The sequence below is a fragment of the Girardinichthys multiradiatus genome, chromosome 8 (assembly GCF_021462225.1).
Source record: "Girardinichthys multiradiatus isolate DD_20200921_A chromosome 8, DD_fGirMul_XY1, whole genome shotgun sequence".
NCBI classification, from domain to species: domain Eukaryota; kingdom Metazoa; phylum Chordata; class Actinopteri; order Cyprinodontiformes; family Goodeidae; genus Girardinichthys; species Girardinichthys multiradiatus.
Genome location: NC_061801.1, coordinates 38,576,011 through 38,862,542, shown reverse-complemented (window position 1 = coordinate 38,862,542; position 286,532 = coordinate 38,576,011). Strand labels below are relative to the sequence as shown.

Below are 286,532 nucleotides of genomic sequence, written 5' to 3'. Positions count from 1 at the left end.
CTTTCTCTACAGTATTCTCTATTTCTGCATTAGTAAGACATAATTTATATGCCCATTTACATAACTTTGGTTAAATATTAAATTAAAGTCAAGCTTTAGACTTTAAATACAGAAGTTATGATTTTAAAACATTTGAATTTGTGCATTTGCATTTTCGTTTTGCACTGCAGTTATACATATAAGAATATAGTTTATAGGAACCCTTTGTGGGACTCTTGATGAGAGACAGAGTGGTTTTCCTGTTCAGCAACAGTAAACAATAAAAAAATACACCTGCTTATTGTCCGCCAGCTGTGGACTGCTCATACACACCTCTATGTTCCCCTATCTCAGCAGGCCTTTGATCAGGTAATTGCTCCTCGGCCCCCGGAGTTTGCATCGCTCATATGTCTCTATGGCGACCACCTCTCCATCCTTCATCTGTGAGCTGCCTTTTTAAGACGGACTTACACGTTATGAGGCTGGGCGTGATAGTGGGAAAGGGCAGCGAGTGGAACCTTGTCCACTTTAGCCTTTTTATGGTGCCTCATACACCGGTGTGTCGGTCCATATGATTGCCAATTTAACATAGCTGAGACATTTCCTCTGTTTGTGGGTTGATGAAATTATTTTTCTTCCTCTAACATCCTACAGATGCTGTTTGATTGAGCTTCAGATACAGCAGATGAACATGAATGCATGTGGTAAGAGGATCCAGAGGTGTCTTTGGAGTAATGAGGAAACTGAGGTCATATGAATTAGATGCGCGGAGGATTCGAGTATGGCAGGATATTATGAAGCTAATTCTGTCTTTGACAGATTTCAACTCACCCGACCTTTAACGTAAGATATCCTATTTAAATAACAGAGAATATTGACTTTAATCAACTTTACTGTGCAGAAGTCCAAAATCAGCCCTTATATTTACCTTCCACAGCCAGACTTCTATCTTATCTTATCTTATCTTATCTTAGTTATCTTAACTTTTCCTTAGCCTAGTTTACTTCACCTTGTCTTTCCTATTCTAGCATATCACAGACAGTTAATTATCATTAGCTAATCATAGCTTTTCTTATCCTTACTTTGCCATCATTAACAAAGCTTCTCAGCTTTTAGCTTGCGTTAACTTACCTTATCTTTGTTTATTTTTAGTTTTGTGTGCCCCAGCTTATTTTAGTTTGTTTTACCTTTATTTGTCTTACCTTTTGTTATGGAACCATCTTTAGCTTATACTAGCTTTACTTATCCAAGCTATGCTGGACTTAGCTTAGCTTGTCTCATCTTAGCTCGCCTTACCTTGTATTAATTTTTTTTAGCTCTAATATTGTTTACCTCGACTTATCCTAGCCTTGCTTCTCTTAAGTTTCTTTAGCTTATTTTATGTTATTATATCATAGTTCTGCCTGACTTATCTCATTTTATCTAATCTTATCTAAGTATATTTGAGCTAGTTTTGGGATATTTTAGTTTTTATTAGGTTGCCTTTGTTTTCTGGTATTATCCTAGCTTTCCTTATTTCAGCTCAGCTAATTTTGGTTATTTCGGGGATATTTATTCTTTACCTATTTTAGCTCAGCTTCTATTATCCTGACAACCCTTAGATTGTTTCAATGTATTTACCTTGCCTTGGGTTATCTGTGCATAAAGGGTTACTATAACAATAACAGCTACTTCCCCCCATTCTCACTTAAACCAGTTCTGTCAGCATTAAACTCTGAGGTCAGGTGTCAGGTCTTTGCAGACCTTTTTAATTTGTTAAAGACTACAATGTAGTATTCACCTACTGGAGCGTTTTTTGTCCTTCATCTGTGCGTTTCCACTCTGCACAGTATGCCGTCACAGGAAGGTATACTGGTCCTTCTCAAATTATTAGCATATTGTGATAAAGTTCATTATTTTCCATAATGTCATGATGAAAATGTAACATTCATATATTTTAGATTCATTGCACACTAACTGAAATATTTCAGGTCTTTTATTGTCTTAATACGGATGATTTTGGCATACAACTCATGAAAACCCAAAATTCCTATCTCACAAAATTAGCATATCATTAAAAGGGTCTCTAAACGAGCTTTGAACCTAATCATCTGAATCAACAAGTTAACTCTAAACACCTGCAAAAGATTCCTGAGGCCTTTAAAACTCCCAGCCTGGTTCATCACTCAAAACCCCAATCATGGGTAAGACTGCCGACCTGACTGCTGTCCAGAAGGCCACTATTGACACCCTCAAGCAAGAGGGTAAGACACAGAAAGAAATTTCTGAACGAATAGGCTGTTCCCAGAGTGCTGTATCAAGGCACCTCAGTGGGAAGTCTGTGGGAAGGAAAAAGTGTGGCAGAAAACGCTGCACAACGAGAAGAGGTGACCGGACCCTGAGGAAGATTGTGGAGAAGGGCCGATTCCAGACCTTGGGGGACCTGCGGAAGCAGTGGACTGAGTCTGGAGTAGAAACATCCAGAGCCACCGTGCACAGGCGTGTGCAGGAAATGGGCAACAGGTGCCGCATTCCCCAGGTCAAGCCACTTTTGAACCAGAAACAGCGGCAGAAGCGCCTGACCTGGGCTACAGAGAAGCAGCACTGGACTGTTGCTCAGTGGTCCAAAGGACTTTTTTCGGATGAAAGCAAATTCTGCATGTCATTCGGAAATCAAGGTGCCAGAGTCTGGAGGAAGACTGGGGAGAAGGAAATGCCAAAATGCCAGAAGTCCAGTGTCAAGTACCCACAGTCAGTGATGGTCTGGGGTGCCGTGTCAGCTGCTGGTGTTGGTCCACTGTGTTTTATCAAGGGCAGGGTCAATGCAGCTAGCTATCAGGAGATTTTGGAGCACTTCATGCTTCCATCTGCTGAAAAGCTTTATGGAGATGAAGATTTCATTTTTCAGCACGACCTGGCACCTGCTCACAGTGCCAAAACCACTGGTAAATGGTTTACTGACCATGGTATCACTGTGCTCAATTGGCCTGCCAACTCTCCTGACCTGAACCCCATAGAGAATCTGTGGGATATTGTGAAGAGAACGTTGAGAGACTCAAGACCCAACACTCTGGATGAGCTAAAGGCCGCTATCAAAGCATCCTGGGCCTCCATAAGACCTCAGCAGTGCCACAGGCTGATTGCCTCCATGCCACGCCGCATTGAAGCAGTCATTTCTGCCAAAGGATTCCCGACCAAGTATTGAGTGCATAACTGTACATGATTATTTGAAGGTTGACGTTTTTTGTATTAAAAACACTTTTCTTTTATTGGTCGGAAGAAATATGCTAATTTTGTGAGATAGGAATTTTGGGTTTTCATGAGCTGTATGCCAAAATCATCCGTATTAAGACAATAAAAGACCTGAAATATTTCAGTTAGTGTGCAATGAATCTAAAATATATGAATGTTAAATTTTCATCATGACATTATGGAAAATAATGAACTTTATCACAATATGCTAATATTTTGAGAAGGACCTGTATATATTATGTCTTAGAAAATTAGAGAAAATAAAACTATATATTATATGCATTCATCAAACATAGAGTGAAATATTTCAAACCTTTATTTCATGTAACTTTGGTGATTATGGCTTACAGAGAATGAAAACCCAACATTGAGTAACTCAGAAAAGTAGAATGTTGTGAAAAAGTAACATATTGGAAACTCATGGTGTCACACCCTAATCAGCTAATTAACTATAAACACCTGCAACATTTTCCTGCGCCTCTAAACGGTCTCTCAGTCTGGGTCAGTTGGCCATATAATCATAGGGAAGACTGCTGACTGGGCAGATGTTGATAAGACAGTCAATGATAACCTCCAGAAGGAGGGTAAGCCACAAAAAGGCATTGCAAAAGAATCTGGTTGTTCACAGAGTGCTGTAGGCATAAAAAAGTTGCGTGGAAGGAAAAAGTATAGAAATAAAATGTGCACCAGTAACAAGGATAACCACAGTTTGAGGATTGTTAAGCAAAACTCATTCAATAATTTAAGGACTTGATTTTTTATTTTCTGTGTGTGTATGTGTGACTGTTTTTTATGTTTTTACTGCTGTTTTTTACAATTTCACTGCTATCCGCATTACAAATTGCCCCTGGGGGATATTAAAGTTTACTTGACTTGACTTGAACTTCACAGGGAGTGTACTGAGGCTGGAGTCAGCTCATCATAGGACACTACGCACAAAGCAATCCTTCAAATGGGCTACAAATGTTGCCTTCCTCATGTCATGCCACTCCTGAACCAGAAACTGGACTGTTGCTCAGTGGTCCAAAGTCTTCCTTTCAGATGAAAATAGAGTTTGCATTTCATTTAGAAATCAAGGTCCCAGACCCCGGTGGAAGAGTGGAGAGGCTCAGAATCCATGCTGCTTGAAGTGCAGAATGAAGTTTTCACAGTCAGTGATAATTTGGGGTGCCATGCCATCTGGTGGTTTTTGGTCCACTGGGTTTTCTAAAGTCCACAGCCAATGCAGCCATCTACTAGGACATGTTCGAACACGTCATGCTTCCTTCTGACAACAAGCTTTATGGAAATGCAGCAAACTCATCTGTTTTACACTTTATAGAACCTTATAGAACTGAATTAAAAACAGCTCCACCGAAATAAAACCCTGAAGCTTAAAGCATTTAAACAACACCTTCAAGCAGGAGTTTGTAACGAGTGACCTGGCACAGGGGTCTCCACAGGGACGGAGATGTGATTTAATCCTGACGCGTGTTTCAAAGACTTCAGGAGAAAAGCTTGGATGCTGGAGTCCCATCCTCCTCTGTCAGCTTCTTCAGTTCCTCATTACATTTGTGCCTCTGGGCTGCTGCAGTCACAGAGGCCACACATTTAATGGCATCATTTGCATTTAGTTTATAGATCCCCAGATGTGAATGTAGCTGTTTTAATGTCCATGTGTTTAATTGTCATTTCTGAAACATTTTACTTTAAGTTAGGGAAAGCAGCTGCTTAGATAATTGTCCATAAATGCCTTTTTGATGGGCGGTCCTTAACATTTATTCAGAAAGTTAATATGAGAGATGCTGTTAGTTGCAGTGATTGTCCTACCACACTCATGCAGAACACTGCTAGTGTTTAATCAATAAAAGTGTTGTGACAAATCAAAAACGTTTCCTTTGAGTAGATTTTCATCAACATTTTTTGAAGAAACAGTTTAGATTAAAAGATGTAATGCATTCAATAAGTCAGGTTAGCCAAACTGAAACCAATAAAATAATTTTCCTTATGAGGTTTGTTCTCATGTTAAAAAGAAGACGGAAAACGTTACGGAAATACTGAAACTTTAAATCTCTTCTAACAAGGTTGCCTTCCCCTGACAACCACAGCTAAGTTGTGCAACAACCGCCTCACGTTTCTGTCACATTTCACTTTAGTCTTAGCGCTATCGCTAACCTAGTTGAGCCTGGGTGCAAACTTGAATTGTGCCTGCTGTTATCACCAAAACGTTCTTAGCATATTTCTGTTCTTACTCCTGTTTTGGACACCATTCGTCACTTTTCTGTAATTTTATTGGCAAAATTTAATACTATTCAAAACTTCTTTTTCTATTGTGTAGCATGTTTTTTTTACTTAAGCCCTGGTTTTGTCACCAAACTAGTTAAAGCTGTAGCCAAAGTAAAATCTGGTGGCAGCACAGAAATTTCTCAAGCAGAAGTCTAAAAAGAGCTATTTCTATTCATTATGCAACACATTTAACATATCAGTCATATCATATTGTTCTCTTTTGGACACGTAGCACAACGAATTAAACTGACTAACAGCTGACTGAACCAAAATCTTCAGTTAAATTCCAATTTAATTTGATTTAAGAATTGTAGGATTTGGGATCGGTTATTAAAATAGGAGATTCTAGTCTAATACAGCTAAATAAAATTAGGTGCAACTAACTGCCTTCAGAAGTAACACAATTAGTAAATAGAGCCCATTTGTGTAATTCAACCTGTTGAATCCATCAGTTCTGTTTCTGGCCTGAGATTTGTTAGGGAACATTAGAGAACAAACACCATCATGAAGACCAAGGAACACAGGAGACAAGTCAGGGAGGAAGCTGTGGAGAAATTTAAAGCAGAGTTGGGTTGTACAATGATATCTCCCAGAGCTCTGTTCAATCATTCATCCGAACATGGAGAGAGGATGGACCAAATGCAGGTCTACCAAGACATGGACATCCACCTAAACTGCTTGGGCAAGGTGAGGATTAATCAGAGAAGCCGTCAGGAGGCCCATGGTACCTCTGGGGGAGCAACAGAGTTCCACGGCTTAGGTGGGAGAATCTGTTGACAGGACAACTAGTAGTCGTGCATTTACCAATCTGTTTTTATGAAAGAGAAGAAAGTCACTGTTGGAAAAACAGGCACAAGAAGCAAAAATATGAAAGACGGCAAAGCATGCAAAATACTATGCGTTGAGAAGAAATATCATCCTGAACACCCCACTCCACTGTAAAACATGGTGGTGGTAACATCATGCTCTGGGAACGCTTCTCTTTGCCAGTGACACGGAAGCTGGTCAGAGCTGATGGGAAGATGGATGGAGCTAAATACAGAAGGATCCTGGGAGAACACCTGCTGCAGAAGACGTGAGATCTCCAGCAGGACAACAACCTTAAACATACAGCCAGACGTAAATCCAATTCAAAATCTGACATAATACTCAAAAAATAATGTTCACAGACGCTCTCCATCCAATCAGACTGAGCTTGAGTTATTTGCAAGGAAGAAGGTACAAAACCTTCAGTCTGTAAAGCAGGTAGAGACAAACTTCAGAACACTTGCAGCTGTAGCTGCAGCGACTTTACAAACAACTTTTTAGCTGTTTTCTTATAAAACCATTTAGAAAACTGAGTGTTATTTGTTTCCACTTTATAATTATGTTATATTATTTCCTTTATAATTGTGAACTAACTCTCAGTCGACCTATCGCATAAAATCCCCAAAACGTTTCTGAAGCTTGTGGTAAATGTTCATAAGGGTATGAATACTTTTAAAAAGGACTGTTATGCGACGTAAAAAAAACGAATGTGCGTGAAAAAGGTTTTATGGCTAACATTTAATCTCCTTCAGATTACCTTTTTAGATTGCACCCTGTCAAGCCCTCTTTATTTCCCTTTCAGCTGCACTAATTTAACGAAAAGCATTTCATTGTCATATTTCTATACTCACAATGTTAACACAAACTTCTCTAATTTTTCTATCGTAAAAAATCAAATAAAAAGCTCAGAATTTGTGAAAAAAAAGTACATTTTTATTAGACATTATAGAACAAGAACATGAGCCTCAATTAAACGATCACAGCTTTATCTATGCATAGGCTACAGACATGCCAGGAGATATTAAACAATGATTATCAACATGAATCAGTTAGAGCCCTCTCTGAGTCATTGTTCGGGATCATTTCTGCGGGTTTCTGGGGCGCGTCTCTGTGAACCTGGATGCCTTCAGATCCCATTTTAGACAAGAAAAAAGGAAAAGGTGGGAGAAACTGTGGATCCGTCAGGGTTTGCAGAAATGACACTTGATTATTTTCTTGAAAGCGCTCTGAAAGTCTTTGTTGAAGTACGCGTATATGATGGGGTTCAGCAGGGAGTTGGAGTAACCCAGCCAGTTTATAACGGCCTCCAGCCAGCCGGGCATGTAGCAGGAGTCCCGACAGAACGGCATCACCAGAGCCACAATGAAGAAGGGCAGCCAGCAGAGGATGAAGGTGCCCATGATGATGCCCAGGGTCTTCACCGTCTTGCGCTCCCGCGCCAGCGCGATCTTGCGCTTGGCTTCAGTCGCCTTTTCGTGGCGGCTCTCGAACAGGGGCGCGGGGCTCGGGGTGTTGGGCAGGGGTAGGTGGCCCCTGGAGCTGCTGTGCACCTCTATGATCTCCAAAGACTCGCCGTCCTCGGCGTGCTTCACCGCGCCGTTGACGCTGGGCAGCGGCCGCGGCTCCACGCTCCTCTTCCAGCTCTTACCCTGCGCGTCTCCGTGCGGCTTCTTGTGGAAGAGCGCCGGGGACAGCGCCAGACACGAGTCGGAGACCTTCTTTTTTTCGGTTTTACGCACAGTCCTCCTAATCCGAAACCGCGCCGCTTTGAATATCCGCCCGTACAAAACCAGCATCAACGTAAGCGGGATGTAAAAAGCCCCGAATGTGGAGTATATCGTGTACCACGGGTCCTGTCTGATCTTGCACTCCAGCTGGTTGGCCCGGTCCTCCGCTTCGCTGCTGGGTTGGGAGCGCATCACCAGCATCGGTGGCACGGAGATGGAGAACCCGACTAGCCAGGTGACGCTGATGAGAACCGCGGCTCTCCTCGGCGTCCTCTTCTTCATGTATTCGATGGGCTCGGTGATTGCCCAGTATCTGTCCAACGCGATGGCGCACAGGTGCAGGATGGATGAGGTGCAGCACACCATGTCCAGGGAGATGAAGATGTCACACGGAACCGGCCCCAGCGTCCAGCGGTTCAGGACCTGGTAGAGAGCTGCCATGGGCAGCACCAGCACCGACACCATCAGGTCGGTCACGGCCAGAGAGCCGATCAGGTAATTAGCCACATTCTGCAGGGAGCGCTCCAGCGCGATGGCCGCCACCACGCAGGCGTTCCCGAAGATTGCGCACAGGATGAGCGCGCCGAGCACGAAGGAGGTGACCACCTGGTAACTCAGCTTCACCTCGTCGTCCTCAACTTTGGGCGGCTCTGTTAAGTTGTCCAAGTCAGGCCAGGTTGTGGTGTTATTGGTGCCATCCATGGTGGGGAAACTCGTGCGTTTGGAGAGATTGCTTTAGGAGAGCCCGGCGCGCATCCTTTCAGCGCACATAGTTGAATGTTGGAGCGCTCAGTGCTGCTGAGGAGCTCTGAACTGCAGGTCGCGGCTGCTGACGAAGAATGATTCGTGTTATTTATACCTGTGATGGAAAATGCGTCATTTCTTGAGGATGTTGCAGTCAGGCTGGTTCTGGTAGTGCCTGTTCCAGCCTGCAGCTCAGGCACTGATCATATGACAAGCAGGGACAGCTACCTTGAATTATAAAGAATAATGTTTTCTATTAAATTGATGTTTGCCCTGGAATAACCCTACAAATTCCTACTTGCATCGATGAAATTGTTCATTAAAAGACTTTGCCCCATTAAGAAAGGATTCAAAATATTTGCCTTTCTTTACTTCAACGTCTCATCACTAATTTTGTTTTTATCTCTCAGTTTCTGCGGCTTCTCCGTTTTCTGTATCATGGTCTGAGCACCTATAAACCGCACAAATCCTAGGCATTTAGAGCGCCCCCTGCTGTTGGCAAGCTGTGGTTCAAATAACACAACAATCTTTAGATTATATTTATAATGAGAAAATGAGAATCCGAATCAACTTTAGATGATAAAGAAAACTAAAACGAACTTAAAAAGTGGCATAATTAAAAGGTATATCAATATTTAGTTATAAAGTGTACATTTTTTTTTATTGTTTCTTTTTTTGACCTCTGATTTTATCAACAACAAATATTTTGTGTAGGTGTGGGAGTCTTGACATAGGTTAAAAAAATAACCAAATGTTTTACAGTCTCTCTCTTTTCTTTCTTAGCCCTGATGGGTGGGACTTAAGGCCTTCTAACGTCTGATTGGCTTGGACAGGTCGCTAACCATCACAGGGTAACACAGAGACACCGAATAAACAACCATGCACACACACACACTCATCCCAAGGACAATTTGGAGTAACCATTGACCTTGCAGTCATGCTTCTGGACTGTGGAGGAAGCTGGAATAACTAGTGAGAACCTGCAAACATGCAGGAAAAGAGCAGGCCAGGATTTAAACCCAGGACCTTCTTGCTGCCAGGTAACAGTGCTTCACCACCATGCAGCCAGCCACAAATGACCATTTTATTTTACTGCTTTTTTACTTCAATCATATTTAAATAACAGGAACATGGATTGGCTCACATGGTGATTATGTTGACCTTAGATTATAAATAGATTCATAACATCATCATCAGTAAAACCAGATTTCCCAAATGTTGCAAGTCTGTGCAGAAAGATGCATGCATGAACCCTCAAAGCTTCCTATACACAGAAGAGGTTTTAATTGACGTTGTCTCTAGATGTTTTCCAAGATTTTTACTCCATTTTGTACTTTGGATTTGATTCAGGGTGCTGAATCAGCCTGTTGAACAGGAAATGTTGTTTGAACCACAAACATGGCGGACACCGTTAATTCAACGTAACCCTGCTATTTTCATTGTTTTTAAACAACCACTATAATTTCTCTAACACACTTGGAAAATACAGTTATATGATCAAAACCAACGCTTGGTGCAGTTACAGGTTGCTTTGGGCTTTAGATCATCATCTTGTTTGTTATTAATTTGCATGGTTATTTTACACACAACCAATGACAAAAACAGTTCGGCATCAGGAAGGAACTGCACAAATTTGACCAACATGGGGTACACTAGTCAATCAGTTGCTCTTGTCACTAATATTTTTATATCCTGTAAGAGTTTTATCCAGTTAACACTTTGTTTGAAGATTTTGTCTGGTTACCTACCATTTCTGAAATTAATCTAAACAGAGAAAAAAATTAAAGTCCCCTCTCCAAGATATAATTTGACATAACTTTGTTTATTGAATTGTGCTAGTTTCAAGAAGATTACACAATTAAAAAACTATTTTCTTCACTCATTTTACATGATCAAGAGCCTACTTTTGCTGATTTATGGCCTTCAAGAAAATCCATGGAATCCAGCTTCTTTGGGTGCAGTTGCAGAAAAGACCACCAGGGGCAGCACAGTCACTACTATTACTGTAAGGTCAAATGGTTTTGTCCAGCAACGCTGTATTTGGATATTTTGTTTGATTACCTAACATTTCCGATATTAATCTAAACAGTAAAGACAGATTAAAGTCACCTTTCCAAAATATGATCATTCAATCCACTTTGTTAAGATTATTCAGTTAAATCATTTTTATTAGAATGATCTATTGTGAATAAGATTACAAAATTATTAAGATATTTCAACATAAATTTTTTGTGGGGGCTGCATCCCCACTTTTAGTGCAAATGGATTTTTGCCTTCAAGACATTACATTACATACCGGCTTGTTAGGTGTAGTTACAGAAACGATCATCAGGGGCAGCATTGGCCAAACCCCATGTTTTATTCAATAACAGTGTGTTTGAAAACGTTTTCAATTACTTAATATTTCTGAGAAAAGAAAAATTGAAGTTCCTTTTACAACATGTTATTGTAATTTAAATGAACTCTGTAAAATGTGACGAAGATCACACAAGTTATAATGCATACTTGTTTTGGGAGAATAAGCGTTCTCGTAAAGTTTGGCCCCGCAGACATCCCGTAGGGTCTAATTTTTCCTGTTGTTGCAAACAGTTTTAAATCTGCACAACTTCGCTTGTTTAAACCTTTATGAGTCGTTATTTAAGGTAAGATTATCTGTAAAAACTGACTGTAAACATAATATTAAGACGTTTAATGTTTGCTGGTTGCGGATTTAAAGTCGTAACGAGGGAACTTGTTGCTCTTTATGGTGCTCCTTTTAGCTAAGTTAGCGGGACGTTAGCTGTTTAAACTCTGTTTTTCAGCTTTTAGCGTGAAAAAACAACATTTAAGAGGAAAAACAACAGATGTGTCGTAATATTGATATAAAGGAGAGTTAGGGAGACTTATAAATGTATGAAACAGTGTTGGATTGTATTATTTTGATTCTTAAAGTATTTCTTTAGTCTCAGCAGGTGCATTTTAACAAACCTAACCCTAACCCTGAACATAGTCCTCATATTTGTGGATTTCTGTCTTTAAACCTGGTAAAGTGGTCTAGGTCAACAGTCCCGAAGTTTCCTGAAGGCTTTCATTTTTTCACATTTTTGGGGATTTTTTAGTCATAAATCCGAGGGATCAAACAGGGAAATGCGGACAATAAATGAGAATATGCGTTCCGATGCGGCTCGTTTGTTAGATTAAAATTACTTTCCATTAAGCCTATATTTCTGTAAAAAATGTTTTTTATTGGTTTGATGTAATATTCTCATTTTAAATGGCGTGTTTTTATTGGCTGTAAGCGGAAAATCATCATAATTAACAGAAATAAAGGCCTGAAAACATCAGTCTGTGTAGAATTAATCTATGTAATTGTGCTTCACTTGGTCAGTTAAATCAATGAAATAAATAGACTTTTTAAATAATCTAGTTTATTGATTTGGTCTGTATAAGAGACAACTAGACAAAGATCTTTACACACGTTGTCACACAAACTCATTCACAGGAGCACATCAATAAATTACAATCTTATCAAAAAGTTCAAAAATGAATATATGGTTTATCGTGGACAGCATTATATAATTCAAGGATTTATTAAAGTTGTTTCTCAGAAAATCCGGACACTATTACAGACATGTATTATGGTCATGTTGTGGACTACACAACCAGGTGGAGGAGCAAAGTTGTCCAACAGTTGGTCACATGGTTAATGGTGGGTCCAAGAGGGAAATCCAGACATCCATCTCCATGGCAACAGCCTCCAGGTCATTCTGGGGGCGTCCCCAGCCCACAAAAGTTTAATTTATATATCTATATAGAGAGAAAGACCTTCTCCAGGGTCTCCTCCCAGTGGGACATGCCCAAAAAGCCTTCAAAGGAATTTAATGGAACATTTAGTGGAGGGAAAAAGTGTAGGTTTTTAAAGAATTTTAGCAAAACCATTCAAAATTTAGAGGCAGATTAAAGAGGTGTGACCTGGAGTCGGTGCCTTAAGAGTCACCGCACACAGAAGTCTCCAGGACTTGGGCTACAGCTATCACATTCCTTGTGTTAGGAAACTCCAGAACCAGCTACTTTATACCTGGGCTGAGGAGAAAAAGGACTAGACTCTGTGGTCCAAAATACCCCTTTCAGATAAAAGTAAAGTTTGCATTTCATTTGGAAATCACGTTCCCAGAGTCTGGAAAGAGAGCAGAGACACAGAATCAGAGTTGCTGAGGACCAGGTCCATCCTCTTGCTAAAAAGTTTTATGGAGATGCAGATTTTATTTTCCAGCAGGGCTTGGTACCTGCCAGCACCTCTAAAAGTAATGACCATGCTGCAAGTCGTCACTGTGCAGCATGTGCCAACCTACTGGCCTGTCCTGAAGCCCATAGAGAACCTATGGAGTATTGTTGAGAGAAGGATGAGGGACACCAGACCCAACAATGCAGAGGAGCTGGAGGCTGCTTCTAAAGCAAGCTGGGCTTTAATGGCGCGTCAGCATCAAAGCCACACCCTATTAATGCAGTAATTGATGCAAAAGGAGCCCTGACCAGGTACTGAGTGCATCCAAAACCTTTTTTATTTTAATCTTCCTGATCAGTTTAATAACTATTTGAAGATATTCTGATTTACTGAGCTGCACCTTTCTTTATCGGATCTTATTCAAAACAGTGAAGATAAAATGCCTCCACAGATGACAGAATTTGACCCCCAGTGTGTCCAAACCAGCCAGAATCCATCAGTTTTGTGTCCTTTTTCTGTCCTGACTGCTGTTTCTACCAACAGATGGAATAAACTGTTCCTGCTGAAAAGTTTGAAGATGGACAGAGCGATGCTCCGCTGCAGAAGGTGTCGCAGGGTCGTCATTGACTTCACATGTTTGTTAACGGTGGGTAACATTCGCTCAGTGGTGTGGAGGTTCCCTAGGAACTAGTTCAAAGTTCAGCTCGATCCGGTTTAAACGGAACCGTCTGATGCTCAAGGTTCACCAGCTGAGTGTTCTGATCTAACGTTTTGGCTTAGTTCTCGTTCGTTCACAGATTTTTTAAGGAAGAATATTCTTTAAAAACCTTGGACTCTGTTAATTCTGCTTTGTTCCCACATAAACAGTATTTTAATCTCAATTATACTTTATTTCTAAAGGACCTTTCATACAGACAAGTGTAACTTCACATAAAACCGCTGATGACACAAATACAAAATGGCTGATCTAAGTAAACAGACTAAATAAATTATTATACTGATAATAAAATGATACGAATAAAAAGCGAGGGATAAATCAGGTTTATGCAAAGAGGAAGTGTGTAAATAAAATGACCAGACTCTCATTACAGCTGCTCTCAGTCACATATTTCCAAGTTATAGCAGTATGAGTCTGATTTTGTTTTTTATTGGTTCCTAACTGAACCCTTGGGGGTCAGAACCGAACCTTTGGGGTTAAGTTCATTCCCGCATGCCTTTGGTTTGGACACAGAAATCACCCTCGTTTAAACGTTGACCATATCTGCATGTTTCTCATTATTCAGTAATGTGACATCATAAATAATTATGTCGTGAATCGACTGTCAAATGATGTGCTGCAGGTGGTTTAACAGGAAGTGTATGTGACGTACTTCCTGCAAAGTCTGGAAGTTTTTACTTTATTCCTCCTACCCTCTGTCCATCCATCCATTTCTAAACGTTTTTATGCGATTCTGAGGCAGAGGAGTTTGGGAAACTTGGTTCTTGTTTCCTGGGAAGTCTGGGAACGCTGTGATTGGTTGTGTTTAACTCCAGGCAGCAGATGAAAGTCCAGCTGGTGGCTGCAGTATTTGGCACATAGACGCTGACAACCTCCCAGAGTGGATCCTGACCTCCGTTCAGCAGGTCAGTCGGTTCTCCTGCAGCTAATGTTTATTCTTCTGAAACTTCAGCTTTTCCTGATTGTTTTTCTGTTAAATCATCATCCATCATATCGATCGCTTTTGTTCTCTGGATGTTAATAATTTAGTTTTAAATCCATATCTGACATGTGAAGTTCTCCTACAACCTTTGCCTTCTGATTTTGGATATTGGTCTGAAAACATAAAGGCCTCCTGAGCTGTAATTCAACACAAAGATTCCTGTTTCTCCGTAGGCTCTGTGGACGGCAGGGAAGCTAAACTGCCGTCACTGCGGGGCTCGTTTGGGTGGCTTCAGCTTCCTCGCTCGCTCCGACTGTCCATGCGGCCGTGACGCCACCGTCCATCTCAGCAAGAGCCGCGTAGATCTGGACCAAACGCCCCACGTCCTCGTTGTCCAGCCGAGGAGGACAAGCTCTGGGACAGGACTGTTGATGGACCTCTGTCAAAGTGAAGAGGAGGCTTCTCTGGACAGTTTCCAGCTCACATGTCTTCCCTGTTTGTCACCCATCATTCCTCCAGACGCTTTGGATCCACTGTATGCTGCTGAAAACTCCCATGGTGCTGCAGGCCATCCAGACAAGTTAGAGTTGCATTCATCTGTTAGAAGTGCAGCAGAACATCAGTCTGACCCAGATCATGAAGCCTGGAGGAATGTTCTTCCCTGGGTTTCTGAAATATCGGGAGGATCACAGTCGTCTCTAGAGCTGCAGCAAACTGAGGAAGTTTCCCTCAGAAGGAGATTCACCTCTGAAGCAGAAGCTGAGCTGGAAGAGGAAGCGGTACGTTTCATCTTTATTTTTGAGACCGCAGGCAGGAATCTTTATCATGTCTTCATTATTTATGGACAGAATCCGTACGTTTCCACCAGAACCTTTGTACCATTAATCCTGTGAGGGCTGATGTCTGATCAGATTTACTTTTTCAAAGCTCTCCTGAAAAGATGCTGAAGCCCCGCCCCCTACACATGATCTTTCCTGATCTCTAACTGACCCTTTGGGGTCCCTCCATTTTGTTCTCTACCTGTGTCCCTTTAAAGGCTGAGAAGTCTCTCTCCTTTTCCTTTTCCCATAAGTAACATCCTTTCCCAGGAATATCAAAAAGTCTTCCTGATCACTTTTTAATTTTGTGGTCTGTCATCCCCTGGAGCCAAAAAAGACACACAATTATTATGTATTAATATGCTATTATTAGCTTCAGTCATCGCCATACATAAAAACCATTCACATTGGTTTTGTTTTTTTGTGCCAACTTTACAGTCTGTGTTAAACAACACACTAAATGGACTTTTCCCATCTCACACGTGTCGATTATCTAAACCCAGGAATGTAGAAAATTGCCAGCCGCATCGATTTTGAGAAATGTTTTCTTTTATTTATTTATTTTGCAAAGTTGTAAAAAAAAAAAAACACCAAAAAGTTTTTTTTTCTTTTCCAAAATTAGATGAAAAATAATTTAAAAATCCGATTTTCTATTGCAGTGGTGGTAAATTCTAAAATGCATTATAAATCAGATCTAATAGCAGAAAAACTCTGAGGAACACAGTTTGCTCTATTTAGTGATAAAAGGCAAAATTAAACCCGAATTTACAACCCGGTCAGGTTTTATGCACCGTTCTCTTAGAGGATCCTGCAGGGTTAAAGCAGCTCAAAGAGCCGACACCAAACACAGCCGAGAAAATGAAACAAGAACCCATTAAAAGCTGAAAACAGGCTCGAGTTAAACAAACAGCAGAGATGTTGACCTGAGCTGCTGAATCAGTGACTGGGATCTGGGTTTTTCCCGTCTCCCAGGATCCAGTCTTATCCAGCTTCTCGGCTTGGATCAGACAGAACAAAAGAGATAAGAACCGTCTGAAGAGTCAGAGGAGGAAGCAGAGGAGGAGAGAAAGATGGCTGCAGAGTCAGATGAAGGAGGCGGAGGTGAGGAAGCACTACAATCATTTTTACACCTGCATCTCAATAAGTTAGAATATTCATTTACAGTTAGTTTCCATCTACCACTGAATAATAACCACTGAAACCACTGATGTTCCCAGACTGAAAGCAGTACAGACTCACCTCTGGACTCTGAGGACGTGGACAGAGACGGTCTGACCTGCGCCGTGTGTCTGGACGTCTTCTTCAGCCCACACACCTGTCAGCCCTGCGCTCACGTCTTCTGTGAGCCGTGTCTCCGAAGGCTGGCCAAGAACCGGGCCACCAACACGCCATGCCCGCTGTGCCGGTGCCTCATCTCCCACACCAGCTTCCACAGAGGTCCGGGTTCCAACGGCACTCGTCCACAACTGTGGACATACAGACCTCCGCTGTCATGAGCTCATTAGTGTCCAAGGCGGCTCAGAATGAGGAGACATTGTCCACATTGTTAAAGAACAAGTTCTTGTGCTCAGGCTCAGTGTTTCCATTCCCTCTTGTTCCCCCTCAGAGCTCGACCTGACGGCAAAGACTCTGTTCCCGAAGTTCTGGGCCACCTGCAAGCAGAACTTCCAGAACGCTCCGTGTGCTCGATGGCCTCTGCCAAGCTCCCAAGAACACTCACGCTTCTTTTGGGGTGATTATGTTATTATTAAATATATATTTAGTTTTCCACTTTTATTGAATCAAAGCTACTTCAGAGCTAAACATGCATATAAATGTTTCATCTTGTATTATTATTCATTTTATGTTTTTATGCCCTTTTTGTCATGAGAACCCCCGACTTTTTTTGGGGGGGGTTGGAAAAAACAACATGCAATAAGCTCCAGAAATAAGGAGCAAGGTGAAATATTTGGGATGAGGTTATTATTGCCTCGACTCGGTCAATAATTGGTAACAAGCCTTGTTTTAGATGCATTTTAGAAGCTTATGGTGGTCCCTCTGATAAAAATGTAATAACTTTGACTGCATTAAATCTTTCCTTCAACTTCAGACCCAATCATAAAGGTTTTGTTTGTCTTCATGTCTTTATGTTTTATTTGGGTCGTGTTTTGTATTGCTTTGCCTTCTCTGAGAATAAGACCTCCATTGAAACATAACGATGAAGCACTGCTGCCCCTTGTGGTTTATTGGTGTCATCACACGTAACACGTGTTTTCCCTCTGTTTTGAGAGCCTTAGATTTATGTATTCATGGGAAGTAAATTATAATAAATGACGATTACAGTATCTAGATATAATGGGAGCCAGCTGGAACAAACTAGGCTATGCTTTTATGTGATTCTTTTATTCTCTAGACTGGGCAATAAAGGGGGTCATGAAATGTTAAAAGTAAACAAATCCATCCTACGTTTCATATAATTAGTTTTCCAATGACTGAAATATTGACTAAAAAAATGTTTGCAACATGTCTGATTTTGGGCCCAAAGGTGCCTGAAGGGTTAAAGCCACACGTTCCAGTCATTCACATAGAACAGGGAGTCCGGTTCAGATCATGGGGTCAGCAGATCTGGGAATTTATTTCTCTAGTTGTCGTGTTCTGAGATGGCTGAAAATATGCGCTTACATCCGCTTCTGGTTGGGTTCTAACTAAACATCTGCGGCATTCACTGACCCCTAGTTTCCAGCTAATGCAGGCGTCTGCAGCCTTTACAACCCCAGGAGCCATTTCTGTCTCAGTTCAGCTAAATAAAACCCGCTAACTTTACCTGACCTTTGGAAAAAAAGAAAACGTATAATATTTTATAATTTTCTACCATTTTATTTCTGTTTTTTTTTTTTTTATAAAAAAAAACATAAAACGTTTGCATAAAGAGAATGTATATACTGTATTTTTCACTATAAGATGTTGATTTCTTTGTGGAAAATTATGGAAAAGAAGCGAGTTTCCAACCAAATGATATTAACATTATTGCTGGTAAATTTAGTGTCATTTTGTTTTAGAAATTCAAAGCAATTATTCCATTTAAAAACTGAACAACTGTTAAATCTTGCATTTCTTATATCTACATTAAAAACATTACTTTGTCAATTTTAGCCAAAGTTATTGGGAGCCACTGTAGAAGGTCCAAAGAGCCACAGATTGTAACCCCTGGCCGAGTCAAACAGACCAGCAGGTTCTGATTTTAGGAGAATATTTCAATAAAATCTGACCTCATTTTACTGTAACTTTGTGTCTGAAAGGACAGAAAAAACAGGCATCTGCTAAGCATGACGCTGGACAGAAAACCTGTTGGAATCTGTTACAAGTCGTTTCCAGGTTGTTTTTGGAGAACTCTGGAGGCTGAAGAAGAGCTCCAGCCATTAAATTCTGCTCTGTTGATCCACAGTTAATCAACGGCGCGGCGCAACCGCGTGGGGACGCTGGCACTTCACTCCCGGAGCGTTTGTCTTCAACATGCTGGGCCTGCCCCATCACACCTTCTTCCACATCGACATGATCTTATTCATCTTTGCTTTAAAGTTGCTCTGTTGCCTCTCCGTCTTGTTATGCAAACTCATCTTTTGAGTTTTGGTTTTCTGCAGGTGGGCTCTTCTTTGCTTGCTTTCTGAAAGCATCAGAGGAAGGAGGGCTTACAGGAGGACATTTTGGTTTTAATTTGCACATTATTTAATCAAGATTATTGGCTTTTGAAAGCCTGCTGTTCACTGTGAAGCTGCACTAAATGGTTCCAAGTTCTATTAAAATAAATGTGTTTTCTATTTTTCAAAGACGTGACTAAGACTATTATTGTATTTATATTATTCTGAGTCTTTACACCATTTATTAGATAAGTGTTTTTCTTTCATTGTCTAAAGGACAAAAACGCTTAATAAATGAAGTGTTTTTACTCTCATTTGTATTAAATTGACATGCTTTATTTAATTTGCCACATCACACATTGAATTTACCATTTTTCTCATCAGTATTTTGCTTTTAGACTGATTGACTACCGGTTTGGTCACTATACAAAATTAAATCCAGGTTGAACTGGACCTGTAGCTTTAAACTGGGTCTAAACTGGGTCCCGCACACTTGGTGGCTGAACAAGACAGTCAACAACCATACAGCAGGAAGACTCTCAGCGTCAGCATTTATAAATCACTTTAATACCCAGTCTTTGAACCCAGCAACGGAAACATAACATTTTTTTACCTTTGGATTGGTGCTACAGAGCACTATTTGCAAAACCCAGTTTGTCTCCTGGATGAACAGTAAACAGTCAGAACCCAGATCCATGCCATGCATATTTGCACTAATTAAATCTCTTCCTGTTTTGCAAAAACACTATACACGTATTTACAATAAATATGTCCTTTTTATGACCCATCAAATGTATACATTTATATTAAAAATGTCTGTACTTTCGAAGCAAGGTGGAACCAATTTGAAATTCCTGTTAATTCTGATTCTGGTGACGAGCCCGTGGAAAAGTTGAAGGTTGTGGAGAATTAGGGGAAATGTTCTGGGTCACATTGTCAAAGCACGGCTGTAGAGCGGTGCTTAGAGTCTGCAGCTATATTTTAGTAGGAATCCAAGGAGCTTCTGGCTGAATTTGCTGGAAACCCAGACGAACCAGACTTTTGAGTACAAATAAAAACGAACCAGAAATCAGCATAAAATGTGATGCAGCAATAAAACCAGCTGCAAAGAAAAGGTGAAAAACGGATCTCGGTTCTGTAATTCTGATCCGTTTTAATGAAAACAGAATTTTGACAAATTGTTAAAATCAAACCAGATTCCTGAGAAGGTTTTTAAAGTTCGAGCGGTTCTGTCAGCATTTTTGGACCGTCGCAGTGTTCTACTGTGTGGCTGTCTGGACCACCGACGCCCATAAACGGTTAATTTTTATTCTGATGGTGACGACTTGTTTTGCTGTTGGCTCCTTCACACGGGAGGCAGAGGCGGAAGACGGAGCAGCCTCCCTGTCGGCCTTCAGAGGCGGCTGAAGGTGACTCTGTTCTCGGCTGGGATGCAGAGGCGGCTCTCATCGGCCGGACACCAGCTCCTGTTTCCCCGGGAAATTAGCGCTTACTGCCGGGGAGCGGAGGCCCTACGACCCATAACCGTCTGAGCTGAGTCATTTCGTCCTATTTGGTTTTGAGATATTTTCGGGCGCCTCTCTCTGGGTGGGCTCCGGCGGAGGGGGTGCATGCATGTGTTCTGCACCGTACGGGCGGAAAAAGCGCCCAAGATCCGCAGGGAGCATCTTCCCCATCAGCAAAGGGGCGCAGGCGGAGCCGGAGCGGCGGGAGAGCACGGAGGCGGCCGTGGATGACAGCAGGATGGTGGGTAGAAAAAACACGGTCTGTTAACGATCATGATGCTGATTTATTCTCCAGCCAGAAATAACAGAAAGATTAACTCGATGCATTTCTGATGTTTAATTAATTTTGCTCAGACTGTTCAGGAATTCAACACCTTGGTCGCTTTGTACCGGGAGCAGGTCATATCTGTCGGTGAGATCTCGGTGGACTGTCCGTCACTGCGGGCTCAGATGCACCAAACCCGGTCCAAAGGGTGCTCCATGGCCCGGGCTGCACACCAGGACCTGGCCCTCATCTCTGGATCCGGGTAAACACACACAGGAGCCTCTATGGTGATGATAATAATAAACACTGTTGTTGTTGTTACAACTGTTAAAATAATATTAATAAAAATAAATAATTTAATACTAGCAATTATATGGATATCGCTTGCATTTTCCACTGCTTTTGTTGTGTTGGTATATTTCCCTGCAATAAAACAGACATGTGTTAGTGTTTTATCATGAAATTCTGATGCAAGAAAACAATAAAATGCATAAAATCACAAAACAAATCTAAATAAAAACACACTGCAGTTCCACAGCTTACTCAGTGTTTCAGAACTTTACTTTTTTGATTTATTTGTGTTATGAATCAAGGGCACTGTGATGTTATCTGTGGAGAAAAGCAGAGAAACATTAGTGAGTCTAAATCTAGAGCTACAATCAGTCATAATACACCCCACACCTTGGTCTGACTGAATCACCTCCTCCACCTCCATCCATCTTTCTTCCCGCATCCCGCTGCAGGCCGGAGGACGGAGAGATCCATCCTGAAATCTGCCGTCTCTTCATCCAGTTGCAGTGCTGTCTGGAGATGTTCATAACGGAGATGCTCAAGTCCATGTGCCTGCTGGGGGTGCTGCAGCTCCACAGAAAAAGTACCTGAACTAAAAACTAATTTTCCTCATTTTTAAAATAGTTTTTTTTCTTCTTTTTGGAGTTTTAGATGCTTTGCTCTTCACCAAAATACATAATCGACATCACTCTAGGTTTATAGCATTAAACAAAATCTTAGCAAGCAAGGTCATTTTCACTTTCTATGTTTGGATAATATTACCATCATTGTGAGAGTTTGCGTATGTTCAGTTGTGGTAAAAAGAAAGTACACCCTCTTTCAGTTCTGGGGTTTTACTTATCAGGATACTATTAAACAGATCTGGTCTTCCTCGGGTTCTGACCTTAGAACATGCAATCTCCAGAAGCAGATCAGTTTCCACACTGTCATGATTTATCAAAGCAAGAAGAAAAAGCTGTGCATGAAAAACGCAATGATCCAGCAGACTGCCGAGCTGCTTTAAGCAGCAAAACGACTGATTTGTGTTTTTTTAACTGACTATCAGTTCCAACGTTGTTTCGGTCCACTGAGATTTGCAGTCATTTGTTTTTGCACAGCTCTCTGAAGCTTTCAATCATTTTGAGCTCTGGACTTTGACTGGACCATTGCAACTCTCTGATTATTTTCATTTTCAGCCATTCTGTTGTAGTTCTGCTGCTGTGTTTGGAATCATTGTCCTGTTGATGACATAGTTTGGACCAAGTTTCAGCTGTTGGACAGGCGGCCTCACATTCGATTCCAGAACACTTTGGTATACAGAGGCGTTCATGGTCGAACCATAGAACATGGTTCTCTGCAATATGGCAAAATATCTCTGCTTTGGTCTTGTCTGTCCAAAGACGTAAATGCTTTCCAGATGTGAACAAAGGACATTTCTTCTTTAAGGTCATTGCTGATGTCTTTCTGCCTTGGATTTCAAGTAACACACCTGCATGCTCTAGAGCAGCAAACTTCCAAAACTCCAGCCTTTACAGAGGTGCTCACACCTTTTCTGATGGCTTAAACCTTCTAACATTAATCCTATGGAAGTAGCAAGGGTGTACTTAGTTTTCCAAATCGCAGTGTTTCAGTTTGTGCTCCATCCTAGTTTAAAAAAAATAAAATGACTACATGGAATTTGTTGTTTTCAGCACTACAGAAAAGAAAAGGTCAAGTTATTTTAATTAAATGAGGTGCAGTAAAAGTCTGATGGAGGTGCAGGTCCATTTTGTTCAGAATACGTCTTTCAGTATCAACAATAATTATCCTGAAATGCAACAAAGTACATGTTAAATATAAAAAATCTCGTGTTAGTGTAGAAAGATTTTATCAAAGCTTCTCTGTGAAATCTTAGGATTGTTGCCACTCTCATCGACCAGCAGGGGACAGCAAAGAGTTGTTTAATTTGTCATTGCTCTTATATTTTTATGAATATTAATTTTCCAGAAATCTTCTGAAATTATACATCTCCCCTTTCCATTTCTTTCTAAAAAAACTCTCAGTCAGAAGGTTTTCCATGTAATTTACTCCCTGACCTCCCGATGAAGTAGTCAATAAGTGTGTGAGTCGCCTCAGTTGTTCTCGTTTTAGTGAAGTGTCGGTTTTTGATCCAGCAGGAATAGACTCAGAGCCGAGGGTTGACTTTAGGATGGACGAGAGCTCGGATGTTCCCATTCTGGAGGACCGATCCTCGTCTCCCATCGATTACCCTCAGGACTCATGGCTGGTGGGAACTGATATCGAGAACATAGAAAGGTGCCAACTCTGACCCTGCTTTTTGGTTGTTCTTCGCATGTTTTATATTATTTTTCTACAGTGTGACTCATCCTGTGGTGTCTTTATTTTTCATTATTTGCAGAGATATGAAAGAGATGCGAAACTTACTCAGCAAACTCAGGGAGACGATGCCATTGCCACTGAAAAATCAAGGTGCGTTGTGCATGGAGCCTTTAGACGTCATGAGATTAATGAAGAACATCCACACAGACTAAAATTGTTTTAATTCAGCCACATTAGAGTGTTTTCCAGCACATGTTTATGGTCAGACCACAGGATCTCAATTGAGTCTAAGTTCAGACTTTGACTAGGCCACTCCAAAAACCATCATTTAGCTTTTTGAGCCAATCAGAGGTGGACTTGCTGATGTGCTTTGGGTCATTGTCCTGCTTCATAGCCAAATTTGCTTGAGCTTGAACAGATGGTCGAACACTCTCCTTCAGAATTTTTTTCCAGAGAGCAAAGTTTATGGTTCCATCAAACAATCATCCAGGTCCTGAAGCAGCAGAGCAGCCCCAGAGCATCACACTACCACCACCATGTTTGACTGTAGGTATGGTGTTCTTTTTCTGAAATGCTGTGTTAGTTTTAGATCAGATGTAACTGGTGGCACACCTTCCGAAAAGGTCCACTTTTTGTCTCATCAGTCCACAGAATATTTTCCCTGCAGTCTTTGGGTTCATCAAGATGATTTTTGGTAAATGTGAGACGGGTCTTTTTGTTCTTTTGGCCCAGCAGTGGTTCTGGCCTTTAACTGTCCCCTGGAGGCCATTTTTTGCCCAATCTCTCTTTCTGATTGTTGAATCATGACCTCTGAACTTAACTGAGACAGTGAGGCCTGCAGAGCTTTAGATGTTGTTCTAGGTTCTGTTGAGGTAGGAAAACTTTACTGGCCGTCAGTTAACTCTTACATTACTCCTCACCTCTCCCCGACTCTTTTATTTGGCACCCAAAGGACAATCCTCAGTCAGAGATCAGTTGTACGTTTCCACAAGTTTATAAAAAACCAATCTGAATTCAGAGAGGGGACACACACTTACACTGGTACCTGGAAACGTCTGTGTGTTGTCCGTTTTGGAGGGGCCACAAATACCTTTATATACCCCTCGCTGCTATGCAGTACACATACACAATCATTCTATCTGTGGATATCTCCCCAGCAACCATATAACCTCATATCCAAATAAGGAGTATTTCTGGTTCTTCTCTTATAACAAACTTATCCTGCCTTGTCTCTAGCCTTGTTTCCTTCCCCAATTTATGACCTTGCCCTCTCTGTGCGCTGTTCTCCCCTGTCTTCTTCTCCCCCATCAGTGATTCCTTGTCCTTCACTAATTTATGACTTTGGACTCTCTACTTCATTCCCTAAGCTTGAACCCCTCTGCTCTATGTACACATGTCAGTTACACACAGAGATATTTTATATTCTACAGTTCTTCTGGGACCTCCTGGATGAGTCGTTGATGAGGTCTTGGAGTAATTTTGGTAGGCCAGCCTCTCCTGTGGCCGTCTGGAGTCCAAAAGTCTTTCCAGATTGACGGAGTGACTTTGTTGATGTCAGGATGCTATTTGATATCTTTTAGCCCACTTCATGCTGTCAGACAGGTTCCGTTTCATTAATTTCTTTATTTCTCAGGCCTGGTAGTAATCAGCCCTGGGTGTGGCTATTTAAACGATACCAAAAAATGTGGATAATCACAGTTAATCTATGATTTAACAAGAAGTATACTTACTTTTTTACACAGGGCCAGGTTGGTTTGGAGCCTTTTTTGTAAATCTCCTTTTATAATTACTCTGGTTATCTTTGTGTGATATTAAAATTAGTTTGATGTTCAGAACATTCGAGTCCTGGCTGAGATAAAAATCCTTACTAAATAGGTAGAGCAGGTAACAACACAGGGTGTCCTTAAAATCCCAGAACTGTTTACCACACTGATGCTCCCCAACCAGGAGCTGATTGGTTCCTGTTTTCGTTAACCTGTGATGGGAACAAGATGTCTGTCTGTTGCAGATGACAGCAGCTTGTTAAATCTGACTCCCCACCCGCTGATCCGGCAGAGAAAGAGACGGTTCCCCGGACTCTGCTGCATGGTGTCGGGCTGAGAATCTGACCGTCAACACACACAGCAAGGACCTTTACTTCAGCTTTCATTCAGTGGAACTCATTTATAATTTAGAGACGTTCTTCCTGTTTCATCCTGTTCCACCACTTCTGGCTGTTTCAGCCCCAGAAATGTCGGAGCTTGGTTATTTATCAGGTATGTTTTATTTAAAGACGGGTCTTTGAGACATCAGGTTGATTTCGTTATGTGTTTTACCGGTGCCACAGTACATGTATCTCCTCCTTAAGATTTCTGTTTTTATCTGATGAAAACTAAAGTGTGTAAATGTTCAGGCTATGCACCGGCATCTTCAGTGTTCAGCTGCCTCACTGTGCTTCTCTCATGCCTCCACATTTTAATCGTGTCACAGTGTAAAAGTGTCATTCGTCTCTGCTAAGCTGTGTGATGTGACAAAGCAAGTCCTCCACATTATGGTGCATATCTGCAAGTGGCTCCTATATGTACAGAAAGAAGAGAGGAAAAGAAGAAAAGCTGCTACCAAATTTTAATCCTCTCCGTTTTTAAGGCATATTTTTATTGCTTCGATGTTGTGAGTGCTAACTGTGCCTGTCTGACAGTAGAGTTCACAGGAAAATCAACTTTTTCTGCCTAAACAGCCGACCAGTTGCTGCTAGTTGTGCAGAGACTGAAAAATGTGCATGATACCAGAACCATACACCCCTCTGAAAAATGTCACATCAGACACTGAGTTTTAAAAGTATTTAATGCTGACAGTGCCTTGGATGAGGATTCACAGCCCTTAAACCTTTTACCCAAACCACGTGTGTAATGGAGCTTTTATGTGATGGAACAACGCAGGAGAACTAATGTCAAATGGAAGGAAAACAATGCTTGGTTCAAATTTATATATATTTTTTATAATAAATACCTTCACAGTGGCTGCACAGCAGCTCAGTTGGTAGCACCGTAGCCTTGCAGTAAGGCGGTTCTGGGTTCAAGTCCCAGTCCGGGGCTCTTTGTGTGTGGAGTTTGCATGTTCTCAACGTGCATGTGTGGGTCCACCCCGGGTATTCCTGCTTCCTCCCGCAGTCTGAAAACATGACTGGTAGTTTATTTTGTTGCCCTAAATTCCCCCCAGGTGTAAATACACTGCTCCAAAAAATAAAGGGAACACTCAAATAACACATCCTAGATCTGAATGAATGAAATATTCTCATTGAATACTTTGTTCTGTACAAAGTTGAATGTGCTGACAACAAAATCACACAAAAATCATCAATGGAAATCAAATGTATTAACCAATGGAGGCCTGGATTTGGAGTCACACACAAAATTAAAGTGGAAAAACACACTAGAGGCTGATCCAACTTTGATGTAATGTCCTTAAAACAAGTCAAAATGAGGCTCAGTATTGTGTGTGGCCTCCATGTGTCTGTATGACCTCCCTACAACACCTGGAGATGCTCCTGATGAGACGGTGGATGGTCTCCTGAGGGATTTCCTCCCAGACCTGGACTAAAGCATCCGCCAACTCCTGGACAGTCTGTGGTGCAACGTGACGTTGGTGGATGGAGCGAGACATGATGTCCCAGATGTGCTCAATCGGATTCAGGTCTGGGGAACAGGCAGGCCAGTCCATAGCTTCAATGTCTTCATCTTGCAGGAACTACTGACACACTCCAGCCACATGAGGTCTAGCATTGTCCTGCATCAGGAGGAACCCAGGACCAACCGCACCAGCATATGGTCTCACAAGGGGTCTGAGGATCTCATCTCGGTACCTAATGGCAGTCAGGCTACCTCTGGCGAGCACATGGTGGGCTGTGCTGCCCTCCAAAGAAATACCACCCCACACCATTACTGACCCACTGCCAAACAGGTCATGCTGAAGGATGTTGCAGGCAGCAGATCGCTCTCCATGGTGTCTCCAGACTCTTGTCACATGTGCTCAGTGTGAACCTGCTTTCATCTGTGAAGAGCACAGGGCGCCAGTGGAGAATTTGCCAATCCTGGTGTTCTCTGGCAAATGTCAAGCGTCCTGCACGGTGTTGGGCTGAGAGCACAACCCCCATTTGTGGAAGTCGGGCCTTCATACCATCCTCATGGAGTCGGTTTCTAACCGTTTGTGCAGACACATGCACATTTGTGGCCTGCTGGAGGTCATTTTGCAGGGTTCTGGCAGTGCTCCTCCTGTTCCTCCTTGCACAAAGGTGGAGGTAGTGGTCCTGCTGCTGGGTTGTTGCCCTCCTACGGCCTCCTCCACGACTCCTGGTGTACTGGCCTGTCTCCTGGTAGTGCCTCCAGGTTCTGGACACTACGCTGACAGACACAGCAAACCTTCTTGCCACAGCTGGCATTGATGTGCCATCCTGGATGAGCTGCACTACCTGAGCCACTTGTGTGGGTTGTAGAGTCCGTCTCATGCTACCACGAGTGTGAAAGCACCACCAACATTCAAAAGTGACCAAAACATCATCCAGAAAGCATCGGTACTGAGAAGTAGTCTGTGGTCCCCACCTGCAGAACCACTCCTTTATTGAGTGTCTTGCTAATCACCAAAGATTTCCCTCTGTTGTCTTTTTCATTTACACAACAACATGTGAAATTAATTGTCAATCAGTGTTGCTTCCTAAGTGGACAGTTTGATTTCACAGAAGTTTGATGTACTTGCAGTTATATTGTGTTGTTTAAGTGTTCCTGTTATTTCTTTGAGCAGAGTATGTGTGCATGGCTGTCTGTCCGGTTACCTTGTGATGGACTGGCGACCTGACCAGGGTGTACCCCAGCTGGAGACTGCTGGAGATATGTACCAGACTAAGTCTTGCCACAGATTCTTAGTTGGATTTACGTCTGGACTTTGATTAGGCCGTTCTAAAACATGAAAATGCTCTATTGTTTCTCTGGCTGTATGTTTAGGGTCTTTGTCCTGCTGGAAGGTGAAGCTCGAGGCCTGTCTCAGGTCTTCTGCAGCCTCTAACAGGCTTTCTTTCAAGATTGTCCTGGATTTAGCTTGATAAACTCTGACCGGCTTCCCTGATACTGCTGGAAAAAAACATCCCTACAGCATGATGCTGCCGCCACCATGCCGTGCCATGCCATGGGGATAGTGTGTTCAGGGTGATCTGCAGAAAGTTTTCCTTCAACATGCTTTCTTCTTGTCACTCTTCCACAAAGGCCAGATTTGTGAAGAACAGGTTCTCCAACCTTAGCAGTGGATCTCTACAGCTCCTCCAGAGTTAAAATGGGCCTCTTGTCTGCATCTCTGATCAATGCTGTCATGCTTGGCCAGACAGTTTAGGTGGACCACCATGTCTTGGTAGGTTTGCAGTTGTGCACCATCACTTTTCAGGTTTTTACTTGTTAAACAGTATATTTATATATTTATTATTGAACAAACCACGTATCATTTTCCTTTCACAGCTTCTGAACTTTGTTGTTCAGGTGTGTCACATAAAATCCTAATAAAACACTGTGAATTTTCTAGTTGTTATGTAATAACCTTTGAAATGGTAAGTTTAAAGGATATGAAGATCTCTAAAAGGCACTTTAACTTTTTCTGTTTTCCTTTTTTAATTTGTCAATTGGTCATTTTATTTCTCTATCAGAAGTCTTCCCTAAGATAAAAAAAAAATCCTTTTTATATTTCAGTTTTTGCATCAATTTGACAAAAAGCGTCACTTTTAAAATAAACACACAACGAAAACACTGAGATAAACTGTTGTCTGCATCCAGCTAGGGCCATTTTACAACTGAATGTAAATGCAATGTAATCTGTAAATGATTGTGCTTATGTTTAGTTTTACAGTAATACAGTTGTGCTGATGTTTTAAACAGCTTCAGTCTGTCTTGTTTTGGCATGTGTGTGATTCAAATTAGGCCATGTGTTGATGTCTCCTACAGAGTAAACCTAATGTACAGCTTAGGACATTTTATAACACAAATAAAGTTTTATATATAAGAACCGTCACACTTTTTATGTCATTTTGTTGTATTTCCTGTGGGAGAGAATCAGTTCAACAGATCATTTCCTCCCTGATAAAAACCTTGATCACATTAATCATCATCATGCAGAATTAACAACCTTTAAAGGTCTGTTTAAATAGTAAAAAAAACCAAATTCACAAATCTGCAGCACACTGTAAAAAAAACTCCTTTAAACAAACAACAGATCCCAAAAAATGCTCCTTTATTATCATGCACTGCTTTGTGTTGGTATGTCATATACCAAGACAAAGTACCTTGGTATTATACTGTATGCTGTTAAAAAACAGGCGGAGTAAATCAAAGAATGACGGCATATTTTCCTTCTTGGTCCTATTAGATTGGTTTTCAGAATGCTGAAACTATCCAAACTGGGCTGAGATGTTTTTATACCAAAACGAAAGGTTGATTGTGCAAACCTCCTGAGATTGAAAATGATTGAACAACTTAAAGTCAGAAATAGGAAGAAACATCCTCCCCCTCTGGAAGATAAGCTGTCAAGTCTGAAACACAGAACATCTGGTTTACATCTCAGCAGCCTGGAAACTCCGGAGAGCTTTCTCTTCCCGTAAAGACGAGGATCTTTGCTTTAAGACACTGATTGGTTGATATTAACTCATAAACAAGTGGATTCCCCTGATGATCCCTGTGGGTTTATAACCGACCCTGACAGAGAGCCCAGACTCAGATCTGCCTACAGCACAGAAGTCATCAGCTCCGGTGTCTGTATAAAATCCCTGCTGCAGAGAACCTTGGTTCATCTGGTAAGTTAGTTTGATCTTGCTTTAAGTTTTTATAGTTCAATTCTGCCAGTTTTAGAGCAACGCTATTTTTTTTACTAGTGAAATGCACCATAACTCGCATTAAAACTGCAGCTGCATTTAGAATAACTGCCCTAAAGGAAGAGAACAGAAGACATGAAATAAAGCTTAATATACTATGTAAACTAAACTAATTTTCAGAGGTGAAAAGAGGTTGAGTTCCAGCGATGGCTCCTTCCAGCATGTTGATGCTACTGCTGCAGCTCCTCAGCTGCATAGCAGGCAGCCTGGCCTGTTACTGCGACCGATACCCCTGGACCTCCTGGTCCATTTGCACCAAGACCTGCAACTATGGCACTCAGACCAGAAGCAGGTGACAAAGCAAAGACAAACACATTAGAAACTAATCCTTGGTACCTTTGCACATGATGTTAGGAAAATAGGCAGTTGTGCAACAATGAACCAAATGATTTATTGTTGCAAAACTTAATGCAGGGGATGCCAAACATTCTTGTGTTCAAGAGAGATTTTCCTATGTTTCTTCTTCAGGACAATTCAGTATGATGAATATTATTGGAAGAACAGTTGCCAACAAATGTGTCCCAGATATGACACGAGAGCTTGTAACGAGCGGGCCTGTCCGATTAACTGTGTGCTGACAGAGTTCAGCCAGTGGTCCGACTGCTCCCCCTGTGCCAAGAAACAGGTAAGGAACTATCAATCGCATGAAAGTCCTTCTTTTCTAGTTTGTTTCATACTGGCAGATTCCAAACTTATTGGTTTTGAAGAAGGTGGCTTAACACAATCTACAAAAGAGACTGAAAGAAAACAGATTAGTGTTGAAAAACCTTACAAGAACTTCACAAAGATCCTTGGTAATAAAAAAGTATTACTTCATGCATATGGATTTCACAGAAATGTAAGAAATACACAGATTAAAAAATAATGGTTTTTAATTGCAAATATTATAGTTTGAACTAAGAATGCTAACTGGCAACAACGCTGAAGCTAATTTGTCTCAGATTTTAAAAATAAAATAAAATGACAGGAATGACCATATCTTGCACTAAGTGCCACATATCAATATAACAGGAGGGGAAAAAAATCATATAATTAAAAACCTACTTTCCAATGCAAATTTTATTGGGGTTGTAGCATTAATACTACTTAGCAACAATGCTAGGTACTCCACACCTGAAAGAAAATTTCATTATAGTAGATCATTATCAGACGATGCTGTAATAACCTTTAAAGAATCTGTTCCACTTTTCATTTCCTCATTATCACAGAAAAACACAGTGGAGGGACAATAATTCTGTTTCTTCCCCTTCACAAATTGATTCTTTTGTTCATAGTGTTACTTCATCATTGCGTGGTGCATTAGACAATGCAGCCCCCTTGAAAAATAAGGTAATTATTCATAGGAGGCTAGCTCCCTGGTTTAATTCAGAGCTGCATACTTTAAAGCACAATGTTAGAACATTGGAGAGAAAATGGCGCTCTACACACCTAGAGGATTCCTACTTAATCTGGAAAAATAGCCTTCTGTTGTATAAAAAGACACTTCACCAAGCTACAACAGCTTATTTCTCATCATTAATAGAAGAGAACAAGAATAATCCTAGGTTTCTCTTTAGTACAGTTGATAAACTTATAGAGTCATAGCTCTGTTGAGCCATCCATTCCCTTAGCTCTCAGCAGTCATGACTTTATGGGATTCTTCTTAAATAAAATTGATTCTATTAAAAATAAAATCTTAGACATACTCCCAAAGATGCTTACTTTATCCTCAGCAAGTGAGACAACATTGGAAGTAACTGCAGAACCTGATGTGTGTTTGGACTGTTTTGATCCTGTGAAGCTTCCTGAGTTATCAGAAATATTAGCTTCATCTAAACCTTCAACTTGTATGTTAGACCCAATCCCAACCAAATTATTTAAGGAAGTGTTCCCTCTGATTACCAGCCCCATTTTATATATGATTAATCTATCTTTAGTAACTGGATCAGAACCACAGGCTTTTAAGGTAGCTGTAATTAAACCTTTACTTAAGAAACCTTCGCTTGATCGAGATGAGTTGAAAAATTACAGACTTATATCCAATCTTCCGTTCTTATCTAAAATTCTTGAGAAAATAGTTGCTAATCAAATGTGTGAACATTTATACAGCAATGACCTGTTTGAAGAGTTTCAGTCAGGTTTCAGAGCTCATCATAGCACTGAAACAGCTCTGCTGAAAGTCACTAATGATATTCTTATGGCCTCAGATAATGGACTTGTGTCTGTACTGGTTCTGTTAGATCTCAGTGCTACATTTGATCCAGTCGACCATAATATTCTCTTAAAAAGGCTGGAATATGCTGTAGGGATCAGGGGAACAGCACTAGGCTGGTTTAAATCTCATCTGTCTGACAGATTCTAGTTTGTTCATGTAAATGATAAATCATCTTTAAACTCCAGAGTTAATTGTGGAGTACCACAGGGTTCAGTACTTGGGCCAATTCTCTTTACTATATATATATGCTTCCAATAGGTCAAATTATCAGGCAGCATGGGATACATTTTCACTGTTACGCTGATGATACTCAGCTTTACTTATCCATAAATCCTGATGAACCCAACCAGTTAGATAGACTACAAGCATGTCTTGAAGATATAAAAACTTGGATGACGTTAAATATTTTGCTTCTATTCAGACAAGACAGAAGTTGTCGTCTTTGGACCGGAGTTTTTAAAAAAGAAACTGCTTAGTCAATCACTTAACCTGGATGGCATTAAATTGACCTCCAGTAATAAAGTAAAAAACCTTGGTGTTATTTATGACGAGGACATGTCCTTTAAATCCCATATTAAACAGGTTTCTAGGATTTCCTTCTTTTACCTCGGGAACATTGCCAAAATTAGAAATATCCTGTCCAGGAGTGACGCTGAAAAACTAGTCCATGCATTTGTTACTTCAAGGCTGGACTATTGTAATTCGTTACTATCAGGATGTCCACAAAATGCAGTTAAAAGCCTTCAGCTGATTCAAAATGCTGCAGCAAGAGTTCTGATGAAAATTAAAAAGAAAGATCATATTTCTCCTATTTTAGCTTCCCTTCATTGACTCCCTGTTAAATCCAGAATAGAATTTAAAATTCTCTTGAACAGAACGCTAATCCAAAGAAACAAACTAATAGAACTATAACTAGAAAAACATTAAACAAAAGCATAAACAGGAAAATAACAAACAGAAGCATGATTCAAAACGTGAGCTGTGAAGAACATATAAGGAAAAAACCCGAAAACAAAATCCAAACAACCCCAAATCATAACAAATACATAACATATATTTTCCTTAAATACTTGGGGATAGTTTAGGTGGATTTGTTTTGTACTGTAAAATTTTACTTCACTCCTCCATGGGAATTTCTCCCTGATTCTCCAAATGGAGATCAGACTTCTCCTATTACCAGTAGCCCTGGCACCTGGCTACTGGTAATAGAAGTTTGCATCTTTGAAAAATAGGATTATTCATGAGATTCATACAGTTTATTCAGAAAGAAATAAAGTGCCGAGGGTTCTTTAAGTTAACAAAGCAATGTCTGTCCTTGCTAGTAAAAATATCCCTTTTGTAAGCTAACCTCATCTGTTTAACCAGAAACAAATGTTAACCTGCACGTTCATCAACATTTTTTCATTGGTTTTGGTGTTCTGGTAGTCTACCATTATTTTTATTAAAGCCCAGCTAAGACGACCTGTGTTTCTCTCTTTACCGTGTTCTGCTTTAGTTTCGGACTCAGTCCGTTCTGAGACCTTCCCAGTTCGGTGGATCAGAATGCAGCGTGGAGCTGACAGAGGAAAGGCCTTGCTATCCATCCAAGGAGTGCCTTTTACCACCTGTGGACTGTAGAGACGACTTCAAGTGTGACAACGGTGAGTGGACTTAAAACGTGACATATTTCCTCCACAGTAATTGTAAGATGTGCTAAAAAAGGTCTTCACGCTGCAGGGCGCTGCATCAACTCAACGCTGACATGCAACAATCAGAACGACTGTGGAGATAACTCGGATGAGAGGGACTGCGGTTCCTTTAAAACTGTCTGTCCTGCAAACAAGATGGTGGCCCCTGGGGCTGGGCTGGTTGAAAATGGGTAGAACTGGTTCATTTTTATGCAAGACTACTAATGAACCCAATAGAAATGTGTGGTGGTGTATTTTTCTTGTCATTTTATACTGAAAACTAAAGTGTATCAGAGATCTTCTACTTTAATTTACAACATTTTTCTTCTCTACATCTAATATAATCCAAAGTAGATGATGATTTGTCCAAAGCACTAAGAAATTAAAATAATTCCTGACATGTTACTAAGAATTTTCTCTTTTTGGTTTGGGGCCATAGTTTTGATGTTCTGGCGGAGGAGCCGAGGGGAGCAGTGCTGGACAACATGTTTATGGGCGGGAGCTGCATCATCAGGCGGCCAAAAAGCACATTGCTCTACCATCGAATTCCACACAACTTTAAGACCTTTGACATTAAGGTAGTCTTTGATGATCTGGTTTTAAAGCTTTTCCCACTGATTTGATACTGAGAGAACTTGTAATAGCTCTAAAACTGGTTCCTTCATCTCTAGACAAGAGAGAACTTCCGGAAATGTTCATTGCGGTTGCTACACTTTTTAATCATCTCAGATTTACTAACATTGTTGTGGTTGTTTAGGTTGGAGTATTGGAAGACTTCAGCACTGAGCCCCAGCCGCTGGTCTCTGAGTCCATGGAGAAAAAGAGAGAGAGCCAAATTGAAATAGGCACCCAAGATCCAAGAGGCTTTATGTTTCTTCTCTTTTATCTCCATAGTTCTTCTAGGTCACGTCTTACCTCTAACAAGGAAGCTTTTGAGGCTTCAAAGAAAAAGGTGATTTTGAATGCTAGATCTACTCACCTTGTTATTTAGAAGTATTTAGAACATAAACAAGAACAAGAGATGGCTTATACTGCAGTATATAATGTACTAAAATATGTATTCAACCCTTTTCTAGGACTCCAAGTTTTTCCGAGTGCATCAAGTTCTACCAATTTCCACATTTACAGTGAAGGATCCGCAGGACCTTGTCCTTTCACTGCCTTTCCAGCAGTTCCTTCACGCTCTCCCACTCAATTACAACTACGCCCTCTACAGGGATATCTTCCAGCGCTTTGGCACACACTACTACAGCTCAGGAAAACTGGGAGGCCACTATGACCTACTGTACCAGTACAGCCGGGAGGAGCTAAAAAGTTCAGGTAAAACATAACACCTGGTGTCCAAAGTATAGAATAACACTGTACATCAGTAGTACTACTAAAACCATACATGTAAATGAATTGATATACCACAGTAAGTAGCTTTAAAAAATAGAATTTTGGGGTGAAAATGTTTCATATCTGCTCTGAATGACCATATAGAAGGTAGTAACCTCAATCAAGGTGGACCACATCTGTCATTAAATCAATCCATCCTTTGTCCTCTGAGATCAGATCACAGGGGTCAAAATAACTGTATCAGGAGGAAAACCCAGAACATACTCTGGGTGGCCCCAGAGTGTTTTTCAGGACATGAGGGATACATATACTCCTTCCAGCAGGTTCTAGGTCTGCCCCACTGTCACCACACAGTAGGACATCCCAGAAAACCTAAAACGGAAGAGTCCAAGAGACATCTTCTTCTCATGTCTGAACCACTTTAACCAAACTCTGTTAATGCAGAAGAGCAGCATCTATACTCATTGATCTCCTTCTTTTGGTGATGATCCTTATCTCATGACCAATGTAGATAGCTGTAAACAGTAAATGGAGACCTCTAGGATGTCTTCTGGATGCCTAGATTCCTGAACCACCTTAACTAATTTTGATGCAGAGGAGCTACAGTTCTGCTCCAAGCTCCCCCTGGATGATATTGTTCCTCAAACTACCTCTGAGGTGGAAGCTCATTGGTCAAGATCTGTAGCTCATGATCATAGATGAAAGTGGCAATGTACACAGATCGGTAAATCGAGTGTTTTCCTTATTGGTCCAGCTCTTCCTCAGAATGAAACAGTCTACAGTATTGCAGATGATGCCCCAGTCCATCTATTCATCTCCAGCTCCATCCTACCATCACTTGTGAAAAAGACGCCAGGATAGTTGAATTCCTCCTCTTGAAGCAAAGACTGACTAACCTCCATTTTTCCAACTGAGAGACCAGAAGAACCAGATCATCTAAAAAAAGCTGAGCTGATCTGAAACCTTCTCTCCATGGCTATGTCTTGAGATCTTCTCCTTGAACGCAGGATACACAGGAAACAGGATTGTTGACAAGGATTAATCCTGATGGAGTCCAACAGGCACTTGGAGCTAGCTTGACTTTGTGCTAAAAGCTTTGACACAGCTTTTGCTCTTTGATCTTCAAGGGCTGAGTAGTCCTTAAAAGCAACCCAGATATCCCAAACTCTTGCAGAACAACCCGCAAAATATCTCAAAAGGACAAAGTCATAAGCCTTCACCAGATCCACAAAACACATGTGGACCAGCCAACCAAACTCCCATGACCTCCTCAGCAGCTTTGTGAAGATACAAATCTGGTCCATGGCCAGAATGAACGCCATTCTGATCCTGCTGAATCTGAGGTTCAATGCTCGGTCTCGCTTACAACACCCTGAAGTAAACTTTCTCAGGGACGCTGAGAATTGTGATCCCTCGCTAGCTGCAGCACACACTCTCAGAAAGTGGCACCACCACTCCACCTAGGTTTTGCTTTGAAATTTTGTGAGTGTGCTACATCAGTTTTTATCTGTACCTTTTTATGTGGCAGGTGAAACAGAAGAGCGCGTCACAGGCTGCCTGAGCCGAGAGACCGGCTGGACTGTAATCCTCTACACTGAATACAGCAGTGTGAGCAGATGCACCAACAACCGGATGACTGAGAAATATCAAGGTTACTTCTGAAGTGTAGCAGAGAACCTTATTTCTACTTTCCTCCTTTGGTTCTTCTCTTTGCTAATTTTCTCCTCTTTTCTCTTCCCCAGGCTCATTCATCCAGGCCTCAGAGAAGTCCTTCTCTATGGTTAAAGGGGGTCGTGTCAGAGAGGCGGGAGCTCTTGCCTGGGAAAGACAAGGCCCTGCTCCGGACAAGACATCCTATAAGAACTGGGCCAAGTCTGTGCTTGACAACCCTGCTTTGGTAGATTACAAGGTAAAGTCCAGAGATCCTCATAGAAACATCTTGTTCATATTTAATCTTAAACACTTGGTTTTGTCCTCTTCAAATCTGGTTGTGTCGAGTAGTGAAAAGCTGTTAGTCTCTCACTGGCAGCAGATACCAGAGGGATCCTGAGAGTGAATTAGGGAGAAAATATTAGAGCAGTTGGTTGCACTGCTGCCTTGCAGCAAGAGGGTCCTGGGTTCAAATCCCGACCTAGGGTCTTGCTGCATGGAGTTAGCATGTTCTCACTGGGTAGGGTTAGGGTACCATCTGATTAAAACCTCAATGCTTTTGTTTGTTCAGTTGCTTCCCATCATAGATTTAGTATGGGGAATTCCCTGTGCTGTCACTAAGAGGAGGCACCTGAGGAAGGCTCTGCTACAATACCTGGAGGAGTTTGACACCTGCAAGTGTGCCCCCTGTCCCAATAACGCCAAGCCAGTTCTCTCTGGTACCGAGTGCAAATGTGTTTGCCAGACAGGAACATTCGGTACCAACTGTGAGACTAAGGCACCTGACTACACATCAGGTATGCAGCATGTGTAGTACCAAGCTCATTTAAGGTGGATCTTGTATGTTTTTATTGTTATTGTAAATAGGGATTACTTAGGGGTCAGCATCTTATTTTAGGTTCTGATGGGAGTCTGGAAAAATGTAACAAACTGATATATGCGTTGGTAAAAAGTGTCGATTTTTGACATGAAAATTCTGTTAATGCAGTCAGGATGATCCCAGTTTGAAGAAATGGAGAGGAATTCACAAGGAAGTCAAGCTAACAGCCTCTCAGAAAATAAAAAATGTAGGAGTTAATTTCAGCCAGAGGAATTCACTTTTAATACAGATACCTTCTTGTGTTTGGGAAAAAGATCAAGCAACCTGCTTGTGGCCAGAACACATTCAGCATCTTCCAGCCAAACAGTTAGCAAAATACTGACACAATAAAGATCCATCTGATTCAAAAGATATGAGGTGAAAAAGTATTTATCACGGTGTAACGTTGTGGTTGGAGAGGCAGAACTGAAGCGAGTAGCTAGCATAACAACACAAATGTTTTTCAGTTTAGACAGTGGCACAATTTGAAACATCTGTCAGAAGCAAAAGAGACACTTTTCTCATACAAACGTTAATCAAACGGTTTAAAATGTTTTGAGCTTTAATTTATTTTATATGGTGGAAATATAAATTAAATGTATTATAAATATTAAACTTAAATATTGATTCTTACTCTGATTAGCCACCAGTTTATCTATTTTACCTAAATCTATAAACTGATCTATTTGACTTCAAGTTATTTAGTTAAAAGAAACTAAAGTATCAATTTTAATCATGATTCTTAAGATTTAATAGTGTCAGCTTGAAATGTTTTAGCCTTTCAAGCTGTTATGTTATAGTCATGCAAAAATGGGACTAAAATGTTGGTGATGTTTGCACTGGAAAGTTGTTTTTATTGCCTAGAGGCAGTGGATGGTTACTGGAGCTGCTGGGGGCCATGGAGTAGCTGTGGGGCCTCCATGAGGAGACATCGAACGAGGAGGTGTGACAACCCTGCTCCCCTGAGAGGAGGCCAACCCTGCGATGGTCCAAACAAACAGGAGGAACCGTGTCACATCTCCCTCTTTGAAAAGTAGGAACCAGGAGCATGGTAACCTTCACGTTTAGTGTTTTAAAGAGTTGCCTTTAATAAGAACTCTGTGGTTTGGGTTTCTTGCGCAGACAAGAGTCTTGTGACAATGATGATGACTTCACTGTGGGATGGAGGGATGAGCTGCCGCCTGGGGTGGAGGGCTGTCTGAGGCCCCAGAGACCACTCAACGCCTTCCTCAGGGTGAAAATCACCTGAAATGGATTATGTCACAAGACAACGTTTATACATTAAATATGACAAATACATTTCATTTTTAGGCTTACTGCATAGGGATCCTTTGCATTTTTATGGTCAAAGCATATTTTTATTTCATTCTAACAGAAATCTAAACAGTATTACAGCTTTGGTGAGGATGAGGAGTTCCAGTGCTTCACCGGATTTGAACTGGAGGGTTTTCAGTTCATCAACTGCCGTCCTGATGGAACCTGGAGTCCACTACAAGGAAGATGCATCAGTAAGTCTGTTCAGCGGGAAAAAGCTAAGAACAGTTTCAGTCATAGCCGTCATTTACAGGTACATCTAGAAAAAATCTGAATATTGTAAAAAGGTTCAGTATTTTTTACGCATGTCAGAAAGTGAAACTCATATATAGATTAATCACACAAAGAGCGAAGTATTTCAAGCATTAATTTCTTGTACGTTTGATTATTACAATTTACAGATAATGATAACCCAAAAATTCGTGTCTCAGAAAATGAGAATATTGTTAAAAAGCTAAATATTGGAAACTCATGGTGTCCCACCCTAATCAAATAATTAGCTTCGAATGGTCTCTCGGTCTGGGTCAGCATGCTACACAATCATGGGAGAGACTGCTGAATGGACAGATGTCTAGAAGACAGTCACTAACACTCTCCACAAAGAAGGTAAGTCACAAAAGGTCATTGCTGAAGAAGCTGGTTGTTCGCAGAGTGCTGTGTCCAAGCATATTCATAGAAAGTTGAGTGGAAGGAAAAAGTGTGGTAGGTAAAGGTGTACCAGCAACACAGTTAACATCAACCTTGAAATGCTAACCTTGGGATTGTCAAGCAAAATCCATTCAAGAATTTGGGGGATCTTTACAATGAGTGGACTGAGACTTGAGTCAATTCATCATAAGCCACTACGCACAGAGAAATCCTTCACATTGGCTTCAAATGTTGCATTCCTGAGCATGGTGAGGATACATAAGTGTGTCTCCTGGATGTGGAAAATAGCAGGGAAAACCTGTTTAATGGACGCTGGGATTGCAGCTGCATCATAAATGCTTTTATAATTCTAGAGGTTTTCTTTGATTGCAGCGGTCAAGCCAAGTTGCTGAGATTGTGTAACGAGCAGCAGATTCCTCACCCACTCTGAAGAGTCTGCCACATGTATTTCTGCACAAAAAATTGATAAAACCTGCCATCTTCATCCCTTTAGGGAAGCTTTGTGTTGGTCCAGAGGTCCCAGAGAACATGGAGCTGTATCCCGCCAAAGCATCGTACAGAGTGGGCGAAGTAGTGGGTTTTAACTGCAATGAGACTGGCCTGATGCCGATGCCACGAGGCACCTACAGGTGCAGCAGCAAGCTCACCTGGGAGCCTCCACTGCCTGCAGATCTCCGCTGCACTGACGGTCGGTTAAAAAGAGCAGAGAAGCTTGTTACGGACACCCTGGAGTCTTCTAAAAATTTGAAAAACTTCTGGAGCCAAAATATTAAAATAATGAAAGTTCTTCCTGTTTATCTGTGTTTAGAGGAACCATTTGTTCCTGATGGTCAGTGTGGTCCGGGGCAGAAGCTACAGGGATCTAGATGTGTCTGCATCAAACGAGAGAGCTGTCTGTAAGTGATTTTAAGATGTTAATCTACAGCGTTTTACACGATTTTAAGACCTCTACTGCTAAAATAAGGCTAGAGTCATCTTTCTTTTTAAATTTTGCTTCTCAGCAGCCAGACTTTGTAATCTTTCAAAGCATTGCTCATTTGTAGTTCTCCAGGTTTTCCACAGTTCTTCCCTTTTTTGGTTAAATCTTCCAAATGTTCCAATAATAACACAGTTTAACAGGCAGAATATCGTTTCCACGTCTCATGTCATTTATTCATATTCCTTATTTTTGAGCCTGAACGGAACAATATGCTGCCGTGTACAGAGACTGAATGAAACAACAACCAATGTTTGAAAGACCTTCAGAAAGCCAGAAGAACTGTAAATGATTCAATAAATTGGAAGGAAAATAGAAATGAGTTGCAGCACTGATCTGTGTGAATACACGTCTTTAGTTCGCAGTTGGAGAGTCTCTGCATCCTAAACGTAAACCTGGACGTCGCCGTGTCCATGTCGCTCTGCTCCTTCCACGCGGGCCGTTGCCACGGTGACCCACTCTTCTTCATCAGTAAAGGTGTGTGTGACTCGGTTGATCCATCTACATTGGAGTGGGCCAAGTTCAGGGCCAAGATGTCTTCTAGGAGTTCTTTGCACATGCCCTGCAATCTGGACACCTGCTACGACTGGGAGACATGCTCCGGTGAGTTTGTCTGACTTGGAGCTGGTTTTACCTTCAGGCTCCTCTCTAAATGTACCGAAGCCAGATAATGAGCAGAGGTGAGCTTTGCACATGTCAGATAACCAGCCTAACTTTTATTCATGTTTTCAAGCCTCTAAAAAGTGCGACTGCAAAGCTGCTCGTGACTGCGCCAGAACCTCGGACCACATGTTCTGCGTGAAGCTGAAAGCAAACCAGATGATCCGAAGCTTGAGCCTCTGCGCTATGGCAGCTGTGAGATGTATCGGTCATGAGTTTGAAGTTCTCAATGAGGGTGCTTGTGTGAGCAGATGATGGTCCAACTAAACTTCCCTGCAGCTCTGTGCTATAATGTACCTAGAAGTCATGTTTACAATATGCAATAAAAGCTTTTTGAAGATAGCTTCACATGGCTGTGTCTCTAATGGACTGACGACCTGTCCAGGGTGGACCCCACCAATGACCGCTGGAGATAGGCACCAGCACGAATTAGCAGAAACAAGTGATGGATGGATGAAGATAGTAATCCTGGCTATCATTTAAATTCATCCCACTAACCTCTAATTTTACTTTGTAGTCCAATAAAACTTTATATTTAAAAACAATCTAGACATTTGGTTTGTTTCCACGGTGATGCTTACACATGCTTTCTGGTGAGATGTTTCAATCCACTCATTATGGGCATGAATTTCATATTTAATTTCTTTTTTCTGTCAATAGTTATATATATTTTCAAACAAGAATTAGGTCCAAACATTTGAATTCATGGTTGATTTCCTGTAATTCACACAGAGAATTCACACAGATGTTTAGATGGCATATTTAATATTTGTGAGCTGGAAAAGGTGGCCGGGCTCTGTCACCCAGGGGATGCTCAGAGGAATGCCACTGACAGGTTTAACGAGATACAAATAAACATGCAAATTAAACCAAATATTTCTGCAATCTTCTCTATGTTTTGTATTCATGAAGGAACCTTCCTATTTACAGGTCCAAATTCAAATTTTTGCAACTCACAAAATGGGATACATCATTTATTCTATAGTTTTTCCAGCTTGTAAATGGAAAGCTATTAAGTTGCGTGGGAATTCAGTTTTAAATCCATGAGCATGCCAGACTTTTAAGGATTTAATGTTCTCCTTGTGCATCGAAATTGGTACTCCCTTGGACCTTCAGCTTCCTTCCACGGCTCAAAAACATAAATGTTAGGATAACTTTAAACAAGGCTGTCTGTTCTGGAGCCCTCATGGAGTCACGGTGAAAATGAAGAACATGATGGACAACCCTGAGATCCACTTCAGAACCCAGTAGCACAACAACAGGATGTTTTCAGCCAGAAGCTTCTCCAGATCTGCTGCAACGCAGACCGCTATAGGAAATCCTTCCTGCTATATAACGATTATCTGAGAAAACTTAGATGACAAGAGCTTCTGTAACCAGCACTAGAAGGGTTACTTTAAATAAACCTGATAATAGTAGATGGCAGGTAAATCAATTTACTTCGATGACTAATACCAACACTTCACAAGTATAAAGAAAACTGGGCCTGATCAGAAGATTTCTAAATTCACGGGAGCCTAGGTGTGAGTAACAACAGAGGAGGGTTTAATATAAGAGAGAATTTAAGTGCACCCTTCCATCAAACATTTTGACAGGTGGGCGGGACTTCCGGTGAGGGCGGGACTTCCGGTGGGGGGCATATGGGCGCCATGTGGTTGCCATGTGGGCAGGGGGGGTGTGTCCAAGGGGCGTAACAGTGGATGTTGATTGGTTGTCGTCATTAGGGGCGATACCTTAAATGAGTCAATTAAAACACAGGGGTGTGTTTAAGGGTGTTATTAATAATCTGTATGTTTTTTTCAGGCGTTAATACATCTAAAAAACAAAACAACAAAAAAAGACATGCATCCTTTTATATTTTTAAAGGTATAATCAACTTAATGTTGACCTATCACATGAAATCCTAATAAAGGAACTGTGTAACCTGACAGAATTGTAAGTTAATTTTTGCTTTACAGCAGGACCTATTTGTTGAATATATGAGCCAGTCTAAATCCGTTCAAAATAGAAAAGACCTAAAAAAGTAAATAAAAATAAAAAATTGTGCTTCACTACATCGATGGAACGAGAAAAACCTTCAGCTTCTGCGTCAACATACTGGAAAAGCAGCTGAAAATAGGTAAGACGAATATCAGATTAACAGAAAAAAAAAAGAACATCAGTATACTGTTTCCAAGTTACAAATTGACTAGCAATGATGTGTTTGTTTTTGAATCATGAGAGACTCCATTTTAGGAAAAAAGGAATGATAATTTAAGTTACCTGTAGCTTTTCTAAAAAACATTTTTACTTTTTCATCTTAGAGTTACAGGGGGTTACAACTGTTAGGGGCGATGTCAGGAAAGGGGCAGTTACGTCTGTTTCTTAGATAACATATCACCTTTGAACTCAAGAAGGGTTTTGGTCTTAAAAACATAGGCAGCTGAAATAGGTAAGACGAATATCAGATTAACAGAAAAAAAAAAGAACATCAGTATACTGTTTCCAAGTTACAAATTGACTAGCAATGATGTGTTTGTTTTTTGAATCATGAGAGACTCCATTTTAGGAAAAAGGAATGATAATTTTAGTTACCTGTAGCTTTTCTAAAAACATTTTACTTTTTCATCTTAGAGTTACAGGGTTACAGTTATTCTATATCCCAACTGTTAGGGGCAATGTCAGGAAAGGGGCAGTTACGTCTGTTTCTTAGATAACATATCACCTTTGAACTCAAGAAGGGTTTTGGTCTTAAAAACATAGGCAGCTGAAATAGGTAAGACAAATATCAGATTAACAGAAAAAAAAAAGAACATCAGTATACTGTTTCCAAGTTACAAATTGACTAGCAATGATGTGTTTGTTTTTGAATCATGAGAGACTCCATTTTAGGAAAAAGGAATGATAATTTAAGTTACCTGTAGCTTTTCTAAAAAACATTTTTACTTTTTCATCTTAGAGTTACAGGGGGTTACAACTGTTAGGGGCGATGTCAGGAAGGGGCAGTTACGTCTGTTTCTTAGATAACATATCACCTTTGAACTCAAGAAGGGTTTTGGTCTTAAAAACATAGTCTTTGCAGTTGAGAGATAGAGGGGAGTACAAATGTTTCTGTACCTCTTAAAAAATCCAGATTGTCGTCATCCTCAAGCATTGACAGTGGATCAAAAAGGTGGTTTCAGGTTTCCAAGACTTGAGCTATCACCAAAAAAGTAATAGTAAGATCATTTAAACCCTCTAATATGCACTCAAACACAATCTCCTAAAGCAGTATACATTTCAAACTATGGCTCTATTAAATTTAATAGAATATGCATGGTAATCTCTGTTTAACTATAAATGACTTTTTTAAAGAAAATGAAATTGGAGTGCATCAGATTGTTAAAAAATTCTTCAAACTGTAAATAAGATAAATGTATACTATTAATAATGAATATTGTTTTGTACATAGTCCAGATTTATTAATCTATTGCATCACACAAAAGCAGAGGTCATTACAAGTTACTTTATTCTTTTAAATGTTTTTGTTTTATTATTATTGAATGGTTGTTGCATAGTCGTAACCAGGGTCTATTGAAAAGAAAAAACATTATAGTTGTTTTGTAGACAAATTATTTTTATACACTCAAGCACAATTTTAATCAGTTATCAGTTTTGTATCAGTACAAGGATGTTTTTTTCTATGCTTCAATAGTACTCAGTGCAGAATTCTGTTTTTGCAGTATAATTTTGACAACATTCTGAAGATTCGCATTCTTGTACATAGTATAATTGCAACGACAATCGTTTTGGAAATTCTTTGAAATGCTGTGTGTACTGATTGCTGTCGCTTCATTTAAGAAAAATTGTATCTGCTAAATTTCTATGTCACTGACAATAAACATTTATTTACTTTGTGTATTTTAAACTGGTTTCTTATTCCTGTCATTTTTACATCTTTACAGTAAGTAATCCTCTATATTTAATTTCATTTTGAAACTTTGTTTTGTATAGACACCAACTTTGGTCATGTTGCAGTCACTTTGTAGTGTCATCTATTGTCAAAACAACTTCTGTGCATTTAGAAAGTTGTATACAATTGATTATATTTCATAGAGTGCATAATATTTTGGATCCATGCTTTTGTGTGCATTCTGCTAAGTAAATGCAATAAACAGATTTCTAGAGTTTATTCTTGTTTTTAAACTTGATTTACAATAACTCAATTGACTGTGAGAGTCAGTTGAGGTATTAGTATTTTTTAATGCTATTACAATTTCTTTACACAACTATTTAGCATACACTAAATTGCTAAGCAGATATATTAGAATGCACATGCAGTACTTTTACATAACACACTGGGATTTTAAAAACAAAACAGCAACCCACACATGGCTTAATTCTTCCCTCTCAAACTTTTAAGTTCTAAGGTTTTTCATATTTTGTACATATCTAGTAATTATGGTGTATGTTATTTTTCAAACTTTTTCACTTTGAATTAATATTTGTTTAGTAAAATCAGTGGTCTAACTTTTTTACGATTAAGGTTAGATTTCAATTCAATTCAATTTTATTAATTTTAGGAATATAGCACCAGTTCAGAGCAAATGTCATCTCAAGGCAGATGATAAAACAGAGAGTTCTAAGCATGTAGCTACAGTGGTAAGTAAGGACTCCATATTAACAAGAAAAACCTCTAGTAGAACCATGCTCAGTATAAGTGGCCATCTGCTGTGATTGGCTAGCTTTAGAGGGCAGAAAGTAAACAGAAAAAAAAAACACAGAAGCACCAGTCCAGGAGTAGTTTATTTGGGAAAGAATACAGCACACACCGTTAGTGACATCACTAATACCATTAGTAGTTCCATCTAAGAAACACAATAAAACAAGAAAGCACTGAGCCAGTAGTAGTATCAATGGGATAAGAAAATTAAGAGTAAATACCTGCAGCAATAGCTCACTGGCATTATCCTTGAAAGAGACAGTTAAAGACAAAATCCCTAGGCAGAGTGTATCTTCTATGAAAACAACAAGAATGAGAACATACACTTTATTAGATTATGACACACAACACAAATACACCACACAAAGGTTTCTATTTACTGCTGCAATTTCTAGTTATGATTAAAGTTCCTTGTCAGGTTAAACACAATTTTGTGGCCTCACACATTTAAGATAATAAAAGGAATAGAAGTGTTGCACATATATTTATTCTGAACTTTTGTTATTTTATTTAGAGAGCACTCACATGTTGCATTTCTAATTTAACAAATAAATATTAAAATCGTTTAGAATTTCTTCCTTTAGGAATTTCTTTCTTTAGGAAGTGGCATAGAGAAACACTTTTAGAATTTTGACATTTTCTTATGAAGAGATGGTAAAAAATATGAGGACAAGTAGAAGGAAAACTGCAGAAACAGAATATCCACATGCTCTTTCTAGTATTTTTTTAAGGAAACATTGAACTAAAGCAGAACCATCTGCTGGAAGAGGTATGGACAGTAGAGGCAGACAAGCCATTTGGGTGCTTTCTACCAAACTGGTTTGTGTGGCTTTAAAAATGTTTTTTATTGTTGGCATTTGCCCTTTGCTTAGCTAGATGAAAGAACAATGAGCAGGTTAATGGAGACCATTAACATATAAAAATATAGTGACAAGCATGTTCATGTTATTTTTACTTGTAACTGTTTTTTTTTTAAGATGAACCTAATAAGCTATTAAAAACAAAAGCAATTCAACATAAATATAATGTCAAATAAACATTGGTATAAGACAAAATTATTGTCTCTTGTCCAACTGCTTTTTATTTCAATGCCACTTACCTCATAGTATATATATGTCAATAAACTGATCTACACTTCAGAGTTGTGCTGATTTCAGTTTAACCTTCTTGCTCATCACCAACATTGGATATTTTGAAACCTTATGAAGTTAATAAATACTACTTGAAAAGGTGTGTGTTACTCTTCTGCAGTGTAGTTTGACATTTTTAATCAAATGTTATAAAAGCCGATAAGTGGTGTTCTCAAACGGCACTTGTGAGTTGCTCAGTAACAAAACCAATTACTATTTCTTAATTCTATTTAGAGTTACCTTCACTGGTATGACAAAAACGTGTTTTTATTATTGAAATGTCATTAGTTCTTGACTAATTCTACAAACACATTCTGAAGTTTCAAATAATTTCTATAAATGAAATATACAACATTTGCTTACAGTTAACTGACTACACACCAGAATCAGGACATCTCTTCATAGCTTATAATGTTAGGCATATGTTGTACGCAGACCATGTCAATTACTATTTTCACTTAATATTAAAAGTTCTAAAAATTACATTAGCTTAGGAATTACCCTAGCTAATCAGCAACATTCACATTTGCCAAGTTATTTCTTCGTAAATAAGAATCATGAAAATGTGTTTTTTCAAAGATATCACACCTTATAATCCCATCACACTATTGAGTATGAGCCTTTTGTTTTTATTGCGTTAGAAGACATGATTCCACAATAAAATAACACTAACCAATCCTCTTCCTTACAGTTGGGCCAAAAATTATTCATATCCTGGAAAGTATAGATGTATATTTTTTTTCATTTAACTGAGAAGTTTGTTTCTCACATAAAAGGAAAAAGGCATCTCTCCAATGACAACAAAATAATTAAAATCTTTATAAAAAAATTGGCATGTTAAAATTTTTTTATGTTCTCAGTGTACATCCACAATGCTGAAAAGGAGTGTTTAAAACGTGGCAGAAGTAGTGGCAGAAGACATTTTGATGTATCCTAAAATCTCTTTAATGGCCTCATGTTTAGATTTACCTATCACGTGAATAGGATCCCACTACGGAGGCGAGAGCTGGTGTAAAGCAGCTGGTCTCCAAGCACTCTTTCTTCTCTGCCCCTCAATGTGTTGCAGTAGCAGGGCTTGTAAAACAAACCAAAAGTGTCTGAACCAATATAATCAGCACCTCTCTGACAGCATTCGTTTTTACTTCACTGTATGGCCATAAAAGTCGCATCTGAATTTGAACACAGCAATAGTGAATGACATCCGTGAATCAGTAATTCTGTGTTTAATTAATCTGTGGTTTCAAGGACTTTGATGTGTGACACAAAAAACGGAATTTTGGAACTGGAATTGAATTTTGGAATAGAAAATGAAAGTTATCAAATGGAATTTTCAATACATAGCAAAGCAATTTTCAAAGCAAACAAATTCAGTTTAAAAGCCAAGGAATTCAGTTTCAAACCATTAAATTCATTTTAATGGTTTGAAACTAGGTAAAAAACTTTTATTTGGTGGAGACTGGACTTTAGCTGTGTGTCAGAGTCAGGGCATGAATCACTTGGTCTATTTTGTTTACTTCTATCTTCGCCAAATGTACCAAGAGTAGGAGAGTTAGCTCGCAGGAGATGAAGTGCTGCCATCAAAACTAAATTTGCCGCTTTTTAAAACCACAGATATCCTTGCGTGCTTTCTAGGTTTTAGCGGCATGGCTTTCTGTCCGCTGTCAGGAGCATGTGTTCACCTCCGTTCGAGTGCACCTAACTCAGTGTGTCAGTGTCACCGTTGGTGACACAGAGTATGATGAGTGTGTTTTCGTCCAGCTTTTGCCATGTTTGGCCATAGAAAGAAGAGTAGTGACAACACAGGGACAGAAATCCTTCACGACGTGATCCAATAAAACGAATGACATTAACTGTTAAACTATTACTACATGCTGTGATCCTCTTGGGGGCACGGCGGTCTGGTTGGTAGGGCGGGGTGCCCCCCTTGAATAGTGGTAGGTGAAACACTGCAGGTGCTTCCACAGATTAGAAGTATTCCGCCGCAGCCGTGCATATTGCATCATAAATATTTCTGCACAGCATTTTGAAATGGAGTTTCGACGAAAATTCAAACTGAAAGACTGGGGTGGTGTTCCAACTACTCATGTCTAGTTCTCTCAATCATACGCATGTCTTGTTTTTTCAGATCATTAGGTGGGTTCAGTTTTCCTTTTCAGCACATTTAATTGACAGCTGTGGGAGATTAATCAGAATGAGGCCATACGGGGTACAAAGGGTGGAGTTGTTTACGTTTTCTGAATTTTTTATTTTTAATAAAGATCATATAAAAAGGGCACCAGACAGCGATCCTTATTATTGCTATTATTTGCTTTATTTTATGTCTTTTATTTATTTTTTCTTATGTTTTTCTGTCCTCGGAAAGAACAGCAATATTAAATTGTCTATAGCTGCTTCATTCAGACTTATTGTTCACCTACTACGAAACTAAGAATAATCATTTTCATCCCATTTTTATCAGATTGGCAGTCAAATCGGACAGAGTCTAGGAGAATGTTAATACCACCACTGGAAGAGGTCAGAAGTGGTTGCTTATTAATAAGCCATCAAAAATAATTTCAGTGTTTGATTCTTTGCAATAATCCTTTTAGCTGTTATGATCCTTTCACTTTTAACTGTATAATAATTCACACCTTTTTTGAAAAAGGTGCACACCCTGGTTTAATTTCCAGTGGTTCTGTCAAGCAGCAATTTTAAGTTCGGCTTACAATAGTGTTTGGAGGGCAATTCTTTTGAAAGCAGTGTTTTTGCCTACCACTATTCAAGGGGGGGGGGGGAGGGGGCACCCCGCCCTACCAACCAGACCGCCGTGCCCCCAAGAGGATCACAGCATGTAGTAATAGTTTAACAGTTAATGTCATTCGTTTTATTGGATCACGTCGTGAAGGATTTCTGTCCCTGTGTTGTCACTACTCTTCTTTCTATGGCCAAACATGGCAAAAGCTGGACGAAAACACACTCATCATACTCTGTGTCACCAACGGTGACACTGACACACTGAGTTAGGTGCACTCGAACGGAGGTGAACACATGCTCCTGACAGCGGACAGAAAGCCATGCCGCTAAAACCTAGAAAGCACGCAAGGATATCTGTGGTTTTAAAAAGCGGCAAATTTAGTTTTGATGGCAGCACTTCATCTCCTGCGAGCTAACTCTCCTACTCTTGGTACATTTGGCGAAGATAGAAGTAAACAAAATAGACCAAGTGATTCATGCCCTGACTCTGACACACAGCTAAAGTCCAGTCTCCACCAAATAAAAGTTTTTTACCTAGTTTCAAACCATTAAAATGAATTTAATGGTTTGAAACTGAATTCCTTGGCTTTTAAACTGAATTTGTTTGCTTTGAAAATTGCTTTGCTATGTATTGAAAATTCCATTTGATAACTTTCATTTTCTATTCCAAAATTCAATTCCAGTTCCAAAATTCCGTTTTTTGTGTCACACATCAAAGTCCTTGAAACCACAGATTAATTAAACACAGAATTACTGATTCACGGATGTCATTCACTATTGCTGTGTTCAAATTCAGATGCGACTTTTATGGCCATACAGTGAAGTAAAAACGAATGCTGTCAGAGAGGTGCTGATTATATTGGTTCAGACACTTTTGGTTTGTTTTACAAGCCCTGCTACTGCAACACATTGAGGGGCAGAGAAGAAAGAGTGCTTGGAGACCAGCTGCTTTACACCAGCTCTCGCCTCCGTAGTGGGATCCTATTCACGTGATAGGTAAATCTAAACATGAGGCCATTAAAGAGATTTTAGGATACATCAAAATGTCTTCTGCCACTACTTCTGCCACGTTTTAAACACTCCTTTTCAGCATTGTGGATGTACACTGAGAACATAAAAAAATTTTAACATGCCAATTTTTTTATAAAGATTTTAATTATTTTGTTGTCATTGGAGAGATGCCTTTTTCCTTTTATGTGAGAAACAAACTTCTCAGTTAAATGAAAAAAAATATACATCTATACTTTCCAGGATATGAATAATTTTTGGCCCAACTGTAAGGAAGAGGATTGGTTAGTGTTATTTTATTGTGGAATCATGTCTTCTAACGCAATAAAAACAAAAGGCTCATACTCAATAGTGTGATGGGATTATAAGGTGTGATATCTTTGAAAAAACACATTTTCATGATTCTTATTTACGAAGAAATAACTTGGCAAATGTGAATGTTGCTGATTAGCTAGGGTAATTCCTAAGCTAATGTAATTTTTAGAACTTTTAATATTAAGTGAAAATAGTAATTGACATGGTCTGCGTACAACATATGCCTAACATTATAAGCTATGAAGAGATGTCCTGATTCTGGTGTGTAGTCAGTTAACTGTAAGCAAATGTTGTATATTTCATTTATAGAAATTATTTGAAACTTCAGAATGTGTTTGTAGAATTAGTCAAGAACTAATGACATTTCAATAATAAAAACACGTTTTTGTCATACCAGTGAAGGTAACTCTAAATAGAATTAAGAAATAGTAATTGGTTTTGTTACTGAGCAACTCACAAGTGCCGTTTGAGAACACCACTTATCGGCTTTTATAACATTTGATTAAAAATGTCAAACTACACTGCAGAAGAGTAACACACACCTTTTCAAGTAGTATTTATTAACTTCATAAGGTTTCAAAATATCCAATGTTGGTGATGAGCAAGAAGGTTAAACTGAAATCAGCACAACTCTGAAGTGTAGATCAGTTTATTGACATATATATACTATGAGGTAAGTGGCATTGAAATAAAAAGCAGTTGGACAAGAGACAATAATTTTGTCTTATACCAATGTTTATTTGACATTATATTTATGTTGAATTGCTTTTGTTTTTAATAGCTTATTAGGTTCATCTTAAAAAAAAAACAGTTACAAGTAAAAATAACATGAACATGCTTGTCACTATATTTTTATATGTTAATGGTCTCCATTAACCTGCTCATTGTTCTTTCATCTAGCTAAGCAAAGGGCAAATGCCAACAATAAAAAACATTTTTAAAGCCACACAAACCAGTTTGGTAGAAAGCACCCAAATGGCTTGTCTGCCTCTACTGTCCATACCTCTTCCAGCAGATGGTTCTGCTTTAGTTCAATGTTTCCTTAAAAAAATACTAGAAAGAGCATGTGGATATTCTGTTTCTGCAGTTTTCCTTCTACTTGTCCTCATATTTTTTACCATCTCTTCATAAGAAAATGTCAAAATTCTAAAAGTGTTTCTCTATGCCACTTCCTAAAGAAAGAAATTCCTAAAGGAAGAAATTCTAAACGATTTTAATATTTATTTGTTAAATTAGAAATGCAACATGTGAGTGCTCTCTAAATAAAATAACAAAAGTTCAGAATAAATATATGTGCAACACTTCTATTCCTTTTATTATCTTAAATGTGTGAGGCCACAAAATTGTGTTTAACCTGACAAGGAACTTTAATCATAACTAGAAATTGCAGCAGTAAATAGAAACCTTTGTGTGGTGTATTTGTGTTGTGTGTCATAATCTAATAAAGTGTATGTTCTCATTCTTGTTGTTTTCATAGAAGATACACTCTGCCTAGGGATTTTGTCTTTAACTGTCTCTTTCAAGGATAATGCCAGTGAGCTATTGCTGCAGGTATTTACTCTTAATTTTCTTATCCCATTGATACTACTACTGGCTCAGTGCTTTCTTGTTTTATTGTGTTTCTTAGATGGAACTACTAATGGTATTAGTGATGTCACTAACGGTGTGTGCTGTATTCTTTCCCAAATAAACTACTCCTGGACTGGTGCTTCTGTGTTTTTTTTTTCTGTTTACTTTCTGCCCTCTAAAGCTAGCCAATCACAGCAGATGGCCACTTATACTGAGCATGGTTCTACTAGAGGTTTTTCTTGTTAATATGGAGTCCTTACTTACCACTGTAGCTACATGCTTAGAACTCTCTGTTTTATCATCTGCCTTGAGATGACATTTGCTCTGAACTGGTGCTATATTCCTAAAATTAATAAAATTGAATTGAATTGAAATCTAACCTTAATCGTAAAAAAGTTAGACCACTGATTTTACTAAACAAATATTAATTCAAAGTGAAAAAGTTTGAAAAATAACATACACCATAATTACTAGATATGTACAAAATATGAAAAACCTTAGAACTTAAAAGTTTGAGAGGGAAGAATTAAGCCATGTGTGGGTTGCTGTTTTGTTTTTAAAATCCCAGTGTGTTATGTAAAAGTACTGCATGTGCATTCTAATATATCTGCTTAGCAATTTAGTGTATGCTAAATAGTTGTGTAAAGAAATTGTAATAGCATTAAAAAATACTAATACCTCAACTGACTCTCACAGTCAATTGAGTTATTGTAAATCAAGTTTAAAAACAAGAATAAACTCTAGAAATCTGTTTATTGCATTTACTTAGCAGAATGCACACAAAAGCATGGATCCAAAATATTATGCACTCTATGAAATATAATCAATTGTATACAACTTTCTAAATGCACAGAAGTTGTTTTGACAATAGATGACACTACAAAGTGACTGCAACATGACCAAAGTTGGTGTCTATACAAAACAAAGTTTCAAAATGAAATTAAATATAGAGGATTACTTACTGTAAAGATGTAAAAATGACAGGAATAAGAAACCAGTTTAAAATACACAAAGTAAATAAATGTTTATTGTCAGTGACATAGAAATTTAGCAGATACAATTTTTCTTAAATGAAGCGACAGCAATCAGTACACACAGCATTTCAAAGAATTTCCAAAACGATTGTCGTTGCAATTATACTATGTACAAGAATGCGAATCTTCAGAATGTTGTCAAAATTATACTGCAAAAACAGAATTCTGCACTGAGTACTATTGAAGCATAGAAAAAAACATCCTTGTACTGATACAAAACTGATAACTGATTAAAATTGTGCTTGAGTGTATAAAAATAATTTGTCTACAAAACAACTATAATGTTTTTTCTTTTCAATAGACCCTGGTTACGACTATGCAACAACCATTCAATAATAATAAAACAAAAACATTTAAAAGAATAAAGTAACTTGTAATGACCTCTGCTTTTGTGTGATGCAATAGATTAATAAATCTGGACTATGTACAAAACAATATTCATTATTAATAGTATACATTTATCTTATTTACAGTTTGAAGAATTTTTTAACAATCTGATGCACTCCAATTTCATTTTCTTTAAAAAAGTCATTTATAGTTAAACAGAGATTACCATGCATATTCTATTAAATTTAATAGAGCCATAGTTTGAAATGTATACTGCTTTAGGAGATTGTGTTTGAGTGCATATTAGAGGGTTTAAATGATCTTACTATTACTTTTTTGGTGATAGCTCAAGTCTTGGAAACCTGAAACCACCTTTTTGATCCACTGTCAATGCTTGAGGATGACGACAATCTGGATTTTTTAAGAGGTACAGAAACATTTGTACTCCCCTCTATCTCTCAACTGCAAAGACTATGTTTTTAAGACCAAAACCCTTCTTGAGTTCAAAGGTGATATGTTATCTAAGAAACAGACGTAACTGCCCCTTCCTGACATCGCCCCTAACAGTTGTAACCCCCTGTAACTCTAAGATGAAAAAGTAAAAATGTTTTTTAGAAAAGCTACAGGTAACTTAAATTATCATTCCTTTTTCCTAAAATGGAGTATCTCATGATTCAAAAACAAACACATCATTGCTAGTCAATTTGTAACTTGGAAACAGTATACTGATGTTCTTTTTTTTTTCTGTTAATCTGATATTTGTCTTACCTATTTCAGCTGCCTATGTTTTTAAGACCAAAACCCTTCTTGAGTTCAAAGGTGATATGTTATCTAAGAAACAGACGTAACTGCCCCTTTCCTGACATTGCCCCTAACAGTTGGGATATAGAATAACTGTAACCCTGTAACTCTAAGATGAAAAAGTAAAATGTTTTTAGAAAAGCTACAGGTAACTAAAATTATCATTCCTTTTTCCTAAAATGGAGTCTCTCATGATTCAAAAAACAAACACATCATTGCTAGTCAATTTGTAACTTGGAAACAGTATACTGATGTTCTTTTTTTTTTCTGTTAATCTGATATTCGTCTTACCTATTTCAGCTGCCTATGTTTTTAAGACCAAAACCCTTCTTGAGTTCAAAGGTGATATGTTATCTAAGAAACAGACGTAACTGCCCCTTTCCTGACATTGCCCCTAACAGTTGTAACCCCCTGTAACTCTAAGATGAAAAAGTAAAAATGTTTTTTAGAAAAGCTACAGGTAACTTAAATTATCATTCCTTTTTTCCTAAAATGGAGTCTCTCATGATTCAAAAACAAACACATCATTGCTAGTCAATTTGTAACTTGGAAACAGTATACTGATGTTCTTTTTTTTTTCTGTTAATCTGATATTCGTCTTACCTATTTTCAGCTGCTTTTCCAGTATGTTGACGCAGAAGCTGAAGGTTTTTCTCGTTCCATCGATGTAGTGAAGCACAATTTTTTATTTTTATTTACTTTTTTAGGTCTTTTCTATTTTGAACGGATTTAGACTGGCTCATATATTCAACAAATAGGTCCTGCTGTAAAGCAAAAATTAACTTACAATTCTGTCAGGTTACACAGTTCCTTTATTAGGATTTCATGTGATAGGTCAACATTAAGTTGATTATACCTTTAAAAATATAAAAGGATGCATGTCTTTTTTTGTTGTTTTGTTTTTTAGATGTATTAACGCCTGAAAAAAACATACAGATTATTAATAACACCCTTAAACACACCCCTGTGTTTTAATTGACTCATTTAAGGTATCGCCCCTAATGACGACAACCAATCAACATCCACTGTTACGCCCCTTGGACACACCCCCCCTGCCCACATGGCAACCACATGGCGCCCATATGCCCCCCACCGGAAGTCCCGCCCTCACCGGAAGTCCCGCCCACCTGTCAAAATGTTTGATGGAAGGGTGCACTTAAATTCTCTAATATAGTGAACATTTGTGGATCCACATTTCCAAATAAACAAAAATTGCGCGCTTTTAAAAAAAATAATAATAATAACCCAGTCTTTTCGATATGTCTGTCAAATATTCATTCAATGTCTCACAGCCAGTGACCAGTCGGGTCACAATCTACCAGTTCACTTGGTCCTCTGGGCTGGGGCTCGCCATCCAAGTTTAGGAGAGGATGATCTGGTGGTCTCAGGGCACCACAGGCCAAAAGTGCACTATAACCAAAAAACCTGACCTGGAACAAGGCCATAGTAAAGCATCTTAAAATACAGGATGCTAATATCAATAAAGCTTAAGCTACAATTCAAAAAGATTTTTCATCATTTCTCAAGTTTTTTTCCATGTTGTACAACAATATTCAAGTTATCAGAGTTCAATATTACCAACATATCAGTAAACTAAAGAAATTTGATCAGCTACTAGGTATTTTAGCCAATTTTCAGCAAATTTACTGAGCCAACTGCCGATGCTTCGATGCTACACGACTCTACACGGGGATTTTTCCGGGCTTCAGCCGTTCACAAGGGAAGCTTTCTGAGATTTAATAAAACGGATTTACTGTTTTGAATTATATATTTTAACATTGGTTTTTTTTACCGATTCTTCATCGAATTTGACAAGATCTTCCAGGCTATTAACGGAAACAACCGTTAGCTCTGAGCTCTCAAGCGTCTCTAACACAATCTGAGCAAAATCTCAGCCCAGCAGTTAAACCTTATTGGCTGATGTGAAATCAGACTGTGACAGTTATTGGTTGTTTAATCCGTCACTAAAAACAATCACTAAAGGCATATTTCACGGTTTTTAAAGATTTTTAGCATTTCTTATCTATACTTATGAACATATTTATTAACTTATTTTTAACGTTATTACTTTTCAACTCTTATTGTAGAATAAGACATGAAATCTATTTATACTTTTTAATCTTGTTGTAGAAGAAAATATTAAATCAACATCATTCATTTTTTCTTGTGTTTTCAACACTGGGTTACACTTCCATGCCGCTTATGTTATGATTTGGGTTTTTTTGGTTTCAGGTTTTTTCCTTATATGTTTTTCACTGCTAAAGTTTTGAATCATGCTTTTGTTTATTATTTTTCTGATCATGTTTTAGTCTTGTTCATGTTTTGTCAAGTTTGGTTTTGTTTGTATATTAGAGTCTCTGTTTTTGCCCCAGCCACATTTTGTTCTGTCTGTCAGTTAAGTTTATTTGATTCACCTGCTCAAAAGTTAATCTGTCTCCTTGCTCCACCTGGTTTTCACTTCATATATACTCACCTGTTCAGTTAGTCGTCGTGGAAACATTCTCAAACCAAGTCTTGTTTTTTTGATCATGCCATGCCTGTCTTGCCTGGCCGTTTGTTTTGTTCCTGCTTCCTGCTGAGTGTGAGTTTTTGTTATTAAACCTTTTTTCACTTACCATCACGCTGCCTGCTCGTCTGCATTCTGGGGTCCTATATCTCGCAAACCATAACAGCTTATTTAGCTTTGGGGTTAATAAAGTGTGAATTGAATAGAAGTGGTCTGCAGATTGGTGCGTGGTTGGCCCTGTGAAGTACAGACGACGTGTCCAAGGCCAACGCCCCACCACTTCCTGGTGACCTTCAACAGGATTAAGTTGGTTCAGAAGTTTATAAAATGGATGGATGACTGATGACAACTGATTCTGAGAAACTATTTTATTCATTTTATACCCAAAAATAATCTATGACAAAGACATTTATGAGATGTCTTTGTTAGTTCACAATGACAAAGACTGTTTGAAAAACCTTTTCTATACAGTGGTGCAGCTAAAAATTAAGAAATATTTACAGACTAACATGAAGAAACAAATGAATGTCTGTCTTTACTGTGGACATGCCTCTACATTGATCAGACGGAAGGTCTCGCCAGCACACCTCCTGGACCCCACCTCGCACTCTGTCATGGTCACAGCGGCGCCGTCATCACCGGAACTGACGCACAGAGGGGCAGAGTCTCCAGGGCACTCGGACGGACTCTGACACGTGCATTTACGCTGTGACTCTACGATTTATAAAGTAATGATTACATTCATTATTTAGATGTTTTCTGGGATTCTGAGGATGTTCAGGGATCGGGTCAAGCGTGCTCACCTTGACAGATTGTCCCGGGTTTGCAGTCCTCACATGATCTAAACGTCTCCTCAGGTTTATCACAGTCAGCATGACCAGCCAGCGTGAAGCTCCGCCCTAAACACCGCAAAGCCCCCAGCTGACAAACTCCCAACATGACATTTCTCGGACCGAGCCTGGCACAGAACTCCACAGAAGACCTGAAAAAAGGACATTTTTATATTACCACACCTTGGCTGGGTTTTGCTTAGCTTTTTCTCTACTTTTAACTAAAGGTGGGTAGTAACTAGTTACATCTACTTAAGTAACATTTTGGGGAAAAAAGTACTTCTAGTAGTACTGAATTATCCTACAATCCATTTCGTAGACCCACGTCTTCCGTACAGGGAGGCAGCGGGAGCTGGTATGTCCAGCGGTCTATAGGCAAGAGGTCGCCGTGGACAGGTTGCCAGTCCATTGCAGTGCAACACAGAGACACACAGGACAACCATGCAGACACTCATTCATGTCTAAGGGAAATTTAGAAAGATAAATAAACCTAACAGTGAGAGTACCCAGCGAGAACCCCACGCATGCATGGGTGCAGAAAGACACCCTGGCGGAAGTCAAACCAAGGACCTTCTTGCTGCAAGGCAACAGTGCTACCAACTACACCACCATGCAGCCCTGTTTTTACTTCTACTTGAATAATATTATTTTGAAGTAAAACTACTCTTACTTGAGGTTCTGGTTACTTTACACACCTCTAGTTACTCAACATCATGTCTGTGTCTGGGGAGGCTTCTGGTTTCTACACAAGCTTCATGGTTCTAAGGTTATTTTCTATGTGCCGAGCCTGTTGGGCCATGTAGAGGTGGCATGAGCATACAGCAACATACAGTAAACAGCAGATATTGTCAGTAGAAGTATTTTCATCTGACATGTAAACATTACCTACTGTAAGTATTGCTTTCAAAGGTTTTTTGTTGTGGAAAACTGAAATCCGGAGATGTTTTTCTTCTGTTATGGAATGGAAGATGTGATTTATTTTTTTACAAATTTTTTATTTCATTATTCAACGCACCAGAACTTGCACATAATTCTATATTATGTCTGTATGATTGCATTGTTTTATTTATTAAATAAATCAGATTAGATTAGAGTACAACTCCCGTAAACGGTTCATAAGTAGCCTTTTAACGAAATACGTTTTTACTTTTTTTGGGGGGGGATTCTTTTTACTTCTGCTAGATAGAAAATATATTGAAGTAGTTTTACGTGAGTAAGCTTTTGGCTCCTCTACTTTTGGCTTCTCAAACATCGTACTCACCGGCACTCGGATGGCATTTTACAGACACACCCAGTTTTTCCAGTCTTCTCCCATGGTTTACACTTCAGACCAGTGGGTGGAGCAGGAGCTACTAGCACTGGGGAAAAACAGGAAAGCAAATTAAATGTAACATGTCGCTAAACTGTTTCTACTCCATGAAATTTTGCAGCTTTACAACCAAAAACTTCAATGTATTTTATTTCTATTTATATGATAAACCAACACTAAGTGGTGGTTAGTTGTGAGGTGGAACATTTTATTTTCCCCAAATACAAATCTGAAAAACATGGCATACATTTGTATTCACCGCCTTTTACTCTGAGAAGCCCAACTGAAATCAAGTGAAAACAACTGCCTTCAGATTCTGCCTGTATGTAAAGGAATCCAGCTTGTAAATCAAAAATAAATCCTGTTTGTTTTACAGCTCTTCTGAAAGTGTGAAAATGTAATAAGTCACCGCAGAATGATTCTGAAGATCACCTGTTCTGCACTGAATATCAGCAGGAGACGGAGACCACTGCAGACTGGAACTGCACATGATCTCTGACACCTGACTGTCCAGCGCCGACCCTGCGGGACAGGACAGGGACACCCTGTCTCCGATTTGATAGACATCTCTGCTGGGCGTGGCTTCAACTAAACTGTTGATCTGAGGAGTTGCACATGTGGAACCTGGACATTTGAACAACACGAATGGAGAGGCATCAGTAAACAAAACTGACTATTATACAAAACATCTTATATGAATGGAAACAACTGCACAGGATGAGAAAAATCTAAGATGGCCACATTTTCTTCCATCTGGCACCAAAGTGATCCGGTTCATGCTCAGAAACTTCATTAGGAATACTTCATAGTGTCTGACAGACAGCTGTAAGGGGGTTAGAAGACAAGACAGGAAAAACATTTAGTTTTAGCTTAATACTCACTTTTACAAACCATTGCTCCTGTACTCCATTGTTGGTTTTCACCACATGTGGATACAGCGTTCCCAATCAGATAATACTCCTCTATGCAGGAATATTGAACTCTGCTTCCAACTGTGTAATATTCTTGAGGATTCTAGAAAAACATAAAAAACAATCAGAATACAAACCAAAACCTTTTAACATAACATTGAATTGTTTCAGCAGTGTCAACACTGGGGTTCCTCAAGGCGCCATACTTGACCCCATATTACTCTGATTATTCAGGATTCATTTTAAAAGGCCTAATTCCTGTGTTTCCTGTGTTCTGTGAAAATTTCAGATTCAAAATCTCACCTCAACAAATCCATTCTTCAGGATTGGAGGAGCTCCACACCTTCTTGGTGGAGCTGTAGAAAGCCCAAAACACTGAGGCTCCATCATCCTGATTGTAAAAGGAAAACCAAAGAGAGTGAAAACGGGAATAATAAACATTATAGGTATTCATATGCCAGCTCCAAAATTCAAAGCTATAAATGTAGGGGATAAAATATTAGAAATGGGAGAATTATCTTACTGCAAGTTTTGAATATCTGGTCCTTCACAGGATTTCTGTTCCCTCTGCTCCCCGATGCAGTGCTGGCCACCTCCTCTAGGGGAAGGGTTGTTGCAGCTCCGGGTTCTTGACCTTTGGCCCCCAGAGCAAGAGCCCCAGGAGGACCAGCAACTCCAGCTGCCATGGATCACCCCTGTGAGGCAGAAGGAGGGATCAGCTTTCTTGTCCTGTGCTCTACGTGAACATTGTTTTTACCTTGTTTGGTTACCTGGTTGTTCTCCAATCACGGCTCCTCTCTCGCATGCTGGTCCGGATGTTCCAGGTCTGCAGACGCAGTGACACTCTGTGCCCGTCAGCAGTGGCTGGCCGTTGTTCTGGCAGGGCCTGCAGTGGCAGGGATGCTCCTCTGCCAGGTACTCCTCCGTCGCTCGCTTCAGATGGAGTTTTTTTAACCCTGCACAGTTAACCTCTTTCACCAGTTCATACAGAGGACGAAGCTGGAGGACAGGTTCACAGACCACAGATGTTCTTAACAATCAGAGGGAATGATTACTGATTTACTATTTAGAGTAAAAGTCTGAAGAATGTATTCATCTGAACCTGTCTGTGAGGGTTGCCAGATTTTGGAAACTGGCTGACTTTAAAATATTACTGATATGAAGAGTTTCATACAACTAGGCATGGGTCAGCTACAGGCATCAATGTTTCCTAAGGTTTCACAAAATGCTGATTGCAAAACTGCTAAAATATTCTGTGAAACCCTTCCTGTGGTTTGATTAAAGCGCAACTAAACCCAATGTAAACCATGAGCCCGCCCTCAGACAAATTCTGAAAAATGCCACCAAAGTGGGCGGTGCCAAGAGACACTGAGGGCGTGACCAATTGTGGGGCTGATCGGGGTGGGTTTATCGGGGGTGTGGTCAGGAGGATGAGGGAAAGTGGCAACTAGCTTAATTTGTTTTTTTTTTTAAGAATATTTTTGGCACTAGAGGCCTTTCTTTTGATAGTAGGTAGACAGGAAGGAGGGGCAAAGAGAGGGGGAGACATTTGGCAAAGGTCGCCGGTCTGGGACTCGAACCCAAGACGGCTGCTTCAAGGACTATAGCCTCTGTATGTGGTCGCGTGCTAAACCCCTACAACAGCGCTGCACCCGCAACTAGCTTAATTTGACATATTGAAACATGGAGAGTGACCAGAGTGTCGCTGGTAGTTTCACCACGGATCGGTCTTTTGAGGTGGAGGATTTTTCACTCCCCTCGTCACCAGGAGGTTCAGGGAGGCTTTGTGGAGCCCAGCGGGCCTGAGCATTATCAGTTCGAGCTTCTGGCTCCAGGCATTGACTCAGTGATGTCCGAAGCCGGCACTGCTGAGGTCCAGTTTCTGAGTGGTAAAGTGATGCTAGCTGCATCATTGCTAACATGGGCTACCATTTAAAGCAATAACAAACTCCCACAAAGTTTACATTTACATGTAGATTCATGTTATCTTAAGTAAAGCATCTGATCGAAGGTCAACTCCTGACTCGCTACATGGGCGTGTGTTTTAGATGGTTTTATACCCCAACACGGTGTAAAGCACTGCTAAATGTTCGACAGAAACATTTAAGGTTTTTCACTACACTGATTTCAATGCTAAACCTGGGCTGCTACAATGTTCAATTTTGAAATTGAAACAAACATTCATACATTTGCTGTGAGGCTGATGTTTTTATGTATTTTTGTACCAAACATTGGTCTCAGCAAAGTAAACAGTGAAGGATGATTGGGCTAAACAAAGACTTGCTTGTTAGCTCTGACAGAATAATTATGAAGGAATGTGGTCTAGACCCTTGCTAATCCTATTTCCACTACAATAAATCCCTGATCCTAATGCTAAACATCAGCGTTTTACAATCTAGCTTAAGCGCCTGATAGAAATAAGAAAAACAGTAAAGTTTACAGAATATGGAACAATAAACAAAATAAATGTTCTGTCTTTTACCTTCTGGTTTATTATATCAGGAAAGTCTTTGACAGATGAGGCCCAGTTGTTGTATATTTCTCCGTTAGCTTCCGGATTCTGCAGATCCAGAACAGATAGAGCACCAATGAAGCGGGGATCTCCTCCAAACACTTTGACCTTAATGGGCATTTTGCTTGACTGGCTTCCTACAAAAAAATTTAAATAATGTCAGCTCAGTGATAACTTTGAATAAAGTATTTGAATTGATGTGAATCGAAGACACAAGGTTGTGATAACTTTGACTCACTTGCGCTGGATTCCAGATGTCTCTTCAGGTTTTCACAGGTGATTTTGGTTTTCTTGAAGAAGAAATAGCGTTTCACTTTTTTCCAACATCTTTGGTATTCAATATCAGTCACACCTTTCCAAAACAATAACAGAAAAATAGTATACATATTGAGACACTGTATGTTTAACTTCTAAATGCCTCTTTGTGTGAGTACATGTGTGAAAATTCAATTCAGTTTATTTATATAGCAACAATTCATAAAGCATTTTACAGAACAAACAGATCCATTTTCTTTTAAGAAACATTCAAAACAATCCAATACTGTTTAGTTATAAACACATTCAAATTCAATGCATTTCATATCTATCTTAGTTGTAATTCAGATTCGGTTGATTAGTCAATGCCAAATGGTAAAAAAGTATCTATATGGAAACCCAGCTGATGCATCAAGTGACTGACTTTGCAGCAGTCCCGCCTCCTGAACAAGCATGTTGTGACAGTATTAACAGTATATACTTTGCAGATATCTCTCATCCTGAACGAACAGTGGGCAACAGCAGATGGTTGACTGCACTGAGTTGTTAACTTTGCAGTTACCACTGATCTTGAGCAAGCATGTGGCAGCAGTGGATGGTTTGTTGCACCGAGTCATTGACTTTACAGCAATCCCCCAAACTGAGAATATATGGCACCAATGGATGGTTCATTGCAACATTATTTACTTAGCAGCAATTCCTCATCCTGAGCAAGTAGGTGGTGACAGTGAAGACTAACCTTTTCACAAGAAGAGACCACCAGCAGAACAGGACTCAGTATGAGCATGCGGCCGTCTATTCCAACTGACTGGGACTCGAGAGGACAGAATAATTGTCATGTGAGTGTTCTTGTTGACCTGGTAATGTGGTGACCACTCTAGGATGTATGTGCCTCACCTCTCACCTGTTGACCGCTTCGGATAAGCTCCAGTCCCCTTTAAACCTGACTAGGTATAAGTGGATATAGACAACACATACATGGATGGTTTCAAAGTTTGGTATTTTTCCTAACCTTTTCTTAACCTGGGGATTATTGTCATAAATTAGGCCACAGTCATGTCTGTGTCATGTTTTATGATACATATCTTCGTAAGAATACCTTTCCATTAACTACTAATCTTGATCTTGGAGCTCCCTTTGGAGTATTTGATTTTTGAGCAGTAGGTCAAAACAAACATTGTCTTTGCTCTTTAGATGTAACATTTTGTTTGGTCCAAAATGTGTAATGTCAACTGTAACAATATTCACTTATTAAGTCCTTACTGTGGGATGTGTCAGACTGAAGGTCTATCTCCAACAAGCCTTGGTATTCGCCTCCAAGTGAACCCTCTGACATGTAGTGTGTGCCATAGGTCTTAAGCACCTGGCGGTAGGCGGAGTAGTCGTACGTGAGGGGCAGCGAGGACAAGGCTTTCCAGAAGTCTACGGACAGAGTCATATACTGGGGGGCAGTGTTCTGAAACTGGGCCAGTTCCACTTTGTTCTTTAAGATTAAAAGTTTGTAAACCTGAAACACACACAAGAAAAAATTAGAAAGGGATTTTATAGAACACAAAAACAACACAAATAATGAAGCCCAAAGCAGTCAGTCTTAGTTTATCAGATTTAAGAGGTCCTCACATATTTCATGTCTAATTATCATACTTTTTCAGACTTAATTCTCAAATGGATGGATGGAAGGAAGGAAGGAAAGAAGGAAGGATGGATGGATGGAAGGAAGGAAGGAAGGATGGACAGATGGATGGATGGATGGAAGGAAGGAAGGAAAGAAGGAAGGATGGATGGATGGAAGGAAGGAAGGAAGGAAGGACAGATGGATGGATGGATGGATGGAAGGAAGGAAGGAAGGATGGATGGATGGATGGAAGGAAGGATGGATGGAAGGAAGGATGGACAGATGGACGGATGGATGGATGGATGGATGGAAGGAAGGAAGGAAGGATGGACAGATGGATGGATGGATGGATGGATGGATGGACAGATGGAGGGATGGATGGATGGATGGACGAACAGATGGATGGATGGATGTGGATGGATGGATGGATGGATGTGGATGGATGGATGGATGGATGGACAGATGGAGGGATGGATGGATGGATGAATGGATGGATGGATGGATGGATGGAGGAATGGACAGATGGATGGACGGGGATGGATGGATGGATGGATGGATGGATGGATGGATGGATGGATGGATGGATGGATGGATGGATGGATGGATGGATGGATGGATGGATGGATGGATGGATGGATGGATGGATGGATGGATGGGCGTACTTGGAAAATACCTAAAATTCTATACTTTTCCAGCCTTGCGTAACCCTGTGAAATTATTAGTGATAACCGTACATCTGTTCATACAGTCACCTTATTGTTCGTGACCTCTTTGTGGAAGGTCCGACGGTCATGTCCAAACAAGGCATTGGACTGGATGTGCTGAACATAGGACCAGGAGCTCTCATAGGACTCATCACTTTCGTCGTTGTCTACATGGACCTGCAGTACAAACAGTTATTCTCAACTCCATTAACTCACCTTTAGCAGTGCTGTTGCTCTACGAGTTTGGACCAGATCAAACTATTTAACTGCAACCAGAAAATCTTTCTTCAGATTATTATAAACCCTAAAGGATGATATGTGCTGAACTAAGTTTTATTTCTGAGAATAAGAGTTAAATTAAACTTCTTGCATGACTCACCTCAAAGTTGAACTTGAGGATGTTCTGTGGCAATCTGTACATCACATTATGGTTCCCGCTGAAAACCTTCCTGCACTGTCCTCCGAAATTAAACGTGTTGATTACCCCTGCTTTCAGTTTCCCTGTCAGCACGTCATATCTGTGAAAGAAATGCTTTATTGGACCTTATCTGTGGTAACAGGTAACAGACTGTCCTCTCCAAGCATTCTGTCCTAAATCACAAGCACAGATGTACCCACCCTTTGCCGGTGAGGTCAGAGTTGGGAGGCGTTTTGGCAAGATCACACGAGTACTGGCTGTTGTCTTGGCCACAGTTTTGCTCATCCAGACCATCCTCACAGTCTTGGTCTCCATTACAAACCAGAGATTGGCTGATACACGGGCCTGCATCATTGACTTACACTTGTCAATTCATTGCATAATATTTTGCAATTGTGCAATTTATAAATATTTTGTAGTTAGAGTAAATTCTGATTGGGATGAACCGATATGAGAATTTGGGCTGATTTCCATATCTTATATTAACATTGCTGTTATGGCCAATAACTGATATTATATGTATATCTCCATACCCTTTTAACACCGTGATAAAATGAACACACTGCTGATAATGCTTCTCTGCTTTAGTTAAACACAAACGGCAACAAGATAGAAATAAACATCGGTTGTTAATATCAACCCAGTTTTAACACAATGTGTTAAATATTACATCTTTCGATACCGATGTTAATGCCAATATATCGTGCATTGTTTAATTCTTCCTTAAGTTTTTAGCTAAGATTTTACTTTATATTTCAACATACCAGAGCTGCAGCGGAACCTGCCGCCACACCCAGTTTCAATGGGACATGCCTTCTGTGGGACGCATGACTGTGTTTCGGTGGCTTCTCCTGAACATGGCGCCCCACCAAACTGAGCATACACCTCCACATGACGAGTCCGCACCTATAAAAAAGAGTAAAATTAATAATTAATTAAAACCAATGAATTAATGGCTGCATGTACCAAATAACAAGAATCAACAGAAATAGTTACATGATCTGGTCAGACACCGTAACAAAATACTCTTTTTTCTCATAAAGCCAGAAATTGCAGATTACATAGACATGTCAATGTAGAAATAATATTATGCTATTGATTTGAATTCCATGGTCACCACACGTAACACTGACATATCAAAGTGCCCTGACAGCTCTGAACTATGAGAAAATACAGAGCAGCATTGCTTCATTCGAACTCTGTCCTGTCTGTGTTTGAACTGTTAAATCAAAACTGTGCCAAAAGTCAGCAGTGTTACTCTCACTGAGCTGTTTCTGGTAAAATAAGGCTCAAAAGATTACACATGCAATGTGATTTACAATCTGGTTTTACATTGTGAAAAACGTCTGCTGTCTGTAGCAGTACCATTGTAAGCTAAGCATAGACCAAATAAACTAGGCTAAACTAAGCTAAGCTAAACTTAAGATAAGTCTCAAGGTTCTCTTTCTGTCATTGATATGTTGAACATAAAAAAATATATAATTTAGGTGAGCTAAAATAAATTATATTAATATTAAATAAGGTGGGCTATGATAAAGTAAGAAGAGATAAGTCACTAAACTAAGACCTGATAAAATAAGTTAAGGTGAGCTAAAATAAGATATGAAGCTAGGTTAAGATAAAACAACTTAAAATAGAATAAACTAGGTTCACATAAGTTTTGATAAAAAGAGATATGTACTCTAACCAAACGTATGATAAAATAATGTAAAATATGGTAAACTACACTTAGGTAAACTAAGTAAAGAAAGAATGTAATAAACTAAAGTCAGTCAAAATACGGTAAGGTGCAATGAGGTGCTTGAGTGAACTAAGGTGAACTGAGGTAAGATAAAAAGAAAAAGAGGATAAAATTAGATAAGGTGTGCTAAGCTAAAGCTGCTATAATGTAAACAAGCTATGTTTAGTTAAATTAAATAATATTAACTAGGGTGAGCTGAAATAAGATAAGGTACACTAAGCTAAAATAAAATAAAACAAGCTAGTGCAACAAGATAAGTTATTATATGCTAAGGTGATATAAACTAATTCAGCATTAATGTTAGCTGACGTGGGCTGCACAGTGGTGCAGTTGGTAGCACTGTTGCCTTGCAGCAGGAAGGTCCTGGGTTCAGCTCCTGTCTTTCTGCATTAAGTTTGCATTTTCTCCCTGTGCATGCATGGGTTCTCACCGGGTACCCCGGCTTCCTCCCACAGTCCGAAAACATGACTGTTAGGTAAACTGGTCTCTCTAAATTGCCTTTAGGTGTAAATGAGTGAGTGCTTGGTTGTTTGTCCTGTGTGTGTCTGTGTTGCCCTGCGATGGACTGGCGACCTGTCCAGGGTGTACCCCGCCTCTCACCCGTAAACTACTGGAGATAGGCACCAGCTCCCCCCGTGACCCACTATGGAATAAGCGGTATAGAAGATGAATAAATGTTAGCTAACGTAAATTAAAATATCCTTTAAAATAAAATAAGCTAGGACAAGCTAAAGAAGCGCTAAGCACTACGGTAAAATTAAAATAAATAAGTAAACTGAGCTAAGGAAGGCTAAGCTAAGATGAACTGAGCTATGCAACACTATTACGTAAAGTGAGGTAAAACAGGACAAGATAAAATAAGTTAAAGTGAGATAAAAAGAAAGATAAAATTGCATCAGATAAGCTAAGGTTAACTAAGATATAAAAAACCTTTTTAACTCCACACTTTACCAATATTTTCTACTAACTTTAACAAATTTAACCATGATATATTTGATTAAGAAAACATTGTTTAAATCAAACCCCGTTTTCCCACCTAACATTCGTAAAGTCATCTACCTGTCTCTTCTGTACACTTTCTCTACTTTAAAGTTTACAGCGCTCTGAGTCAAGCATTTACAGGTCTATGCTCACACTGTAAAGCCTGGTGGACCAAATTTATGTTACATTTTACATTAAATACATTTAGGTACATAACTGTATTTTGGTTTGCTCAAATCCTCCAGAAACAATGCTGAAATACCCAAAAATGGTGTGTAGTGTGTCTGGGTACCTTTGTACGGGTGCAGGCATCGCAGTCAGACCAGGCTCCATAAGACCCCCATCTGCAGTTTACTTGCTGCTGACAACTGAGAGAAGAAGACATTACACTTTTTAGAAATAACTTATATACAACCCTTAAAGATGTAGCAGTTTGAGAACAATGGTAGATGAGATGAGAAGAGACTTCAAAACCACATCTGTTGGGCAATCCATTTCAAAGACATGAATTTAACGTGGCTGTCTAACAAATAAACTCCAGCAAACTATAAAAACAACCGCAGGGTTAAATGTAATGCTTGCTTACCAAATTGGTGACACCAGGGTAAGTGACAGTGCTAAAGCAGCAACCAAATGCAACTGTAAACAAAAACCAAGAAGAGGTTTTACTTAAACTTAAAAAGTTGATATTTTTTGTTTTTTCCAGATGAAACTGATTGTGTGTGATATATCAGATTTTAAATGTACATCTAAAGGAATTTGAGGGGTTTACCTTCATGCTGAGCTGTTCAGAGTTTCTCCTTCTTCTCTGGTTCAGCACTGTAATATGCAGGGTCATATAAAAGCCCAAATGGAGGCGGGCTGGATTTCTTAACTCTCCCCAGAGTTCAGGAATTCCCTCAGTGAAGAAAGATTTGTCGATAGAGAGTGAACAACCAGATCCAAGCTGAACAGCTTCTCGTAGTGAGTCACGTACAGAGAGAACCTGGTGTTATTTACCCAATAACGGGTTTTGTTGGACAGACGCTTGTGTCCAGCAGACAGGTTTGTTTATTCTGTATGCTTCGGCTGCTTACTCTAAATATGTGAAGAAATCTGCTGAGAAGACCCAGTGGAAAAAGATGGGAGCAGTTGCATCACAATTGTTTATCCAGGATCACAAGCTGACTCTGCACAATCAGACTAAAGGTTAAAACATTTCAGTTGGTCTTGCGCTAGAGCCCCATTTGATTTAAATGCTTTCAAAATATGTGCTTTTTTAATCCATAATTAGAATTTTGCACGGATTGCACTGACTAATTATTGCTTTCATGGGCAGAGAAAGAACAATCCTGGAAGGAAACCTTTTAGAGGCTGCAAAGGTCTTGAGACACAATGCTATGGCTTATATCAAAGAGCATTTGTGGGTTAGAATGGCCCAGTCAAAGTCCAGACATAAATCCAATTAATAACCTGTTCTATGGATTTAAAACGGATCTTAAATATGTAATTTGACTGAGCATGAGGTATTTTTTAAAGAAGAATCAGCAAAAACGTCTGAATATCTGCAGAACTGCATGAGTAATATACCGTCACGCTCTTGTGGGTTTTACAGGGGGTATTATTAAAGCCACTGAAACGTTTTTTGTTTTTTTCAGCCGCTCCCATTTGTTCCAGATGCCAATCTGCATTAAAGTCAGAATTCCAAGAAGAAAAGTTGAAATTCTGAGAAAATTCAGTGGGTCTAATACTTTTCCGTCTGGTTTCATTCTGTTGGAAACGCGTTCTTAATTTAAAATTTGTAACATACGTTTTATATGACTTTTCTTTACATTTACAAACGAAATGAAGTAAAAAAAAAAAAAGTCACGAGAAAGGCCTGCCGCCTCTTTGTCATGCTGTACCCGGTCTCCACCAGCAGATGGCGCCCCTCTCTATGTGTGTCTATCCCCGCTTCAAGCAGCCGCAGACCGACAGAAAGTCGCTGTCAAACAGCAGCGAGGACAGCTCTGTCTCCAACTGTCGCTCCTCTCCCGGTGAAACACTTTCAGCTGCTGTCAGCGGCTCTCTGTAGCACGACTTTGGACGTAATTTACGTGCCTGGTCGCCGTTGTATCGGTTTGTCTGTCGAGGAAACCCGGCAGAAGCTCCAGGACTGGGAACGGACCAGTGCAGCGGCGGTGGTCAGGGGGGGCTTCTACGGGGTCAGACCTGTGGGTTTTCTGCGAAAGGTAACCACCAGGATCTTCTGCTCTCCTTAAACTCCAAACTGGGATCTTTTTGTGTTTTAAACGCGGTTTGAGCATCTTTCAGTGTGTGCTGCGTGAGCTTAATGCTGCTTCATTTAAACATTTCCTATAAATCAGGCTCAGAGGGAGATAACGGAATGGTTAGAGCTTCAAACTGTGCAAACAGACTGGGGTCCCATTGAAACTGGGCGGCTTTAAAGGCTAAATAATGGTTGGTTATTATTTTCCAAGAAAAAATAAATCATTCAGCTACTGCTTAAGGATTTTTAGGGGAAGAGATTTATCATTTCCTCCCAGATTTAGATTGATTGCCCCCTTTAAATTGATGTTGACCAAGAAATTGAAATTTGATCAAGGATCAGTTTTTTTATTTGTATTTATTTCATTGAATGTTATAAAGGTATAAAAACAAATTCCATTCAAATGCTACCATCCACTCATCATGGGCTTAAAAGTTCATTTGAAATATGGACTTTTCAATAGAACCGTGTGCTGAAATAAATGTATAAAAACATGAATTAATTTCAAAGCAAGATATGGGTGCAAAAATTTACATTTATCATCTTTTTTTTTAATCTATTTCATAATTGAGCAAAAGTATACATACAGGTTCAAATATTTACATACATTCATCTAATCACTGGCTGGGATGTTGTCTAACTTGATAAGAATGAGGTATAGTAGTTCTGGTTGGTGATCGTGATTGACAGCAGCCAATAAAATTAGTTTGACACTCATAAAAAATTTTATTTGACCTTTATTAAACCAGGAAAAGCACTGAAGATTAAAAATCGCTGTAATTAGTGTGTCCTTCTGTAGACAGCAGCACAAAATGAAACGTTTTACAGACAGACGTTTTAAGTAATACTTTCAAACTGACAAATTCAGCTCTAAAAATCAGACAAAACATCTGCAAACAGATGTGTCCGACTCCAAGTCATCCAGCATTTCCATTAGAAGCCTCCAATGAGACCTTTTTGCAGTTCGCTTCAGGCAAAGGGAGCAGCATACATGAAAGCTTTTTCCCCATCTCAGTTAGTTTTATGGGAACTGAGAATAAAAAGTGGTTCTGTGAGCGAAGGCTGAAAGTCCCTGGACCCTTCAGATGGAGGACCGCAGCAAACATCTAAGAAGGAAAACTGTAGATGAATGTTAGGAAAGTTACCAATTTTTCCAGGATCAGGGGTAGGGCTTCTTCCTCTCTGAGTGGCCTTTCAGGTCAAGTTGGTCCAGGACTCACTGTGGACAATGACATTCTCTATCAGCTTCAGCAGCATCTTCACAAGGTTCTGGGTTTATTCGATCGTTTCATACCAACATGTTTATCTCTGGGACACAGAACCAGTCTCCTTTCCGAACCGTATGATAGCTGGACATCCCCGGTGCTGTTTCTACGTACAAATAACTGTTAGAACATTTGAACGTGGCACCTTGAGGCATCTGGGAATTGTACCTTAGGATTAATCAGACTTGTGCAGGTCCAGTATTCTCACCCTGATATAAAGACACAATAATCTTAGAGTATGGAAGCTTCTCACTGTAAAGAACGTAATAAAAAAGCTCTCTTAATGCTCTGGCATTCAGCAAATAGAAATAATTTAGGCAATCCTAACAGGGAAAGTTGATTTATTGTCAGACAGTGATAATAAAATAGTTGTGTGTTTTCATCCAGTGTATATAAATATCTAGTTTTATCAATATATAACGGAGCCTGATGGGTTGATTGCAATCAGATCCAGTGTATATTCATAGCTGTGCAACCAGTTCATGTTTAAACCCCCATGAATTGAAGGTGTCACCCGTGTGTCATCTTGATCTAAACCAAATGCAGCTTCCCTAAATGGCGCCTTGTAATTAGGAAACCTAACCTCAGCGGGCCCTGGCCGGGTCCGCTTTCCAGGATCAGACAATTGAGATGTTTGCCAGAACACCAACGGAGGGGTGGGGCTTGACCCTGAGCTGTTTGGATGAGGCCATCCCAACCAGAACTCTGTTTCACAGCTGCGTCTTCCAGGAAGGATGAATAAATGTGAAGTTCTAGGAATGAAAATGATGAATTAACCCCGCTGCTTAACGTCTTTAAAGAAAGATTAGGTGATGTGAATTCTGGGAAAACAATGAGCAAATTGTGCTCACAGGCAAGTAGCCAAGAGGCGTGGTTCATTCTTAGCTGTCACTATTGATTTATGCTCCAGAAGCTGTGACCAAGCTTCTTTAGAAAATAAAACTGAAAGATGTTCTGTTCAGCAGTGATGATAATTTCAATAAGCAGTTTGATTACAGTGTGAGGAGAAATCCTCGTGATTTTTTGCCTTAAAGTCTTTTTACCTGCAGGTACACAAGCTGACAATTAAACAGCCTAAAACAAGGGTGTTCAAATGTGCGGTCAGGGGGCCATTTGCGGCCCCTGGACTGATTTTGTGCGGCCCTCGACTGCAGTTCAACAATGATATGAATCTGGCCCTCCAGCACAGACTTTTTATTTTTAATTAGGGCTAAATGATTACCAACAAATTAAAATCTTATTTAATAAAATCTTGAGCAGGAAAAATTATTTATAATATAGTGTTTTGTGCTTTTATTTTTGTTAATTAATGAATTTATTTGGCCAGCAAAAACCTTATCATTGACAGTTTGGACCCATGCCTAAACTGTTATCTCCTATGGTTATCCTGTGTTAATTCTGATTTAATAAGCGCCAGTTCTACTGGAAAAAGTAAGACTTTGTGATCTGTTCATGTACTCTTTGTAAATATAAATATTTTTTATTTTTACCATTTAAGATTTAAACAGAAACAAGCATATGGTCTGCCTGGTCATAATTATGAAGCTACAGCTATCATGAACAGCTTATTATCCAGCAACAGCCTGTGTTTGTGTGAGTCTCAAGCTTGAGTCGCCATCTTCACCAGCTGTTGTTTTGAGGTAAACTTACTCCTCCTCAAGTGAACCTGTCCCGCAGCATGATGCAGCTACCACCATACCTGACAGTAGGCACAGTGTTGTCAGGTCTGAATCCCTCACCTTTCTTTTAGGGCTGCCCTCAGTCATGATCACTAACCTGAAGGCCTTGTCAAGTTAAAATATATTCTCCAACCTTAGGTGCCGCTTATTAAAGGCTGACTCTATCTATATATTTGAGCCTGTGTTTTTTAGGGGAAATAATTTTAAACCTGGGGACCCAGTTGCTACTTTTAAAAACCAGTCCAGTTGTTTGTTCTGCAATCGTTCCATTTGGGGAAAATAAATGTTGCAAATAAATCCTAAAATCCCCATAACAGCTGGAAATCATCAAACTTGAGCTCAGAAGAACTCCTTTTTGTTCTGAAATATTTCTGTGCAGAAAACTCCTCCAGGTTTGATGACTGACAGGAAAATATGCGATGTTCTCTTCAGCTCCAGGGTGGGGTGGGGGGAGACTGAGGATGCTTCATGGCATTAGTGGGCTGGACCTCTGTGGGTTTTTTGGGTGGAACGCGTTGACAGACTAACATTCAGTTAATGTTTCCATCACAGCTCAACATGATGTCTTCAGCGCTCGCTCTGCTTCTCTTCTCCCTTCACGCCTTCGCCTTCCAGGCACTTGAATTAAAGCCTGAACAAGGTATGACATAAACATTTAACTACTAATAATTGTTCAGTTTATTTCAGGTCACTAGGCGATGTTTTTACTCTCTGTCTCCTGTTATTTTGTGTTGAAGCTGCTCTGTTTGTGCCTTGCTGTAGGTTTGTTGGGTTGTCAAGACACTAAAATGTACTTTCTTGAGCGTAAACAGCTCTTTAAATCAGTAAGAACTCTGCAGCCTTGGCCATTAGATGAGCACAATATGTGTTGCACAACATCGGCGCCCTCCACAGAGGGTGGGTTTCTGGTGAAGTGGCTTACCAGGAATCCTGGAGAGCAGGGAACACTCCACAGCCAAACAATGGGAAGCTGTTCAGTGTGGAGGCCTGGATTTTGCTGCAGCGGCTGCACTCCACACATAGGTCACATTTCAGCTGAAGTCAGGGTTCAATGTTTAGGTCATGCTTCGACATCTGGATCTGGGTTTGGTTGCATAACACTCTCAATGGTTAGGTGAAGTGTTTGGGTTTTCTGTTTTATGGCCTTTGTTTTGTAATGAAGAAGGAAACGTTTGAGGGAACCGTGTGCTGAAATGACTCTACGACAGCAAAATTAGACGAGAACCAGCATCTTGTTGGTCGTAGAGTCAAAGTCAGACAGCTGCAGCTTTCAGATGTTTCTGCTTGTGTTGACTTGTGTTCACAGGGACACATCTAAACGTTACAAGACACCAGAGTGACACCCTATCTGACTGATTTCTGCCAAAAAACAAGATGAGCAACACAAAGTAGTCCTTAATTGTCAGTTGGCAGGAAAATGATGCATGGTTTTCATTTTTCTTTTTACAACTTAAAATCTTCTATTTGTATGTATCCCCCTTTTCTCTAAAACTCCCAAATAAAAGAAGAGCATAATTAAGAGAAGCAGTCTAGAAGTTAATGGTAGCTCTGGAGGAGCTGCAGAGATCCACGAATCTGTTGACAGGACCACCTGTCATCGTGAACTCTTCGGATCAAACTTTTATGGAAGAGAAGCGAGAAGAAAGTCACTGTTGAGAAATCCTGTTTGTAGTTTCCTTTCAGCTATGTAGGAAAGCACAGGTGGAAGAAGGTGCTCTGAGACGCTAACACTCAGACTGAATACATCATCTCCACAGTGAAGCATGGTGGTGGCAGCATCATGCTGCGGGGATGGATAGCAAAGGACTCCCCCAAAGTCAACATGCAAAAGGCTTCTGTTTTTAATCGTATATGAATAAGAAGTTATGGATTTAAATGATAAATGGACTGACGTTATTAAAGCACACCTCTAGTCATTCTGAGAACCACTCTCACAAACAAGCAGACATGCATGCAGTCCTATGCAGATCAGGGGGGAATTTGGGAGTAAGTGCCTTGCACAAAGGCACATTGACAATTGGTGAGAGGGCTGGAATAGAACCCACAAAATGCTGATTGCATGAAGGCTTCTCCTCCTCTGAGCCACAGTCACCTATATAATAATAATTAAGTGTATTTTATTTCATCATGAAATCAGTGAATCTTTTTTTTTATCACTTTATGTAATATTTTATTTTTATTTATTATTTTATGTTCTGTTTTATCAAAATTCTATTAGAATTGAAACATATTTTAATTGTTTGTGTATTTGTTTTTTATTTTATTCAATAAACAAACGAAAAAGAGGAAAACGGTAAATAAACTAAAAGCTGCGATGCTTCCGTCACACAGATGAAAAAATAAAATGAGTAGAGAGAGAAGAAACAAGAAATCAAAATGAAATAAAACCAGATAAACGTAACAGAAATGACGAGTTTTCATGCATAAAGCAGACTGGGAAAGTGATCTCCTTCAAGGACACTCCAGTGGTCCCAGATCCAGGGTTTACTGCAGGACAGCTGGGACATTTTAAATATGGGTCGACTAAAATAACTCCTTTCATTTCCCAGCCATGCTGTAGCCGTCTGAGGTTCTACTTCTAGGAATCAACTGGACTCTGGTGGGGGGCCAGGGGGGTAGACAAGTTTTCCCACCCAGGCTCAGCGGAGACCTTCATTTTTGATTTTTTTTCCCAGCTTTGTTTGGATTTGTGGCCCGTTTTGTTATTGTTCCCACATGTTTTCCTGCCATGCGCCTTCCAGACACTTTCACCTTGTTAGGATCGTGACAAAATTGGTTAGATTTCACTTTATTTGGGAAAGACTATCAACACAATGGATTTAAAATAGGAAAAACTGACAGTGAAGTCCAGCCAGTGCAGAAAAATAGAATGATTTCTAGTTTAATATGTTAAAAATCCCTTTGGGGTTTTAATCTGTGCTGAGACAATCCGATGCAGGAAGCAGCTCCTCTGTCTGCTGAACATGAGGCTTTATTTCCCTGGAGAGAGCAAACTGATTGGTGTCTGAACATTTGACTCGGAATAATCTCCTGGCCTTTGTGCTTCCAGCAGAAATCATAATGACGGCTTCACACAGACCCCAGTGGATCCAGTAAGAGGAAAAACACGGGCTAATTAACACAGAGGGGCCAAACAGCCCGACAGACAATAAACTGCGTTCCGGCTGATCATTAATGGGACGAGTTTGTCCTTTAAAAGAAATGAATGTTTCCTGCATCCCGGCGGCCAGGAAACACATCTGGACTTATAAAAATACATGCAGCCAGGATGTCGTGTTTCACCCTGAAATAGGCTGTTGGCACCGTTCAGGGATAAATCAGGGCGTAAACATGTTTACTGCAGATCTGGTGACGGCTCAGCAATCAGTCCTTGAACACGATGTGAGGTGATATTCCCACCTAGGAAATAATCCCAGCATGCAGAGCGGAGGACGTGCTGCTCCAGTGTTTACTTTCGGCAGCAGTGAACTCTGCCTGACAGCCGCTGGACAAACACAGGAACACGCTGTTGACGAGCGGGTTGGCCCGGTTCTTCTAACCAGGAGGTTCTCAGAGTTCTGCTCAGAGCCTCACTGTGGGGCAGGGAACAACAAGCAGGACCTGAGGAAGATCTGCAGAGGCCAACTGAACTCCCAGGACGTTTCTGGAAGCAGTGGAGATGCAGACAAACAGCTGAGGATGAAATGATTCGGTGAAGGTCGCCGTCAAAGTTCAAGGTTCCTGTGCAGTCTGAAAAATTCTGGAATTTTATTTTAGGGGGTTTTCCAAGCCTAAATACCTGTGGAAATACAGAGATTTTTCTGTATCGCAATCAATCTGTATCAATCTGTGTACCATCCATCCGTTTATCCATCCATCCATCCAGATTTATTTACTGATAAAATCCATGTAAAGCTCCCAAATGTTTAGCTTGTTCTTAAATAAAGTGGAAAACCTAAAATATCAAAAAATCTAGACGCCACAAAAAACATATTTTCCTCACTGAAGAAGCCTTTGACCAGACAGTACCTGGACCAGATGATTGCAACCGGGTTGAACATTCATCACTCCATCTTCATTCAGGAGCAGATTTCTGAGGCTGAATAGTGTGGATGGAGGAACCTGGCACCCAGACAGGTTGAGTCACGTGTCCTTTATTTGGTTGGTAGAACACCAAACAGTACGTTGAGCTATGGGCCACCAGTGAGGTTTCAGTGCTTGCAGAGAAATCAGTGATGAATGTGAGAAAACAGTGAGAAATGACCAGATGTTTCCTATTTGGCAAAATAAATACCTCCATATTTCCCAAATCTGCATTCGGAAAGAAGGAAGAAGATGTTTTTTCTCCTGATATTCTATCCCAGTAAAAACACACGTTATGATTATTGTCAGTTTTAAGTGCTGCCCTGCAGTTAAAACCAACCCACAGGTTGAGTTTTCTGCTCACTGAGCCACAGAAAGCCCCACATAGCTGGGTGTCAGATTTTTCTCCTAATCCTGACTGAGCTCAGCTCCAAATTGGAGGAGGAGGCGGAGCCATCGATCTGGTAAACAGGTTATTTTTAACCCCTGACTGGTTCTCTGAAGTGGGCCAGAGGGACAGCATGCATCACTGTCATCAACAATATGTGCTGCAACGCTGCTGTTCTCAGCTGGGAAACACAGTCGACTTGTTCTCAGCGTGTGACACGGAACCTGTCAGTGAGGTTAAGACGGTCCACCAGCGGCTGCTGATGCCCTCCAGGAGGATCCAGTCACCGTCTGGTTGCAAGTTTTCAAAAATGCTGCCCTAAGCTTTTTTCAGAGATTTCAGGAACAATAAAAACATTCTGGTGGGAGTCTTCATTAGAGAGAGAACTGCTGGAGCCATCCCATCTGCTTTATGCACTGCTTCCAAGAAAATGCTTCAGAAAGTCGTTTTAAGAGAGATTACCAGAAAGTTTGTCTGCTTGGAAGGAAAATGTAAAGAAATAAAAGCTGGTTTAATGTTTCTGCACTTTCAGAGAACAACCTGTTGTATATTCATGTCCCTTCCTGCTGCAGTGGCCTCCTGCCCGATGCAAACATAAGACAGTGGTGTTTAAATAGAAACATTCATCCTCAGCATTAGAACTCACTTTGCATTTACTGGGAATCTTTGTTTTATTATTATTGCTCAAGCTGGTTCTGAGTTTATGTTTCTATCTAAGTAGTAACTATGATGAAAGCTTTTCCACATTTCAGGGTTAGAGTTAGGGTTAACCTTTCAACCTCATTGTATTTTACTGGGATTTTATGCAATAAACCAGAGCAATTATTAATGTTCAGGCTTTTCTTTTGCGAATACATTTCTGAAATGTGTGGCATACATATGCATTTAGCTTATTTAGCACAGCAGACCAAAAAAGGGGCCGGAATTATTTTCTTCTAATAAAAAGAGAAAATAATTTTACATGAAAAATGATTACAGGTCCAAGTACAGGTCCTTCTCAAAATATTAGCATATTGTGATAAAGTTAATTATTTTCCATAATGTAATTATGTAAATTTAACATTCATATATTTTAGATTCATTGCACACTAACTGAAATATTTCAGGTCTTTTATTGTCTTAATACGGATGATTGTGGCATACAGCTCATGAAAACCCAAAATTCCTATCTCACAAAATTAGCATATTTCATCCGACTAATAAAAGAAAAGTGTTTTTAATACAAAAAACGTCAACCTTCAAATAATCATGTACAGTTATGCACTCAATACTTGGTCGGGAATCCTTTTGCAGAAATTACTGCTTCAATGCGGCGTGGCATGGAGGCAATCAGCCTGTGGCACTGCTGAGGTCTTATGGAGGCCCAGGATGCTTCGATAGCAGCCTTTAGCTCATCCAGAGTGTTGGGTCTTGAGTCTCTCAACGTTCTCTTCACAATATCCCACAGATTCTCTATGGGGTTCAGGTCAGGAGAGTTGGCAGGCCAATTGAGCACAGTGATACCATGGTCAGTAAACCATTTACCAGTGGTTTTGGCACTGTGAGCAGGTGCCAGGTCGTGCTGAAAAATGAAATCTTCATCTCCATAAAGCTTTTCAGCAGATGGAAGCATGAAGTGCTCCAAAATCTCCTGATAGCTAGCTGCATTGACCCTGCCCTTGATAAAACACAGTGGACCAACACCAGCAGCTGACACAGCACCCCAGACCGTCACTGACTGTGGGTACTTGACACTGGACTTCTGGCATTTTGGCATTTCCTTCTCCCCAGTCTTCCTCCAGACTCTGGCACCTTGATTTCCGAATGACATGCAGAATTTGCTTTGATCTGAAAAAAGTACTTTGGACCACTGAGCAACAGTCCAGTGCTGCTTCTCTGTAGCCCAGGTCAGGCGCTTCTGCCGCTGTTTCTGGTTCAAAGGTGGCTTGACCTGGGGAATGCGGCACCTGTAGCCCATTTCCTGCACACGCCTGTGCACGGTGGCTCTGGATGTTTCTACTCCAGACTCAGTCCACTGCTTCCGCAGGTCCCCCAAGGTCTGGAATCGACCCTTCTCCACAATCTTCCTCAGGGTCCGGTCACCTCTTCTCGTTGTGCAGCGTTTTCTGCCACACGTTTTCCTTCCCATAGACTTCCCACTGAGGTGCCTTGATACAGCACTCTGGGAACAGCCTATTTGTTCAGAAATGTCTTTCTGTGTCTTACCCTCTTGCTTGAGGGTGTCAATAGTGGCCTTCTGGACAGCAGTCAGGTCGGCAGTCTTACCCATGATTGGGGTTTTGAGTGATGAACCAGGCTGGGAGTTTTAAAGGCCTCAGGAATCTTTTGCAGGTGTTTAGAGTTAACTCGTTGATTCAGATGATTAGGTTCATAGCTCGTTTAGAGACCCTTTTAATGATATGCTAATTTTGTGAGATAGGAATTTTGGGTTTTCATGAGCTGTATGCCAAAATCATCCGTATTAAGACAATAAAAGACCTGAAATATTTCAGTTAGTGTCCAATGAATCTAAAATATATGAATGTTAAATTTTCATCATGACATTATGGAAAATAATGAACTTTATCACAATATGCTAATATTTTGAGAAGGACCTGTATAAGGGTCTGAGGTATTGGCCTTATTAAAAGAAAAGGTGAAAGGTTTTCTAACTCTTTGGTTATATAACATATAACCAAATATAATATTTTCTGTTTTCTCGGTCTAGAAAAGGTTTTCGGTCTTTTTCTGCAACACAAACCAGAACGTCCTTAAAACCTTCGCTGTCTTTAGCCGAGCTTGATGAATGGGCGTGCCCCAGGCTGTTTTTGAGGAAAGTCTCTGGCTTTTTGTGGCCCTTCTTACTATAAAACTAACATTAAAGCAAACGAAAGAAATTTAAGAAGATATACATTTGTCATTGAAAATCTCTTCTAAAATCTCTTCTCTAAAAAATTACAAGAAGTCTCCATCTGCATCAGCTCCATTTGCTAGAGGGCCACATTTGTACCATTCTTAAACAAATGGGCCACACTTTGGATGGCTTCTTCCAGGATTTCCATGGATTTTTCTCCATCAGCCTTCCTGTTCCTGTTGAAGGATAGCAACCCCACAGCATGATACTGTCACCACCATGTTTCACCGTAGGGATGAGATGGTTCAGTAGGAATGGGAGATATTGACGTAAAACGTTATCACAGTATCTGGTGTATTCTTTTTGATGTCGATTGATGAAATTTAAAGTAATTAGAAATACATTTTTGGAAATAAACATGTATCACTGCATGCAGGTAAATCCTGCACTGAAAATATCACCTAGCCATAATAAAATTGTCCATCTCAATGCTCCAGTTACAGTAGTAGTGCAACGTCACCACTGAACATCCCATCCTAATCGCATTCAGTCATGTTAACTATTTGACATTGATGCTTTATGAAACCAGCAGTAGAAAACAATAGTTCCTGCGATGAAAGAGATAATCATGAGGTTTGCAAACATCATCTTATCACCACAACCATCAATCCCAAGCCTTGTGTTCATGGTGATGTTTGGTTTCCACCACACAAAACGTTTCCACCAGAGCACCTTGTTCCACATGTTTGCTGTGTCCTAAACATGACTGGTGATTACCTGCAAACAGGACTTCTTCAATAATATCCTTCTTCTCGTCCCTCTTCTATAAAGTTCACATTTGTGGAGAGGGCATTACCGGTTGTCCTATCAAGAGGTACTTCAAGCTGAGCTGTGGATTTCTGCAGCTCCTCCAGAGCCTGAAACAGGGGGTTGTGTTAGGAACATAGTTGGACTCTGGAGCATAGTAGAAACGTCGCTGCCGATGTTCAGAGCTTGCAGGAGAGCAGCTTGGGGTTGTGGAAACCAGCAGGCAGGAATCTGTTCAGCGCGTTGCAGCTGTGTGATTGTTTTCCACCACCCAGCCAACGTTCTGATATTCGTTGACGACTCTGTCATTTTCTGTTTGTTTTGATGTCTCCTGCCTTGCCCACAGTAGCTTCACTGACTGCACCTGTGAAGGTGTGGATTAAAGGCCGGCCTGCCGAGGCTCGCTGAAAATCATCACTGTTGCTTTGAAGAGAGTCCAACACAGACAGCAGATGGGCTGTTAGGAGGACTTTAATCAAGAATGCAGTATTTGGTTGCTAATCCTACAGTCGGCCATTAACTCTATAGCAGGCATTGTCCAAGGTGTGGCCCCAGGGGCCATTTATGGCCCTCTGAATGATTTTGCACGGTCCCGATCACGGATCTAGAATGAAGCAAATCTGCCCTGTAAACAGATGGACCATTTATTTCTCGTTCATTAACCGGGTTTCTGACGTCAACTTAAATCTGCAGTGAGCAGAACCACAAGCATCCAGCAGGCATGGGCAAGCAAACAGTTGACCCAATGATCTGCAATGATTTACCCTTCCCTTTTCTACAAACATCTGACTGTTTCAATAAAATCCTGCACGGTCAGTTTATTATTGGAAAAAAATTCACAAAAAATGTTGTGATTTTACAAAAGGAAATAAATGTTGGCCCTCATGACAGAGTATTCTGTGAGATTGACTCACTGTTGTTTCTGTTTATTTCTCACGATTTCTCCTTTTATTTCAGTTATTTTATCCTGAAAATGTTACAGTTTTAAGGTAACAGTGAAAAAACAAGAATATTTAACTTAATAAAGACATTTTCTGAAAGCAGGTGATCAAAACTTATTACAGTCCAACTGATTGATTTAATCACCATTAATTAAATGTTTATTTTTATTGCATTCCTCATATTAGTACTTTCAGGCAGAAATTGAAAAAGCACTGCTATCTACTTTATTTTTTCAATTGTTTGCTCCTGCTTTATGTTTTATTTCTGCGCTGGGTTCACAAACGGGATTAGAGGAATCTGCACCTATTTGTCGTCAAGTAAAACTGTCCGACCTCCTCCTCCTCCTCCTCTTCTTTCTTCTTCTTCTTCTTCTCTAAAGTTCAGACTTTAGGAGCCACGTCAAACTGGAGGAATCAGAAAATGACATTTTTAAATCAAAGGTGAAACTGCAGGTTATTAAAGACCGCATAAATTATATCCATATCGTTCACTGATTCATTCATTCACTCCACAATAGCCTGTGTGTTTGTCTAAAATAGTTTATTTAGAAACGCTGAAACATCTAAGTAATGTAAAAACTGTAGAAAAACCATTAAATGCTTCATATAAAATGTATTAAGGAAGGAATAAATTTGGACACCCCCACATTTTTTCTGGTTTCAGTTGACCTAAACGTCACATAGGTGTCAAATCAGGGTCACATGAGGAGAACATCATTGGTCAGCATTCTGAAGGACATTTGTCCTGATAAACCCTAATAATCTAGTTTGGTTGGTGAGATCTGGAGAGCTGTCTGAGGCCTTCGGGAAGAAGATTGTAGCAGCTTATGAGTCTCGGAGAGATTTGGAACCAGACAATCCTCTGTACGGATCCCACTCTTTACTCACTGCAGAGTTCACAGGCAGATTTTGGAGGCAGAAAACTTCCTTGGAAAAAATACAACTCCACACTTGGTTGTTTCAGGATGCCTCCTTGTTGGTACCAAACAGAAGTCATGGGAGCACTCAGCTTTTCCTCCTTGGAGAAATGATTTTCTAGATGTCCCAAACAATCAGAGAAAGGATTCATCAAAGAAGAAAACTTTTTACCAGCCTTTTGCTATCCATCATTGTTCTCCCTGCAGAGTTTCATTCTGTTCTTGGTGGTTTAGTTGCAAAGGACTGGCTGCACAAGCTCTGCACTGGTGGCAACATGACTCTGTAGGAGACTCTGAAATCTTCCTCAATGCAGCTTGAAGTTACTCATGTTCATTTAGCTGCAGTTTCCTGTATGTGAGGCTGTTTGACGCAAAGCGAGGATGGCAGCATTCTTCTTGTTGGAGGCAACCATTGCTAATACTACCAGATGCTGATTTAAAGCAAACTCTTCTTCTTCTTGTTCGTAAAAAGTCACTTGAGCTGGATTCAATTTCTCCTGTGCAAATTAAGCTCTTAGAAATAAATTCATCTGCAGCTGATCACTCTGCACATTAATCTATAAACCTTCTGCATTTTTAGCACAAATACTAAAGCTGCAAAAGATGCAACAGAATTTATAGGCTATGACTGTATCTACTGTAGATAATTGTTCTACCAGTTAATTATGAGGAAAGGACAACATAATGTGGTCATTTCTAACCCTCAGTTTGCTATGAACAAGTTTTCACAGATTCAAAGTTTACTGGGCCTGAAGCCTGCAGCTGGAAGCTCTCCATAGAAAACGGCTCTGTGCACACATGTTCTCAATTAGTGCAGGCAGTAAAACCTGAGCCGTGCGGCTGTTTCTGTGCAAGCGCAGTTCTTGGAAGATCGAAAACAAACAAACGATTCCACAACAACAGAAGCAGTGAACTCTCCTCCTCCTCCTGCAGCATTCTCCTGACGAGCAGTAAAAGGACTTCCAGGAAAACGCTGATGGACACCCTGTGGCCAGAGGGGAATCAGGCTTTAGTTACCATCCTGCAGCTCAGATGGCTTCAAACACAGCAGGAAAAAGAGGGAAAGAAGCAGATAGTTTTAAATATAATATGCAAATAATATATGTTTTTTTTCTTTACAGTCCGCCCCCACCTCACCGGCTGCATCTCCCCCAGCATGGAGACTTTCCACTGCAGATGGAGTGTCGGCTCTTTCCAGAACCTCTCAGAACCAAGGGATCTGCGCTTATTCTACTTCAACAGATTGTAAGGGAAAATGATTGTCTTCACTAATACATAAACCTGTGTTTTTCCTCCACTTAAAGGTAGATCAGGGACAACAGATTAGGTACAAAAAGGCTATTTTATAAGTGTTAAAAATGTAAAAGTATGAAGATAAATAATAAAGTTCATGGTTTGGAACCTGTAGCAGCTTGGGGTTAACTCACATGACAAAATCAAGGCATATCTCATCCAACTGAAGCACATTATTGTGTTGAGTCGACATCTTTCCACACCTGATCTGACTGGGGCCATGTTATACCTGCACTGTGTACCCAGCGTGTCCAAGCCTTATCTTCCATGTAGTTTACCCAGGCGAAGTCCACCTGAGGGTCACCGTTGTGCTGTTCCAATGAAAGGCTTTACATCCAACCAAATAAATGAAAGCCCTGTTAATGCTTGGCTTTTAATGATTTATTTAAACTGTTTAAATTGTAAAACAACGTCAACGGGATGCAGAAGCTCAAATATAAACATAAATTAGGCTTAATCTTTTATTAGGATCTAAAATGGCCTTTTGGCGAGGCTATGGCCTATTAGCTTTTTTATTAGTGATCATGATGGAGTGAAGCGGCACAAGCAGGATTTGTTTGAGCGCAGTAATTGGACCGATCAACATCCAAAACAATGGGAAAGTCCAAGGAACACTGGCAAGATATAACAAGGGCACATTGTAGATTTCCACAAACTGGGAAAATCATTTGGAGCCTAAACAGCTGAAGACGAGTCCATGATCCAAGATGATCAATTAAACTATTGCATGTTAATACAGGTTAGTGAGATGTGTTGGTACGTTGCCATCGTCTGGAGGACGTTTCAAACCATCCACCTCAGAGGACAGGAGATTGATTTGGATGTTCAGGAACAACATAGAAAACCGCTGGAGGATCAGTGACACTTTCCAACACTGACTGAGAGGGTATCAAACAAGCAAGAAGTCCCAGGCCTTAAAATTAACACATTGTAGCTCGACTGAAATTTTGCAGCACTTTGGAAAATTTTGTGGAAGGACGAGACAAATACTGAGCTGTTTAGAAGAGTCATGATGAGGCTTTCACAACTAAGAACACTGTACCATCTGTCAAACTTGGTGGTGGCTGTGGGGCTATTTGACTGAAGAAAGAGGTCTACAGCCTTATGTAATACCTCCACACAGGTGGGCATATTTAACACAGATGAAGCATGACGTTAAGCTTCTGCGATGGTCTCCTCAAAGCTCCAACGTCAACCATGTTAAAATGTCTAGGCTATACTCTACTAGTTAGATCTTTGGCAGTAGTGTTTCGATGACCTCTACCACTTCTTCAATGAAGAGGGGTCAAATATTCAGCCAGAATGATACCAGGAGCTTGTTAGTGGGGGTCGGGGGGATGCTTATGTAGTTGAATCTGCTGAATGTTGAAAGAGTAAAGACAGTAAATCCCATTAAAGAACAAAATGGACAGATTGTTTCCTGTAGTACTTTTAGTAAAAAGGAGACAAATGGAGCCTAAACGAAGAATGACATGAGGTCAGATCCAACGTTATGAAAGAAAACTCAGCAGTTTTCTTCCCAGATGGACTCTTCTGCTATGTTAACCAGATTTCCTAGACTGACTGTTTTCCCTTTCAACCTAACAGGCCCCTCACCACATCGGAGGCAAACTGGAGTGAATGTCCCCTCTACAGCACGGAGAGACCAGATGAGTGCTTCTTCAACGAGAACCACACCACCATTTGGACGTCTTACAACGTGCAGCTACGTTCCAGGGACCAATCTGTCCTGTACGACGAGATCTCCTTCTCTGTGCCAGACATCGGTGAGTTTACAGCCTCTAAACCCCATCAGAGTCTGGCTGCTCGGCGCCGGTTTATTTTATCTGTTTGTTCTTGACTCCACTGGAGTGAGATCTTCCAGCTTCCAACAGGAGATTAAACAAGAGGGAAGTTCTGAGTCTCACTATGCAGAGTTTTCTTTTCTCATCTGTTCTGAAGGCCAAAACACTCTAGAACAGAGGAATTTGTTATTTTACCCGAGGCTGCGTGAACAAGAATAAAGCCCTTTCTGGGTAGGACATTTCATACTTCACAAGAGCTCAAGTGCAGAGCTCCTGGGAAGTCCTCCTAGTTATCTCCTGCTGCAGCAGCTTTATATTCTGGGATACAACACAAAAAAAATGTTCTGCCTAGAATATGCATCAAGACCAAGCTGCAAGAACCCCCAAACCTAGGCTGCAAGACCAGAATGATGTCTTGTTGTTCTTGCAGCCCTGGGATGGAGAACATGTATCTCTGTTGTTCTTGCAGATCGTCTGTAGGCCTTTAGAAGTAGCCTGAGACAGGGGTGTCCAACTCATTTTAGATGTTCCAACACAGACTATTCAACTGCTACATTAGCTCCTCAGCATGGCTTTAAGTTTGACAGGAGTCTGCTAATGGTCCATTCAGTTGTGTTGAACCAATTAAACATCTAAAACATGAAGGTCATCAGCCCCTGAGGACTGACTTTGGACTTCACTGGTCTAAGGATATCGGTGCCGTGTATCAGGAAATTTAGGAGTCGCATGGTGTTGTCTTATTTCAGTTTATCCATCCATCCATTCGTTCTTCCATCCATCCATCCATCCATTCGTCTATCCATCCATTCGTCTATCCATCCATTCATCCATCCATTCGTCCATCCGTACATCCATCCGTCCGTCCATCCATCCATCCATCCATTCGTCCATCCATCCATTCGTCCATCCATCCATCCATCCATCCATTCGTCTATCCATCCATTCATCCATCCATTCGTCCATCCGTACATCCATCCGTCCGTCCATCCATTCATCCATACATCCATCCGTCCATCCATCCATCCATCCATCCGTCCGTCCATCCATCCATCCATTCGTCCATCCATCCATCCATCCATTCGTCCATCCATTCTTCCATCCATTCGTCCATCCATACATCCGTCCGTCCATCCATCCATCCATTCGTCCATCCATCCATCCATTCGTCCATCCATCCATTCATCCATCCATTCGTCCATCCATCCATTCGTCCATCCATCCATTCGTCTATCCATCCATCCATCCATTCGTCTATCCATCCATCCATCCATCCATTCGTCCATCCATCCATCCATTCGTCCATCCATCCATCCATCCATCCATTCGTCTATCCATCCATCCATCCATCCATCCATTCGTCCATCCATCCATCCATTCGTCCATCCATCCATCCATCCATTTGTCCATCCATCCATCCATTTGTCCATCTATCCATCCATTTGTCCATCTGTCCGTCCATCATCCATACATCGATCCATCCATTCATCCATCCATCCATTCGTCCATTCGTCCATCTATCCATCCATCCATCCATCCATCCATTCGTCCATCCATCCATCCATTCGTCCATCCATCCATCCATTTGTCCATCCATCCATCCATTTGTCCATCTATCCATCCATTTGTCCATCTGTCCGTCCATCATCCATACATCGATCCATCCATCTATCCATCCATCCATTCGTCCATCCATTCGTCCATTCGTCCATCTATCCATCCATCCATTCGTCTATCCATCCATACATCGATCCATCCATCCATCCATCCATCCATTCATCCGTCCATCCATCCATCCATTCATCCATCCATCCATTCGTCCATCTATCCATCCATCCATTCATCCATCCGTCCATCCATCCATCCATCCATCCATCCATCCAGATTTAGTTACTGACATAAAATGTTTTTGTTGCTTAGTTTGAGATGTCTTAAGGACAACACACTTCGAGAGCACTGTGCAGTTATCCACTTATGCCAGCAGGTGGCGTAGCCTACTATGAAAAAAGACGTAAATTACTACACCAACATTAATTCAGTGTACTATAAAATGTAAGTAAACTTTATTTATACAGCACCTTTCACAGATAAAAATCACAAAGTGCTTTACAGAGTGCAAATAAAATAAATACAGATATAGGCTTAATATAGTACAAACACAATAATAACAGGTACAAATCAAGAAGTAGAACATTTTACTAACAGCTTGTCTAAATAAAAGTGTCTTAAGCGGCTTTTTAAAGGAATCAACAGAGTTGGCCACACGAGGAGACAAGGGCAAGGCATTCCACAGCCTGAGGGATACTGCCTGAAAGGACAGGTCGCCTCGAGTTTTGAACCGGGTCTTAGGGACCTTTAGAAGGTTCTGGGCAGAGGACCAAAGAGTGCGACCTGAAGAATAAGGAAACAACATTTCAATGATATATTGGGGGCCCTACCCTACAGGTAGCCAATGTAAAGAGGATAAAACTGGTATGATGTGAGCCCTTCTGTTGGTTCCAGTTAAAAGCTTCAAAGCAGTGTTCTGGACCAACTGGAGACGACTGATAGTAGATTTGTTAAAACAAGTAAAAAGGGAATTACAATAATCTAAATGAGAGGAAATAAAAGCATGAATAATCATGTCCATGTCAGTTTTAGGTAACAATGCACTCAATTTAGAAATGTTGGGCTGGGACGTAGCCAATGTTAGTTGCCATTAAGATTTTTCCCGCTTTGAGTACCGGTTCATTTGAAATGAGAACTTCTGCCAGATCCTCAAGATTGAGATGACTCTGATGAACTGTAGGTTAACACTAATTACTTATAACTACTCTGCACAACCACACATGATAAAAAAAAGCAGAACTGTCCTACAAAGCCTCATTTAAGGAGTCTTTAAAGTAATTAATGCTTTTGAATTTTATGTATGTAGTAAAAATACTGCAGGATTCTCTCATTTAGCTTGAAGTTGTTTTCTTTGGTCTTCCTCTGAGCATTGCTGGTTCTGCTCTGCAGTGCAACCAGATCCTCCTACCGGACTGAACTGGAAGCTGATGAACGTGAGCCTGACCAGCACGCACTTTGACATAATGCTGAACTGGAAGCCCCCGAAATCTGCAGACGTGGAGACGGGATGGATAGCTCTGCAGTACGACGTTCAGTACCGCGAGGTTGGCTCTGACCACTGGGAAATGGTGGGTGTCTGCGAGTTGCTCCTGTTCTGCTTAGATTGAAAAAGTTGTATTCCTACAGCGCTCATTTGAAACTTTCTGTGCACCTCAGAGCAACCTTGTAAAAAGCACATATCGCTCCCTGTTTGGACTTCAAACCAACGTCAACCATGAGGTCCGGGTCCGTTGCAAAATGCTTGGAGGGAAGAACTTTGGAGACTTCAGCGACTCTGTGTTTGTCCACATCCCATCTAAAGGTAAACACAAGATCTTACTAAGGTTTGTTTCTACTGTAGCTTTAGAATATTTTGAATTTTAAATTAATTTGTTTGTATTTTGCATCTTCTGTCCATCAGTTTCCAGATTCCCAGTTATGGCTTTGCTCATCTTTGGAGCTTTGTCTTTAGTGGCCATCCTGCTGTTAGTCATCATTTCACAGCAAGAAAAGTTAGTACATCATAATCATAATCACAACCTTTCTGTTGAATTGCGTATGTTGCTACATTTCTTGTGTACAAACTGAGACAAATAAGAAGGAAGTACTGAAATAAATTGTGAAGAAGAACTTCATCCCCACCAAGTAACATCCAGCCTGTTTTTCTACCATTTTCCTTCCTGCTCCAGGTTGATGTTTCTTCTTCTGCCTCCTGTTCCTGGACCTAAAATACAAGGAATTGACCCATATCTATTGAAGGCAAGTTTCCACATGCTGTGATGTAGCATTTTGTTTGAGAAAGAACTGCTGCTCCCAGCTGAATTGCTACTTTAACCTGTGAGAGGTCATTGAGAACAGAAGCGGTGCAGAAGCAGTGAAGCACATTCTTTGGTGTTAAATGCATTTCTTTTCTCCTATTCCTCCGTATCCGTCACCCACCCACAGTGTTAGACCACCCCCACTAAACTCACCAAATCATGTGTCTGACTTAGAATTAATATGTTATGACTTGTATTGATGCATTTAGCAGTGGTGAAAGACGTCGCATACATTTTCCTTTTAGACAATACTGGGATTTAGGTGAAAGCAGCATAAAGACCCAGCCTTCTTCAAAGGTCCACAGCTGAGCCATAATTTATATTAGAACTATTATTTAAAGTTAGAACCAGATGGATTTTATCTGGCTAAATCTTTTTTTGTACCTTTTTGGGGGTTTTTTCTGGGTTAGTTGAAGATTGTGGATTTTCTACAGTTTGATGATATTATCACACTGGGTTCGCCCCGTGAAAGACTGTTGACTGTTGAAGCTGCTTTATTTCCCACAGATTTAATGTTGACATGCAGTTTGTATATTTATCGTAACGTCTACTTTCACCCAGTTTCTGTCTCACAGCTGCAGGACTTACAGTTTCCCTTCAGATCCTGTCAGAGTGCAGAGTGCACACACCTAAACTCTGATTTACTCCCATTCTGTTTCAGCTCCGAGTTGTTCTTTAAATACTGTAATAAAAGTGTTCCTTCAAAATGTTAAACACTGGAAAACAATGACAATTCAAACGTGTGATCTTCAGAGGTTTTTGTACCTCACAAATCAAAGCTTTTGTAGATATGAAGATAAAATATTTCCACAATTCCTGTTTCTTTGAGGCCTGTTCCCAAAAATGTGGGAATCACCACAGCAACCAATAACTCTGCTTTTCTCTATATTTTCGTTTTTAAACTGCATCTTGTGTTACTCTTTAGCTTCTGTTTATCCTGTCAACCCACCTTTAAGTAAGTTTAAATCATTAACAGCGCTATCTTAAGGAATCTCAGACTGTTGCTGCTGAATTTCCTCCTCGATGTTCTACAGTCGATGTTCACACGGTCTCAGTTTCAGATTGGCGTTCAAATCATTGCTCTGCTGGGTGACGAGGATCTGGAGTTCAGGTTCAGGAGTTCCTGGAAACCCTTCCATTGTTTGTCATCAGGAATGCTGCTCCCTTGATTCTTCCAACAGTTTGAAGGAAATTTCTCGTAGCCTGATCTTTTTGTCTGCATTCTCAAAGTGTTTCTTAGTCATCTTAAAGGCAGAAAGCCTCTCTTTGCAGCCTGGATGATTCCACAGTTTGTCCTCAAGGTTGGAGCATGCTGAGGTCCAGCACTTGTGATTGCTCCTATTCGAGTGCCTCAACAAATAAACGTGTTCCTTCCTCAAGCATTTTCCAGATCAGTGCTTGTAGACGCAGACTAATCAATTAATAAATCTCAATTGAACATAATTTTGGCTCCAGATTCATATTTTTTAACTCTATGCGAGAGTTTGCATCAAGGTTTGGAACCAGGACACAGAATTTATTTCTACGGTTTTACTGATGAATTTTTATTTTTGTTCTCTGAGTAGATGTCCTGTTCACGACTCATGTCAATTTGTAGACAACAGATTTTCTCTCACCTCATGATTATATATGTCCTGTCAACAGATTCCTGCACCTGAACGATGGATTCCTGCAGCTCCTCCAGTTAAAATGGGTGTCTTGCTCTGATGTCCACTAATGTTCTCTAACAAACCTCTGAGGCCTGGTACTGACTGAGGCCTGGTACTGAGAATAAATCACACCCAGATGGACTCTATTTGCTAATTAGGTGACCTCTAAAGGCATTTCATATCAGGATTTTATTTAGGAGAATCAGATTAAAGCAGGTTTCAGATTTTCACTTTTTAGATTTTTATTTCTGCTTGTATCATTTTTCTTCATCTTTACATCTAAGCACTATTTTGTGTTTGTCTGTCCTATAAAATCCCAAATAAATAGATGAACATTTGTGGTTGTCAAACCAGTGCAGGGACTGCTAACAATATTGCTTTTTCCCATAGTTCTTTGATTTTTACGCGCCTGATGTCTGATTTGAAAAGTCAGCGGTCATCTGGAGACAGTACAATTAAAACTGTATCTCTGCTAGAACACAGTGCACACAGAAACCAGAATGGACCTGAGTCTGGCTTGAAAACCACAGCTAATGGTGCTGGGAAATGTCTGAACTGTGGCTCCTTTGTGTTTCAGAAAGGGAAGCTTCGAGAGCTCAAATCGATCCTCGGTGGTCCCCCTGACCTGGGACCAGAGCTCAACAACGACCCCTGGGTGGAGTTCATCGACCTGGACATCGAGGAGCACAGTGACAAACTGATGGACGTGAACACGGACTGTCTTATGGACCACTCGCTGTCCTATCACTGCTCTCCGCTGTCTGTTGGCTTCAGAGACGACGACTCGGGCCGCTCCAGCTGCTGCGAGCCGGATCTTCTCAGTGAGTCAAACCCATCACCTGTCCATCCTTTTGTCCCAAATCAGGCCGTTGGTATGGAAACATCGTCCCAGACAACCGCTGGGCACCAAAGTTCCAGCTTTGTGAGGCCGTCTTTAGTAGCCGAGGGCAGAGACGCGGTGTATACGCAGGTCGGCGAGGTCAGGTCTTCTGGGAGTTTGCTGCTGTCACCTGAGCAGGTCACAGTGGTGGAAAAAAATACCAGCAAAGAGAGAGACATGGTGGAGCAGAAGGAAAACAAACAAGACGACATAATGGTGGTTAATCCAGATCAGAGAGACTGCACCTCTGAGCCTAATGCAGCTAAATTGAGCCTACAGTTGGCCACAGCAGAGCTTCCCAACCATCCTGAGTCCAACATGTCCCAGCTGCCTTCAGCTCCTGTCTACACCGTGGTTGAAGGTGTTGACAGGCAGAATAGCCTGCTACTAACACCAACCCAAACACCAGGCCCCAACCTGACCATCCCAAAGATCACCCCGACGTCAGACACCTACCTGACCCCCGATCTGCTGGGAAACATTACACCCTAAATCAGCCGAGGATCGAATTACCCAGGACTTTTTCCACTTAAAGAGACGACAGTTCCTGGAGGTGGACTGTTGAGGGGCCCCTGCTGGATTTCAGCTTGCCTAAAATAGCCTCAGGAGGTTTCAGACGATCATCTCAGAGGATCCCGACCAGGACACAGACCAGAGTTTTGGCCTGGAAACAGAACCATTTGGAGAAACCAGATGTTTAGGGAAACCACCCCGGTGATTTGACACTTTTTAACCCAGCGTAGAATAAATAAATATCTCTGTTAAAGCTGCATGTATCTGTTCATGTTCATGCATTAGTAAAGAGAAAACAAAGTCTGATGATGTTACAGTGATGCACCACTGTATATGGAGACACCCTGGATCTGCAGACCAGGAACTCAACTTAAAAGGGAACAAATATCAACATTTTTGCCTCATAAATTAATGAATTAGAACAAGTGAAGCAAAGTTACGATGATGTCTGGAGATGCATTTCTGCTGGCTTGTAAGGGCCTGAATCCAGCTGCATCTATCTGCCTTTCGTTTGGGGAGTGAAGAAGACTGAAACACGGCCAGTGAGGAGAAAATCAGGTCTGGTATGGACCTGTTCTGCTGGAAATAAAGTTAGTAATTCAATTCAATTCAGTTTTATTTATATAGCACCAATTCACAACACATGTTGTCTCAAGGAACTTCACAGAAGTCAGGTTCATACATTCTAATTTCCCCTCGGGGATCAACAAAGTCTCTTTGAATTTGAATTGAATTGAATTGAATTCCAATTAATCGTAACCATTGAACAGTGCAGTCAGATTCAGTTATTTATTCAAATTGGATAAAAAGTTTTTCTGTCTAAGGAAACCCAGCAGATTGCATCCAGTCAGTGACTTGCAGCATTCACTCCTCCTGGATGAGCATGTAGAGACAGTGGACAGTCACTGGCGTTGACTTTGCAGCAATCCCTCATACTGAGCATGCATGTAGCAACAGTGGAGAGGAAAAACTCCCTTTTAACAAGAAGAAACCTCCAGCAGAACCAGAACCAGGCTCAGTGTGAGCGGCCATCTGCCACGACCGACTGGAGGTTTGAGAGAACAGAGCAGAGACACAAAAAGAACAAAGAAGCACTGATCCAGGAGTACTTTCTATGGGAAGGAAAAGTAAATGTTAATGGATGTAGCTCCTTTAGTCGTTTCACCTAGAAAGAAAGAACAGATAAACTCTGAACCAGTTTTCAAGGTTAGAGTCTGAAAGAGAGCACATAGAGTTAGTTACAGTAGAAGCTCAGTCAGTAGCCATGTCTAGGAGAGAGAAAAGGTTAAACACTAAAAGACAGGGCTATGTGGATCATCTGTAGAAGGTGAGCATTAAGTTGTTGCCAGCAGAAGCTCGGACGATGCCCCTCTCCAGAAAGGTGTCACAGGTAGACACAGAGTCAGGCCAGGTGTAGCTTCTAGGAAGAGAAAAGAGAGAACAAAGTTAAAAGCTGAAATAACAGCAAATAATGCAAAATTGGAGAGTAGTGTGAGAATGTAGCGAAGAGGGTGAAAGTGGTCGTTATGTCCTCCAGCAGCCTAAGCCTATAGCAGCATAACTACACAGATAGTTTCAGATCAGATTATTTAGTTAAACGGCGCTTATTTACAACAATGTCGTCTCAAGGAACCCCACAAAGGGTCCCACTGATGGTCATTGTTGTACTAAAAACCACAATGATTGGAATATCTCTCTCTGTCAGACTGATTATAACCATTGGCAAAGAGAAGGGGTCATACAGGTAGCAGAAATGGAGGGTGTGTTTGCACCTCAACCATAACTGAGCTGGTTTAGGCTAAACCTGACTCCCCCTTACTCCAACCAACAGGGAGGGAGGAAGAAGGCTCCCTCCCACTGAAAAAAAAAATGCATTGGATTTACTCAATGCAACAGTGGACATTGGTTGCACACAAAGTTTTTACTTTAGCAGCAGTCTACACTGTTGTGTTCATTCAACACAAAGTTGTTATATTCAGTAAACACAAGTATTTTATGTTGCTACAAAATGATTAAAATGTGTTTGAATAAATTAAGTTCTGCAATCATTTCACTTTTGTCATTTGACTTCAACACAACTCAATCATTTTATTACAACACAATTTGATTACTTAAATTCAACATTAATTTTATATTCTAATGACACCTTGATAATGTTACTTTAACATCATTAAAAATTTCAAAATAATTGTTATTCCAAAAACATATATTATTCTAAATCAAAAACAGATTTTAAATGTAAATCAAGTTAATTCTATTTTCAACATCCTGTTACCCACTTTCTCCCCACCAAATAAGTTGACGTTTAGAAAGAATTTTGAAACAATAAAAGCTTTTATTCAATGTCTTGGAAAAAGTTAAAATGGCACATTTTACAGCCATTATAAATGGTGTATTGATGAAAATAAATTGCACCAAAACGTACAACAAAACTGGTATCTGGACCTCCACACACATGAAATGTCAGTTTGTTTTTAAATGCAATCGCTCATTAACAATTATTGCATTGGCTCATCGGTGCAGTCATTTTATTCCATAACCTGGAAGAACAGTCAAACTGGCACAGCAATACATTATAAATCATGTATTGATGCACACATTGCTCCAAAATGTACAACAAAACTGGTATCTGATCCCCCGCCCCTCCCTCCCCACACATTTTATTCTATAACCTGGAAGAACAGTCAAAATGGCACATTTTACATCCATTATAGAACAGCATTATATTATAAATGGAGTTTGATGCACACATTGCACCGAATGTCCAGCAAAACTGGTATTCAGGTTTCCCACTGACAATAAGTAACATGAAATGAACATGTGAATGAATGTCAACTTGAAAAATATAATACACTAAGACATTAACATTTACTGTAATGGCTAACTGTTGCAGTCATCTTTGCTTAACAAATACTGGTGGTGGAAGAGAACAAGCCACATCAGTTCTTTCAAAGTTTTTCAAAAGCAGGGATTGGTCATTACTGATGCATTTTAGCTTTCAGGCTTTGCACCTTTTGTGAAAGTTGGGCTGCATCCAACTCCATTATTATTTTTTGAAAAACCTCAAAGGTGTAAAGGAAGTTTTTGTGGATACCTCAAATTTAAGCAGTAACAAAGCCCAAACAGCATTGCAGATGCAAGGGCCACATTGTCAAGATCGCGAAGCACAACCACACCTTCGATAACAACTCCGACGTCATTATTGTCACCGTTGGGGAGTTCCTCTAGATATGTAGATTCCAACAGTTGTTGCTTCTATGGCACTTAGTGTAGTAGCCTCAGTCATGTCCTGGTGATAAAAAAGAATTTCTTTTTAGATTTTTTTTAAAACACATGTAGATTCTACTTTTATACTTTACAGTAGGGGTGAAACGACTGGGGTAATCCCATTCATTCAATTAAATAATAAACTAATTTAATAATCAAATAAAACATGCCATTTGGTAAAAGTTGAACCCACCCAGAGCAGTAATTGAGGCAAAACTGTATAAAAATATTAAACATCTTTAAGAAAAAAGAAAAAACATATTCTTGTTTTCATTGTAAAATGCTTTGTATATGCCAGATTCATGTTTATTTAGACAAATTTTATTCTAGTTAAAAATTATTCTTTAAAACTTTACACCTGGATTACACCTACAAACTTACCACGTACTCCTGGACAAGGTCATCAGGGTCCTCGTTGAGGAAAATGCAGAGTCCTCTCCCTGGCAGTATCAATGTCATCCTGAAAGGTTATTACAACACATAACATTTTAACAAGTTGTCAAAACAAAGACAAAAATTGGGGAAAAAAAAAAAAAACATGATCTGAATGAAGAAAGAATTTATGGATGTTAACACATTCATTTACATGCTCTGCTGTGAAAGTAATTCCATTCAAAAATAGTTTATTAATCCCAAAGTAAAATTAAACGTTGTTGTAGCTCATATTATGCAGGTTTCTTCAAAGAGCCGTTTTAGATGCTGATGGCTGTAGGCAGGAAGGATCTCCTGTAGCGGTCTGTCTTACAGCAGATCTGAAGAAGCTGCTACTAAGCGGCAGTGGAGGGGTGGGGGTAAATTGTTTGTCCAGCAGTTCCTGCTGTGTGGATCAACAGCCACAAGGTGACACATGAAAGCACTTTAGACTGCTGCCTCTATTGCTCTTCTTAATAATGGTCATTCCAACTTTGAATTACAATCCTACCTAAATTTTAATCTACAGCTAATCAAATCCATCACAGCAGACAAATGACTTTATAACCACAGGGGAGTGAAAACTTTTTAATAAAATTTATGATAGGGACGTGTTTAAATACACTGCATGTAATTTTAAGGTCCCGTTAGGGGTCCTGTTTAATCAAATTTTTAGAAACTAACCAGTTTAATGGTTATCACTAGTGCAATGCATTTATAATTTAAAGTTAAAGTAGTTCTTACTGTCATTCTGGTAGCCATGTCCTCTAATTTTTTGCCTCACTGCCCCTTCTGCTTCGCAAACACCCCCAGGAGACTCGCAGAGTGCATGTCAAGTTGCGAGAGAAACCTTGACTGTAGCTGCATAGTCGTGATCCTCTTAAATTCTGCATTAATCTGAAAGAACATTAAAAATATTTTTCAGCAAAAACATAAAACCACACTATCCACGCGATTTAGATCAACAAAGGTTTTCACCAGGTGACAGGATGCTTCATCAAAGCAATCAAGTCCATTCAGACTCATTTGATATTATTAGATAAACTAAGCCACTCTAACTATAAGCTTTATCAAAAAGGAAAGTTTTAAGCCTAGCCTTAAAAGTAGACAGGGTGTCTGCCTCACGGAGTAAAACTGGGAGCTGGTTCCACAGGAGAGGAGCCTGATAACTAAAGGATCTGCCTCCCATTCTACTTCTAGAGACTCTAGGAACCACCAGTAAACCTGCAGTCTGAGAACAAAGTGCTCTGTTAGGAACATATGGACCAATCAGATCTCTGATGTATGATGGAGCTAGATCATTAAGGGCTTTATATGTGAGGAGGAGTATTTTAAATTCTATTCTGGATTTAACAGGGAGCCAATGAAGGGAAGCTAAAATAGGAGAAATATGATCTCTCTTTGTAATTTTCATCAGAACTCTTGCTGCAGCATTTTGAATCAGCTGAAGGCTTTTAACTGCATTTTGTGGACATCCTGATAGTAAAGAATTACAATAGTCCAGCCTTGAAGTAACAAATGCATGGACTAGTTTTTCAGCATCACTCCTGGACAGGATATTTCTAATTTTGGCAATGTTCCGGAGGTGAAAGAAGGAAATCCTAGAAACCTGTTTAATATGGGATTTAAATGACATGTCCTGGTCATAAGTAACACCAAGGGTTTTACTTTATTAACGGAGGTCAATTTAATGCCATCTAGGTTAAGTGATTGACTAAGCAGTTTCTTTTTTAAAGACTCCGGTCCAAAGACGACAACTTCTGTCTTGTCTGAATTTAGAAGCAGAAAATTTAGAGTCATCCAAGTTTTTATATCTTCAAGAGGTGCTTGTAGTCTATCTAACTGGTTGGGCTCATCAGGATTTATGGATAAGAAAAGCTGAGTATCATCAGCGTAACGGTGAAAATTTATTCTATGCTGCCTGATAATTTTACCTATTGGAAGCATATATATAGTAAAGAGAATTGGCCCAAGTACTGAACCCTGTGGTACTCCACAATTAACCCTGGAGTTTAAAGATGATTTATCATTTACATGAACAAACTGGAATCTGTCAGACAGATATTTAAACCAGCCTAGCGCTGTTCCCCTGATCCCTACAGCATATTCCAGCCTTTCTAAGAGAATATTATGATCGACTGTATCAAATGCAGCACTGAGATCTAACAGAACCAGAACAAACACAAGTCCATTATCTGAGGCCATAAGAAAATCATTAGTGACTTTCAGCAGAGCTGTTTCAGTGCTATGATGAGCTCTGAAACCTGACTGAAACTCTTCAAACAGGTCATTGCTGTGTAAATGCTCACATTTGATTAGCAACTATTTTCTCAAGAATTTTAGATAAGAATGGAAGATTAGATATAGGTCTGTAATTTTTCAAGTCATCTCGATCAAGTGAAGGTTTCTTAATTAAAGGTTTAATTACAGCTACCTTAAAAGCCTGTGGTACATATCCATTTACTAAAGATAGATCTTTCAGTTCCAGGGTTTTACTTATTAGGGCAAAATCAAACTAATCTGGTGTTTCAAATCCATCTGTACACATGGAAAAAAAAGCTGACTCTAGTCCTGCTTTTCAAACAATGGGTTATATGGCTCATCGCCCAGGACGGCATGGCCTGGGGGGCCTCCTAAACAAGTTTTCTTTTACTTAAATTCATGTCCTGTCCGAGGGGGACTGGAACCCCCTGTGTTGGGGACAGTGACCCTAAAGTTTGTGTCTAATTTGTGGCTTAAGAAGCAACATATTTTGGTGTTTTGGACTGCATCTCATCATCTAGCTCCAAATCTGAAAAAACTGGGTCATTTGACACTGAGCAGAAATTCTTAAAAACAATCTTTAAAATGTATGTACCTTTATTTGTAGATGAAGGCTTTAATGGCATTAGGACCACTTTGAATCATGTAGTCCAAACCTAGGCTGAATTATTCTATACTGATTACAGATTCTTTAAAATACAGTTTGTGTTTGGTAAGAGCTGTGGTTTGGAGAAAGAAATGTCTGAAAACTCTTTATATCTAACCTCACTCTACATATAAAATGCAAGACAAAGCTCAAACATATAGTATTTATATTTTTAGGAATGTTTCTAATAAGTCACTTTTTTTGCAACAATAGTCACAGATTTCACACACTCATTATTTATTTACCAAAGATAAAGGCAAGCTAGAAACCTGTGTGTGTGAAACTAAGTACACCCCCTGAACCAGCAGTCTGTAAAACCACATTCAACTGCAGTAACTCTAAATAGCGACTTTCTCAGTGTTTTGTGTCGTCATGGAAAAGTTTTAGTTTATTCTTCTTTCCGACGTTGCTTCAGTTCGTTGGGGTTTGCAGATATTTGTTCCTGGACAGCCTTCTGAAGGTCCCACAACAGCATGATGATCAGGTTGAGCTCTGGACTTTAACTGGGCCATTTCAACACCATTTGTTTTTCAGCCATTCTGCTGTGTTTGTGATCATGGTCCTGTTAATGACCCAGTTTGGACAGAAACAGCCTGAATCATCATACTTCTACCACTCTGCTTGAGAGTTGGAACATGGTCTTTAAGGTGCTTTAAACAGTTCTGTTTGCTACGTCTCTAGGGCTTTGTTCCAGACGTCTTGTGCTTTATTCAGATGCAGCTCTGTGGACCTAAGTCATTCCCGTCCTCTCATCTGTGAGAACATTGCATGCTGTGATGTTGTGGTGAATTGGCTGGGAGGTCCACTCCTGTTTTCCATTTGGGAATAATCTTTCTCTCTCTAGAACCCATGGACTTCATATAGCCCGGTAGTGACCTTATAGCCCTTTCTATATTAATGAGAGGCAACAAAAGGTGATTTCTGATGCCTGTCCGCCTTGGCATTGTGTTGACACGCTGCTGAAGCTCATGCATCGTGGACTCTGTTGGGTTGGTTTTAGATTTGAATAATTGTAGAACCTGGTAGTAAAACCCTTGAACTGAAAGAACTTGACTGGATGTTCAGTGTCGTAGTGAAAGCAATCGTAGGACTAAGGTTTTCCTCAGCAGGTGTGCTTCACTTTTAAACCCTGTTAGATAAAAACATGCCATTTTTGGCCGGGGTTTATGACAGATTTTGAGAAGAAGACAGAAACCTTCGGCTTTTTGTCCATCATGCTCATACTTTTTATTCAGAGAAGCTAACGGTTAGAAATGATCCTCGCTGTGTAGATTAATTGCTTTAAGATGCAGGTTTCAGAATGAATGTAGTCTGTTGAGAAAACTGCATGCATGGAGAAACAAGCCAAGTCGTTGTATAACTCGGCATTCATTAAGAGCCTTTTATTACAGGTTGTCTTCTTTCAGTATTAACAGTGTTTACTAATGCAACTGTTTTCTTGCTTTCTCACTAATTATATGTTCATTTTTTTATTTTTTTAATCTCTGAAAACAATAAACAACAGTACTTTTAATGCATTCAACATTGTTTGAATATTTTTACCATGTTTTAGCTCAATACTGCCAATAAAATTCACTTTCACTGCTACATAATTTTATAATAATGTTGCTCACCCTGTTTCATATATGAACCCATAAAGAAAAAGCAAAGAGCTCCAGATTTCTGTAATAAAGCATCAACTAGACTGTAAATACTCTTTGTACTTTGAAGCAATATTGCAATATTGCTCATTTATTATCTGAAGCTGTGAAATAAGTTGTAAAACGAAAAAACTATTTTGACTGATTTGGAGTCAGTCTGTTTCCTTTTTTGTAAAGTTTTTATTTTTTTTCTGTGTATTTTTTGCATTTATATCCGATTGTTTTGCATTCATTGATTCTTTCAGAGTTATTTGTAATTAGGGATGCAGTTTAAACCAGATATTTGCAAACATTGTATAAAAATAAACATATTTTTCTCCTTCACTGACATGAAATCTACTTAAACGTTTCCTGTTTTAGGTCATATGTTTTGGGAATCCTTCAACAAGCTTCTCAAAACAGAAGATGTTGCTTCAATATTTTCACACAATGTTCTTCCCTCATGATCTATTTTCTGAAATGCACCTGTCACTCCTGCAGCAAACTGTCCCCACAACATGATGCAGCTACCTCCGTACTTCACTGCTGGGATGGTGTCCTCAGGTTTGCAATCTCCAGTATAACCAAACACTTCAGTGTTTGTTTAATCAGACCACAGAACTTGTCTCTAAAAGCGAAGGTCTTCGTCCCTGAGAGCATTTGCAAACTGTAATTGGACAGTTTATTTTGCACTTGGTGTAATGGCCTCTTCTTCACTGAGTGCCCTTTCAGCCCATGTCAGTAAGGAACTAGTTTCACTGTGGATCATGACTCTCTTACCAGCTTCAGTCAGCATCTTCACAAGATCTCCTGCTTCTGTTCCTTTTGCTAAAGGATTTTATGTCTTATTATTCAGAGATTTAGCAAATTAGGAGTAAGTTGTGTAATCTTGACCTAAAACAGGACAAGTTTCATTTAATGTCAGACAGTAAGAATAAAATGTTATGTTTCTTTTGACACAGTTAATAACTGGTTTCAACTTTATTTATTAAACCTGTACATTATAACAACTGATTGACTGATTGAATATACCTGCTAGAAGTTACATTCAGCCAACAATCCTTTAGCAATTTTAGCAAATGCTCAAGGAACTGAAAAAAATAAAGTTCAGTTAAAATGTTCCCTGCACACCATTTTAGGAAAACTTTCCATAACAATCGTTTGAGAACGTTCACTGAAAGCCGTTGAGAAGCTTTCATGGATCCGTCTCTTTGTCAGCTTGGTACATATCAGCGTCTGAAAATGGAAGCAGCTTTTTCTTCTGCAATATCTGTCAAATTGAATGTAAAAAGCATGTTAACTCTTCCAAAGCTTCAGATAAATATCTTTCCTAGGATTTAATTTTCTGTCCATAGAGCCAGCCTAAGCATCTGGGGATTGGGCCGCCGAGGTCTCCACTTTCGTCTGCCGCCCAATCCTCTTTGTACTGGTCCCTCACAGTTCCCCTTGCAGGTGGTGGGCCCACTGGGGGATGGCCTCGCATCTCTCCTACGGGCTTGGCCCGGCCGGGTCCCGCAAGGAGCAACCCAGCCATCAGGCGCTCTCTGAGGGTTCCCGACCCCAGGCCTGGCTCCAGGGAGGGACCCCGACTCCGCCATACCGGCCGACATCACGTGCCTCGATCGTATTGTCCTCATGAGGGTGTCTTGAAGATCAGCTCCTCCAAGTCCGAGGCCATGGTTCTCGACCGGAAAACGGTGGCTTGTCCTCTTCAGGTTGGAGGGGAGTTCCTGCCTCAAGTGGAGGAGTTCAAGTATCTCGGGGTCTTGTTCACGAGTGAGGGAAGAATGGAGCGGGAGATCGACAGACGGATCGATGCGGCTGCCGCAGTAATGGGGGCGCTGTGCCGGTCCGTTGTGGTGAAGAGAGAGCTGAGCCGAAAAGCAAAGCTCTAGATTTACCGGTCGGTCTACGTTCCTACCCTCACCTATGGCCGTGAACTTTGGGTCATGACCGAAAGAACGAGATCCCGGATACAAGCGGCTGAAATGAGCTTCCTCCGTAGGGTGGCCGGGCACTCCCTTAGAGATATGGTGAGGAGCTCGGCCATCCGGGAGGGGCTCGGAGTAGAGCCGCTGCTCCTCCACATCAAGAGGAGCCAGTTAAGGTGGCTCGGGCACCTCCTGGACGCCTTCCTCGGGAGGTGTTCCAGGCACGTCCCACCGGGAGGAGGCCCAGGGGACGGGCCAGGACACGCTAGAGGGACTATGTCTCTTGGCTGGCCTGGGAACGCCTTGGGCTCCCCCCAGAGGAGCTAGAGGAGGTGTCCCTGGGGAGAGGGACGTCTGGGCGTCTCTGCCTCTGACTGAGAATTGTTATTTTCATAGAGTGACTCGGTTCTCATTTAGGTACCGCTGGTTGTAAATGGGCTGCCTTTAGTGGGGCTCTGAAGAACTTTTGGTTTGAATCATTTACAATGAAAATATAAACTAATCAAGTGTGATGCTGGGCCAGTGAATGCCGACTGCCCAGAACATGAGTTGTCAGAGTGCATTTATTCTTATTCTAGTAAATTATCAGTATATAATCTGACAAGGAAGACAGTGAACCAGGAACAAGCACTGGTGGGTACTTGTTTTAGATCTGGGAATGACAGAAAACCCAACTTTATTTAGTTGATAAACTCTGAGACCAGACAAATTAAAACTTTGATACAATTCAAAACATCAGAGCTGCATTGTAGGGTTCAGTTTAATAGCCTGGTTCTAATTTATGGAGCTTCTACATGGATGATTCTGTATGGAGATATTCAATTCACAATGTGCAATATGTGGAATGTGTATACATTTATGTATTTTTTTGACATCTGTTCTATACCTATTTTCTTTTCTACTTTTACATAGGGTTAGTTGTGTTGCAATTTTTGCTAATTTGATATATACAATGATGATGTAGCTTTTACTTCAGCACTTTTCTGAGCCATTGCAACAAAATCGTGCCCAGATATGTATTTGAAGATGCAAATCTGAGTGTCAATAGAGACCAGTCTAAGAAGCAATAGAGTGTATCTCTGAACTCCTAGATGCTGTCCTCGTCCTCACTAAAACTAAAAAAGTAGGACACCCCAGTCACCCCTGTGGCTCCCTGTGTCCCAGAGAAAATACCTTAAAATACTTCTGTTAGTTTAAAAATCACTGAATATGTTAGCACCAAAACCACTTTGGTCTTCTGGTTCTAGTCTACTCCCAACCCCATAATCAGCACCAAACATGGAGAAGCAGCATTCAGTTCTTCTGATCCACTAATCTGGAACAAACTTCCAGAAAACGGTAAAAAATGCTGAATGTCTGGGTTTATTTTAAATCAAGGTAAACACAATTTGTTTAAAGTTGCTTTTTATTGTTATTAATTTCAATCTGTAGTCCAACTTTTCTTATACCAATGCTATTTCTTCCTATGTGTTTTCTTGTCTTATGTTTTTTATTATGTAAAACACTTTGAATTGTCTTGTTGCTGAAATGTTTTATGAAAATAAACTTGCCTTGTCTTATATGTTCCCCAAAGGCTCCTAAGCTCCTGCGGTCAGGGGCCACAACGTCATGGACCCTCATGACTAAAAATCATCAGTCTGTGTGTAATTATTCCATATTATATATATATATATATATATATATATATATATATATATATATATATATATATATATATATATAATATTTATAATTATTCCATTATAATGTTTTATGTAGTGAATTAAGATGGACCTGTCAATAATTTGTTTCTAATTTATTGAAAATGACTGTAAATATTTACTTACTTTATATAAACGCTGCTTCGTGTTTTTACACAAGGCAGCCATATTGGATTTTGTGGTCAGGGTTAGAATTCCCACTTCAATAGAACTTTCCTTTATTTTTTCCAACTTTGAACTTCTAAAGTTCAATCATGTAAGAATTTTTTCCCACACAACCAAACAAGTATTTTTTGTTCTACTGTTTAAAAAGTTTGTCGGAGTGTCCTACTAGCAAAACCTGGAATAAACCACAAGTTTGAACAATTCAGTTGTTGTATTATTTAAATGTATTAAATGTTGTATCATTAAATGTATTTCATCTGTATGTAATGCTTTGTTTATTATTATTATTATTTTCATTTGATCTTTTAAGCCGGTCTCGAGGCTTGGCCGTTGAGAAGCTCGCGCTGCTAGCAAGATGGCGGCGGCTCCTTAACGTCATTAGCCGTTAGCTTAGCTACGGAAACTGTAAAATTCAAACATTTCGGTAATTATTTTAATCTAACGGGATGACGAAGTTAAACCGCATTAAACTGGATGGATTCATGGCGGAGTTTGATCGACTGGAGCAGGTAAGTGAACGTTAGCTAGCTACATTTGGTTGAAGCCTGATGGCAGCATTTTTCTCACATTACAATCACACATATACAACTTTTTAAATGTAACGTCAAATTGTTAAAAAAAAATATTTCTTAGTTATTCACTTTTTCTTTTGATATTGTGTTTCACTTCATATCTTACTGCCTTATTTCTTGTTTTACTCAGTCTGGACATAAAATATGAGTTACTTTTTAAAGCCATCATAATATTGTACCCTCCGCACTGTCTTAAAAATCCTTGTTTGTTTGCACAAACTTGGCAAATAAAGCTAATTATCAATGAACACAGCCTACGGGGTATTAGACAGTTTGTGTATTTTTGTGAAAAAAACAACAACTGTCCTTTATTTTGGTATGGGTCCGTAACAGTCTGGGAATGTCTGGAATTTGATTTTAGTATTTCCCTGGTCTGGATAACTGGCGGTGGGGGGGGTGTTATTTTCAGTCAGGCCAGATGTTTGTTTATCATCCATCTTTTTATCCATCCATCCATCCATCTCTTTACAGTCTGTTTTTGCAACCCTGACCTCTGCAGAAATGTGTGGAAAAAAGTCATCTGATCTTAACTGTTTGTAGTTAATAAATTGGTTTAAAACATCATTTGGTAATGCGGAACATAATTACACTAAAGTAAATGAAAACTGTGCAGGAACCCTGCATCTTACATATTATTGGATAACTAATCAGACTGCTATGACCTGGACGCTGTCAAAGAATTGCTCTTGTGCTCCTGGGACCCATCTAGGGTAGTCTAAAAACCAAGAAAAAGCATTAAAATCTATCCATCTACAAGTTGAGTAAAATTATCACAAATTATACTTGCTGTTTTTTTTTTTTTTTAATCTACAATCGGCGTAGAATAATTGAGTCCAGGTATGAACATTTCAAATACTGCTGTTTTTAAAAAAGGGCCCCATCTGAGGTCTAAATGCACAGAAAACATTAGTCTTACCTTTCTGTGTTTTTTCACAAACACACTAAATGTTTTAGAAGTTACAAGATGGATAAAAAAAAAAAAACTACAGGATTAGATTTTGAACTGGAGTTCAACAAAAATAGTTAGCTTCCTTAAAATCAGTGAAGAAGTGCTTTACTAAATGTGAATCTAACTCCAGTATTTTATGGGGGTTGATATTAAATTAAACAGTTTCTCTTTATTGTCTCTGACAGAATATTACAGAGCTTAATAGTAAAAAAAACATGCTGGAGATCAGGTTGGAGGATTCCAACAGACTGGTGAAACTTTATCTAAATAAGGAGGAGAGTCTAATTGAAGGCGAGTATTATGTTGACATTCAAGTTTTCTTTGTTTCCCCTGAACATGTGTTTTATGTCTACTTCTAGTGACGGTTTTACCAAACAACAGAACAGTTCCCAATTTTCATTTTCAGCTGGAAAAGCTTATTTTTAGGAATAACATCTGTGATTTAATTGCATTTTAGGGGTCTTTTTTTCCCCTTCTTTTACTGCATCTTGTTCATTTGCTGTTAGTGATAACAAATTGGATTTGAATGAAAAATAATTTATTATAAATTAGAAAATAAAAATAATCTTAAGAAGCGCAACTGTTAAATTTTGTGACCTTTGCTGAATTATTTCAAGGTAAATGTTCGTAAGGGGCATTAACAGTCATAAGCTTGGTAATTCTGATGTTGCAGAGAAGGAGAGCCTCCTCGCCACCGTGGACCAGCTGCAGCAGACTCTGCAGGAACAGTGCGACCTCAGAGGTAACAGGAACCACTGGTTGAGAACCTAAAATTCAAGAGAAATCTAACAGAAGCTTGAAGCAAGGATGAAAACAGGCAGATAAAATTCAGAAGCTCTAGTCATCTTTCTCCAGGGTGAAATTATTACACAGCAGACCGCTTCACTTTGTGCAGTGTACCAGTAAAATTAGCTAAAAGAATAGCCCTCAGCATAATGCTGCCACCACCATGTTTGACTGTTGGTACAGTGTTCTTGGCTTTGAAAACCTTGTCTTGAATCCTCCAATCACATTTGGCCAAACGGCTCCATCATTGTCTCATCTGTCAGCAGAACCTTTCTCCAAAAGGCATTTGGTTTGTCCTTGTCAACAGCTGCTAATCCCAGTCAGTTTAAAGGCGTCCATTTTTGGAACAGGGGCATCTTTCTTCAGTTGCACCTCCTCATGGTCCACGGTGATGCAAAACTGTCTTCACTGTAGACAGTAACAGTGGTGTTTCAGTTTCTAGTTCATGATAGATTTGATCTGAGGAGGCCCGTTTGGATCAGATTGCTGAAACTTGGACACAACTAGCAGTTCCAACAGTAGAATCACTCTGAACACGGATCCATACTGGTTTGGGGATCAATAAAGCAGGCCAACATTAAGCTTCCGAAATGGCTTTCCCAAAACTCCGACAGCAACCCTGTTGATAGTCTGTGGACTGTGAATAAAAATTACGTCTTTGCCAGGAAAATGACAACTTTAAATTGCACGATCCATCGGCTGTTATTCATTTTTTACCATATCACTATTGTTCCTTTTAATTAAAACTGAGCCGATATTAATAACTGATGTTTGTTCCCATGTTGTTGCCAGTTGTGTGTTTGTTTCTGGAGGCGTCATGTGACAGTGATATTAAAGCAGCTCGGGTTTGTGGGATGTTTAACTGAAGCAGAGAAGCAATGTCAGAGTTGTGGTCATTTTCTCTCACAGTGCTGAAGGGATAAAGAAATATATATAATATCAGTTCTCGCCATAGCAGCAACATTAATATAAAATATTGATATCGGCCCAAAACCTTGTTGGTGGCTAAGAAAAGTTTGTGGCAAGAGTTGCAGCTTCCTAAGAGACATTTAACCAATTTTTTGTTGGAGTTTTTCAATATATTTTTGAGCCTGTATGTTTATTTGTGCCCTGTTTGGAACATGTTTCCATCCTGGAAAAAGATGCTTTAAAACGTTACTACAAGCCTTAAATTTATATGAGACACACATGGATGCTGAGGAAATAGAAACTTCTAACCGTGGATCTGTTGTAACAGGTTTGATTGTTTGCTTTGTTAAAGAACCTCCAGAAGACTCAGTAAATCCACTTTAAAAGCCAAAAAAAATCTTTTTTCATATAACTCGGCGTTACCATAGGATTAAGGTTTAGGACTGAAATGTTCTACTGTTGTTCCAGTGGAGAACGAGAGACTGAGGAAGGAGATTATTCATCTGAAAGAGGAGAATGAAAGAACAGCAGAGGTAAGGACAGGAACAACATCCAGAAGAATTTATTATCAGTGTGTCCACTCCACACATCACAGGATGTTCTCTCTATTCAACAACTCCAAACCTCAAGGACCAAGGTACCTTCTATGGGAGACCGGGCCTTCTGCACAGCTGCACCCAGCTAACTCACTTTACTTCAATCATTTCTAATTTTATTCTTTTTATTTAATTCTGATAAGTTTTTTTTTACACTCTTAAATGTAACATTTTTGAGATCGGTAAGCTGATGTAAAGTGCGTTATAAATAAAATGTATTATTATGATTAAAAATGTGGCCTTAAACCAGTTTAATTCGCAGGTGTTTACACTCAGACATGCAGTCAGATAAAAACTTTGGTCACCAAGTTCTCCAACAGAATAGGACTGATGAATGTAAATAAACGGCTTCATCTTCTCTGTCAGGTGTTGGTTCAGCTGCTCAGGAATGTTCTTCTATGTTCTGTTCGAAGGTAGGGAAGGTTGATGTTCAGCAGCTGCTCAGCAAGATGACAGCAGATAAAGACCAACACCAGAGGGCGCTGGAGGCCATAAAACATCAGTGCAACTGGGAGGTGGAGGAGGCCCACAGGGAGGCTCTGAGGCAGAGTAAGGCTTCTGAAAATTACACCCCACACACCCACTGTGGGCTCCGACTGTGGGCTGGTGTCAGGGAGTCTACTGCTTCCTCTCAAACTAAAACAAACCTCAGACATCAGCTCCAACCTCCTTATAACTCTGTCATATAACTAATAAGCTGCTAGATAAGAGGTGGAGTGCTCGTGTTTTTATTCTGTTTTATCCCGATGAGCTGGCGGCTGATTTAATATGAACTTTCGGACATGAACTGATAATTGATATAATGTTCAGTACTTTGCAAAAGTATTTATACTCCTTTTCTATACATTGTTATGCTACACCCACACACCTCAATTTATTTATTGGACTTTTATGTGATGAACAACACAAGGTAGTAATTGTTCAGAGGTTTAGAATATTTATCTGAACAATGAAATGTGCATTTTTATTCAGCTTCTTCACTCTGGTACCCCCAAATAAAATGCAGCAGAACCAAAGTCACCTAATAAGTGAAAAATGTATTTAGTGTAATTTAAGCTCAGTATAAATGCAGCTGTTGTGTTTCTGGCCTCAGAGGTTTGTTAGAGAACATCAGAGAACAATCAGCATCATGAAGACCAAGGAACACAGCAGAGAGGTCAGGGACGGAGCTGTGGAGACGTTTAAAGCTGGGTTAGGTTCTAAAACAATATTTACCCAGGGCAGGTAGTTAATTTAAACAGAACATCTCACAGAGTTCTGTTCAATTCATCATCTGAACATGGGAAGATGGATCAACTGCAGACCTACCGAGACATGGACGTCCACCTAAAGTGACAGGACGGGCAAGGAGAGCATGATAAATGTGGAGGAGCTGCAGAGATCAACAGCTGAGGTGGGACAGTCTGAAGGAAACCTGTCCAAAGGTTCATCAGCAATATAAGGGACACAAGAATCCTGTGGATGACGGTGATCTGGTCAGATGACACCAAAGTTAAACCTTTTGGGCTAGATGCAGAATGCTTAGTGTGGCAGGAAGCTAACGCAATATATCACCATGAACAAGATCTCCAGAGGGAGGGTTGGAGCAGCTCACTGTGGGATGCTTTTCTTCAGCAGGAACAGGGAAGCTAGTCAGTGTTGATGGAAAGACAGGTGAAGGTAAACACAGGAGGATCCTGGAAGGAAACCTGTTAGAGGCTGCAGAAGACTGGAGACTAGGGTGGAGGTCCACCTTCCAACAGGACAACCACCCTGAACATATGGCCAGAGCTACAAAGGATATTCATGTGTTAGAATGGTCTAGTTGAAGTCCAGACCTAAATCCTGTTGAGAATCTGTGGCAAGACTTAAACGTTGCTTTTCACAGACACTCTCCATCCAATCTAACTGAGTTGAGCAGAGAAGAATGGGCAAAAATGTCAGACCCAGGTGTTCAAAGCTGATGGAGACCAGAAAGACCTGGAGCTGAAGGTGCAGCCAAAGGTGGTCCTACAAAGTGTTGGGCAGAAAAAATGGCACACTACACTTTCCAGAGTTTAATTAGTAGAAAAATGTTTTAAAAATGTACCATTTCTTATCCACTTTATAGCTATGTTCTATTTTGTGTTGCTCTCTCACATAAAAACCCAATTAGTTGGGTCAGAGTTTGTTTTTCTCATCTGAAAAAGTTCATGTAGAACCTTTACGTTTCGACGCGTTTTGATTTGATGAGTCTGATCTTCATTAGAGGTTCCAAGCATAGACCGTAGAGGTTCTGTAAACGGTTGGAAAGCTGCATAGGCAACAATGAATGGAGCATGGCTGGTTCTGAAGTGTTTTTAATTGTCTCGTTGTTGTTGTGTTTTAAGTGGAAACTAAAGATGCCGAGGTGAAGAGGCTGCTGGAGGAGAAAGATCTGGACCTAGACGAGATAAAAAACAGGCTGAAGGATCAGGAGAGGGAGAGGCAGAGCGAGCTCCTCAAGTTACAGATGGAGGTGTTTAATGTTTCTACAAATCATTACAATTGTGTTATAAAAGGCTAATGTTTTATTCTAATTTAATTAAGCAGGGATTTACACTGATGAAGGATTTTGAGCTTGTAATTTTGTTTTGCTGATGAGGTCCATATTTTCTGCTAGGAGCGGTTTTATTTGTTCTTTCCTCAGAACTCAGAAACTTCCTGCTTGTCTGCAGCGGTTCTGTTTTAAATCCAAGCTGTGTTTCATTCTCAGAATCTCCGATGCTCCTTAAAGTTTCCCACACTTCTGACTTCTGATCTGTGTTGATTTACTTTTCTGGTTCGGCTTGCCGAGATATGATCGCTGCTGTATGATTACAGGCTGTCAGCACAGCGCTGAAGGCCCAACAGTACCAGGTTCCTTCCCGTTTATGGATCTATACCAGAAAGCAATTTATAATTTAACATCTCCAGCAGATTTAGATTGTAGAACTCAGTTTTATGGTTAGATGAACAGATGGAGGCTGAACCAAGAGAGGGAGCTGCTCCCCCTGCTGGCACTTACTAGTACTACGGATGAGTTGAATTAATTAATCATAAAGAGATTATTCTATAATGCTGTTTACATGTTTCAAACAATAATGGATGATTTTGTAGCTTCAGGTTTGTTTGTAACCATCTAATCTCTAAAGCAGATGTCACTATTTCAATTTTTGAATTATGCTCAGTTTTGTGTCAGATTCTGCTGTCGGTGTCAGACTGCTTACGAATAAATTAATTTAGAGTTCCTTCACAATTGAAAAAGTCTGTAATTTATATAAACATATTGCAGACAGGAACAACTTTGGAAAAAGTTAAAATTGTATGGAAAATGTTTGTATTCCTAGATATTTTAAAACCATCCATCCATTCAGATCTCTGGAGAAAAATCTGGGCTAAAATTAACCAATTATTCTTGAAATTTGAATCCAAAAAAGTTTCAGACATGAAAAATGTTTAGAAACATAATTGAATTTGTTTGCTCTTAAATATCCTTCCAGAGGCGACGCCAGAACGTAGGTTCTTAAATCCGTCCGAAAAAACCTGAGAACAGCAGCGAGGTTTATTTGTGGAGCACATTTCAGACAATTCAAAGTGATTTATATGATGAAAAAAGGACTACTGACTAAAATGAACAAATGCATTTCATGCTATTAGGCCTATATTTTCTTAACATAAAATCAATTGTTTCTCCCTGGGGAGGACACAACTCCTTAGAACAGTTCTGACCCGTTATGCGTCTCGATAATGAGGGAATATTCCTCTTTAAACTGGTCCACATCTGGACCAAGAGTTCTTCCAGGAGAGCCCAGCCCAGCCACGGCCAGTCTGGGACGGGTCTTCTACAGTGAACTGCTTCTCACTGCAGCAGAGATGATGTCTGCGTAAAATGAGAAGTGCAGGACACTGATCTGATGTAAGGATGGAGAAGAACAGGAAGCCTGATCTTGATCAGATGATAATCTTCTTCCACAGTTAGAAGACTCTCAGTTTGACCCTTTTTCAGTTTGTTTATGTTTCTCTTTGTGGGTTCTCACAGTTTGGTGCGAAGTTAGCTCGAGTTCAGAGTTCAGCTCAGAGGAGCCAACAGCAGCAGCTTCATGGATCCAACCTTCTTCCACAGAGTGTCTTTAAGAGGGTGAGCAGTGCACACTGAACATCTGACCTTCCTCCGTTTTAACCATGAAGCAGCAGTTTAGTCCTCAGGTTACAGTTAGTCATAAACAAAAAGAACCTCTAGGTAGGTTTTGTAAGCCGTACCCAGATTTTAGCTGCATGTGTGTGTGTGTGTGTGTGTGTGTGTTTAACCGAAATGTGTGTGTGTCTCATTAGAAGCTGCAGTTTTTCCAGGAGGAGAAGAATAAAGAGATTGCGTCTCTACGTCAGAGAATCAAGGAGCTGGAAGAGATCCAGCGCGCCATGAGCGTCGGCAGCAGCAGCCATGTGAAGAGGAGGAAGTTCTAGTTTGACAGGAGGCCACCTCCATCAGACACGTTCACAAATGTTCCGAGTTCTCCTTTAACTGAGTTTAATAGAAAAAGTTTGAATTGATCTTCTGAGCGCTGGAGTTGCGTAACCCTGGTGTGGGTCCTCTGTCTTCACTGCTCTGCTCGCAGGTGACCGGTGCCCTCTGTGGGAGCTGTAATCCAATTAGAGTCCTGCAGAGAAGGACCAGGGAGGTAGCTGAATGAATGCCAGCTGGAACACTCATCCTGTTCATGCAGTTACAGCTTCACCTGTTTCCGTTCAGAGAAATAAATCAATTCATTCCAAAACGTCATCTTCACCGTCTCAAAGTTTGATTGATGTTTGATCTTAGACGGTGTTTGAAAAGGTTTTCTCCACCAGGCTCATGGAAGAAGGAAAGTACACCATCTCTGTCTGTGGAAAAACTAAGTACACCCGATGGTCCAGCAGCTTGTAGAAAACCTTCAGCTCTCAGCAGATATTTTCTATCAGACTTCTTCAGTCCCTCACATTGTTCTGGATCTTATTTCCAGCTTCAGTTTGTGGAGTTTTCCAGATATTTATTTCTGTAGCTTCCTGAATGTCTCACCTCATGTTAATCAGGTTGAGATCTGGACTTTGACTGGACCATTGCAACACCTTGGTTATTTTCTGTTTTAGATTTGCTCTACTGTGTTTGGGGGACATTGTTCTGTTTGGACCCAGTTTGGACCAAGCTTCAGCTGTCGGACAGATGTTCTCACATTGGACTCTAGAATAGACGGAGGAGCCCACGCTCCTGTCAGTGATTGCAAGGTACCAAGGTCCAGTGGCGACAAAACAAGCCCAGACCATCACCCTCCCACCACCGTGCACCACTGTGTCAGTTTAAGGTGTTGGATGTGTGTTGTGATCAAATATCTCTACTTGTCCAGCGGACCTTGCTCAGGAGTTCTGTGTCCCATTCTGATGGAGATGGAGAGGAAGCTTTCTCCTTCAACCCTTCTGAAGGCTCTGACCTTGGGGTGAATTTACCTGGAAGTCTGCTCCTGGAAACATTTGCAGCTGTCGTAAAGGTTCCCCTTCTTGGGTATAATCTTTCCCACCATCGATTAATGTCCATCAATCAGTTTGAATGTGGTCTATTAACCCTTCCCAGGCCAAAGACCAGCAGCAGTTATGTCTCTAAGGTCATTGCTGATGTCTTTCCACCTTGTTATTAGGTTAACGGACTCCTGTAAGCACCAGAGCCGCTAACGTCCAGAACTCCTGTTTTTAAAGAAGCGCTCATACTGATGATGCTCAGTTAATCGACTGTGTTTAATTATCAGCCCCCGGGGTGTACTTTACCTTTTGATTCTTATGGATCCTGGAAGGCTCCTCTTCTGTTAGACTTTATCTCTAATATGAAAATATATGTCAAATCTGTTGTTTTTTCTACACTTGAGGTCAGATTTAAATCATTTTAAAGCCTGATAATGTCCACATCATTAATATACCCTAAAATTAAAAGGGGGTGTACTTTCTTTCTACCCTCTCTGTAAGTAATTGGAAGCTTGGCATAGGTTCTGGTGTGACAGGTCGCAGCAGAGCTACGTTGGTCTACCCCTCCTCAGTGAATATCCACCTGAATGGAGCTGCTGATCTTTTTCTCTCTAATCTGTTTATCTCTGCTCTGCAGCCGCAGTCTAAACTGGACCCGTCTAATCTCCATGGGAACATCGGGTTATACCGTTGCATAACATTTCATCAGGAGCTCAGCCTTACAGAAATTAAACGACCATTTCCTCCCGCGCACCTGACTTCAATATAAATAATCATCCGATATTCTGTTAACAAAAATAAAAAACCTCATTTATATTCTGATTCTGCCCGTATTTTTATGCGGCTGTTTAAATGGGATTAGAGGTCATGGACACCATGTTAACCTTCGTCCCTTTCTGGAGGGACGAAGAGGTGTGGTCTGGGACATCAGATGACCACCCCCTCCTCACCTGTCTGCTGTGTCTTGGGTCAACGGTGTACGGTTCTCTGCTGGAAAGAAAACAGATGGAGATGATGATGGCGTTCTGACCTCAGCATGTAAGAAAACCCTGTTTTTCTGGGTTCTTCCGGGCCAACTAATTGGAAAGGACTCCATCCACAGCCATGTTCTGAAGAAGAGGAACAGTTTGGACAGCAGGTGAGAACTTTCCTATTAAATAAATATGCTGATGTTCTTGTGAAAACCTCCGGACTGCAGCGTCCGTGTCCTCATAGAGGCTCGTATGTTTTCCTCTCGTTAAAACCACAAACTTCACGGTGTTTTATGTGACAGACCAACACACTATAGTGCAGAAGTGGAAAGAAAATGTTTTTCACATTTGTTTCCAAATAAAAATCAAAAAAAGGTTCGATGCATTTATTGAATATAAGTGCATCAAACCTTTTTTGATTTTAGTTTGGCCCGCTGAGGCAGTTCTTTGTAGAACTTCTGTATGTTTAAGGTCCTCCCACCAGAAGGTGAACTTCCAGCCCGGTCTCAGGTCTTCTGCAGCTTCTAACTGGTTTTCTTCTGGTATTGTCCTGGATTTAACTCCATCAACTGTGTCCAGCTTCCCCGTCCTTACTGAAGATAAGTGTCCCCACAGCATGATGCTGCCACCACCGTGTTTCATTGGAAGGATGTTGATTTTTCTGCTACACAACATTTTTTTCAATTTTGCTAACTTTTCAAACTGGGCTTCTTTAGCTTTTCTTCTTGCTGCTTTTCCATAAAGACCAGATTTTGGTCGGTTGTCCAGTAAACAGATTCTCCCACCTGATCATGATGCTGGTTCTTCTCTAATGTTCTCTAACAAACCTCTGAGGCCAGAAACAGAACATCTGGATTTATTCTGAGATTAAATTTGAGCACAAGTGGACTTCTTTCTAATTAGGTTTCTTCTGAAGGAATTTGATTTCTCTGGATGTATCACAGTGAAAGAAGTGGAGAAGAAGTGCACCCAACATGTTTCATGTTGAATAAATAAAATGCATTGTGTGAATTCTAGAATAAGTATTTTTCTTCCTGTTTTTTGTTATATTTTTCTTCAAAGTAGCCTGACTTCCTTGCAAATATTTAAAGTGGCCTTCATTGCTAGTTGTCCAGTCAGGGTGAGAAGTGCTCTATCCTCCTGTTTGTGTTCTGCAGAGATGCCTGGAGGCCAGTACCAGGTGACAAACACCAGGTTCAGCCACAGCTTGTACAGCCTGACGGAGAGCTCAGACGGCTGCCATGAGGAGGAGGCCGACGGCTCGCTGCGCCTCACCCCTCTGCAGAAACTCACCTTGGCCATGTGCAAGGACGAGAAGACCATCAAGGAGCTGATCATCGGCCGCAGGGTGGGCTTCTACAAGGTCCGAGGGGAGATCGGCTACGGGACCTTCTCCAGGGTCAAACTGGCTTTCCATGCCCTGACCAAAGGTAGATGAAACTCCATATCTTCATCTGATCGTCTCATTCATAACTCTGGATTTACTGTTTAGCTCATTTTGTGTTTACTAAATAGGTGGCTTCTGGTTTTATTTTATTTATGATTATCAAAGTAAAGGAGGCAGTACACATATCCATGCCACATTTTACTGGTTTTCTTTGTAAAACATGTAAACCATGGATGTCGTCCTAGCTCCCGTTCCTGATAACATCCGTTCTGTGTCTCCCCTTCCCTCCATACGTCCCGTTCACAGATAAAGTGGCTCTGAAGATCCTGGACCGGATGAGGCTGGACGCCCAGGCCCATCGCCTGCTCTCTAGGGAGATCAGCAGCATGGAGTCCCTGCAGCACCCCAACGTGATCCGGCTGTACGAGGTGGTGGAGACGCCGAGCCGCCTCTTCCTTGTGCTGGAGTACGCAGGAGGGGGAGATCTCCACAACCGGATCTGCACCGTGGGAAAACTGTGTGACACCACCAGCAAGATCACCTTCGCCCAGATCCTCTCTGCTGTCAAATACATGGTGGGTGATTTCTACACTGCAGCCTCAAACCTTCTAGGTCAACTGTTGTTTTCAGAAATATAAGAACCTGATTTAAATCATTGAGCTTTAGTTCTTGAATCAACACTACAAAGTCCTCTACAGTGGAAAGCTTCTAAAAATCTGTTTTCTTGTATTTCTGTCTGTTTTGGTGGTTCATAAAGATAAAAGTCTCTTCTTTGGACTTTAATGTCACTCCATACAATGCCACCTACTGGCTAGTCAGAGTAAATGCACAAACCTCAATCTAGATCAGGGGTTTCCAACTGCAGTCCCCAAGAGCTTGTGTCCCGCAATATTATATGCATCTCCATTCCTGCCCACCTCAATCAAATGAACCCCTCCTCAGATACTGATGACATGCTGATGTGATTCTGCCTTTTAGTTCAGGTTGTTGAAGCATGAATGGATGCATCTTTGGTCCTGGGTCCTTTCTTCTGCTCTCTTTACTCCAGCTCAACCGAAAGGTTTTTTACAGAATTGACACCTGGAGGCTGAGATGGTCAGGACAGAACAATAATTCTGTGTCTGAACACCGTCTGGTGATGTGGCCAGATGTCCTGTGGGTAAAATGACCTGGTTTCAGTTTTCTGCCAGAGGGTACCAGAGTTTCATTTATCGTTCTGGTCTTTTAAAGCCTTCATGATGCCATCCACTCCAACAAGGTTCCCATAGCATTTGTTTCAGTGTCTCAAATTACAGGCCACAGCATCACAGGTCCTCCACTGTGCTTAACAGTTACTACATAGTTGTCCTTTGTTTCACACCAGTCTCAGAGTGTTGCAGAAAAACTCAGTTTTAGCCTATTATAACTAAATGCACAGTTCCAGTTAGAGTCCCAGCAGTGTTTGGTTAACTCCCTTTGTTTACATTTGTGATGGTAAGACAGAAAAGGCATGTTCAGTTGATGGTGTCTACTGGTTGTTATGGAGACCTGGTGACCCCAAGAGGCCACACTTTGCTGCAAATCTCTAACCATGAGATATTTCTCTAAAGAACTGGTGGATAATGGTCTCTTACCAGTTTTAGTCACTATCTTTACAAGGTCTTTTGCTTTTGTTCTGGGGTTGATTTTCATAAACACACACCTAATCTCTGAGATATAGAACCTGCCTCCATCTTGAACGGTATGATGGCTGGATATCAGAGGTTCTAAAAGATCAGAACTGTCTGACCCATCTCTGTTTTGCTCTGCAGCACGACTCGAACATCATCCATCGTGACCTGAAAGCAGAGAATGTTCTGTTTACCAGCGGTGGCTGCGTGAAGGTTGCCGACCTTGGCTTCAGCACCCGGGTGTCGAGTCGCAGCAGCTCCCTGGACACCTTCTGTGGCTCGCCCCCCTACGCTGCTCCGGAGCTCTTCAGGGACGACTGCTACCAGGGACCACCCGTAGATGTGTGGGCCATGGGGGTCCTGCTCTTCTTCATGGTGACTGGCACCATGCCGTTCCGAGCAGACACCATGGGCAAGCTCCGGCGCTGCATCATTGAAGCTAGCTACACGATCCCCCCATGGGTTCCTGGCCCCTGCCAGAGGCTCATCAGGGGCATCCTGAAGCCCGTCCCCACCGAGCGCTACGCTATAGACCAAATGCTGGGCTGCGACTGGCTCCTGCCCGTGGAGTTTCCCTGGACGCTGGTGCCCTTTGAGCCACCAAGTCCTCTGCAGAGCCTGCTGGAGTCGGAGCACGGGAACCTGGAGGAGGAGGAGGTGGAGGAGGAGGTAAGGAGCTCCCTGGAGGAGCTCGGATTCACAGCGGAGCACCTCCAGAACAACCAGCTGACAGAGAGCCGCAGTCCCGTCACCGGAGTTTATCGCATCCTGCTTCACCAAGCCCAGAAGAGGCGGGGCTGCGACTCCCCTCCAGTGGTCCGGGGGATGGTGAGGGACCCCAAGAGGGAGGGGCTCCGGGCCTACAGGGGCCTCCGGCACACCTCCAAGTTCTGTGTGCTCTCATAAAAGACTTTTAAGTGCTTGAACTTTGTATAAAATCATGTTTTATACTAACTGAGTTTAACGTTTCAGTGTTTTCTCTCATCATTTATATGAAAGTGCCTGAAAACAACAAATAAAAGGATTGTGAGGTCAAAGGTGAACATTCAAAGGGACTTTTTTTCCTTTCTTTGATACAAAAACAAAACAGGTAAACGTCTTACAGTGCTTGGAAAAGTATTCACACCCCTCAAACTTTTTCTCTGGTTACAACCACAAACTTCAAACCATTTTATTGGGATTTTATGTGACAGACCAACACAAAGTGGGTGAAACCTGTGTAGCAGAAGGAAAACGATACATGGTTTACGTTTTTCTTTATGTGTGAAGCATGAATCTGTATTCAGCCCCTGAACTCCGATACCCAAAACTAAATCCAACTGAGAATGTGACAAGACTTAATAATTGATCTTCACAGGCCCTCTCCGGCCAATCTGACTGAGCCTGAGCTGATTTGCCAAGGAAACCGGGCAAAACCTTTTGTAAATGCAGTGAAAGGCAGTTCTACAAAGTTCTGACTCAGAGGGGCTAAATACAAATGGACCCCACCCTTATCAGATTTATATCAAAAAAACAAAGCCCTGTTTCCTTTTATTTCCACTTTAGTTAGGAATGACTGGTTGATCACATAAAATCCCAATAAATGACGTTAAAGTTTGTGGTTTTAACGGGATAAAATGTGAGAAAGTCCTAGGAGTATTAATACTTTTAGAAGAATCGGGAACAATCTAATAAAGTTTCGTTTCTCTTTTGTTTTCTGTTCTTCACCCAATCCATGATGTGAAAATTACATCTTCTTGAAGATTAACTGCATGCTGTCCCAGTTGAACCAGAATCTCCTGTTATTTAATTAGTGTAAAAGCAGTTTGTTTTACAGGCCTGAAACCTCGCTTTATTGTTGCAGACCAGAGCAGGTGGTTCCTGCAGGCCCCCCAGACACATCAGATCTGCCATTGTCTCTGTTTACCAAAACTTTCACCAAGTGTCTGCGAGTAAATAGCAGCAGCTGGCAGGACGAAGCCCTCGCTTCTCTTCATACCCTTTTCTTTTTACAACAACCACCCCCACACCCCCCAAACTCCTCCCAGCTCAGCACCGCCTGCCCTGCCCTGGCTGACCCCCATCCGCACCAAGCGGCAGATGGCGTGGCGTGGCCCTGGAGACATCTGCGAACGAGACAATGGGCTCTCTGTGCGGCCCCGCTGGAGCTGACAGGCCCAGGAGCTGTGCTTTTGTGAGGAGCCTCATACACATGCAGATGAAGGAGGAGGAGACAAACATCAGGGAGCAGATGACGGGATTCAGAGCCTCCAATGCAAATTTACTGACCCAAACTTTTGTTAGGCCCGTAACGTCCCTTTATCCATTCAAACGAAACACAAAGTGAAAACAGAACTGCAGAAATGAATCTCCAAGGTTTTTATTGAGTGTTTTTCACTTAAAGTTTACAGATATGTTATTCTAATAATTCTAAAACACATCAGGACATTTTTCACAGGGTTCCCGAACAAATAATAATTTAGGAATTTCTCTAATGTGAAACTTTAGAGATAAATGTCGGTTGGGCATCTGAGGGAACATCTAATCTGCAGAGAACATATTCAAATGTAAAATAATGCAAGAGTTTAAAGAAATATATACAAAATGGAGCCAAAACAGCCAGTGAGCAAAACTCACTCAAATGTGTTTATTCACACAATTAACTAGCAAAAAATAGTTTAACATTTTAAAGGGATCAAAATAAGCTAAAATATCAAGTTATCCTGGTTAAATTTTATATAATAATGTGTTCATTTACAATTTATATCACAGTTGCAGCTAACAAGTTTTTTATTCTTTTTTTGTCCAGAATTTATACATCAAAGTTTTTTTTTTTATAATTTTATCAATAATTTTATTTAGTCATTTTCTAAAGTGAAACCTTTAGATAAAAGACTTTAAAATATGTTTGAGTAATTTTTGTCATTGTTAAATTTCTAAAGTGAAACCTTTAGAGAATTAAGACAATTCTGGAAAGTGGGAAACATTTCCGCTGACTGCAACTGCTGTCATGTTGCTCAGCTAAAGAGGAACATCTGTGAAAAGTCTCTTTCCAAGATGGCCTCTTCTTCCTCAGCACCGCTTCTTCTCCTGCTGCGCGTGCTTCTACGTGGCGACATTTGCTCTGTGGGACCACAAGATGCAGAACTCGCTTCTCCTTCCTCTCCAAACCTCATCCGCACAAAGAATGAGGGTCGACGATGTGTCGCCCCCTGCTGCATGCCCGACCTCGATCACAGAAAGAAGGAGAGTCATCTTGGCATGGAGGGGTGCAGGGGGCGACGGATTCACGGCGGGGCGGCCCCACTCAGTTTGGGGGCCGGCGCCGTGCAGCCTGGACGGGGAATCCTCCTCAGGAGCATCCAGGGATGAGCCAGAAACAGGATCATCCTGGTTATCAGGATGAGTATTTCCAGGTAGGAATCGAGCAGGTGAGGAGCAGAGGCCCGGATCAGCGCTCAGGAAGGACGATCTCGGGAACCCAGTCGTTCAGGTGGCGGCTCTCCTCACAGAACAGGTGGAGCTTCTCCAGAGCAGGGTCCTCCCAGGAACCATCAGCTGGATTCTGTTCAAACGACAGGACAGGAGTTTTAGAACATGGTTCTTTAGGAAAATCACCACAAATGTTGCATTAAAAACCCCTGAGCAGGGGTGCCCCTAGAAAGTTTTAGAAAGGGGCAGCTGGAGGATTTGTTAAGCTGTTGGCATTTATAGAGGCTAGATGCCCCTAAATGAGCTAGTTGCTGCATTCTTAGACTGCAAAGGTACAAAGTTCTCAGTCTTAATACATACGATCCCATTCAGGTTTCTGGCCCAATTATCTAAAAAGTGACTTCTGTAGAATATTCTGTAAAATATGCATATAGGAGTGTTGGGTCACAGCCCCCTGACTCCCACCCCCTGGTTGCGCCCCTGCTCCTGGTCTGCTCTGAACTTACCGTGATGAGGACGCAGTGCGCATCTTCCAGCTGCTCCATCTTGTCTCCGACGATGTCAGCCAGATGCTGCATGTCGCTGACTCTCACGATGCTGATGTCGTTGTCGAAGCAGAAGGACTGGATGAGGGTGAAGTGGATCTGCAGGGCGATGTCCCACTCGAACTGCTCGTCCGTGGCCAGGACGCAGAAGGACACGCTGTCTGGGTCTCTGTGGGAGAAACAACAAATCCCGTCAGATTTGAACCGAAACTGTCTGCAGACATAACAAAATGTTGCAATCAGCAGATCTCCACACTTACAGGTTCATAACTTTTGCGCACTCGTAGACTCCCACGGTGAGAGACTCGTTGTCTTTGGCCGATACCAGGACCTCCTCCAGGGCTGCGCCGGCGCACTGTGCGCGCTCAGCGGGTTTCTGGATCAGAACCTCCTCAAAAGTCATGATGCAAGCGGTGAAGATATTCCAGCACGTTTGGAGAGAGTTTGGAGCAGAGTGCCTCCAGAGGCGCACAGCAGCTGCTTTTATACCCTGCAGCTCGTGCGGAGCAGTGAAAGCGCTGCGCTCTGATTGGCTGCAGCTCAATGGTGCATTGGTATGATAATGCTTTTGTCACACTTTGGCTCGTGGCAGATTGATGGGGGTCATGGAGACGCGCACGCTCCAACTATCACTGAAACAGCGAAAGGGAAATATGAGATTTCTGCAGGATGCAAAGTGTTCAAACTTTTGGTTTTTGCAGAGATCCACAATAGCTCCACTTTTACACTTCACGCATTTATGAAATTCGCAAACATAAAACGAATTTTTGTAATTTAGTGTAATATTTAATATTTATTTATTCTTCTGCTCGTCTGCTCTGCCTGTAAATCCAACCACATTTATCATGTTTCCACCTAAAATCTCGAGGTTAGGAGGGTTATTCGTGCAGGTTTTGCAGGATAAACTAGTCGCCCCCTCCTCCTCCTGCAGCAGCAGGAATAAAGGGCAGGTGGGTCAGGCCATCTGTGGACTAGAAGCAAGCCATAAAACGACCCTCATTGTGTACACAGAAGCCCCCCTTTTTATTATTATCACTCGCCTACCCCCATCCCCACTCCATACAAATGCAAATGCCCAGCGCGTGCCAGAGCTGTGCATACTCCTGCTGGCCCACGCAGACCACGTGGCCATCTGCTGTCCACGAATGTATTTATTTACACTTAGTGGTAGTAGAGAAACTTTATTTGCAAGGCTCCATACTGTCTGCTCTGCAGAGGGAGCAGCGCCTTGCAGAAATATTCACCATATCATATTTTGTCACCAACAAACTTCACAAAAAAACATTTTATTTTGGATTTTCTGTGCTAGACCAAGATAATGTAGTGCTAAACTATATGGTGGAAGGGAAATTGTTATTTTTAGTGCGTTAACGTACTATCCCATCTTAACCCCTTCTTTGCAGAACCACTTTTGCGGCACTGACGGCGGCCATTTTTTTGGGGTTCCCTCTCAGCTTTGCACCTTTAGAGACAGAAATGTTTGCTCAGCCTTCTTTGCAAAATAGCTCAAACGCAACTCGATTGGACGGAGAGCGTTTGTAAACATCAGTTGTGCTAACTGGATTTCACCGGAAGCCCCAAGTGGGGTGTACTTACATTTGAAACGCACTGGAAAAGTCAGATTATTTCGTGTATTTTAAATCACCTTAGTATCCAAAAATGTCCCCCATGCATGTATGATTCAATTGTTGCGCACGCTTCTTTATCGCTAATAGCACAAATTGTCTCCCATATTTGCATCTTTTTATTTGCATGAGTTTAAGAAAACCCACGTTTTGCGCGAGGCTTGGCTGCTGCATGAATAGCCGAAGAGGAGGACACAGGTTGGCGCTGATTGATTCAGCGCTATTGTTCTGCGGCAGATGGAGAACTGTCGCTATAAAGGGGGGGTCTCCTCCTCCCTAATATAAGCCCAGGTCAAACCTCGACCCCCGAGGTTCGGACCAGCTTTTGTCTCCTAATTTCCAAATTCTCCAGTCTGTTGTCTGAGTTTTGATCACATTTAAATGCCAAACAGGAGAGAAGGTTCATAACTTCTGAGATTTTACCTCCTACGTCCAGAGATCGCATTTAGTTTTATTTACCAGCAACATGAATCTTGCACAGTTTTTGTTGCACCAACATGTTTGTTTGCACACTTTCAGGTTTTTTTTTATCTGCTTGCTGGATTCCGAAAGCTCGGCCTCCAGGGATGTTTCGGATCATCCGACTGATCCGGACACGGAGCTGCAGCAGAAAGGATCAGCTTGCATGGCAACAGGCCGGACGCGTGCAAATCGATCCAGAGCCTTTGTTACGGCCGCACATCTGCTCACCCCAACTCCACTAAGCCCCACCCACTAACGACAGGTGTTCCGACCCAACCTGCAGGTCTGCTCCGAACCTTCCTGTGTGCACGTACAGTTGATGTTTTGGTGTAAACCTCTGCCAGTGTGTGCGTGTTATCTGATGGCAGAAGCTGCAGCGCTGCGGCTCAGCAGGTGCAGCCTTTGTCCACCGTCCCCCTCGGGGACAGATGGTGTCCCTCCGCAGCTCTGATAAAAGGAGATAAAGCACGTGATCACCCACCCCCAGATGCCACGCGCCCGGAACGAGCGAGTCAGCACAGGCGCGTGCCACTTCCTAATCTATGAAGAGGAAAACACGCTGTGAAATTACCCACGGAGATGTCACTGTGGAAAACTCCGTCACGCTTTCCTCTTCTTATTTTCTTTGGACTTTAGCTTTTTTTTTTTTTTGTTGTAACTTTAATTCCCGCGTTACTTTGCAGAGTCACATTTCTCTCCTCTGATCACTGCTGCACCGCAGCTCCAGCTCAGTCTGACTGGATGGAGAAACTCTGGAGACATGCACTGCCTGACATCAGAGGACGTCATGAGAAATGTTTTGGTAAACCTGACTGAAGGAAAACAGGAAACGTTTAGTCTGATTTAGAGTCAGAAGTTTACATACAGTGAGATTACCGTGCTCTTAAATGAATGAGGAAATGATGGTACAGATTACAATGTAAGTCACTGATTGGTTCATTCATAACCTTTTAGTTACCTGCAGTCAGGTATTTTAAAGTAATACCTCAAACAAACTGCTTCCTCCATGGAAAAAGTTAAAAAGTTTATCCCTTATGATTTGTGGGAACAAATGGGCCTCCATATGTAAACATTCGTTGGGATATTGGAAGTTTTAGAACCCCATCCCCTAAAAATTGATACTTTTGTTCCTAATTTGCAACATCAAGCTGCTGAGTTTTGACTTTTTTTGCATTCCTAACCCCAAAATGTTTTTACTAAATATTAAACGTTTAGTGGGCTGCACGGTGGTGCAGTTAGTAGCAAGAAGGTCCTGGGTTTAAATCCCAGGCTTGGGGACTTTCTGCATGGAGGTTGCATGTTCTCCCTATACATGTGTGGGTTCTCTCCGGGTTCTCCAGCTTCCTCCTGCAGTCCAAAAACATGACTTAGCTTAACTGGTAGTTTTAGCTCCAAGAAGAAACTGTCGTTAGGCAGATTGATTGAAAGGGGAGATTATTTAAAATACAACTCGAGATAGACCCAATATAAACAATATATATAATATAGAAGACGAACTGAGACAGACGTATATAAATGTAGGATCGAGAAAACAGAAACAGACACTAGAAAACCAAAAATTAAAGTGAAGCAGCAAATGAAACGCAGGTGCTGGTGGTCAAGAAAGTTTTTTTTTTTTTTTTTTACCATAAACTTCTTTTCATTTTTAAACCACATGAAAACACACTTCGAAATGTTTGTTTTTACATCACATCCACACTCTTCAAAAGGGGGAAAAAAGAGTAGGAAATTTAGTACCTTTAAAAAAAAAAGTCACATGCAAAATACACAAGGATAAAACTTGTAAAACCTGTAAAAAATACAATAAAATTAACAAAAAGTTTTATTAGAAACACGTGAAATCATACTGGATACAGTCCCACCTACATGTCAGTTTAAAGAGACGAGTCTTTGGTTGCTTATGAACGAGTCCACAGATAACTATAAGAGAACATGCTGTTCAAGTAAGGCAGAGGTAACGAGAGAACAGCTCCTCACCTCAACATCATCATATCTACAGTCAGAGCAGTGATAAAAAAGTTCAAAATAACCGAAACTGTGACAAACAAGGCAGGATGAGGACCTTATCTCCTCACGCAGTGAGGAGGATGGTGAGGGAGGTTGAACATCTCCAAAATCCCTGTTAGAGAACAGCAGCAGACTAGCATCACCAAGTCTCCATAGCAACTATTAAATGCTCTCTCAAGCTCAGTGGAGTGCCTGTGATGCTGTGGGCCAGTTTATTTTCCAGACACACTGGGCAATCTTCTCAGAATGCATAACTTAATAACTCTTTGAATTACCAGGGCATTTTAAATAAAATCTAGGGCTTCTGCTTGAGCATCAGGGGCATTATGATCCAAAACATGTGAGCAAGTCAACACAAAAATGATTAGTCGGATACAAAAATCAAGATTTTTCCATGGCCATCTCAGTTTCAAGACCTAGATCCAGAGAGAACCTAAGACTCTGGGTGACCCAGAGAGGCTGTACAAAAATGAGTGTTCAAAGATGGCTCGCTCTGTGTGCTCCAACGTTGGGAAGGAGAAGACTGAGCGCTTTCCTTGGCAGAAGGAGGTTGTGCAAGGTACTACCAGCAGGGGTACCAATAAGAGTGGAAGATACATCTGTATTTTCTATTCGCTGCAGATGTAAAATAGTATAGATCTAAGTCCACAGCATTACTATTTTTCCACCATACTTAACAGTGGGCATGAGCTGCTTTTCCACATATCTATAACTACTCCGAATATGTATCACAGGTATGCTGTCACCACATAGTGATGCTTGCTTTTCAATCTGACGGAAACTAGCAGCTTTAGAGCTTTAATAGAAAAATCCTGTAGAAAAAGGTGGAGGACTTTAGTGACTCCTGTGTAGTTTTGTAACAATCACTTCAAGTTCACAGTTTCTACATCTAAATCCTTCGGACACAACCCGCCCCCCACCCCCCACTCTCAGAGAGTTTTCTAAAGGCACGCGTCGCTCAGGGTGCGGTGGGGGCTGCAGTCAGTTGTTGCTTTTGTCCTGAAGGGAACCAATCAGGGGGTGGACTTGTGCTGGCTTGGCCGTATAAAAGCTGAATGACTTTGAGGAAGCACAAACCCTCTCCTCTTCACTTTCTGAGTTCAACTGGGTCATACAAACCATGAAGTCTCCTGGAAAGTCCCTGAAGGAAGCTCTGGTCTGTGCTCAGAGTGAAGACCGGCTCACTGTTGGAGTCTACGAGAGTGCTAAAATCATGACAGAGTAAGAAAACTATACTTCATCTGATTTATTTTGTGTGAGATTGTCTCAGCAGCAGCCAACAGAAAGAGTATTTTCTGTGTCCACAGAGACCCAGACAGCGTGTCCTTCTGCGTCCTGGCCACGGACGAGCAGTTTGAGTGGGACATCGCCCTGCAGATCCACTTCACCCTCATCCAGTCCTTCTGCTTCGACAACGACATCAGCATCGTGAGAGTCAGCGACATGCAGCATCTGGCTGACATCGTCGGAGACGAAACAGAGCAGCTGGAAGATGCGCACTGCGTCCTCATCACGGTACGGTCAGAGCAGACCAGGAGCAGGGGTGCAAGGGGGTGGCTCAGCAGTCCTAAAAACATTTTATTTTTAATGAACATTATTCAAGACAGATGAAAATAAACACTAAATATTGATCTTATTTTATTTCAGCAACATATCAACTAGGAATCGACAGATTTTCTTTTTATTGACTCTGATATGTAAAATCTGTCAAAAATCAGAAATGAATTGAAACTCTGAACATGTCTTTGTAGAAAGGTTTAAAACTTAGACAGGGCAGCGGGTAGTGCAGCGATAGAGCAGGGGCCCTTTAAAAACGCAACAAAACTCTGCACTGGATTTAAGTTGGCAACCCGCTTAGACTAGGAGTTGTTTATGACACATGTTCTAAAACTCCTGTCCTGTCGTTTGAACAGAATCCAGCTGATGGTTCCTGGGAGGACCCTGCTCTGGAGAAGCTCCACCTGTTCTGTGAGGAGAGCCGCCACCTGAACGACTGGGTTCCCGAGATCGTCCTCCCTGAGCGCTGATCCGGGCCTCTGCTCCTCACCTGCTCGATTCCTACCTGGAAATACTCATCCTGATAACCAGGATGATCCTGTTTCTGGCTCATCCCTGGATGCTCCTGAGGAGGATTCCCCGTCCAGGCTGCACGGCGCCGGCCCCCAAACTGAGTGGGGCCGCCCCGCCGTGAATCCGTCGCCCCCTGCACCCCTCCATGCCAAGATGACTCTCCTTCTTTCTGTGATCGAGGTCGGGCATGCAGCAGGGGGCGACACATCGTCGACCCTCATTCTTTGTGCGGATGAGGTTTGGAGAGGAAGGAGAAGCGAGTTCTGCATCTTGTGGTCCCACAGAGCAAATGTCGCCACGTAGAAGCACGCGCAGCAGGAGAAGAAGCGGTGCTGAGGAAGAAGAGGCCATCTTGGAAAGAGACTTTTCACAGATGTTCCTCTTTAGCTGAGCAACATGACAGCAGTTGCAGTCAGCGGAAATGTTTCCCACTTTCCAGAATTGTCTTAATTCTCTAAAGGTTTCACTTTAGAAATTTAACAATGACAAAAATTACTAAATATATTTTGTTTAAAGGTTTCACTTTATACTTTGATGTATAAAGTTTAACCCCAAAAAAATGACAAATTTGAAAAACAAAGCCTTTTAATTTGCATTTTACCCTATTTTATCCCTTTGATCCAGTTCAGAATTGTCCTTTTTCTCTAAGCTTTCACTTTAGAAATTTAACTGACAAAATTACTCTAAAATATAAAAAGGGTCTTTAACATTAAAGTTTCCTTTTAGTAAAGGTTGAAATTAAAGAAACAGAAAAAAATGCTGTGGTGCTGTATATCTCAAACTAATAATGGATGAATTTAAAAAATATAACAACATACAACTGGAGATTTTATATTATTTTTACTCTTAATTGCAAAACCTTTGTTAAATATTTTTTTTAAAGTTTAAAATATTGGTAATTTGTATTTGATTGTGATTTTCTTTGTGATTAAATAAAACATTTGCCTTAAGTTTTGCTTCCTGGATTTCTTTGAGTTATCATCTTTGAGTCACTTTCTTTTTAATGATCACTTTCTCTTTAGCAATACCTATATCTATTTTAAATTTGTAAATTTTTGCAAAATTAAATATTTTAATATGTTGTCTTTAGCTTAGCCAGACCCACAGAAATAATAAAGGCATTAACTTTGTTTAAAAAGCACGCTGTGAATGGAGATGTTTGGCTCATACTGCTATAATCTCAGAACTAAAACAGATAACCCAACAAACTAGCTTCTTTAAAATGAATGTATTAAACAGTCTTCCTGTTTCAAAATGCTGAAACTGAATTTTAAAATAAAAAAATATGCAGAATGGTAGTTAAATAACAAATGATTAGCTGACACATTTAGCTTATAGACCCTGCCTGTAAAATGTCAATATTTGCTTGAATATATGGTTTAAATACAATCAAACACCTATGGACATTCTGTGATTTATTAGCAGACCAATAGAGCAACTTATTCTTAAATTGGAGGATACTGTAAATATTCTTATTAAAGCAAAATATCTGTGGCTAGCAAGAATCTGCTGCTTAGCTAACCACTGACTAGCTAGCACTGTTAGCATTCAAACGCTGCTGGTAAATATAAACAGCTGCTTAAATAAATAGTTGAAACTACAGTTTCAACATTAACTTGTGTAAAAATACTTATGTAGCAGGGTTAATAAAAGTTATAGCAAGATTTATGATGCTAGCTACTCACCCAGTATAGTAGCTAGCCCACTCAGTCTGGAGACATAAAGGCCATGAATTTAAAAATTAAATAGTTGCCTGAATTAACAAATATGACAGTGTTTGGAATACTCTGTAACAAATGTCCAGAGACTATAGGAAATAAAAATTGCAATGTTGCTAACTATTTTTATTAATATTTATTAGTATAGAAGGCCTATGGCTATCAAAAACATCTAAAAAAAATAATGCGTCATGAAAGAATGGTCATGCATTCCTACATCCAAGTTCCTGAATTTAAATCACAGGGGCTAGCAAGAGATTTTAGAGGCTAGCACAAGAGAAGGCAAATGTTTGTTTCTGGGGGCCATATTTAGTTAGTTAAAGCAATCGGCAGATCACAAAATAAACTGAGGACATACAAACAGAAAACAAAATCAATACATTTTCTTACTTGTACTAGCATGCTAACACAATGTTATATTAACATAATGTTATGTTAGCATGCTAGCTGAAAACATGTCGTCTTGACTAAAGAAATAATATACACTATGGGACACTTTTAGACATTTTAAGATTACAATTATGTTAACTTAGGTAATTTGACATTATTTGTCACATTGTTAGTTTTATTTTAATGTTTTTATTTTAATTTTATTAGCTCTGTAAGGACCTGTTGCAAACTTGACTTTGCAGTTCAGCCCATATACTGAGCTAGCATCATTAGCAGGTGGATTAAAAAATGAATGAAACTTTGTGTTAAGGCAAATAATAAATCAGGTCAACTCATGCTAACTGATGTTATACATCCAACAGAGTTTAGATAAATGTTTTTTATTTTAATATTCTTGGCTTCTGTTTTCTTTGGTTGATTGAGGATACTGATCATTTCATCCACCATGGGATGTTTCATCCTGACCATGCATCAGTTCATATCTGCTAGATCAAGAGTACCCACTTTCTAAAACAACCATTTAAAGTATTTTAAAGTTTATTCTGGGGTCACAGTCTGTAATATCAACTGACCCTAGCTAGTATCAAAACAAAGATAAGTAGAAATAGAGTGCAATACAAAGAGTGCAATATTTCAGATGATAATATAAACTTAAATTAAATTAGATGTGATATTGGAGCATATTTATGACCATTTTACTCAATAATCTATGCAGACACATAACTGCAATGAAAGATAAAATTAGCTGTGGTCCAACTACATGGGTAAGCTATTTACCCTCCAAGGCAACAGCAGGGTTTTAGCTGAATGTTTATTGGTCAACTAAACTGAGGCTGCAACTTAATAGAGGTGATCTTTTGCTCCTGGCACACGTTGATTTTTCTTTCTTTTCTCTCCAATTTGAGGTCCAGAAGCTTTGAGAGGCCTTTGTGTGCTAGGATTGAAACTCTAGAGTCACTCTGACCTGCATGTTGGCTGTCACGGCCAACTATTGTGGCTTCAACAGCTGCTGCAGCCTCCACGCCCTACTGTGACACCCACAGATTTAAGTTCCAACTCTTTCAACCAGTTTAAAGCTAACATTTTTCACAAAAGAAAAACACAGAAGAAGTAGCAAACATAAATTACACAATCATTTTATTTTAAAAAGGAAAAAAAGTACATCTGAAATGCAACGAGCCCTTTAAATCTCCACAGCAACCAACACTCACTTCATCTGCCATCCAATGTAATGATGCAAAGAAAGGGTTCGAGAGGAGGAGGGAGAGGAGGAGGAGGTCATGTGCCAGGCACAAGCCAGCTGCCTTTCATGCATTCAGAGCCGAATCCTGACAAACAACAACAGAAACACATGAAGTCAGAGCACAGCAGGATGCAACAACATCCACTTATGGTTACATCACCACACTAAACTGAGCTCAGCTAAAGGCAAGCTGCAAAATCTACCTTGAAGGAAAGGTCTTCATTTGTCCTGTAATCTGACTGTATAATGAGACGACTATATCTTGGGTAAGGAGTGCTTAAAGGTCAGGAGGAAACAGCAGCTACACATATCTGTGGACCTTGAATCACAAGCTGCTCTCTCTGAACTCTAACCAACCTCGGTTGCCCTCTGTCTCAACCCCGAGCATTAAGAGCTCTGTTGCTGCAGCCACATGCTGCTTCTCAAGTGTCTTTTCAACAAAAAAGCCTCCCTCTCCACCTCCTGAAGCCCTTTTCTTCACTGCAGAAACAGCAGCAGATGGCAACGACGGGCTGCAGGCTACAAGTGTCCGCGGGGTGTTAAATATCTAAAACACAAAACACGCAGTCCTTTCAAATGATACAGTATTCCACTTTTTTACAGTCCCTTGCAATAGTATACGCTGTCCATTAACTTTTTTACATTTGTCACGCAACAACCACAAACTGTTTTTCTTTGTGTTTTATGTGATAAACCAGTAGAAATTTCTGATATGAACAATATGGCTCTTTGCACATGGCAACACAGTGGAAGGGGGCAACACAAGCATTTGAGAAAAAAAAAAATCTATCAATTGCACCCAAAACAAGTTTTCTATTGCTTACTGGCATTTCAGCAATAAGCAACAGAACTGTGCTGTGAGCAGTGTAAGCATTATAAGAACGAAATGGCTGGACAGTGCAGCTGGCTAATGATTCCTATCATGAGTTATTAGTCTGTTGCAAGTTTACTAAGTAGTGCTAAATTTCAGAGCTACTTTCCAAAGTCCCTGGACTTAATGTAATCATCTACAGCTCAAAATCTAAATTACCCAAACTGATAAAATTTTAAAAGAATTATTCTGCACTAATAATAGATTCAGGTCCCATGTTCAAATCCCAGCCTTGGGTTTTTTTGCTTGGAGTTTGCCTGTTCTCCCTGTGCATGTGTACGTTCTCTCTGGCTTCCTCCCACATTTAAAAAACATGGCTGTTAGGTTATTAGGTCCTTCTAAGTATGTGGTTGTTTGTCCTGTGTGTCTCAGTGTTGCCCTCTGGTAGACTGGCAACCTGTCCAAGGTATACCCCACCCTTCGCCCAATCACCGCTGGAGGTAGGGACTAGCCCCCCCATGATGGTGCAAGGATACGCAGGTGTAGTCAATGGAGGAAATACTCTAAAGATTCAGGAAATCTTTATTGTTCTTGTGAAAACAGACAAAAAACGTGATATTTTCTTGGCATTGATAAAAAATTAGTTGAGACAAGCTTAAAAACCATGAAACATAGCTGGGTTAAACCTGAATGGAAGAACTATAGAGAAATTTTGTTTTTTTGATAAAAAAAAAAAGTTATATACACAAATTTCTTTGGTTTTTAAATATTTTTAATGAAAAGGGAAAGACCTGCAGTATATGACCCAGAATCAGGTCCTTGATGGGGGTCTCCTGGGTTCGAGTCCTGGACCCAGCAACCTTTGCCCAATGTCTCCCCCTCTGTCTGCCTACTGTCAAAAAATAAAGGGCTCTAGTGCTGAAAAAAATACAAATAAAAAATAAAAATCTGAACCGTGAGACAAGCATTTGTAATCAGCCCCCTTTACTCTGATATCACTAAAGAAAATCCAATTCAACAAAATCCCTTTAATCCCTGAGCAAGGACAGCATTAATCAGAGAGGCAGTCAAGAGGCCCGTGGTATCTCTGGAGGAGCTGCAAAAATCCCCAGCAAAAGTGGGAAAATCTGTCCACAGGACAACTAATAATCGTGCTCTCCACAAATCTGACCTTTATAGAAAAGTCGGAAGAAGAAAGCTGTTGTTAAAAGAAAGCCATCAGAAGTTATTTTTGTCCCACAGCAAACATGTGGAAGAAGGTGCTCTGAAAATCAGGGATCTCCAAGATTAGAGATAGTGGTGGCAGTATCATACTGTAGGGAAGTCCAGACCTGAATTTAATTAAGAACAATTGCACACCACACTTTTGTTTTATTAATAACATTGATGTATAATTTTTCTTCTATTTTACAATGTGCACTACCTTGTGTTGGCCTAAAATCTAGACACAAGAGAAGCTAAACTATGCTGACATGAGTGGCTGTGGTGAACAAAATTCTGTAAGTTTAAGGGAATTAATACTTTTATATGTCTGTTTTTCAGATGAATACATTAGGAGAAAAGTAGCAGTTTCAGATATTTACTGTGTCTGATAACTATGCTAATCTCCCTTATAAACATGTTAATATCGCCTGCTGTCCTTACCATACGTGTGTCTCGTTTAATGTGCACGCTCCAGACACGCATGTGCACACACTTTGGCCCCTCAGTTGTCAGCTGCTGATGCTAATTTTTGCGTCTGATTTGCTATGAAGTCAGACGTGCTGCAGCTCATAATGAACCTGCTCACTAATTACATTAGCAGATCCGGCTGCACTCAGAGGGACTCAGTTGGGACCAACTGGCACTGAATGCATGAATCCATAGATTCATCCAATATGTCTGTCACTGTTTCTAAATTCCAATCAAATCTCAAGAGTTTCATGACGTTTTTTATTATGGGAGTTTCTTGTCAGTCATCTGCATATTTTTAAAGTAAACAAGCTAAAGCTGCTCTGTTGAATCTTGTTACAACAAAGTAGACTAAAATGTGGCCAGCTGTTGCCAAAACACTGATCTGCTTCAGCCCTGGAGCCTTGAGATCAAATCTTGGTGGGCTTGCTTGGTTTTCTTTGACAAAATAAAAACATACTAACTTTAGTTTTTGTGTTTTTCTGAGCCTTTGGAAAGAAAATTGTTTGACTTGTGTAATAACTCTAAACTGGAGACCAGATTAGGGACAGTATTTGATATCAATTGTACGTGCACCCCCACCCCCCCCTCCATGCACTGAATGCCCTCACCAAAAATAAAACACACAAAAAGCTGCAGCCAACACTTCTGCAGACTCATGAATGGGCACAAAGAGCAGAAAAGCAAAGCGAGGAGGCCGCCCTCACTCCTCCTTTGTGGAGAATAATGGCGAGGTCCAGGAGCAGCTGCTGCTGGCTGCACGGGACATTTGAGACGGCTCCTTTCACCCAAAACAAAGTCTGGAGCTGAGAGTGTGCATGGTGCAGCAGGGAGGAGGAGATGGGTGTGGGCAAAACAAAAGGCACACTTTGGCAGGACAGGATGGAGTACACTCCCCATTCATCCCTCAGATCAGCAGTAGAGGAGGGGCAGGCTGGGGGGTTAAATGAATCCCTTAAAGTTGACAGGAGTCACAAAGGTCTGCCATATGGATGCAGGGACATCATCTGCTCAGGAATCACTCAAAGAAGCCAAAATGAGCCAATCAGAGCTTCAGCTGTGCACCTCTGCTCTGCTAGGCAACAACAAACGCCCACTGATTGGCTGCTGCCGTAGGACACCTCCCAGTTAACCTGATAGATGCTGAAGAAGACTTTGTGAGCTTTGAGACTCAGAAAAAAATTGATGCATGATTGTTTGTATATTTTAAATTGACCTAAAACCAGATATTTACATACACTGTATTAAAAATACAGCCTTTTTTTCACTGTCAGACTAAACCTTTCCCGTCTTAGGTCAGTTAGGATCACCAAAATTATTTCTATTTTCCAAATACCAGAATTTGGTAGCCTTCTTCTACCTTCTCTCAATAACTTGCTGTAGTTTTGGCCCATTTCTCCTGACAGAACTGATGTAACTGGGTCAGGTTTGCTCACACACACCAGCTGTACCCGGTTTCCAGATGCCGGTTAATTGTACACAAGGATGAACCAGAGTTGTGGAGGTCCACGAGTCTTCCTGATATATTGGCTGATTCATTTAAATGTGTCCATGACATCACACAAGGAAGCAGCGAGTTTGAGGTGTTGTCTTAAGATACATCCACAGTTCAAACATTTTGAATTAACCAACCAGTCATCATAAAGCCATGACATCATCATGTGGGATTTCCCATAGAAATCAAAGTGTATGTAAACTTCAGAATCGGAAGAAAGAAATAAGTACATTTACTCAAAAATCTTTTGTCATTCTTTTGCATTTTAGCTTAAATAAATACGTTTGGTGATCATCACTGACTCTAAAACAGGATAATTTGTCTGATTTAATGACAGACGTTATGTGTTTTCATATGTATGTAAATATCTGGTTCAAGCTCTAAATTAAAATTCTTCACAAAACACAAAATACTGAAGTTTGCACTTTCAGAATAGAAAAGTAAAATAATGAATTTAAAATACATACATTTAAAGGAAATACTACTTCTGGATTATTCTTCAATGATTTGTTAAGAAAATAAAGATCTTATACAATATTTATTTTCTTTTGTAAGCAGATTTTTCTTGTGCAAAAAGCTCAAATTTACTCTGAACTGTGAGCTACTCTGTTGTGATCCTGACTGAGCAGCAGGAGACAATCTCCAGCGCCCCCCAGTGGAAGGACACAGAACAGAGCGTAGCTGCAAACTTTGCACACAGCTTATTTGCAGGGATGCTCCAACACAAAGCTCATGCATCACACAAATCCCCCCTTAAACACGTGAGCACACAGTAAAATGCTGTTTTTTTTTTTAGTTTGGTGAGCATATCCAGCTTCATTGGAGTAAAACATACAGGTGGACCACAGGAAATTAAAATATCATCTAAAGGCAATCTATTTCTGTAATTCAGCTCAGAAAGTTTCTCTGGAAATTAAAATATTACATAAACTGGGCAATTATTTAGCTCATCTGAAACCCAAGTTATTTTACTAGATCATGTCCTCTAAGAAAGTTTTATCAAACAAACAGAATCAGTGACCTGAAAGCTTATGTGAAACTGCTCTGACTAGTGGAGATGTCTGGTAATTACCAGAAGCTTCCTGCAGACTCTGGAGCGCCACCTGTTGGAGAATAAAGCTAGGTTGGTCCCACTGAGAGACAGAAGACACCTGAACAGTTTCATCTGAGCACAAGAGAACTCCTGATTAAACAGAAGACCACCCTCAGTCCATTCAGGGTCATTTACTGGGCTGCGTCCACCAGTCTGTTGAGGTTCTACCAGCAGTAAGAGGCTCCTGCTCTTATAGAGTGTGTGTGTGTGTGTGTGTGAGAGAGAGAGAGAAGAATCAACAACAAGTGGGACACAATCGTGAAGTGGAATGAAATTTATTGGATGTGTCAAACTTTTTTAACAAATAAAAAACTGAAAAGTGGGGCGTGTAATATTATTCAGCCCCTTTGCTTTCAGTGCAGCAAACTCACTCCAGAAGTTCAGTGAGGATCTCTGAATGATCCAATGTTGTCCCAAATGACTGATGATGATAAATAGAATCCACCTGTGTGTAATCAAGTCTCCGTATAAATGCACCTGCTCTGTGATAGTCTCAGGGTTCTGTTCAAAGCGCAGAGAGCATCATGAAGACCAAGGAACACACCAGGCAGGTCCGAGATACTGTTGTGGAGACGTTTGAAGCCAGATTTGGGTACAAAAAGATTTCCCAAGCTTTAAACATCCCAAGGAGCGCTGTGCAAGCAATCATATTGAAATGGAAGGAGTATCAGACCACTGCAAATCTACCAAGACCCGGCCGTCCCTCTAAACTTTCGTCTCGAACAAGGAGAAGACTGATCAGAGATGCAGCCAAGAGGCCCATGATCACTCTGGATGAACTGCAGAGATCTACAGCTGAGGTGGGAGAGTCTGTCCATAGGACAACAATCAGTCGTACACTGCACAGATCTGGCCTTTATGGAAGAGTGGCAAGAAGAAAGTCATTTCTCAAAGATATCCATAAAAAGTGTTGTTTAAAGTTTGCCACAAGCCACCTGGGAGACACACCAAACATGTGGAAGAAGGTGCTCTGGTCAGATGAAACCAAAATCAAACTGTTTGTCCACAATGCAAAACGATATGTTTGGTGTAAAAGCAACACAGCTCATCACCCTGAACACACCATCCCCACTGTCAAACATGGTGGTGGCAGCATCATGGTTTGGGCCTGCTTTTCATCAGCAGGGACAGGGAAGATGGATGGGGCCAAATACAGGACCATTCTGGAAGAAAACCTGTTGGAGTCTACAAGAGACCTGAGACTGGGACGGAGATTTATCTTCCAACAAGACAATGATCCAAAACATAAAGCCAAATCTACAATGGAATGGTTCACAAATAAACGTATCCAGGTGTTGGAATGGCCAAGTCAAAGTCCAGACCTGAATCCAATCCAGAATCTGTGGAAAGAGCTGAAGACTGCTGTTCATGAACGCTCTCCATCCAACCTCACTGAGCTCCAGCTGTTTTGCAAGGAAGAATGGGGAAGAATTTCAGTCTCTGGATGTGAAAACTGATAGAAACATACCCCAAGAGACTTGCAACTGTAATTGAAGCAAAAGGTGGCGCTACAAAGTATTAACGCAAGGGGGCCGAATAATATTGCACGCCCCACTTTTCAGTTTTTTATTTGTTAAAAAAGTTTGACACATCCAATAAATTTCATTTCACTTCACGATTGTGTCCCACTTGTTGTTGATTCTTCACAAAAAATTAGAATTTTATTTCTTTATGTTTGAAGCCTGAAATGTGGCAAGTTGTTGAAAAGTTCAAGGGGGCCGAATACTTTCGCAAGGCACTGTATTTCTGGATGTTCTCCCTGTGCATGCATGGGTTCTCTCCAGCTTAATCAAAAGTGAAAAAATATATATTTTTAGAAATCTGGGAAAATTAAGTTTTAGTCAGAAGCAGATGCAATTAAGGACAAATATTGGTCAATGGCTGAATCTGAATGTGAGAGACATGGAATTTAAAGATTAATGTGAAATTTAAAATCCTAAGTGGAAATATTTATGTACAAAAATGAATCATTGTGCATCAAAGGTTAAGATATTTTCTAAAATTCTAACAAATTAGCAAAAAACAACAAATTTGTCTAAAGGTTTAGTAGTTCAAAGCTCTTTATAAAACTGGATCTTCCCCTATCCATCTTCCTCTACTTTATGGTGTCATTCTTCACTTGCAGTCACTGTCCTCCTTGTTCCAGGTTCCACCCGAGGAGGATCGGAAAGGTCAGTTCCCTGAGACCACCCCCCCCCCCACGCCGAGTCTCCTCCTCCTAAGCCTCATCATCACATCCTCCAGTCCTCCTGCTTTAAACTCACTTCATTAAGGCCCACTGTCCCAGTGGCATGACAGCGTGCATCATTACCGATCATTTTAGCACCTCCTAAATCTTTAAGGAACAATTACCTTGTTTTTCTCCTGATCAATCACCTCTAATTTACATTGACAGCGAACTTCCTCATGATTTTGTAAACACACCTGAGTGAACTACACCAGAAACCTGTTAGCACATTTCATTTTGCACAGATGCTCACATTAGATTGCTGAGTGAAAGGAGGCAGTTTTGTTTTAACAATGATTTCATTAAGGTACCATGTAAAATGTGTTTTAGTGTATTTGAAGCCACAGGTTAAGATTAATTCCCCCAAATTTAAAGATATGGCAAAGAATGGGACAATTCTACTTATTCTGAAATAGAGTGAACCTACCTTTTTTTTAGCATTCCTTTTTTGGCAGCGTTGGGTAGGGTTAGGGGGTATACCTTGGACAAATAATGAAACAATTTTTCTTACTGTGCCTACACTAAGCACACCACAGGGGGGCGCTCTTTCCCTTTAACTGGACATGCAGCTAAGCAACAGAGCACTGCTTTGGTGCACAGATACCATATAAAAACCACCAATTTCTCTATGTTGAGTACAACAGGAAAACTGAGTTATTTAAATTCAGAGGGTTTGAAATGTTAATAGTAAAAGTTTAGCCATACTGCAAAATCTCAACCAAACAAAATATATTTCAACTGAGTAAAACTGAATTTGTTCCTTTGTTGCTGCATAAACAAAGTTAAGCTGCTTTTTGCCAATCAGAGCGGAAACTTCTGCCCAAAAGTTTTTATCCTGGTCAGAATCGCCTGACTAAATGGTTGCTTTTGCACATTATCTTGTCTGAGGGCTGCCCACACACTTCACCTGTGAATAAAATAAGTGTGAAACCTTTCAGTACACTACGAAGCTGCACGGCCAAGAACTGCATTAGTAAGGCAAAACATACAGAAAGCAACAGTGTGAGCTTTTAATGCATATTTTGCTTAATGTATAAGTTAACTTTTTCACAGTGATGTCATCAGTTATTTATCAATAAAAAAACATTACCTCAGTGTAAATTTCATTTTAGTAATACCATGATTTTAGGTGCCTTTACCAGTAGCATCCTTATATACAGAAGTCTCAAAATAACAACACAAATAATAATACTTCAGTCCATAAAAGCATCCTAACTCTGTGACTCCTCCGCCTCCTCCGTTATGGTCCGATAGACCTGTGGCTGATTTTCAACCACCGGAGAGTCCTTTTGGCCGAACAGGGATGGTCGCATCTTCAGGCGCAGGAATTTGCGGGAAGTTACCAGATCTCCGAAGCCCTGGGAGTGGGAGAAGGCGTAGCTGGACCGGCGGCTGCGGATACGCCTGGGAGGTGGCCGATAAGGAGAAGGAGTTGGCATTCCCTCCTTTTGTGCCTTATACCTCACCTAGAGATGGACAAGGAGGTACAAGATGGCAATTTTACGTCTCAAATTTAGCTGAAGTCTATTTACAGAAAGAGTTTTTGTTGGCTGCCAAGTTTCAACCCTTCTGTTCAGCAAATACTTTAGCACACTGTCTTGCAGTGTGTAACAGTTACCTTCTGCAAAACTATAAGCTAGAGCAGCTTTGTCTGCAGCAAATGCAACAATGGTGGTTTGTCTTTAACTTGTTTTTCAACTCCTATACTCAGGTGCAGCTAGTTTAAACCAGGGTGTACAGCCTGATGCTCCGGAGCCACAGAGAGGCATTCCTGTAGTATCTGCGACCAAATCCCACAGCAGAATGATATCAATGGTACATGGAATATTTCTTTTTTGCCCATCAGGTTTTTTATTACTTGTTTTGTCATTAAACTGCAAATAAAATCACGTTTTCTTCATGTTCCATAAAGTTTGTATTAAAGATGAATAGAGTTTTGCATCTTGTATGTTTTGAATCATTGTCTTACTGGAACTAGCAGATGTAAGAGAAATGGGTTCAATAATCAGAAGCACTCCATAGTCCACCAAGGAAGTTAGGAAGTCCCTAAATCACCAGTGTCCCTGTCTATAAGGAAGGCTTTTTGCTTCACCATGGACAGAGATGGTGTTTTCAGATGAGTCAAAGACTAAGCTGTTTGGCCACAGTGATGATGGGTGTGTTTAGAGGAGTCAAGCTGATGCTAATAACCGAAGAACACTGCACCCACTGTCAAGCATGGTGGTGGCAGCATCATGTTGTGGGAATGTGGTCAAGGTGTAGTTTACAAAGGGACATTTAACCAAATATTGGTGGGGGTGTAAGTGTATATTTGAGCCTGTGTGTATAATTTTGACCTATTGGGGATTACAGAAAATTCCTACCTTTAAGCTTCCAGTTATTAAATCGTCGTCGTTGCTTGTTGCATAAAACAACCAGAGAAAGCAACTATTCAAACACATCAGATGAATTTAATATAAAAAGAAGAGATTGAATAAAAAAGTTGCTCTGTAATCAGTGCTGCGTGGTTCCTCACCTTATCAGTGATCATGGGATAAAACTGCATGAGAAAGAAGCGATAGGCCACCACAGGCAGGGTGCAGAGAAGACAGGTCAGGAACACCGTCAGCCACGCGTTTGGCTGGTTCAAGCAGTTCCTCGCTGTGCCTGCAATCCATTTCATTTCATTTCATTTATTGGAACACAGGCAAAAATCTAATTAAAAAGTCGAATTTCAATGTCAGAAAAAAAGGTTTGTCATTTGTTGCCTGAAATCCAAACAACAATTATTATTATTTTCAGAGGTATTTATTGTTGTACAGTATCACATGTACCAAAATAAGGGTTTGTGTTGGACGATTTGTACATGAATGATCATTGCTTGGTTTAAAAAGGTTCTTTCTCCTTATGATTTGCCATTAAAAGACATTTTCATTTATTTAGTTTTGTGAACTTTGACAGAAGTGGTTTGAATACTTATCTTTGAAGAACTTTTATGAACTATTAACAGAATTGTCATCTTGTCTTAGAGTTGCATTTGGGTGGTTGCTATGCAGACTGAGCAGGAACTTGTGTGTGTGGAGGAGTTTGGGAAGCGGTCTGTTCGCACCCCAGCCAATCTTCGTGTCCTTGGATGCCAGATGTGGACGTGTGTACTGTATCAGTTTTATTCAGTAGGATTTGTATTTGTGAAACTGTGTGTAGCCACACCCACGATGCTGAAACATGAGTGTCTTTCTTTCTTTAATAAAAGGTTGTGACACAGGGCAGCTCCTCTGAGAGAATGGACTGTCTCTCCCTGGCTGCCAAAGATAACTTTGACTCGCTTGTGTCTTCATTGCAGACCTTCTCTGAGTTTATCATTATGTCTAACTCTGACATTTCTTGATTCCATACAACAGCTACAAACATTGAGGATAAATATTGTTAAACACATTTTAAACCAGTGTAGATGTATTAGTGACATCTAGTGGTTTAAATTGAGAACTGTAAAATGATTAAATGCCCTCTATCCCTCCGCATGCCTGCTACAAAGCCACAAGGTCTGCGTTAGAGCCACTGTTTGGTTTTAGACCTCTGTAATGTTAAAAGAAGCTTTTTAAATTATTTCCTCTAATACTTCATCCAGGTGTTTTGATTTAATCAATGGTGTTCCACAGGGTGTAATTTTAGGTCCCACACTTTTTAATTGTTACATTCTACCATTGGGTGGTATCATTAAGAGACATGGTATTAATTGTCCTAAAGAAGCATGCTGCTGCAGGACTAATTAAAGCACTTTATGACTTTATGTATTTCAGATGCTAAGATATTGATGGCAGATTTTTTTCTCTTTAGCTCTATCAGGACGATGTGCCAATGATTGAGAGGGTTCATTACCAGTACAACTGGTAATCAGGTTAAAAAAACAGTTTTTGTGTTGGAGCAAAATCTGAATTCCTTAAACCACATTAAAAGTGTTACAACGACCATGTCATCTTGTGAAGGACCCTACTAGAGTGGTCTCCCTCAGTCAAGTCTTTTCTCTCTGCCTTCTCTCGCCAGATCCACGCTCTACAAAAAGTTAAATTTACTCACCAATGAAGAAGAAACTGGTGGGAAACATGAAAAAAAGGCCGTTGCTTAGAAAGGTAAAGGTGATAGCAATGTAGGCAGCCAAGCTGCCCCACAGAAAAAACTGGTTTATTGCTGTCCAGTAATAGGTGTCAAAAAACATCTGAAAAATAGAAATAACACAGTTGTTTACTTGACTTTCCTCAATGATACACTTAATATGTTAGGAATGGTATGGCAAAATACATTAACAGGACATTAGTATACAGACATTGTTAATATTTTAATTAAAACCAATCTAAGTAACAATTATATTAATGTATTTTATTGTTCATGAGTCACAGAACTATAGATGTGTGAAATATTTATTCTGCTTGCAGAAATGATAAAATGTATCAGTTCTGCTCCGGTTATGGGCTCTAGATCCAGAATCTTTAATCTTGTTCTTAGGAAACTTCAAAACCCTATCAAGATCTAATCTCTTCTTTTTAGGAATCCTCTCAGTCCTTGGATTCCCCCAACACAGGTCAATATGTCTAAAATGTTGGCGTTTGTATTAGAAAAATTCTGGGTCATTGGATTTTTCCATAAATGTTAAGATGTTTTGCATATTTTCTCTTAGGAAATGTTTCGGTCATAGGATTCTACCAACACCTGTCAAGATATTGAGTGTCTAGTACCAGAAAAATCTCTTGGTCCTTGGATTCTTCCTATACATGTCAAGATATCTAACATCTTGTTTCTTGTCTTAGAAAACCTATTGGTCCTTGAGTTTTTCAGACATGTCAAAAGATTTAACATCTTTTTGCTTGACTTAGAAAACGTCTCAGTCCTTCGATTTTTAAAGACCTGACAAGATGTCAACCATCTTGTCTCTTGTCTCCTTGGATCCTTCCAAGATGTGTCAACCTTCTAAGCTCTTGCTTCTTTGTCTCCTCTTTAAACGTCTTCCTACTAATGCTTGTATATTCAACAGATAGAGTCAAATATTTATTTTTAGGATTATTTTAGTATTTTCAGGGAATCACTTTTGTATGACATGTTTTTAGGTTAAAACTGAATTATGAGGAAGCCTTTATGACCTCCTCCAGGTGTTTGACTATTCAGTTATCTAAGCCAACATGCATAATTTGAAACATTTTGTAAAATCTTACCATTTGTTTTGGACCTGGAGATGTCTTTTATGTCATAACTATGCATGATAAAATTCGAACAAGACTATCAAGTATATAACAAAAACATCTGTGCCATCTTTCTGTTGTAACCTCTGACCTGAGCACTCATCACAATCAGCAGGGAGGTTTGCAACAACAAAGCAAAGGACTGATAGTTCGCGATGTCTTTGCCATCATCCCGGACTGTGTCGTGCATGGCGGCCCATGGGATAAAGAAGAGGACCAGGGAGGTGTAGCAGCTCCTCATTACACAGCGCACAAAAACGTTTTTACTGAAAAACTTGTTGAGCTGGCCAGGAGAGTAGAGCTGAGGATATTGCAAACTCCAGCGGTCATTTACATCCTGCAAGAGAAAGCAAAAAGGAAGGTACAGCATGCCCGGAGGGCGAATTAAGGGAACATTGTAGAATATTGCACCATTACACCGACTGAATATTTGAAGAATAATAAGATTTCCTCTACCTGATCAAAAAGGCCCAAGGCAAGAACAGGAGCAGCCGTGTAAACCATATTATACATGGTGAGGAACCAGTCATCATACACAGACTATGGACAGCAACAACAAAAAACTGTCAACATGCACACAATATATAATTGTGAGACAACTCCAGGACTTATCACTTACCTGTGCAGAGAAGCCGCTGAAGAAAGCATACCAGAAGTGAATAAGGGTGTAGGTGAAGTTCTTATAAAAGAAATATCGTAGGAACTTGCACACGCGAATGTAAGACCAGCGCCCGTGTACCAGCAGGAGGCGCTGGAGGTAACGGAACTGGGCAAAAGAGAAGTCGCTGGAGAGAACAGCCTGCATCCCCTCCTGCCCACTGATGCCTACACCAATATGAGCAGCTAGAAGACAAAAGAATGAGATCCTTCAGTCATGTTTCAGTCTGCAAGATTCCCCACAGCCTTTTAGTTGGACTGAAACCACTGATTTTACCCCTGATCATGCTAACATCATTGGCTCCATCTCCAATGGCCAGAGTTACAGTCTGCTTGTATTTCTTCACCAGCTCGACCACCTGTGCCTTCTGCAGAGGGGTGACCCTGCAGCATATAACCGTCTGGCACATGCATGCAGTCCTCAGCAGCTCCAACTTCAAGTCCTTTTGCAGTGCATAGGCCTGAAGGTGGAGAGTTTACACAGTTGTAAAGATGTTATAAGTCCAGCAAAGATTCAGCAATGAATTGAAACCTTATGGTGTCTAAAACAGCTTCTTACCAAGCTGTGTCCATTAATAATCAGGCCATACTCTCCGTTTACGTTCTCATCCTGGACAGTCTGGGTCTTCTGGAGCCAAAGCAGGCCAGCTCGAGCTTTGATCACTGTTGGCTTCTCTGCTGCTCCGGGACACATTTTCCTTCTGGCATTCCTAAAAAAAAGAGAGAGATAGCAGGAAAATCACAACCAAAGCTAAGATTCAGAGTAATCTGTGTGTTTCACTGATTCATTCATAAGACAGGCATAAATAATGCATAATGAAGGGAGTTCTTTATTTTTCTCTTCTTATTTACCATCCATGAAAAACATATTTAGTAAGAGTGGCTCGGAGCCCATCAGACACAACTGGATCAGGCACCTCTAGAGTGTTCAGACTTATTGTTCATTTATTGAATCAGACGGAGGTTAACACAAATTTTGGATTTTTCTTCTCAACCTCAGGAGAAGAATACATTTTTTTGCAAATGGTTAGAATAAAAGTCATATCATTACAGATAAATATGTATCTATCGTAGTTTGGAAAGAAGTAAGATAACATTAAATATATGTTGGAATTCTGGTGACCTTTGACTCCCTTTCTAGATGTTCCAGAATGCAGGGTCCTCTCCAAAGTTCTCTTCACCTCAGCCCATGTAACAGTGGGGTGGGCTCTGAGGTGGCCATGGAAGTAGGTCATGTTTTGGATCATTATTCTGCTAAAAGAACCCACGATGACCCATTTTTGGTTTTCTGACAGATACTATCACAATTAAGCATCCGCAGATCGGGTCATCGAGGTCTCCACCTTCGTCCGCTGCCCACTTCTCTTTGCACCAGTCCCTCATGCAGGTGCTGGGCCCACTGAGGGCGGAGGAGCTCGGAGTAGAGCAGCTGCTCCTCCACATCGAGAGGAGCCAGTTGAGGTGGCTCGGGCATCTATATTAGATGCCTCCTGGACGCCTTCCTCAGGAGGTGTTCCAGGCACGTCCCACCGGAAGGAGGCCCAGGGGACGGCCCAGGACACGCTGGAGGGACTATGTCTCTCGGCTGGCCTGGGAACGCATTGGGCTCCCCCCGGAGGAGCTGGAGGAGGTGTCTGGGGAGGGGGACGTCTGGGGGTCTTTTCTAACCCTGCTGCCCCCGCGACCCGGCCCCGGATAAGGAGGAAGACAACGAAACGCAACAAAAATCATAATTTTATATCGTTTTTTAATTTGCTCTGATCCTAGGGGTTTCCAAGGTTCCCAGTACCCACAGCATCACAGTCCTCTGCTGTAGTTAGCAGTGAGCACGAGGTGCTTTTTCCATATGTCCCTCCTTTCACCTGCACCAGACCCACCCAGAGCTTTTATTACTCAAACAGTTCAGTCTAAATGTTATGTGACCTAAGCAACTTTTCAGGTCTTGGTCCCAGCAGACCTTTGCAAACTTCACACATTTACATTTGTGATGGTAGAACAGACAAGGCCATATCCTAGGATGCTTCCTCTGACTGTAGATATGGACAAACTTAGGTGAGAAGCTTTTGTCTTGCAGCCCTTTTCTACGAAGATCAACACATGTCTGCCTTAGATGGATGGTATGTTCTCTTATCTTTCCATTTTGAAGAGTGGGTTAGAGAAATGTTTGGATAAATTTACTCTGTTACAGCCAATAGCCTCGTCTGTTTCTTTTTTATTTATTTATTTTTGTTTAGTTGCAGGTGATGGTGCAGTTGCAGCTTCCTGTTCCTGGTTGGAGCTTCCTGTTTGAAGCCTCTGGCAGGAGTGATTGGATCATTCCGCTGATGGCTCAACCAATCCCTCAAGAGGCCTTCTTATTTAAATGCCCTTCCTCACAGAAAAGGTGCGGCTGTGTCTTTGGTTGAGCAGCTCGCCTTTTTGCTGGATGTTTTTGATAGTTGTGACTGCTGTTGCATTTTGTACGTTTTATGTGAGCTAACAGTCTCTCCGTTGTGCTCTGGTTAGCTTTGACCTGTGCTTAAATTTATTTTTCTTGTCTAGTCTTTTTTCTCAGAATTTTTATGAGCTGCTACTTGGTTTGTAGCCTGGTTTTGCTACGGTTTGTCTTTTTAAGAGGTCAGGGTTACAGTTCTCCACCCCGGTTGAGCTGGGTCATAACAATGCAAATTAGAGGTTGGATTTTTCTAAATGTTTTAGTGTAAAATCCTTCCACTGCAGTAACGTATAAATTCATCTTTATTAGGGATGCCAGTAACTATGCAGGGTGCTGTCTTTGTATTTGATTTAGGGTCTAAAGCATTAATTGCATTTATTGCTGGGCATATGTAGTAAAAATAATCAGACAACCCAACAACAAATAGTTACTGATTGACTTACTGTAGCTCCTCTTTGACCCCATCGGTTGTATTGGCAGCAATAATAAAAATCTCCTTCATCTCATTTCTCAGCATGTTGCAAGAATAGCCGATGTTTTCTGCCGTTTCTGTTTCAGAGCAACGAGAATAATAAGCAGTCAGCTTCATACGCTTCAGACATCTAATGAACAAGGTACCAGACACATTGACCGGGTTATTTAAGGGAGTAAAGGAATTGTGCCTCATGTTACATTATTTCTTCTTTAGCTTTTAGCAACACCAACCTTGTTTATCACCAGTCAGCACCCAGATTTTCATGTCAGCTTTGGCCAGCTGCTCAATGGTCTGAGGCACGCCGTCCTGCAACTTGTCCTCTACAGCTGTGGCTCCTAGCAGCTGGAAACCGAAGGTAGCAGCTCACTGTTAAGTCCTATTCTCAGCCATCTCCTCTTTATAACACAGCATGCATGACAAAGAAGCAGCTACTAGTTAAAGCCATGTCTCTCCATCTATGTGCTTTGCAGATGTACTAACCATCATGTCTTTTTCGATGTCTTCATAAAGTTGATTAAGTCCTTCTTCTCGTCCTTCCATGGCTGTGCTGGCCTCATGGTGGCGCTCCATCCAGCGCTCCATGTAGCTCTCCTCCAAGTCCTTATAGGCCAGAGCCAGGGTGCGAAGGCCGTCTCCTGCATATTCCTAGTTTTAACATTTCAGAGCAGTTAAAGACACATCTTTCGACCCTTTAGAGGTTAATAAAACGGTAGGTGGAAATTCTATAAATGTCTCAGAAGGAAGAGCAAATGTATCTCTCACATTAAGGTGTCCCATGGTAACTTCCTTCAGTTTGTTACAGGAGGGGTGTAATCTTTCATAGATGATGGTGTCTGCACCTTTGCAGTACAGGGTCATCTTGCCTTCAGGGTTACGTACTAGAAAATAGAGTTAAAGAGACAATGTTTGAAAAATCTGACATTAGGAATCTGGATCTGTTGTAGAGAACCCACGCATGCAAACTCCATGCAGAAAGACCCCCGGCCGGGAGTCGAACCCAGGACCTTCTTGCTGCCCCCCCCCCCCTTATGAAGTTAAACTAAATAAATATTTGTGATGTGATCTTTGAAACCTTATTGTAGAAACACACACTCTGTTTCCTCCCACCTATCACTGACATCCTCTTCCTCACGTTATTGAAGTCCAGAACAGCCAGAAGTTGATATGTAACCTTCTTCCCCATCTCTATGACTGTGATGGTCTCTGGCGTACGTGACCAGAAAACAAACCCAAAGTTCCTCGCTGCGGTCACCAGAGCGCCCTCATCAGGGGACTGAGCCTGATAGTTGAGCTCCCCTGGTAGACAACAGGCAAGAGCAAGACATGGTGTTCATGGAGGCATCAAAGATTAAAGATCAAACATTTTAAAATCCTGACCAGCTTTAGTCATTTTAGAAACGAGTCCAGCTCAGGTCTAAGAATCAGATCCAAGCCCTAGTGTCATCAGCCACGTGGTTAAAAGGATTTCATAATACTTCAAGCATATTTACAGGGGTAAGTAGAATGTTGAGGTCCACTATATGTGCAATCTCTGTGAAGGAAGAATTTAAAATATATGCTCAGCTTAAAGGTCGGTGCTTGTAATAAACAAAAGATTATTGATGGACTCTGACCCTCTTTCTTTTCCTCAGGCATGACGGTGTGGCACAGAGCCAGCAGGCGGAAGAAGGCCTGAGCCTCCGGGTTTCCCTCCTTTACCGTCTCCAACAGGCTGTAATCATGGAAGATGAACTTCGGATCTGCCAGCTGGTTCCAGGAGAAGTCCACTCTCTGCGTTTTCTTCAAAATTTGGATGGATAGACATTCATCTAAATTTGCCTCAGAGCACTTTAACAAACCCTTAAGAAATATTGCCTGATGTCCGTTACCTTGGTTATTTCAATTCTTTGTCCAAAAAAGTCAAACAGCTCCCCTGAATAAAAGAGAAATGTTTGTCAGAGTCAGGCATTCAACTCTCATTTTATGGTTGAATCATTTAAACAAAATTTCATCCAGAGAAAAACATGTTACATAAAAGCTAAAGGTTGATTTGATGTCACTGATCAGCTACCAAAATGGCAACGTTCAGTTATGGACCCATGTAGTGGTCTGGCTAATAGGGCAAGTGACTATATTGGTTCACTTCCCAAAATACATTTACTGATGCCATGACAGCGCAGTTTGTAGAACCGGGTCAATAAGCAGAGATCCAGCCACCGCAACGTTTGACAAACCAGCGGGGTTCTGTGATGTGTGTCTGGATCCTGAAAATGGAGTCTTCCTGCTTGGTTTTCCCCACACTTCCTGTTTAAGTGTTGTTGGGGACCCAAATGCAGAGACGAGGAACATAGAGGAGAACACAACTTAATGAACAGAACGATTGGGGAAAAACAGGGTAAGGACAACAGAGAATCTGACATGGAATAACTAAACCAAGGAGAATTTATAAGGAGGACTTTGATAACCACTAGAGGGGAAGATTGACGAATGGGCATAAAATAGATCATAAGACCATCAGCAAGAAGCTTGGTAAGAAGATAACAAGTCCTTGTGTGGTTATTTGAAAATTAGAAATAAAATAGAATAATTAATCGCCCTTCCTCTGAAGCTCTGTACAAGGTCCCACCTATACTGGAGGAGCTTCTTAATGATCCGAGGATTGTTGGGACCTCAGTTGCCAAGGACACCACCTGTAACGCAGTATGGAGTAATAGACTGAAATCTAGCAGCTTCTTGCTATTGAAGGTACACCTACAGGGCAGTCTCAGGTTTGACAGTGAATATCTAAATGACACGGAGGAGGTCTGGGAGGAGAGGCTGTTTATCTGGTTAGACCAAAATCAGCTTGACCTGCGGTGTTTGGAAGAAAATCTAAGAGGAGAACCTTCTTACCTCGGCCTTGGACCATACAAGCAACGTACCATAAAATCTCAGATTTGACCTTTCTTCAATCAGTCGGACCCCTAGAGATGGTTGTGGATCAGTTTTCAAGCATGAAAATGATCTGATTTAGGAGTGGCTAACGGGGCTGTATGATTTCAGGCAAGTTACGATTAAGCTCAAATTTTAGGACATGTGTCTTTTTGACATAATGTCCCAACAACATCCATGAGCTTCAGCACGTCAACCACTAAAGTAATACGCCTGGTTAGGACATTAAGCAAAGTTAGAGTGCATTCAACTGGCCAGATGTGTCATCGATAGCACTGGGAATACTATATCCTGCCAAATACTGCATCCAAGCCGTCTGTTGCGACATACTGATATTGTGACGATCACTGCGATTCGATATATCATGCAAAAACACATTAAAGACAAGGAGTTGTCTAGCTAGTCGTCAGATTTCAGTGCTACAGAAGATCTGCGGAGACAGCAAAAGTTTGAATAAGGGAGTGGTCCAAAATTGCCCACCTGGGTGTCAACCAAAGAAAAGGTTTTACTGTTGCCCTTTCAAACAAAGGTTTGTCCACCAACCTCTAAGTCAGGCTTTCTTGGGGGATTTCAGTGACATGCAAATCCAAGTTTTACTTGAATACAATGGAGGAGCTAATGATTGGGGCAAGGTACCACGAAATCTTGCATGAGAACTTTCTTCCATCAACAAGAACAGATATATTCAACAGAAGTCAAGAAAGGGATTTCTAACATGATAATGACCTAAGACATACAGCCATAAACTCCATTAACATGAGTGGGCCAAAGTCCTTCAGGAGTTGTATGCAAACCTGGTGGCCAAACACAGAAAATGTTCTACAGGTGTGCCTTCACATAATGGTTTCTCTTCGGTCTGTGACATGAAATTAAGTTTTTGGTTCTGGATTTTCTGTCTCTACAAAAATAATCAGAACTACTACATAAATAACAGAGTTTTAATTTGTTTCTAAGTGAGCAAACGTATGAAATCAACAGAAAACCTTGTTTGTTGGTAAACTGAAATGTTTAGCGTTGGTCCCGATGTGAACTGCAGAGTCGGTTCTTGGAAAAAACCTTTTTATAGTGAAGCACAGTGGTGGATGTATTATGCTTTGGGGATGTTTTTCTGATAAGTGTATGGACTGGTTCTACTGCTTTGCTAGCCAACAAATGTACCTTGTCCACAAATACTTCTCACCGAATGCCACAAACTACCACAAAAATAAGAAACTGCTCAAACACAAACTAAGAAACTCAGCAGCTGTCAAATTATTCCATAAATTCTGATTCTTACCATAGTTTTTTCCATTGATTGAGCACTTGTTGAACGTCATGATGTTCTGTGTCAGAGTGCCGGTCTTGTCACTGAAGATGTATTTAATCTGACCCAGCTCCTCGTTGAGCGAGGTGGTCCTGGCCTGAGCAGGAGTGTCCTTCTTCAGGTAGTACATCTTCCTGTCCCAGTCTATGAAGAAGCTGTTCCCAAGACGGATCATCTCCACGCTGACACACAAGAAAAGCCATACAAGGAGCTGAGTCCCCATGTAGTCCCGTAACTGTTCCTGCTAATCGAATGTCATTGTGTTCCTGCATGGTGGTATACCTGACATAGAGGGAAATGGGCACCACAGTGTTGAGGACGATGACGTAGGACCAGAAGGAGTAGAAGGACGATAGAGGAATATCAACGCCTGGTTGACGGGGAAGAAACGCTGTGAAGGTCGAGCCCTCCTTCACCTCCCAGATGGTGTGGCCTACCGTCAAAATGGCACAGATCGTTGCCAGGAAACCAAAGATCTAATGAAACGGAGAGTCATGTTTCTCGTTGCTCAAAGAAGAAAACTGGAAGCATTAATCAGCTAAAAGAAAACATAGATTGATCAATAATCATTTTCTCTTGCTAAACTGCAAGTCTTGAATTTTTCTTTTTTTTACTTGTATTCGTTTTTTTTTTATTGCGCGAGCTTATACTCACACACAACACCAGGATGTTCATCAGCTGATCAATGCTGGTCCTTTTAAATGTGGTTCTCCCGCTGTTCTGCATGAGCTTGGTGTCCGGACCTGAGAAAACAATCACAGTCAAACACCGGGACAGTTCTTCCAGTTACTAAAAACTGAGAAAAAACTCCTATTCCCTATTTATATTGTGAAGTATGCATGTGTAGATTAGGCAGATGTATTTAGATTTGCTCTAACTGATCTTGTCTGTTTGGTTGTTTTATTAAGTGCCAAAGTGATTTTGGCACTTCACATTATAAAATAATGAAATATATAATTGAGAAACGATAAAATGCATTGTTTACCTGATAATTAGCATAGTAATTTGAACTGATGAATCTTTTTATTCTGAAAACTCACATAGGCTGAAAGGCCACTCAGGAAGGAAGAAGCCATAACTAAAAAAGCAACCTAAAAAGCCAGGTTACAGCTTGCAATCAGGGACAAAGACCTTTCGTTCTGGAGACATGTCCTGTGGTCTGATAAAACTGAAATTCAACTGTTTCGCAATAATAACCATTGCCTTGGTTGGATGAAAAAGGGGGAAAGCTTGCGAATCTGAGAACAAGGTGAAGTACGGGGGTGGCTGCATCATGTTGTGGGGTGCTTTGCTGCAGGAGGAACCGGTGTACTTCACAGAACAGATCATCATGAGCCAAACATTTTAAAAAGCAAATTTTTCTGCCAAATGCAGAGGAAATGTAGGCAAACGTCCCTGCATTTGAAATAAAATCTGGTATTTAAGAAATTTTGGTGATCCTAAGTGACCTAAAACAGAAAATAAACAAAAACAAAACATTTTTTTATTTTTTTCTGAATCATTTTTGTAGAATTTATTATGTCACCCTGTCTACTGAATCACTCATTAGAACAACTAAAACATACCTCTTCATACCAATCTAACCAGCAGCCGCTCTGGCTGTAGGCCAGACTCCTACCTCCAAAGATGACCAAACCGAAGGACCACTCGGTGTTCCTCACGGTACATCCTCTAAGCAGTATCTTATCGTTGTCCAGCCCGTATTGACGTCCATTCACAGTCAGGATCCCTTTGAACTTGTCCAAGTGGTTGTTTGGAGCTTCACATCGAACTTCACCTGAAACATTGAGATATTGCTGAAACCAGATGTTTCCATACGCCGTATAAAATGAAACAAACCTTTTTATTTCACTGTCTGACATTAAATCCGACTAAACTGTTCTTGTTTTAGAGATTTTTTATTTTTATTTTACATACATTTGTTACTATTTGGAAGAATTGTCCTTTAAACTGTGTGTACTTCTCAATAGTTTGCTGGAATTTTGGCCCATTCCTCCTGACAGAACTGGCGTAACTGGGTCAGGTTTGCAGGCCGCATTGCTCACACACCTTTTCACCATATGGGATTTGAGCTTTGTGATGCATGCTTAGGTTCCTTGTTGGTTTTGAAGAATTTGTGCTAATTTCTAAGTTTTAATTTCATCGCTGATTTTTTTCAGCTATTGCTTTAGTATTTCCACAAAATGTTCTTTCTGTGTGATGCCATTTGTTTTGAGAGCACCAGTCGCCTTTTGCAGCAAAATACCCCCCAAAAAGATGCTCAGAACCTCCTTACTTCATAGTAGGAATGTTATTTTCCAGGCTTGCAGGTTTCCCACTTATTCCTTCAAATTATGGTCAAACACTTCAGGTGTTGTTTCTTCAGACTGCAGGACATGTCCCTGAGTGTATTAGCAGACTGTATTCTGTTTCTTTAAGTTATTTTTGGAGTAATGGCTTCTTCCTCTCTGAGTGGCTTTTCAGCCTCCTACCAGCTTCCGCCAGAATCTTCAGAAGGTCTTTAGCTTTTGTTTTAGGTTAGATTCACACATTTCACACTAAATCATGCTCATCTCTGGGACATTGAACCCATCTCCTTCCTGATGGCTGGACATTCCCACGCTGTTAGGTTTTGGTTTGTTTTCTTATCATCTCCCTGATGTTTATTATGTTCCTTTCAGTCTTGCCATCATCTGTTCATTTCTCTGTGTTCATTAAAGTCTTTTAGGTGTTGCCATGTTATTCTGTTGTTTTGGTTTCTTGGTTTATTCTGGTGTTCTGTTCCCTATGTATTCTAGTTTATTCCAGTTAGGTTAGTATTTATTTTTTCCCCTGGTTAAATGATTCTTCGTGTTTTAGTTCAGCTCCTCTGTGTTAATTAGTCTCCCTCAGTCTGCCTGGGTATCTTCTGCCTCAGCTGCTCCACATAATCTCCTGATTAACACACCAGCATCCCATGTCATTTCCCACACTTCCCTCAGCTTTTAAGTTCACCGTATCTCTTCGCTGGATCCTCCCATTATTCTCCTTTATCATGACTGGCTCTCCCGTGGTGTACTGCCTGTTTCTTCATCCATGATCCATGTCCTGTTGTCCTGCTGTAAGTTTTTCCATTTTATCATTAAATTCTTCTTCTCGCTATTCTGCTTCCACATTCCTGTCTTAGGTCCAGCTCCAAACCAACAAATCACAACAGTTTATAGTTGTGTATAATTAGGATTGCACCTTCAGGCATCTGCAACTTGTACCCAAGGATGAATCAGATTTTTGAAGGTCAAACATTTAGTAAATTAGAAATCATTTTGGTAATCCAAACTAAAACAGGAAAAGCTTTGTCTAATTTAAAGTCAGTTAGAAAACCACAGTTTTTCCTAATATAGTGTATGTAAATATCTGGTTTCAACTGAAGATATTGAAAGTTATATCAAAGCCAAAGATTCAAGGTTATCAAAAAATCCCAGCTTGTTTAGGTGAACTTGTTACCTTGAAAGGCAGAAAGAGCTTCAATGTTGTCCCCCATCTCTCCAGTGACAGTCAGGCCCTGTTTCACCTTCAGATTGGTTTCACTGGTGGACACCAAGAAGACGTCAGAAAGGATGCAGCGGATGGAAAATCCAACCACATGGTCACACAAAGTAGGATCTGCACAGTATGGCGCACTCACCCGTCTAACTCAGCGGTTTCCACATAGATCAGATTGAGAGGTTCACTGCTGGACAGAAGCAGGAGGTCCGCCTGAAAGGATCGAAGGTTCAGTGTGGAAAACTCAGAGCTCAGGGGTTTGCTAAAGATGAAGATCAGTTGTGGTTGTAGAAAAAATGACTTAGGTAGTCATTAGTTTTCCATAAACAAATGATAAATCTTTAAGAAGCCCATTCTTACTGTGACAAACTGGTTGCTCTCCAGTTTGACTATATCTCCAACTTGGACGTTCATCCATTTTTCTTCTCTCAGTCTGTGAAGGAACACAGAACATCTGAACATCTGCCTTGATAATGAGCACAGAGGTTGCGTTCATTAACTGTTTGTATGTACAGATAATAAAACCTTTGATGCAGTAACTCACTCTCCGTTTATGAGGACTTTCACCATGCGGTTGTTCACTTGCTTGTCTTGTTTGTGTCTCTTCTGCTCATTTCACATAAAAACAAAAAGGAAAATATTGTTTTCTCATGTTTGAGTTCAGTTTCCTGTCAGTAAAGTTGATTTTTTGCCCTTACTATGTCATCGTTAGCATCTTTGACCCCCGTTACAGTGAGCACTATGGCCAGAGGCACGGCCGTTGTGAACCAGGAGACAGAAGAGATTTGTGGGATTAGCTGTCAATCCACAAAAAAAAAAAAAAAACAATTACTGTAACATTTGCAAAAAGGCCAAAAACATAGTCAGAAATATATTTATATTTCAATTTTAAAACCACAAAATAATGTTAACAGGAGATGTTAAATTGAAAATATGATTAAAACGGTCTACCTGAAGGATGAGGAGGAAGAGGAAGTAGGCGTTGGCCAGCCGGCTGAACTGCTCGAAGAGGTTCAGAGGCAGGAAGGTGAAAATGTTGTATTTGGAGCTCTTGATGGCATTTTTCTGAGGAAGAGAAATGATAAAAAAAGTTGTTTAAAGTATTAATGTAAAAGTAGTTAATTAAATATGTCGCTGGCATCCCATGATGCATGTCTAAAATATCACAAGGCAGCTGGTATAAAAAACCCTCCAAATTTCCTTCTCTTTATATTTTAATTGCTGTTCTGACCATCTGTGAACCAAAGTGAACATCATGCATTCCTGGTTATATTTTTACTTTTACTTCAAGAAAAAGTAACTGTTTCTGCTGTATATAAGGTTCCTTTCCTGGAAGGCTGTATTTCCTTTGTGCAAAACATGTCCTCTAAAAATAATGACATTTTAGACTAATCCTTTCAAAGAACATTCCTGGTCTTCGTCTGTGTTCTCTCTGGCAACTTCAGTCTGATCCTCATTTGTTCCTTAGAGAACCAAGGTTTCCTCCTGGCATACCTGGCTTTAAACTGGTTCAGTCGCTTTCTGACTGACATTACGGTGTTTTTTCAGTTTTGTATTTATCTGTCTTCATAGAGAAGGACAACCTTTATTAAAAGCTCACCAAGATTACATGAACTCTGTTTGTTTTATGATTTTATTTCATTAATTACATGTTTGGCACAACCAGGACAAAGTCCACCAGCTCTTATAACACATGTACAAACACATGTGCACATGCACATACATGAGCAATAAGGCACAGGGACCAAAACCACTAAAATGTGAAATCATTAAATGTTGTTTTTCATTAAATGCGATTGACCCTATTATTCCACTACTGGTTTAGAGCGATGCTCCATTAAGCAGATAAAGAAAGAAAGTTACTGGGATTTAATGAGCTAAAAATAATCAACAAGTTAAAATCAGCATAAGTTACTGTTTTTTTTTTTTATATACTTTAGCTCATTTGACCAAATATTGTGTCACTGCTCAGGAGATATGTTTCTTCTTATGTATAAAATATTGAATTTATGTCTTTTTTAACATAGTTAACCAAAATATTGCCCAACTTGCCTGACTTCACCCTATTTATGAAGGCCATAGTACATATAAACACTGTGACAGTATCATGATACTGTATCATTTATAACATTGGTCAATCACAGCAATGCAATCAAATATTTATCACTTTCCACCTCCAGCAACAACACAAACAATGAGTGTTGCAATAGAAAGGATCCCATGTACAGCGTGAACTTACAGCGTACTGCTGGGACAGGTTGAAAGCTCGGTCATTCGCCCGCAGGAGCCTCTCCTCCTCTGTGAAAAGTTAAAGCGATGAGAGCAAAGAAACGGTTGTAAAATGTGTCGTTTAAAGTTTGTCTGGATCAGAACTCACCTTTCTTCCTCTCCCCTCCACACAACTTTCTAAAGAACGACACGACTGATCCCATCCTTAGCTGAGCTCTTCCATTTTTCACACTGGAATCGTGAGGACCTGTAAAGTGAGGCGGTGCAGATGAGTAAAGAAGACTTTCTTTTGAATTAGGAGGTTAAACATACGGCCAACTGAAAAAGGAAGCCGTGGTGAAAACTGATGTAAAATTCCTGGGAATGTCCCAATTTGTCACCTTTGGTAAAAACATGAGAAAGTCTTAAAATAAATCATCTTTTATTGGTGCAGTAGGATCTCACGCTGAGAAATGTAATGAAATCCAATCTTTTGACACATTCATTGAGAGGAGAAAATGTCCCATGTTAAAAAATATTGTTTGCAACAAATTCCCCGGGTACAGTTACCGGTACCCCAGCTGTCCGGGGTACCAGTACCAGCAGTCTTGGCAACCCGTTTTCTCAGGCTCCTAAAACATCTGAAAAGGTGGTAGCATCCAGAGAGAAGGAGCTCTGACCATTCCTCTGTGCAAAGTCTAGATGGTCCAGAATCCTGGATCCTCTCTGATGCCCTCATCTCTTCATCTCAGCCCACAGGTGTACAACATTCAGGTCGAAGCCTGAGATGGTCATTAAGGAAGGTTGATTTCTGTCTGCTGAATTGGTTCTGTGTTGAGTCGGTCAGATGTTTTGGATCATTATCCTGCTGAATGATCCAATGAGTTTTCTGGTATAGGTCACTGTTGCTTTTCTTTTAAATTTAAAATGTCCTGGCTGTTGGGGAGCGGTGCGTAAAGGGGAAGTGGTGCACCATCTACGGTGGCAAAACGCATCTAATGGATTGTAAGGGGGACCCTAAGATACCCCTCTTTCTTGCACATCTCTAACAGAGTGTTTTGAAGATTTTCTCACTTCCGTTGCGCGGTGACGAAATGAATACAGATCCTGCTCCAGCCTTCTCTTACACTTCATTTTTTTGATTGTACACAAGAGAAGGTTTAGGTTAGTGGGTATTTTTCTTGAAAGTATTTTCTAACCTACGAAGATGTTCACAGATCTACCATAACTTGAATGAGATATTTTCCTGTTTTTCCTGTTTTGAAGAGTGACTAACTGAAATCGTCTTCAGTGTCACATTACTCCGGCTTCCTCCCACAGTCCAAAGACATGCCTGTTAGGTTAATTGGTCACTCTAAAATTGCCCTTAGGTGTATGAATGAGTGTGTGCATGGTTGTTTGTGTGTTGCCCTGCGATGGACTGGCGACCTGTCCAGGGTGTACCCCGCCTCCCGCCCATAGACTGCTGGAGATAGGCACCAGCTCCCCCACGACCCACTATGGAATAAGTAGAAAATGACTGACTGACTGTCACATTTTTTACCCCAGGAAACCAGAAAGATGGATCACTCATTGAAAGTTCCTCAACACCAATCAACTATAAAAAGTCAAAAGAATGCTTCAGTTATATTTATTCTAAACCAGAGGTGTCCAAACTTGCCAGGCTGAAAGTACTCATGGGCCAAAAAAATCAGATTTGTTTTTAGTTAAAAACACCAAATGTGTCATAGCAAGAAAGGTTAATAGATTCTTAAATATTTGGGGATTAAAAAGCTTGTGGCTGAGCATCAAAAACCAAATATGGGTCGCTCTTTCTTCAAAAACGCTTGCTGTATTCAGCCAAGTTTAATGGATGGGTCTGTGCAAGTCTGCTTATGAGTAAAAGTTGCAACATGTTGGTGATCATTTTTAAAATTCAACTGAAAGCAAAAGGCTTGGTGAATAAAAGATTTGTGTTGAATCTAAACTTTTAAAGGTGTAACCCTAGCCACACGTTGGACACCCCTATTTTAAAACACATTATTTGGAAATCTCATTATTTTCTCGCTGGTGATTTTGTTAAAAATCATTTCTCTTTAATAAAGAAAATTTTTATCTATTTTAATAAAGTTAATCAAATTAAAAAGCCGGATTTTTGAAAAAGTTTCAGTTAAATTAAATTATGCTGCTAAAATAAAATGTGAATTTGCTTTAAGGCAGTTTAAACATCTTACCAGTGGCACCAATAAACAGTAGACTAAATTAGATTTAAAACACACTTTCTGTGCCCTCCTTCATATGGCTGCTGTTATAAGAGGCTGAGAAATAGGGTTTATTGGTGGGCCTGGAATATAATGCTGTTTCTGTGCATTTCAAGGGCCAAAATGTCAGTCATGTAGTCTCATGTGAGGCATTTTTAGATACTGGAAAGTCCTTCAGAGTTGTTGCACAGCTGTAAAAGTCTTCAGCCGCTCCCTTCCTGACTGTGTAACAATGATATCGACAGAGATAACAGCCAGATCTGCAGGTAGTTATTTATCAAACACTCTGATCTGTATTTTATCTTCCAGTTTGATAAAATATGAATTTAAAATAGATTTTAGTTCTTCCAATCAGGGAACAGCTTCTGAAATGGATCAGGAAGTACATCTATAATAAAATTCAGAATAGGAGACTTGCGTCTGATCAAGGAAACGTGGTCCAGAACCAGAAAGCAGACGCTTCTAGTATTCAAACATCTTCTGCAATTATGATAAAGCCTGATGATATCCAAAGGAGCATGTTCAAAATGTGTACTAGTTTATGGTGTTGATCCAACATGTCCTGGACTCCAAACACAGCTGTGGCAACTTAAATCGGATGTAAATCCGTCACATACCTGCAAGGAACAGAAAGGTCAGGTTGAACAAACATGGACGTAGTCAAATCAAACAAAGACAGGGAGATCTTACAGGTTCTGGTGTCTGTCTGCTTGCGTCTTAGATGAAGGCAATCCCAGCCCGTTCGAATCCGGTAAGGATGGCCAAGCACCAGTCCAGAATCAGATTCAGAGCAGGGATTAGAAACCAAGGAGGTCCACGAGGTAAGGGGTCAGATAAGCTTGTGATCCATACAGGAAGACCCGTTATGGCTCGGGCCCTGAGCAAAGAGTGGACTGATCTTTGGATCTGGATGGTGAGTCAGTAGGTACACATGCTGTAAAACTACAATAAATGAGCATGCAGCCAATCGGAGACAACCTTACAAGTATGGTCTGCACAGCCAGGTGTGTAACAAACACACTTTGTGATGTGTGTTCAGACTCTCAGCGCTGAACTGGGCTGTTTTCTGGTTCATTATGAAACATGATCCACTATCTGAGCCTCTGACGGGTTCTGGGTCCCGGTGCTTAACTAGAACAATTTAAATTTAAAGGAACCAGTAAGGTCTACTTCCTCCGCAGGAGAAATCACTGATGTCAGGTGTTCAAGCTTTGTGACAAGTAAAACCAATAATCCCTCAGCATGCCTAATTATGATAAAATATGCCATTCATGTGACAAACGGTAGAACGATTGTAAGTCAAACTGGTTCAGATACTGGTTCTAAAAGCAGCCAAAATATACTTACCAGTTTATATAAAAAACATTCTAACTATAGAAGAATAGTACGTTATTATAATGTAAATGTTAGAAATAAAGTATGCAGGTAATACTAATAATAAGTATATGCAGATACTTATTATTCCTTTGTGCTTGGAGTCTTAGTTTATTCTGGTGTTCTATTCCCTCTCTATTCTAGTTTAGGTTAGTACTGGTTTTTTTAAACTCGTAAATAATATCTTGAACAGATGAACGTGGCATCTCCAGGCATCTGGACATTTGGAGGTCCTCAATTCTCTTCCTGATATCTTGGCAGATATTTTTATGATGTCACACAAGGAAGCTGCGTGTTTGTTTGAGGTGTTGCCTTAAAATACATCCACAGACGTGACTCTGTTTAACCCAAATGATGTGAATCATCAGAACTTTAAAAGGCCATGGCATCATCATCTGAGCTTTCTCAAGTTGTTTAAAAGGGCAACAATTTTGGCGTATTTGAACTTTTAAACATGAAGAAAGAAACAAAATAATCCCCACATAGAGCTAAAAGATAATTTGAAAGTCTTAAATATCTGTAAATCTAGCTTAGCTTGAGTAATAATAAACTCATACTTTGATTCAAGGAGCAGCTTCATGTTGTTCTTGTCTTGGTGGTCGTGTCCTCATCTGATAGAAAATGAGTAATTGTGTCAAGGAATAGACTGAACCCTGGGCCTTTTGGGTGTACATTAATTGTTTAATGGGAAACGAAAAAAATCAGGTAGGATTAATAATAAGATTATTTATTTAATGGTTAAATATGAGGCTGATTTACCAATTACAATATCTGCGCTGCAGAACAGAATATCCTCAAACTATCATGAAGGACTGAATTTATTTAAATCATTTTAAAAGTGAAACTCCTTATATACATAGAAGTATTAAACAATAAGTGAGGGCATATCACAAGTTTGTTTTCTGTTAATTATAATGGTTTATTGTGTACAGCTGGTGAACACCCAAAGATCAAGTTTTATGAAAATTGTTACACTACATAAGACCAATAAAGAAAAGGAAGTTATGGCCACGTTGGGTGTTCCCAAATATGGAGAAGAATGCTGACTGGACATTTTTCCAGCAGACAGTCACACTCTCCATGATGAGGGTTGGCCACAAAAGGTCACAGAGAGCCATTTCCAAGCATTTTTCAGGAGAAAGTTGAGTGGGAGGAAAAACTGTGGTGAAAAAATATGCATATATGAATTTCACTATTTCTGAAATGAAAAACCTTTACAATGATATTCAAATTATTTGAAATGCACTTTTATGGTTAGTTCTCATTTTAAAAACTGGGAAATTTGACTGAACTGGCATTGGACGTAAATTGGACCTATTTTGTTTGTAAAGTGCTACGAGATGATATATGTTGTTAATTGGCCCTGTATGATTACACTAAATGCAATGTGAAAATGCACACTGAGTTGTCTGTAAAGACAAATATCCCCGTGATAAAATAAAATAAAAGACATTTACTTAAACGTCTTAAATACTTTATACAAAAATCTGTAATCTTACATGGTGAGACAAATATTAAGAGAAGTGGCAAACAGTTATACAATGTGCTTAATGAGTACTGCTGTGACTTTTGGGGTTCAAAAGTTACAAAAATATGCAATAATTAAAAAAACAAAACCAGTAAATGCTTAAATTGGCACGAGGAAAGTGTTTCTGGAAAACATTTGCTCTCATAAACAAATACATTGAATTATTCAGGGACTGTAAGAAAAGAAGCTGAATCTGTGGTTTCTAAGGAAGAACAATACACTAACAGTTTTTATCCCTTTAAAAGCGGCTGTCAGTCGAAGAAACAATCAGGAAAATCACTTTTGTCTACAGAAAATATAAAGAAACATTTAAGACTAGATAAAAAACAAGGGATCTGATACTCAACATGGCGGGGTCCCATAAAAACCCAGCTTACAAATAATTACTAGAATAAAAAATACAAAATAATAAGGACGTTCGCCTGGAAAACTCATTTAACATCAATCCAGGGTAAAAAGATGCAATTAATTATTTTAAAAGGAAAATAAATTAGAGAAAAACCCACAAAATGATAAATCTTGTTTTTTCTTAATTAAGGCCCCTAATATGAAGAGCAGAAGGGAAAACAAGAGGAGGGAAATGTAAACTTGTGTCCTAATGTTCAGAAGATATCAGTTTCAGTGTAAGTTACCCCAACTCAAGTCCTGTCGTGCAATTCATTGTGTAACAAGACTGCAGCTCGTTCAGGCCGGTCACTGTGCAAAAAAGTGTCAAAACACAACAAAATAGAGTCAAAAAATGCATCATTTCCCAGCAGACTGCACATCAAATCCCAGTCTTTAGAAAGGAAATAAATAGATAAAAAAAATAAATAAAATGGCTGCAGCGTACAGGAAACACAAGGCCACACAGGCCTAAAACTGATAACAGAGATTTAAATAAAAATGGCCAAACAGGACGAACACAGAACATTAAACTTCAAGAAGCTTTGAGATAAATTCTAATGTTTTAAGATTTAATTTAAGATTTAAAAATGAAGATTAAAAACATCTTTTCATGGAAAGGCACACATTTACCTGCACAAACTGTAAGAAAATAAAAGTTGTGGTCATACTTTGTAGTTTTACTAAAATACGTGACATGATCGAGTGCGATGCAGACAACCCAGCATCAAGGTATTGGAAACAGGGATGGAGCTACAGTCACAGGCCTGAAACTGATGAACACACACATTCACAGCCTGCAGAGTGTAACCATTTGGCCACACTTTGAGAGAGGGGTTGGGGTGGTGTGGGGTTTTTATTGCACAAGAACACTTGGCATGGGGCAGATAGATTCTTATTGGCATGGGGTGGAAGGGTCCTGGGTGGAGGGGTCCTGGGTGGACGGGTTCTTATTGGCGTGGGATGGAGGGGTTCTGGGTGGGCGGGTTCTTATTGCCGTGGGATGGAGGGGTTCTGGGTGGGCGGGTTCTTATTGCCGTGGGTTGGACGGGTTCCTATTGGCATGGGGTGGAGGGGTCCTGGGTGGACGGGGTTTGGGTGGACGGGTTCTTATTGGCGTGGGATGGAGGGGTTCTGGGTGGGCGGGTTCTTATTGGCATGGGGTGGAGGGGTCCTGGGTGGACGGGGTCTGGGTGGACGGGTTCTTATTGCCGTGGGTTGGACGGGTTCCTATTGGCGTGGGGTGGAGGGGTCCTGGGTGGACGGGTTCTGGGTGGACGGGTTCTTATTGGCGTGGGATGGAGGGGTTCTGGGTGGGCGGGTTCTTATTGGCGTGGGATGGAGGGGTTCTGGGTGGGCGGGTTCTTATTGCCGTGGGTTGGACGGGTTCCTATTGGCATGGGGTGGAGGGGTCCTGGGTGGACGGGGTTTGGGTGGACGGGTTCTTATTGCCGTGGGTTGGACGGGTTCCTATTGGCGTGGGGTGGAGGGGTCCTGGGTGGACGGGTTCTGGGTGGACGGGTTCCTATTGGCATGGGGTGGAGGGGTCCTGGGTGGACGGGTTCTTATTGCCGTGGGTTGGACGGGTTCCTATTGGCATGGGGTGGAGGGGTCCTGGGTGGACGGGGTCTGGGTGGACGGGTTCTTATTGGCGTGGGATGGAGGGGTTCTGCGTGGGCGGGTTCTTATTGCCGTGGGTTGGACGGGTTCCTATTGGCGTGGGGTGGAGGGGTCCTGGGTGGACGGGTTCTGGGTGGACGGGTTCTTATTGGCGTGGGATGGAGGGGTTCTGGGTGGGCGGGTTCTTATTGCCGTGGGTTGGACAGGTTCCTATTGGCGTGGGGTGGAGGGGTCCTGGGTGGACGGGTTCTTATTCGACCCTTTGACTCTCTCAGGTTGTAGACGTGGGTTAAAAAGGTTTTTACATGTGAAGTTGATGAACATTTAAAGCTGGTGAGGTTGTCCACAACCAAGCCAAGACAGGTCAAAGGTCAAAGGAGTCCCACTGGCATAACGAGGAATAAGGAAACCCTCCATGTCCCTCTTTCTGCATCCTCATCTTCCCTCCTCTGCCGACCGAGTCTCTGACTTCAGGCGAACGAACTCCTTCGCCACGTCGTCGTTGGAGCGCTGGGAGAGGATCCGCATGGCCGTGAGGCCCGTGTCGTCCATGTAGATACGCTGCCCCAGAGGGCACCAGCAGGCACAGTTGCCCCTCTCCACGATGTCCCTCAGCTGCACCACAGCCAGGCCCACGACCCGGTCGGCACGGCCGAAGCAGTAGTCTTTGACGCAGGCTTGCACCTCATAGCACTCGAAGCCGTCCTGGTTACCCAGAACGCTGCAGAGGGAGAACAGAACATGCTGTTATCAGCTTCTATCCTGGTTTTATCATGAAGGTTGTGGTTACGTTTGGATTTCTGTCAACTGTATTTCTACTTTTATTTGTATTTTTTCTAAATCGCCCCATAAAGTTCTCTTAGGTGGGAATTAAACAGTTTCGCAGCCTGGCAATTCAAAAAGTGAAACTAACATTATATGGATTTATTACACAGTGTTCATGTTGTATGATTATGACTCACAGCTGAGAAAATCCCAAAAGTCTAATTATCAGAAAATGTAAGGATTACACAAACCACCGAAATGCTGAATCCATGAAAGTGTAGTGGAAGGAAAAAATGTGGCGAGCAAGTTTCACTTTTTGAATTGAATTATTAAAATGAATAAAATATTCAATGATATTCTAATTTCCAGAAATTCTCCTATTAATTTAGTTATGACAATTATGTTAAGTTAGATTTCAGGATTATGTTAAGGTAGCTTGATGCAGTAATTAATGCAAAAGGAGCACAGATCAACCACTGAGAGCATGTACAGTACACGGAGATACTTGTCAGTGGGCCCACATTTTGGTCTGATGTAATATTGTAATTTCAGAGAAACTGATTTTAGGGTTTTCTTATTGGCAGTAAGCCGTAATCATTAATTAACATAAATATAAGCTTGTATTATGTCACTCTGTGTTCAATGAACCTACATGAGTTTTAGTTTAGAACACCTTCTCCCATTAAGCTTGAAAAAAAAAAAAAGGCTTCTATTTTACAACCCTACTCCTCAGTCCAGACATGTAAAGACTGCAGAAGATTGTCGTCCCATGCAGAACATAACCAGAACAATGTTGGAAATTCCTGCAGCCCCTTCAGTGTTGCCATCGGCCTACTGGAGGTCACCCTGACCACTTTCTGTGTGGTCTTCCTATCAGTTTAAAAAAAAAAATGTCTCCAAACGTTCTCCAAATAGTGCTGACTTTCTTTACTGTGCCATTTGTGCCAGCGGTGATCAGGAGGGAGGCGGGCTACGGCATGGACAGAACGCCAGTCCATCCCAGACATCACAGACAGACAACCATCCACACACACCCATACCTGAGGACAACTAAGGGAGGCCAATTATCTTAATAGTCATCGTTTTGGACAATGGGAGGAAGCCGGAGTACCCAGAAAGTACCCAAACATACAAACTCCTTGCAGAAAGACCCCTAGCTGGGATTCAAACCCAGGACCTTCTTGGTGCAAGGCAACAGTGCTACCAACTGCAAACTAGCTAAATGGTGGGAATAAGCATATGTACCAGGAGAGCTAAAAGTTTATTGCAGATTCGTCATATTCACTGTAGCTGATGGCAGGTTTGAAACCGAGCGTTAGTTTAAGGGTGTGTATATTTATGCAGCCAGTTTATAGCAGGTTTTTTAATGTGTTGTATTTTTTCCCAGTAAATCTATTAGTTTTTTATTTAAATTGTACAAAAATATCACGATAAATCTGGATAAAGTCCTAATGAGTTTAAAGTGAGAAACAAAAAGAGTTTAAATGAAATCCTGACTTTTTTAACTTACAAGTGAAAGGTTTCGTTGTATTTGGGAGACCAGCTGTTGTTCTTGGATTTGGTCTGAAATTTGCGTTTCCTGTCGCTGAGGTGAGGCCCGATCATGGTGACCTCTACAAACGGTCTGAACATGCCGGATGTTTGCCATTTCAAATCGCTGGCTCCTATGACTGGAAACAGAAATATGTTAGTGGATGCATCAAAATGCTTCGGTTTTATTTCATTTATGGGTAAAACTAACCTTTCAGTGTCACTTTCCGCTCTTCGCTCTTCGGATGAGTGTAGAGCTCAATCTGCAGGGACACCTCTCCGATAGGTTTGTCCACACCTGAGCCTGGTTTTACACACAGCCACAAACAAAACATACATTAGATCCCATGGAAGCAAATAAAAACACTTAATATTCAGAGACATGCCACAGAAATTGAGGGAGAGAGATTATCTAATAGTTTCGCAAAACAAAAGAAAAATGTTCAAACGAAGAGGAAATGATAAAGGACAGAGGGACTGATGGTGATGTCAAGGAGACCTACCCCTGCTGGGCTGGATTTTTTCATTAGGAGTTAACCTAATACCCTTTCCGCTGTGCACTGGCACAGAGGCAGCACAGGAGATAAAACAAGACAGCAACAGCATGTAAACAATTTAAGCAACAAAGTGCAGAATGTAAAGAAGGCAAAAATAAGAAGGAGTCCTAAAAACATCTCTGACCCTGAACGCAGCATCATCTCCTGCCCCACATCGGGAAGCAGTCTAACATTTCTACTTCCTAAAGGGGACATTAGACCGCGTTTGGAGCTACCTTGTGAATGTTGCGTGGTCACAAAGGTCTTGATGAGCGTGTCGGTCGTCTGGGTGTAGAGAGACAGAGCATGACGGAGAGAGGAAAGCTCAGCACTCTTCTCCAGGAAAGCCTTCTTCAACCCATTTCCTCCTGCATGAAAGTATTGCTGCAAAGACAACAGAGAAGAGATGGTGGACAAATGTCCAGAGGACTCACTCTTGTGCTTTTATAACATGTATGAGGCCTGAAGGATTAGATGGATCTAGAAACAAACAACATCTTTAAAGTGAAGTTAATTATATCAAAGACTCAGTAAAAACCAGTAAAACTGCTCAAATGTCAAGGAAATGTATTTCTCTGTTTGAACTGATATCAACAACACATTTTTAAGCCAATTTCTCTGCAGTTCAGACTAAACTCTGGGATGTTTATTTTCTCACAAACTTTCCATTTCAAGCCCAAACATTTCTTCAATTTGACCATTTCCAGTCTTTTTATACCCACTTTCTTCTAACTACAGACCAGTGTCCACATATTTTCTTTATGAATTTGCTATATAATACAGATATCCTTATTTTGTTACTGATGTTGAGCTGTCAGGCAGTGTTGACCCAAACCATGATACCACCCCAACCCAGTGTAGGAATCCCGACAGACTGCCAGTGGGCTGGAGCTTCAGAAAGAAAAGTGTTTCATATCCACAATTCTTTCTTTTTTTAAGAATCAAATGTGTGAAAAAACACTTTTTAAAGAACACACAATATAAAAAATATGCCTGTATGACAAGAAATAATTGCTAATGATGTATCTGAATGGCTACCACTGTCATTGCGTTCTTTATGTTTAAACTCTTTCATGGCACCGACATAAAATCAGAGAAATCTTTGCCCATTTCTGCTGTTTCTTTCCTCATTTTAACGTCTCACTTTCGCTCCAGAAAGCTGCTAGTGATTAGTCTACAAGGCTCATTTGAACTGTGAATGAGATCAATTCTAGAAACATTGTGAACTCAACACTGTTTCCACTATTTTCTTTAACATAAATCATATGTATATCTATAATAGAGTTAAAAACTGATAATAAAAGATAATAATAAAAAATAATTTTCAAAAGTTAAAAACAGTCTCTTTATGTGTTAAAATGTTCAGAGAAGGAAGAATTGTTTAATGTTCCATTCGGGTAAATTAAGCAGGAAACAAACTAGAGCCACACAGTGTCATAATCTGACTAGACAACATGAGGGAATCTTTCACTCAGACTTGCTGAGAATAACTTTTTTCCATCTCTGAACTCGACAGCACTCGGCTGGTTAATGGTATCAAGGTTTACAAATGTTTTAAAAGAATTTACAGTTTGGTACAAAAACCAGTGAATAAAAACCAGTCAATGTTTTCTTCATACCATCACTATGGTGTCAAGTTCTTTTATAAACTGCCAGAGGAAGTGCCAGTGGAGTAACGCAGGATTGCCTCTCCCCTACTTGTTGCTGCGCACTGCCAAGTTAGAAGAAAAACTAACTTGACAGGAAATATCAATACTTCCACTGTCCAAACCCACTCCTCCGTGCAGGGTCGCAGGAGGGCTGGTGTCCACGCATGCAGGGAGAACAGGCAAACACTGCAGAAAGACCCCAGGTCGGGATTCAAACCAGGGACCTTCTTGCTGCAAGGCAGTAGTGCTAACTGCCAGGCCAACTGTCTGGAAATATCTCCAGTCCAACCTCAGTCATTCATGGCGGGCTTAGTGGTCCACACCTACTTTGCATCTGATAACCATGACGCCCTTCCACAAACAGGTGTGAAGATTTTTAAGTGTAAATAATAATAATAAGACCCACTAATTGGATTATTTTATTACCAAATCACCTGATAATCCTACATGTTCAAACCACTTTTTGGCAACTTTGCAATACTTGATTACTTCCCCAATAACTCGGATATATTGTTTAGTGTATTATTTGAATGTGGCTTTTTGCATTTTATGTGATATTTGCACCTAAAAAGGAATTAATCTTCAACCACTGCTCTAACTTTCCAGGCTGCTGAACAGGTTGGTCTGAGCTAATTAGACCGAATTAACTGACATCCTTATGGAGCAAAACATTTTGGACTCACCTTGATAGTATCCAGAGCCACATCCATGACAGCACACTGTCTGGGAGTCAGGCTTTTAGCGTCCCCTGCCATGTGATCCTAAACAAGCAAAACAATGAGTTAGATTAGATGAATTCACAGAAAATCAACGCTTTCTGGTCTATTTTTCCAAGCTGAGGAAAATTAATCCCTTTTTAATAAACAAACTAAAACATAAAGAGATGATATGATACCTTGAGTTTAGAAAGATGTCCCAGTTCTTTAGCAGCAGAAAGGATCTGTGCTCCCTTCAGAAAAAAGAAAAGGTTTTATCAGTTTCTGTGGCTTTCAGAGTCACTTTTCAGAGAAGGAAAGACACAGCAGACTGACAAAGGTGTCGTTCCCCTGCGGTAGGACGATGGTCTTCTCCAGGCTTGTCATTACGATCCTCCACAGCTCCTTGAGAACACGCTTCAGCACAGTTTTCTCACACACAGTGGCGAAAAGAGTCAACCTGCAAAAACAAGCGTTCACGCAGTTACAAACACTAACAGATGTGACGCGTTTACAAGGAATCCCAGTGAACCCACTTGTCATCCAGGAAGTCCATGAGTGGCCGCAGCATGTTGTCCGAGTCGGCCTCCACCTGGTTCTTGGTGTTTTCGTTGAGCGGCCCTTTTATCTGGTACAGCAGCGACGCCATCTGACGCATGCAGTCATTGATGCAGCTCTGGAAGCTGGAAGAGAAGAGAAATGAACCGTCGACTCAGATGGATGAGGAGAAACAGCTGATCGAGGTGGTGTGATGTTTGCGTACCTGTTCCCAAACGTACTGCTGAGGTCGTCCAGAACGTTGTTGAGTCTCACCTGCAGATCGTTCAGCAAGTCACTGGCCTCGGTGTCCATCTGTTGGAGAAACGAAGATTCAAGCTCAACTGATGTATTTAAAATGTGTTTTTAGAAAAAGAGACAGGAGGAGAAAACTGAAAAACTTTGGTATTTTCACTTGGACAGAGAACCTGGACACCGATAAATGCTGTGCATGAAAGAGTTTTGATTTCCTGCTGAAACATTTCAGCCAAAATACTTTAAAGCTCCTACAAGCTGCACTCCTTCAGCAGGACATCAGGAGGACTTCAGCTGTTATTATGGAATATCAATGAGCCCATAAGTCTATCATGATTTGAGAAAAAGTAAAACCAAGAGATGAAAGTCAGGTTTGTGATCTGTGCAACATGTTTTTTTACACCTGAAGATCCCGTTAGGAAGCATTCATAAATTCACTCCATAACCAACTCACACATACACCAGCACCATCTAAACAAACGCAGCCTGGAGGAGACCCATGTGCATGAAGCCCTGATGTGGCTCACTAAGTCAGTTCAACAGGTTTTGATTCATAGCCTGTCAGAACTGCAGAGCAGTATTGGTGGGCAGAAATACAACAAGTTTCAGCTATGCAGAGCAAAGAGAAGGCAACGTGGGAGGAAGGCCAGCAGGAATAGATTGTATTGTTAGGGTTTGTAGAGTACTGCCTGAATTTCTTCCTATTTTCAGGGCATGGTCTTACTGCGCCTTACAAAAATATTCGCTTTGCACATTTTGCACATTACAACCAAAGACTTCAATTTATTTAATTGGGGTTTTATGTGAAAGACAAGTTAACAGATGTGCAGAAGAGTAAAGTGGTATGAAGCAGTTGTTTTTTTTACAAAGAAAGTGTAGTAATGTGCATTTGCATTCAGGTCCCTTCTACTCTGTTCCCCAAAATAAAATCATATGCAACCAAATGTCTTTAGAAGTCAGCCTATTAGTAAATAGTGTGTAAATGAATCTTAGTATAAATGCAGCTGTTCTGTTTCTGGCCACAGAAGTTCGTTAGAGAACAGCGTCATGAACACCAAGGAACTCAACAGACAGGTCAGGGAGGAAGTTCTGGAGAAGTATAAAGCAGGGTTGGGTTCTACAACATCATAAGCTTTGTTCAATCCATCATCTGAACATGGAGAGGGTGGACCAACTGCAGACCTACCAAGACATGGATGTCCACCTAAACTGACAGACCTGACAGGGAGAGCATTAATCAGAGAAGCAGCCAAGTGGCCCGTAGTGACTTTGGAGGAGCTGCAGAGATCCAGAGCTCAGACAGAAGAAACTGTCAATGGCGCAACTATCAGTCATGCATTTCACAAACTGGTCTTTATGGAAGAGAGGCATAAGAGGTCCAGTTTGTAGTTTGCCAGAAGCTCTGTAGGGTACAGAGCAAACATTGGGGTAAGGTGATCTGGTCAGATAAAACAGCCAGAAAAAACCATCTCCACAGTGGAACTTGGTGGGAATGCTGGTCAGAGTTGATCGGAAGATGGAAGGAGCTAAATGCAGGACAATCCTGAAAGAAAAGCTGTAATTGGCTGCAGACGACTGGAGACTGGGGTGGAGGGTCACAATGACCCTGAACATACAACCAGAACTATAATGGATGGTTTAGATCCAAGCATATTCTTACATTAAAATGACCCAGTCAAAGTCTAGACCTAAGTCCAAAGGAGAATCTGTAGCAAGACTTGAAATCTGATGCTCTCCATCCAATCTGACTGAGCTGTTTTGAAAAGAAAAGTGATCAAAAACTCTCGATTTGCAGCTGCAGTGAAAGTTGGGTGCCAAAAATAAAAGCAAACCACAATTTTCATGTTTTTCTTTGTAAATAAATTAGAAAACCATGAATCTTTTTCTACACCTCAAAATAATTCACAACGTAAACGATACTGAATAAAATACTTTGAGGTTTGTGGGTGTAACATGACACAGATTGGAAACATGACTACTTCTGCAAGCTACTGTAAATTAATCTAATAATATGCATGTTACAGTGCACCAACAGTAACATGCATAAACTCACCTTATGATCCTCAAATGCATTTTCTCTCTATGGTGGCACAGCAAGTCAGGAAGTAAAACAAGACATTTTGATGAAATGCTCCATTTTAAACTTTATGTGGGAAACAGCAAAATTAAGGAGCAATTTGATATTCTGCTTGTTCCTACCTTTCCAAAGGGTTCATCCATCTTTGTGATAGAAAATTGTTAGGGATAAAAAATAAAAATATGTCAAAATGGCCTGATGAGGTGGAGAAGCTGTATCATTTTAGACATTTATCTGTCTTTGGGCTAAAAATTAAGCAGCTTTGAGTTAATAACTTAATGTCAATTTCAGCCAAAATAAGATTTTTAACACTGACACCCACCTCATCCTTTTTAGTCTACCACAAATAATTTAAAAAAAGACAAAAACAAAGTGTTAAAATGCAAAATATATCAGTAAAGATTGAGGGGCAAGTGGAAGAGCACTTTTAAGGCGAATAAGGGAAAATGCTACAAAACTAAAGAGGAAATCCTCACAGATGAGAACAAAACCAGACAACAAAACCCCACCATGTTGGATGGTTTGTTTTAGTTTGACTTTGGCTGTGAAGGTGCTGGAAGTGGGGAAAATTGGGAAAAACTGACTTGGATTTAGAGAATGAAGGATGTTAAAAACCACTTCGAACTGCAACAAACCTCAGACTCCATTTTCTCCCCTTCCTCCCTTACTTCCTCCTCTTCCTCACTTCCTTCAAACTAGGAGTTGCAGTGAAGAGGCAACACAACACAAAGTTTTGGTCTCGTTGCTTTTATTCAGATAATTATACATAATGTGTTTTTTTTTCATGTTTGAAGAAGATTGTGAGCCAGTAATAAGATAAACACAGGAGTATATGCAGCCATGTATGACGCAACATGTTGCATATACTGTGAACTTGCCTGCCATGCTAGCGCACTGTTCTCCGGCTGGAAAAGCAGAGAAAAGTAAAGAAAGTCTTTCTCCATTCTCTGCCAGAAAAGGCACCTGTTTGTTTATACCATTAATAACATAAAATGACTTCATATTGGCTCAAAACTCTGAAAAAAGACTTAAAATAAGAAGTTATTCGAAATAACTAAATGATGTGCTTTTCTCAGTTAAGCATCTAAGGTTTTTACCTTGCTTCAGCATACATTGTATTAAAAATACCAGTAGAAAAAGGGCACAACCATCAGGTAATTTATTTATCACCTGGTCAGGTTTTCCTGATTTCTTCAGTGGTCCTCTAAATCCTCTCAGCCCACATATGCACTGTGGAAGCAAGGAGGAAGTGTGCAATTTTCCCCCAACCCATGGCGTAATGATACGACTTAAAGTGTTATTTTACCTGTTAGTGGAGATAACTAGCTGCAGAAACTGTAATACGGAAACTGTTTTAAAAATAAGGGTAAAACTCACTAAGGGGTAAAAATCTGCCAGTCAGGAAAAAAGTATGTATGTGCATCTCAAGAAATTAGACTATCCCCTAAAAAAGTTATTTTATTTCAGTAATTCAATCAAGAAAGTAAAACTCAAGCACAATCTTTACTCAGAGTGATTCATTTCAAGTCTTTATTTTTCTGTTAATTCTGCAGATTACTCAAGACTACTGTCCAGCATACAGCGGCTGTTCACAGAGTGCTTTAACCAAGCATAATAATAGAAAGTTAAGTGGAGGGAAAACGTCTGGGAGAAAAAACAGTGTACAAGCAACAGGGATGACTGCATTGTGAAGCAAAGCAAATTCAAGATTTTACAGAAGATTCAGAAGGTGCAGAAACGGTGATGACACAAAATTTTGCATTTCATTTGGAAATCAAGATCCCAGAGTCTGAAGGAAGAGTGGAAAGTCTCAGAATCCAAGTTGCTAGGATTCCCATAGAGAATTGATGGATTAGAGGAAGATAAAAGCATCCAGAGCCAACAATGCGGAGGAGCTAAAGGTCACAGTTAAAGCAACCTGAGCTTTCTTAAACCGTGGCACAGAGAGTGTGATTTAAAAAAATTGTACAGGACTCACACCGCCAAAAAATGCCATTCTGCACAACGTGTTGAAGATTAGCATCAGAAAAGTCCAACATCAAATCTCCCTAAAAAAAGACAGGATGTTAGGGGAGTTGAGGTGATTATTTTTGGAGCTGGATGCTAAAAAGAGGGCGAGGACAGGAAGGAGGTGGCGTAGAAATGTTAATGGCTGAGAAAATAAAGATAGAAATCACATTTTGGTCACTGCAGCAGCATTTCTGACACTGCTGGATATTTGTCATACCTTGTCTTTGGTCATGACAGAGTTGAATCGGTGGTTAGTGCGTGGGTCAGACTGAATGACCGAAGATTTAAACTCATTTTCTTTCAGGACAGAAGATTTCAGATAGAACGAACAATATTCACAGTGTGAATCCAGCTTAACACTGCAGCGGTTTCACAGCGGTATCACCTCCATACCATGCCGCACTGATGCAGTAATTAATGCAATAAGATCAGATGTAAAACAGCATAAATAAGATAGGAATAGGAAGCCCGATCAGGTATTAAGTGAATATACTCTACATTACATGGAGATACTTTTCAGTAGGTCTATTGATCCTGTGGCTCTGCACCTTTTCTACAAAATGTTTTCCTTCCACTTGACTTTCTAATAATACTCTTGGATACACAACAGAGCAATGTAAGCTAGCTACCTTAGCAGTGATGTGTTGTGGCGTGCCCTTCTTGTGGAGCATGTCAGAGACTGTGCATAAAATGGCCGCAACACAACATTAACGTAATTAAAACCCTTTTTTCTAAAGGTCTTATGTTAAATTGTTATTTGCAAGGATTGTGAGCTTTCATTGTTTTTTGTTTTGCTGGATAATTCGTTTCAAGAACAGCAACTAATGATTAATGACTAACAATACGAGCAGACTGTAAGACACCCCAGCAATGCACCAATGTTCCAGCATAAAAAGCAGAAGCTAAAAAATAAACTACACTTTGCAATGCAAATAACTCTACAGCACCCTCTGGGACGAGTCCTACAGGCTAACTACTAACATCTAGTCAACTGCCAACATTCACGCTACCCACCACAGATTTTGTTTCCTCATCCTCTGCAACAACCGGCTGTTCAAGGCAGAGGCAAACAGAAACAATCAATGCAGATGTGCTTTTATAAAGTCAAATATCTGCCCTGAGCGGCCCATGATTGAAACCTACCTCCTCTCCTGCTTCCTCCTCCTCCTCTGTGATTTCATCTTGCTTTAATTGTAAAGTGAATACATGGGTTGATCCATAAGCTACTTCACCCCCAACCCCACAATCCAACCATCAACCCACCAGTGCTAAACCAAACTGCAACTAAACAGCTCAATTATTAGTCAGGTTTTTGGTTCACAACAGACCTAAAAATAAAATAAAACAGCTACTAGAGCCCAGCACTAACCCAACAACACCCCTCATCTACTCCAAACATCCAATCTAGCGCTACCGTACATACCCGTGCTTCCTCTGTTGCAGTCTAGCACATAAAAGGAGCAAATTCAACATGTTGTATGTTTGACCATGTTTTATAGTAAATACCATATTTTGTATTCCCAAGCATATTGTGCCACCCAGCATACCCGTTTACCTGTTGTGTCTGCACTCACCTGTTTGGCACCCATTGATTCAAACATTTTCTCCAGCTGGATTCTCAGCTGCTGCACGTTATTCATGAGGACACAAGGCTATAGGAGAACATGAGGAGTAGGCACACAGAAGAGCTCCATTAGCATCATTTTGTAGAATACAATATGCATCTTCATAACTGTTTAAATAAGCACTGATGTCACAGATAAGCAGAAGGACACTGCTGCAAATTATACATTTGTAATTAAAAAACCAGAACAACTTACAATCTTCTCCTTGTCAACGTAGGAAGGAAAACCCTTGGTCAGGATGGCACTGTACTGCAGGAGAACTTTGGCAATTGTCTGAAAAAATGAGAAGTCACGAAGCAATTCAAACGAATCCAACTACTTCTGACGTTCAACACTTTAAAGAAATGTGGCCAAAGTATCTTTCAACAAATAAATGAGACAAAATCTAAATAAGTTCAATAAAAGCATCATACCGGACATGGAAAGCAACCAATCACAATAAATGCTGCTGCTGATGAAGTGGTGAAAAAACAATATTCTGCTGCTCTCATGGTTTTGACACAACTGACCAGACTCTTTGGGTAAACAAAGTAGATCGTATTGGCTAGTCTGCAAGTGTTATAAGCCGTTTCTCCACTACGGTAGGTCATTTTTCTCCTTTTTTCACATATCTAAAGGAGTTCCTCAGGGCGATAAATTCGGATCCCAGCTCATCATTTTCTATACAAGTAATCTTGACAGTTTTTTCAATCCTGCATTATTTTGCTCATCTCCATCTATTGTTTATACCCAAAATGTCTTAATTCTTAATAAATCCCGCACCGATCTGTCTATTGATCTCCCGCTCCATTCTACCCTCACTCGTGAACAAGACACCATTTGAGGCAGAAGGTCCTTTCCAACCTGGAGAGGCCAAGCCACCTTTTTCCAGTGTTATTACTTGATGTAGAAATCATTGTTATACAGAGAATGTAAATGTCTGATTTCGGCTGTATTGTTTTATTGTTTATCGGTTGTATATTCCACTGCCTGAAAATATTGTTATTTTCTCAAGCTGCATCAAGAGTAAATTTAGGAGTAGAATATTAGAGAGATTATATTCTGCCATAATATCTAACAACTTGATGCAACTAGAGCTGGTTCACCATCCAAAGAGGTGGTTACCTTGGAGAAGCGGCGGCTGTACTGAGCCATGACCTTGGGATCGGGGCACTCCAGTTTCTTGATGATCTCAAAGCTCTGGTTGAGCTGGGTGAAGATGTCCACCACGGAGCAGGAGAACAAAGCATGCTCAGAGGTCTGCTGGAACTGAGATAAGAGCCAACAAAGTGTTTGAGCTTGGAAACAACACTTCCTCATTGGCAAAAAGAGAACAGTTGAATTTGAGTTTTCTTACTCCATCTTTTTTGTCTCTCTCCAGAGCTCCATGCATGAACTCCATCGACACATCCTCATTTTCATCCAACCACTGCAGGACAAACTGCAGAAACCATCTAAAACAGAGAAACACAATTTGAAGGGTGTTCCCACCTAAAATATCTGCTCCTTGTTTGTGTTATGACAAAGTAAAGGTAATTAACAGTGAGGTTAAGTTCTGGAAAAATCAGAGAACTTACGATGGGTAGTCGGGAACAACGCCCTTAAAGGTCGGAAGCTCCTTGACATATTCATTGTAGAGCCACTTGACTTTGAAGTGTAGGTTCATGTAGTCTGTGCTTTTACACAGTCGGTGCTTCTCATGCTCTGCACACACAAAACAATAATAGTTATAAACCAGACAAAGTCCGCAGTCAATGTTTGGGAAACAAATTATGAATTTAATGGTTCAAATTGTAATTTGACACGTTAAATAAGTAGTGGCACATCGGCTTATGAACTTTAGGCTTCATCAGATTGGTTCAGGCTGAGTTATGAAGTTTCAAATGATCAATTACTGTGTAGAAATTATGAAGACATTTATGTCTTTTGCTGTTTAACAAAAAAGATTTGACATAAATTACTTTGCCTCCACTATAGAGTGAAAGTAGAGCCCATGTAAAGGTATGTCTGCCGTCACCCTGTTTAGCTCACTGTGCACGTTTCCATATTAAAAACATTTCTGGAGAGCAACCACATGTAGAATAATGAAGTCATGTCACAGAGATGAAGAAGGTTCATCTTCTGAGATACTCTCTCCTTACATATATTGTCTGCTTTGGGATGGATGGAGAAAAATTGTCAATAAAGTTACTGCTTCAGCATTTTGGGACTTTAAACACATTGCATGAATAAAGTGTTTAGATCATTTTTAGCAGAATAACAAAAATATGTCCAACAGGCGCGGCAAAGCAGTAGAGAGCAGGATCCATGTTTGATGGCCTCAGTCCACGATGGTTCGAGTCCCGACCCGGGCAGACCTTTCCAGCATGTCTTCCCTCCCTCTCCACCCATTTCAAGACTGTCCACTCTGACATAAAAGCTACCAGTGCCACAAAGAAAATGTCCTACTTCAATCAGCCACTTCAATCCAAACTTATTTATATTTGCTTAATGTCAGAATAATGCTTTGTTGAAATTCTGAAGTTAACATACATTTCCTGAGAGTTTGGTAGAACTGCCTTTTAAGCTGCATGACTTGGTTCAAAAGTTTTAGGCGTCCTTACAAAAGGTTCTCACAATAGTTTGCTGCAGTTTCAGTTTTGTGATGTCCACTAAAACAATGACTTTATTCTCCTGAAGCCAGTTTGTTACTAATTTGGTGGAACAATTTGGGTCATGGTCCATCTGAAAGACCCGCTTGTGTCCAAGCTTCAACTTCCTGGTGGATTTCTTGAGATGTTTCCACATAATATTCTCCCTTTATGATACCATCCATTTTTAACATGATGCTACCACCTCTGTACCTTACCTTTAGGATGATGTTCTCAGGCTTGCAAGGATAAATCTAACAACAATCATTATACAAAAAGAAACACCTACATTGTATTTCCTCAGACCACAGGACATGTTTCCAAGCATCACACATGTATTTGTCTCTTGGTGTATTTGCAAACTGTAACCTGGCTTTTTATGTTCCTGTTGGAGCAATGGCTTCTTCTTCACTGAGTGGCCTTTCAGCCCAGGTTGGTAGAAGAGTACTTCAACTCTTACCAGCTTCAGCAGCACCTTCCAAGGGTCTTCAGCTTTTGTTTTGGGGTTAATTCCCACATTTCCCATCAAAACGAGTTCATCTCTGGGACACAGAACCCGTCTCCTTCGTGATCCGTATGATGGCTGGACATTCCCATGCTGTTTATAGTTGATGTAAGATTACAATTCTCTTCCTGACATCTTGGTTGATTTCTTTCATTTTTTCCATGATGTCACACAAGGAAGCAGTTTGTTTGAGGGGTTGCCTTAAAGTACTTCCACTAGTGAGCCTCCATTTACTCAACCCGATCAGAAACCATGACACCATCTTGTGGGCTTAGTTTGAAGGCACAGTAATGTTACTGGATGTTAACTCCTGACTTTGAAGAAAGTAATAGAAAGTTCTCAAAAAAACCTCTCAACTAGAACTCATTTTTGTGTCACTAACTGACCTAAAACAAGGACGGTTTTGTCTGATTTAATGTCAGACTGAGAAAAATAAGCTATGGGTTACGTTACCCAGGTTATGCAAATATTTGGTTTTGACTGTATGTGTTGATTAAGGTTTTAGCCGTCATGTCACAGAATCTTTGACAGCTTAGATAGAGATCAAATTATGAATCCTACAATAATGGATACACAGGAAAATATCTTCCTTATATAGATTATACTAGCAGAATAGCAGCTTTAATACTAACTGTCTTGAAAAAATGGTCAAAACTAAAAAAAAACTGAATGGTGCACTAAACTACCGAACAGTAAAATATGATTAAATTAAGTTGTGAGGGGAGCATTATCACGAGACATTTCCACAAAAAATATTTTATTTTTGACTGAAACGACCGAGGCTCGACTGTGATGCTACTCAATTTACACAATTTCACTCAGTCCGAGGACATGTTAACAAAATGAAATCAGGGATAAAAAGAACCGACCTTCCAAAGCGTACTTCATGTCTTGAGCAAACAAAGTCCACATGACTTCTGCTGAAACCTTTCCTACATTCAGTTCCTGAAGAAACCTGCAAGAGAAGAGATGAAAATAATCTAGGTTCACTCTGCAATCAAACAATAACAAGTGATTCATGTAAAACACATTTTGGACAAAGAGGTGCAAGCCAAGGTCTAGCCAGGATGAAGGATTAAACGGGTTAAATGTGTATTGAAACCGATCACTAACTGATTGAGCACTGGTGTGTAGGAGTTCCTGTCTTCCTCTATGATGGAGACGATAAGCATGATGAGTTTGGGCCAGAAGTCCAGGTTCTTGATACTGGGGCCCTGCTCTTCCAGGGGCAGCTCCTCCTTGTTCTGGATTAGAGAGATGAAACAGTAAGACTTTACCAAATAATAAACCCAAAAACAGGAAAATATCTGAAAAAGTCAAAACAAGGCATGATATATCTGATGCATTCATGCCTGACTCACGGCGTCTGCAGGTTGGAACTGTCTGCTGTAGAGTTCATGGCAGTTATTGAAGATGTAGTCATATGTAGAGTTGAGGCAGGCTTTAACACAGTCCCTCACAACCTGACTGGCTCTGGGTGGGGACTGTAACTCCTGGACCTGAACATTAGACAGATGGAGGCAGCAACGCTGTCAGTAAACTCCTGCAATTAATTCTGGAACATTTACTTCCCTTTTTTCCCAGGTGTCCAAGCACAGTTACAACACAAGCACCAATCAGGAGCAGTTCATCAACTTCAACAGCAAATGGCAACATAATCAAATCATGCGCAGTAAAAATATTAAAATAGAGAATCCTTAAAAAATATGTGAGCTAGGTTAAAATATAGAACAGAGTGTTGGTTACCTTCATCCTGAAGAAGGTGATGCTGGTTAGAAGGTCCACTGTTGATTTCAAATCTTGCAGGCGGTCCTTGCTGCTGGCAGGAAAGTGATTCTGCAGAGAAAACATAAATTGACTCCCCTTCCTAATGCAAAGTAATTCATGTTTATGACAATTAGCAGCACAGTGTGATGGATTTCTGTTGATGGCTACATAGCATGTGGTCCAGCTGCAACATGTTAAAAGGGGCCTTTGTGTTTAGCTCATTATTTCTTTCTTCAGTATTCAACTGTATGCTGTTGGAAAGCCTGTTAATTTTCCTTTAAATGGGGCCCCATTTGTGAAGGCATCTGTGGGTTGAACAGCAGAGTCAGGTATTTCAATTACGCTCCTATGAATAACTTGACTGCGTTTTCTATAACGAGTTGAGGCATGTCTGTGGTTCATTCAAGCTACGAAGAAGCAAGAGAGAGCAAGACTTTCAGTAGATAACAGGAAGGCTGAGTGTACCACAGCAAATATGCTCTGTTTTATCCTACTGAGCCCACAGGGTTGGATGTACTGTACTGGATTCCACACATGCTGTCTGCGGACGTTTGAGGTTTCATAGTCAAGCGTACCAATTTCCAACATCTCTGGTGACCAATTCCTACATTTTCCACACTTTCTGCAGTGGCGTCATCAAACGAGGGGGAAGAGCTGCCTTGTAGCTTTGGAAAAACAAAAAGAAAAGAAGGTGGCATCTAAAGTCATAAACCAGACTAGGGACGAAGAAGGGGAATCCACCTGTTAGTGCGGTGCAGGGTGGAAGTGACACTGCACGTCCTCTCGACTGGTTGCTTGGAGCAGTGTCTCACATATAGAGCAGTTCGGAGACTTTTCCCAGCCGAGCAGATTTTTGTTTGAGATGTGTAACCCGAATACGATCATAAAAATTGAGCTTTGCGCAGAAGTATCCGCTGGACCTCCGCTTTTATTCTGCTTTGAGTATGAGCAGATGTCCATAGAGTCACGTACGCTCAATAACAGGTGGTGAATTTCAGGCAGGCAGTCGGTGCTCACTACAGAGTACTTTTAATCTCTATGTAGCATGCTGGTTTGACAGGTACCCAAGCTACTGTTCTTAACATCCGCCTCCACACTGTATATATCAACATATAAATCTTTGCCTTATGAATTCACACTTGAGACTTTACTACCACTGCTTTCTTCTGCAAGAGTTTGGTGTTTGGTACATAAAATCACTCACTTCTACATTTCCTCCCCTCTTACATGTAAACATGTTTCTGAGAGAGAGAGAGTAGACCAACAGATGGGCGACAGAAAGATGATTTTAAAGCTAGAACATCTTGTTATATAAGAAACTTACCCTATAGGTAGAGAGATCAATACGTAAGGAGTTGTGTAGCTGGTCTAGAAGCTTGACAAAGCGCTCTTTCTGTATTGTGAGGAAAGAGGAAATAATATGTGAGATTGTGGACAACAACCATAACAATAAACTGTAAAGGGGAGCAGAATGACCAGTTTGAAAGGGTTGGACAATGACAGAGAGAAAGATGAAGACAAATGCGTTATTGTGTATGTTACAGCTGTACAAACCCCAAAGTTGGAAGCAGCGAAGCGGTCAGAGGCGGACACATTGGTGGATGCAGTTGTGTGGGCGTAGAATGCATTGATATTAGCCAGCAGGCTGCTCATCACTGCAGGAACTCCAGGACACATGTACTTAGTAGACAAGCAGGCAAAGTGTCTGGAAAAACAGCAAGAATCAAAGCAAAAGATGCCTTGAGATTGGATCCATTCTGGACATACTGACGCTCTGCTCTCTGGAGAGATACTCTGCAAGTTGAGATGCTTTCAGAGGAAACTGAGGCAGTACAGGCGCGATGTGCGATAAAAAGACACCCAGTGGCTACACAGATCAAGGAGAAAAGCCAAACCCACCGTTCAGAGTCTAGATTTTCTATTGAAAATAGAAAGTTTCTATTGAAACAAAAGTAACTTTGCTCTAAAATATGGAGTCCGGAAGAATAACAGAGAAACCGAAATTTGTTAAAACAGAATTAAAAATGATTAGAATTAATAGTTTTATAGTGTCTGGATTATTACATCTTTAAGAAGTGTTCCATGTTATTTAATTTAGTTTATGTTGGAGGTGGCAAGAAGGTAACACATAAGTATTTTTGTATATTTTATTTAGCAGTGCGCAGTGATAATAAAAAACGTTTACTTGAGAGAGTCTTAGTTTTAGGAGAATCAATCAATAGAAAAACAATTGTTTTGGAATTGTACAAATTAATATAAAAAATCATTAAAAAATATTTGCCTATGAGTAATTGTGTTACTCGCCTATTGATTGGGGACACAAACCTGGGGGAGAAACTTTGGGTCCTGCAGCTTGTCCTGCTAGCCAGGGGGTTTAAATTTCCTTTATTTTTTACAGTCTTAGAATAAATTAAAAAAAACACATTTCCCTTTTCTAATTTTGACCTCGACTCTAAGCTGATTACTGGAGGTAATCCTTCACCAGTGAAGGGAGGCAACAACCCTGCTGTATGCAGGAGAACACGATAAATATATGGTTTATATTTTATGATATATGATTGTGTAAAATAAACACTCTACTTGAGAAGGTTATTTTTGTCCTCGCTTGATGAAGAAGTTCGACCTTATGGTAGGGCTGGCGAAACTGTTACCGAGGAAGTGAGAGGTAGGGGGGAAATCACCTTCATCCAAAAAGATGTCTGAGACTTACGTCATGGCTTGGTAGATAGACTCAATCCCGTAGCGCATAGCAAACTCGTCAACGATTTCCTGCGCCACATCGTCAAAGTAGAGCTTCCATGAATCATCTCCACGCGCCTCGGGGATTCTAACCACACCCTGACCGAGCACATCGGTGGAAAAGTGGAACAGGTTCTGCAGGGAACAGAAGGAATGTAATTTAAAATGACCGTTAAAATCTGAGGATTAGAACGACAAGAATAAAGGGACAAATACATGGAAGATTTCGGATTTTTATCTTTAATACCAATTCACTAGAAATGGTGTGGTGCAGCTGCGGAGGGGTTATAAGATTTTGGATTTTCCAATTATGGGATTATTGGGTTTGTAATGATGCAATAAGCTCATAAACAAATCCTCTATTTGTTTCAATGGCAGAAAGGAAACATGTTTAATCTTTTCCAAATCAGTCAAATCTGATCACATTTTGTGTGGGAAATTGTAAATATCCGGCTTTTCTGACACCATGCTAAAAACTGCATGAGTACAGCTGCATCTGAATGGAAAAGTTTCCACTTTCCAGTACCTGAGTTCACATTCAGACGTATACATTTCAGTTTTTAGTTATTTTTTATTATTACAGCTTAATGCTAATGAAAAAACTAAATTCAGTTACTCGGAATATAAGATTATTACATAAACCAATTAAAAAAACAAATGTATACAGAGATGTTATGTTTTGGCTGAAACAGCGTGCTGACTAAAAGGTTGTTCAGCAGACACCATCCACAATGAGCGTAAGTCACAAACATTTGTTATAAAAATGCTGGCTGTTCACAGAGTGCTGTATTCAAACATAGCAAAATAAAGTTTAGTGGAAGGAAAATGTATGATAAAAAAGCGGCGCTGCAGCACCAATAACCACGAGGTGTGGGCTGTTGCTGGAGTCAGTTCTTCAAGAGCCACAACAGAAAAATAAACCTACTACATTTACTGTCATGTTAAGCTAATCAGAGTTTCTAAAAGTAGACCGGTTGTATCCGCTGGGTTTCCTTAGATGAAAACCTTTTACCAACTTGAATAAAAAACTAAACTTGACTGCATTGTTTGATAGCTAGGATCAAATCAGTATTTTTAATTGATTTTCAAATCCAAATCCACTTTATTTATAAAGCACATTAAACACTTTGACTTTGACTGTATGTTTGATAGGACTGAATTCACAATATTTCAATATAAAAACTGGATCTTGTCTTGGTTGCTGTTTTTGTAGGTCATAGATATATAAATAAACAGAATATAATTAAGAATTTTATCTGGTCTAGTGTGTTTTATAAGTCAGTTGCTAATTAAGCAACCTCGGCTTCCTGAAGACCTCAGCAGAGTGAGAGGCGGATCAACCTCCATGCGACGCTGCACTTATTCGATAAGTGCAGCGTCCTCACTTCATGCAAAAGGAGCCCCGACCAAGCATTCATCGTGCATACTGTGCAATACAAGAACATATTTTCAGTTTAGGCCACTGTCTTTATTGAAAAACCTTCTTCATTGGTCTCGTGTAACATTGATTTTCTGAGAAACTGAGTTTTGTATTTTTATCAGCTATAAAACACAATCATTGAAATTACCTGAAAAAAAATATCAAAATAAGTATAAAGATCCTAATCATGAGTTTCAGTTTTTTAATTTGAATTATGAAAACAAGTTTTTCTTGCTGTGATATACCTCATGCAAACAGGTGTACTGCACATGATACGGAGCCACTTTCTCTTCTCCTTTGATCTCCACGTTGATCTGGAGGCGAATGGCACCTGAGACGGCTGACTTGTCTGTCCTCTTCTCTGCAATCAAACACAAACACAGTCCTTCAGCCACTTCCACCTTCTTGATTCATAACTCGGATGCAGCTCCGTGCCTCGGTTATGCATTAAACCAGATCTGTTAACTCAACCGTAATTGCAGGTTATTAACATGGCAGCTCTATTGCAGGGCGGTTTTTGTTTCTACAGCTCAATGGCAGTGCAGAGCTGGCGGCGCTAATAGAAGTCCTCCAGCTGATAGTGAGCAGGACAATGGCGGGGGCATGAGTGGATCGCCAGAGAGATTCTCTGGAGGTGGAATGCCTGGCAGCTCAGCCCTGCTATTTGCCCTGACAGGAACATTATTAAGGGTAATTTCCGCATGTCAGCAGCAGGGTCGATTTCCAGCTACTTAATAATCTTGTGTTGTGAGGGGAAAAGGGGGAGAAAAGGGAAGGAGGCAGACAGGAGACAGAGGACAATATGTTCCAAACGATTTGGACATCTTTTATGACTGATCATAGTTGGTTATAATTAGCATGAGCCTAAAAAACTTCAATCCCACATTATTTTTCTTTCCTTTTTCAATTCCTTTAAAATTGCTTTCTGTTAAGCTACACAATTAGGCCTAAGTAGAGTTTGTAAAAATATGGGACTCAGATGAATGTTAGCTGTGTCCATGTCTGTAAAAGAACATGACTGAATGTACATGAACCATTAGCAGACTTGTTTGTGTTTTTGTTGCCCACCCTTTGGCACGGCTACACCTTAATTTGCAAGAAAAGTGGGTAACTGATCCAGATTTCAATGCCAGGTGTGAATGGTCGTTGTTAGGCTTGTCCACTTGCATCCTGATCAGCTGGAGCACGTGTCGATACCAGGTTGGAATGGACCCTAACAGCTTTGCATCCTATACAATGATGCTCACAGTGAAACAGAAGCTATGCTTCAGCTTCCTGTCTGGCCGTGTAATCTGACACTGAAGAGCAGCTGAAACATTAGATACATTGAAGCTTAAAGCAAAGCGCTAAGCTTCTACAGCAGGAGAACAACTGCACTGAATTATCAATTATGTCAAAGCAAAGAGCAAACATGCTAATATTAGCATCTCTGCTAACTGTGCCATGTGAAAACTTCCTCAACAGGAGCAAGACATGAGTTTAATGAACATCATAGCTGTACTGTGTGTTTCAAGTAAGACCTGTCTTTAAAAAGAATATGGGACAGATATCTGTTGGTGTAAAACAGTGAAAACTACAGAGTCCTGAATGCTGATGGTGGGTGATTTAAATGGGACACAATCACAATACTAATGCAGAACAGGCAATACTAATGAAATTGACGTAGTGTGTTATTTAACTGTACTTTAAAGCTAATACGTTTTTAAACATAAACAGCTGAAATGAAATATTTACATACACTGTATACAGAAAAATATAATAAAAATATATTCAAATATATTTGCCTTTTTCCATTAAACACCCTTTTTTACAAATGCTCTGCCTGCCTACCCATCAGCCATCTGTTTGGGCCCTCATACTAAAGTCAGTTAATTGGTTACTATCTAAGAAATCAAAGTTACCATGTTTTTACAAGGAGAGCTCATTTTGAGTTCAATCCCACTGCATTTTCAGGATGTGCAGGTTCATCATGAGAGGGGCTGTTCTTGCAGCCATATCTACATTATTTCACACAGTACTGACCCAGGTTGTACCACACGTCCATTTCTCCGCTCAGCGTTCGAACTTCGATGATACTCTGACCCAAGAAATCATCGGACTCCCTCTTTAGACGCTGCTTCACTCTGGACTTGATGTCATCGTCCTCGTCCCAAACACGAACTTTGATGCGGTCTGAAGAATTGTGGCACTCGCTAAAGAAAAAAACTATTTTTTAGCCAGTTAAGAAAAATAAGAAACGTAGCACAAAAAAGTCATTTGTGTTTGGTCTTGTTGTCTTGGTAATTAACCCGTTCATTTCCCTTTAAATACAGCCAGATTTGTAATGAAAATTCATTTGTAAGTTGAGCAGCAGAGGTCAGTATGTGGGTTGTGCCCATGAAAAACTCCTAATAGCATATTCTGCTACTGACTCTTGTTTGGTGTCATTTACTGATTTGTATGATAGAAGTTTGAAGGAAACAAGAAACAAGGGGCCTCAATAGTGCGATAAAGAACTGCACACAAGCACAACAGTGTGGCCCCTGCCTAAGGTTCAGTCCCTAAAAAGTAGAAGCTATGTTGTTGCCACTGAATGCAGAACTTTATATCTGTCTCTCTAGATAGAGACTGCCCCCAGTAATGATAAGCCTCATTTGTTTGTGTTAATATTTGCTAACCAAGTAGATTCTTACAAGTGGAACTTTTCCTCCCAGACTGGGTTGAGGTTGCCATAAATGGTCTTGGTTCTCTTCTTGGTTTTGCCCACCTGAACTGTTACATATGGATCACTGGAACCTGTCTTGTCTTTCGCCTGAAGTCCCTGCGCACAAACCACTGAAACAGAGACAAATATACTCATGCACAGGGACTGTACACTGCAAGCTGCACAGCGTGGCTGATGAGGGGCGAGGTAACCTTCAAATAAATGTTGCCATCAGTGTGATACCTGTGATGGTGATCTTGGCCGACCACTTTGAGGTCCCATCTAAGACACTCTGTTTGATGGTCTTCATTTGCTGAGCGTGAATGGCTTTAGTGACTATGAACACTTCCCTGATTAGCTCAAAGATCTCTGGTTTGTTCCTTTCTCTAATCTTCATCCTGTCTTTCATGGCCATGATGATGTTTTGGGTGCGGTCCTCCGCTCCATGCTTGGAGCTTTTCTCTGCCGCTCCTGAACATTTAGCAAAGATAGAAGCAAAATTAAATACTGTTTAACATAAAGACATCAATTGAGAAAAACATTTAGCTTGTCAGTTCCAAGCAGAACTACATTATCTGTATAATTACTGTGCAACTAAATAATCTGGACTTATAATAACTTTATGCTTGATACGTTCCATCTACAAACTGCACTGCCTGCTACATGTATGATGATAATTCTTAGTGTAATGAGGAAGATCATGACCGCAGACAGTTGAAGTAAATGTAGTGAGTGTCTCTTCATTATAGCACCTGTTAGTGGACTGGATGCAACAGGTAGGAACTAAATGTTTTGTCCTCAAAGGTAGGTGATGTGTTAGAAGCAGGAAAAATGGGCGAGCATAAAATCTTGAGCTAGTTTGACAAGAGGCAAACTGCGATGGCCAGATGACTGGGTTAGAACATCTCCAAAACTGTGGCTCCTGTGGGGTGGTCCCATCTGCAGGGGTTGGTTTCTATTTAGAGTGATCTAAAGAAGGAGCTTTGGTGATGCTGCAACAGGGACTGTGTGGTCTGATGCCAACAGATAAGCTGCTGTAGCTCAGACTGCTGAAGAAGCTGATGTTGGTTCTGATGGAAAGGTGTTCAGATTACAGAGTGCATCGGTTTGGTTTGGACGGGGCTGCATAGCTGCAGACCAATATCTCCAATACATTTTTCATACATTTTTGTCCACTGGCTGGAAAATAATAATATATAAAACGAACCAAATAGAAACACAGGACAAAAAATATAGATATTTTTTCATGACTTTGCACAAAACAAATAAAATTTGCTCAGAACCGAAATTGGTGCCAAATGTTTCATAATTACCAGCTGCAAAAACAAATTCTGAAGTCAAATTTGCAAAGGATAGATCTACGTGTTTTGTGTAATACAAAAAGGATAATTTAAAATGCTAAATAAAGAAAATGTTAAATATTTACCATAAACTGAAGTTTAGAATCACTGATCTGAAAATTATATATATATATTAATGCAGAATTAATTTCTATGGCATTTAAAAGCACTTTTTGCATCAAACGGGACCTAAATGAAGCCATTCACACACAAACAGTAAAAACTGATCAGGATTATTGTTGCTGCCAATGTTTGATGCTCCCAGGTTCAGATCATCTAATAATCAGGCTGTCCCTGAAAAAGAGACTAAATGGTTTCTTAATGAGATTTAAAAATTATTTAAAAAGAAAAATTCATCCAATGAGGATTTTATTTTTGAAACATCCGGGTTTAACAACAGTTTGGATTGACTGAGATCAATGCATCTTACACCTTGCTGTTAAATAAGACACTTCAGTGCCTGGTGAGGACCACCTTGAATGGTTTCCTGAGCTGTACTCACGCTGTAAACAATCAGCATTAAGCAGCTCCTGGCACTTTTCATGGCACTTGACCCCACACTCGGAGCAACGCATGCCTTGGCGGGCGATTCCCCACAGCAGCCCCTCGCACTCATAGCAGTAAGTGGGGGTGGTGGCTGTCCACACCTCAAAGTTATGTGGCGTAGTGCAGGAAATGGGGTAGATGAGAGCCTGCAGGGTCTTCTTGTACACATGGTTTTTCTAGGAATAGTAGATCATTTTTTATACAAGGGGTTGAAGAAAGATGACTGGCTCTATATAACTTTAAAGTATTACTCTTTCTAAAGTTCCTTAAGCCACCCATTAAATAAAAAGCAGATAAAAATAAAAAAGCAAAGGTGTTGTACTTACCAGCTCCTCATCCTTGAATGAGGACCGTGCAGCCATAGCAGAGGCAATCCCTGCCTTCCTGGCTTGGACGAGGGACTGAACAGGACGTAACAAGGAAAATTTGCCTAAGTTTGCATCCAGTAAACAAATTCATGTGTCACACAAAAACTGAGAACACCTCCATTTTATTGCTATAGCAGTATCGGGTGAGGATGGTTAAAGGGGTGGTCAGTAGGGTTAGCACAGTTTATTTTTCCTTTCTGTGAACTCCTTACAAACAAGCCCGAAAACACCCCGTGTGAGTGGTGTTAGTTTTAAGCCGCTAGAGATTAACAGCAAACTGAAACAACAAATTTAGATCATCAATCCGAAACAGGATAAAAGAACTGTGTTAGTACCCCGGATTCACTAATTTAGACTAGTTTTAAACTTACGGCTCAACAAGTGAGGAAAAACATAAACCACAGGGTGAGGGAATGATTGGTTGACAATGTTTGATTGATAATATCAAGCAGGGAGGAAAGGTACCCAGGCCCAACAGGATGCATGCATGTTTTTATTCATATTGAACCGGTGCAGTCTGAGATCACCATGCTGCTAGATGTTTCATTTACCCGCTACTTGATATTTGTTTTACCTCTGCAGGAAAAGGGAGGGGCATCTGTGTTATAACTTACCATAGCCTGACCAGGAAGAGAGAATGCATTCAAGAGAGTTGTGGGGAATAGTTTCAGGTTTAAGAGAGGAGGGAGAGAAAAATTAGCATTCTGACTCAGCAAACGTCCTCATGTGTTGTTGACAATTTTAACCCAAATTTGACTTTAACATAAATTTGTTTTACATTTTTTCATTTTACAACCTAAAATTGTAAGTATTATATAGGGTTTTTATGTGATAGAGCAACACAAAGTAATCCAGAATTGCTAAGTGGTAGGAAAATAAGTCATCTTTCCTGCCTCTGCTGAAGAAAAGTGTCCCCACAGCATGATGCTGCCACCACCAGTCCTTTTATGGTGGGGATGGAGATGCACAGTGTTTGTTTTCCAGCACACACAGCATCCTGTATGTAGGTCAAAAGGTTACATTTTGGTTCTATTAGACCAGAGCACCTTCTTCCACATCTGTGCTGTGTTCCCTGCATGCATTTTGTTAAACTGCAAACAGGATTTCTTACAGCTTTCCTTCAACTTTGGCTTTCTTCTTGCCACTTTTCCATGAAGGCGAGCTTTTAGAGTGCACACCTCTGGCCTCTCTCTATTTGGCAAGTGTTAAAGCTCATAGAAATTCTCTGGTCTCTGGTGACATTGCAAGTAAACCCGACTAATGCAACCCGACTAATCACAGAACCGAACACAGGAAGTGAACCAAAGAGAGGAAATGAATTTTCTTCTTTGTTTGCCTTCCTTGTTGCCGTCACTCCTTCTCCTCTGTCTTTTTCTGTACTTCTGCATTAATCTCATGTATACAGATCAACATGCTGTCCGCTCACTGCGTCGCCTGCTGCTCATTTTGGGCAGCTTGTTGTGATAGCGCCCCCAAATGAGCAGCTTTGCTAACTGCATGATGCTCTCCACATGAAAGTGAACCAAACCAAATTAAAGTGTAAATATTTTTGGTATTAGTCTCCTTGACTATCCTAGAGTAAATGCACTCTGACAATTGTCCTGACATCATATTCTCCCACCTGAGCTGCGAATCTCTGCAGCTCTTCAAGAGTTAACCTGACCCCCTCTCGAGGAAATGCACACCCCCCACCACTCCCCAAAGCAAATGCAGACCCCCAGTGACCCGGGGCCCTGGCTACACGCTCGCCCACACCAGCCAGGAGAAGCAATCCACAGCCCACCCCTTCCCCAGCAGCCGGCAACCGCCACATCACTCCTCCAACACAACTCCCACCCCAAACCAGACACACTGCCACGCCCAGCAGCACCAACATGCACACTCTGCCCAAAGATTTGCATAAAACTTTGAGCATGCCGTCATTTTCCTACCACTTCCAAATTATGAGCTACTTCTTGTTGGTCTATCTCATAAAACGTCCAATAAAATACACAGGAGTGAAAGTTCAAGACGTGTAAATGCACGCAAGGCAGAGCAAAAGCACAGCCGTAATGTGTCGCTGTTTCACAAACAGAAAACCTGCACCTAAAAAGAACAAGCAAACAACGCAAGATGACAAATGACAGTGAGAACATTAAGAATGAGCGAAAGGTACTTACCACGTCGCTGACCAAGGGGATGGGCTTCTTCTTGCGCAAGTCTGGCATGCTGTCAATTCCATACAGACCAGATCCACTACTGTCAACATAAGTGCAGAAATTCATATTAAGCACTGGGACTGCAACAGAGAAGACCTGTTCCAGTACCACAAATCCTTACCACCTGCACACACACGTAACGCAAAGAGTTTGATTTATAATCTGTATACTTAGTAATATAATGTATGACTTACCCTGGTTTAACCCAGGCCTGTCTGGTATTGGGTTCCACATCTCTGACCTATGGGAATATATTAGATATTTTAGGTTGAAGACCTTTAGGACAGATAGGAGAAAGGGGCCTGACTGAGTTTAACCTCTCTGATGTCACAAAATACCCAGACATAAAAACCTCTAAGTTATTAAAATCAGTTAATTGTACAAAAAGCGAGCTTATGACGGTGAAAAGGAGATACAGAATAGAAATATCCTTTTTTGTCCATCAGTGAAAAAATTCAGGTGTGCCAGCAACAAAGTGACAGACAAATAGAAGCATGCAGATTCACAAAAAGGTAAAAAATATAAAAACCAAAAATGAGACTTATAACGGTACGGAGGAGCATGCATCAGGTTCATAAAAAGTTTAAACGTTGACGGCTCTTGACAAAAAAACTGAAATTTTGCATCCATCTGAAGGAAGAGGGTAGATAATTTCTAATGATGGTAAGAGTTTGTGTTTGAGAAGCTATCCCATAACTGGTGAAGCCTGCAAAGAAAAAGATGAAAAACTTTTGTGTTTGACATAAAACACTCATATCCCGTGTTGTTAGCATTTGGCGTGTTATTTTTAAGGACTAGGCAGACATTCTCCTCGACATAGAAAAAGCAAGACAGGCAACGAGCAACGAACAACCCCACAGAGAACTCATCAGAACTGAATGAATGGGCAGAATAAAACACGGGGCTAATATTTGTGTAACCTGATTTTCTTCTCGTCCGAACTCTGAAAAAAAACAAAAAAAAAAACAGATTATGAAGAATTTAAATTACATGAAGTAGCTATAAATTATCTTTTTAAAATTAAGGAGCATCTAAATAATCAGAATATCATCCCAAATCTTTGTGTTTGTTTTAACTCAATTAAAAAAGTAAAAGAAAATACAGATTGATTTACACACTGATTTATTTCTGCCATCTAATTTGATTCATTTTGATGATTATGGGTCACAGCTAATGTAAACCCAAAAATGAAATCATCACTACAGCCATGAGAACGTCCTTCTCTGACCTTCACCTAATCATCTTCAGACTGTGTCAGATAACAAGTTGGTGATGGTTGGTATAAAGAAGTGTGACTTTCCACTGGAGGGTTAGGGCCATGGTTACATGATGAATTTCAATGTCTCACCATAACGCTTAATGTTTCTATAAATCACTCACATTTCACACAATGTGCATCGAATGTGGCAGGAATAATAACTAATCTACTTCCAAACACATTTACATGAATGTGTGCTGTAGATCTAGAAAAATGAATGTACAGCGCCACCTATGTTTCAAGCAAGGTGTTTATTAAACAAATGTAGCCTTTCAAGAGCAACTTTCCAAATACTACAGCTAAAAGCTTGAAGACATACGTTTGCTTTTAGAGAAAGAAACTGTATTTACTGACCTGGGTTCAGGTCTCAAGTCCTGGTGGAAAATAAAATTATCTAATCAATAGATCTTGTCAGCAGCAGGAATTCTTGGGGAGCTCTAAACTTTTCCATCACTGACTGGTCTTTTTTACTGCATGTTTTCCTTCCACTCAACTTTCTATTGAATTGCTTGGATACAGTACTCTGAACAGCCAATGACCCTCTGCTGAACTACTGCCAGGTCAGCAGTTTTCCCCATGATTATTAACTCCATATAATGAAGTAATGCTATCCTTTCCATAAAAAATAATTGTGGGCTTTTATGAGTCATTATTTTTTAAAATGAGTAAAAATAAACGCTTGGGGTATCTTGCTTTGTGTGTAATAAATTTTTATCAGCTTCACTTCCTCATTTAGGTAACTGGGATAAATTAACTTTTCAATTATATTTGAATTTATTGATGCACTTGCATGTATTTACATCACTGCAGAAGAGGAATAACTTCAAAATACCTGGAAAAAATTCATCTTGAGATTGGGATCCCTGAGACCCTTGAGAGCCGTAGGAGCCCTGGGAACCCTGAGTGGATCTGGAGAGTCTGTGATGAGTCCTTCTTTTCTCTCTCAATATGCGCTGAAAATTAGCTATTCGCTCTCTATGACTGGCATCTGTCGGTCTTCCTTGGTCTCCCTCAGCGGGGGGACAGTGTTCGCTGATTGGGTCCAGAGGACATTTAGCTCGTACTGCAGGACTGTGGTTTGGGGTCAGGTCAAAGCTGGACAACTCTCCGTTACTTGTTTTATCTTCTGTTGTTTGAGTGGTCTCTGCTGAGTTATACTTGGTAGCAGTGCAAACAGTTTGGTTTTGATTAGCGGGAAACACTTGTGGAAAGAGTGTTGTATTGTCACGTGTTTGGCTAGTCTCACCGTCCCCCCTTGGAGAGGCAAACTGAGTCACAGCCTGATGAACATCCTTCACTATACACTCAGCGCTGCTCTGCTTCTCATTGGGTTCACTGGATCGTGTAGGTGAGGATGGAGACAACTGACAATCAGTATCAGCATCATCTTTAACTCCCTCATGGTTGGAAAATTCCAACTTCCTTGTCGCCCCTTTCATAGCAGACCTGAAAGTGGCCACATCCCTGCTAAAGATTGTTTCATCAAACCCATCATTAGGGGTTTTGGGCATGGTCTCGGAATCCATCTCCGAAGATGCTTGTGATAAAGATTCTCGTACTTCCTCTCTGGACAGACTCTGATCTGTCCATTCTCTGTCCAGGCTCTCAGCGGACCCCAGATCAAGAGTATCCGCAGACGATGGATATTCATCACAGGGTGAATGTTGGGCCAGATAACAGTCGTCACAGTCCGTCAATAGCACGGTAGAGCAGCTCAAGCTCCTGGAGGGCTCGCTGTCAAGATCGTCTGCGCAAGCATCCATTGTGTGGTACCCAGAGCTGCGGGAAAATGGGCAGTTTACAGCGCAGTCACACTCCAGGTTTTCTTCCTCAGTTTCATTAGTTAGCCTCTTCCACCCAACCGTACTGGAAGAACCCAAGGAAGACTTGTATTGTTGTCCGAACAACTGAGAGAGATGCTCAGAACTGGTGTTCGAGGAGTGGCCCACTGCGCCACTTTGCAGCTCCTTCTTCCAAACATCTTGACCATTCTCCAGCTCTTCACCGCTGTTTGCGGAAGAGAAGACGTCTTCTTCACTCCAACCTCCCCTACAACGCCAGATACTGCAATCCGCATCCCCAGAAAGAAAACCTGCTTCAGGGCAGTTGGAGCTGTGACATGATGACAAAGAGCTGGTGCTTTGGTAAGTCTGGCCACTATGAAGCTCCAGGTAGCAGAGATCAGGGTTTGAACTCTGCTTTGAGTTTTCAAAGCTAATTCGATGAACAATACCATGAGTTTCTTTCTCGCCTGTCCATCGTATAGTTGATCTCTTAGTTGGTGTAGAGCCGCAGTCTCTGTTATCCAACAGTGGACTGAGATCTCTCTCATGAAGACACATGACGGCATTCTGTCTACCCAGACTTCCTCGTCTGATGCGTGGTGTTTGAGAAACCGGGCTTTGGTGAGGTGCAGCTGAAGCTCCACAGTATAGCTCACCTATTTCACTGAGCACCGCATCAACACAACATGACACTTCATCCACTGAGCCGCGCACCGATGTTAAATACTGCCTCAGGTCAGATATTTCCTCCTGGATCTTGTTGATACCTTTCAACTCTTTTAAGATGTGTTCCACTATGTTACCAGAACCTTGCCCTGCTTCCTCAACTGACGTCTTCTCCTGTGTATAATTTTTGGTGCCAGATATAGCATCATTCTCAGCTGCACTGCCATCCTGGCACTGAGAAACTCTGTTTTCCCCAGCTGGGGCTATGCTAGCTTTGTTGCTGGTAGAGTTGACCGATGAACGATCATGAGGGGGATTATCTTCTATCCCCTGTGGACACTTCCATGGCTTTCTGTGCAGGCTTTCCTCCACCTTTGGGCTGTTTGATCTCCTCCTCTGCAGCTCTGGCCTTTTTGGGGAGACTTGAAGTGGATTTGATGTGTAGGCTTCATCTTGTCCACCGACGTGTCCTCTGGGAAACATTCCTGAGAGGTGGCACTCGTTGTCAACTGGTCCAACGCATGGACAGACCACAAGCTCTGTGACCGTAAGCAGCTACAGTAAATCTGTTTTGCTTATATTTAAAAAGGAAAAAGAAACATGATTTCAGTGGTTTTGTTGCTTGAAGTAACAGGTAAGCATGATCAACCAGTAAACTACTGCATCATCTTCTGGCAATTGTATGTTTCAGACCAATGCAAAAAATAATAACTAAAACAGCCAATACAGCTAATGTGACCTTTCTTAAAAAGAAAAGAGTCAGATTTCCAGTCCAAACCAGATATTTATATACATCGTATTAAAAGATCTCCCCTTCTAATCAAACTAAACTGCTCCTGTTTTAGTGTAATGAGGATTGTCAATGTTATAGTTATACTATTAGTCTTTACTCTGATACTAGCCAAAGGCCAGAATAATGAAATTATATCATAAAATAATAATGTTTTCTGTGTATCCTTCAACAAGCTTCTCTTAATAGCTTGCTGGAAATTTGGCCCATTCCTCCTGACCGAACTGGTGTAACTAGGTCAGTTTTATAAGCTGCCTTTCCCACACACACACACCTTTTTAGCTCTGCCAATAACCTTCTATGGGACTATGGTCGGGGCTTTGTGGTCACTTCAAAACATTGACTTTGTTATTCTTCAGCCATGTTGTAACTAGTTTAGAAGTATGTTTTGTGTCATTGTCCATTTAAAAGATCCATTTGTGCCCAAGCTTGAATTTCCTGGCTCATATGTTACTTTAATATTTCCACAAAGTGTCCTTTCCTCATGATGTCATCTATTTCGTAAAGTGCACCACTTTTCTGGGGTTGATTCGCAGCATTTTGCAGCAAAACATGTTAATCTCTGGGGCACACAACCTACTCCTTCCTGGACAGTATCATGGATGGATATTCCCATGCTGTTTAGAGTTGCAGATTAATGCTGCACCTTCAGGCTGGATGAACCAGCCTTGTGGAGGTCCACAATTATCTTCCTGATATCTTGGACAGGAGTCTGTTTAAGGTGTTGCTTTAAAATACATCTACAGGTGTGCCTGTTGTCAAACAACCTATCAGAAGCTTACAAAGCCATGACATCATCATCCAGGCTTTCTGAGATTTTTTTCAGAGGCACAGTAATCTCAGTGTATGAAGATTTATGACCTTAAGGAACAAGCTAAAAAAAACCTCCCCCTCATCGTTTTGACATGTAGAAAATACAGATCATTTTGGTGAATGACCTGAAAGATGAAAAGTTTAATGCCAGACAGTAAGAAAAAGGTTTTTCTACAGTCTACATAAATATCTGGTGTCAACTGTATATTGGTAATTAGAATATCCTCAGTAACAGACCGAAGAACAAGACATTTTTACCACAATAGACTTCAACATGTTTGGTAAACTGTTGCTTTTACTGCATTTGGGCACTGAGAGTTTAAGCACCTATTTTAGTCTGAGAAACAACTATAATCTTTACAGTGCCGAAATCAAACGATCCTGTTTTAAGTGACTTCTCAGCTACAGAACCCATTTGTAGACGGAACAACATGCAGCTGCTTAGATGTCTGCAATTAGGATGCTCTGGGGAGGCGGCACAGTAATTAGATGACAGGCTTCTTAGGCCATGTCAATCCTTCACACCCTGACCAGCTGCAGTCTGGACTTCACTTGCTAGCGCTAGAGTTAGAGAAACTAAATTAAACATTATTTTTCTGACAGATGGTTTTGTTATTTCCAGTTGGACACTTTTATTCATGTTTTCCATTTCCTATGTTCCGTTGGAAGGAAGGCAGAGAGACAACAAGATTCAATCATTGTCTTAAGTAAATACAGTGTAGAAAAATAAGCTGGTTGCCTAGTTTTGTTCTTGTAACAATTTAAGTGGTTGTAAACTCATGCCTTGGTTTAAACCATAAGTTAACACTTGATATCAGAAATTAAATCTCTGTTTTCTGAGAGCTCTGGAGATTTTCATTTCTGTTTCGTGATAATTTTATAAACGTTCTCATAAGTGTTAGGATGGCTGAAATTAACCTGAACTTTAGTTATAGGAAAGCATTTTCCAGCTCAATGAGATATGCTATACAGGCTGCATGGACACATGCATCTCAACAGGCTAGTATATCATCAAAAAGTTTTATTTTATATAGATTTATTAGGTACAGAGTGAAATATCGGATTATGGCTTACAGCCAATAAAAACCAAACAGATCACTAACTGGACAGGTTTCTAGCAGACAGTCATTAAGACACACAAGGGTCATTGCTACAGCAGTTGGCTGTTCATGGAGTACTGTAACCAAACATTTAATGAAAAATTAGGTGGAAGGAAAAAGTGTGGTAGAAAAAGCTGCAAAAGCAATTCAAGAGTGTGGGGGAAAATCACAAGGTGAGGACCACGGTAAGAGTCAAAGCTTCCAGAGCCCCCATATACAGATGTGTCCATTATTTATAAATCAAATGCTCAGAGTCTAATGGAAGAGTGGAGAGGCACAGAATTCATAGAGGTCCAGTATAAAGTGTCCTCTACTGGTGTGGATCCACTGAGATCAAAAGTAGCCTCAGTTGCTTTTGCACCTTTTTTGACCACACTTTTTCCTTCCACTTTACTTTCCACTAATATGCTTGGAGACACCGCTCTGAACAGCCAGATGTCGTTAACCCTCCTTGTGGAGGGTGTCAATGACTGTTTGCAGGACGTCTGTCAATTCAGCAGTCTTCCCTATGATTGCGTTGGTCACAACATTTCTGTATTAATTTTTGGTCTTGTGGACTATTTACATTTTCTGAGAAAATGAATTTTGGAGTTAATTAGCTTTAAGCCACAAACATCAACAGGAACAAACACTTGAAGTATATCACCCTGTCTGTAATGATTCTGTATATGAGTTTCGCTTTCAAATTAAATTACAAAAAATGTACTTTTTAATGGTATTCAAATTTATTGTGATGCAGCTGTAACACTGAAGCAAATTAAACTACAGCACCTCAGTAGCACTCAACTTCAATAATGAGCTGACCTGTGTTTAAAAAAAAAGAGTTACCAGCAAATACTTTGCCTCCTTCTAAAACCATTTCAACATAGAAACCCACTCCTAAATATACCGCGTTACGCAGCACTTCTGATGAACACCGGCAAAAAGATTTCCTTCTAGTAAAGTTTTCACATTTCAGATAACAAATAAAAGTCAATTACCTGAGCCAAAAAAACCAATAAATTCATGTAAATATAATTCTGCAGAATGTAATAATAGGAACAAATATGTAAATGCAGACCTTACCTTGTTGAGAAGAATTGGGCAAACTGTAGATGTCATCTAGCAAGATGGTCAAATCCACATGGTCAGCATGTTTGAAGCTCCAAAATAATAATTACGGAGCTTTTTCTTTTACTCAATGTGTTGCTTTATTTCAGTCGATTTAACACTTTGCCTTTAAACGCTTGGAGTGCAGAACTGCTGAAGCTGTAATTTCTGTCCCTGAAAGGAGAAGAAGGCTAGGAGGAGAAGGCATCACGCAGGCGTTCACATTCAGAAAGCCAGCCTGAATTCACTCCCACCCTGTTTCCTGCTCCCCCTCTCCCCTTCAGGCACCGTGTTTTCAGTCTAATGCTAATCTGAGGCTGTAACACAGCCAATTCTCCCTCTCTTTATTTCCTGTTTCAACATGTTAACTACAAAAATCTCAACATTTCCTTTTGCTTATTAAAATACACACATTAGGAAAAACATTATGAGCATCTGTCCAACAGTGTGATGGTTTCCTGCTTACTGCTAAAACCGTCGTGACCTATTAAGGTACGGTTTCTATCAGACCCCTGAAGACATGCTGTGGTATCTGGCTCCAGCACGTTAGGAGCAGATCCCTTAAACCCTTAACCTGCAATCTTTTTTTTTTAAATGAAATAAAAATTTACTTTGTGAGCAACAGTCCAGTCTTTTTTTCTCTTCAGCATCGATGACAAGAGTCGCTTAACTTAAGGAATGTGACAGTTGCAGCTCGTGTTCTGGATGTGTTTTGTGGCATTTGAAGCTTTGCTGAGGTTATCCCTGCTGCTTGTGTAATTGTTTCCACCACAGTTTTCCTTCCACTAACCGTTCCGTTAATAGAGAGCTTCCTTAGGAATGAGTTTTTATTGCTCAGGGTGTCAACAGACAGGTGGACAGGTGACAAGTTGCAGATCTGCCCCATGACTTAAAAATCATTTTTTTTATTTTATTATGTAAGATTCTGATTTGTGAGAAACTGAATTTTATGTTTTTATTAGCTTTAAGCCAATACACTACAACTTTGCAGAAATAAACACATTAAATGTATAACTATGCTTCTAATGAATCTCTTAAATACATGAGTCTCAGTTTTTAAAGTGAACTTTCCGTTGACCTTTTTAATATTATTCTACGTTACTGAGATGCACCCATACCCCAATCACTAACAGAATCCCCAATGAAAAAATAATCAGTGGATTAATTCATTTTAGTCTGTAGTCCAGCTTTTGTTTACTTTCCTTTATCATGTCACTATATTTATGTATTTTATCATTGCAATGTAGTTTTTTTCATCATGTAAAGCACTTTGAATTGTCTTGTTGCTGAAATGTGCTCACCTAAACATAACAGAACGAAAGAATATTTCAGTGTTAAATCTAGCTTCTTATGCTCCTCACTGTGACGAACAAACACAGTAATGAACCGTGTATTTAGCTGTGAGTCTGAAGTGTTTTTGAAGCACAATGAAATTTATGGCACTTAGAGCGCCTCCTATCAGCCATGCTTTGTTGAGGGTACTAGCGGCTACTGACGTCATTACGCTCTAGTACGTGCAATGCTGTGTTCATGTCAGGCATGGAAAACGCCCACTCATCCAATCCCTCAGTGTCACAATGATGCATTTAGTTACCGAAACAAGGGACTGTTTGATTTTACGTGAATAGGTACTTGGTTGTACCAACGGAATTCGGTCGGTACCTATAAAAGTACCGAATTCAGTACCAATCCCTATATATGTCCATAATTTTCTCTGCATCTTTTTACTGATTCATTCATCCATCCAGGCATCACCCATTCATCTACCTATCTGTGTCTTTCGTCCACTGTCTATTCTTCCTCCTGTCCATCCATGAATCATCCAACCATCACCACCTATTTGTCCATTTGCCCATCCATCCATCCATCCATTTTAATTATCACATTGAACAATGTGCACAAATCCTCCAATGTTCTCCGTTTTAAAAGGAGCATTTGGGCATCAGTGGGAGTTTTTTCATATTTTTGATAAATATTTCTCCATAAATGGTATCTGTGTTTGGAGGAGTTTTAATAGGAGAGTCAGATCAATTTTCAAACAAACTGCTCCCTCTAAAAACAGGGGTGATATACTGTAGCAGATGAAATATACAATCCTTGCTAAAGCTGAGTGTGTTTCAGGGACATACAGGTCCTTCTCAAAATATTAGCATATTGTGATAAAGTTCATTATTTTCCATAATGTAATGATGAAAATTTAACATTCATATATTTTAGATTCATTGCACACTAACTGAAATATTTCAGGTATTTTATTGTCTTAATACGGATGATTTTGGCATACAACTCATGAAAACCCAAAATTCCTATCTCACAAAATTAGCATATTTCATTCGACCAATAAAAGAAAAGTGTTTTTAATACAAAAAACGTCAACCTTCAAATAATCATGTACAGTTATGCACTCAATACTTGGTCGGGAATCCTTTTGCAGAAATGACTGCTTCAATGCGGCGTGGCATGGAGGCAATCAGCCTGTGGCACTGCTGAGGTCTTATGGAGGCCCAGGATGCTTCAATAGCGGCCTTTAGCTCATCCAGAGTGTTGGGTCTTGAGTCTCTCAACGTTCTCTTCACAATATCCCACAGATTCTCTATGGGGTTCAGGTCAGGAGAGTTGGCAGGCCAATTGAGCACAGTGATACCATGGTCAGTAAACCATTTACCAGTGGTTTTGGCACTGTGAGCAGGTGCCAGGTCGTGCTGAAAAATGAAATCTTCATCTCCATAAAGCTTTTCAGCAGATGGAAGCATGAAGTGCTCCAAAATCTCCTGATAGCTAGCTGCTTTGACCCTGCCCTTGATAAAACACAGTGGACCAACACCAGCAGCTGACACGGCACCCCAGACCATCACTGACTGTGGGTACTTGACACTGGACTTCTGGCATTTTGGCATTTCCTTCTCCCCAGTCTTCCTCCAGACTCTGGCACCTTGATTTCCGAATGACATGCAGAATTTGCTTTCATCCGAAAAACAGTCCAGTGCTGCTTCTCTGTAGCCCAGGTCAGGCGCTTCTGCCGCTGTTTCTGGTTCAAAAGTGGCTTGACCTGGGGAATGCGGCACCTGTAGCCCATTTCCTGCACACGCCTGTGCACGGTGGCTCTGGATGTTTCTACTCCAGACTCAGTCCACTGCTTCCGCAGGTCCCCCAAGGTCTGGAATCGGCCCTTCTCCACAATCTTCCTCAAGGTCCGGTCACCTCTTCTCGTTGTGCAGCGTTTTCTGCCACACTTTTTCCTTCCCACAGACTTCCCACTGAGGTGCCTTGATACAGCACTCTGGGAACAGCCTATTTGTTCAGAAATTTCTTTCTGTGTCTTACCCTCTTGCTTGAGGGTGTCAATAGTGGCCTTCTGGACAGCAGTCAGGTCGGCAGTCTTACCCATGATTGGGGTTTTGAGTGATGAACCAGGCTGGGAGTTTTAAAGGCCTCAGGAATCTTTTGCAGGTGTTTAGAGTTAACTCGTTGATTCAGATGATTAGGTTCATAGCTCGTTTAGAGACCCTTTTAATGATATGCTAATTTTGTGAGATAGGAATTTTGGGTTTTCATGAGCTGTTTGCCAAAATCATCCGTATTAAGACAATAAAAGACCTGAAATATTTCAATTAGTGTGCAATGAATCTAAAATATATGAATGTTAAATTTTCATCATGACATTATGGAAAATAATGAACTTTATCACAATATGCTAATATTTTGAGAAGGACCTGTATGAGGTCAAAAGTAACCACTTAAGACTGAGGCAAAGAAGAAGAGTGTGAAGAAAGATGTGTGGAATATTTTATTGTAAAAGAGATGTATCTAACAGGACAACTCTTGAGGAACCTCATAGAAGTTCCAATTGCAAAAACATTTGTTCTGCAGAAAAACTCAAAAGGGAAAGAAATTTCACATAGCAAATATTCCTGTGCATTTTAAACATCAAGAGAGGTTAAACTCAACCAGTGCTGCAAGTGTATTGAATGCATCCGTGCATGTTGACTTTGTGTACGGTGTTGTTGGGAAGGGAAGACAAAACGTAGCGTTTGAAACAGAAGATGAAGTGCTTACCTCCCGAAGCTGAACCCTCACTTTGTTGATGGCTTTCAACCAGCGAACTCTAGATGGGGAGAAAGGCAACGGCGAGCCTCCATCATGGAGTCTATGATTAAGAGACAATATCACAGATCCCTTCCACCTTCAGCAAAAGACACACTGAGTAAAAGTCCAAACAAGAATGTTACCTTTGGAGTTTAGATGCTTCCTTTTCTGATGCATCACATTTTAAACTTGGGATTAACTCAGAGGACTGAACATCTACGTCCTTCTCATGGCCAGTCGAGTGCCCATTGGTGGGAAGAGGTCCAGTTAAGCGAGGCTGGCCATTAACGGAAGGGTGTAAGCTGGTGCTATGGTAGGAGTGGAAGGACTCTTCCAGTTCGGACCCTCCGGTGCTCTCCTGGCCGGTCTCACTCAGCTGTGAGCTAGCCTGGCTCAGGTTCCCCGATGACCCGTAACGATTACTTTCCACTGGACTACAGTTGTGAGAGAGGAGTAAGGGAATAATTCAGAAATTGACCGGGCAACACTTTTTTTTTTTACGTTTTGTCATTTTATTCTCACCCTATAATTAATCAGAAAAGTGGAGATTGTTAAATCCTTGTAGTAAAAAGTTAAACTCACAATTTAACTAACTTAACAATCAGGACGCTAAATAAATCCCACTTACCTGCTAAAAGCCATGTGCACAAAAAGTGTAAATTTAACAACTATCTCTAAAGGAGTAGCTGGGTTAGTACACACACACACACACACACACACACACACACACACCACATCAGTCCTAAAATTAGATGTCCAACCTTGCTGCTGCATGTTGGAAACGGTAAAAACTGCATAGATTATGGTGCATCACACAATGCTTTGTTATTGTGGTGTGGGGAATTATGTTTCTTGCAAATTCTGAGTAAAACTAGGATGTTATACAGACAATAATATCTGCATATTTTCTTGCCAATGTTTTCTTTTGGTCTTTTAAGTGAAAATTTCCAGACAAAGAGTCGAAGCAGAAATGGGTGTAGACTATAAAATATGCAGAGTTAATCTGTGGGTTTGACATCACACCTTTTAACTTTAACAACAGACATTTGTTGGGATAAAACACAGATTAGTCACAATGGTAACAAAAGCAGAACATATAGTTGGAACCAAATATTTACACACACTGTATAAAAAGAGTTAAAAAGTTATCAGACTAAACCTTTCCTGTTTCTGGTCAGTTAGGACAACCAGTATTATTATTTATGAAATGCTAGAATAATGGGAGAAAGGTTTTCTTTATTTCTTTCGTCAAAGTCACAACTGAGCACACAGCAAAATAACTATACATAAAACAATTTAAGCAAGCCCAGATGAAAATGTCATGGCTTTTTAAGGTTCTGGTGCATTTATTCCCAATGTCTGAGTAAAAACAGAGGTAAACCTGTAGATGTACAGTATTTCAGTGCAACATCTCAAACATGCTGATTCCTTGTGTGAAAACATGGTAAAATCAAAAGGAATCAGCCAAGATATCAGAGAGATAACTGTGAACCTCCACAAAATTAGGTTATCATTGGGTAAAGGTTTCTAGATGCCTGAAGCTGCCAGGTTCATCTATTCAGACAATTATTTGCAAGTTTAAACCGTGTGGAAAAGTTCCAGCCATGACACAGGGTCAGGAAGGAGAGGGGTTCGGTGTTCCAGAAATTAACGGGTTTTGGTTCAAAATGTGCAAATGAACTCCAGAACAAAAGCAGAAGACCTTGTGAAGATGCCGGCTGAAGCTGGTAAGAGACTGTCAATATCCACAGTGAAATAAGTTCTGTACCAACATGGACTAAAAGGCCACTCAGAGGGGAAGAAGATGCCATGACTGTGAAAGCAACATAAAAAGCCAAATGATAATGTAATTCTGGACTAAAATGTTAATTTCTGAGGTCCTGTGGTCTGATGAAACTAAACTCGAAGCATTTGCCCATCATCCCAACTGAGAAGTACAGGGGTGGCAGCATCATGTTGTGGGGGTGTTTTGCCTCAAAAGGATACACTGTTGCACTTCAAAAAATCTATGTCCTCATGAAGTGTGAATGTGGTAATAGGCAGTATCTCAAGACATCTGCCAGGGAGTTAAAGCTCAGGACACAAACGGGACAATGACCCTAAGCATGCCACCAAAGGTTACAAAGTGGCTTAAGTACAAGAAAGTCAATGTTCTGATGTGGCCATCTCAAAATGCTGATCTCAGTTTTACCAAAAATTTAAAGGGCAAAGCTGAAAAAGTTGCGTTTGAGCAAGGCGTCCGACAGACCTGACCCAGTTGCACCAGTTCTGTCAGAAAGAATGGGCCAAACATCCAGCAAACATTTCTACCAAATACTAAACTAATACCAATACTAATACTACTAATTCCAAATATTACTAAATGTTTTTCAACTTCTGACTTTGTCTCATTATTCTGGCATTTTGCAACCAGATATAAATGTAATAATCCTAACAGACCTAAACGGTAAAATGTTAGTCAGATTTCATGTCAGAAAGTAAGGGAAAACATGTTATACATCTTTTTATACAGTGTAAAATAGCTTCAGTCTAATCAAATCAGAACTCCACTGTCAAACCAAACGCTTACTGTGTATACAGTCAAATACAGGAAGTAATTGGTCCAGATAATCTATCTTCCTTATTCTGCCTACATAACAATGCAAATTAATTTAGAGTTCTGTTTTGAGAGGATATAAGAAAGACACACGAACAAATTCACAACCACACTAAACTAGAGACATTGGACTGCAGAGCTGGACAGGGAATATATTTTTAAAAGCTGTCAATGCAGCGTAAATGGTGAAGGGACTACCACTCATTATTATGCTTTTACTAGCCTTTTTTCAATCAATAGATCCTTCTTGCACTCGTTGTCCAGCTGCACTCCTGCGGCAGAACCTGCAGAGGGGTCTGTTTCTACAGGCCTTTCCTTCTCCGTTAGGGTCTGGGATGCTGAAGGATCTACATCAGGAGTGGAGATGCAAATATTGGGGTTTGCTATTTCATCTGTAGAACCTACCAGTTCGGTTTTATGGGGATCAGCTGTTGAAGCCTTTTGTGCACTACTTGTTTGACCACTTGGTGGCTTGTTGACAGATTGGGGTTGAGATGTTGTAACTTGGGAAGCTTGAGACTTGGGTGGTTCTGTCTGCCATGGAAAACGTATTTTTGCCCCAAACAATGATGTTGTTTGTTCTTGTTTCCCTGCAATGTTTTTTTCTTCTTGAAACAAGTTTCCAGAAAATGTTTTTAATCCTGACAATAGACCACTGGCACCTTCTGTTTGAGGAATTGATGAAACAACCGTTGGAACTGCAGGTGAAAATAATGATCCAAGTGATTTTCCTGTGTCACTCTGTGCAGATATAAAACCCAAGAAAGACTTAGCTTGAGGTTGTTCAGCACCACTGGAAAATTCATTAGTTGGGGTAGCTTTACTAGCACCCAAAGGAGGAGGAACCCAATTTCCACCACTGTTGGGTTCTTCTTTAATGAACATTCGTTTCTCATGTGTCACATATTTATCTGCAGTTGTTGTTTCTTGCTCAGTGCTTTCAACCTGACTATTAAGGTCTTTTGAAGTATGCATCGACTCACTTATAACCCCAAAAACGTTGGAACAAGATGTTTCAGATGACAGTCTACTGCTTGTTATTTGTGCTTGATCCATTTTATGAGTATTACTCACACAAACAGACAGTGTTACCTGTGGTGAGACCTTTTCATTTTCAAACTGTGAACCTGGTTTTGTAGTCACTGTGGTAGCAGTTGCAGCAGTGGTAGAGGTAGTAGCAATAGTAGTAATTGCAAATGATGAAGCACTACTGGCAGTAGTAGCAGTACTGGTAGTAGTAGCAGCAGCAGTGGCGGCAATACTGAACGTTTCAGCAGAAGTAGCCTTTGCAGCATTTTTGTCAATTGCAGTAGTAGTGTCAGGTGCAGCAGATACATCAGTTGCAGCAGATGCAGTAGTGGTGGCAGTTGTGGCACTAGTTGCAGCTGTAGCAGAAGTTGCAGCTGTAGCCGATTCTGGCCTAGCTGACCTAGATTCAGGAGGTTTAGCTGGTTGTCTCAAACCACCAAACAGAGATCCACCTATGCCTCCCAGTAATGATGCCCCAGCCTGTGATCCTGCAGCCTGTCCAGTGGTGCCACCAAACATTCCTCCAAGCAGAGAACCACCTGGCTGCGAAGTCGATCCTGCCCCTGTTCCTCCAAACATCCCACTCAGTAATGATCCACCAGTTGAGGCAGGAGATGGTTTGGAAGTGGATCCTCCTCCAAACATGTCGCCTAATATTGACCCCCCATTGACAGGTGGTGTGGTCTGAGGACCAGACTGTGGAGTAGCTCCTTTGAATAAACCTCCTAGTAAAGATCCCCCTGTTTGGGGAGATGGTGACTGAGCATTAGACCCTCCAAAAATCCCCCCTAACAGTGATGTCCCAATCTGGCCAGTAGAAGCTGGTCCAAACGGCAAGCTCTGTTGCTGCGTCTGCTGAGAACCTTCAGTAGGAACAGATGCTGGTTTGAACAGAGAAGACATAAAGCCAGTAACAGCATCTGTTGCTGAATCAATGGAGGACTTGTCTGGTTCTGGTGGCTTTTGCTCTGTCGGGACTGCAGGATTTACTGGTGAAGACTCCACTGTTTCTTCTTCTAATTTATGTGGTACCAGATCTTGAGTTGAACTAATTTTAAGTTCAGATTGTGGTGTAGTGCAGAATTCTAATTCTTTGGTGTGATTATCTTCAATGAAAGACGATGACTTTTCACTACTTTGGCAAATTGATTCTTCTGTGATATTGGCATCAGTTGTGGATGCATTGATCTCAAGACAAGGGAGTCTACCCTCAGGTTGCTGTTGTGTTTTCCTATCCTCAGTGCTTTTGGTAGCAGTATCAATTACACCTGTTTCAACATTGACTGAATGTTTGCTGTCAGAACTGTTTTTATCTGTTTCAGTGGGCGCCGTAGCATGAGCAGACCCGCCAAATACTGAAAACACATCTTTATTTGAGACTTCATTAGTACCAACTCCTGGTAAAATACCACCTACAAAAGATGTACCAGTTTGTGCTGTAGTAGTTTGGGAAGATGATCCATCTAAAATCCCTCCCAGTAGAGAGCTTATGTTTTGAGTTGTTGAAATGGACCCGCCTGTTGGAGGCACTGTAGATAAGGGTGTTGAGCCTCCAAAAATTCCACCTAAAATAGATGTTTGAGATCCACCAACCTGAGGACCAGATCCACCAAATAAGCCTCCCAATAATGACGGCCCTGTCTGTGACCTTGCAGTTTGAGGAATAGACCCTCCAGTCTTTGCAGGACTGAACTGAGAAACAGGTTGAGATGCAGAGCCTCCAAATAAACCACCAAGTAACGATCCCCCAGTCTGAGAAATAGTATTTTGGGATGAAGATCCTCCAAACATTGCGCCTAACAGTGAACCTCCAGGTTGGGAGGAGGGCTCAGGAGTAGAACCTCCAAACATAGAGAATAAACCTTTGGCTGGTGGCTCCTTAGAGCCTGAAGATGCTGGTAAAGATCCTGGAGGTAAAGGTCCTAACTGGCTGCATGCAGATTCGGAGCTGGGTGTTGAAAATAAAGAAAGCAAACCTTTTCCTGGACCGTCTGAACTAAATCCTGCAGAAGTTGGAGGATGTGGGCCTGTGAGCATCGAAAACAGACCAGGACCTTCCTTAGTAGGAAAAGCATCCTCAGGTGCACTTGCTGTATTGGATTCCTTATGCATTCCAGTAAACTCTAATTTTGTTTTCTCAGATGCAGCATCAATGTTTGCAATTGTGGTCTCCTCATTGAAACTCATTGAATGTGCTACCTCTTGACAAAGGCTACTGGAATCAGATATCTGTGATAATCTTTGTTGTTGAGGTTCTTTGGAAGCCCTTGATGTGTTGGGAGTTTGTTGTGGTGGCGACACAGTGGCTGGAGCAGAGGAAATACTTGCACCAAAACCTGGTGTTTGAGAATTTGTCAGGCCACTAAACTTTGAAAACAAATTTTTTCTTGGACTTTCAGTCGAGCCAGATAAGCCACCTAACAGACCTCCGAGAACAGATGTAGCTGTCTGCTCTTGTGGTTGAGAGTGTTCTTTTGGTTTAGCCTGTGCCTGAGGCTCCTGCTGTTGCTGAGTTTCTGACTGAGCAACTGCCTGCTGAGATGCCATGATTGGTGGCTGAGGTTGTTGAGGGCTGGGATCAGTGAACACTGAAAACAGTCCCTTTATTGTCCGTTCTGATGAGCTTGATGACCCAGGTATAATTCCCCCGAGGAAAGATTGTTCTTTTGGATCTTTTGGAGGAACTCTTGACTTTTGTGATGTTTCAGAGTTTGGCTTAGTGAGGTTAGGGGATGGAGGGGTGGCTGTTCCTCCAAACATTGATAACAAACTTTTACCAAATGTTTCTTGTTGAGGAGGTGGTTGAGCTGCACTTGGTGGATGTGTTTGAGGCATGGTATCTTTTTTAGGGACAGCCTGTTGAGGACTTGACCCAGTAAACAATGAAAAAATACTTTTACTAAATGATTCTTCCTGAGGAGCAGTCGCTTGTGTAGACGTCTGTGGTGTGGAGCTGGTAAAGGAAGACTGAGTCGGTCCTACTAGCATATCTCCAATAGACAATCCAAAAAGTCCACCGGTAGGTTTAGTTCCTGCCTCCTGTTTTGGTTGCCCTGTAAGTTCCGACTTGTTAGTTTCAGCATCTTTGGGTAAATTAGGAGAGAAAAGCTCAGATATACTTCTACCTGGTATCTGGCTCTGTGTTGGCCTCGCTGTCCCACATTGGTCAACTGGTTGTTGTCTTTCTATACCCTTTGTTTTAAATGTGGATGAAAGTGAACCCTCTGTAACACCAGGTTTCATTTGTTGTTTTTGTGGTGGAGGTGCGGAGGACTCAATACTAAATAAGCTGCCAATTGATCCAAAGAGATTTGACACTCCTGTAGTCTCTTTATGTCCAGTGGCACTATCATTTAAGGAAGTAGTACTCCAATTCTTACTCTGAAGATTAGGAGATGACTGAGAATGTGTCTGGATATCTGGTTTGGTTTCATCCATGCCTACAGCAGACTTAAGAAAACTCACAAAGCCTCCTTGTGATTGTTCAGGTGGTGTTTCGCCTTTTGTATCCACTGGGTTATCAGTTGCAAGTACAGGCTGTACTGGTTTATCAAGAGATTCATTTGATGCAAAGGGTACATTAACATTGGGCTTTGTTGGTGGTGATGCTTGCTGTACCATTGTTGTCTGACGTGAAAGTCTTGGTTTATGTGAGGTTGTACTTGAGAGTGTTGAGGGCTGGGTGACTTCATTGACTGAGGGAATTGCTGGCAAAATTCTTAACTGTGAAGTGGTTGGTCTCTGCATTTGTTTATTTTTTTCAGACTGGGTAACAGGAGCAAAAGAGTCTTCCTTGATAATCTTAGACTTAAGATTTTGGAGACCTGATGATAGAATGTTCTTAGGTTGTTTGCCACCAGCTTGATCAGAATACATCTCTCCAGGTTTTTTCAGCTGCTCTTGGGATGGTTTCTTCACAATACATGATATTAGGGAAGAAATCTTTTTGACCTGTTGATTAGACAATTGTTCAACTGGAGACACCCTTTTCCTCCATTCATCCTCTGAAACATCATCTACATGTTTCACTGTTACAGCAGCAGAAGAACGCCGCCGTTGGCTAGGTTGATAGCATTTGTAAAGGAGCTGGTGATATGAATTCTCAGCAGGAGTAGAGTTTAGAGAAACAGAAACTTTCTGAGCAAGTAACTTCTTAACTTCAAGATTGTTCCAATAAGGGCTGGTTTGGTCTCTTTTATGGCATGAAAGATCAATAATATATTGGTTGTACTCTTGATAGCCATTAGTAGGTTGTCTTGGATCCATCCTCACTTTGTTTAACCTGTAGGATGTGAAATCCATGCCTTGCTGCCCTTGTGACAAAAATGAATTTTCAAACATTTCAGAAAACTGCTCGAGACTTAAATTCATGATCTGGTTTCCTTTTCTGTAGGCAGCAGACAAATCCAGGGGAGCATTGAGAAGTTGAGGATCCCTGTGATTTTCACCAGGAAGCCAAAGAAGCTCATCCTCATTGTAAAGTGGAATTTTAAAACCACAGACCAAGACCATTTCATTGTGCAGCCAAGCACTGGGAAGACTATCTAAAGTCTGTTCATTATCCCATGATCCACTTTCGGGTGTACATGCATACACATATTCACCTGCTGCATCTGTAAGTAAGGCATAAATATACTCATGGTCTGTGTAAACAAAGTACCCACAGTCACCGTCCTCTGCTGGCCACCACATTCCTTGCTCCAAAAGAGAAAGCCATTGCTGATACCATTCAGCATCTTCAAGGTACAGTGAATCTTCTGTCTCAACATTGGCGCCTGCTGAACAGTTTCTATTCGAGTTAAACTGACTATGCTGACCTATATAGTTTGTGTGAACGTTTTGTAAGTTTTCCCTTTCCGTTGCATATTGCCAGTTTGCTGAATAAGATAAGTTTGGTGCAGTCTCCTCATAATAACCTTCATGATACACAACCCCATTCAAGCTGTAAGAACTACCATCATTAAACGAATGCCATTTCCCAAAGTTAGCATTACTGTGGTTAGTTGTTAAGTTGAGAGCAGCTTCTTTATCAGATGTACATACAATATTTCCTAAGTCTTCATAACTGTTGCATAATTTTCTCTGGGGGAACAGGTATTCATTTTTTGGTTCTTCAAATGAATGTGTTACCATTTGTTTTTCGTGACCTGCAAGATCTTGCCTAGGAGTATCGCTCACTGGGTGATTTATATTTGAATAGCTGCAGTGAAGTGTAGATACGGGTAATGGAATACCTTCACAGTTTTGTGTATATCCTTGATCTTCTCCTTGAAAGCTGTGGCTTAAGGACTCATTCTGAAACTGTTGCCAAAGAACACTTTCACAGATCCACTGATTTTCATCATATGAGGGACTTATACCGTATTCAGAAAAACTACCTTGGTAAAGGTTTTGATTTGTCACCCCAAACAATGCGGGAATGCTTCCACCTTTTACTGTATCCAGAGTCATGACTGGAGAAGTACTATGGCTTTCTAAATGGGAGTGAATATTTCTTGTACTATAAGCCATCTGGTTATTTGATGGAAGTGAATGAGAGTAGTATAGCTGAGACAGATTGCCAGTGCTAAACGAGTATTGTGTTGTCTGTCTTTGCAGAGATCTCGCAAAAGCAGCTGATGTTCGCAGGTCTAAACTCTCATTGTGAATTGCCAAGGGTGTAGTAATTAAAGCATGCCTACTCTGTCCTGGATTTAGACAATTTGGAGGAGATATTTCCAACCTTTCATTTGCAAAGTCTGTGGTAGTACTTTTGATCAGATCTGAAGTTAATCCTGTCGTCATGGTGATTGGCGTGTGTTGCTCTGCATCCTGACCTTCCATTTTTGCTTGGTTTTCAGTTGCATTTTTGCTAAACAAACCTGACAAAAAACCTTGCTGAGAGGTGCTTTGAATGTTTTTATCCTTATCTACATGTTCTTGTTGTTTAACATTGGCAAGAGAGTAAAGTGCCTTGTTTTGGTGGGATTTTGGCTTTGATATTGTAGACATAACACCCCTTTCTTGTAGTGATTTTTCTGTTGATTTCTGACTGGTCAGGTCTGTGCTTTCAGAAGTTTTGGTTAGCTTGTTGAACAACCCTGAAAGCACTCCAGATTGACTTGACGTCTCTGTCTGCGCTGGGCAAGGCTGGCTACAAGGCACGTTGACTTGCTGATTTACATGAGTCTCATGGGTGCTTTTGTGTTGCTGTTGCTGAGTCATATTTTTTGAGGAAGATTGAAATAGTCCAGAAAACAACCCACTTCCTTGAGCTGTTTGTGTCGTGCTGTTTTGAGGTTGATTTTGTTTAGAAACTGGGATATCATTTTGTCTTGGCTGTTCATGACTGGATTTATTGGGGGGAATTCCCTGCTCCTGTGCTGATGGTTGATTTTGTTTATTTATGCTGTCAGCTGAAGAAAATCTGAAAAGACCAGATAAAAGACCACCTTGTTGAGATGGTTGCTGAAGTGGAACAGTTTGTTGTCTAGTAAAGCCTGGTTTACAGGTTTCTTGTACATCTCCCCGCTGACTCATTGTTCTGTTCCTCATGCCTCCAATGAGTCCTTGACTTTTCTGTGCATTGCTGGCTTGTCGATGTTGATCACTACCAGATTGAGGAACTGTTTGAGAATTTGATATATTCTCAGTGGAGGCAAATCTAAGCAAACTAGACAGCAAACCTTTTTGTTGAGGTTGCGTTTGCCGAGTTTCGCTCAATGTCTGCTGCTGTCCAGGATTACTGCTGTACATTTTGCTTTGTTTTTCAGCATCAGGAGGCTGCATATTTTGTGCGATGTTTTCTGTTGATGAAAACTTTAATAGTCCTGAGAGAAGGCCCCCTTTCTGTGGCGTGGTAGAGTTTTGTTGATGAGAGTGATGGGGGAGTTGTGAGACACTATTGCTTCTGGGTGGCGGATTGCTTGCCTGCTGTGGCACACTACCAGACAAGTCACTAGTAGACCCAAAGTTAAGTAGTCCAGATAGCAGTCCTGGTTTGGGTGTATTAGAGCCCACCTGATTAATGTCTTCAACTGAACTGCCTCTCGAATGAGTTGTGCTAAAGTACTGTGATCCAGGCTGATTAGGGTTGTGAGGCTGTGCTCCATGAGGGGCTCTTGTTGGTTTCTGATTTGAGGTATGTTGTTGTTCAGTTGGCACTTTGCTGCTCTGAGAATGAAGATTAGACCTCTGGGTTGAGGCACTAGGATTGGAGGAGGGGTTAAACATGCTGGAAAACCATCCTTTTTCTGTGTTTTCTTGTTGCTCAGCAGACATGGAGCAGGATGAAGCTGAATCGTGATATTCTTGTGGGCAGTTCTGTGTTCTCATTGAGGTACCAGTGTCTTCAGTGGATGAAAACCTCAAAACACCAGAGAGCACAACTCCATCTGCTTTTGGACGCTGCTCAGTAGAAAGATTTTCTGAGGGGAGGAAAGGTAATTTTGGCTTACTACTTAGTGACTGGTTCCCCACTAGTTTCTCTAGTTGGATATTTTCGTTAGCTCGAAACACTGGATAAACTGCCACAGGAGGAGCGCTTTGAGGTGGAACAGAAATGGCTGGTGTAATCAATGAACTGAATGATTTCTTAAAAGGGCTAAAGAATCCTGTGTTTGCAGTTTGGTTTGGAGACCTTTGAGGCTCTGGAGCATGTACATTTTGATGGTACATCTCTGGATTTTGTTTCCAGTATAAATTCTCATCATGATTTTGGACCAAATGGCTGTCATGAGATGAACTTCTTAACCTCACTGATTTCATAGCACCATCATTCGCCGTTGACTGTTTACCTTGATAAACAGATTCATCAACAAATATTCTGTCTGACAGGATATGTCCTTGATAATATGTCCGCTCTATTCCTTGCTTGGATTCAGCAGAACTTTGACCTTCCCCTCCTGAAAAAAGCTTTAAAGGATTCAATTTTCCCAAAACCGAGTTTCCTGCTGCACTCTGGGCATGAGGTGGGACCTCAGATGCATGTTGTCTTGTGCTTCTTTGAGTTTGACTCCTTGTAGAAGTTTCAGGTTCCTGTGGACCTCGTGTTTTGTTCTGTGGCAGCTGATGAGGCAGAGAACTGAAGGACTTTTTGGGAGAAGTTTCTACTGGAGAAACAACTGCTACAGGAGTTGTGCTATTTGCCTTTGTGGGAATAAAGGATAGAAGCCGTGTTATTCCAGACTGGGCAGGTTGTGGAGATGGTGCTTCGGCAGCTGGAGCAGGCGATTTGAGGCCTCCTCCAACCTTGTCACTGATGGAGCAAAACAATGAGCTCATAGCCATTTTTACACCTGAAATACCCTGATCAGAATCAGCTTGGGTTTCTCCTTTACAATCCTTTGAAATACTTTGTTCCTCTCCGAATGAATCTGTTCTGTTGCTACCCAGAGAAGATAGCCTTGATTTGCTTAATTTGGGAAGGGACCCATATTTGCTAATTTCCTCCTCTTTTTCAGCAAGATATTCAGAAACTGTTTCAACAAGACACTGAAGCTCATCCATCGGGTCAACATATTCCTCAACTGGCTCTTCTACAGGGGAAAGTATTGCCTCAGGAACCCATCCTCCAGTTTTAGATTTGCTGTACTTCTTTTCACGAATGCCCTGTGGATATTCCATGTGGCCCTCATAGGAATGCCGCTCATTGTAATGCTGTGCATTCTCCGCATAAAAGTCTTCAGCCACAAAGTCAATGTTATTAATATCTTTATCGGCCCCTGGAGGGGAGAGAAGATCTCGAGAGTTCTCAATTTCAAAGTCAAACCGCGCTCTTGCTCGAGGATCATACCCTTTTTTGTATGCTACATAATTCTCTAAAGTGTTGTCCAGATCATTTTTTGCCCACATCCTTGTTTTGTGGAGAAGCCCATCCTTGTGGGGCCTGAGGCTCGATGAGGTTATAAAGCGCTCCTCTTCTTCCTGCATCTCTGCCACCTGTCGCATAAACGTATCCCCTCTTTTCTCCTGATGTGGTGCAAGAAGAAAGGGAGAGATCTCCTCTCTCTGCTTATCAAGAAGCCCGCCAGGGTCTACTCTTTTCTTTCTTCGCCGGTCAATCGTATCATAACCTTCAGGGTAAGTGGCAGCCCGAAAACTACTATGCGCTGAATTTTGACCAACTGGTGTTCTGGCCGGCTCTGGGTAAGGTCTTCCCATTCGAAAGATTACGCTGTCTTCCTCGTCATCCAAGAAGTCACTCAGCTGGGGCTTTGATCGTCCTTTGTATTTGTTTTCCCACTCTTCAAACCCCATGCCAGAATCTGCAGGTATAATTCTAACTCTTCCCTTCTGATTTAAAGATCTTAAGGAAATGAACAGATTTAAATAAAGAGTGTGGGAACAGATAGGAGGACAGAGGGGAAGCAAAGGGAAAAAAAAGAAACATTGCAGACAAAAAAAAGGTGAGACAGAAAGAAATTAACACAGGAAAAACTGCATGCAAAGGTATAGAAATAATAATATTCTTGTAAAACAGTTATATGCCAGACAAGCAGAAAACAGATATGATTTACAGACATTATTTACATATTTCCACCTCATCATGCGTTCTGCATAGTTAATAATTCTGTTTGTGTGTGGAAAGAGATTGTGTGTCTCCATGTCTGCATGAGCCTGAACAAATTCAGATTTTTAGAAATCCCCAGAACAACTGTCACACTTAACAGCTCTCTAAACCCTCTATTTCACTGGTGTCCATAATGGTGATTAAGCCAAATCACCAGCATATGTCATTTGGTCCATAAGTTTATAATCCCCAAAGAGTGAAGCCTGCATCAGTCCCTGACCCACTCCCTCAGGGAGCGTCACAGTGGGGTTTTCTTTTTGCGGGACGGCGAAACCAAGTTCGAAAGCCATTCAAACTACTGTGGAGTTTAAGCAACACAACAGATTCTTAGACAAAATTAAACAAAGAGCCGTCACTGGCTGCTGTCCCATTTTTTACCCCTTTTTTCTGAAGTAGAATTAAACGGATCAGCTCGCTATCAGTAAACGCAGGCAGATTTGTAACAATCTCTTTGGTGGAAATGAATTTAATGGACCAAGAGCATTTCTCTCATGGTCTCCAAACATAATCACAATTCTACTGCAAATCCTTCATTTTTCCGATGCAGGAATTCGTTTATGGCTTTAATGCAAACAGACAATAACCGCCCTATACTTTGTTCAGACTGACTGTAACTCTAACATCCAGACTGACAACGGACGATGCAACCATGTGACTGCATCATTTCTACCACTGTAAAACTGAAACCAATCTTAACCACGGTATTATCTATCAAAACACAGGTTACATCTCAGTAAATTAGAATATCAGTAAAACATTTTTAAATAGATACATAACAGACAAAGTGATATTTTTCAAGTATTTATTCTATTAGCTCTGATGGTTTTTATATATTTGATCAAAAGTCAAAATTCCGTTTCTTGATAAATAAATTATAATATGTTATAATAATTATAACATAAGGAAGAACTTTTACAGAAGTATCATGTTTTGGCCAACACAACCACGGGGAAGGCTGCTGACTTGACAGTAATTTACACTAAAAACGTCATTACTAAGATTGTTGTGTCAAATTATCTTAATGGAAAGTTGAGTGGAAGGAAAATGTGTGGTTGAAAACAGGATAACCTCAGCCTGGAGAGAATTGGAAAGCATAGCCCATTTAAGAGTTTTGGGGAAATTCACAAGGTGTGGACTGCAGCTGGACTTTGTGTTTTAAAAGCCATCGCACTGAGAAATATCCAGGACATGGGCCACAACTGTCGCATTATTTGTGTTAAGTCACTCCTGGACCAGAAACAATGTCAGAACTGTCCTACCAAGCCTAAGGAATAAAAGGACTAAACTGTTGCTCAGTAGTTTAGGCCTTCAGAGTCTAGAAGAATAGTGAAGTGGCACAGAATCTGAGCTGCTTAAGGTCCACTTTGACGTCTCCATAGCCAGTGATGATCTGGGGAGCACTTTCATGTGCTGCTGTTGGTTCACTGTGTTTCATCAAGTCCAAAGTCAGCAGTGGTTTTTCTTCTTGTGTCACGAGGAAGACGAGTGACACCTAGAGGATAGTATTAAAGCAAACTAGGCTTACTTAACATCTCGGCAGAGCTGCAGGCAGTAATTCATGTAAACAACCAAGCCCCAACAAAGTATTGACGTATACTGAACAATACATAGACATAATGTTTGGTATGCCTACATTTATTTATTAGAAATCCTAATAAGCCTATGGTTACTTCTGTTTTCCTCCAACCTGTTTTCCTACCACTCAACTTTCCAGTCATGTACTTGGAACAGCACTCTGTAATCAGCCAGTTTCTTTAGAAGTGACCTTTTCTGGTTGACCCTACTGCTGGACAACTATCAAGTTAAACGTCTTCCCCATGATGGTGCAGGCCATCACAAGGACGTAGCATCACTTTTATGAGTTAAAATATCTGTTTGGTTATGGCTGTGAGCCATAAACATTGAATTTAACAGCAACTCATGTTTTAAATATATCACTTTTTGTAAAGAATCAATAGAATACAAGTTTCACTTTTTTAACTGAATTACTGAAATGAATAACTTTTAGCTCATATTCCAATTTATTGAGATTCACCTGTGTAAATTAAAAATGCACAAATTTAAAGAATTCCAGAAAGCGAGAGATATCAACATTTTTCTTTATTATCCAAAGGTAGAAAACAAAACTGTTTACAAATCATACCACAGCCAATCAGAATGGACCATTAGAGTAGAGGTGGACTTTTCTCAAGCTACAAAGTCCAAAAGAAATTGTGTGATTTGACTGAGCCCTTCAGTGACTGAATGGGTGCGTGAGGGACAGTGTCTATACTCTGCTCTACCTGCTTCCTCTCTGGTCCGTGTAGTCCAGGTCAAAGCTGTGGACAGAGTCGGTGCAGCAGTCTAGCAGCTGCTGTGTACGGGGTCCCATGGGGAACTGGTGCATGGATGAGTTGGGCTGGGCCGTCGTGTGGTACCGAGGAGGCAAACTGTTGCTGGTCTCACTGCGGTAGTCACTGTCCCGGTCATCTACGGCGCTGTCCTGGTCATCCAAAGCTGCAACAGGATCATATGCTCATTAACAGAGAAAGAGTTTTAGAAACCCTTGGTATGTATTTGTGTAAATGGGTAGTAAAACTGGGTCAGCTACTGCAGGTTTTTGGGGATGCTGACAAGCCCATCTGAGATGTATGTGGGTCCAGTTGTAACCATGCAACACAAAAACGCCCTGCCAGGCACCTTTAATGCTAAACTTTAATCTGTTTCAATCTTTCATTGACTTCACCATGTTTTCACATCATAAATGGTTACATCAGATTATCAAGGACTTAGGACGTCTCCTGAGCAGCAATGCAAAATAAAAGAACCGCTTGATTGTAATAAAGCTGTAAAGTGTTACTAGGTAGCAGCCTGATGTAATCTGTCAGTGACTCAAACAATGTAAACAGAAAGAGACTTGCATCAATGCAGCACACTACGCCACAGCTCCCTTTTTTAATTAGAGACAGCAAACATAATAAATCTGCCCCACTGTCCTCAGATGACTCCAAGGAGTCAATAATCTGAAGCAGAGGGTTTTCTGGCACTGTAAAGCACTTTATTTTTGCCATTTTAATCTTTCTTATGGCATGAAATTTTATTTATTTAAGCAAACCTTCAGGTTTCAGAATGGTCGGATTTTTAAATTTAAAAACTATATCAATATGAAATAAAACAGTCAACCTTGCTTTGATCAGAGCATCAGTAAAACCTTGGACACGGGTTGCATGGAGGCATCATTTCTAGAGATGCACCAAGACACTGACCCATGATCCAAAATGTCTGACTAGCCAGACTGGTTGGTGGGAATCGCAAAAATCCAATATCTTTCTGATTAGTAAATGCATTTTGTTATCTTTTCATTTTATTTTAAGTATGAAACCGATTAATCAAATGACCAAAAAAATTAATGAATGAACAACCAATCAATGAATGAATTTATTTCTTTTCAGTCCACTGAGGTGGTTAAAAAGAATTCAAGAAGCTAGAAGGTGTAAGCAGCTTCTAGAAAGGAAAACGTGTCTGCTATTCATTCAGGTTCCTACAACAGGAAGTTCAACTTTAGTAAATATCTGTCACAAAACATGCTGGATCAAAAAATATGGGTAGTTTACCAAAGATTATATAAATTACGTTTATAGGTAGAGCTTTTTAAAGTAAGGGCCTGATTATTCTACAGGGAATATACACTGAGACTGTTTATTAGTAATGCTAACCATGCTAATCATTAATATAGGATCCTAAAGACAGTTTAACATACATTATATTACCAAACGTATTGGGTCCCACCACCAAGTCAAAGAATCCTGGTGTTCCAATCACTTCCAAAGCTGCAGGTGTATAAGGTTTGGTGTGGAGAAATTTCCCAGGCCCCCACAGAGTCCTGACCTCAACCTTCTTGAACAACTTTGTGACAAATTAGAGCGGAGGCTGCAGTTCTGGTTTTATCTAACTATGAAGACACTCCTAAACCTTAGAAGATGTTTACAGAATAGTTAAAGTTGCCATTGCTGGCAACAATGGGTCCATTAACAAAGTTGACCTTATAGATTAAGAAAAGGATGTCATCAAAGTTCATGTACATGTAAAATTATACAGAAAAAATACTTTTGGCAATATAGTGTATCAACTCTGAATCATTTTGTCCTTGTTTTCTACTCTCAATATAAATACTTAATGGCTTTACATCCTGTTTAATTACAGTTTTTTAAAGAGGTCAGAATTGTCTAAAATCGGGATCGGCAGATCAGTGCTTTACAAAAAACCAGAGATCAGAAATCAGCCAGAAATCTCTGATAAGTGCATCTGGAATAATTCTGTGTCAACCTCACCTTCCATTAAGGGGAACCCTATCCGGTCCTGAACTCACCTGGAAAGCATTCCCTCCAAAAAGCAAATAATGCAGAGCCCATAGACACAGAGGCGGAACTTCACATGGGTCGAATTCAGATTAGTTAGGAAATTATTCCAATTTTTAGGAAGATTTGTTTGCATGTTACCAAATTAGCAAAGATATTCTACTTCTAACATTCAATGTAAACAATTATTTATTTCAAAAATGAAGTTTTAAAAAGAAAAATGCTTAAATCGAACTTGATGGGAAACAAAAGGGAAACAGCAAGGAAAGAAATGTGTTAAACTGCAGAAATATGAAGAAAATGTATGGAAGTCTTATAGATTACAATTCACTTAGGAATATTATGACATGTGAAAAGGGGTGAGGGTAAACCAGGGGAAAGGGTCCATTAAGTTATGTTACATACTGATTGGGTCAGCCCATCCGAAATAGTTGCCTGGTGAGAGTGCAAACATTACAAGTGAGAGTAAGTCCAAAGGGAGGCAGGGCTTGTGCACACGAATTCATTGTCCCTGCGGCTGAACAACTGAGAAAGTCTCTTAACTGTGAAAATGCTGTTCTTTGAAATTAATTAAGATTTTTTTGGCTCTAATACTGACTGTAAAAAAGATACAGTGTGCTGAAAAACAAACAGGATAAGAATGTTAAAACGAGTGAAGAAGAGAGTTACTAAGGAAATGAACTGGCTCCATCTAGAGGCGGACAGGTGAACTGAGAGCAAAGACTCACAACACTGGGAGGGGGCGCATTGCAGCATGGCCCTCTGATCATCGACATTCTGGAGGGGGTACTACAAAGGAAAGCAGAAACAAGAATCAAACATTATTCCGGGTCGCAGCTATTTTTATTTTAAATAATGCTTATTTTTCCCAGCAGTTCAGAGGTCCATCTCAAAAAACTTGAATTTCATCAAAAGTTAATTTATTTCAGAAATTCAATTCAAAAAGTAATACAAATTTTATATGGACTTGTTACCCGCAGTGTTTAAATAAAACCATCAATTCAGTTTCTCAGAAAACTGACAGTATGACATTAAACCAATAAAAACAGGCTTTTTAACACCAAAATGTGATGTCATGATCATGTAATTGGCTACGCAGTCATAGGGAAGACTGCTGACTTGGCAGTTGTCCAGCAGACAGTCAGGGTTGAGGGTTAGCCACAGAAGGTCATTACTAAAGAACTTGTGCTGGATACTATAAACAGCCAATCACTTGAAAGTTTAGTGGAAGGAAAAAGTGTGGCAGCCATTGACTGCAGCTAGATTCAGTGCTTCAAAAGCCATCACACACAGATTCAACCACAACATAGGCTACAACTGTCATTCCTTGTATTCAAGTATATTAATGGAAAGTTGAATGGAAGGAAAAACCATTTGCAACCAGGATAACCATAGTCTCGCGAGGATTATGTAGCAAAGCCCGTTCAAAAGTTGGGAAGGAGATTCAAAACGTGTGGACTGCAGCTGGAGTTAGAGCTTCTAGAACCATCACAAAGAGATGCATCCATAACATGGGCTGTCACATTTCATGTGCTAACCCACTTCTGATCCAGATATGAAGACATTTTAAGAGCACTGTATGCTTGGATACATGGTAGACTTTTGTATTTCCGTGTCTTGTTTCTTAAACTTCTTGTGGACAATATCAATATTTATATTTTCTATGAAAGATGGGAACCTCAAACATCTTCAAATACACAGTGTTCTTTTCCCCATAATTATCCAGGCCAGAGAAATAATTTAAGCATCAGTTAGCATAGAAAACAATGGTTCTGGTTCAGTTTTGGCCTCTTCTAAAACACTAAAGCTACATCTTACCTCATCGTGGATTCCCATGTTGATGCGCTCCAGCTTACCCGTCCAATACTGAGCCTCATCTTCTGGAATATCTGGTGGTGAATAATTTACATTTCAGAATGCTAACATTATATATTCAGGTCTGTTTAATTTCCCAGGAACATCAAGGAATTACTGACATGAAAACACCAACAGATCTACTGTACCTGAATGTGAAATAAAGTGGAATAAATTGTAAGTGACAGGAAGCAGAAAACTAAATATGTCTCCAGCCAGGGAGTGGGTTACTGTGGTGTATCTCATCATTCTCATTTTAAAGTGGGTCTAAGCAGCTCAGCAGCCAGATGCACATTAAAGGGCACCAACACAAAGGCCAGGCCTTCAAAGAGACACCGACCTGCACCTTTAATGAATGGCTTTGGTGGCACAGAACCCACATGAACACCGTGAAATGCCTCTTCTGAGTATAAACTTTGATGTGTTCTGATCACAGGGCAGTGGCAGCAGAGAGGCTGGCTGCAGTGATGACAGTGTTGGTGGAGAAGTGGTCGGGCTCAGGGGGCAAATCTCACGATGGGGTAGATCCGCAGCGCCTTGCAAAACGTTTCGTACTGCTTGATCTCTTTCACGTTTTGTGACGATAAAACCAAGAACTTCAATGCATTTTATTCAGCTTTTATGTGATGGAGCATAAATGTGAAGTACAAGGAAAATGTAGGGTTTTCTAATTATTACTATCAATAAAAATCTGAAAAAAAGTTACGAATATTTTGTGTTGAGCCTCCAGAGTCAATATGTTGAATATTGAAAACAGCTCGAGCTCAGTCAGATTAAATGGAGAGGGTCTATGAACATCAGTTTTCAAGCATTGCTACAGATTCTCAATTAGATTTAGGTCTGGACTTTGACCAGGCCAATTTGAAATGTGCTTTCATCTAAACCAGCGGTTCTGACAAACCTCTGAGACCTCCACAGAACCACTGGATTAATACTGGGATTCACTTACACACTTTTGGGCTCTATTCACCTATTAGGTGACTTCTGAAAACAGGTGGCTGGACTGAATTTTATTTCAGGGTATCAGTTTAAAAACAGACTGAAAATCCAATGATTGTCATCCACTGAACAATTATGCACTACTTTGTGTTGCTCCACCACATAAAATCCCAGTTTGTGGTTTTAATTTGACAAAATGCAGAAACGTTTGTTTGGTATCAATAGTTTGGTAAGACAGTGTATAAATCCAGGTTTTATTTGAAATCATTTTCAGATTTTGGAAGTTCATGAGGTACTTAAAGCAATTTGCACCACAAACTCACCAAACGGCAGCTCGAAGCGAGTATCCAGCAGCACTCGGTGAGGCGTTGGGTTCTTAGTGCCATAAATCTCATCCGCCTTCATTAGAACCTCTGCATCCAGGAAGATCCACTCGCCTGAACCCTCCTGTGAGTAAACATATTTGACATTTTATCCAAACCGGATTGATGTCGTGTATCTTTGAGCGAGTTTGCGCTCTAACCTCCTCAGACTGTCGGATGTTTTTAAGAGGAATCCAGGCTGTCCCCACCATGGTGTCCCAGATGAGGCCTTTGTTCCACACCTCGACAATGAGACCGAGGTCCAGCCGGTTGATCTCACTGCAGAGCAGGGAGGCGGGGAGAAATAATGCTAATGTTATTCCTGATACACTGGGTGGGAAATGTAATGGATAAAAAACAGAAAGTTTTGTTGTTTGGAAAAACATCACAATACAAAAACTGTTTCCAATCCAGCGTTCAATTCCCAATTAATGGAGCTGAAATTTCTACATAATTACTGTCAGGCTCTAACACTGCCTGAGAACAAAAGGTCCTTTTTGTTGTGTTTTAGCTGTCATAATCCACCCCTGCCTTTTTTATTCACCAGGCTACTCAAAGGGCTCCAGAAGAGCTTGATGACAGCAAAACAAATAAAAAAGGGACATTCATCTTGAAAGGAGCTGCATAACCGGGACATTTGCATATCCTCATCTGTGAAAGTTTAGAACCGAACCACAGAGCGAACAAAAAGAAGATGTGAGAAAAGATAATCAAAGGCAGCAGATAATTGGGACAAGTGCAGAGGAGGACTGAGCTGAGTGACCAGGGCAGCCAGGTGCAGAGATAAAGGCTCGCTCACACAATGAGCCAGAATGAATACATGCAACAAGGTCCCCTAATCAAGCTGTGGCTGATCCCAACAGGGAGATGTTGGTTGTTTTAGATGTCATTAAAATCTCACAGTTTCACCCTTTAATGCAACTCTCCTTGAATAAAGCTTCCACTCTAGAGCAAAGCGACATTTTAATAAACGTTTGCTGATCATACAGAATGAAAGCTACCGATCAGGACAAGGTTTTGACACCCGTTCATCAGGAAACAGCTTCATTAAACTACGAGCATCTTACCAAGACTAATTCATTCATTTTTTCCGTGCCTAATTAATTCAAGCAATAATACAAATAATGCTATTAACCCTTAGGGTAATAAATATGATGGGTTGGAAAAGTATTAATTTCCCTTTTTTCCAAATTTTTAAATCATAACCTCAATTTTAATGATGTTATCACTTTCTATAACACAGACACAATTACGTAATATAAATGAGCATTAAAATTGAAGATAAAAACTTTAAAAATGTTGATTTTATTTTTCAGTAAAAAGTATTTAAACAAGGACATGTGTGGTGAGGAATAGATTGGGACACTCCACATTAATTATCCCTTAGAATAACTAAAATCACACACAGGTTTATCAGGTAGACATGATTGGAACATCATTACTCAGGTTTTTTCAAAGAGGTTTGCCCAGTTTAAACATCAGACATTTAATTTGGTGCTCCTGACTGTTGAAGTGAGAGTGAACACCATGGCGAGGTCCAAAGAGTCATCAGAGGCCTTCAGCAGTTTCTGAGTCTGGTAAGGAGTTTAAAGAGGTCTCAAAAGAGTTTTATTCAGCCGTTCCACTAGAGAAAAATCTACAAGTGGAGGACATTAAAAGCAGCTGTCAACATGGCCAAGTCCGGCTGTCTAAGAAGGTTTACCCCGAAAGCAGACCGCAAAATGCTGAAAGAAGTCTCCAAAAACCATAAAATGTTATCAGGGGACCTCCAGCAGGCTCTGGCTGCTGTTGGTATGAAGGTTCATGTCTGTCGAATCACAAAGAGACCGAACACGTTGAAATTTTATGGGAGGTGAGCAAAGAGTAAACCCTTGAACGTCAGACTGAAGTTTGCCAGAGAAAACAATGATAAAGACCAGGACCGATAAATAAAGACCCGAGGATATGTTTGGCTCGAACCAGGTACAGCTCTCCAGTAAAATAATCTGGAGGTGGAAGCGTCATGTTTGGGGATGCTTTGCTGCAGCAGGACCTGGCCAGCTCACCATCATAGAATCCACCATGAGGTGCTTGAGGAAAATGTGAGACCATCTGTAAAATAATGTGGCAGAACTGGACCCTGCAACATGAAAAAATCATACCAGTAATTCCAGTAAGAAATGGAAAGTCCTGGACAGGGGTGTTTTTAGGGTCTCAAAACATTGGGGGCTTTAGCCCAAATCCAAAATATTTAGGTTTCAATAAGATAATTTATAGGTAATTTAAAATTAAAATAATATAGGACATATTGTACCAATTCTCTGTCTCGGCTGGTTTTAGACTGAATGTAAATTATTGTGAATCAAACAAAAAAGGTTTACAATAATTTTACTTTTTATTTTTGTTAAAAGCTGAATGAAGGACAAGGAGAAACAGAGTTTAGGCCTGATGAAAAACCATTTTGCTGAAGAAAATAATGACATATTTTGAGGTATTTAGAAAAGAACTTAATCTGAATTTTTGCTGACAAACGTTTTTCATCTCAGAGATGTTTACTATAGGCCAGATAAATGTGCTTCTTTTGTCATTTACATAAATTACCTTTTTAAATGTTACATTCTCATCAAAGTGTTCCACTCCTGAGGCTCCATTGTCTTAATTTCTTAAATTTGAAAAAAGGAAAATCTTAGTCAAATGGTAATATCCTAAAACACGTCTATTTTAGTATGCCAAGAGCTTTTGAAACATTTTATTAAAATGGTTCCTTCTTTTATGAACCTTTTCTCTTTTATTGCCATCTTTTCAGCCCTTCATTCCACTTCTGAAGAAATTTGTCCTGCCAAAATCAATAAATTAAACATTTTTCAACACAGTCTTTTGTTTTGCACTGAGCATGTCAGACATTAGTGAAGTTCTTACTATTAAAAACTGAGAGGAAAGGGTGTTAAGTTGTGGTGTTTAAAATAGAGCATAGAGCCTCATCCTGGACCTTATCAGTACTAATATTACAGTTATTAATAACTGTATATATAATGGTAAGTATGTCTCACCTTCAGTAAAACTTTATCCTTGTTTAATTAGTTTAGTTTATATAATACAAGTGTAATTCAGAAAAATAACATATTTTAATGTGTTCAGCTACATTTGGATTAAATGCTTTTATTTTGACTGAAGTAAAGGACCAGATATTTTCACATTATGATGCAACTCCTGCTAGAAGCTCACAGAGAAGGTTGCTGCTGTTTTCTATCACAGATCATTTAACTTCACCTGTAGCTCAGGTGAAAGTTCCTCATCATGACCCTGAAGATGCTCATTAGAGTGAACCTCCACCTCATGTCTTGCTGGGTGAATCAGTGATTAGCTGTAACTAACAATCAGCCCATTCTGAGTCAGCATTCAGGTTTTACCGCTAACTTCGTCTGGATTATACCGCTCGGCGTCCACCTGTTCCTAAACACACACACCCACCAGGCTCCCTCTCTCCAGCTGGCTCCATGGTTGCTCTGAAATGATCCCTGTTCGAGGCGCTCAGTTGAACTTTTCAGGTAATGAAGGAGGCAGGTCGACCTGGAGTAAACTGCTGTTCTGGACTCCTCCAGAATGGAGTTCGTCTCTGGCTGTGTGCGTAGTTGCGCATTCGCGGTGCCGCGAGTGCGCAACTAACTATTGTTTGTCTTCTCCTTTTAACTCATTGTCAGGTTACTGTGGAGCGGGACGTGATTATATGGAACACAATTCTAAAAATCTGATTGTTTTTAAATAAAAAAGTGAAGTCCAATACCATTTTGTGGCTGCATCTTTTTAATACTTTTAAATTTCTTCTATCAAGAAGTCCGGGGCTATTCAGAAAACATCCGGGACTTCCGCCCCCGAAGTCCAGGTCTAACTATGCACCTGGTCCTGGGCCTAGTCAAAGTCCTGATAATAATAATAATAATAATTGATACTTTATTGATCCCTGAGGGGAAATTAGACCCTCTGCATTTAACCCATCCCTTATAGGGAGCAGTGGGCTGCCGTTGTGCGGCACCCGGGGAGCATTCTGGGGCTAAGGGTCTTGCTCAGGGACCCAGAGTGGCAATCTGTGGGATACAAACCCGGCCCCTTGTGTCCCCTCCGGAACACAAACCTCCTGCTCTAACCACTAGGCCACCAATCACTGAGATGATGATTTGAAACAGGCTGAACATGCAAGAAACTCCTCAAAGCTGAAAGTGAGGAGTTGAGCAAACTTTCCTCAGACTGATATTGGAAACCGGCAGATGGATACAGGAAGCGGATGGGGGAACACATTTCTGTTGATATATTTTGTTCAATGAACCAAACAAAGTTAATTCTGTAGTTTAAGTGCAAATTAATACCTTCCTTTTCAAGAGATAAAAAAAAGAAATGAGAAACATTTGAACAGAGCTTTTAATGTGGTGTCGTACTTTCTTCCACATGTAAAAAGTCTCAGCATTCAGGATACCTGTTAATCAGGAAAAAGAATGATTCGTTTTACAGGATTTTTGGATTTGCAACAGACGGTGCCGAGCATTTGCTGGAAACTCTAAGGTGTGCCTCTGATAAGACGCTGAATCACTTTAGGGAGACTCATCAGTAATGGACACAAGGAAAGATGAAGGTCTGGAAAAACAAACACTGTTGCAAAGACAAACAATGACACAAGGCGAACAACATGCTGGCTATGTCATCACCATGGACGCATTTTGCTTTTGGTTGTTTAAAAAAAGTGTAGCTTTAAACTGTAGGTTCACATTAGAAAACAACTGCAGCTGAACCATGGATTAAACACAATCCTGTTGAAGTGGGTTAAAAAAATTTGGAAACAAGATCGAAGCACATTTAAGAACCAGGTCCTACTTCCTGCAGACAGAACTGTAACTTCCTGAATAGCCTTGCTTGCATACAATCACATGATACACATTTCTTGCTTCTTTGCCTATTTAGTTTTCACTGCACATGATGACACTACTGTTGTTCAGTCGGACCCAGAGGGAAGTGTAAAGAGTCAAACAAATGAACAGATGTTTAAAATAAACAGAGCAGTTAGAGCTTAATAACTTACAACATGAAGTCCTGTTCCCAGCACGGCTGGTCCCCACGCACAGTGATAGTTGTGCTTTTAACATTCTGCACCTTCAGTGTTACGTAGGTGTTGAACTTATCTGAAACAAAAGAGGACAGAAAATTATAAAATGTTTCTGTATATTCAGTAACGATACAACAAGAAATCTGCCAGTAAACCAAATTGTAGCTGAGCGGATGGATGGATGGATGGATGGATGGATGGATAAACAGATGAATGGGTTGATAAAACAATTAGATGGTGAGATATGGAATACAGTCTGGAATTCCAGACATTTTTCCCATTCTTATCTGCCTCTGGAAAATACTCAATTTAAATTCTACATACTTCCTGACTTAGAGTTGACGGATGATTGGAATCGGCTGATTTTCTGCTTGAAATGGCTTGATTGGTGACCAGCCTGTCTGACAAAAAGTCCATTCTTTTTCCTAACATTTAACGCACCACACCCAAGCACTACCAGGATGAACTGAAAACAATTAGTTAACAGGAAGGCCTGAGCTTTCCATCTCCGTCTGGTTGGTCAAGATTTCAAAAACCAGAGAAATCAGCCAAATTCTGATTTTTCTGAGTTTTTCCTTTAATCAGTTGTAATAAACAATTAGCCAAATCTGAGGCACATGGTCATTTGTTTAAATCACCCCTGGCAACAGCTTCGAGGCTGGCGGAAATAAGTGGGCTGTTGAATCTGCTGTGGATTTGTTTGGTGGCAAAGGATCACTAATTCCAGTGAGAGTGAAAACAGATAAATCTCCTCCCCATGCCAAGCCAAGCCAGGCCAGGCCAGCACAGTGACCCTGGTAATCTCCAGAAGCAGCCATCCTCATACGTCACAACACAGACAGCGTACAGTCTCCAAATACTTATAATGCATCTCCTGCACACTGAGGTCCACTTTCTCTTATAAATACACTTAATAGTTGTCAGCGGAAATTATAAACCTACAGCTTGCAACCATGATGGCCTGTTTTCTGGTGATGTAATAAAACAAGAGTCACCCATGACCTGTTAATGTTGCAGAGAAAGGTCTCCGTCGGTCCCAATACCAATCAGGACTCCCAAACAATAAGGTGCACCTGAGTCTAGGGTGAAGGTGTCAGGTTCAATGTCCGAAGAGATCCACTTCAAAGTGTGCAATTAATACATTATATTAAAATGCTTGAAACATATGTAAATGATGCCGAGGCTACGCTGGGAGTTGCAACTTCCCAATCAGACGCCAACTCAAGAGACGGTCTGTAATTTTACACCCAGAGATGTCTGTCAGCCTCCTGTCAGCCAGCAGTGACGGACAGAGTAGCTGCTGTTTGCACCAGCTGCTGGCGCTGCATGGTGGGGGAGGAGGGGTGAGTGGGATTAGGTGGCCTGTGTCACAACCGCCGGCTTTTCATTTCCTGCAACTGGGCGAGGGAAGCAGCAACACGTGTCTGCTGATGTGCTTCAGTTACGCTCAGAGAGCCCTCAGCACTGCCGGTGGTCATTTCCTACTACTCACCGCTCTGACAGTTAACATGTGGCCCCCTCCAGATGGGTACAACAGGGACTGATAAAGGATCAGCGTTATAAAACAACGCAATGCCTCACAGAAATATTCACACCCTGGAACTTCAACATATTTTGTCACTTTAACACCAGAAACTTCTTTGTATTTTATGTGACAGGACAGCACAAAGTGGTAAATAACTGGAAGGAAAACAATACACAGATTTTTCCATCTATTACAAATAAAAAGTATTTATTCAGCCCCCATGAAAATTGATTGCAAAGGACTTTCAGGAGTCATCTAATTATTAACCAGGGTCCACCAGTGAGTATCTGCATCTCAGTATAAATCCAGCTGTTCTGTGAAGGCTTCAGAGTTTTGTCAGGACATTAGAGAACAAACGGCATCATGATTAACAGGAGGTTAGCCAACAAACATGGCCGCTAGCAGAGCGTTGGCCAGAGAGGAAGCTAAATGAGTCATTGTCTAGAGGTGGTGCAGAGATCAGGCGGAAAATCTGTTGACAGGACAACTATCAGTCGACATTAAACACACAGCCCATACAATGGAATGGTTTAGATTTAAAAATGGTCAGTTATTGGTTAGCAAAAACATGTTTTACAAATATTAAAAGAATAATTTAAATAGGTTTTCAGATAGGCAAAGAAACAAGATTACCTCCTCTTAACTAATACCTCCATATTCCCATTATTGCACCAGAGAGTTGCATCAATAGTTCCTGGGCTTATCATAGCATGCTAAAACATGTTGTTACATCTAGTCTTTGTTTGAGGTAAAAAGAGTCCTGGAGGTAAAACAAGGTGTTGATGTAATTTAAGCACACACGACCCACCTTTAGGTCTTTGGGAAACAAAAACCAGCAATCAGCTGTTCCTGTGATCCCATGACTGCACTAAACAAAGATTTTCCTAGTTGCCAGAGGAACATCCTGAAACATTTACTCAGCACCAGCCTCCAACACAGGAGCCAGAAAAGTAAATGTCACTCTTGACCGGAAATGGTGAAAGAAAGAGTCCAGACAACACTGCTCAGAAGAAAGCATAAAAATGACACTTTAAACTTCAAATCAGAAGAAAAGCTGTTCTGAAAGTAACCAGACAGGTCTTAACAGCCCACAAACCATGAGTGACAGAACATAAACCTTATCAGTGTCTTGAGTGGACAGTAGTAACAAAACACAGGCGTTGTTACAAAGGAGCCCGGGGGATGCTCAAGCCTTCCCATAACTGGATAGCCCATGCCTTGTGCCTCACTTGGGCCGACTGCAGGGAATACCAGATAAGGGAAGAGGATGTATGGATTAGATAAGAGCCATTTAGCGGCTGTGGGGCTTTTTACAGCAGGTGCCGTCAACTATCCAGCTGATGCAATCTGCTCTGTGAAGAAGGAAGCAGCTAAAATCGCCTGGAATAAATACTAAATGTTCATCTGAACAGTAGTAGCAGCTGCAGCAGCAATATGCAACTAATTCAGGATTGTAGTGGCCGACAAATCCATTGCTGTTTGAGGAAAATGAATGAAATAGGTCTATTTTCCTCAAAAGATTAATACCATAGTGAGAACAATGAACTAGCCTAAACAATATTTAAACCTTTTTTAGCAGAGTTGCAAAATATATAAAATTGCAGTAGTCATTGCAATATCAATGTTTGAAATATTAAAATCACAAAGGACTGCTTTGATAAATATTGGATTCATATTCTGCATGCTAATAACAGTTAAAATCCTTCAGCTGACCCAAAATGCTGCAGCAAGAGTTCTGATGAAAATTAAAAAGAGAGATCATACAGGTCCTTCTCAAAATATTAGCATATTGTGATAAAGTTCATTATTTTCCATAATGTCGTGATGAAAATTTAACATTCATATATTTTAGATTCATTGCACACTAACTGAAATATTTCAGATCTTTTATTGTCTTAATACGGATGATTTTGGCATACAGCTCATGAAAACCCCAGAATTCCTATCTCACAAAATTAGCATATCATTAAAAGGGTCTCTAAACGAGCTATGAACCTAATCATCTGAATCAACGAGTTAACTCTAAACACCTGCAAAAGATTCCTGAGGCCTTTAAAACTCCCAGCCTGGTTCATCACTCAAAACCCCAATCATGGGTAAGACTGCCGACCTGACTGCTGTCCAGAAGGCCACTATTGACACCCTCAAGCAAGAGGGTAAGACACAGAAAGAAATTTCTGAACGAATAGGCTGTTCCCAGAGTGCTGTATCAAGGCACCTCAGTGGGAAGTCTGAGGGAAGGAAAAAGTGTGGCAGAAAACGCTGCACAACGAGAAGAGGTGACCGGACCCTGAGGAAGATTGTGGAGAAGGGCCGATTCCAGACCTTGGGGGACCTGCGGGAGCAGTGGACTGAGTCTGGAGTAGAAACATCCAGAGCCACCGTGCACAGGCGTGTGCAGGAAATGGGCTACAGGTGCCGCATTCCCCAGGTCAAGCCACTTTTGAACCAGAAACAGCGGCAGAAGCGCCTGACCTGGGCTACAGAGAAGCAGCACTGGACTGTTGCTCAGTGGTCCAAAGTACTTTTTTTGGATGAAAGCAAATTCTGCATGTCATTCGGAAATCAAGGTGCCAGAGTCTGGAGGAAGACTGGGGAGAAGGAAATGCCAAAATGCCAGAAGTCCAGTGTCAAGTACCCACAGTCAGTGATGGTCTGGGGTGCCGTGTCAGCTGCTGGTGTTGGTCCACTGTGTTTTATCAAGGGCAGGGTCAATGCAGCTAGCTATCAGGAGATTTTGGAGCACTTCATGCTTCCATCTTCTGAAAAGCTTTATGGAGATGAAGATTTCATTTTTCAGCACAACCTGGCACCTGCTCACGGTGCCAAAACCACTGGTAAATGGTTTACTGACCATGGTATCACTGTGCTCAATTGGCCTGCCAACTCTCCTGACCTGAACCCCATAGAGAATCTGTGGGATATTGTGAAGAGAACGTTGAGAGACTCAAGACCCAACACTCTGGATGAGCTAAAGGCCGCTATCGAAGCATCCTGGGCCTCCATAAGACCTCAGCAGTGCCACAGGCTGATTGCCTCCATGCCACGCCGCAATGAAGCAGTCATTTCTGCCAAAGGATTCCCGACCAAGTATTGAGTGCATAACTGTACATGATTATTTGAAGGTTGACGTTTTTTGTATTAAAAACACTTTTCTTTTATTGGTCGGATGAAATATGCTAATTTTGTGAGATAGGAATTTTGGGTTTTCATGAGCTGTATGCCACAATCATCCGTATTAAGACAATAAAAGACCTGAAATATTTCAGTTAGTGTGCAATGAATCTAAAATATATGAATGTTAAATTTTCATCATGACATTATGGAAAATAATGAACTTTATCACAATATGCTAATATTTTGAGAAGGACCAGTATTTCTCCTATTTTAGCTTCCCTTCATTGGCTCCCTGTTAAATCCAGAATAGAATTTAAAATTCTCCTCCTCACATATAAAGCCCTTAATGATCTAGCTCCATCATACATCAGAGATCTGATTGTTCCATATGTTCCTAACAGAGCACTTCGTTCTCAGACTGCAGGTTTACTGGTGGTTCCTAGAGTCTCTAGAAGTAGAATGGGAGGCAGATCCTTTAGTTATCAGGCTCCTCTCCTGTGGAACCAGCTCCCAGCTTTAGTCCGTGAGGCAGACACCCTGTCTACTTTTAAGGCTAGGCTTAAAACTTTCCTTTTTGATAAAGCTTATAGTTAGAGTGGCTTAGTTTATCCTGAACTATCTCTGTAGTTATGCTGCTCTAGGCGTAGGCTGCTGGAGGACATAATGAACACCTTTCCTTGCTTGGCGATTTTCTCATGCTACTCTCCATTTATGGATTATCTGCAGTTATTGCTGACTTCTCTCTCTGCTTTTTGTCTTCATAGAACCCACATGTGGCCTGGCCTTCTGTTTAGTTGTGACACATTTATGGTGGGGGGGCATCGGCTGAGCTACTGCTACCAATAACAATTTTCTCCTTCTATTGACGATATCCTTGACTCTGTCTCTCCTAGACATAGCTACTGGCTGAGCTTTTATTGTGACTAACTCCATTATGTACTCTGTTTTCAATGGCATAGATTGTCCTACTGACATATCTCTTTAGCAGTGTTTCTCTCCTTTAACTTTGTACTTTTCTTTAACCTAGAAAGTACTCCTGATTCAGTGCTTCTGTGTCTTCTGTGTATGCTCTGTCTCACACTGAGCCAGGTGAACTTGACTGCATTATTTTATAACTAAGATCAAATTAGAATGTATATGATTTTATATCTGTCTGTGAGTGCATTGAATGGATGACATATTTCAGTAAATACGAAGACATGCCTGTTAGGTTAATTGGTAACTCTAAATTGCCCTTAGGTGTATGAATGAGTGTGTGTGTGGTTGTTTGTGTGTTGCCCTCCGATGGACTGGTGACCTGTCCAGGGTGTACCCCGCCTCCCGCCCATAGACTACTGGAGATAGGCACCAGCTTCCCCGTGACCCACTATGGAATAAGCGGTAGAAAATGACTGACTGACTGACGTTGGATTTTTTTCTTTTTTTAGTTCAGTGCCTCAAGACCACATTTGTTGTGAAATGGTGCCATTTAAATACACAAAACTGAACTTGACTGAGTTAAGCCATAACCAGTAAAATGATCAAAAACACCTAAAATTATAGAGTGCCAAACATGCCACAATCCAATAAAAAGAAGTGTGACTATTTACACATGTGATAAAAAATATGATGTGTCAGTAATAGCTTAAATATGTCAAAATTGTATTTAATCGGATTTAAATAATTAGAGGTTAAAATCAGTAATACAATTTTTATTTTGTTTTGTCCTAAAATCATATATTATTTCAGTATTAATTTTATATTTAATGTGATAAAATATGGAGTGGCACAATATAATAAATTAAGAAATCATTAAATAATTGGGGTTTATTTGGAAATAACTATATATAGTAAAAAATAAATTCTTAATTATTTATGTCAATTACCAGGAAATATTACAAAATATAAAATTCTAATTAAATAGTTGAATTAATAAATACTTTTTATAAATGATAATTTTTTTCAGCTTTATATTTAAATAATTACAGATTTATTGAATTACTTGGTATTTGTTCCCCAATTATAAATAATTAATGACACATAAAAAAATGATTTACAAAATCTATTTAATTATGGCACTTTTAGATCTCCATATGGGTTTAATGTTTGGGCAAAATAACCATAAACTGAAGTCCAGGACATGATGAAAAGCACAACTTAATCCAAAATGACAAATCTGTCGTGCTGGTCATGAAAATTGAGTCCTTTGTTTTCTGTGACTTAAATAAGATATAAAAACAAAGTGTAATGGTGTTTATTCTTAATATTAAACTGAGCTGCGCTTGTGCATGTTTGCACGGAGGGATTACATGAGGTGAACTGTAGGATGATGTTTTCAGACTAGAGACATCAGTCATCAGTTAAACCACCCACTCCCCTCTGAGGCCTCAGTCAAATGTCTTCATTTATTATTGATCCATGAGGAGTTTTTTCATTAAATTACTCAGGAAAAATGCAGGCAGTTGGAAGACTGACATTTGCTGTTTGGACCCCTCATAAATGTTGCACGCAGTGGAAGTCAAACCTACTGAATAACTTCCAGAGAGACTCCTCTCAGGAAGTTCTTCGTTCAACATGGGATCTGAACCGTTTATATTCATAAATATATCCTCTGCGTCTCTATTATTTAACGATTGTTAAACCAAAAGCATGAGGCTTAGCGAAAAAAGAGAAAAACTCCCACACTTGCAGCATAATTCTTGCAAAACATCGTCCTTGTCAAGCCCCCGTTTCCTGCGACAGTCAGTGGAAAGAGACAGCTGGCCACTGGCCCATGCAAGGTCACACTCTGATCTACAAGTAAGGAGCTTTCAGGAACACCCTCATGTTTCAAAATAAGGCTGAAATGACATCCAACTGCAGGTGTGGTGAAGGCACAAGGCAAACACATATCACCGACCAACCTTATGTAAACTTTAGGGCCTCTTCCAAAAGTCACACATCTTCTTAAGAAGAGCAAATAAGGATTAACACGAGGAAATGGTGAATAACAAAAGAAGGGAAGGAAGGAAGACACCACAGGGATGGAGCCAAGAATAATAAATATTGTTTAACTCTTATCGCTCTCTCTCTCTGTAGAATGAATTCATATGAATTTGTATTGAACTTCAGAAATAAATGCGTTTTTCTATGACATTCTAATTTACTGAGTTGCTCCTGAGCATACAGTGAATTTAGGACTGAGTATTTTTGTAGAGCAGCAAACCAGAAAACTACAATTTCACTGTTAAACTAAAAACGCTTGGCAACAAAACTAATATTTGAAGTGTTTCTGTTTTGAGTCTTAAACATCTTAAAGTTTCTTTAAAAGAAATGTCTGTTATAAAAACATGGCACCTCAAGGAGGAGGCTGGTTTAACGGTGTTATCTCTGCTATTCGCTCTGGGACAGGTGCCACATGCTGCAGCCAACAGGGGGGAGGCCAGTAAAAACACTGAAGTCCCTTTAAGTGATAAGGTTCATCACATCCGAAGAAGCAGATTAACACATGCAGAGATCTGCAGGATGATTTACTTCCCAATCAATATGAGACTAAGATCATTTTTGGAGGGATTTGCTTAGGTGGGAAGGATTTAGACTTGGGAGCAACCGACCTAAGCTCGCCTGGCTGCAGCTGAAGGACGCAGGATTACATAATCCATGTCCAATCAACCCTGCTTTTAGTGACTTGCCAGAATGTAACCGATTAACCTAAATGAGAGAACTGCATGTGGCCAAATTCGAACAACACCTACTTAGGATAGTTAGCACTAATTGTGAACTTTTAAGTCACGGTTGCCCAAGTCCAGTCCAAAAACGTCTCTGCTCCACCACACCTGATTCAAATGAATGTCTCGTTACCAGGCCTCTGCAGAGATGAATGCAGAGGAGGTCGTTAAGGCTATTGATTCAAATGTGTTGGATCAAGGATGCATCTAAAAGTTGCAGGAATGTAACTCTGAAGGACTGGAGCAGGACACACCTGTAAATGTAACAGTGAGGATTAACAATCCACCACAACACACACAAAAATGAGTCTCTTGTCATGTGAACAGCCTCCATTATTTTCATGTGTGTCAAAATGTGGAGGATAAGAGGATAGTGAGCTAATTTTCATTTAAATAAAAAACTAAAAGTCCTCACCTGGTGGTCCTCGAAGCTTGGCTTTTTTCACTGGAAAAGAAAAACACAGAAAGAAAACATTAAATCCTCAAAATGTTCAACCATTTAACTATGGCTGAAGAACCAGAGGAAGGCATCAGATAAATGAAGGATGAATGATGTCATGGCTTTGGACTCGTGACACATGACTCAGTTTAATATCGTCTTCAGAAACCATTTATGTGATCCATTTGTTTTACTGTAGTATTTTAATTGAACAAAATCCCCCAAATGCCAAATCCTGGGCTGAATGTTATGCTCCTGCTAACTGATAGGGTACCACACAATGGAAGAGACAAAAACATAACTGATTACATTCATAGTCATTCTGTTATTGATTTGGTGACTTTTGGTAAAGAACTAGAGGTTATTACTTATTGAACAGATGAACATGGGACCTCCAGGCATCTGGAAGTAGTAACCAGATGCCTGATAGGTGGCTGGATTGAGGATAAGCCAGTGTTGTGGAGCTCCATTATTTCCGTCCATTATTTTCCTTCCTGAGATCTTGGCTGATTTTTTTGTTGAATCAATAGGAGGCATTTTTGAGGAATGGGAAAAACCTCCTCAGGAATGAGACACAACCTCCAAAAGCAACACCATTCAGTGACTATTATTGTACTATCAGCGACTGTCGGTGTGCTATCAGCGAATGTCAATGTACTATCAGTGTCTGTCAGTGTACCATCAGTGTCTGTCGGTGTACCATCAATGACTGTCAGTGTAATATCAGCGAATATCAGTGTACTATCAGTGACTGTCAGTGTACCATTAGCGACTATCAGTGACTGTCGGTGTACTATCAGTGACTGTCAGTGTACTATTAGTGACTGTCAGTGTACCATCAGTGACTGTCAGTGTACCATTAGCGACTATCAGTGACTGTCGGTGTACTATTAGTGACTGTCAGTGTACTATTAGTGACTGTCACTGTACCATCAGTGACTGTCAGTGTACCATTAGCGACTATCAGTGACTGTCGGTGTACTATCAGTGATTGTCAGTGTACTATCAGTGATTGTCAGTGTACTATCAGTGACTGTCAGTGTACTATCAGTGACTGTCAGTGTACTATCAGTGACTGTCAGTGTACTATCAATGACTGTCAGTGTACCAGTAGCGACTATCAGTGACTGTCAGTGACTGTCAGTGTACTATCAATGACTGTCAGTGTACTATCAATGACTGTCAGTGTACTATTAGTGTACTATTAATGATTAATGACACTGTACCATCAGTGACTGTCAGTGTACTATTAGTGACTGTCAGTGTACCATCAGTGACTGTCAGTGTACTATTAGGGACTGTCAGTGTACCATTAGCGACTATCAGTGACTGTCAGTGTACTATCAGTGATTGTCAGTGTACTATCAGTGACTGTCAGTGTACTATCAGTGACTGTCAGTGTACTATCAGTGATTGTCAGTGTACTATTAGTGACTGTCAGTGTACTATCAATGACTGTCAGTGTACTATCAATGACTGTCAGTGTACTATCAGTGATTGTCAGTGTACTATTAGTGACTGTCAGTGTACTATCAGTGACTGTCAGTGTACTATTAGTGTACTATTAATGATTAATGACACTGTACCATCAGTGACTGTCAGTGTACTATTAGTGACTGTCAGTGTACTATCAGTGACTGTCAGTGTACTATTAGTGTACTATTAATGATTAATGACACTGTACCATCAGTGACTGTCAGTGTACTATTAGTGACTGTCACTGTACTATCAGTGACTGTCAGTGTACCATTAGCGACTATCAGTGACTGTCGGTGTACTATCAGTGACTGTCAGTGTACTATTAGTGACTGTCAGTGTACCATCAGTGACTGTCAGTGTACCATTAGCGACTATCAGTGACTGTCGGTGTACTATTAGTGACTGTCAGTGTACTATTAGTGACTGTCACTGTACCATCAGTGACTGTCAGTGTACCATTAGCGACTATCAGTGACTGTCGGTGTACTATCAGTGATTGTCAGTGTACTATCAGTGATTGTCAGTGTACTATCAGTGACTGTCAGTGTACTATCAGTGACTGTCAGTGTACTATCAGTGACTGTCAGTGTACTATCAATGACTGTCAGTGTACCAGTAGCGACTATCAGTGACTGTCAGTGACTGTCAGTGTACTATCAATGACTGTCAGTGTACTATCAATGACTGTCAGTGTACTATTAGTGTACTATTAATGATTAATGACACTGTACCATCAGTGACTGTCAGTGTACTATTAGTGACTGTCAGTGTACCATCAGTGACTGTCAGTGTACTATTAGGGACTGTCAGTGTACCATTAGCGACTATCAGTGACTGTCAGTGTACTATCAGTGATTGTCAGTGTACTATCAGTGACTGTCAGTGTACTATCAGTGACTGTCAGTGTACTATCAGTGATTGTCAGTGTACTATTAGTGACTGTCAGTGTACTATCAATGACTGTCAGTGTACTATCAATGACTGTCAGTGTACTATCAGTGATTGTCAGTGTACTATTAGTGACTGTCAGTGTACTATCAGTGACTGTCAGTGTACTATTAGTGTACTATTAATGATTAATGACACTGTACCATCAGTGACTGTCAGTGTACTATTAGTGACTGTCAGTGTACTATCAGTGACTGTCAGTGTACTATTAGTGTACTATTAATGATTAATGACACTGTACCATCAGTGACTGTCAGTGTACTATTAGTGACTGTCAGTGTACCATCAGTGACTGTCAGTGTACTATTAGGGACTGTCAGTGTACCATTAGCGACTATCAGTGACTGTCAGTGTACTATCAGTGATTGTCAGTGTACTATCAGTGACTATCAGTGTACTATCAGTGACTGTCAGTGTACTATCAGTGACTGTCAGTGTACTATCAGTGATTGTCAGTGTACTATCAGTGACTGTCAGTGTACTATCAATGACTGTCAGTGTACTATCAATGACTGTCAGTGTACTATCAATGACTGTCAGTGTACTATCAGTGATTGTCAGTGTACTATTAGTGACTGTCAGTGTACTATCAGTGACTGTCAGTGTACTATCAGTGTGCTATCAGTGACTGTCAGTGTACTATCAATGACTGTCAGTGTACTATCAGTGATTGTCAGTGTACTATTAGTGACTGTCAGTGTACTATCAGTGACTGTCAGTGTACTATTAGTGTACTATTAATGATTAATGACACTGTACCATCAGTGACTGTCAGTGTACTATTAGTGACTGTCAGTGTACCATCAGTGACTGTCAGTGTACTATTAGGGACTGTCAGTGTACCATTAGCGACTATCAGTGACTGTCAGTGTACTATCAGTGACTGTCAGTGTACTATCAGTGATTGTCAGTGTACTATTAGTGACTGTCAGTGTACTATTAGCGACTCTCACTGTACCATCAGTGACTGTCAGTGTACTATTAGTGACTGTCAGTGTACCATCAGTGACTGTCAGTGTACCAGTAGCGACTATCAGTGACTGTCAGTGTACTATCAGTGTACTATCAGTGACTGTCAGTGTACTATCAATGACTGTCAGTGTACTATCAATGACTGTCAGTGTACTATCAATGACTGTCAGTGTACTATCAGTGATTGTCAGTGTACTATTAGTGACTGTCAGTGTACTATCAGTGACTGTCAGTGTACTATCAGTGTGCTATCAGTGACTGTCAGTGTACTATCAATGACTGTCAGTGTACTATCAGTGATTGTCAGTGTACTATTAGTGACTGTCAGTGTACTATCAGTGACTGTCAGTGTACTATTAGTGTACTATTAATGATTAATGACACTGTACCATCAGTGACTGTCAGTGTACTATTAGTGACTGTCAGTGTACCATCAATGACTGTCAGTGTACTATTAGGGACTGTCAGTGTACCATTAGCGACTATCAGTGGCTGTCGGTGTACTATCAGTGACTGTCAGTGTACTATCAGTGATTGTCAGTGTACTATCAGTGACTGTCAGTGTACTATTAGTGACTGTCAGTGTACTATTAGCGACTCTCACTGTACCATCAGTGACTGTCAGTGTACTATTAGTGACTGTCAGTGTACCATCAGTGACTGTCAGTGTACCATTAGCGACTATCAGTGACTGTCAGTGTACTATCAGTGACTGTCAGTGTACTATCAATGACTGTCAGTGTACTATTAGTGACTGTCAGTGTACTATTAGCGACTCTCACTGTACCATCATTGACTGTCAGTGTACTATTAGTGACTGTCAGTGTACTATCAGTGATTGTCAGTGTACTATTAGTGACTGTCAGTGTACTATCAGTGACTGTCAGTGTACTATCAATGACTGTCAGTGTACTATTAGTGACTGTCAGTGTACTATTAGCGACTCTCACTGTACCATCATTGACTGTCAGTGTACTATTAGTGACTGTCAGTGTACCATCAGTGACTGTCAGTGTACCATTAGCGACTATCAGTGACTGTCAGTGTACTATCAGTGACTGTCAGTGTACTATCAGTGATTGTCAGTGTACTATTAGTGACTGTCAGTGTACTATCAGTGACTGTCAGTGTACTATCAGTGACTGTCAGTGTACTATTAGTGACTGTCAGTGTACTATTAGCGACTCTCACTGTACCATCAGTGACTGTCAGTGTACTATTAGTGACTGTCAGTGTACCATCAGTGACTGTCAGTGTACTATTAGGGACTGTCAGTGTACCATTAGCGACTATCAGTGACTGTCAGTGTACTATCAGTGACTGTCAGTGTACTATCAGTGACTGTCAGTGTACTATTAGTGACTGTCAATGTACTATTAGCGACTCTCACTGTACCATCAGTGACTGTCAGTGTACTATTAGTGACTGTCAGTGTACTATTAGTGACTGTCAGTGTACTATTAGTGACTGTCACTGTACCATCAGTGACTGTCAGTGTACCATCAGTGACTGTCAGTGTACCATTAGCGACTATCAGTGTACTATCAGTGTCTGTCAGTGTACTATCAGTGACTGTCAGTGTACTATTAGTGACTGTCAGTGTACCATTAGCGACTATCAGTGACTGTCAGTGTACTATCAGTGACTGTCAGTGTACTATCAGTGACTGTCAGTGTACTATCAGTGACTGTCAGTGTACTATCAGTGACTGTCAGTGTACTATCAATGACTGTCAGTGTACCAGTAGCGACTATCAGTGACTGTCAGTGACTGTCAGTGTACTATCAGTGTACTATCAGTGTACGATCAGTGTCTGTCAGTGTACTATTAGTGACTGTCAGTGTACCATTAGCGACTATCAGTGACTGTCAGTGTACTATCAGTGACTGTCAGTGTACTATCAGTGACTGTCAGTGTACTATTAGCGACTCTCACTGTACTATCAGTGACTGTCAGTGTACTATCAGTGACTGTCAGTGTACCAGTAGCGACTATCAGTGACTGTCAGTGACAGTCAGTGTACTATCAGTGTACTATCAGTGACTGTCAGTGTACCAGTAGCGACTATCAGTGACTGTCAGTGACAGTCAGTGTACTATCAGTGTACTATCAATGACTGTCAGTGTACCAGTAGCGACTATCAGTGACTGTCAGTGACAGTCAGTGTACTATCAGTGTACTATCAATGACTGTCAGTGTACTATTAGCGACTCTCACTGTAATATCAGTGACTGTCAGTGTACTATTAATGACTGTCACTGTACCATCAGTGACTGTCAGTGTACTATTAGTGTACTATTAGTGACTGTCAGTGTACCATCAGTGACTGTCAGTGTACTATTAGTGTACTATTAGTGACTGTCAGTGTACTATTAGTGACTGTCAGTGTACCATCAGTGACTGTCAGTGTACTATTAATGACTGTCACTGTACCATCAGTGACTGTCAGTGTACTATTAGTGTACTATTAGTGACTGTCAGTGTACTATTAGTGTACTATTAGTGACTGTCAGTTTACCATCAGTGACTGTCAGTGTACTATTAATGACTGTCACTGTACCATCAGTGACTGTCAGTGTACTATTAGTGTACTATTAATGACTGTCACTGTACCATCAGTGACTGTCAGTGTACTATTAGTGACTGTCAGTGTACTATTAGTGACTGTCAGTGTACCATCAGTGACTGTCAGTGTACTATTAGTGTACTATTAGTGACTGTCAGTGTACTATGCTCTGTGAGCCATTATCAAGGTTTTGAAGAGAAATGGGATGAATCAACTGAAGATGTGAACACTGGGTTAATAGCACAGTACATCGTGCGCTGCGTTGGGCACCATAATGTTGGGATTTGTTGTGAGACCTTAAATACCCATGATAACTTTTCAGCCTTCTGGGATTTTATTCTGATGAATAAAGAGCCAAACAGCAAATCATAGAAAATTTAGTTTTACTGACTGAGACACTTACACCCTAATCGTGGTACATCCAGACCTTAGTTAATATTATTTTGATGAACCAACTTGGAAACTCTTGTTCTCATGAAGGAAAACAGACTGAGCTCCATGTCTGCTGCCTTGAAACCACATCTGCTGTTTTTCTCCTACAGCAGTTCTCCATGATGTCACACCAGGAAGCAGAATGTTTGAGGTGTTGCCTAAGAAAACATCTACAGGTGTAACTCGATTCAACTCAACGTGTTGTGATTTAGAAACTAACAAACCCATGACATCATTTCTTTTCATTCAAACCAGGAAAGGACTCGTTGAGATCAAAGATCTCTTTTGCGAAAACAGTTTCAGCTGTTAAAGCTTTGACATGCAAAATAGTGATTATTCTAAATTTTAGCAGAAGCCCTGTTCTCTAGCGGAGAACAAATGCAAACCACAACATTCATGATACCACCATAAGCTACTACAGTCTCTCACTTAATAAGGCTGACATTAACTGGGAAAAATTGAACATTTATACCTTTCTGTATCGCACTGAGCCAACAACGGCAACTTGTAACTGAGTTTTTAGAGAGATTTAAACATGTCTAAGGTAACAAGCTCTGGAAGATTTAAGAGTTTTGTAGTTTGTTCCTTGAAGAGGGAGCAACAACATTTTTCCCCAATTGTACTCCGATTTTTCCAAAATCCCTAACGGTGGTGTAAATCAATTTCTGAATTTCGAGAGGAAGAAAAATATTTTTTGTAATCCAACGTTACCTAACTCAGGAAAAGTTTGGTCTAGTTTCACATCAGACAGGAAGGAAAAAGGTGCTCGTTATAAAGTGTATGTAAATATCTGGTTTCAACTGTACGTTGCACTGAAAGCATGAAAAATAAATGAATTAAAAACACAAGATGACAGAATTTAGCAAAAATAAAAGAGAAACCAGGTGAAACTCTTCCACAGGCATCAGATGCAAAAATATCAGGTATTTCACAGATTTAAAAGCCTTTAAAAGGAAGTTTTACAAACCAAAATATGACAGCTTTGATTAGCATTATGCTATTCAAAGCTGTCCAAATGGACTCCAGTAAGAGTCCACTTGGACAGTTCTTAGTAACAGTCCAAATGGACTGTTACCAAGAACTGAACATGTGATTGCTTTTTCATTTTAGCTCTGGGTAATAAATCTTTAAATATCAACAGAATTTGTTTTGTTTTTACTGTTTTATTCCTGGGAATAAAGGCCATCATTCCCTCACTTCCAGAACTCCAACATAATCATGAAACATAAGCTGAGACAGCTGCACAACAAAACACAACATCTGGTAAACAACACCAAAAAAACAGGCAACAACACAAGAAAAATAAAAAAAACACTTTCTGCTTCACTTTGTTTATTTTTATCAGACCTGCCATCTCTACCCCCTGCTGCATCTATTCAATACCGTTTATGGGATTGTGAGGAGCTTTGGTGGGGATTAATGGTGATTGCTGTGGCAGGGTTATGTGTTCAGGATGGAGAATACTAAACCTCTGAAGCCTGACATGCCAGATGGGAACAGAGCGATCACAGCGACACAAACGATGCTTTCATATTTTCATCCTTTGGTTTCCCTGTATGCATGGTAAAAACAGCTAACCCAATCTCTTTATGCTGCCTCATATGACAAATGTTTTTAATTCTAACAAATCTCACCTAAAGGACAGAAAACAGCAATAATTTTCATCTTTGTCCAGCAGGATAACAGCAGGTAAAATGAGGTTATAATCAGAAAACAGAAGGAGGGAAAATGACTTCTTCCTAGTTTTTCCTGACTTGTAAATAGCTTAATGTAGAGCTTAATCTGCAACACCTTCTTTCCTTCCACTCAAGGAAATAAACTGGCAAAGTAACCTTATAATTAGCTGTGGTTCACCGAGTGCAATAAACCAGAGGGCCATTATGATGGGAACAGATTTTTATCAATACGTTTGTGGCTTAAAAGCAACTATTACTCTTATTAACCCAAAGAATCATTGTTAGAAACAACTGAAAATCTCAGAGATGTAAATAAAAACCTAAAGTAACCTCAGATCGTCTCAGACATTTGTTTCTCGATAAAAAGTTATCATCCTAAAGCTGCTCTGTTTCCAGCCCCATGGCAGAAAATGCAGACTAACGTGTCGAGTTGTTAATGATTACAAGAACTTGTTTCCTGCAATTTGGAGAATTAAACAGGTCTTTTTGGTTTAACAATATGTCAACAGAATTGTGTAATAAGTGTTTACATACAGACCTGAACTGAAGTTTCTCCTTTAATAAATGTTTGGGTAAGCTGCACCTTTGGCCAAAAAGCCAAATAACTGTAACAGAAAGTCAGATTCATCAGGGGAGAGTTTTAGCTGCTTTGTTTAAAACTTTAACCAGACCAAGCTTCAGAAACACTGGTCCAGTTCAACCCAGATTCCAAGCTGTTTGGAGCCCAGAAAAGCAGTGAAACGACATTGTTTTTATTTCTGCGAGTGTGTCTTTAATTGGTCAGTTGAAACCAAAATACCAATGCGTAAAACGTTCAAATCAAGGTGTGATGAGTCATTTAAAACAAAATTAAAGATACACCCACCGTATATACTAGGCACTGTTAAATTTCTGTGCTTTAGATCATGGAAAAAGGACAAAAGTCTGGAAAATTAAAACTAAATTTCTTTTTTCCACACGATTCCAGACCTGGAATGTGATCACAGCAACATCCACACTTTTTCTTGAAGTTATCCGACTTGTTAATAAAAGAGGTGTGACTGAAAACATCCTTTTTGGTCCTGAAAAGCTGCAAGGTTGATGATGGAATCCCAAATAATGCAAGAAATCAGTCCAAGTAAATCTGGACCTTGCAGACCACTCAAGAGTTTGAGGACATGTCTTCAGATAATAGAACATCTGGACAAGATCTGCTGGGGACTGATGGCGTCGTACACAGATGGGATCAACATCCTCATATATTCAAGGTAACCATGCTCTGTTCCAGGGAGCTGTAGTCATTTGACATTGGAAGAAGATGGGACAGACGCAGTCAGAGGAGGTGTGGACCATTTTAACTCTTCTGATATCTTCTCCTCCCATCAGGACCTGATAAACTGATACTATCTAATGAGTCATCAGTTTGTTGATAGAGCAACCTTAGGGGTCGAAAGACACCCAACCAATGTACCAAATGGAGTTGCACTCGGTAAATGCGGTAAAAACTGGACCAATAGTATGGACGTTGTATTAAATAGATCAGTCAGCGGTTTTTATCATTTCTGACTGACAACAGAAGACAACACATCTGTAATGTGATTGGTGTATAACAAATATTTAAAAGAAAACAGCAGAACACGATCCTGTGGAAGGAGAGATGGGAACAGGAAGTGACAACTGGATCTACGACTCCTGGTTCATACTTTCATTTTGACAAACAGACAGACAGACAGACAGACACAGAGAGAGAGAGACAGGCAGAGAGAGAGGGAGATAAAGACAGACAGAGAGACAGACAGACAGACAGACGAACAGACAGACAAAGAGAGAGAGAGACAGAGAGGGAGATAAAGACAGACAGACAGACAGGCGGAGAGAGGCTTGATCGAGATGACTTGAAAAATTACAGACCTATATCCAATCTTCCATTCTTATCTAAAATTCTTGAGAAAATAGTTGCTAATCAAATGTGTGAGCATTTACACAGCAATGACCTGTTTGAAGAGTTTCAGTCAGGTTTCAGAGCTCATCATAGCACTGAAACAGCTCTGCTGAAAGTCACTAATGATATTCTTATGGCCTCAGATAATGGACTTGTGTCTGTACTGGTTCTGTTAGATCTCAGTGCTGCATTTGATACAGTCGATCACAAAATTCTCTTTGAAAGGCTGGAATATGCTGTAGGGATCAGGGGAACAGCGCTAGGCTGGTTTAAATATCTGTCTGACAGATTCCAGTTTGTTCATGTAAATGATAAATCATCTTTAAACTCCAGGGTTAATTGTGGAGTACCACAGGGTTCAGTACTTGGGCCAATTCTCTTTACTATATATATGCTTCCAATAGGTCAAATTATTAGGCAGCATGGGATAAATTTTCACCGTTACGCTGATGATACTCATCTTTACTTTTCCATAAATCCTGATGAGCCCAACCAGTTAGATAGACTACAAGCATGTCTTGAAGATATAAAAACTTGGATGATGTTAAATTGTTTGCTTCTAAATTCAGACAAAACAGAAGTTATCGTCTTTGGACCGGAGTCTTTAAAAAAGAAACTGCTTAGTCAATCACTTAACCTGGATGGCATTAAATTGACCTCTGATAATAAAGTAAAAAACCTTGGTGTTATTTTTGACCAGGACATGTCATTTAAATCCCTTATTAAACAGGTTTCTAGGATTTCCTTCTTTCACCTCCGGAACATTGCCAAAATTAGAAATATCCTGTCCAGGAGTGACGCTGAAAAACTAGTCCATGCATTAGTTACTTCAAGGCTGGACTATTGTAATTCGTTACTATCAGGATGTCCACAAAATGCAGTTAAAAGCCTTCAGCTGATTCAAAATGCTGCAGCAAGAGTTCTGATGAAAATTAAAATGAGAGATCATATTTCTCCTATTTTAGCTTACCTTCATTGGCTCCCTGTTAAATCCAGAATAGAATTTAAAATTCTCCTCCTCACATATAAAGCCCTTAATGATCTAGCTCCATCATACATCAGAGATCTGATTGTTCCATATGTTCCTAACAGAGCACTTTGTTCTCAGACTGCAGGTTTACTGGTGGTTCCTAGAGTCTCTAGAAGTAGAATGGGAGGCAGATCCTTTAGTTATCAGGCTCCTCTCCTGTGGAACCAGCTCCCAGCTTTAGTCCGTGAGGCAGACACCCTGTCTACTTTTAAGGCTAGGCTTAAAACTTTCCTTTTTGATAAAGCTTATTGTTAGAGTGGCTTAGTTTATCCTGAGCTATCTTCCTTATTTTTTTACTTCCGTCTTCCTCCCTCCCTGTTGGTTGGAGTAAGGGGGAGTCAGGTTTAGCCTAAACCGGCTCAGTTATAGTTGAGGTGCAAACACACCCTCCATTTCTGCTACCTGTATGACCCCTTCACTTTTCCAATGGTTATAATCAGTCTGACAGAGAGAGGTATCCCAATCATTGTGGTTTTTAGTATAACAATGACCATCAGTGGGACCCTTTGTGGGGTTCCTTGAGACAACATTGTTGTAAATAAGCGTCGTTTAACTAAATAATCTGAACTGAAACTATCTGTGTAGTTATGCTGCTATAGGCTTAGGCTGCTGGAGGACATAATGACCACTTTCACCCTTTGCTACATTCTCACACTACTCTCCAATTTTGCATTGTTTGATGTTATTTCAGCTTTTAACTTTGTTCTCTCTTTTCTCTTCCTAGAAGGTACACCTGGCCTGGCTCTGTGTCTGCCTGTGACACCTTTCTGGAGAGGGGCATCGTCCGAGCTTCTGCTGGCAACAACTTAATGCTCACCTTCTACAGATGATCCACATGGCCCTGTCTTTTAGTGTTTAACCCTTTCTCTCTCCTAGACATGGCTACTGACTGAGCTTTTACTGTAACTAACTCTATGTGCTCTCTTTCAGACTCTAACCTTGAAAACTGGCTCAGAGTTCTGTTCTTTCTTTCTAGGTGAAACGACTAAAGGAGCTACATCCATTGACATTTACTTTTCCTTCCCATAGAAAGTACTTCTGGATCAGTGCTTCTTTGTTCTCTTTGTCTCTCTGCTCTGTTCTCTCAAAACCCCAGTCGGTCGTGGCAGATGGCCGCTCACACTGAGCCTGGTTCTGGTTCTGCTGGAGGTTTCTTCCTGTTAAAAGGGAGTTTTTCCTCTCCACTGTCGCTACATGCATGCTCAGTATGAGGGATTGCTGCAAAGTCAACGCCAGTGACTGTCCACTGTCTCTACATGCTCATCCAGGAGGAGTGAATGCTGCAAGTCACTGACTGGATGCAATCTGCTGGGTTTCCTTAGATAGAAATACTTTTTATCCAATTTGAATAAATAACTGAATCTGACTGAACTGTTCAATGATTAGGATTAATTGGAATGTATGAACCTGACTGTTGTAAAGTGCCTTGAGACGACATGTGTTGTGAATTGGCGCTATATAAATAAACTGAATTGAATTGAATTCAAAGAGACAGACAGACAGAGAGGGAGAGACAGAGAGACATAGAGGGAGATAAAGAGAGACAGACAGAGAGGGAGATAAAGACAGACAGACAGAGAGAGAGAGAGACAGAGAGGGAGATAAAGACAGACAGACAGAGAGGGAGATAAAGACAGACAGACATAGAGAGAGACAGAGAGGGAGATAAAGACAGACAGACAGAGAGGGAGATAAAGACAGACAGACAGAGAGAGAGAGAGACAGAGAGACAAAGACAGACAGAGAGAGAGAGAGAGACATGGAGGGAGATAAAGAGAGACAGAGAGACAAACAGACAGACAGACAGAGAGGGAGATAAAGACAGACAGACAGAGAGACAGAGAGACAAAGACAGACAGAGAGAGAGAGAGACATAGAGGGAGATAAAGACAGACAGACAGACAAACAGACAGACAGACAGGCAGAGAGAGACAAAGAGAGACAGACAGAGAGAGAGAGGGAGATAAAGACAGACAGAGAGACAGACAGGTAGGGACATAAAGACAGAGAGACGGACAGACAGACAGACAGACAGACAGGTGGAGACAGACAGACAGACAGACAGACAGGTGGAGACAGACAGACAGACAGACAGACAGACAGGTGGAGAGAGACAAAGACAGAGACAGATAGACAGACAGGCAGAGAGAGGAAGAGAGAGGGACAGAGACACACAGAGAGACAGAGAGCTAGAGCAGCAGATGGCCTGGGGATTACTCCTGCAGCCTCTAAGCGCTTCCTCTGCCTCTGTTGTAAGTCCACAACTCTGCTGCTAGTTTTGCTCAACTCAATCATCCTTTGCAATAAAAATTCATCTTTGTCATATTTCCCCTGATTCCACTTAAAGAAGACTGCTGGCATGAAGCACTGACGCAGCTGTGGTCAATGGTGTGTATGCAGTTTGGTTAAAATGGAGTGTTTAAAACTGTTTTTTATGACTGATAATCTCCAACAAGATCACTGAAAACACACCTCTAAACTTCATGTGGCCTTTCCATGGCTGAGCAGCTGGATCAAAGTCCAATGCAAGACTTTAGGTGCAGTGCTCTAGAGTCACCAGACTCTGGAGGAGTGGAGACATGTTCTCTGGAGTGATAAATCGTGCGTCTCCAATGACTGAGTCTGGGTTTTTTTTCCCCCAGAAGAACGACACTTTCCTGACTGCACTGTGTCAAGTGCGAAGCTTAGTGGAGGTGGTATTATGGTATGGGACTTCCTTCTAGGTGCGGGGCTAGGTTGCTTAGACCCTGTGAAATGAACTCCTCAAGCTTCAGCAGACTGAGACATGCTGGACAATTTCATGCTTCCAACTCTGGGAGTGGAAAGCCACTTCCTGTCCCAACATAACTGTGTGCCAGTGCAGAAAGCACGATCCATAAAGACATTAATGAGGAAGTTTGGCTTGGAAGAACCTGCGGATCTTAACCCTACAGAACATGTTTGGAAAGAATTTTCTCATCCAACATCAGTGTCTGACCTCACAAATGTTCTCCTGGAAGAATGATCAAAACATTTCCATAAAACCACTCCTGAACCTTGTGGAAGGACTTCTTTTAACACCCTGGAAACATAGAATTCATGCATTCATAAATTAATAGGATCAACAGGTCATGGGACTGAACTGACTTCCTTATAACCAATTAGACTGCTTAGTTACAAACATTTAAAGTCACTAATATCTGATATAAGAGGAACCAACGACATTTGGTTATTATATCGAATTGTGTTCTAACTGCAGCAAGTTCTGCAGAACCAAATCCAATGAAAGGGAATTATCATTTACCACCTTTTTATTTATTAGACCATATATCGATAACTTTTGTCTCTGTTACTTTTTTTGCCTTTTGAAAATAAAATAAAAAATAATCTTCAGTTGAAAACAAGTTATTTACATTTTAGTTATTCTTATTAGTTTGACATTTTACTTCAGGAGGAGGTTTGACCAGAATAAAACTCGTTCAGAGCTGCAAATGTTACATGACCTTACATGAAAAAAGAAAACTTAGCATTTTTAATAAATATCCAATAAAGTAAAACTGTTGTCATTTTTAAAACAACCTCCATTTTAATTCTAATTTTAGATTTTAAAATAAAGAAAAACGTAAAGCTTTTGCAAAAACAGGATGGATGTATTTTCTTCTATAGGATGTTGATATTAGAGGGAAAATATATTTAAAAAGCGCATAGTTTCCAATCAAAAATTAATTAAAATAGAAAAATCATTACATGAAAAATGTATTAGTTCATCGTTATTTGAAAACTTTAGTTGGTTCTTTACCATACTTAGCCACAGTTATTAGGAGCCATTGTGGAAGGTCCAAAGAGCCACTTGTGGCTCCGGAGCCGCAGGTTGCAGACCCCGGGATTGGATCGTTTCCAGTTGCACCGTTTCCACTTCCCCTTCATCCAAACTGGGAAAGACATAAATCCCAGGAGACAAATGTGTCTGATTATGTAAATAAACCCCGGGGTCAAGCGGCCAAACAATATCCAGCCATGACACAACTGTTTTAGATCAGCAGCGTGACGGGCATGTTGCGTGTGCAGAACGTCATGCTTTTTTTTTTTTTTTTGGGCTCCCGTCTTATCATTTCGACACAGACTGTTTATCATAAGCATCTCAGGTTTAGCTCCACAGTTTATTTGTCTGAGCGATGACATAATTACCACTGAAATACAGAGTAGAAAGCAACGCAATGCGAGCGAAAATGGAACCTTTCTCCATAGTTTTAGTACTATGCTGTTTGAAATTAAATGTAATTAATGTAGCTGGATTCCCCAACTCAATAAAGTTGACTGAGAACATTTGGAGCCTAACTCAAGCACTGATAACATGAGGCGTGGACAGGTCTCTGATATTTAAGTATGCAGATGGTTTTAAAAGGTTACGGGTTCATATTGGCCAAAAATTTCCATCACCACATTATTATGGTTTAAAGATGCAAGAGAAGTGCTGGAGGGAGCTTAGTTTTCTTCTGCGGTATAGAGCACATAGCGCTACCCCTCCCCCACCTGTTGCTACGAGGGGTGAATCGTGATCAATTTTTCCAAAGTCCAGTCTGTGTCGCCAAGCGGTTTCCAGGTGTTATCTGCTTGCGTAGGCCAGACCATTTTATAAAGCTCTTTTCTTCTTGTTTTATTTCTAACTTAAATTATTTGAATTTTTATGTGTTGTTAAAATGTTTGTTAAATATCCATTTATCCAGATATGTTAGAAAAAAAACACCACAATGGAGACAATGTTGTAATTCCTTAATTTACTGGAGGATTCAAAGAATCCACACAAAACTTTAGCTTTACTATCAGTATTTGCTGCAATAAATAGCTGAATATCTTGCTGGTGTTCTTGTATCTTGTTGTTGGTGGTCAAATCGGCATCAGCAGGACAGACCTAATAAGAAATAAAGATCCTCTGGGCTGACCTGATTATTTATATTTTATAGCTACAATAATGATATTGATTATTATTATATCAACGTTTAGCAGCAATTCTGATAGAGGTAACACTGCTGCTTTAAAAACAATAATTGGATCTTGTTATGTACTCTTAGAATAGTGTTTTATTAGTCAAATCGTGTTATTTGTGCTTAAACCTATCCTACATGCTCAAGCCTACAAACACAACAAGGTTATAGTTATTAATGCCGCTTGTGTGCATTAACTAAATTCATTATGCATTTTTCAGTGTGTTCAAAATTAACGATGAAAATATACAAACCAGAGATCATTTTTTAAAGAAATCCAAAGTTCTAGAAAAAAATAATACTTTCTCCAGGTATTCAGCACAGCAGGGACATGAACGTCATGTCAAGCTTCATCTTATTCACAATGAAATCAATAGAAGTGGTTTTAAAGCTGCCAGAGACTGTGTCACAAAATAAAAACACTCGTCTCCACACTGGAGGATCGTGGGTAACGTGTGATACGATCCATACGTCCGCAGTGAGCACCCCCGCCTTCGGGCCCACGTGTAAGGGCAACCCACTTATCTGTTGTGAAAAGACATCACCATGGAGACCAATCATCTCAACTAGCAATAAATAAGCAACAATGTTAGGTCAAGCCATGAGGGTATGAGTCACAGCATCAGCCTCCTGTCTAATAACTGATCTATCAGCTACATAACAGATTTCATTTCGCTAATCAATAGATGAACAGCCTGAAAACGTCCAGATTAGATTCAATTATTCCAGTAATGTGAAATGGAACCAAACTGGGAGGTTTATTTGTGACTTATTGCTGCCTGGAGTTGATCCGTGTCCCACTGTGGTCCACTGATGACCAAACCTCTCAGAAGGCCTGCTGGTTTTAATGATTTCCTTTCTGAAATAGTAGCAAACAGCTTCAACACCTTAAATTGTGAGTTTCTCTCCTTTCATCCAGCTTGTTCAGTCCAAAATGCCTCTTAATGTGCAGAAAGGTTGATAAAACTACTATTTTTAATGGCTAAAACTTTAAAATAAATTCAGGTGTTTGAATATAATACCATCTGTTGGCCAACATAATGTGTTTACTCTAAATGATCAGTTTTCAGAGCTTTCCGTAACCTGGATGGAAATGTTTGATGTAGGATTCTTCCAACAATGCCTGCTTCCAGGACCAGCTCTGAACTGATGAAGGAGGAACTTTACCCGGAAGCAGCATTTGTTCATGACGCTTTTTTGTCCTATTATACCGAGCCATCTCCTAATAAATGAGGAATATCATGGCAGCAGGATTCCGATTTTTTTTTTTTACAATTTTGAATTTATGATTTAGTGTAAAAAGAACCACAGAACTTGCCTTCAAAAATCCCCTTTACCATCAAGATCCATTAAAGCCCTTTAATTACTAAGAAATGTCTGTTAACTTTGGGAAAATAGGAGTATCCTCAACTTATGTACTGAATTTGATTAACTTTTCCTTGTCAATATCCATGTTTTATCCATCCATCCATTCATGGGTGTCCAGCTCCAGTCCTACAAGGCCACAGTCCTGCAGGTTTAAGATGTGTCCTCTCTCCAACACAGCTGATTCAGATGGCTAAATTACCTCAGCACAGCCTGCTATTCAACCATTAATTTCATTCAGGTCTGTTGAATCAGGACAACAACTAAAATGCAGGACAGCAGCCCTTGAGGACTGACTTTGGACGCCGCTGCTCTAGCTGATTGAGGGGGATCCCGCTGTCCTCCCAGGCCAGAAGGGCTATATAGTCTCCAGTGAGTCACAGGTATGAGATTTTCAAAGGGACCTCCAATGGGAGATGTGCAGGAGGTGCCAGATCAGATGCCCAAACCTCCTCAATTGACTCCTTTGGATCCAAAGGAACAGAACCTTCTTAAGGCATCTTAGGGCAAATCTCCTCCACTCCGAGTGCCCTTCCACCACAGAGCAGTTCAACTACCTAAAGAAACCTCTGCCATGTTGATGGACTTGCGTTCCCTCAAGTCCTAGAACTCTGTCTATTTTAGAAAAGACACGGTGACTGCATTGAGGAAATCCACTAAAGGGTTGCTTCCACTGCTGGACAATATTCAGGTTAGTTTAGGTCAGCAGCCCCCACCCAAACCAAATCAAACAGCCCAGGAAAGTGTCGTTTTCTCAGTTGTTAAATCATTTTCTTTCTCTATAGTTTCTGTAAATTCCTCCCATAGCTCTTATTTTTACTTCTACAAGCCTCTTTTTCTATTTCTACTCGTCAATCTGGGTAAAAATCCATTTGTCCTTCTGCTAAATGTTTAAAGTCACATTGTAACCCCTAAAAATATGTATTGTTGTACTCATAGCTTATCCAATCAGAGGTAGCCTTCTTATTAAAAGTCCTGAAGTGAAATCATTATGGTTTTAATCTTACTCAGGGTTTCTGCTCATATTTTCCTGGTATCTGAATGTAAACATACTGTAAAAACTGCCGCTCCAATAAGCTAAAACTATCATCCTAATCAGGTCAACTGTCTCTTTACAGGCTTCATGTTTTAATAACTGTTAGAAGCAGTTTGACTTTTATTGCTGTTAAAAGAACAGCACTGAGGGCCAAAGGTGCCACAATTAAATACCATCTATATTTTCATTATAATTCAAATTGAACCTGAAATACAACGATTAAATAAATCAATAATTTACTAAATACATAACAGTTTAATAAAATGTGTTTTTTTAATGCAAAGTTAACCAATCAGATATTAGGGGTCTATTTGACGAGCCATGTGGATGAACTGTTATTGTGGAGATCTAAAAGTGCCATAATTAAATGGAGAGATTTTTTTGGTTTTATTTCTCATCATCTTCTATATTGCTTATTCCATAGTGGGTCATGGGGGGGCTGGTGCTTATCTCCAGGGTGCATCCTGCGAGAGGCAGGGTGCACCTGGACAGGTCACCAATCCATCGCAGGGCAACACAGACACATACAGGACAAACAACCATGCACACACTCATTCACACCTAAGGGCAATTTAGAGAGACCAATTAACCCAACAGTCATGTTTTTGGACTGTGGGAGAAAGCTGGAGTACCCGGAGAGAACCCACACATGCACAGGGAGAACATGCAAACTCCATGCAGAAAGACCGGGAGTCAAACCTAGGATCTTCTTGCTGCAAGGCAACAGTGGTTTTTATTTTTAGGATTATTAATTATTTTAATTGGGGAACAAATATGAAAACAATTAATCAATTCTATAATTAACTAAAAAGATGAATTATTTATAAAATGTATATAAATTAATTAAATTAATTAAAATTTTATATCTTATAATATTTCCTGGCCTTGAGCAGCAAGACATGAATTTACTTAATTATGTCAGCCTGACACATCAAAGCCAGTGGGCGGAGCCAACACTTCTCTGGACATTATAACTGATCTGAGGTGGACTTGACGTGCCAGTTTAATTAACCAATCAGATGCGAGAGTGACCGTTTTAATTATTTCATAGTGCACTGCAGCACAGAAGCCATGGCATAAATAAATCCATGAGCTTAGCATAAAGTTTTACATTTTAGACAATGAATTTTATATAGAAATATTTATTATGTACCCAATAAATTATTTACACGTGAATAATTAGGGATTTGTTGATCTTTTTATGAATTAATTTCCAGATTATTATTTAATGATTTCTTAATTGATTATGTTGTGGGCAATTTTGGCACTCCATACATATAGACAGTATATATAAAATAAATACTGAAATTTTATATGATTTTAGAACACAATGAAATCAAATTCTTATTCTTGATTTTGATGTAAATATTTGATTGTGACCGAATATATTTATGGCACATTCAAACTGTCACCAACAGTATTATTATTATCACATATAGAAAAGTTAATACAAAATTTTTTGTTGGATCGTGGCACTTTTGGCACTCCATATTTACACAGGATATATAGATTTAGTATTACTTAAAATACTTATCAAGTTTCAATTAATGATTTTCATGGTATATTATTTCAACGTGTATTTAAATGAATTATTGGCACATTATAATTGTTACAGATACAATATTATTGAATTTAAATATTGCACTTATTAAAACGGGAATTCAATTTTAAATTGCAACTAAGCTATCACAAATATAAATATTTTTAAACAAATATTTTATTTGTTGAATTGGAGCACTTCTGGTCCTCGATACAAATGTAGCACTTACTTTGAAGTCACAGGGACCATGTTTCTCCACCATCAGTCACACTGCGACTCATTTAAAGTAAAAATAAAAGCAGAAACCTACCTCTGACACACAGTAACGACATGACAAAGCGCTTCCAGCGACAAGCAGCAGGTAGTTTCACAGTTTGAAGCTCTCAGCAGAGATTTACTCTCAATGAGGTAACATAATAAGATTCGTTAAAATGCTCTCAAAGCTCCCATAAAATCCTTCTCGGTGCTCGCAGGGTTCTTGCTGATATCGGACAGGGCGCAACGAGCAGCTGCTTCCCACGGTGTCCACGCCATTATTAAAACTCTCATCCCAGCTTTCCACTCTGACGGACAGCCCGGGAGAGCGCCTGAAAGAAGGAGGAGAGGACACCTGTTACTGGCGTCGGAGCTGGCCAATCAGAGTAAAGTACTGCGGCTAGAGGGCGGGGCGTTCTGTAGAACTTCAACCAATCGTTGAGGCGAGACGGAATGGAAAGAACAGGTGACCCATTCGTAACAATGAAACACAGAAAAAATATATTTTTTTATATTATTTGATTTTGATCCAGTTCTATATGGGTTTATATCTTTGTCTTACGTAATTTGTATATTTTTTTGTCATATATAGTTGCATGTTTTACACAGATATCTACATATTGCCTTATAGTATTAAATAAAAATAACCTTCCCTGCTTTAGGTCAATTAGAATTGTCAAAATTAAATTTATTCACTAAACACCAGAATAATGGGGGAAATTCTTTCTTATCATTTCTTTCAAAATTCAGAAGTTTACATACAGTTTGAAAACTATGCCTTTAAACTATTTGGGAAACCCAGATGGTGATGTCATGGCTTTGTAAGCTTCTGATACGCTAATTCACAAGATTTGAGCTAAATGGAGGTACACCTGTTCATGTATTTTATGGCACAACTCAAACGCACTGATTCCTTGTGTGACATCATGAAAAATCTTAAGACATTGAACAAAGTTTGAGGAAGACGACTGTTACATTAGGAGAAAAGAGGAGGAAGCCTGCAGACCTGAGAACACCATCCTTACTGTGAAGTACAGGAGTGGTAGCATCATGGTGTGGGGGTGTATTGCTGCAGGACGGACCGGGCTACTTCACAACACGGATGCCATCATGAGGAAAAGAACGTTATGTGGAAATATTGAAGCAAGACATCGGCCAGGAAGTTAAATTTTGGGGTCAAATGGGTCTTCTAAATGCCAAACCATACCGCCTAATTAGTTACAAAGTGGCTTATAGACAAAAAGGGCAGTGTTCCTGAGTGGCCATCACAAGGCCACAATCTCAGACCCATAGAAAAAGGTGTGGGCAGAGAAGCAGAGTTTAAATTCTTCTAGCTTTTTAAAACAATTATGTAAACATCTGAATTTGGAGGAAATTGGGAACAATCTATTAAAAATCTCTTGTTATTTTGGAATGTAGCAAAAAGAAATTACGTTGGTATTCCTAACTGACGTAAAACTGGAAACATTTAGTCTGATTCAGGCAAGAGAAGAAAAAAAGGGTCATGCTTTTATGAAGTGAATTAAAAAACATCTGCTTTCAGTTGTATATTAGAACAAGCAGGCTTTCAGGAGATAGATTTCAGTTTAAAACTGTGCAGAAATAATAGTGATTTTATCACCCTTTCTCAACCCAAGAGAATCGTAATCTGAACCAAACAATCAGTTATATGTTCCCCTGTATTCTACATGGAACAATGGGTACCCAAACCTGCGTTTAATTAATAATTAAATATAAATTAATAATTAAACAAGCAGCACTGACTAGTGAACTTATTCTGCTATTACATTTGTACCAAAACAAAATGATAAAAAATCTGTTTTAATCAGAATGCAAAATTACATCTACATTATTTCTCTATACAACATTCAAAGTACTGCGACAAACAGGCAAACAGCAACAGCAATAAATACAATTTATATATTTTACCACTAATAATCAAACTGACTATTTGTTTGAGCTGTAGAGGTATTATTATTATTATTATAGTTATTAACAAAGTAATATATAACAGTAATTATTTTTAAATTGTTTTTATAGTGTGTTTGTGTTTATTTTGATCCTATAAAAAGCTATAATAACACAAATCATGACAGTACAAGTCCCGTCTTTAGAGTAACACCATTCATGCTTTATTAAAAATGTATTTCTTACACATTAATTCAAAAATATCAGACCATAATGACTTCAACCTGATAAGTCTGTGTTAAAAGATTTTACTTTTGCTTTTTGAGAACAAGCCGCCTGTATGTATCACACTAGGCACCATTATAATGAAACTTCATGTATAAAGTTGCTTATTTTTATATATATTCAATACATTGACATGTTTTCTTGGAATAAAGTTGCATAGTAATGTTTTACAGCCACCAATAGCATTAGATGCGTGATTTCCTTTATAAGTAAATACAATCTTTTTGTATTTATTGTTTTTAGCGGAGGTTTTTCTTATACATTAGTTTTAAATAAACAGTGAACAATAAATAAACACGACAGTTTGTAAAACGCACTTTCCCTGCGTTACATATAAGAAAGTATATAAAACGCAAACAACACGGAAGGATATCCGTTATTTATTAAAGCGGAACTCTTCTCGTCCAGCTTCTGTTTCCAGCAGAGTTTTTCAGGACCGCACTGCTGATGTAACTTTCATTTCCTCTTAGACGAGGGTCACACACATGAGCGCAGAGTTGGTTTAGTGGCCGGTTTGCCGAGCTGTAGTTATCTGTGCTGAGGATTTTAGAAAGAAAAGATGATGTTACGGACGTTGTGTCGGAGGAGCGCCGCCATCTTACAGGTTAGTTCCGCTGTTAGCTTCGGCTCGTTAGCTGCTGCGACCCAACGTCATTCAGCCTGAGTCTGGACGTCAGTTTAAATTACACCAAAAGTTGCTCTACACCACTGGGTCTGGAACAAAAATGTTGTTTTTAATGGTTTTCATTTCAAACATTTATACTATTTAAAGTTTTTTTGTTATTTTATTTATTTACCAGCAATGCATCTTAACAGAGCGTTTTCCCTGAGAAGTTAAGTTGAGGGAGGTTCTGTTTGTGTTTCATTAACCAGCTGATTGATGTTGCTTAAACCAAAATGCATCCACATACATACACAAGTGAGACCAGATATTTATACACTCTAAAAATATCTGTTCCTGTTTTAGGACATTTAGGATTACCAAAATCATTTGTATTTCCTAAATACCAGAAAAATAAGACAGAACTTACCTTAGATTCAGACGTTTACATACGTTTCCGTAGTATTTGGTAGATTTGACCTTTAAACTGTATGACTTTAATAAAATGTTTGGAGTTTTCTTCCACAAACTTCTCTCCACCATTTGCTGGAATTGTGGCCCATTCCTCCTGACAGAACCAAGTCTCCATCTGACAGCATGTTTTGGTTATTGTTCATTTAGAAGGCCCATTTATACCCAAGCTTTTACTTCCTGGCCGATGTTTTGAGATGTCACTTCTAAATTTCCAGAAAATGTTCTTTCCTAATCATGCCATCTACTTTGTGAAGCTCAGTAGCCCATCTTACTGTTGGGGTGGGAAGTTTTTTTCACAGTATCAGAAGGGAAATCTTTATAATATCAGATGTCGATATTGGCCCGAATGTTCATATCGGTGCATCTCTGATATTCCACTCATAGTCGAATGAATGAACACAGTTGTATGACGTAAGTAAATAAGAGCTTTTATCAGGAGGTCACCTAAAGTTAAAGTTGGTTTGATAAGAGGAAATTATCTTTCATATTTTCATAAGAGTCAACCGACCCAAACAAGTGTTCAGAACCAAAATAAATATGTGTGTATTTCTGCAGCAAACCCAGCAGTCCGCACCGAGGCTTTGGGTCACGCCGGCTCAGCAGCGCTGGGCCTCCACTCTGCCCATGAACACCGTGGTTCTGTTCGTGCCCCAACAGGAAGCCTGGGTGGTGGAGAGGATGGGTCGCTACCACCGCATCTTAGAACCCGTACGATCCGTTTATTCATCTGAAATCACAGAAACACCTAATCTATACTTATATTTAAGTCTGTAAATCAGAACTTTAAAGAGTTCCCACTCAGGCTGCAAAACTCTGGAATTTCATTTTATAAGTATGGAAAAATATTTGTAATTCCAGATTATGTCCCTGGTCCAACACTAAATGTTGTTCCTCGTTCTGTTCTTTCTCCCTCTTTCGCTTCTTTGTGTCTGTCCTTCTTTACTTCCTTTCTTCCCTGTGTCCTTCCTTCCTCATATCCTTATTTCCTCTCTTCTCCCCTATCCTTTTATCCTCCTTTTGTTCCTGTCTTTCCTCCTTGTCTCCGTCCTTTCTTTCTTGTGTCCTTTCCCCTCCCCTCCCATTCTTTGCTTCCTTTTTTCTTCTTCCTTTTTTCTTTCCGTCCTTCCTTTCTTCCTTTTCTGCTCCTGTCAATCGCTTGTTGTGTCCTACCTCTCTTCCTTCCTTATTTTCGTCCTCCTATGTTTCCTTCCTTACTGCCTTGTGTCCTTCCACTCCTTTACTTTTTTATGTCTCTCTTTCCTCCTTCATTTGTTCATTTCTGTTTCCAGCGTGTTCTTCATTGTGTGGTTCCATTTTTCCTTTCCTGTGTCCTTTCATCCTTCCCTGTACCCTTCCACTCCTTCCTCCCCCCCTCTTTGTCCATCTTCTGTTCATTTTTTACTTTCATGTGTCCTTTCTTTCTTTAGTGTCCTTCCTTTTTTCCTTGTGTCCTTCCATCTTCCCTCCATTCCTTATGTCCTGCTTTAGTTACTTTCTTTGTTCCTTGTATCCTTCCTTTTATTTTGTGACCTGGACACAATCTTTCATCCATCTTGTGGTTTTTGCTTCTTCCATATTTCCTGCCCACTGTTGAAATATTTGTCATAAATTTATGGTAAACTCTTTCTCTCACACACCTTTAGGGTTTAAACTTCCTCATCCCTGTGCTTGACAAAATTCGCTACGTGCAGAGTCTGAAGGAAATTGTGATTGACGTTCCAGAGCAGTCTGCTGTATCTCTAGGTGAGGAATCATTCCTGTAAGACGAAGCTGACGGCAGCACTAGTCATTTTCTCAGAAGATTTCCTGCTCAGTTTTGGGTTGCACAATTTAATTTTAAAATAAATTCATATAATTAAGTTTAAATGTTTGAATTTCCTAGATAACGTAACACTGCAGATTGATGGAGTTCTTTACTTAAGGATCCTAGACCCGTTTAAGGTAGGCCATCAGACCATTAATAGGCTTTTTAATTCCATTTTTTCACCGGTTCTTTTAAACCCTCTGCTATGCTTACCTTCAGGCCAGCTACGGTGTTGAGGATCCAGAGTACGCAGTCACACAGTTGGCCCAGACCACCATGCGTTCTGAGTTGGGAAAACTGACTCTGGACAAAGTTTTCCGGGTACAAACCAAAACTCCTGCAGCATCTTCCATCCCTCTGCATGTTCTCATGTGAAGAGTTTTATTCATGCGTCTGTTTGATCCAAAGGAACGGGAGTCCCTGAATTCCAACATCGTCCACTCCATCAACCAAGCTTCAGATGATTGGGGGATCCGCTGCCTCCGTTATGAAATCAAGGACATACACGTCCCGCCTCGGGTCAAAGAATCCATGCAGATGCAGGTGGGAATTGTGAAATGGCTTTGGAAAAAAAACAAGTGAATTTGATACACTTTACAGGTCAGAGGTTTGCATGAAACCGTTCTGAACACGAATCTCATGCCTTTAATGATGCATTTAAAGCATTTTTATTTCAGATTTGACAACAACCAGCTTTAGTGAATGTTAAAAACAAGAACCGATTACACATGTTTGAATTTATTGTGGATTTTATTCCACTTTTAAATTTACATCCAGGCTCAAATGTGTACATACGCTCCTATTAATGTCTGTCCCTTAGCAAGTTCCACCTCGACCACACGCCTCTCTGGCTGAATGTTTGACTTCTCTTCTCATGGGGAATCAAAGAGTTAGTCTGCTTTATCCATCCTAAAACCACACTGGGATCATCGTCATTCTGGAACACCCAGTTGTGTCCAGGTTTCAACCATCTAGCTGCTGGTTTGAGTTGAAGTTGAAGAATTTCTGCTTCTGCATTGTTTCATCCACTTAGTGCAACACACCAGCACCACAGGCCAAGAGACAACCCCACAGCATGGTGCTGCCCCCACCATGCTCAATGGTTAACAGGTAAAGGGGGTTGGTCAGGAGTTTCAGGAAAAAAACAGGGAACCACCAGAGCTCAAGCCTATCATTAACAGGTCAAAGTGAACTGAGCCTAACATCAACTTAGACTGAGAGGGTGCCAAGCTAAAGCAGGACCTAAATCTGCAGCTTGTCGGGCCAAATGCTTTCTGGAGAAAGGTTTTATGGTCAGATAAGCATGGTGGTGGCAGCGTCATGCTGTGGACCTTTTAGCTGTCAGTTCAAGCCCTCAACTTGACCTCAAATCAGCATCTAGACAGTAGGAAACTTGGCCACTTTTTGATTTTCCAACAGCTGAGTAATCCCAAACCCACACCTAAATTGGTTTTGGAACAGGCCTGACCCGGTTTTCCTGATTAAACCAACCAGTTCAAAAGAACTCCACTGATTCTGCCAAGAAGAGTGGTGAAACATCCTGCCAGAAGCTTGTTGATTGGTCCAAAAATGTTTGTGGGGTCGTGGTGCAACCAGTTAGGGAACGCTTACTAAGTAACACAGGGGGTGTATATTTATATTTGAGCCTTTATGGATGAACTGGACACTGTGATGATTAAAGAAACAATGCAATTTCTACCAGACTCCTCGAATAGTGTTTAGAGAAATAATTACGTTTGTTTGTTGTGTCATTTCTCCACCCAGAACAAGGAGAGCTGTTTATTATGGCATTCATGCTAGTGAGGGGATGAAAACTTCTGAGAGGCCTTTAGGTTCAGGAAAAAGCTTAGACATTTTATTGTATTCAGAATTAATTATTTTTAAAAAATCACAAAAACAGCAATAATTCATGTTATTGACATGTTCAAGGTGGAGGCTGAGCGTAAAAAGCGAGCCACGGTTCTGGAGTCTGAAGGAACGAGAGAGTCTGCTATTAATGTCGCTGAGGGTCGGAAACAAGCTCAGATCCTGGCCTCAGAGGGAGAAAAGGCAGAGCAGATCAATAAAGCGGCTGGTAGGTGTATTCTCAGACCGCTCCTGCTGTTTGTTTGATAGATAAAATGTGAATATTGTCTGTAAATTGATTTTTGTTTCATCCAGGTGAAGCCCAAGCAATTGTAGCCAAAGCTGAGGCTAAAGCTAAAGCCATCCATCTGCTGTCTGATGCTCTGACCGAGCAGGTAAATGTTTTCCTTCCTTACGGGAAACTAAACATAACTACATCCAGATTGGGCCTAATTGATTTTGTTTCGTTTTTTTTTTTTATTTCCTCTAATTCAGAACTTTACATACATTTATTTAGTAATTTAGTATTTTTCAGAATTGCCTTTGAACCGTATGACTTGGGTCAAATGTTTCGGGTTTCTTTCCAAAGGTTCCTTTCAATAATTTGCTGGAATTTTGGCCCTTTCCTCCTGACAGAACTGGGGTAACTGGGTCGGGTTTGTAGGCTGCCTTGTTCTCGCACCTTCCCTGCTCTGGTAAATTTCCTTTGGATCAGAGCCAGAACATTGACACAGAGTAACTAACTCAGTGGTGTGCTGAAGTTCACTGCATATTCTGAGGACCCATCTGTGTTTAACTTTCTGGCTGATGTCCTGAGATGTTGCTTAAATATTTCCTCATAATGTTCTTCCCTCTCCATTTATTTTGCGAAGTGCACCAGTCCTTCCTGCAGCAGAACACTCCCACAGCATGATGCTGCCTCCCCCGAACTTCCGTTGGGATGGTGTTCGCATGCTTGTAGGCCTCCACGTTTTTCCTCCAGATGTAATCGAGGTCATTATGGTCCAACACTACAGGGCTTTTACAGACTGTAATCAGGCTTTTTATGTTGCTTTTGCAGTAATGGCTTCTTCCTGGCTGAGCGGCCTTTCAGCCCATGTCATGTCTGGATAATTAGACTCCCAGTTTTTTGCGTTTGTTCTGAAAGGGATTCAAACATTTCCCTTCAACCTTTCTCTTTCCTTAACTGCATGATGCCTGGCCATTCCCATGCTGTTAACTGTGCAGTCGCATATAATTGTTTGGACAGACAAACGCGGCACCTTCAGGCATCTGGAAACTACTCAGGGATGAACAAGACTTGATGTCTTCCTGACATCCTGGCTGATTTCTCTTAATTTTTCTCATGATGTCACACAAGGAAGCGGTGTGTTTGAGGTGTTGCCTTAAAATCCACATGTCTCTCATAAACACAATTAACCTATGACAAGCTTCCAAAGCCAGGATCTCATCATCTGGGCTCATTATTCTGGAATTGATCATATAGTAGAAAATTTGGTGATCCTAACTGACCTTAAATAGGAAAATGATTTAATGTTGGTCAGAATAAGGTCATGTGTCTTTCCATATAGTGTATGTAAATATTTGATTTAAACTGTATTTTTACAGAATGGAAACGCAGCTGCTTCCCTGAGTGTGGCTGAACAATACGTCTCTGCATTCTCCAACCTGGCCAAACAGACCAACACCATCCTCCTGCCCTCTAACACCGGTGACATCACAGGAATGGTCACACAGGTTTGTTTCCACCTCTGTCTGCAGCATCATCAGTCACCCACACACTGATGGTAACTTGTTTTGTTTGCCATCTTCAGGCTATGACCATTTACAGCACGCTGGCAAAGACCACTCCAGCAACGTCAGTGGAGGCAGCGCAGGTGAAGAAGGAGGAGCTTCCTGATTTTTTGGTGTCACCTGAAGAGCAGAGGACTCAGTGAATGAACTCAGGATGTTGAACGATTCAGAAAACGATGAAGCAGTTCCAGTCGAGGCTCTGATAACCGAGCAGTTCACTCAGTTTTCACCTGATGGGACTAAAAGGAAAACATGCCAGCTGTATGAGGTCGTCTGATGTCTTTCCACTGGATTCTGGAGAAGATCATCTCTTTCATTAGACCCTTACAGACTGTTGTTTATGTTCACTGATGGTCAGAGTTAGGGAAATTACTTCAGCATCCATGAGAGATTTCTTACACCTGTGACAGAAATGTTGGCCCATGCAAAAATACTCATGTTGTTGCATACTTATTTTACTTTATACAGCTTCCTCCACAACTATTGGTACTCTTAATAAAGATGTATGAAAGGCCTTCATATAAATAAATGTATCTCTTATGCAGTAATATCATCTCAGTTCTCGAGCAGTGAGGTTTAGAGATTTGTTTTACCTTCCTTGTCATCCTCCTGACGATGGTGTGAAAATCAACTTGGTCCTTCATCCAGCCTCGTCTGCCCCAGCTCCAGTTGGTTTTAACTTCGTTTTATTGCTCGGATGCTAGATTTGGGAAAAGTTTGGCCTGTAGTCCTTTCCTGACATTTGGAGATCGACATAAATCTGCCTTTCCTGAATAGCATGTTTTCTTGTCTTTCCCAGTTTGAAGAGCAGCTGGATGAAAAGGGAGTAGACCTAAAAGAAAAAAAAAAGTTTAAAAATACAAAAATAAATTCTACTTTATTTAATATGAATTGTTAGGGGTTTTATTGGTTTTTGTATGTTCTTAAATGAGATGATGCTACTGCAGCGAAAGATGAAGACTTTTTACACATCCTTACCAGGGGTACCAATGAATGTAGAGGTCAGTCTGAGTTATCATGTTAAACTTCATAAACCTGTTTAATATTCAACCTAAGTTAGTGAGTTTCATTTTTCGTTCCTGAGAGTTTTTTCGGTAACTGATCATGAGCGGCACTGAGCCTCTGTGGGACCAGTCTGTGCGTTGATGCATGAAGGCTCCCAGATTTGTAGTTAACTCACTCTGTGAACCATTTCCTGTTGAACCTTAACCTAAAGCTAATAAAAGCGTGTGCACTGCGTGATTTAGAACCAGTTACTTACAATGTGGAGTTTCCTAAAACTCCAGTTTATCCATCTATGGTTTTTGTCTTTAACCTAAATGGGATAAAGCTGATATTGAATGAAATTATCATTTAATTAGATCAAATAACTTTGAAATGTGGTAAAAATATTTAGCATCAATCTCTGTAATTGCTACTTTTCTTATAACTTTCTAAATATGCTTTGACTTGATACTGTTTATGCTGCCATTTTGACCAGAACTCCCCTTAAGAGATGCTGTATCTCAGTGAGACCTTCCTAACTAAAGGTTTTGTTTTTAAGATGGGGGGGGGGGCAGCAAAAATTGCACATCACCTTGACAACACTATCCCTACTCTAAAAACATGGTGGAGGCAGCATCATGATGCTTTTAAGCAGCAATAGAACTGATAGGGAAAATGGATGGAGCTAATTTTAAGTAAATCATGGACCCAAAACAAACAGCATGTTCCAGACTAAACAGGACAAAACAGGTAGAGAATTTTATCTGAAGGACTCGAAGGTCAGATTACTTGGAAATGTATTTGTAGCATAGTCATGGAGTGTGTGTATATATATATATATATATATATATATATATATACAGGTCCTCAAAATATTAGCATATTGTGATAAAGTTAATTATTTTCCATAATGTAATGATGAAAATTTAACATTCATATATTTTAGATTCATTGCACACTAACTGAAATATTTCAGGTTTTTTATTGTCTTAATACGGATGATTTTGGCATACAGCTCATGAAAACCCAAAATTCCTATCTCACAAAATTTGCATATTTCATCCGACCAATAAAAGAAAAGTGTTTTTAATACAAAAAACATCAACCTTCAAATAATCATGTACAGTTATGCACTCAATACTTGGTCGGGATTCCTTTTGCAGAAATGACTGCTTCAATGCGGCGTGGCATGGAGGCAATCAGCCTGTGGCACTGCTGAGGTCTTATGGAGGTCCAGGATGCTTCGATAGCGGCCTTTAGCTCATCCAGAGTGTTGGGTCTTGAGTCTCTCAACGTTCTCTTCACAATATCCCACAGATTCTCTATGGGGTTCAGGTCAGGAGAGTTGGCAGGCCAATTGAGCACAGTGATACCATGGTCAGTAAACCATTTACCAGTGGTTTTGGCACTGTGAGCAGGTGCCAGGTCGTGCTGAAAAATGAAATCTTCATCTCCATAAAGCTTTTCAGCAGATGGAAGCATGAAGTGCTCCAAAATCTCCTGATAGCTAGCTGCATTGACCCTGCCCTTGATAAAACACAGTGGACCAACACCAGCAGCTGACACGGCACCCCAGACCATCACTGACTGTGGGTACTTGACACTGGACTTCTGGCATTTTGGCATTTCCTTCTCCCCAGTCTTCCTCCAGACTCTGGCACCTTGATTTCCGAATGACATGCAGAATTTGCTTTCATCCGAAAAAAGTACTTTGGACCACTGAGCAACAGTCCAGTGCTGCTTCTCTGTAGCCCAGGACAGGCGCTTCTGCCGCTGTTTCTGGTTCAAAAGTGGCTTGACCTGGGGAATGCGGCACCTGTAGCCCATTTCCTGCACGCGCCTGTGCACGGTGGCTCTGGATGTTTCTACTCCAGACTCAGTCCACTGCTTCCGCAGGTCCCCCAAGGTCTGGAATCGGCCCTTCTCCACAATCTTCCTCAGGGTCCGGTCACCTCTTCTCGTTGTGCAGCGTTTTCTGCCACACTTTTTCCTTCCCACAGACTTCCCACTGAGGTGCCTTGATACAGCACTCTGGGAACAGCCTATTCGTTCAGAAATTTCTTTCTGTTTCTTACCCTCTTGCTTGAGGGTGTCAATAGTGGCCTTCTGGACAGCAGTCAGGTCGGCAGTCTTACCCATGATTGGGGTTTTGAGTGATGAACCAGGCTGGGAGTTTTAAAGGCCCCAGGAATCTTTTGCAGGTGTTTAGAGTTAACTCGTTGATTCAGATGATTAGGTTCATAGCTCGTTTAGAGACCCTTTTAATGATATGCTAATTTTGTGAGATAGGAATTTTGGGTTTTCATGAGCTGTATGCCAAAATCATCCGTATTAAGACAATAAAAGACCTGAAATATTTCAGTTAGTGTGCAATGAATCTAAAATATATGAATGTTAAATTTTCATCATGACATTATGGAAAATAATGAACTTTATCACAATATGCTAATATTTTGAGAAGGACCAGTATATATAGAGGACTCACGCAAAAAATCTTAAGATATGTTATTTTGCTTTATGTGTCGGCTCATTGATATGAATGATGAGCCAGCACCTGTTGACTATTTATTACCATATATTTGTATTTTATTTACAAACCAGAGCCCAACTCACACTAATCCATTAAAACTCAGGAGGTGTCACTTATAAGGACACACATCGGATAAATGAATGACATTTGCGTGTTATTTTGTTATACTTTAATATTTATAATATCTATTGTCATTAAATATCCAAATTTATGTGATTACTTTGAATAGCTTGTTTGTTCTATATAATCATGTCTCTAAATACTAATTAAATAAGAACGCGTAGGGAAGAGCAGTTTGAGAGCTGAGAGAAAGCTGTTTTTGGTTCAGCTTTCTTGTCTATAATTGACCATTTATTCGTATATTTGTTTAACTTAATTTTCCAAAACAACTTTATTCTTAATGATATTTATTTATTTCGTCTTGGTAGTTTTTTTTTCTTCTTTTAACAGCCTCGTTGACTTTTTGGCGAAGTGGCGACAGAAGGACACATCCTTACATCCTGCTACCGCCATCTTTTTAACCCGCGACGTTGTCTCACAGGCATGAAGAACTATTTACGGCATGTGTTAAAAATACTCCACATTTAGATAGAAAAATTATTACTTCCTTAAATTGGGAATTGTGGATTTTTTTGTGTTTATTTGTTCCTTATCTTTAGTAACTTAGTGCTGAACTCTCCTGACAGCCTCGGTCCAGGACTAAAAAGATACAACTACTCAGTTGGTTACAGAAAAACTGGTCCGTCGCGAACTTCCGCCGGGTTCCTTGCCCGGAATGTGGACACGGCGGTCCCAATGAAGGTGAAAGAGCCTCCTGTCTGTTCTGTGGTTGCCTGAGACACCTGGACCTCTGTGTTGTTTACACACACACAGCTTCACGGCCGCCCCCAGGCAGAGAGAGGTGAATCCCAGCCAACACAAGGTCAGTGACTGAAACAGGGCGGTTTAGCCAGAGCTAACACCATTAACCGCGACTAATCGGAGATGTTAGCTGTTTTACCTGTTTACTTCGGCGCCGAGCGACGAGTTGATTCTCTGAAGCAACACGAACCCGTTTTAGCTTCTTTATATAGACGTTATCACTGACAGACAGGTACTGATTCTAGTCGTTCCTCTGAACCGCTTGTCGCCGTTCAGGATGAAGGGGCTGACCGTCCTGTCCCTGCTCCTCTGGCTGTGCGCGGCGTACTTCGTGGGCATCTACCTCTTCGTGGGTGGATTCCTGCTGGTGAGGCTGGAGGTGAACCGGACCAGCACCTGCGAGGACGTGCTGCAACCCGGAGAAGGACCGCAGGATTTCTGCCAGACCCAGCCTAGGTTCCGCAAGGCAGTCGTCCTCATCGTTGACGCACTGAAGATCGACTTCGCCCGGTTTGACCCCACCAGGACCACGCCACGACCCTACGAGAACAAGCTGCCCGTGTTGGAGGAGACGGTGTCGTCCAGGCCCACGCAAAGCCGCTTGTACCCCTTCAGAGCCGACCCACCTACAACCACCATGCAGAGGATCAAGGGCTTCACGACGGGGTCCCTGCCGACCTTTGTGGATGTTGGCAATAACTTCGCGTCCAGCGCCATCTTGGAGGACAATCTTATCCACCAGCTGGGACAGATGGGTGAGTTGGTGGAATATTGGCAAATCATAACCAGAACCTTTTAATGTATTTCATTTGGAAATTGAGTGAATGGTCAACACAAAGTTGTGCCTAATTGTGATGCAGAATTTTACTAATACAAATCTGAAAAGTGTGGCATGTATTCGTCTTCTGTTCCCTCGAAGTCGATACTTTCTAGACCAACCTTTTGATGCCTGTCTTATGTCTGTATCTGTTTTTTGCACATCTACAAACTAAAACCACTCCATTGTAGCTCTGTCCATACGTTTAGAGTCCTTGTCTTGCTGGAAGGTGAACCCCTCAGTGAACCGCCTCAAGTCTTTTCGAGGATCCAACGGGGTTTTTTTTCCTGGATTGCCCTATATTTATGTCCATCCTTCTTCCCCACACATCTAGCCAGCTTCCATGTCCCAGCTGAGGAAAAGTGTCCCCACAGCATGATGCCGCCACCCCCATGTTTTACTGTGAGTGATGTTAGCTTTCCTACAGGCATAGCATAGATCTCTGCAGCTCTTCTTAGCTGCTCCTCTGATTAATGCTCTCTTTGCCTAGCCCTCATCTTAGGTGGACATTCATGTCTTGGTAGGTCTGCAGTTAGTCCATTCTCCTTCCATGTTCAGATGATGGACGGTTATAGAAACCCGATTTAATTCTGCTTTTAACATCTCTATAATGTTCTCTCGGAGCTGTCTGCTGTGTTCCTTGGTCTTCATGTTGCTGTTTGTCCTCTAATGTTCTCTAACAAACCTCTGAGGCCAGGAACCGAACTACTGGATCTACACTTCGGGTCAACAGTTTTAGACACACTTTCTCATTTAAAGGTTTCTTTATGACTATTTCCAGCTTATGTAGATTCTCACTGAAGGCATCACAACTGTGAATGAACACAAATGGAATTTTATGCTCAGCACTCATGTTCAATTCAATTCAGTTTATTTATAAAGCGCCAATTCACGACACATGTTGTCTCAAGGCTCTTCACAAAAGTCAGGTACATACATTCCAATTAATACTAACCATTGAACAGTTCAGTCAGATTCAGTTATTTATTCAAATTGGATAAAAAGTTTTTCTGTGAAAGGAAACCCAGCAGATTGCATCCAGTCAGTGACTTGCAGCATTCACTCCTCCTGGATGAGCATGTAGAGACAGTGGACAGTCACTGGCGTTGACTTTGCAGCAATCCCTCATACTGAGCATGCATGTAGCGACAGTGGAGAGGAAAAACTCCCTTTTAACAGGAAGAAACCTCCAGCAGAACCAGAACCAGGCTCAGTGTGAGCGGCCATCTGTTCACCACTCTATTAGATTGTAATTTCATCGCTCTGAACTGTGAAACATAGTGGTGGCAGCATCATACTGTGGGGGTCCTAGTCTTCAGCAGGAACAGCTGAAAGCTGGTCAGAGTAAGTTAAGTGAGGTTTGTGGTTGTAACAGGACAAACTGTGAGAATCTCACAGTATATTATGTACAATGTGGTGTAAGACAGGACTTTGAGGCAGTTTTATTGCAAACAAATAAGACATTTTTTTGTCTGACAGGTAAACGGGTCGTGTTCATGGGCGACGACACCTGGGAAAATCTTTTCCCTAAAAAGTTCTATCGCTCTCTGCCTTTCCCTTCTTTCAACGTCAAGGATCTGGACACTGTGGATAACGGCATCCTGCAGCACCTCTACACAACTAGTATGTATATACTGCTGGAGCGTCTGTTTTACCTCATTACATCTAGTAATGCCACGCCCCCGTTGTGCTTCTGCCGCATTACTCTCCATGTGTCTGTTTCTGCTGGCAGTGGTGGGGGATGACTGGGACGTGCTGGTGGCCCATTTCCTTGGAGTGGATCACTGCGGGCACAGGTTTGGGCCAGACCACCCCGCCATGGCCGACAAGCTCACCCAGATGGACGGTGTGATCAGGTCGGCCAGCAGTACAGCAGCGGCCTGCTTGTTTTAATGTCACAGTTCACATCCTTATACTGATTGATTTGAGGTCTCATGTGAGCTGGTGTGAGAATAAGAACTTGGGGTTTTTAAGACACATGAGCTGGCAGGTTTTTCACCATATTTGGTTCACCCTCCAGGTCTGTGATTGACCGTCTGCAGAATGACACCCTGCTGGTGGTGATGGGGGACCACGGGATGACCGACACAGGAGATCATGGTGGAGAAAGTCAGAAGGAGACGGATGCTGCGCTCTTCCTTTACAGTCCCTCCCCCGTCTTTCCTGGACCGCCCTCTCAGGTGGGCTACAAGCTTTCTTTCAATAGGACATAGGAGGTAATCAAAGAGTTGCCTGTGGGCACCGCTGATGATTTTATTATCAAAACTAGACTGATGCGTTATGTAATTAGAATGAGTGCTATTATTAGTCCATGAGAGGGTGTGTCTGTACCACAGTGCAATATTTACATGGAGTGGAAGTCAGATCCAAGCTTTTGTCCACATTAGTTACATAAATGTAGCTTTGAATCATAGAAAGATGGAAAATTGTTCCAATTTGGCCTTTTTAATATTCTTTCCTTGCTCCTCATCCACAGGATGAGCCAGATGTTGTTCCACAGACAGACCTGGTTCCCACTCTGGCCCTGTTGTTGGGAATACCAATCCCATTCAGCAACGTGGGGCAGGTCCTCCTGCCTTTATTCCCTCCACCACAGACAGGAGGTGCAGTTACACGTCTCAGCCAGCTAGAGGCACTGTGGATCAACACAAAACAGGTAGTTTGTTAGGAAGGCTAACAAAAAAAGTTCCTCGATTAACAAACTGACTTTCTTCCTAAATCTTGTTATGGTTGTTTGTTTTATTCCTGAAGGTTAACCGGTTCCTGGAGACGTATTCTGGTTTGGCCAAAGATATCACCCCAGAGATCCTCTCTGAGCTGAAGGCTGAGTTTTCCCGCCTGTCCTCTGAGTACGTCAGCACGGTCAGAGAGGGACGGCCGCCGCCGCCACACCTGGCCTCTTCTCTGCAGGCCTACCTCACCTCCGTCAGGGACACCTGTCGAGCAACATGGGCCCGATTCAACCCTGTGAAGATGGCGGCGGGTTTGGCCCTCCTGACGTTTGCATGTTTGATGTGTTTTGTGATGTCTGAGCTGTCCATGGTGCTGACGGAGGAGAAACGTGCAGGACTGAAAGCTCCGACTGCTGTGGCAGTAACTGTGGGGGTTGGCGTTGCTGCTGCTCAGCTGCTCACTCGGGGTTACGTGGAGGCGGCATGGTGCCTGGCAGCGGGTACGTTCAGCTCTGAGATCCTCTTCCTCTGGAGGGCATGGCGACTGAACAGCCCCGCCGTTTTAAAGAATGGAGCTAAAGCTTCAAAGCTCTCCAGGTGGATGTCCCTGCGCCGCCTCCTCCTTCCATCTCTGGTGGTGCTGCTCCTCCGTTGTGCCTCTCTACTTTCGGACAGCTATGTGATCTACGAAGGTCGAGTTGTGACCTTTCTTCTGCTCTCTCTGGCTCTCTGCATTCCCATCCATCTCAACTGGAACGGCCATCTTCTGCCTCCAACCCCTGACCCTCTGAAGTCTGCGGGGCTGTTGCCCTCCCCCACTTTATCCCCAGCAGCCATCAGAAAGGAGAGCAGCACCGTTTTAGGCTGCCTGGGAGTTCTCGTGATCTGCGCCTACTTCTCGCTGTCGTTTCATGGCTGCAGAGAAGAGCAGGGCTTCTGCCAGCCCTCGCCGTTCCTCTCTCCGCTCTCACGGTTGCAGGACAACCAGCTTAAGAACCTGTACTACATCCTCTCTGTTATCTCTCTGGCCGTCTGTGCATACCTTCTGAGACTCTGCCTGTGCCACTACGGTAACCTGAACTCCTCGGGTAGGACTGCGTTCACTGCCCGCTGGATCCTGCCGCTGCTCTGCATCTGTACGGGCCTCCATTGGGCCGTCAGCGCCACACCGGAGGACGGCTTCAGGAAGCTGGCTGAGCTGATCCGCGTGGCGCAGCTGGCTCTCCCCAGGGCTGCCTTCAGCCTGCTGGGAGTGGGGTTGTCCCTGATCTTTGTGGACCCCCTCACTGTGTTCGTGAAGACCAGGACCGCAGCTTCAGCCAGAAGCTCGGCTCTCCCTCTGCCCCGCTACCGAGCGAGCACCGGCATCAGCCCGCAAGCTGAGCTACGCCACCTGATCCCGCAGATCTACCAGCGCATGCGTCACTCCCTGGAGGACGGCGAGCTCAGTGGAGGCGCAGAGGAGGACAACCGGCCCGCTGTGGAGGCCTACGGACTGGGAACAGTCTACTCTGCTCCAGTGCTGCTGTTCTGTGGTCTGCTGGGAATCGGGCTGCTGCTCCTGCACCCAGAGGGAATGACTCTGTCTTTCCTGCTGCTGCTGCTGGAGATGGGAGCTTTGTTACACATTCACGCCTCCTCCACCACCCTCAGTGGCTCACCTAGATCTACCTCGGGTAAGAAATCCCTTCTCTTTTGATCCGTAGATGTTCCTGATGGTAAAAGTAAGGATGCTGCTTCTCAACCGTCTCGACGTTTCCCCCAAGGTGGGTTTAATGTACCGTGGACTCCTGTGGTAGTGTGGTCGTTGGCTGCCACCCAGTTCTTCCATGCCACTGGTCATCTGCCCACCTTCCCTTCTATCCAGTGGGGGGCTGCCTTTGTGGGATTCCCCGATGGCCACGCAGGCACTATACTTCCAGCCTTCCTGGTCACCCTCAACACGTTTGCCTCACACATCTTATTTGCAGGTGAAAAAATGACTTTTTGCTAAACAAGAAGCAAAATAAGCTTTTACTGGGCTTTGCACAATTATTCATACACCTTGAACTTTTTCACATTTTGCCACAAACCTCCATGTCTTTTAGTGTGGGTGTATGTGAGTGGCCAAGACTACCACTGAAAAATGGTCTAATAGAGGAAATATTATTTCAAAATTCATTCTCAAATATTTCACTGCTCTCACAAATATTATCTGCTCTCCCTGAGAAACATGTTTCTGCTCTCAGATTTAATGCTTCTTGCCCAAATGTTCTCCTCTCCTGTTTGCATTCTTCTCCTGGAGCTCAAGCCTCTCCCTTTGCACAGGTTCTTGCTTTAAGACGATGACTAAAACAACGAGTAAGTAGGTAACCTTTATTTCAGTAGCACCCTTCACAGATCAAAAACCACACATGACAATAAATGCAAGCATAAAAAAACAGATATACAAACATAAAAGGAAAGATAAAGCAGCAAGCGTATAACATCGAACAGCATAAAACTAGTTCAAAGCCAGTCCGAATAAATGAGTCTTCAACTGCTTCTTAGAACAATCAACAGAATCAAGACTTTATCACCAAACATCCCAGTAAAACACACTAAGGTTTGTCTTTGTAAGGTGACAAAATGTGAAAAAGTAAACTTTAGCCTATAGAAGCTAACTGGCTTCTATAGGCTAAAGTGTCAAAAGTCAAAAGAACTAAACAGAAGCTGTGAGATTAGACCCTCAGTGCCTCAACAGAAGTAAAATGAGCTTTCTGACTTTCATTTCCTCCGTGTGTCAGTGGGTTGTCCTTTGCTGCTGTTCTGGCCTCTGATGCGGGAGGTCAGGGGGGGGAGAAGTTGTGGGGAAGAAGGTGAGGACGCCGTGATGGAAATGAGACTGAGAGAGAACCCCCATCAGTTCAGCGCCGCTCTGCTGCAGCTCTCAACGCGCTACCTCTTTATTCTTGGAGCCCAGGTTAGTCCAGAGAAAATATTCCTGTTTCTGTTGGATCATTTGTTTATGTACACTTTGTTCAGCTCAGCCTCGGTGTCTCGCCTTCCTTCACAGGTGTTTTCTTCAGTCTGTGCTGCTGCTATTCTCAGGAGACACCTAATGGTGTGGAAGGTTTTTGCACCCAAGTAAGTAAGGAAAACCCATTGACAGTAAATGCTTTTGGGACAAAGTATAACTGCCAAACACAAACTGGAGGCTTTTCAGTCCATTAATATTAGACTAAATGCTGTCGATCTCATCAGAACTGTTTTTACTGGGTCTTCCATGGATTTGGTCAGGATTGTTTGGGATAGACCAACACAAAGTAGTGCAGAAATCAAGAAAACTTCTACATGGTTTTAAAAATTGTTAGAAGTAAAGATCTGCATTAAGCCCCTTTTTATTCTGATACCTCAAAATAAAATCTGTGTTCTGAGGGAGGTTGGGGACTTGTACGCTGAATGGGCTGTGTCCAGGACCTGAATCAGGGGTTCTGCCGTGGCAGCAACCAGGACCAGGTGGTAGACCTTAGCAGTGATGGAGGTCACTGCTAGGGTCTGAAGGGACTCCTGAAGCAGAGCACTGCGGACTGCGGCTTCTGGGCACAAACAAAAACTTAGGCTTTATGAGAAATTTGGAGACGCTTTAAAAAAGGAATTTTTGTGGTTCTCAAGAAGTTCTGCAACCCAGAAAGGGAACGCAGGGAGCTGAGTAGGGTCTGTCTGGTAAAGAGCCAATCCACAAAGCAAAGCTCTTGATTTATCGCTCCATCTATGTTCAAACTCATGGTTATCAGATGTGGATTATGACCTAAAGAACGAAACCCTGGATACAAGCATCTGAAACAAGATTGGTCTATTGGGCCTTAGAGGCTGAGTAGAGCCGCTGCTCCTCATTAAAAGCAATCAGCTGAGTTGCGTCTGATCAGGATTCCTCCAGGAGGCCTCCTTTGAAGGTCCTAGTGGCATGTATCACTGGATGAAGACTGCAGGGCAGAACCAGAACCCACTGAGGGGACTACATCTCCTTTCTGGTGTGGAAATACATTGCATCTCCCAGAATGAGCTTGAGACTGTTTCTGGGGAGAGGGTGGTCTTGGTTTCCCTCTTGAACTTGAAACCCCCACTACGTGATGCCAGATAAGGAGATGAAAACGGATGGATGGAGAAAATCCAGTGCAGCCATTTGTAGAATGTGGATGAAGGTGCACCTGCCAGATGAGACAAAAACTGAACTTTTTGGTCAATGTCCAAAAACGTGGTCCAAATCCGCCTGAACACATAAAGATACATGGTAGTGGCAGCATCATGCTGTGGAGATGCTTTATTTCAGCAGGGACAGGGAAGCTGGTCACAGATGATGGGAACATGGGCGGGGCTTGCACAGCTTTAAAGAAGTGGTTTAGATCAAAGCGCGTGGAGAAGGTTAACATCTCAGCAACATAGGCGAGCCAGAGGAGAACCAGGCGGACATTAATGAGAAGCTATGAAACATCTCACCTCTGCTTTGTCTTCCCAGGTTAATGTTTGAGGCCTCGGGGTTCCTGGTGAGCAGCGTGTTCCTGCTGATCGGAGTCACGTTGGTGCTCAGAATCGACGTGGCCGTGGGCCGCTGGTTTAAAAAACTCATCCCAGACGTCTCCAGGTAGCAACGGCACCACTGCTGCCGCCAAAGATCACTGCGCCGCATCGTAAGCTGACACGGATGTGACTGGGAAGGAGTTCACAAAGACGACTAGAAATCATTGCCATCTGTGATGGACATCTCCATAAAACATGTCTCATGAGGTTGTCTGTGAAAGCTCTGAGGGCTTTGTTAATAATTACTGGTACAGAAGAACTTCAGGACATCAGATCTTTGGACTTTTCATTCAAGCTGCCTCACAAAGGGTGAAGTCTTCTTGCATGAGTTCATGTGGTTGAGTGACCGGCGTTTAATGACTGCTTCTGACTAATGGGTGAAACCTTCCAAGCTACTCAGTTTTGCATGTAGGTAAAAGCTTGAGGTTTGGACACGCTGCAGTTCTGGTCAGAACTGAATTTTAATTTGGACTTTTTATGATAGATTTGAACTGTTTCTCAAAGTTGCCTGATGATACAGCATCAACCTCCAGGCTGTGGGTTTTCTCTAACCGAGGCAGGTTGAAAATGAAACAAATGGACCCAAACCTTTCCAGAAACCCGTCCAAACCGTGGACCCACAGATGTTTTCTGTCTGATACTTGGTTAAATGTCCCCCAGCAAGCTGCAGTGACAGTGATGTCTTAGCATTATCCAGGCTGAATATTTGACCACTCATTTGTTTCAGTATGTTGGTTTCATAGCGTAGACCCAGTTTTTAGGCACAGTCCATCGGTTCTGAACAGGTCCGAGTTCGGAGACTTTCCAACAAGCCCACTTTATGCATTCTGAAACCAGTTTGGATGGGTTTGAGACCAATGTTCCGTCAAACACCCATTTACATCCAAGTTTAAACCAGATATGATTTTGTGCAATGTAGCACTGTCAGCTAAACCTCCCCACAGCATGATGCTGCCACCACTGTGCTTCACAGGTGGGGCAGAGTTGCCAGGTTTGAAAGCCTCACCTTGACATTGTGACCAAACAGCTCAGCCTTCGTGTTTTCAGACCCAACTTCAAACTCCAGATGGAGCTGATCTTTGAGGAGGCGCCTCTCTCTCAGTCCCTGTAAACTCCTGCCACTGTGGACAGTGATACTGACGTTCCAGGACCTTTCAGTTGATGATCAGCTTGAGCCTCGGTGCTTAATGGCTTCTTCCTGTCCGTTTTATCTGAGTGGGACCGTTGGACCCGGATGCTTGAAACATGTTCACAGCCGCGTGTGGCTGTGAAGACTTACATTGTGCTGTCTGAATGGCCTACCCAAAGCTGCAACACCCAACCATTTTAGAAGTCTGTCCTTAAGAGCCAGACCTGTCCCAGAAAACCAAACGTCTAATTTAAATTAACCAGAAATAGTGACCAAACATCCTTCCAGAATCCCGCCGGAAACTTGTTAATATCTGCAGAAAAAGCGGGTGGTCAGGATGCAAAGCAGCATTTAACCATGTATCAGTTGGGGTGTATGTATATATTTGAGCTTGTGTGAATTACAGAAAAAAAAATCATTAAATTTAATCTTTGCAGCCAACGTTGTATTTAGTACATTCGCGCCCCGCTGCAAGAAGATCAGAACAGATGCACCATTAATAGACGGAACCTTTCCATGACCCTCATGCCGTTGATGATTGTGTGTTAACCTTTAACCTGACCTCTGAATGAGTGCTAACCTTGCGTTGCACATACTGATCACCTGCCTCAGCCATTAAAGCCGCAGCTTTGTAACTAACTCAGATTTTAGTATTTGAGGAGGGTTCCTCGGTTCAACGGATGTCTTCACCGCGGTGGCTTACATGGCTCCATCCAAGTGCTTTATAGTCTGTCGCGTGTCTACTGAAGGGATCTCTTATTTGTTTTTACTCTATTTTGTATTTTCCAGTATGAATAACCAGCCTGTCTGGAAACTGCCAATGCATGCAGCTGTTTAGTTTGGATTTAACACAGTTGCAGCTTCCTGATCTGCCATTTTTGTACCTGAATGCATGTATATTAATGATTTTTCTAATCACATTTTAAAACGTTTTGTTATTGATTCTTGTGTAATTTTGGCTGCATGATGCGTTCAGTTGATTTATTTCTGCAGGCCGGACCCGGGTCTTGCTGCAACTAAGGCACAATGTTGACGAGGTTTAGGCTCAGGTTGAAATGCTGATGACATCAGCCCAGGCGATGCTTCTGATTGGTGGTGTAATGATGGGACATGTTGTTGTAATTTATATAACTAAATATGTTTGATATGAATATTTGGTTAGTAGATGATGATTTTTACAAACTGTGAAAACTAATAAAGCTTTTCTACATGTTGTATTGCCTTCTGCTTATTTTTCCTGCCTCCATGTTGCAGTCAAACCTGTTTCTGTGCTGCGGAAAAAGAAAACGAGTTGTTAGTGAAGGAGGGACAAACTGTTGTGCAGAGTTTATCATTTATTCTGACTTTTCTGTTAACATGAGCTTGTTAGTGTCATACGGGTTTATCAGAGCTGGAGTAGTTTCAGATTAGAAAGTCAAACGGTCTTGGACCTGCAGCTAATTTTGATCCTTTAAAATGTTTTCCATCACGTAAACATGCTTTCATTTAAACCGTCTCGTGGTACCTCAGGCTGGATGTTTAGGGTCGGTCTGCTGGAAGGTGAACCTCCACCACAGACTCGTCTTCTGCAGTCACTAACGTGTCCTTCCAGCATCATCCTGGATTTAGCTCCACCCATCTTGCCATCAACTCTGACCGACTTCCCTGATCCAGCTGCAGAAAAGCATCTCCACAGCATGATGCTGCCACCACACTATAAGGATGATGGGTTGCTGTGTGCTGCTGACTTGTTTTTCACCACATTTTGCATGTAGGCCAGTAGGTTCAGTTCGGATCTCATCGTTTCAACGTTTGCTGTGACCCATACAGGGCTTGTGGCCAACTACAAACAGGACTGCTTCAACAACAGCTTTGTTCCTGCCTCTCTACCTTGTCCAGCCTGTTGGTTAAGGTGGACGTCCATGTCTTGCTCGAACTGCAGTTGGTCCATTCCTCAGGTGGAGTCTGTTTACTAAATAGGAGACTCTTAAAAACAGTTGGATGCACTGGATTTCAATTAGAGGCATCAGAGTAGATGGAACTGGATAAGAATGCCATGATTTCTCAGATTATTATTTGTAAAAAATACACATACCTTTCAATGCACCATAACCATCTGATGATTCAGAGAACAAAGTAACAAAAGACTTAATAATAAATGTTTTATTTATCAGCATGTTATGTTATACTCCAGTACTGTAAACATATCATCGTTTTTATGTGTTTTTAAAGATCCTGTAGAGCAACACGGATATTTTGATGGGAAACAATCAGATGCATCAAAGGTCAGGAAATTTGGCTGCAAGGCGCAGATAAATGGATGCGCTCCTCTGCTGCCACCTGCTGGTATATGTCTACTATAACAAGCATCGCCTCTGATCTTCCTTTAGAAACGCTGAGCAGTAGCGCCATCTGGTGGTCATCTATGGATACTGCACCGCAGTCAATTAGCTTCGAGGCAAATTTAGGACTATAAATCTGCTACAAATTCGGTTTATAGAGTTCAGTATGAACGTTTTTACCTCAAATTACATACACAGGATGCCTTGTGTCATAGTTATGTTTTTTTTAATGGGGTTTGTTATTTTGTTAGATTTATTTTGGTTTTTATATTTCCTGACGTGTTTCAGTTCTCAGTATTTTTCCTGTTTCTCATTTGGTGTTTAAATGTCGACAGCAGAAATCAAACTAGAGAGTTAAAAACAAGAAAAATAAGAACTAGAGTTATTAAAAATCTAATAAGCTTCAGTAGAGAACAAAGTTAAGAGGACCCATCTGATTATAGAATAAAAACTCACATTGTTAAACCATTTTTTGGCTCAATGACTGATCTTGTTGCTTCTCTTTAAAGGTTCTTCTGGGTACATCCTACTGGGAGGAGACCTTTAGGAAGACCCAAAACCTTTTGGAGAGACCACACACACTGACCACTTTATTAGGACGGCCTTTCTAGTATCGGGTTGGATGTCTTTTGGCTTTGTGGGATAGATTCAACAAGGTGTGTGAAACTTTCCTCAGAGACTTACTGTCATACTGACATGGTAGCATCACAAGGGTGCTCTTTCGGATCTGGTTCTGGTGACTGTGGAGGCTGTTGGAGTATAGGGCAGTCATTGTCATGGTCCAGAAACCAGCTTTAGATGAATTGAGCTTTGTAACATGATTATTATCCTGCTGGAAGCAGCCATCAAAAGAGGGGTACAATGTGGTCATAAAAGGATGGACATTGTCATTAACAACACTCAGGTTGACTGTGGTGTTTAAACAATGTTCAGTTGGTACTAACAAAATATACCCCCCACAATTTAACCACTACCACCAGTCTGAACCACTAATCAAGTCAAGATGGATCCATGCTTTCATGCTGTTAAACCCACTCTGACCAGATCACCTGAATGTTGCAACTGAAATCCTGACTTCTCAGTCCAGTGTGTTGTCCAGTTTTTAAGAGTCTCTGTAAATTCTAGATGCAGTTTCCTGTTTTTAGCTGACATGAATTTGTATCCGATGTGATCCACATGCTGCTGTAGCCAATCTGCCTCAAGGTTTGATGTGTTGAATGATATTCTCCACAACGTGTTCTGTGAAGAGTAGTTATTTGAGTTACTGTTGCCTTTCTATCATCTCAAACTGCCTGCTCTCTGACCTCTGGCATCAAAAAGACATTTTCATCCAGACAACAGCATCTCAATAGATATTTTCCTCCTTTTAGCATCCTTCTCTGTAAACCCAAGAGATACTCATGTGTGCGTTTACAGAGAGAGATGGTTGTGTTTAAAAACCCCAGCGGATCAACAGTTTCCTAAATACTCAGACCAACCTGGCTGCCAACAAGCCACAAGTCATTTAATTCTCACTTCTACCCCACTCTGATGCTCAGGTGAAACTTCAGCAAGTCGTCTCCACCATGTGTAGATGCCTGAATGCATTGAATTGCTCCCATGTGATTGGCTAGTTTGTTACTTGAGCTAAAAAGCAATTGAACAGCTGTACTTAAAAAAGCGGCCAGTTGGTATACATGTCTCTTCTTGTCATGGGATGCCTTGGGAGGGAGGGATAGATGGATGGATGGATAGATGGTTGGTTGATGGATGGATAGATGGATGGATGGATGGATGGACTGTTGATGGATGGATAGATGGATAGATGGATG

At 40.7% G+C, this 286,532-nt stretch overlaps 13 protein-coding genes, 5 long non-coding RNA genes and 1 pseudogene across 22 annotated transcripts; 11 read left to right on the top strand and 8 right to left on the bottom strand.

The window, feature by feature from the left end:
• Positions 1–7,218: 7,218 nt before the first annotated feature.
• Positions 7,219–9,018, bottom strand: htr1ab (5-hydroxytryptamine (serotonin) receptor 1A b). Its single transcript, XM_047373228.1, has one exon. It carries the CDS (start codon positions 8,709–8,711, stop codon positions 7,464–7,466), a length of 1,248 nt encoding a protein of 415 aa, XP_047229184.1. The 5' UTR covers positions 8,712–9,018; the 3' UTR covers positions 7,219–7,463.
• A 2,247-nt stretch (positions 9,019–11,265) lies between these two features.
• rnf180b (ring finger protein 180b) lies at positions 11,266–19,221 on the top strand. The gene is made up of 8 exons (XM_047372248.1): positions 11,266–11,395; positions 13,501–13,603; positions 14,491–14,580; positions 14,831–15,376; positions 16,388–16,516; positions 16,633–16,852; positions 17,022–17,147; positions 18,840–19,221. Exons 1-8 carry the CDS (start codon positions 11,379–11,381, stop codon positions 19,016–19,018), a joined length of 1,410 nt encoding a protein of 469 aa, XP_047228204.1. The 5' UTR covers positions 11,266–11,378; the 3' UTR covers positions 19,019–19,221.
• Positions 19,222–20,089: 868 nt separating this feature from the next.
• Positions 20,090–41,922, top strand: c6 (complement component 6). Of its 2 annotated transcripts, XM_047372246.1 has the most exons (21): positions 20,090–20,778; positions 20,892–21,064; positions 21,546–21,676; positions 23,226–23,367; positions 30,435–30,566; positions 30,743–30,899; positions 33,964–34,108; positions 34,185–34,326; positions 34,575–34,713; positions 34,893–35,087; positions 35,212–35,455; positions 37,002–37,124; positions 37,216–37,382; positions 37,695–37,920; positions 38,847–39,015; positions 39,105–39,216; positions 39,358–39,490; positions 40,438–40,632; positions 40,753–40,840; positions 41,279–41,523; positions 41,654–41,922. In XM_047372246.1, the coding sequence occupies exons 1-21, from the start codon at positions 20,647–20,649 to the stop codon at positions 41,833–41,835; spliced, it is 3,372 nt and encodes a 1,123-aa protein (XP_047228202.1). In that variant the 5' UTR covers positions 20,090–20,646; the 3' UTR covers positions 41,836–41,922. The 2 variants fall into 2 exon arrangements, with proteins under 2 accessions (XP_047228202.1, XP_047228201.1); XM_047372245.1 differs by lacking the exons at positions 20,090–20,778; positions 20,892–21,064; positions 21,546–21,676; positions 23,226–23,367 and adding an exon at positions 30,038–30,196 and having other exon boundaries at positions 30,395–30,566.
• On the bottom strand, positions 21,082–21,599 carry LOC124872357. Its single transcript, XR_007039269.1, has 3 exons — positions 21,503–21,599; positions 21,346–21,411; positions 21,082–21,225 (listed from the first exon to the last, which is right to left on the bottom strand). It is a non-coding gene; the product is annotated as an uncharacterized LOC124872357 (long non-coding RNA).
• A 1,719-nt stretch (positions 41,923–43,641) lies between the features above and the next one.
• On the top strand, positions 43,642–46,890 carry LOC124872210. The gene is made up of 2 exons (XR_007039222.1): positions 43,642–43,699; positions 46,122–46,890. It is a non-coding gene; the product is annotated as an uncharacterized LOC124872210 (long non-coding RNA).
• Positions 46,326–50,042, bottom strand: LOC124872209. The gene is made up of 2 exons (XR_007039221.1): positions 48,361–50,042; positions 46,326–46,556 (listed from the first exon to the last, which is right to left on the bottom strand). It is a non-coding gene; the product is annotated as an uncharacterized LOC124872209 (long non-coding RNA).
• Positions 50,043–50,182: 140 nt separating this feature from the next.
• On the top strand, positions 50,183–53,155 carry LOC124872221. The gene is made up of 2 exons (XR_007039227.1): positions 50,183–51,120; positions 52,925–53,155. It is a non-coding gene; the product is annotated as an uncharacterized LOC124872221 (long non-coding RNA).
• Positions 52,591–55,839, bottom strand: LOC124872222. Its single transcript, XR_007039228.1, has 2 exons — positions 55,782–55,839; positions 52,591–53,359 (listed from the first exon to the last, which is right to left on the bottom strand). It is a non-coding gene; the product is annotated as an uncharacterized LOC124872222 (long non-coding RNA).
• Positions 55,840–58,037: 2,198 nt separating this feature from the next.
• c7b (complement component 7b) lies at positions 58,038–70,002 on the bottom strand. The gene is made up of 18 exons (XM_047371970.1): positions 69,733–70,002; positions 69,547–69,599; positions 69,253–69,328; positions 67,003–67,144; positions 66,439–66,583; positions 66,200–66,338; positions 65,869–65,997; positions 64,765–65,008; positions 63,485–63,598; positions 63,217–63,383; positions 61,505–61,733; positions 61,258–61,429; positions 61,038–61,125; positions 60,705–60,837; positions 60,256–60,447; positions 59,776–59,872; positions 58,488–58,666; positions 58,038–58,398 (listed from the first exon to the last, which is right to left on the bottom strand). Exons 1-18 carry the CDS (start codon positions 69,796–69,798, stop codon positions 58,220–58,222), a joined length of 2,544 nt encoding a protein of 847 aa, XP_047227926.1. The 5' UTR covers positions 69,799–70,002; the 3' UTR covers positions 58,038–58,219.
• An 899-nt stretch (positions 70,003–70,901) lies between these two features.
• ghrb (growth hormone receptor b) lies at positions 70,902–94,378 on the top strand. Of its 2 annotated transcripts, XM_047373660.1 has the most exons (9): positions 70,903–71,170; positions 74,705–74,792; positions 85,222–85,345; positions 86,981–87,159; positions 90,172–90,350; positions 90,439–90,583; positions 90,683–90,773; positions 90,951–91,020; positions 93,306–94,378. In XM_047373660.1, the coding sequence occupies exons 2-9, from the start codon at positions 74,711–74,713 to the stop codon at positions 94,098–94,100; spliced, it is 1,665 nt and encodes a 554-aa protein (XP_047229616.1). In that variant the 5' UTR covers positions 70,903–71,170; positions 74,705–74,710; the 3' UTR covers positions 94,101–94,378. The 2 variants fall into 2 exon arrangements, with proteins under 2 accessions (XP_047229617.1, XP_047229616.1); XM_047373661.1 differs by lacking the exon at positions 74,705–74,792 and having other exon boundaries at positions 70,902–71,170.
• A 12,078-nt stretch (positions 94,379–106,456) lies between these two features.
• LOC124872185 (coiled-coil domain-containing protein 152-like) lies at positions 106,457–114,693 on the top strand. Its single transcript, XM_047371938.1, has 8 exons — positions 106,457–106,631; positions 107,829–107,934; positions 108,317–108,385; positions 109,807–109,871; positions 110,348–110,483; positions 112,283–112,410; positions 113,953–114,051; positions 114,246–114,693. The coding sequence occupies exons 1-8, from the start codon at positions 106,569–106,571 to the stop codon at positions 114,375–114,377; spliced, it is 798 nt and encodes a 265-aa protein (XP_047227894.1). The 5' UTR covers positions 106,457–106,568; the 3' UTR covers positions 114,378–114,693.
• A 147-nt stretch (positions 114,694–114,840) lies between these two features.
• nim1kb (NIM1 serine/threonine protein kinase) lies at positions 114,841–120,453 on the top strand. 2 transcript variants are annotated; one of them, XM_047371937.1, is made up of 4 exons: positions 114,841–116,541; positions 117,532–117,804; positions 118,068–118,336; positions 119,552–120,453. In XM_047371937.1, the coding sequence occupies exons 2-4, from the start codon at positions 117,534–117,536 to the stop codon at positions 120,314–120,316; spliced, it is 1,305 nt and encodes a 434-aa protein (XP_047227893.1). In that variant the 5' UTR covers positions 114,841–116,541; positions 117,532–117,533; the 3' UTR covers positions 120,317–120,453. The 2 variants fall into 2 exon arrangements, with proteins under 2 accessions (XP_047227893.1, XP_047227892.1); XM_047371936.1 differs by having other exon boundaries at positions 116,846–117,804.
• Positions 120,454–121,753: 1,300 nt separating this feature from the next.
• Positions 121,754–123,918, bottom strand: LOC124872747 (annotated as a pseudogene).
• A 4,508-nt stretch (positions 123,919–128,426) lies between these two features.
• On the top strand, positions 128,427–130,480 carry LOC124872760 (growth arrest and DNA damage-inducible protein GADD45 gamma-like). The gene is made up of 3 exons (XM_047373077.1): positions 128,427–128,681; positions 128,768–128,975; positions 129,374–130,480. Exons 1-3 carry the CDS (start codon positions 128,581–128,583, stop codon positions 129,485–129,487), a joined length of 423 nt encoding a protein of 140 aa, XP_047229033.1. The 5' UTR covers positions 128,427–128,580; the 3' UTR covers positions 129,488–130,480.
• Positions 130,481–141,174: 10,694 nt separating this feature from the next.
• On the bottom strand, positions 141,175–161,992 carry LOC124872029 (phospholipid-transporting ATPase ID-like). Of its 2 annotated transcripts, XM_047371680.1 has the most exons (29): positions 161,810–161,992; positions 161,655–161,736; positions 159,049–159,147; positions 158,911–158,969; positions 157,623–157,736; positions 157,370–157,468; positions 157,216–157,277; positions 157,032–157,104; positions 156,814–156,884; positions 156,633–156,715; positions 154,789–154,947; positions 153,825–153,913; positions 153,453–153,646; positions 153,144–153,352; positions 150,826–150,869; positions 150,571–150,736; positions 150,065–150,253; positions 149,720–149,835; positions 149,438–149,602; positions 149,188–149,299; positions 148,926–149,031; positions 146,608–146,758; positions 146,326–146,509; positions 146,011–146,234; positions 145,848–145,931; positions 145,483–145,728; positions 144,235–144,373; positions 142,694–142,824; positions 141,175–141,644 (listed from the first exon to the last, which is right to left on the bottom strand). In XM_047371680.1, the coding sequence occupies exons 3-29, from the start codon at positions 159,101–159,103 to the stop codon at positions 141,390–141,392; spliced, it is 3,579 nt and encodes a 1,192-aa protein (XP_047227636.1). In that variant the 5' UTR covers positions 159,104–159,147; positions 161,655–161,736; positions 161,810–161,992; the 3' UTR covers positions 141,175–141,389. The 2 variants fall into 2 exon arrangements, with proteins under 2 accessions (XP_047227636.1, XP_047227637.1); XM_047371681.1 differs by lacking the exon at positions 161,655–161,736.
• A 1,411-nt stretch (positions 161,993–163,403) lies between these two features.
• Positions 163,404–166,353, top strand: LOC124872874 (glycine-rich cell wall structural protein 1-like). The gene is made up of 2 exons (XM_047373284.1): positions 163,404–165,488; positions 165,599–166,353. The coding sequence occupies exons 1-2, from the start codon at positions 165,116–165,118 to the stop codon at positions 166,351–166,353; spliced, it is 1,128 nt and encodes a 375-aa protein (XP_047229240.1). The 5' UTR covers positions 163,404–165,115.
• A 96-nt stretch (positions 166,354–166,449) lies between these two features.
• On the bottom strand, positions 166,450–260,401 carry LOC124872875 (protein unc-13 homolog B-like). The gene is made up of 39 exons (XM_047373285.1): positions 260,213–260,401; positions 239,950–239,979; positions 231,183–231,282; positions 226,294–226,411; positions 226,094–226,217; positions 224,796–224,866; positions 223,706–223,766; positions 220,923–221,136; positions 205,609–205,899; positions 205,436–205,526; positions 194,074–194,120; positions 193,841–193,919; positions 191,640–191,714; positions 191,270–191,489; positions 189,671–189,898; positions 189,417–189,558; positions 188,767–188,936; positions 186,990–187,105; positions 185,296–185,459; positions 184,140–184,290; positions 183,910–183,978; positions 182,565–182,654; positions 182,180–182,317; positions 181,932–182,062; positions 181,688–181,773; positions 179,261–179,387; positions 179,041–179,137; positions 178,809–178,952; positions 177,900–177,977; positions 177,654–177,731; positions 171,964–172,052; positions 171,737–171,883; positions 171,537–171,660; positions 171,401–171,454; positions 171,189–171,266; positions 169,093–169,240; positions 168,532–168,624; positions 168,301–168,460; positions 166,450–166,746 (listed from the first exon to the last, which is right to left on the bottom strand). Exons 1-39 carry the CDS (start codon positions 260,232–260,234, stop codon positions 166,461–166,463), a joined length of 4,731 nt encoding a protein of 1,576 aa, XP_047229241.1. The 5' UTR covers positions 260,235–260,401; the 3' UTR covers positions 166,450–166,460.
• Positions 260,402–262,759: 2,358 nt separating this feature from the next.
• On the top strand, positions 262,760–270,107 carry stoml2 (stomatin (EPB72)-like 2). The gene is made up of 10 exons (XM_047371697.1): positions 262,760–262,954; positions 263,981–264,133; positions 265,069–265,168; positions 265,308–265,366; positions 265,449–265,550; positions 265,638–265,772; positions 267,159–267,303; positions 267,390–267,469; positions 268,683–268,811; positions 268,889–270,107. Exons 1-10 carry the CDS (start codon positions 262,910–262,912, stop codon positions 269,009–269,011), a joined length of 1,071 nt encoding a protein of 356 aa, XP_047227653.1. The 5' UTR covers positions 262,760–262,909; the 3' UTR covers positions 269,012–270,107.
• A 3,012-nt stretch (positions 270,108–273,119) lies between these two features.
• Positions 273,120–281,718, top strand: pigo (phosphatidylinositol glycan anchor biosynthesis, class O). The gene is made up of 11 exons (XM_047373189.1): positions 273,120–273,304; positions 273,520–273,998; positions 275,540–275,683; positions 275,793–275,916; positions 276,081–276,240; positions 276,537–276,716; positions 276,812–278,408; positions 278,499–278,702; positions 279,498–279,673; positions 279,767–279,837; positions 281,210–281,718. The coding sequence occupies exons 2-11, from the start codon at positions 273,521–273,523 to the stop codon at positions 281,337–281,339; spliced, it is 3,264 nt and encodes a 1,087-aa protein (XP_047229145.1). The 5' UTR covers positions 273,120–273,304; position 273,520; the 3' UTR covers positions 281,340–281,718.
• The last annotated feature ends 4,814 nt before the right edge of the window (positions 281,719–286,532 follow it).

What these genes read in the sequence shown, in the direction of transcription:
- c7b (XM_047371970.1), bottom strand. Translation starts at nt 69,798, where the DNA reads ATGACCCTGCATATTACAGTGCTGAACCAGAGAAGAAGGAGAAACTCT. An exon ending in TCAGTCTGACACATCCCACA is followed by an intron (nt 63,599 to 64,764) that starts GTAAGGACTTAA and finishes TGTTTTGGAAAG; the next exon opens with GTGTGACTGATATTGAATAC. An exon ending in AAAATGCCATCCGAGTGCCG is followed by an intron (nt 58,667 to 59,775) that starts GTGAGTACGATG and finishes TCCTTTTTTCAG; the next exon opens with GTCTTCTGTGGAGTTCTGTG.
- pigo (XM_047373189.1), top strand. Translation starts at nt 273,521, where the DNA reads ATGAAGGGGCTGACCGTCCTGTCCCTGCTCCTCTGGCTGTGCGCGGCG. An exon ending in TGTGGATCAACACAAAACAG is followed by an intron (nt 276,717 to 276,811) that starts GTAGTTTGTTAG and finishes TTATTCCTGAAG; the next exon opens with GTTAACCGGTTCCTGGAGAC. An exon ending in CTCACACATCTTATTTGCAG is followed by an intron (nt 278,703 to 279,497) that starts GTGAAAAAATGA and finishes TCCGTGTGTCAG; the next exon opens with TGGGTTGTCCTTTGCTGCTG.
- LOC124872029 (XM_047371680.1), bottom strand. Translation starts at nt 159,103, where the DNA reads ATGGGATCAGTCGTGTCGTTCTTTAGAAAGTTGTGTGGAGGGGAGAGG. An exon ending in CGGTTTGGTCATCTTTGGAG is followed by an intron (nt 153,914 to 154,788) that starts GTAGGAGTCTGG and finishes TTGTTTTCTCAG; the next exon opens with GTCCGGACACCAAGCTCATG. An exon ending in CCCATTTCCCTCTATGTCAG is followed by an intron (nt 153,353 to 153,452) that starts GTATACCACCAT and finishes CTTGTGTGTCAG; the next exon opens with CGTGGAGATGATCCGTCTTG.
- c6 (XM_047372246.1), top strand. Translation starts at nt 20,647, where the DNA reads ATGTGTTCTGCACCGTACGGGCGGAAAAAGCGCCCAAGATCCGCAGGG. An exon ending in CACTCAACGCCTTCCTCAGG is followed by an intron (nt 39,217 to 39,357) that starts GTGAAAATCACC and finishes TCATTCTAACAG; the next exon opens with AAATCTAAACAGTATTACAG. An exon ending in CGACTGGGAGACATGCTCCG is followed by an intron (nt 41,524 to 41,653) that starts GTGAGTTTGTCT and finishes CATGTTTTCAAG; the next exon opens with CCTCTAAAAAGTGCGACTGC.
- LOC124872875 (XM_047373285.1), bottom strand. Translation starts at nt 260,234, where the DNA reads ATGTCGTTACTGTGTGTCAGAG. An exon ending in CAAGCTTCGAGGACCACCAG is followed by an intron (nt 231,283 to 239,949) that starts GTGAGGACTTTT and finishes CTTTTGTTTCAG; the next exon opens with ATAAGTTCAACACCTACGTA. An exon ending in TACAACGAAACCTTTCACTT is followed by an intron (nt 166,747 to 168,300) that starts GTAAGTTAAAAA and finishes CTCCCTCTGCAG; the next exon opens with CGTTCTGGGTAACCAGGACG.
- rnf180b (XM_047372248.1), top strand. An exon ending in TCCTGACCTCCGTTCAGCAG is followed by an intron (nt 14,581 to 14,830) that starts GTCAGTCGGTTC and finishes GTTTCTCCGTAG; the next exon opens with GCTCTGTGGACGGCAGGGAA. An exon ending in CTGAGCTGGAAGAGGAAGCG is followed by an intron (nt 15,377 to 16,387) that starts GTACGTTTCATC and finishes CCCGTCTCCCAG; the next exon opens with GATCCAGTCTTATCCAGCTT.
- ghrb (XM_047373660.1), top strand. Translation starts at nt 74,711, where the DNA reads ATGATGTCTTCAGCGCTCGCTCTGCTTCTCTTCTCCCTTCACGCCTTC. An exon ending in TTATTCTACTTCAACAGATT is followed by an intron (nt 85,346 to 86,980) that starts GTAAGGGAAAAT and finishes TCAACCTAACAG; the next exon opens with GCCCCTCACCACATCGGAGG. An exon ending in CTTCTCTGTGCCAGACATCG is followed by an intron (nt 87,160 to 90,171) that starts GTGAGTTTACAG and finishes TCTGCTCTGCAG; the next exon opens with TGCAACCAGATCCTCCTACC.
- LOC124872185 (XM_047371938.1), top strand. Translation starts at nt 106,569, where the DNA reads ATGACGAAGTTAAACCGCATTAAACTGGATGGATTCATGGCGGAGTTT. An exon ending in GGAACAGTGCGACCTCAGAG is followed by an intron (nt 108,386 to 109,806) that starts GTAACAGGAACC and finishes CTGTTGTTCCAG; the next exon opens with TGGAGAACGAGAGACTGAGG. An exon ending in CACAGAGTGTCTTTAAGAGG is followed by an intron (nt 114,052 to 114,245) that starts GTGAGCAGTGCA and finishes GTGTCTCATTAG; the next exon opens with AAGCTGCAGTTTTTCCAGGA.
- htr1ab (XM_047373228.1), bottom strand. Translation starts at nt 8,711, where the DNA reads ATGGATGGCACCAATAACACCACAACCTGGCCTGACTTGGACAACTTA.
- LOC124872760 (XM_047373077.1), top strand. Translation starts at nt 128,581, where the DNA reads ATGAAGTCTCCTGGAAAGTCCCTGAAGGAAGCTCTGGTCTGTGCTCAG. An exon ending in AGTGCTAAAATCATGACAGA is followed by an intron (nt 128,682 to 128,767) that starts GTAAGAAAACTA and finishes CTGTGTCCACAG; the next exon opens with AGACCCAGACAGCGTGTCCT. An exon ending in CGCACTGCGTCCTCATCACG is followed by an intron (nt 128,976 to 129,373) that starts GTACGGTCAGAG and finishes TCGTTTGAACAG; the next exon opens with AATCCAGCTGATGGTTCCTG.
- LOC124872874 (XM_047373284.1), top strand. Translation starts at nt 165,116, where the DNA reads ATGCAGACAACCCAGCATCAAGGTATTGGAAACAGGGATGGAGCTACA. An exon ending in ATGGGGTGGAGGGGTCCTGG is followed by an intron (nt 165,489 to 165,598) that starts GTGGACGGGGTT and finishes GACGGGGTCTGG; the next exon opens with GTGGACGGGTTCTTATTGCC.
- stoml2 (XM_047371697.1), top strand. Translation starts at nt 262,910, where the DNA reads ATGATGTTACGGACGTTGTGTCGGAGGAGCGCCGCCATCTTACAG. An exon ending in CTGATGCTCTGACCGAGCAG is followed by an intron (nt 267,470 to 268,682) that starts GTAAATGTTTTC and finishes GTATTTTTACAG; the next exon opens with AATGGAAACGCAGCTGCTTC. An exon ending in TCACAGGAATGGTCACACAG is followed by an intron (nt 268,812 to 268,888) that starts GTTTGTTTCCAC and finishes TGCCATCTTCAG; the next exon opens with GCTATGACCATTTACAGCAC.
- nim1kb (XM_047371936.1), top strand. Translation starts at nt 117,372, where the DNA reads ATGCATTGTGTGAATTCTAGAATAAGTATTTTTCTTCCTGTTTTTTGT. An exon ending in TTTCCATGCCCTGACCAAAG is followed by an intron (nt 117,805 to 118,067) that starts GTAGATGAAACT and finishes TCCCGTTCACAG; the next exon opens with ATAAAGTGGCTCTGAAGATC. An exon ending in TCTCTGCTGTCAAATACATG is followed by an intron (nt 118,337 to 119,551) that starts GTGGGTGATTTC and finishes TTTGCTCTGCAG; the next exon opens with CACGACTCGAACATCATCCA.